Below are 243,793 nucleotides of genomic sequence, written 5' to 3' on the forward strand. Positions count from 1 at the left end.
TTTGTAAAAAGAAAAGTAAAAAATTAAAAGCAAAATTACACATGTGGTATCTCTGCGTTCGTAATTACCCAAAGAAGGAAGTTAGTACATTATTTAATCAGCAGGGTGCACTGCATGGAAAAAAAAATGTAAAACATGTCAACAATGGCTAATTTAGCCTATCTCCTCATGCAAAAAATGGAATAGAAAGTGATCAAAATGCTACACGGATCAAACAATGGTACTAATATAAAAAGTACAACTCCTCCCGCAAAGTAAAAACTCTTAGACCATTCCATTGATTAATTTAAAATATGAAAGTAGCGAAAAAAACTATTACAATTTGGTATTGGCATAATCGTACTGTAATTATTTTATTATATTATACAGCTCAGAGAATGCAGTGAAAAATTAAATAAAAAGTATGCCAGAATTAGAGTTTGTTTACCTTGCCCCTAGAAAAAAATAGAATAAAAAGCAAACCTTTGAAAACATTTTTTTAACCCTTTCCAATCCAATTTCTATCCTGGTTTTCCTAGGGGGCTTATTCTTTTTTTTTGCCGTTACACAACGGCGCTATCTGCTGGCTAAAGCCAGTACTGCATGAGGTGACACGTTGGCTAGGCTCCAACAGCAGAGAGGCTGGCAATATACAGTGAGAGAACCCCGACGGATGTCTTCCAACATCGGAGCTGTACAGCCTTAAATCATAATGTCTTCAGAGGTCAGACAGTGGATTGGAAAGGGTTAATGTACAAAAATAGCAAAACATAAAAAAAACTGTATAAACTTGGTATCGCCAAGATCGTGTTGACTCAGAATAATATCACATTATTTATTCTGCATGCTGAGTGCCGTAAAAATGAAATAAAAGCAATTTGCAGGAAGACTGGGGAAACCCAGTCTCCCTACAAATTTTTTTTTTTACAAAAGTTATCCAATACATTATATATAGCTAAAAATGATGCCATTGAAAAAATACAACTTGTCCCGTAAAAAAAACAAGCCCTCATGCGCTGTGTCAATGGAGAAATGAAAAAGTTATGGCTCTTGTAATGCGACTAGAAAATGAATTGAAATTAAATGCGTGGCTGATTTATTTATTATTTTTTTATTTTTATTTTTTTTAAACTGCCCTGGGTGAGCAGACAGAGTGGTAAGAAACCAGACACTGAAAAGGTTAATAGAAGACAGGTCTCATGGAAGAGTAAGACCCCAATTAACTAGTTTATTTATTTTATATCGCATTCCTAGAGTCATAACCTTTTAATTTCTCATCCATATCATTAGGGGATGCAGCTGAAAACTGTCGGTATAGCTACTGCTACAAGAGGCGATCCTAAGCAGAAAAGTGTTAGCCCCTCCCACTAGCTATACCCTCCTGCAGGCACCAAGCTGACCAGTTTTCGCTTATGGCCCTTTTCCATAGAACGATTTTTGTTCAGAATCCTGAGCTCCCATTGGATTCTGAATGACAATTCAGTTCCTGCATGCTGAAAACTGGATGACACGCCGATAAGTGTACACAGCAGTCGATTACTTTTGAACGACTGTCTACTTACTGTGAATGGAGGCTGCGGGGGAAGAACGCTCTTCGGCCTGCTCCACCTCCATTCCGGTCGCGCTGTGAGCGACGCCAGCGAAACTCACTCCTGTGTAACAGCTTTACTGGGCCGAACATTGTTTGTCCCACAGCTCGATCCATCTAAAAGGATCAGTAGTGTCCGTACGAATCAGACCTATTTATCGCCAATCTTCAAGAACCTCTTTGATTCGAGAAATACAGGGAGTCTGGGCTCTCCCCGTTACCCCATCGAGAAGGGTGAACAGAACTAGCCATTCTGTTGCCAGCCCTGACCTCAGAAAAAAATAATGAGGTGCATCCAAGCATTGATTTGCAAGTGACCCACCAGGTATAGTGTCCCCCTTTTGCTGGAGCACTCCTTTACTCCTTAAAGGCAGGCAGATTACACTGCTGGAGCTTCGGAATCTGTCTCTTTTTTTCACGTAAGTTTTTTTTCCCCTGCATAGAGTTGAGTATTCTTTTCCCCTCTCCTGACCACTACAACTCCCATCCTCTCACTAGGGGAACAAACAGGCTGGCCAGAAGCTGCAGGACTATCCCCTACATCAGGGTGAAATCTTAGGCCAGTACCTCTTGCATCTCTTTGAAGTAAGATGCTGGTTGTTCACCTTTTCAGGGTGGCCCTTCAGGTCGGCTGGATTGATTCTAGCCACCCTGCAGTTAGTGAAAGGTTGTAGCTACCTATTCCTACAGGGATTCTCCCTTACATAGCTTCAGGGGCATGAACCATACCGCAGTTGTCTGCAAGAGGTCCCGCAAGGCAGAAAAGTGCCCTCGAACAACTCTGTCGAAGGAAAAATAAACTAGACTTAATGGCGGTCAGAAGATGGCGACAGAATTTCTTATTTTTCTTCCAAAGATATTTTATTTATTAAAAGCAGTACATTTAAAATCTCTCAAGAAACTTGGTATCTTCGTAGTTGTACTGACCCACAGAATAAAGGTGTCCCGTCAATTTGCCGCAGTGTGTACGTCATAAAAACAAGACCGCCCCAAACATGGCGGAATTTGTTTGGGTTTTTTTCCATTTCACTCTACTTAGAAATTTTTACGTTTTCGGTAATTATATGGAACATTAAATAGTACAATTTGAAAAATACAACTCTTCTTGCAAAAAACAAGTTGTTATATTTTTTTAAAGTGCAGAGGCGAAAACAGCAATGAAGAACAATGGCCGGTCCTTAAGCAGTTAATCATATATTTTCACACGCACAGCACCCTGTAAAGGCCCATTTAGACGCAACGATTATCGCTCAAAAGCCATCTTTCGAGCAATAATCGCTGTGTGTAACTGCACTTACATTGTGCAGTTTTCGTTAAGCCATCATTCATCGTTGTCTTTCAGCATGCTGCAAGACAACGATGAGCCTTATCAGGGATTCACAGCAGGATACAGCAGATACTATTGTTTCAGCTGTATCCCGCTCCCTGATGACAGCTGTGTATGAAAAACAGCAGTCCAGCTCTGTTCTCCATACCTGGCACGGAGCGCTCGGCTATATAACAGCTGGGCACTCTGTGCAGAAAACATCTGGATGCAGAAGACAATCGGGGACACCCTGCATCCTCCGCTCCGAGCACTCGGCTGTATAACTGCTGGGCGCTCGGAGCTGCGGAACAGCTGGATGCAGAAGACAAGCAGAAACACCCCCCTTGTCTTCTGCATCCTCCGCTGGCAGCGCAAGGTGATCGCTCATTTTGGGCTGCAAATGACACTACGATTATCGCTCACTTGAGCATCATCTTTTGAGCGATAATCATTGTGACTAAATGGGCCTTTAGTCAGGGAGCTCTTACACTGAGCGATTTATCATGCGTATGCAAATAATTCAGTTGTTTGAATGGGAATGACTGAACGATCAGTATTTAAACAAAACGATTAGCAAATGAGCCCACTATTTTCATGCTTGCATGAAATAAACAAGAGGCAAATGAATCATCATTGAAATGTCGGCTGCATTCATGCTGAAGGATTATAATTAGAGATGAGCGAGCGTACTCGGAAAAGCACTACTCGCTCGAGTAATGTGCTTTATCCGAGTATCGCTGTGCTCGTCCCTGAAGATTCGGGTGCCGCTGCGGCTGACAGGTGAGTCGCAGCGGGGAGCAGGGGAGAGCGAGAGGGAGAGAAAGATCTTACCTCCGTTCCTCCCCGCTCTCCCATGCAGCTCCCCGCTCCGTGCCGGCACCCGAATCTTCAGGGACGAGCACAGCGATACTCGGATAAAGCAAATTACTCGAGCGAGTAGTGCTTTTCCGAGTACGCTCGCTCATCTCTAATTATAATTCAAATTAGAATAATCCAGCGACTATATATATATTTTTTTTTAAGAAATTTTTTTAAAATTGTTCCATGTAATATCGCCCTCCATGGCAGAACAATATTAAGGATCTGAGTGTGACCCGATCTCTCTCAATTCCAGTAAGTGACTTACGGGTGCAGTCACAATGGGGATTCTTGCTGCTGACTTTCCAAAGTGGAAAAACTGCAGTGCATGTGCAGAAACTACACAAGTGATATGGAGTTTGCCACGGGGGTCAACGGTGCATTTCAAAAGTTGAAATTCGCTGCCAAAATCCGCATCAAAAATTGACAAGGTAGAGGGTGCAGCGTACATTATATAACGTGAACTCCAAAAGTGTGTAAATTTTTTTTTTTTTTTTTTAAATCTCATCCACATGACTTGTACTATTCCGCTGCAAAAATATGCACATTTCCACCTGGTATGAAGGTACACTATGGTTCTGTTTATGGACTGTTGGCCTTGTTTGGTTTGGTTTGCGTCCCCCGATACTATTTAGAAAATTTTGTCCATGTGTTTCAATTCTTCTGATTGGCTTATCCAGGGTCTGCTCCTAACATTGTCCTATCTCTACCCTGCATTCTAGGAAACACTCTCCCCATCAGCAGCCGCTGCTTAGTGGAGCTCTTCAGCTGGTTTTGGAGACACTGATGGTTTCTTTGGATCCAGTATTTTTCTTCCATGCTTCAGAATGTCTTTCCTCTTTATTAACCCCTAAGGATTACTCAGTCCCTGACACATCCCCCTCGTTGTCCTCCCCAAAGTGCTCTTACCTGGAACTCCTTTCTCAGGGCCAGGGAGATATGGTCTTTGTCTTGGATGGAGGAGACCGTGTAGCGGGTAGTAGAGAGGCAGTTTCTAAAAAATGTGACGTCTTCAGAGCCATGTTGCAAGGTGGCTATTTGGAATCCCAGCAGTATGAGGTCTGTGTGCGTGAAGTTCCTTCCTGTGCCTTCTTACCGCTGCTCCACTACCTTCATGGTTGTTCCCAAGAATCTTTGTGTCCTACTTTGCAGGGACTAAGAAGTGTGTCAGGTGAAGAGCTGTCTCAATCTCCACTTGGGCATACAATGGCTGCTGCTGGCAGGTTCCTGTTACCTGATCTACAAAGCTTGCTGGAAAATGCAGTACGAGACTGTCTATTAAGTTTGGAGAGTCTGCCCTCTGTCTACAGCTTTGCAGAGATTTATGAAAGTGCTCCACTTAGAAAAGACTGCTGCTCATATCTCTTACGAGGGCTTCACCCCCCGCGAAGAAGAGCACACACTCTTCTTCAGTTGTGTGAAAGGGCTCAAGACAAGCAGCGGCTTTCCCAGGTCCTAGAAGAACTTGTCCAAGACAGAAACTAAGGATGTATACTAGGATGGCCCTTAACTATAGGTAATTTTCCAAAAGTTAAACTTTTGTGCGCCCACCCCTTAATCCTGTTCCAATCAACAAAAAAACGGGCCTTGCAATACTTCAGCTCAATCGAACAACTATGCAACTCTCAAACGCCTTGAAACTGGAACATGGTATGTGCATTACGCAATGATTAATTCAGTTCGAAAGCGTTTTACTCTTCCCCAGCTGGACCCCTTTTTTTTTTTTGTCTAGTGAAATTTTTGTGGATACATAAATTAATGTGGGGTTTTGTTGATTAAATCAGTGCCGATAGAAAATCTCTCCTTTTTTTTTTTTTTGTTTTTTTTTTTTTAAAGGAAGCAAAATCATTTTTGTGTAGAACGTACCTCTTCAGTTTATTTTTTTTCTTCTTCCTCTTCACCTTTTTGTCTGCTTCCAGCATCACTTGAGCCATATTTGCCTTAACCGCTATTGGAACATTGCCATCAAGTAAGGATAGAGCCACAGTTTTGGGAACTAAGTACCAGTGATAGTTGGACATTTTTTTGCCGCAGCTTTATTGTTTTCCAGAACAATATCCTGATGATTTATTATTTGACAAATGAATAGGAAATCATGATAAGGTACTTTTAATTGCGTCTGATGACTGAAACCAGGCTGGAACGTACACTTGAGCAAGAAGAATACATATTATTCTCAAAGAGTTCTTTTTCTTTTAAGATAACTAAAATTGATCTTGAAACTGGTATATCTTGAATGCATTAATTGCCGTTGTCATCCACCTAGCATGACTTGCAGCTCCTGGTATAGGAAAAGATATAATGTAGCAAAGCAATGCTAATTAAATTAACGAAAGCTTGCATTAATTGCCTTTACTAATGCTTACAAGTGATTTATAAATAAAATCTATAAAAATTTTTTTTTAAATAAACAACCTGGGCTTAAATTTCAAAACTTTATGGTCAATAAGGGTCGCATCGTAGTTGTCTGATTGAATTAAAATTTTGCACAGTGTTTTTTTTTGCTGATTGGAACGAGTTAGAGGGATGGAAGCTAAGCTCGCAGGGCTGTTTCAGACGACCGTATATCGGCCGGGTATTTACGCTGGCCGATATACGACGTCTCTGTCTGCAGGGGGAGGAGGCTGGAAGAGCCCGGAGCAGTGCTCTGAGCTCCCACCCCCTCTCTGCTTCTCTGCACTATTTGCAATGAGAGGGGGTGGGGCTAAGTTTCCAGGAATTAGAGCACTGCTCCCAGCTCTTCCAGCCTCCTCCCCCTGCAGATAGAGATGCCGTATATCGGCCAGCGTCAATCCCCGGCCGATATAGGGTCGTCTGAAACAGCCCTTAGAATGTTGAAAAATAAGGTCCACCCTAATACCAAAAAAATTAAATATATATATTTATTTATAATTTACAATTTTGTTTACTCACTTCACAAAGCTTCAGAATTACTTATGGTGCCTTGGCCAGTCTTCCAATTCACCTACCTCTCAGCACTTTCTGCTCCCCTTGCCCTCTATGTACCCTACTGCGTAAGATATCCTCCTCTCGGCTGCTCTGTCACTCTTGGTGTAGGACTTCATCGGTTACAAGCGTGGCCCATATTGGGTGTAGAATAAACATTATCCATATGCATTGTTTGTGTGCAATTATTTTTTTTGTACAAATGTTTGATTTCAAAACAAGATTTAATAAAACCTTACAAAAGGGACCAAAAAAACTTGGAAGTTTTAGAAAGAAAAAAAACTAAGGCAATGGCTTAGTAGTGCAGAGTGGGATCATGTACTTGTAAATGAGGAGTGGTCAACGACCTATTATGTGAGTTATGTAGTGAATTTTAAATGTCCAGGTCTCGGTCCTTGGTCCCCCTCTCTTCTCTATCTATGCTGCCCCAATTGGACAAACCATCCACAAATTTGGCCTCCAATACCATCTCTACGCTGATGACACCTAACTATACACCTCCTCTCGTGAGATCTCTGAACCATTCCTCCAAAATATCACCGACTGTCCGCTGTCTCTAACACTATGTCCTCCCTTTTTCTCAAACTAAACCTCTTTAAAACTGACCTCCTTGTCTTTCCACCTTCTAACCGACCTCCCCACAACATCTCCATTCCATCATAACCCCCAGGCGGCATGCCCGATGCCTTGGGGTCACACTGGACTCTGACCTCTCCTTTGCCCCTCATATCCAATCTCTAATCACTGTAGGGTTCGAGAGAAAAAAAACTAAAATATAACTTTTATTAAATATTACTTTAAAAGGGAACTTGGAATACAAGTTTCCGAGGGACACACAAAAAACATAAAAAAATTGCTCCCCAGCGGGTGATCCCGACAGTGCTCTAGTGAGGGATGACGTATTTCATGAAGAGCAATTAGCTCCAGTTTAGTACGAATAAATGTTACGGCTTTGACGATAGTCAAAGGCTACCCTGTAATGCAAATGGTGTAGCTATAGCCGTTTGATTAAAGGGTCAACCAGACTAGTATATTCAGAGTTTACGCAGAAATTTCCTTGGTCTACTGATAGATAATTCCTTGGTCTGGTTTGTGCCTGGGATATGTATACTTTCCCTTTTATAGCACCCTTTCTAGTTAGGACCAGATGGAAATTTCTACTGAAAGGAATGTTACCCTATCAGGAGATGGTGCACGGGATATAGATAAATCCCTGTTTTGTGCACAATCTAACTGCTAATCACAGGGACTATGGGTAGACTCCTTTCACGAAAGAGGACGATATCGATGGACCGTACTTAACAGAAAACAGCCATAGGCTGCATATAGAGGATAAAGACGTCGCTTTCAAATGAAATCCGCGGTTCAACGCGTTTCTGCTGCAATCATCGCAGCGTCATCAGGAACCTATTTCCTAGCAGTACATCAGACAGAAAGGTAGAAATATCCTCAAATGCTAAACAGTAGCGCAAGCCAAACTGTAGCTAGAGATATAGAGAGGAGAGATAGAAAATGCTATCACTAAGAAGGATTAGAAATTCCCCCAGAGATTCTCCCCTCAAAATAAAAAAAGAGCAGAGTGGTAGCAGCACCAGCCCTTGTGGTAGGCTGGCGGCTAATGACCCATTGTGTGTCTCAGAGGGGTTTAAATAGTGGAGTGGTTCCTCCCCTAATTAGGTTGTCTGATGTTTTTAACCAGTGGGGTTTCAACTTGGTGTAGCTCCGCCCAACAGGGCGTTCTGTATCCAAGAGTAAAAGAAATGAAAAAGGAGGGTGGAGCAAGACCCAGTGAGGGTAGTGGAATATTTATGGAGTGCAAAGAGTTTTCAATGATTGAGTATTTTGAATGGTGGAGGTGCTGCCAACCAGATGACGCTCCACCAGTGTGGGCGTAAGTGTAGCGAAAAGGATGTGAAAAGAACTGGTATGGAGGCGCAACACTCTAAGCTACTGGAAGATGTAGATCAAAGTCCAATGTGTGATGGTGAAAGCACTTCTTTTTTATTATTGGTTTATAAGGTTAAAGCATTTTTTTTCTCCCCTGTCCTCCTGCACACAGGACCTCCGACACATTCTATACATCTTTGGAATCGTGTCACCCCTAGGCATCCTGTTGTCCTATCCAGCCGAACTGACGAAGGGGTTCTTCCCCGAAACGCGTATTCCATTGCTGGTTTTTAATTTCTGAAAAAATAATAAAAAAGAAGTGCTTTCACCATCACACATTGGACTTTGATCTACATCTTCCAGTAGCTTAGAGTGTTGCGCCTCCATACCAGTTCTTTTCACATCCTTTTCGCTGTATCCAAGAGGGCTTTGCCTGCATGAATGACAGAGATAATAAAGAGCTTACACAGAGGAATGTATTATGCAGCAATTCAAGATCTCATGTGCTCCTTGCAAAAGGGAACTGTTTCGGTGCCGATTTTTATTTCAGCAGCAAACGGCTGTGCTATAACCATGCCGTTGCTAGGGGGCTTGGAGTAGCGTCCCACGTCACCGCGTGGTCACGTGTACCTGGTTGGCCATGTGATCCAACGCGTGACGTCAGCACGCTGTATAGGAAGAATGACAGGATCTGTTTACACTCCGCGCCGTCATGTGCGCGCTGTAGCGATACTATGACCGGGCGCATCGCACGGTCACATGCACGCAAATCAGAACAGCGGACCCGCTTTAGGGGCGTGGAGTAGGCGGAGTGATTTCATTCACCATATTGTTCTGTCGATGACAATTGCAGTCTAAGAAAAGCATCGGACCCGCTTCGGGGGCGTGGAGTGGGCGGAGTGGTTTCATTCACCATGTTATTCTGCAAGTGACACTTGCAGTCAGAACCGAACATCGGACCCACTTCGGGGGCGTGGGGTGGGCCAAATGATTACATTAACCATGTTGTTATGTAAGTAACACTTATAGTGTAGCCCTATGTTACAACTGAGATAAAAAACGGCGATTTAGAGGCTGTTACTGCAGTAAGTCATAACTTTTTTGATCCCATGAAGGGCCTGAAGTGGTTCTATGCAAATAAAGCAGAACCACAACGGCCGGAACACTTTTGTTACAAGGTTAAGAGTGTCAGAAAAGCACAGATATACAGATGCAAAGATAAACTGCCTTAATGCATTATAGCACTACGAGTGCCAGCCTCTGGGTGGAATATTGACATATTGGATGGAGTGAAAGAGACCCATTCCAGCCCATGATGTATATCAAATACATACGCAAGGATTGTAATCTAAATAATGCATGCATATTTTCTTTCCCCAATGCAAATAGAGTTATCTGTACTCTGTTGGTACCTGAGCCTGTCAGTTTTTGACTCCAGTATGGCTCTGTAATTAGGGGAGATGGTCACACTGTGGCGCCTTAAACCACCTGTTTAAGTATCCACAAAGGGATTCTAGTTCATGAAGGCTAGTATTGTACTAATGTTCGCTCAACACAGAAAACGATATAGAGGCAGGATATAGTTTAGACCCAGTTTAGAGAAAACATGCAAATGATAAGTTCTCGTTAAGGCCCTTTGGTTGTAGACAGTCGATGCGATACGTCCATTGTGATTCCTTTTGGAGGAGTTTCTTATCGAGGTTACCCCTCCTTCCATAACTCCTGATGGATTCCACTCCCTGAAACTTGAGCAGGTCTGGGTTACCCCCGTGGTAATCCCTCATGTGATTTGCCACAGGCGTTTTGTCACCCCATCGAATATTACCCACATGGGCCAAGATTCGACGCCTGAATTTCTGCTTTGTCTTCCCTACATAGTTGTTCTTGCAGGGGCACGTTGCCATGTAGACCAAATAGGAGGAACGACCATTGAAGAACTCCCTCAAGATGTATTTTTTGCCTGTACAGGCGCTGATGATCGTGTCTCCCTTTAGTATATTGCGACACGCTAAACAGTCAGAGCAAGGAAAAGTGCCTGTGGGTCTGGACATAGTGAGCCAATTTTCAGATGATTGTGTCCTCATGTGGCTCTTTACAACTCTGTCCCTGATGTTGCGACCCCTTCTGAAGGTAAGTAGTGGATTCATGGGTAATGCAGTTTTGAGATCTGGGTCCTCTTGGAGGATCCCCCAATACTTGGACAGAATGTTACGCATGTAAGGGACTCCGTTGTCAAAAGTGGATATAATACGTAGTTGACTATCGGAGTTCCTTATCTTCGGGACTAACAACGCTGGCCTACTCTGTTGTTTGGAGAATTCGTATGCCGTTTCGATAGAATTGCTGGGATAACCTCTATCCGCAAATCTCTTTTTTAGATCCGTGCTTTTGGTTTCAAAATCCTTTAAGTTTGAACAGTTACGTCTCAGGCGCAGGAACTGCCCCTTAGGTATCCCTTTCTTAAGGGAATAGGGATGGGCGCTGTCCCAGGCTAAGAGGCTATTGGAAGCCGTCGGTTTCCTATAGAGGGAGGATTCAAGAGAGCCATCAGTTGTTTTACTGAGACGCACATCCAAGAATGAGATGGAATTTTCTTGGATCTCCATGGTTAGTCTGAGGTTTATTGAATTGATGTTCAGAATGTTGACAAACTCAGCGAAGGAGTCTTTCGTTCCCTTATACAGAATCAGAATGTCATCAATAAACCTCAGCCAAAGCGGAATATTTTCCGTCTATTTGGCGTGCTCCTCTGTGAAGACCATCCGTGCCTCCCACCAGCCCAGGAACAAATTTGCGTACGATGGGGCACATGGACTCCCCATCGCGGTGCCCCTGAGCTGGTGGAATAGATGGCCCTCAAACAGGAAGTAAATTTTTTGTTAGTACAAAAGTTAGGAGATTTAGAACAAACTGATTATGGTGTAGGAAAGCATTCCCTCTCTGTTTTAGAAAGTATGCGACTGCTTCAATTCCGATGTTATGAGGAATTGAGCTATATAGCCCTTCTACGTCCAAACTAGCCAATAGGGTGCCTGGTTCGATATGAATGCCATCTATCAGTCTTAGTACATCAGTGGTGTCACCGACGTATGATGGTAACGCCGTCACGAAACCTGGGACAGTGCCCATCCCTATTCCCTTAAGAAAGGGATACCTAAGGGGCAGTTCCTGCGCCTGAGACGTAACTGTTCAAACTTAAAGGATTTTGAAACCAAAAGCACGGATCTAAAAAAGAGATTTGCGGATAGAGGTTATCCCAGCAATTCTATCGAAACGGCATACGAATTCTCCAAACAACAGAGTAGGCCAGCGTTGTTAGTCCCGAAGATAAGGAACTCCGATAGTCAACTACGTATTATATCCACTTTTGACAACGGAGTCCCTTACATGCGTAACATTCTGTCCTAGTATTGGGGGATCCTCCAAGAGGACCCAGATCTCAAAACTGCATTACCCACGAATCCACTACTTACCTTCAGAAGGGGTCGCAACATCAGGGACAGAGTTGTAAAGAGCCACCTGAAGACACAATCATCTGAAAATTGGCTCACTATGTCCAGACCCACAGGCACTTTTCCTTGCTCTGACTGTTTAGCGTGTCGCAATATACTAAAGGGAGACACGATCATCAGCGCCTGTACAGGCAAAAAATACATCTTGAGGGAGTTCTTCAATTGTCGTTCCTCCTATTTGGTCTACATGGCAACGTGCCCCTGCAAGAAGAACTATGTAGGGAAGACAAAGCAGGAATTCAGGCGTCGAATCTTGGCCCATGTGGGTAATATTCGAGGGGTGACAAAACGCCTGTGCAAATCACATGAGGGATTACCACGGGGGTAACCCAGACCTGCTCAAGTTTCAGGGAGTGGAATCCATCAGGAGTTATGGAAGGAGGGGTAACCTCGATAAGAAACTCCTCCAAAAGGAATCACAATGGACGTATCGCATTGACTGTCTACAACCAAAGGGCCTTAACGAGAACTTATCATTTGCATGTTTTCTCTAAACTGGGTCTAAACTATATCCTGCCTCTATATCGTTTTCTGTGTTGAGCGAATATCAATACAATACTAGCCTTCATGAACTAGAATCCCTTTGTGGATACTTAAACAGGTGGTTTAAGGCGCCACAGTGTGACCATCTCCCCTAATTACAGAGCCATACTGGAGTCAAAAACTGACGGGCTCAGGTACCAACAGAGTACAGATAACTCTATTTGCATTGGGGAAAGAAAATATGCATGCATTATTTAGATTACAATCCTTGCGTATGTATTTGATATACATCATGGGCTGGAATGGGTCTCTTTCACTCCATCCAATATGTCAATATTCCACCCAGAGGCTGGCACTCGTAGTGCTATAATGCATTAAGGCAGTTTATCTTTGCATCTGTATATCTGTGCTTTTCTGACACTCTTAACCTTGTAACAAAAGTGTTCCGGCCGTTGTGGTTCTGCTTTATTTGCATAGAACCACTTCAGGCCCTTCATGGGATCAAAAAAGTTATGACTTACTGCAGTAACAGCCTCTAAATCGCCGTTTTTTATCTCAGTTGTAACATAGGGCTACACTATGTGTTACTTACATAACAACATGGTTAATGTAATCATTTGGCCCACCCCACGTCCCCGAAGTGGGTCCGATGTTCGGTTCTGACTGCAAGTGTCACTTGCAGAATAACATGGTGAATGAAACCACTCCGCCCACTCCACGCCCCCGAAGCGGGTCCGATGCTTTTCTTAGACTGCAATTGTCATCGACAGCACAATATGGTGAATGAAATCACTCCGCCTACTCCACGCCCCTAAAGCGGGTCCGCTGTTCTGATTTGCGTGCATGTGACCGCGCGATGCGCCCGGTCATAGTATCGCTACAGCGCGCACATGACGGCGCGGAGTGTAAACAGATCCTGTCATTCTTCCTATACAGCGTGCTGACGTCACGCGTCGGATCACGTGACCAACCAGGTACACGTGACCACGCGGTGATGTGGGATGCTACTCCAAGCCCCCTAGCAACGGCATGGTTATAGCACAGCCGTTTGCTGCTGAAATAAAAATCGGCACCGAAACAGTTCCCTTTTGCAAGGAGCACATGAGATCTTGAATTGCTGCATAATACATTCCTCTGTGTAAGCTCTTTATTATCTCTGTCATTCATGCAGGCAAAGCCCTCTTGGATACAGAACGCCCTGTTGGGCGGAGCTACACCAAGTTGAAACCCCACTGGTTAAAAACATCAGACAACCTAATTAGGGGAGGAACCACTCCACTATTTAAACCCCTCTGAGACACACAATGGGTCATTAGCCGTCAGCCTACCACAAGGGCTGGTGCTGCTACCACTCTGGTTTTTTTTTATTTTGAGGGGGGAATCTCTGGGGGAATTTCTAATCCTTCTTAGTGATAGCATTTTCTATCTCTCCTCTCTATATCTCTAGCTACAGTTTGGCTTGCGCTACTGTTAAGCATTTGAGGATATTTCTACCTTTCTGTCTGACGTACTGCTAGGAAATAGGTTCCTGATGACGCTGCGATGATTGCAGCAGAAACGCGTTGAACCGCGGATTTCATTTGAAAGCGACGTCTTTATCCTCTATATGCAGCCTATGGCTGTTTTCTGTTAAGTACGGTCCATCGATATCGTCCTCTTTCGTGAAAGGAGTCTACCCATAGTCCCTGTGATTAGCAGTTAGATTGTGCACAAAACAGGGATTTATCTATATCCCGTGCACCATCTCCTGATAGGGTAACATTCCTTTCAGTAGAAATTTCCATCTGGTCCTAACTAGAAAGGGTGCTATAAAAGGGAAAGTATACATATCCCAGGCACAAACCAGACCAAGGAATTATCTATCAGTAGACCAAGGAAATTTCTGCGTAAACTCTGAATATACTAGTCTGGTTGACCCTTTAATCAAACGGCTATAGCTACACCATTTGCATTACAGGGTAGCCTTTGACTATCGTCAAAGCCGTAACATTTATTCGTACTAAACTGGAGCTAATTGCTCTTTATGAAATACGTCATCCCTCACTAGAGCACTGTCGGGATCACCCGCTGGGGAGCAATTTTTTTATGTTTTTTGTGTGTCCCTCGGAAACTTGTATTCCAAGTTCCCTTTTAAAGTAATATTTAATAAAAGTTATATTTTAGTTTTTTTTTTCTCGAACCCTACAGTGATTAGTCTAAATTGGCCATCTGGTGTTCGTCCTGCTTCAGTGATTTTTTTTCCATATCCAATCTCTGGCCCAAACATGCCACATGCACCTCAGAAATATTGCTAAAATATGTTTGTTCCTAACCACGGACACGCTAAAGACGCTCGTGGTTGCCCTCATCCACTCCCGGCTTGACTACTGCAACTCGCTACTCATTGGCCTCCCCCACACTAGCCTCGCTCCACTCCAATCCATACTAAATGCAGCAGCTAGGCTCATTTTTCTATCCAGTCGTTACTCAGGCTCCTCTGCATTATGCCAGTCGCTGCATTGGCTGCCCATCCACTGCAGAACTAAATTTAAACTGCTCTACCTCACTCACAAAGCTCTGCATGGCGCTGCGCCACCATACATCGCCTCCCTACTGTCAGTACACCACCCAGCCCGCTCACTCCGATCGGCTAACACACTCAGACTAAACGCCCCTGTAATATGAACCTCACATGCTCGCCTACAGGACTCCACCAGAGCAGCACCCATCCTCTGGAATGCTCTACCCCAAGGCATCCGGACAGTTCCTGATGCACGAAATTTCAGACGTGCCTTAAAAACGCACCTGTTCAGGGAAGCATACCAAATCTCCTGACCTAGTCCCTCGCCCCTCCCTATAGTGGCCCACCCTGTTTGCCTTCTAATAAATGATCTGTACATGAAATTTCCTATTGCCTGTGTTCCCCAACCCCTGCACCTCCTGTACCACCCTCAACCCATTTGTGTCTAACCCAATGTATCTCACATTGTAATTGTATTGTTTTGCATTTATCCATGCCTGAAAGCGCTGCAGAATAAGTTGGCGCTATACAAATAAAGATTATTATATTATAACACAGAAGCTGGATGGCTGAATACAGTAGAACAAACACAGTTATATTGAAGGCTGAGGGTTCTGAAAGGACGTTCCAGGCTTTCACAAAGGCCTTAATAGGCCATGTAAAGATGAGGTAAAGTTGAGGCACGGCTGCTGGAGAGAGAGGGCCAGCTGAGAAGGTGGTGGTGGTGGCGCCGGAGGGGAGGTGAGAAAACCCTGGATCTGCCTGCAGGCACTGGGAGGGCTGAGACTGCCACAGACTGAGAGGGGGGGGGGGGGCTGAAGAGGTTGGGAGCTCCATCTACACTGAGGGCCTCTGTCGGGAGTGCTGTCCAGGAGGCTCCTGAGGCCAGAGAGGGGGTCATCCTCTACTCTCTGGGACTGCCATTTATTGTGAGCAGCAAGCCACACATATACAGCCTGCACAGTAGAGATGCAGCAGAGCTGGGACTGTTGAAAGCCTGTGCAGCGCATCAGACACCACAGTACAACACTGGGGCTATATTCTGTGGGCCAGAGAAAGAAGCACAAGTCCACATTTGCAGCCTTTACTTTGTTTCATAACCCACAAAGCCTAGCATCTACCCATTGACTCTTGACCTGCTCTCTGCTGACACCTAGTGGTGGTGTGGCGCCAGTTCACTGCATCATGAGTATTCCTCAACAGTTATGCACTAACCACTAAACTACATGTGAACTCCCCCTGCGATACGTTACAAGCTCGGGCTGACGGATATCTCCAATTGTACCCCTCTGACGAGATGGCACCCATTAAACAAAATAAAATAGCCAACAAGCTGCAAAAGTATGCCCGACCCAGCGGCTCAGCGGACACCCGATCTAACAAGCCCTGCAGCCCACAAGGCACATCACCTGCGGGGGCTGCCCCAGCTTCACCTCCTGTGCCCGCCCCGACCATTGCTGATGTGTTGAAAGCAATTACAGAGTCCCGCTCTGCCCTCACCGAGAAAATCGATGCCTTGCAATCAGACTTTAGTCTGCTGAGAGCGGATGTTCAAACGTTGCGGGAATACACGACCGAGGTTGAGACCAGAGTATCTGACCTTGAGGATATCACTACACCGCTCTCGGATCGTGTGCAGACTCTAAACACCAGTTTTGCAGCACAGCAGAAGAAAATCGATGACATGGAGAACCGTCTGCGTCGGTGTAATCTCAGGTTTATGGGACTGCCGGAGGGAGCAGAGGGCAAAAATCCCTGCGATTTCTTGGAATCACTCCTCAAACAGACATACGGCCCAAATTCCCTTTCGCCTCTGCTCGGTGTGGAAAGAGCCCACCGTATTCCATCTAGAGCCCCGCCACCTGGAGGACCCCCTCGACCTTCATAGCTAAATTGCTCAACTATAGGGACAGGGACAAAGTCTTGGCGCTTAACTGCATGAAAGATCCGCTGAAGGTCGGAGGGCAAACAGTCCGTATCTTCCCAGACTTCTCTTTGGAGGTGCAGCAGAGGTGACAAAAGTTTGCAGAGGCAAAGAAAGCTCTGCGCACTAAACAGCTTGTCTACGCCATGTTGTACCCTGCTAGGCTAAAAGTAATCAAGGACAATCGCTCCCATTTATTCGAGAGTCCAGGAGATGTCCTAAATTGGCTCAAGCAAAATTGAATCCTGTTTGTGAGACATTACGAAATTGATGCCGTGGCTGGCCTACTTTTTCTTTTCTGTGGCAACAACTGAAGGAAATTCCTCTCCTCTTCCCTACCGCTCCCTGCCCTCTCTGGTTTCCTTTCCCCTTCGCTTCCTTTCCCCCTTTTCGCCTCCTCTCCCCTACCCACCTCCTTAGCCCTTTGGGCCAGCCACTTATGATAAAATCGTCTTTGGTATGTGATGTGGATTTAACTATGCTATTCTTTTCCTCTGACTTTCCCAGCGACCTGGTAATGTTACTCTCTGTGGCCTTCCCTAGTGGACCCCAACTCATGGCCAATGGCCTGAGGGGGGGGCTCCCCCTCCTTGGGCAACCAGCCCACATATCAGTATCCCAGGTTATAGCCGGGTATATGCAAGCTAAGGAGATACAGCCCAATGACGCGATTATGTCTCACGCTCTTTCGCAGGGGGACCATATTTGTTCTCTCAGGCCTCTCTGTTTTAAGTTTCTCTGTTGGTTCGCTGGGGCAGGCCTAATGCCCCTCACAAAGTTTTGTATTCTGGGATCCAAACCTGTCCTAAGTTCGGGGGGATGGGTAGGGTGGGAAGGGGTTTTTGTTATGGTTCATACATCTAAGATAACCATTCTACTTTATTGCACTTTGTTTTGGCGCGACTCTTCTTTCGGTGTTATGCGGGTGTCCTGCGCAAACAATGTCCAACTCTATGACAATGGCTAACACGCATCTCAAGCTGATCTCCTGGAATGTTAGGGGTTTGAATTCCAAATTTAAGAGAGCTTTAACTTTCAATTTTCTAAAAATCCATTCTCCCCACATCATACTACTTCAGGAGACACATCTACAGGGCTCAAAGATACTGGCTCTTAAGAGGGCCAATATAGGCGCTGCATACCACGCTACTTATTCCAACTATGCCAGGGGAGTCAGCGTCCTGGTAACTAAAGCAGCCCAATTTGTACTCCGACAAATCCACATTGATCCTGGGGGTCGGTTTTTGATCCTTCAGGGCACCTTCCATGGCCGGCTCCTCACAATAATCAATATCTATCTGCCGCCCCCCGCTGATGTTAAAATCCTCTCCGATGTAATGGCCCAGGTGGTTTTGCTCGAACCTGCTCCAATAATATTTATGGGGGACTTCAATCTGATTTTGGACCCGGTGCGGGACCGGTTCACTCCAGCTGCCTCGGTGTCAACCAGATTGCTGACATGGGCTGACTCCTACTTGCTGCAGGAAATATGGCGCCTGCGACACCCGCATGACACTGCCTATTCACGTCATTCCCTAACACATACTGCTTTTTCCCACATCGACCTGTGTTTTGGCTCCCCGGACTGTCTTCCTATGGTGCGGGATGTTTCCTATCTGCCCAGGGGCATATCGGATGATTCCCCACTCCAGCTGGTCCTTGACCTTGGTGTGGAGGGCTCTCGCCCTTTGTGGAGACTCAGCCCTCTATGGCTGGCGCAGGGAGAGGTACATGAGTACACTGAGCAGGAAGCAGGGATATACTGGGAGGTCAATGAGGGGACTGCTTCGGAGCTGACTGTGTGGGACGCCTTTAAGGCTTTTACTAGGGGGTCTTTCACATCCGCCATTGCTGAGTATAGAAGATCGCTGCAGGCTGCCCGATTGGACCTGGAACGACGCCTTGCTGCAGCGGAGGCCAGACACATAGCAGATCCTTCCCCAGAGGCCTACCTGGACTTAAATAACCTATGGCGGGAATACAAGCTACTACTCACTGAATATACCAAAAAGAAGTTTCTTTACACTCGTCACCAGGTCTTTGACCAGGGAGATAAGAACGGTCATCTGCTGGCCTATTTAGCAAGGGAGGATCAGACATTGCCGCCCATCACGGTGGTGCGCGATGCTTCGGGGACCCTGGTGGATAATCCCAAACTGATCAATCTAACGTTTGCCCACTTCTATAGTAATCTTTATACTTCCAAACTTAGCTGCTCGGATGAACAGCTAATAGCTTACCTTGGTGATATCCCCTTCCCAGCGCTGAGCCCAAGTAGTGCCACTTATTTGGATGGGGACTTGAGTATAGAGGAGGTAATGAATGCTATCAAGTCACTTCCCAATAGGAAATCGCCAGGGTTGGATGGACTCCCTGGGGAGTGGTATAAAAAGAATGCGGATTTCCTAGCTCCCCGGCTTCTAACGCTATATAACTTTGTTCTGCGAGATGGTGCCCTGCCGGACACCATGCGCAAGGCCATAATTGTCATGATTCCTAAAGCTAGAAAAGATCCTGCAGATTGTGGTTCCTATAGGCCCATCTCGCTTCTTAACAACGACGTTAAAATTCTGCTGCGCTTTACAGAGTATGCATTCTGGAGAGCTCATGGTATTAATCTACTATCTGACATAGTCACTGAGGGCATCTTCTGCACCTTCCTTCAACTGCAGATAGTCTATAACCTGCCTGAACACTCCTATTTCAGATACTACCAGCTACGACATGTGATCAGGGCTCAGTTTCAGGGCCTGTCCATACCGCTGTCCCTGACTCGGTTGGAGGGTTTGGCACAGATTTGCAACATAGTAAGACCATTGTCCAGTTTCTATGCCCACTTAGTGCAGTGTCTTGCCCCGTTGAGAGAGAGAGCCACCCAAAAATGGATCATTGACATTCCTGATCTGTTGGAGGGAGAGGGTGAAGACATATTGACGAGCTCTGGTCCTCCCTTGATTAGTGCTAGAGATAGGCTCATCCAGGTAAGGTTCCTACACCGGATATACTACACCCCATCTAGGCTACATGTAATGGGTCTACTCCCCTCGGCGACCTGCCCCCGATGTTTAATTGCCGATGGGACCATCATACACATGTTTTGGGACTGCGGTGTCATGCGAGACTAGTGGGGGGATGTCCTCATATTTATGGAATCTCGCCTGGGAGCCCCGAGGATCATGCACCCTGGGGTGTGCCTCTTTGGGCTTGTTGGAGACCTATCAGTGGCAGCGGCAACCCGCACGTTATATAAGCTACTATTTTTCTATGCTAAAAAGGTGATTTTGTTGAATTGGAAACACCCTGGTAAGCCGACCAGAAACGCATGGATCCAGGTGGTGAACTCTGTGCTTCCAATGTACAAACTGACTTATATGGCGAGAGGATGTCCTAGGAAGTTTGACAAAATTTGGGGGGGCTGGGTAAACTGTCCTGCAACGGCAGCAGAGATGCCTGTCTAGAAACTAGGAAGGGATAAAATAAGGTACACCCGCTTGAACCGATCTACTGTTTAGGTTAATCCTTTTTTTTTTTTTTTTCCTTAAGAGTCGCGCAGGTTTGTTGTTTAAGGGATTAAGGGGGGATGGTTAAAATTCTTTCTGGGGGGGGGGTGTTTTCTCTAATTTTTCTTATGTCCCTTTGTTTATTTTAACCTGAGGGGGGGGGGGAGAATTGATGGGAAACTGATCAAGTTTGCCAACGACACAAAGCTAGGAGGGATAGCTAGCACTAGGGAAGAGAAGGAAAATATTGAAAAAAAAGTTTTAAAAAAAGCTTGCACAGTGGGCGGCGACTAACAGAATGGTATTTAGCAAGGAGAAATGCAAAGTCCTACATCTGGGCAAGAAAACTGAAAAAAGCACATCCAGAATGGGATTAATTTGGCTGAGCAGCAACACATGTAAAAAAGGCTTGGGTATACTAATAGATCAAGGACTGAACATGAGTCAACAATGTGATGCAGCAGCCAAAAAAGCAAACAATTCTAGAATGTATTAAGAGAAGCATAGAGTCTAGATCACGTGAGGTAATTATCCTCTTCTACTCTTTCTTAGTCAGACCTCATCTGGGAGGACCCCCGTTCTCTTTTTCTTCTCCTTCTTTTTCTCCTAGTATTTTGGGACTCTGAGGCTTGGAGCCCTAACCTGGTTTGGGTTTGTTTTATTATGAGCAGTTGATAAATAAATGCGAAAATGAACAGCCAAATACTATGTTTTATGAGAAATGCACACGCATATGCGAGACACTCAGTGTTTTTACTTTTGTCCTCTTTTTCTCTCAATTCTCATATACTGTGATGTATCAACAAGATGTGCATTCTTTTTGATGTCCGCTGTTTTTGTATATGTATCTATTTTGGCTAAATAAACGTTCCTTTAAAAAAAAAAAAAGATGAGGTAAAGTTAACACAGGGAAGCAAATTACTGATTAATTTTAAAGTAATCTGAAGAAAGTTTGCAATGTACATAACAAAAATGTAAAAAATCTAATATTGAGCTTAAAAGGATAACGGCAGGAATATAATTGTCGAGAATAAGGAGAAGGCAGAGACATTACAATATTACAGTATTCTTCTGTGTTCATCAGATAACACACAATGCCAGATAAATGGGGGGCACAGTAATTGGCATTCTCTGTCCAACATCACTAACTTATCACAAAGACAGATGTGACTGGGAAAATTAATCCATTTAGGACCAGGCATAGTAAATTTACAGCGCCTGGTCCTAGGCTTAAAGCACCACCGATTGTAAAATTACGGCGGGGCTTTAAGCCGCCTGCCTCTGCAATCAATTAAAGCTGATTACCTGGAAAAGGGTTTTAACCCTGCCTTTTCCTTCTCCAGGTACACAGCGCTCAATGAGCCCTGTGTACTAGAAAGTGAAAGTACAGTGTAACTTTCACTCCGGGAGCCTGGGGGGTTATGTGACCGCTGGGGTTCCCTGCTACAGCAAAGCTGTAGGGTCACACTGGACCCTGGCCAGCTCTGCCAGTGACTAATGTCACTACAGGGGTTTCTTTCCCTTGTAACTGGAGCTCCTATGGATGCCCCAGCTACAGTAGGAAAGTGTCAAATTAAAAAAAAAAAAAATGAATGTCCCCCAAAGATCTTATATGACATCATGGGCAACATAGATAGTGACAAAACATAATTACATACATCAGTAGAACAATATTACAGAAAAAAACAACAATACATACATAAGAAAGAAAATAACACAAAGACGACGCCAACCAATACCGTCGCAGTATGCGGCCTGTAAACCAAAACCATACATATTTCTTAGTTGCCATATATAGATCTATGGTTATCTGAGGAAGCTTGACTTCATTTATTGCTGATTTTCCAACCACAGCTGCTGGAAGTTTTTATTCCAAGCATCTACTACGAGGGGCTGCTGATAAGTCTTTGGCTTTACCCAGAAAGAAACGGGATAGGAAGATGAAACTTTACATTTCTTCCACATACTCTCCACTCATGCTAACACACTTCTTACATCGGTATTCCAAGTTCTGTAAGCCTTGCAAAAGGAAGGATTTCGGTTGTGTTTCAAACCAGTCATCCATAGCAGCCATGGCATCAGACATGGTGTGGAAGCCTAGCTCCACCAGTTTTGCCGTGGCCGCTAGTGCAGTATGAGTGGGCATTGTGAGGCGTTGTCTTGTAGGAACAAGATTCCTTTGGACAGCTTGCCGTGCCTTTTGGCCTTCAGAGGTGCCTTCAATTGGTCCAAAAGTTCAATGTAATACCTTGCATTGATGGTGGAACCATTTTGAAGGCAGTCCACTAGCAGCACGATCACATTATCCCAGAACACAGACGCCATCACCTTAGTGGCTGATTTTTGCACCCTGAACTTCTTTGGGCAAGGGGAACCACTGTGTCTCCACTCTTTTGACTGCTCCTTGGTTTCAGGTAATACAAATAAATCCAGGTCTCATTCATATTGACCAGTCAATCCAGGAAGTTCTTATCAGTCCGGAAACGCTAACAAATGGACCGGGAAGTTTTCACTCGCATGCTTTTCTGATCTGTTGTCAAACATTTGGGGACCCACTTTGCAGATAGCTTCTTAATGTTCAAATGTTCATGGATAATGACACAAACACGTTCACGAGCAAGTGGCTGAAATGCGTTGCATCCGTCGTTAGACCTCCCATGGTAGGGATAACATTTGTACATGTGTGATTGTGACATTTGGAATAAAGAACATTTGAATTACCTCTGGGTGGGATCACAGTATCTCAACGAAATATCACCTTTACTGTTTGACAGGCTGCTCTGGGACCGCAAATGAGGAGGTTACACCCCATTATTTAATCCTTGGGGAACCTCCCCCTACAGAGTGAGTACCCAGATCATTGTCATCGTTCTCTTATTTGAGCGCACAGCTAAATTTTGTAACACTTGTGCAAATGAGAATAGGGCTGAACCTTCTTCACTATGACAGTCCCTCAGATATTTGTAGACAGCTATTAAGTCTCCTCTCAGTCTTCTTTTTTGCAAGCTAAGCATTCCCAGATCCTTTATCCATTCTTCCTAGGACATGATTTGCAGACCTCTCACCATCTTTGTACCAATTTTCCAGCACACGGACGGAAATTCTGCAGCAGGATTTCCCGCAAAATCTCCGCTCATGCCCGCCTGAATACTATTTGCATTAGATAACGCAATCCTAGGCAGACGGCCGTGATTTGTTCGCGTGAAAATACACGTGGAAAACAAATCGCGGAATGTTCTATTTCTGTGAGACCTGCACAGAAATGTCAGTGGTGATGGGCCGGCTCCTCTCTACGCATGTGCTGGCTAGCCGGCGCAGAGAAGAGACGCACAGAGCGGGTGAGCTGCAGGGCTGTGCAGGAGCACGGGTCCGGATCCCGCTGCGAGAATTCTCTCAGTGGGATCCAACCCGGCCATCTGCAGGCGGCCTATCTCTTCTCTGAAGTTACTCCTGTTTGTCTATGTCTTTTTTAAAATGAGGTGCCCAGAACTGAACACAGTATTCCAGATGAGGTCTGACTGAGGAAGAGTAGAGGGGGATAATTACCTCACGTGATCTAGAATCTATGCTTCTCTTAATACATCCCAGAATTGTGTTTGCCTTTTTGGCTGCTGCATCACATTGTTGACTCATGTTCAGTCTATGATCTATTAGTATACCCAAACCTTTTTCACATGTGTTGCTGCTAAACCCAATTCCTCCCATTCTGGATGTGCCTTCGCTCATGCCCGCCTGAATACTATTTGCATTAGATAACGCAATCCTAGGCAGACGGCCGTGATTTGTTCGCGTGAAAATACACGCGGAAAACAAATCGCGGAATGTTCTATTTCTGTGAGACCTGCACAGAAATGTCAGTGGTGACGGGCCGGCTCCTCTCTACGCATGTGCTGGCTAGCCGGCACAGAGAAGAGACGCACAGAGCGGGTGAGCTGCAGAGCTGTGCAGGAGCACGGGTCCAGATCCCGCTGCGAGAATTCTCTCAGTGGGATCCGACCCGGCCATCTGCAGGCGGCCTATCTCTTCTCTGAAGTTACTCCTGTTTGTCTATGTCTTTTTTTAAAATGAGGTGCCCAGAACTGAACACAGTATTCCAGATGAGGTCTGACTGAGGAAGAGTAGAGGGGGATAATTACCTCACGTGATCTAGAATCTATGCTTCTCTTAATACATCCCAGAATTGTGTTTGCCTTTTTGGCTGCTGCATCACATTGTTGACTCATGTTCAGTCTATGATCTATTAGTATACCCAAGCCTTTTTCACATGTGTTGCTGCTAAACCCAATTCCTCCCATTCTGGATGTGCCTTCACTTTTCTTGCTCAGATGTAGGACTTTGCATTTTTCCTCATTAAATTCCATTCTGTTAGTCACTGTAAAAGCTTTTCTAGATCTTTTTAAATACTCTCTCTCTTCCTTAGTGTTAGCTATCCCTCCTAGCTTTGTGTCATCTGCAAATTTGATCAGTTTCCCATCAATTCCCCCCTCCAGGTCATTTATAAAAATGTTGAACAATACTGTGCCTAGGACAGAGCCTTGTGATACCCCACTTGATACATTCTTCCACTTGGATGTGCAGCCATTTATGACCACTCTTTGAGTACGATCACTCAGTCAGTTGTGAATCCACCTAACAGTTGTCTTGTCAATCCCATATTTGATCTTTTTTTTTTTTCAATAAGTATAGTATGAGATACTTTGTCAAATGCTTTTCTAACGTGAAGATAGACTATATCCACCGTATTTCCCTGATCAACCCAGTCAGTAATACTGTCATAGAAGGAAATTAGATTTGTCTGACATGACTTGTTTGTTACAAACCCATTCTGGCTCTGGTTAATTACTCCATTTTCCTCCAAGTACTTGCATACATGCTGTTTAATAATTTGTTCAAAGATCCTTCCCGGTATAGTAGTCAGGCTCACAGGCCTGTACTTTCCTGGATCCACCTTCTACCCTTTTTTGAAGATAGGGACAACATATGCCCTTTTCTAGTCTTCTGGGACTTCTCCTGTTCTCCAGGAATTTTCAAAGATTATGGCAAGTGGTTCAGCAATTACCTTCACTGCTTCCTTTAGTATCCTAGGATGTAATTCATCTTGACCTTGAGACTTGAATTCATTTAAGTTAGCTATGTGTTCCCTCACCATCTCTCTGCTTATAGATAGCCTGCATTCTTTTATTCCCCCAATAGCACAGGGAAGATCAGTTGATGTTTCATCTAATTTCTGAGAGAAAGCAGATACAAAATAGGAATTTAAAAGTTCGACCTTCTCAACATCATTCTTAACCAATTCACCATTTTCACCTTGTAAGCATCCAATAGCATCTTTGATTTTTCTTTTGACATACCACCCAAATCCTTTTTTTTATTGCTTTTGGCCTCTATTTCAAGCCTCAATTCATTCGCTTTAGCTTTTCTGACACTTGCTCAGTTTCTGCAGACTGCATTATATTCTTCTTTAGATATTCCTCCCTCTTTCCATTCTTCGTTTTTAATGTGTGCAAGTTCTGTGTTCATCCATCCTGGTTTCTTTAAATGCTTCCCATTCTTCCTTCTTTTAGGGATTGTTAATAGAGATGAGCAAGCCTACTCAGTAAGGCAGTTACTCGAGCAAGCATCACTCTTCTCGAGTAACTGCTTAGTGACCCAAGCAGGCTTGGGTGGGCTGCGGGGGGAGGGGGGGAGCGGAGCGGGGGGAAGAGAGAGATCTCTCTCACTCTTCCTCCCGCCCCCCACAGCCCACCCGAGCCTACTCGGATCACTAAGCAGTTACTCGAGAAGAGTGATGCTCGTTCGAATAACTGCCTTACCGAGTAGACTCACTCATCTCTAATTGTTAACAATTGTTCTTTGAGAATCTCATTTCGCATTATTTCCCAAACTTCTTGGACATTTCTGTCCTTAAGAACATCCAGCCATTGGATTTTTCCTACCCTTTTTCTGAGTTAATTAAAATCTGCCTTTCTGAAATCCTATTGTCAGGATGGGCGGCTATCGGGGCCGCCGTGCCCGCACCGCTGAGACTGCCACTCCTGCAGCGGGTGTGCGGCGCAGGGGGACTCCGGCGCTGGTCACCACTCCTGGCTGCGCCGCTCCTATACGCCGCAGGAGCGCTAGGAACGTGGTGGCTGCTGCCCAGCGCCGCGTTCCTGTTGGTATGGCAGCCTGCTGCATCTCCTCTGACCTAGTTGGGTCTGCTAGTGCTGAAGGAGGTTCTCCCAGCACTCTCTGATTATCCTGCTGCTGTCAGGTGCTCCACCCCAATCAGCTGCTGGGGCGGAAGCTCTGACAGCATTTAAACCCCTCAGTTGCTTTCATTCACTGCCAGTGTTTGTATAGGCTTCCTGTTACTCACCAGGTTTACTCTGTATTCCTGATTATTAGTGTATTTGATTTTAGCTTTTCCCCTGACCTGACTTTGTCTCCGCCTGCCTGTACTGCGTTTTCTGGACTGACTTTTAGTGCTTGACCTTTGGCTTGCTCCTGGACTGGTTTGCTGTCTTCCCTTGTGCTTCGCTCTGGTTGTTTGTTTGTCTGTCTGTTTCTCTGTTTCCAGGGATTGTGGTTTTCCCAGTCATTTTCCCTAGCCAGGGTAGGGACCGTCTCCCAGTTGCCGCCCTGGGGCTTAGCCCAGGGGAACAAGTAGGCTGGGACAGGGGTTGTGGGCTACGTTGCAGGGACCCCCGACCTCTGCTTTCCCTCGTTATCCTGACACCAATCTTGAGGTCTGAGTTTTCTCAGGTCTTCATCCCCTTTTTATCCAAAATTCAAGGATAGCATGATCCCTGCCTCCTAAGGTCCCAGCCACTCTTAGTTCCTGGGAGGCCATCTCATCTGCATGTGTGTGATGAGTGCAAAGAATGGGCACAGGATATATATTTTTCCCCTGGACTGTATAGAGGATTAGAGAACACTCATTATGTGTGGAGGGAATGCAAAATCTATATAGGCAAAGGAAAAAAATCCGGACCCGCGCTCAGGAACCACTCCGATGTCGCTAATACCATTAACATAAATTTATTCCGTACAACGCGTTTCGTCCTTATAGAAAGGACTTTGTCAAGTACATGCTTCAACCATGTTAAAAACACTCCATTTATAAATAAAAATAGTAATTACCTTATTCCTAGGTGTCCGCGCCGTCCCATGCCTCCTCCAGCGTCCTGTGGCGTCCCGCCCCCGTGTGCGTGTCAGATGATGCATGGTCACGTGGTGCGCTGACGTCACCTACTCGGGCGCTGCTCCTTGTGTGGGAGAGAGAAAAGACGGTCTGGATTTCCACCTTATAATACAAAATTTACAATAAAAACATCAATAAAAGCATCAGTATTGGTGTCTAGCCTACACCAAATGCTTTGTTTAAAACTTATTTATGTATAAAATTATAATGTGTATATATATATATATATATATATATGTATTAATAAATTAATAAATAAATTAGTCAATGCTTATATACACTGCTCAGTTTGTACAATATGTATTATAACATCCCATAAAATATTTATACCTATCTATTATTGTTTTTTTCTTATTTTTTTATTTTTTCCCTATATATATATAAAAAATCCTGAGGTGTTATGTATTAATCACAGCTTTTCCAGGATCTCATTTAACCCTTTAGGGACTAGGGTGTTCAGCCTAAATATCCAGAACATCTCTTTTTCTCTTAATTTTTCAATAGAGCTGTTCTGGATACATTCTATCGGAGTAACTCTTAGACTTGAGGGGTCTTTAGTGTGTTGATTAAGGAAATGTCGTGATATGCTATGTTTTGTATATCCTTTCCTTATGTTGCTGTGGTGTTGATTTAATCTTTCTTTTAACATGTTTTTAGTTCTTCCTACATATTTCAATCCGCAAGAGCATTCCAACATATAAACGACATTTTTGGCTTTGCATGACATCTGTTGTTGGATCGTAAAATTTTCACCACTCGGTAGTTCGATGTTTTTAATTCCGTGAGCAATGCTTATGCAGCACAAGCATCTCTTTTCTTTGCATCTATATACTCCTCCATCACCTCCTTGTTCTTGGTTTTTTCTTTTATTTTTCTCCTTTTTTGGACACGATGGTGCTATGAGGTTCTTTAAGGTTTTATTCCTTCGGAAGATGCATGAGGGAGTTTTTGGCAATCTTTTATCTAGAAAAGGACCTTCCTTTAAAATAGCCCAGTTCTTTCTCAAGATATGATTGATAATGCCCGATTGAGTGCTGAATTTTGTTATGAATGCCGCTTCATATTTTCCTTTTGATGTATTTTTACTCTGATTAGCCTTCTTGTCCCATTTCAATCCCTTAGTGTAAGCTGCTTCTACCAGTGTTTTGGGGGTACCCCTTGTCTAGTGCAGTTTCGTTTAATTCGTTGGAATTGGCCGAAGGGAATATTATTCCTCCAATTCCTATGGTGGCAGCTTCGATAATTTAGATAGCTGTTTGTATCTACTGTTTTGAAATGGGTTCGTGTGACTATTTTGTTGTTTTCCCCTTCTAATTCTATATCTAGGTAAACTATTTTTCTAGAATCAATCACATGTGTGAATCTAAAGTGGAATTCATTATTTTCTAGATTTTTGATAAATTTGATTAGGTCTTCCTTCTCACCGTTCCATATGATGAGCAGGTCATCTATGAACCTTCTATATAGTATTATTCGCTCATCATTGAATCTCTCTTTCTTGAATGTACCCATTACTAAATTTGCGAATGTTGGTGCGCATTTTGTGCCCATAGCTGTTCCGGTGCACTGCCTATAGTATGTTCCATTATACGAAAAGATGTTATTTTTTAGAGTAAAGGTTATGCTTTTCATAAGAAAATCCCTCTGGTGGTCCAGCATTAGGATGTCATCTCTAAGGATTTTGTTTGCGGCTTTCGCCCCAATTTCGTGCCTGATGTTAGAGTATAATGATTCAACATCTATACTGCACCACAAATATGTCGGTTGCCATTCAATATCACTGATTATCTCTAACAGGTGTCCTGAGTCTTTGATGTAAGAGGGTAAATTAAGAATGTATTTTTGGAGTTGATGATCAATATACTCCGACAATCTGTGGGTTATTGCCTGCATCCCTGCCACTATAGGTCTTCCCGGGGGATTATGCAGATCCTTATGTATTTTGGGTACATGATAAAAATAAGGTGTTCCTATTGGAGTTTCCTTCATATAATTGTACTCCATTTTGCATATGCTGTTATTATTATATCCTGTCTGTACATGCGTATAGAATTCCTTGGTAATTATGCTCGTTGGGTCTTCTTTAAGTTCTTCATAATATTTCTGGTCCTCCAGGATCCTTTTGGCCTCCTCATGGTATTGCTTGTAGCTCATAATTATGGTGGCACCCCCTTTATCCGCATTCCTTATTACTATGGATTCTTCCTCCATCAGATTTTTTAGGATCTTCCTCTGCTCTTTACTCAAATTGTGGTGTGTGGGCACGTTCTCTTTGCACATTCTTGTGAAGTCCTTCATTGTTTTATTATAGAAAAGATCCAGGTATTCTCCTCTGGCTTCTATGGGATAAAATTTACTCCTCGGTCTTAAATCTGTAACTATCGGTTCATCTAGATTGAATTCTCTTTCTTTTATTTCATGTTCCTTCATGGTTACCTTGTTCTTCAACTCTTGGATGTGAAAATATCTGTTCAATGTGATTTTACGAACAAATGCGTTTAGGTCAATAAAGAGATCAAATAGGTTCGATCCCCTAGTTGGGCTAAATGAAAGTCCTTTTGCAAGTATTTCCATCTCACTCCTTTTTAGGGGGTATTCCGATATATTAAATATCCCATTTTTCTTTGCTTCTTCGAAGCTCACTATTTCTTCCTCTGATGGTTCTGTCCTGTTGTTGATTTTTGAGATACGTTTGCTCCCCCTCTTGCCTCTCCGTTTTCTCTTATTGTTTTTAGCTTGGTTGATGTGACTTTCACGGGTTGATAAAATTGGTGAATTTTTGTTTTCCCCCTCTGTGTCGTATTGTTTTTTTGTTGTTGTTGGGTATTTGGAACGTTTTTTTGGAACCCATTTCAAAACAGTAGATACAAACAGCTATCTAAATTATCGAAGCTGCCACCATAGGAATTGGAGGAATAATATTCCCTTCGGCCAATTCCAATGAATTAAACGAAACTGCACTAGAAGGGAAGACTAGAAAGTACAAGCAAAAATCATTGAAAAACGATTTCTAGACAAGGGGTACCCCAAAACACTGGTAGAAGCAGCTTACACTAAGGCATTGAAATGGGACAAGAAGGCTAATCAGAGTAAAAATACATCAAAAGGAAAATATGAACCGGCATTCATAACAAAATTCAGCACTCAATCGGGCATTATCAATTATATCTTGAGAAAGAACTGGACTATTTTAAAGGAAGGTCCTTTTCTAGATAAAATATTGCCAAAAACTCCCTCATGCATCTTCCGAAAGAATAAAACCTTAAAGAACCTCATAGCACCATCGTGTCCAAAAAAGGAGAAAAAGAAAAGAAAAAACCAAGAACAAGGAGGTGATGGAGGAGTATATAGATGCAAAGAAAAGAGATGCTTGTGCTGCATAAGCATTGCTCACGGAATTAAAAACATCGAACTACCGAGTGGTGAAAATTTTACGATCCAACAACAGATGTCATGCAAAGCCAAAAATGTCGTTTATATGTTGGAATGCTCTTGCGGATTGAAATATGTAGGAAGGACTAAAAACATGTTAAAAGAAAGATTAAATCAACACCGCAGCAACATAAGGAAAGGATATACAAAACATAGCATATCACGACATTTCCTTAATCAACACACTAAAGACCCCTCAAGTCTAAGAGTTACTCCGATAGAATGTATCCAGAACAGCTCTATTGAAAAATTAAGAGAAAAAGAGATGTTCTGGATATTTAGGCTGAACACCCTAGTCCCTAAAGGGTTAAATGAGATCCTGGAAAAACTGTGATTAATACATAACACCTCAGGAATTTTTTATATATATAGGGAAAAAATAAAAAAATAAGAAAAAAACAATAATAGATAGGTATAAATATTTTATGGGATGTTATAATACATATTGTACAAACTGAGCAGTGTATATAAGCATTGACTAATTTATTTATTAATTTATTAATACATATATATATATATATATACACATTATAATTTTATACATAAATAAGTTTTAATCAAAGCATTTGGTGTAGGCTAGACACCAATACTGATGCTTTTATTGATGTTTTTATTGTAAATTTTGTATTATAAGGTGGAAATCCAGACCATCTTTTCTCTCTCCCACACAAGGAGCAGCGCCCGAGTAGGTGACGTCAGCGCACCACGTGACCATGCGTCATCTGACACGCACACGGGGGCGGGACGCCACAGGACGCTGGAGGAGGCATGGGACGGCGCGGACACCTAGGAATAAGGTAATTACTATTTTTATTTATAAATGGAGTGTTTTTAACACGGTTGAAGCATGTACTTGACAAAGTCCTTTCTATAAGGACGAAACGTGTTGTACGGAATAAATTTATGTTAATGGTATTAGCGACATCGGAGTGGTTCCTGAGCGCGGGTCCAGATTTTATCCTTTGCCTAAACACTTCAAGCGGCTCTCCACAGGAGAGACGGAGGACTACGCACCCTCTCCTGCTGACTAGCCCGGCAGGATACAAGGGAACAACCGATACTTTCTGAAGGTCTTTCCGGATAAGGGGTGTCAGTGGAGATCATCCAGGAAGGGATCTCCATTGTACACCGGGTAAGTTCATTACCTATACATATAAGAGCATAATATAGGAACGACATACCCGTAACTCCGGAGCGCTACCCTAATTTTTACTACTTGACCAAAATCTATATAGGAATGGTTCTTTACTATTGGGGCTTATTCAGACGAGCATTTCCAATTTCTTTGAAAATCAGACCAATTTTTATCCGTATTGCACCTGTATGCATTGCATATATCCATTTTTTACTTCCCTGTGTCATCCCTTTTTTGTTGCTTGCATGAAATAAAAAATGGAATGCGGTTTAATTTTTGCCCTAGCATTGCTTACCAATGATCAGGGAAAAACTAAGTTCATGCATGTATCATCCATGTGTACTAATATGGAAGAACAGCACTAGGGATGAGCGAGTATACTCGCTAAAGCACTACTCGCTCGAGTAATGTGCTTTAGCCGAGTATCTCACTGCTCGTCCCTGAAGATTCGGGGGCCGCCGCGGGGCGGGGAGAGCGGGGAGGAACGGAGGGGAGATCTCTCTCTCCCTCTCTCCTGCCCGCTCTCCCCTGCTCCCCGCCACAACTCACCTGTCAGCTGCAGCGGCTCCCGAATCTTCAGGGACGAGCAGGGAGATACTCGGCTAAAGCACATTACTCGAGCGAGTAGTGCTTTAGCGAGTATACTCGCTCATCCCTAAACAGCACCTTTATCCCTTGCCCCTTAGCTAGCCCCCCATCTACCACCACCCGCTAAGTTGGTCTCCTACGCCATCTTGGACATGTCTTTATTCCTCCATTAAAAAGAGGGGAGCCTGGGGGAAAGGGAAAGAAGGTAGCACCTTTGTCTGGCCATCCTCTCCCTATCTAAACCATCTAGCTCCTTGTGCCTGCTTTCACCATCCTTATGGAGGGTTATGTGTTCTGTCCCAAGCCCCAAAACTGATCAAAAGGGGCAGGGGTTTGGATCACCCTGAACAAAAGAGGCCGCCTGTTATACCCTTGGAAGGCAGTCACCAAATTCATACATATCTGGGGCTAGGAACGTAACTAAAGACTCAGGGGCCCAGGTGCAAAAGTTCAGCTGGGGCCCCCCTTCCTGTACCCATACCTAAACTGTGCAGCATACAGCTGCAAAATGCATATTATGCGTGCGTTGTACGTGCATTTGATAAGTGGTAATTCGCTGGCAATCAAATACATTGTCATATGCAGTTCTGCTCCTATTTGCGAGTAGGTCTGGCGTAATATTCGAACGCTAAAAAGAGCGCAGCCTGTTCTATTATGCAGTGTATTACGCACAACAGAGCCCATTATTCTTTATTGACGCATAATCAACACCGTCCACATGTAATTACATTGCGTAGCGATGGCACAGGAAATAAAAACTAAACAAACAGGTGGACTGTGCATAACAGCGTGCATGGGATAATCTCTCATTCGAAGTACAACTTTGCTGTGATACGTAGCGAGAGGGCAGGTCACCGGTGGCTCCACAGCGGTAAAATGCTGCGCAACCCGCGCAGTGGTTTCCGCTTGCGGCCAAGTGAGCCCAGCATTGGGTTGTGTTCATGTTTTTTGTTTAATTTTTGAACCACATTTAGGGGAAAAAAAAGACACATAAAAAACTGCAGGTGGTTGGTTGTGGGGGTTAATCTACATGCAGGTTTTTGATGCATATTTACTTGTGTGTTAAGTGTGCAATTTTATATACTGGAGATACCCAGGTTATACTAGCATGATCCATATCATTATATACTGGGAGATGTGTACATCTCCTGTATACGGTGATATCAACCATGCTGGTGTAGGGCCGGGTTCACATCTGTATTGGAACCACCTGTCGGAGATTCTGCCACAGATCGGCTAAAAATACTGGAATTTGCATGGGTGTTGCATGCAGCACTTTTACTTCCATCCCCAAGCCAACCAGCTGCGTGGAAAGCAGACGAACCCCATTATGGTTAATGGGGTCTGTCTTACGCGGTTTGGCTCCGTCCAGAGACAGACACATTTGTCTGCAGGAATTCCCCTTTCCAGCTCCCTGAATGGAGCAGAAATTGGAATCGCAAACATACCGTATATAGTGATATGGAGCATGCTGATGTAGCCTGCGTATCTCCTGTATATAATTATATATCTACAGCTGGTATAAGTTACACATCTCCTGTATTTAGTGATATACTAGGTTATACCACCATGGTCTATATCACTAAATATAGGATATATAGTAGGGGGATCGCAGGGTATATGGGGAAAAAATTCCTTGCAATATCTTTTGGAGGACCCTCCTAAAATTTGCCAATTGGTAAGAAAATGAGGTTCCCAAAGTTTCAGATCAGTTGGATAATATTAATAAGTGCCTCGTCAACCTTAAAGGGGTTGTCCCGCGCCGAAACGTTTTTTTTTTTTTTTCAATAGGCCCCCCGTTCGGCGCGAGACAACCCCGATGCAGGGGTAAAAAAAAAACAACGGATAGTACTTACCCGAATCCCCGCGCTGCGGCGACTTCTTGCTTACCTTGCTAAGATGGCCACCGGGATCTTCACCCACAGTGGACTGCAGGTCTTCTCCCATGGTGCACCGTGGGCTCTGTGCGTTCCATTGCCGATTCCAGCCTCCTGATTGGCTGGAATCGGCACACGTGACGGGGCGGAGCTACGAGGAGCAGCTCTCCGGCACGAGCGGCCCCATTCAGAAGGGAGAAGACCGGACTGCGCAAGCACGTCTAATCGGGAGATTAGACGCTGAAATTAGACGGCACCATGGAGACGGGGACGCTAGCAACGGAGCAGGTAAGTGAATAACTTCTGTATGGCACATATTTCATGCACGATGTATATTACAAAGTGCATTAATATGGCCATACAGAAGTGTATACCCCCACTTGCTTTCGCGGGACAACCCCTTTAAAGTTATGACTTTGGGGCATTTTTGTTAAAAAAATTGGTACTTCTATAAAACTAAAACTATTCATCCTAGAAACTTGACGATGGTCTCATTTTATTGATAATGTTCTTGCTTGCAAATATAACTTCAAACACTTTTGGGTGAGACTTCCAGATTTGAAGATATTAGGCAATTTTCCAGGTCTCCATATGTTAGTCTCCATTCTGTTAGTCACTATGCAAGTTTTTGTAGATATTTTTGAATACTCTCTCTTCCCTAGTGTTAGCTATCCCTCCTAGCTTTGTGTCATCAGCAAATTTAATCAGTTTCCCATCAATTCCCTCCTCCAGATCATTTATAAAAATGTTGAACAACACTGGGCCTAGGACAGAGCCTTGTGGTATCCCACTTGATACATTCTTCCACTTGGATGTGCAGCCATTTATGACCACTCTTTGAGTATGATCACTTAGCCAGTTGTGAATCCACCTAACAGTTGCCTTGTCAATCCCATATTTGGTCATTTTTTCAATAAGTATGGTATGAGATACTTTGTCAAATGCTTTACTAAGGTCGAGAAAAACTATATCCACTGCATTTCCCTTATCAACCAGTCAGTGATACTATCATAGAAGGAAATTAGATTTGTCTGGCATGACTTGTTTGTTACAAACCCATACAAACCTGACATTAAGCTACTTGTATACTGGAATCAACTTTTTGGACACCACTATAGAAATTTCAAACAATTCAATACAGAGATCCCTATACTGATAACCAATTGATCGGCCCACATACCTCAGATGGGACAGTTCCCAACCTAAACACATCAAAAAGTTCATCGTCTACAGCCAGGCCATTGGATACAACCGGATCTGCTCCAACCCAACAGACAAAGAGGAACATATTACCATCTTAAAAGGACGTTTTTAAATAGCGGCTACCATCCCACCTCAATTGATGACCAAATCACCAGAGCCACCAGGATACACAGGAATCAAGTACTCCGATACACAGAGAAGGAAATAAACAATTGTGTACCTCTAGTAGTGGCCTACAATGGGCAGCTAGAGTTACTAAGGAAAACCGCAAAGAAACTCAACCATACCCTACACAAGGATGACTGAAAACCATATTCCCGGCCCCCCCGCTTCTGTGTTACAGGCAACCTTGCGACAAAGAAGTAGACTTAGACTTTCTTCTAAGTAGCTCATCAGAAGACAAGAAGCCGACACAAGATGAATTTGAGGACATCCCAGTAACCTATCAGGAAGAGGAGCCAAGTGTAAAGAAAATAAAGTATTCTCGCAGCAGTAAAGAAATTATCAAAAAGTTGTCAGAATTGTTGGATAGATGTAATATTTCAGACAGGTACGCAGTGCGAATTATATCAGCTACTGCAGAGTGAAATTTCATTAAGTGAAAATGTAGTGAATGGCTGCTATTTATGTGGTGCCCCACGGCAACCAAGACACAAGGTGCATGCTGAGAAGCTGACGGGGGTGGAGTTGTCACTTGTCATGGTGGCTCCACCAGACTCCTCCCCGGAGGGACGCATAGAACCTCGGCCAAGGCACCGCTTGGCCTTTTCCAGGCAATGCTAGGTGGCGGTTACCTGAATAAGTATAGTAAACTAGATGAGTTGTCATGTGTGATGCCATCGTTCCTTCACACCATTGATTGTCTGGCGGTAGAATAAAGAGGGTGCACACACATGCATTGAACTTGAAAACTCAATCACTGGGAACGAGCAGTGACCGGTGAACCTTACTGTACACTTGAAGACAATACAGCTTACTTGCGCATGCAGGAAAGACAGCTTTTCAGCAGACATTTAGAGAGGAGAACGCAAGATGAAACTAGGCCTACAGTCTAAGTTAACCCTTTACAATCCAATTATTTTTTCACATTCATTCTCCCCAGCTCCAAATAAATTGGAGCTGGTGAGAATGGATGAGAAAAAAATACATTTCACTGCACCCTCCTGAACTGATAGAGTTCAGGAGAGTGCAGGTGCTCACTGCACCGTGGAGGGGCCTGCTTACCTGTCCGGCGTCTTCCGCATTCTCCCTCTGCCTCCCGTCTCGGCGATCATGTGACCGCTGGGGTCAGGTGGCACCCAGCGGTCACATAATCGCCGGGCCGGGAGGCAGAAGGGAGAATGCGGAAGACGCCGGACAGGTGAGCAGGCCTCCCCTCCCCAACGGTGCAGGCTCCCAGCTCGGTGTTCATGTGACCGCTGGGGGTCAGGTGACACCGGCGGTCACATGATCGCCGGCCGAAATCTCCTGCATTATATAGCGCTAATTGAGCGCTACGTAATGTGTAAAGGAGAAGGCAGAAAGGGTTAAAAACCCTTTCTGCCTTCTCCTCGGGGGTCCTCGATGAGGACCAGTGCAGAAGTGTATCTGCATCGGATGTGTCTGACGATCGGGTGCAGATGCACTCCTGCACTGCAGTGTCGGGCCTGCCCCGACATCGGAGCTGTGGAGGGAAATTATGATGTTGGGGCAGGTCCGACATTGGATTGGAAAGGGTTAACTGTAATGCTCCACTCCTGGACACACACACTCCGGGACTCTGAATAACTCCGGAGGGGGGCACAGCACTCCGCGCATACTCAGTATTCTTGAAGTAGACTTTTCTTGCATCTTCTCACTATTATGTTTATGGTATGTGTTTTCTCCTGCAATTGAAGTCCACCCACCCTCCCGCTACTTTCATCTCTGCTTAAACTGCACCATTGCTATTTTCTTGCATCTTCTCACTATTATGTTTATGGTATGTGTTTCTTGCCTAGCTTGATTACTGGCCATATTTGTGCATCTCCCCCATATAGTATCATCCCCCACTTCTATGTCCAGCTTTTAGTGTGGAGGTGTTATTTATGTAAGCAAGCCATAAAACCTCTGGATGGGTCACTAGCCAGTTGCTTAACGAATCTCAATTGAACTAGTCCCTCCCAGGTGTTGGCTGTTGCTTGGTTTTTAAAAGTCATATCCCTTCACTGACACGCATGTGGCAGTGTACGCATGTGGTCCCTGTGATGAAGTGTGCCCATGATCAACTGTGACTTCTATGCAGTTTAACATGGCAGTTCAACAGGGCAAGAGACAGGTAGGCCACAAACTCTGCTTAAATGCTTTGCAATTGAAAAGCTATCGCTAATGCTGTCACCTCTTTTCTAAGCCTTGCTCTCAGTCTCAGAACTTCTTTCAAGTGCCCAACTCCGGGGCCTGCAGTTCTCCCATACCCCAAGACCAGATGACAGGCGTGGCGGAGGAGTAGGTGCTCTTCTCTCCCCGAAATGTATCTACCAGGTCATCCCCCCTGTACCCTCACTCACTTTTCCATCATTTGAGGTACATACGCTACGGCTTTTCTGCCCACTGTCCATGCGAGTAGCAGTTATCTACCGCCCCCCAGGTGCTCCTCGCCTGTTTTTGGACCACTTTGCTGCCTGGCTCCCCCACTTCCTATCCTGCGAAATCCCAACCCTCATCTTAGGTGATTTTAACATCCCCACTAATGACCCCAACTCCCCATTTGCCTCTCAGCTTCTTTTGCTCACCTCCTCCCTTGGTCTCTCTCAACTCACATCCTCTCCCACTCACAGGGATGGCAATACTTTGGATCTGGTCTTCCTCCGGCTCTGCTCTGCTTCCAACTTCACTAACTCCCTTCTCCCGCTCTAAGATCATAACCTCCTCTCTTTCTCTGTCATGCTCCCTAACATCTCTCCAGACCCACCTACCTACCGTACCTACAGGAACTTTGAGGCCATTCACACCCAAGACTTTGCTGAATCCCTACAGTCCTCTCTGTCCCCCATCTCTCTCCTCACCTGCCCCAACCTGGCTGCCGCTCACTACAACACCGCTCTCAAACATGCCCTGGATGAAGCGGCGCCCCCCAGGACCCGAGCCATCCGATGTAAAATGCAGCAACCCTGGCTCACGCCTCAAAAGCGCTTCATCCGGCGGTGCTCTAGAAGTGCTAAATGGCTGTGTAGGAAGTCACAAATATCCGCAGACTTTCTCCACTACAAATTCATGCTCAGAACTACAACCTTGCCCTCCATCATGCCAAACAAGTCTACTTCACCTCTTTCGTTTCCTCATTATCGCACAACCCTAAACGGCTCTTTGATACTTTTCACTCCCTTCTCAGCCCTAAACCGCAGCCCCCTGTGACGGATCTCAGTGCTGTTGAGTTGGCTGCCTACTTCAAAAAGAAAATTGATGACATCCGTCAATAAATAACTTCCCAATCCCAGACTAGCCCTAACCCAAGTCTTGTCAGCACTGCATCTAGCTCCTGATCAATGTCTGTACTCAGACCAACGACAGAGGAAGAAGTCTCCAAATTGCTCTTCTCTGCTCGCCTCACCACCTGCGCTAGCGACCTTCTCCCCTCATACCACCTCCGATCCCTCTTCCCCCTAGTGGTCATCTCCCATCTCACCACTATAGTCAAACTCTCTCTGACCTCTGGCATCTTTCCCTCTTCTTTCAAACACTCCATCATATCCCCACTGCTAAAGAAGCCGACTCTTGATGCGACTGATGCTGCCAACTACCAACCCATCTCAAATCTCCCCTACATCTCCAAACTACTAGAATGGCTGGTTTACTCCCGCCTTGTAAGCTATCTATCAGAGAACTCTCTCCTTGACCCCCTACAGTCTGGCTTCCGACCCCAACATTCAACAGAAACTGCCCTTACAAGGGTATCAAACGACCTACTGACAGCCAAATCGAGGGGCGATTACTCCCTACTAATCCTCCTCGACCTCTCCGCAGCATTTGACACTGTCGACCACAAACTCCTCCTCAGTATGCTTTGCTCCATCAGCCTAATGGACACTGCTCTCTCCTGGTTCTCCTCCTACTTGTCTGACTGCTTTTTCAGCGTCTCCTTTGCTGGCTCCACCTCTCCTTCTCTTCCCCTAGCTGTTGGGGTCCCCCAAGGCTCAGTCCTCGGCCCCCTCCTTTTCTCTATCTACACAGCCCCTGTTGGACAAACAATCAGGAGATTTGGCCTCCAATACCACCTCTATGCTGATGACACCCAGCTATACACCTTTTTCCGTGACATCTCTGCACCTTTCCTCCAAAACATCACCAACTGTCTGTCCGCTGTCTCTAACACTATGTCTTCTCTCTACCTAAAACTAAACCTCTCTAAAACTGACTTACTGGTGTTTCCTCCTTCCACTAACCGACCTCATCCTGACATCTCCATCTCAGTGTGTGGCGCCACCATAACTCCCAGACAGCATGCCCGCTGCCTTGGGGTCATATTCGACTCTGATCTCTCATTTACCCCCTACATCCAATCTCTCGCCCGAACATGTCAGCTGCACTTCAAGAACATCGCAAGAATCCACTCTCTTCTCACCGTAGACATGTTAAAAACGCTTATTGTTGCCCTCATCCACTCGCAGCTCGATTATTGCAACTCGTTGCTGATCGGCCTCCCCTACTCCAGACTCTACCCTCTTCAATCCATTCTGAATGCGGCAGCCAGGCTCCTATTCCTGTCCAGCAGCTACTCAGATACCTCTGCCCTGTGCCGATCACTGCACTGGCTGCCCGTTAAATACAGAATTCAATTTAAACTTACCACCTTCATCCACAAAGCCCTCCACAGCGCAGCGCCCCGCTATATTGCCTCCCTCATCTCAATCCATCTCCGCTCTGCTAACGAAACTAGACTGCGCACCCATCTAATTCAAACTTCTCACTCCCACCTCCAAGACTTCTCCAGAGCTGCACCGGTCCTCTGGAACGCACTACCAAAGGATACCCGGGCAATCCAGGACTCGAAAAACTTCAGGCGTGCTCTAAAAACGCACCTCTTCAGGGAGGCCTACCGCATTCCCTAAACAAACTCCTCTGTACGCAGCCTGATAACATGCTCCCTGACCTACTGACTGCAATCCCTGCTAGCCATCATTAACCGCTCCTGCAGTCATACTGATCCTACCGTCACAAGGCTAAATGTATGACCATTGTCTGTATATAGCATCCCTCACTCTCCACCTCGCCATACTGTGCACATCTCCAGCCATTTTACCTTCTGTATCACCCCATTACTTGTAGTATGTAAGCTCGTTGGAGCAGAACCCTCACCCCTATTGTTTCCATTAACTGATTACTATGTAACCGTGGTTCTGTAATTTTTGTACTTTTGTCTTTCTGTATTCCCGCTGTGTATTTGTATAGCGCTGTTGGCGCTATACAAATTAAGATTAGTATTATAGACTCTGCATGGCGGACTCCTTTACTTCTTTGACTCTTCAGAGGTGGTTCCAGGCATTGAGGGCATCAGGGTACCTTTGCCCATCTTCCATCACTTCATCACATGAGGGTTGAAGGTACCCTCATGTGGCTGGCACTCTCCCTCCTCTCTCAGTCGTTAAAGTAGAAGGACCCCACCTCACTCTCAATCACTCATATTTATAATGTAGAAACATCACATAGAATGTTAGAATTGGAAGGGACCTGAGCAGAGGAACCTCCAACACTCTGCTCAGTACAGGATTCACTAAATCATCCCAGACAGATATTTGTCCAGCCTCTGTTTGAAGACTTTCATTGAAGGAGAACTCACCATCTCCCAGAACTCACCTGTTCCACTCATTGATCACCCTCACTGTCAGAAAGTTTTTTCCTAATATCTAATTTGTGTCTCCTCCCTTTAAGTTTAATCCCATTACTTATAGTCTTTCCTTGTGCAAATGTGGATAGGGTTAATCCCTCTGCACTGTGACAAATATTTTTAGACCGCTATTAACCCCTTCATGACATGGCCTATTTTGGCGTTGAGGACCAAGCGATTTTTTGGTATTTTTCCATCTCCATTTTTCAAAAGCCATAACTTTTTTATTTTTCCGTGGACGTGGCCGTATAAGGGCTTGTTTTTTGCGTGGCGAACTGTAGTTTTTATCGATGCCAATTTTGGGTACATAGACTATATTGTAAAATTTTTTTTTTTTTTTTAATGATAGCAGAGAGAGAAAACGCATCAATTCTGCCATAGATTTTTTTATTTTTTTTTTACACCGTTAATCATGCAGCATAAATGAGACTTTCCATTTTTTCTGCAGACCGGTACGGTTACAACGATACCAAAATTCTAACATTTTTTTTAGGTTTTCCCACTTTTCTGCAATAAAAACCCTTTTTTTTGGAAATCTTTTTTCTATTCTAAATTGCTGCATTCAAAGTCACGTAACTTTTTTATTTTTTGATGTACAGAGCTCTATGAGGGCTTATTTTTTGCGAGACGAGCTGTAGATTTTATTGGTACCATTTTGGCGTACATAGGACTTTTTTTTTAGCGTTTTTTTTTCGGTGCACAGTCAAAAGCATGTGCAACTTATTGTACGCATCGTTACGGACGCGACAATACCAAATATGTGGGGTTTTATTTTTTTTTTACCTTTTTTTATGCTAATCTGAGAAAAAGCATAAAAAATTGTTTTTTTACTCTTTTTTTTTACATTTTTTTAATTCATTTTTTAAATCTTTCTTTTTTTTACACTGTTTGTGTCCCTCTGAGGGACTTTAATCACTGCCCTGATCATCGCTGTCATAAGGCATGGCAGAGCTACTGCTCTCCCATGCCTTATCGCTCATACAGCGATCTCAGGCATAACAATACAGGACGCCAGTGTCTGGCGTCCTGTTGCCATGGTGACAGGCCGGGCTCTCGCGATGACATCGCGGGTTCCGGCCGGAGACACAGAGGGAGCCGCGCTCCCGCTGTGAACTCTTTCCCTGCCGCGATCTACTTAGATCGCGGCAGGGAAGGGGTTAACAGTGGCGGGCGCATCTCTGATGTCCCCCCGCTGCTGCAGCGAGACGCCGGCTGTGACTGACAGCCGGCTCCCGCTGCGGGATAGCGCTGGATCACATATGATCCAGCGCTATCTCCAGGACGTAAGTTTACGCCCTGTTGCGGGAAGTACCCCGCTCCCAGGACGTAAACTTACGCCCTGCAGCGGGAATGGGTTAAATCTCCTCTCGGACAACTTTTGTGCAAGCTAAACATTCCCAGATCCTTTAACTGTTACTCATAGGACATGTTTTGCAGACCGCTCACCATCTTGGTAACTCTTTTCTGAACTTGCTCCAGTTTGTCTATGTCTTTTTTAAAGTGGGGTGCCCAGATCTGGACACAGTATTCCAGGTGAGTTCTGACTAAGGGAGAGTAGAGAGGGTTAATTACTTCACGTGATCTAGTCTCTATGCTTCTCTTTATACATCCCAGAATTATATTTTTCCTTTTTGGCTGCTGCATCACATTGTTGACTCATGTTCAGTCTATGATCTATTAGTATACCCAAGTCTTTTTCACATGTGCTGCTTCTTAGCCCAATTCCTCCCAGTCTGGATGTGCTTTTTTCATTTTACTTGCCCAGATGTAGGACTTTGCATTTTTCCTTGTTAAATACCATTCTGTTAGTTGCCGCCCACTGTTCAAGCTTTTCTAGATCTTTTTGAATACTCTCTCTCTCTCTCTTCCCTAGTGTTAGCTATCCCTCCTAGCTTTGTGTCATCAGCAAATTTGATCAGTTTCCCATGAATGTCCTCCTCCAGATCATTTATAAAAATGTTGAACAACACTGGGCCGAGGACAGAGCCTTGTGGTACCCCACCTGATACATTCTTCCACTTGGATGTGCAGCCATTTATGACCACTCTGAGTACGATCACTCAGCCAGTTGTGAATCCACCTAACATTTGCCTTGTCAATCCCATATTTGGTCATTTTTTTCAATAAGTATAGTATGAGATACTTTGTCAAATGCTTTACTAAGATCAAGATATACTATATCCACCGCATTTCCCTCATCACCCCAGTCAGTGTTACTATCATAGAAGGAAATTAGGTTAGTCTGGCATGACTTGTTTGTTACAAACCCATGCTGGCTCTGGTTAATTAGTAATTACTCCATTTTCATCCAAGTACTTGCATACCTCTCTGGGTATTCTAGTCCTCCAATTCTGTTTATTAATTAGTTGCCCTACTTTGAACCCCCTCAAGCACTGCAACATCTTTCCTGAGCACCAGTGTCCAGAACTGTACTCTCTATTCCATGTGAGGCCTGACAAGTGCCTTATATAGTGAAAGAATAATGTTCTCCTCCCCCGCCCCTATGCCTCTTTTAACCCCTTAATGACGCGGCCCCTTTTTTTTTTCTATTTTCATTTTTTCCTTCCCCTTTTAAAAAAAAAATCGTAACTCCTTTATTTATCCATCAACGTCGCTGTATAAAAGCCTGTTTTTTGCGGGACGAGTTGTATTTTTCAATGGTGCTATTTAAAGTACCATACAATGTACTGAAAAACTTTTAAAAAATTCTAATTGGAGTAAAATGAAAAAAAAAAACGACATTTCGCCATCTTTCAGTGCGTCTTGTTTCTACGGCGCACAAACTGCAACAAAAGCGTCATGATAACTTTATTCTATGGGTCAGTACGATTACCACAATACCAAACTTGTATAGGTTTTTTCTTACTATACTACATTTTTTTTTTCAAAGACATTTAATCTTTTTCAATTATTTTCTGCGGTCATTTTGTGCGTGCAATAACTTTTTTATTTTTCCGTCATTTTTTGCAAGACATCCTGTAGTTTCTGATAGTACCAATTTGGAATACATACGACTTTTTGATCGCTTTTTATTGCGTTTTTTCTGGGAGACAGGGTAACTAAAAAAGTGCATTTCTGGCATTCTTTTTTTTTTTTTTCGGAAAAATAATGCACTACTTTGATAGATCGGACTTTTACGGAAGCGGCGATACCAAATACATATTTTCATTTTATGATTTAGATTTTTTAATAATAGATATGGCAAAAGGAGGGTGATTTAAGCTTTTATAACTTTTTTTTTTCACAATTAGATAAACTTTAATTATTTTTTTTTCCTTTACTCTGAAGTCCCCCTGGGGGATTACAACCAGCGATGCTTTGATTGCTCCTGCAGTATGACGTAATGCTATAGCATTACGTCTTACTGCCATTTAACAGGCAGTCTATCAAGCTATAGAAGGCCCCCAGCTGCTATGACACCTGCACGGCTCCCCTAATCTCACTGCGGGGGGCCGTACGGGACCCCCGAACATAGTTCGGGGGATTTAAATGCCGCTGTCAGAATTGACATCGGCATTTAAATGGTTAATAGCCGCGATCGGCTATAGCCGATAGCAGCTATTGCCCGCGGGTGTCAGCTGCGACCTCTCTTCATACATACCCCGCTGCTCCATGACGTACCTATACATCATGGAGCGGGAAGGGGTTAATGCACTCCAAGACTTTACTTGCTTTTGCAGCAGCTGACTGGCATTGATTGTTCCAGGTAAGCCTACAGTCCACTATTACGCCCAGGTCTTTTTCCATATCACTTTTCCTTAGGAGTACCCCATTTAGTGTATATTGGTGACATCCGTTTCTCTTGCCCATGTGCATAGCCTTACATTGATCGATATTGAACTTCATTTACCATTTTTCTACCCAAGCCCCCACAGGTGGCACTTGTAACGATGGCTCTACGAGACTCCTCCCCAGAGGGACGCACGGAACCTCGGCCAAGGCACCGCTCAACCTCTTCCAGGCAACGCCGGGTGGCGTTTATTCGAATTAGTATAGTGGACTAGATAAGTTGTCACATTTGACAACACCATTCTTTTACACCGTTGATTCTCCGGCGGTAGAATAAAGAGCGTCCACACACACTCCTTAAACTTGAAAACTCAATCACTGGGATCGAGCAGTGACTGGTAAACTTTACTGTGTACTTGAAGACAATACAGCACGTGCAGGAAACACAGCTTTTCAGTAGACGGTCAGGGAGGAGAACACTAGATGTGCTTGTACAGATAACATCCCCTCTACATGTGTAACAATATACAGATAATATCACTCATATTTATACTGTCAATATTTATACTCTCAATCACTCATATTTATTAGGCCTAATTCCCACGGGCAGATTTCCACGGCGTTGCCCCGCAGCTATTAGGTTCTGTGGAACCACCATGGAATTCCGCACCGTGAAAGCACTAGTAATCACCTGCAGCATGTTGTATTTGCCGCAGGCGTACGCGCGGACGGCTTCCATTGCAGTCAATTGAAGCCGTCCGTCACGCTATCTTCCACTGTAGCACAGTCAAATTCCTAAAACGTGCCTGGTCCTTAAGGTACAAAACAGCCTGGTCCTTAAGGGGTTAAAAATAAAATAAATGATCCTGAAGAGCTTTCTTTTAGAACAACTAAAACCGCAGCACCCCAGGGATGACAATAAAGAATTTCTCAAATTGGGTTTAATTTTTTGGGGATGTACTACTGAAGAAGAAATTTCTTTCAGGGTATTCGGTGCCAATCATCATGCTAGGTTGATGGCCAAAGCCATTTATTAAATAAAAAATGTATATTTTTAGGGATCAGTTTCTTTTGAATGATGTGAAAAAGTATGGAATAGGCCAAATTTCTTTATTTTTAATATTTACGTGAAAGCCTGGTTTAATGCTCCCAAGACGGCTATGGCCCCCAACCAAGATTTGCAATAATTAAAATTGTTTATAAATTCTTTTTAAAAAATGATAGAGGAATCAGAAAAAGCAATAGGCTCATTTATAAATCACCTGTGGTATCTAAGTTCGGAACAAGAGGTATTTGGGGTTTTTGATGAAACTTTGAAGGAAGAAGTTAGGAAAAAGGGGGAACTACACTGTGAGAGGGCATTTCCCAACACAGGTCCAAAATGCTTCTAACTCCCCAAAACTCTGTCTTGTCTTTATGCTTTTTATGATTTATTGCTTGAATATTTGTATAGCAAATATCAATGTATGGAGTTGTGTGTTGGAAAAAGATCACATTTAGAGATAAGCGAGCATACTCGCTAACGCAAACTACTCGAGCGAGTAGTGCCTTATGCGAGTACCTGCCCGCTCGTCTCTAAAGATTCGGGTGCCGGCAGGGGGCGGGGGAGAGCGGGGAGAAACGGGTGGGGGGGAGGAGATTCTTGCAGATGAACATAGAACAGTACTATCATGCTGCCAGTTCAATGCTGTACTAAGAAAGGCAGTAACAGTAGCTGGTCTACAAAATGGCAGGTACATTAAATGGGTTCTGTCAGTAAAATGAAAAAAATGCATACTCACCTGCATCCTGCCCTGTATGGTTAAAACCTGTAAAAAGAAGAGTGAAAAAAAAAATAACTCTCCTAATCCCATTGTTGTTCTCCCTCCACTGTTTACCTACTGCGTGCAGGGTCAGCTCCAGCGGCTCCTCCTGCGCGCTCTCCCCGTCCTGGCCGCGTCTAACCTCTGTGGTCCACGGAGAGTTGACGGCGAGTGCGCATGCGCAGTCGCCGCTAACTCTCTGAGGACGGCAAAAGTTAGATGCGGCTAGGCCAATCAGTGGGCGACACGTCACTTGTGACGTGCCGACCACAGACCCTCTACGTGTATAATGGTATACAGATAATGTCCCCTCTACATGTTTAACGTTATACAGATAACACCCCCTCTACTTGTGTAATGGTTTACAGATAACACCCCCTCTACATGTGTACCGCTGTACAGATAACACCCCCTCTACATGTGTACCGCTGTACAGATAACATGCCCTCTACATGTCTACCATCCTTTCAAGTGATATCATGGGTCTGTTCTCTATAGCCATCCATATCTGTACAGTGCAGATATACTGTATATGCAGAGCCCTCCCTGTTATCTGTATCCTGTGCTCCTTCCTTGTATCTGTAAAGCGTGGCAGGAAATGGTTTTACTAAATTGTTTCAAGGGATGAGGAAATAAACTGATGCAAGATACTTAAGCAAAAGAGGCATCGGCAGCAAAATCTATTTCACGCATTTATATAGTACATGTACACTCTGCAGTGCTGTACATATTTCAACGCTTTTTACAGCGTACTACGCGTAGAATGGAGTCAATGAGAGTACATTGATTTTTATTCAGCCATTCACACTTACGAATATTTATCGCATGTAATACATGCACATACAGCCCTAATCTCTATGGGTTGTGTATTCAACGCTGTACATACGCAAAACATTGGACATATATGATGACGCATAAGACAATGTGGGAAATTTAAAAGAAAAAAAAAGTCACACTGTGCATGACAGTATGCATGAAGTAGGCTGTAATGTGCAGCGACAGTTGGCTCTCCTCTGGTGTTAAAACACTGTGTGATACACACAAAAATTGTAGCATATCTAAAGGTTCCATTATGTCCTCTCACTTCTCTCCCACTGGAAATTATATAATTTCCATCATGTCCCTCCTCTCCCTTCTTTCCTTCTGTAACCTATATAACATTTTCCATCATTTATGCCCTCTCACGTCTCTCCTTAAGAATTGCATGATGTCCTCCTTTCACTTCTCTCCTCCTGTAACATATATAAAGGTTTCCATCATTAGGCTGAATGAAGACAATGTCCATCTAGTGGCTGCCAGAGTAATCCCTGGATCAACTTTTGAGATAAACAAACCCGCGGGTCACCTAATGTCTATATTACTATGTTACTAATATCTATATCCTGTAATATCATAGTGCTCTAGAAATACATCTAGTCTCCTCTTAAACTCCTCTATGGATTTTCCCATCACCACATTCTCAGGCAAAGAGTTCCACAGTCTCACTGCTCTTACAGTAAAGAACCCCCTTCTGTGTTAGTGATGAAACCTGCTTTCTTCTAGATGTAGCGGATGCCCTCTTGTTACTGTCGCAGTACTTGGTATAAACATATCATGGGAGAGATCCTTGTATTGTCCCCTAATGTTTTTCTACATAGTTATTTGAACGCCCCTAACCGTCTTTTTTTCCAGGGTAAATAATTCCACTTTTGTTAGCCTCTCTGGGTATTCCAGTCCTCCCATTCTGTCTACTAATTTAGTTGCCCTTCTTTGAAACCCATCAAGCACTGTAACATCTTTCCTGAGCACCGGTGACCAGAACTGTATGTCCATGTGGGGTCTGACAAGTGCCTTATATAGTGGAAGAATATGTTCTCATTTCTTGCCCCTGTGCCTCTTTTAATGTCATGTCATGTCCCTCCTTTTCTTTCTCCCCTCCTGTAATATATATAAAGGTTTCCAAAATGCCCCCTTCTCTTCCCCCTGTAACAAATATAAAGGTTTCCATCATGGGTATTAGTGTATCTTGACGCCACCAGGAAGTCCTGGTGGAGTCAAGATTGACAGGGGGGTGACACCTCCTGTACCTGATTGGCTGCACAGCAGCCTGCCAGCTAAGTCCTGAAAGGGCACTAGAAGTTGCCTTGAAAAGACATGCAGCGGTGGCTGGTGCAAAGGCACCGCCAGAGCTCACATGGCCTTCCTGGCCACCTAAGCACAAGGCGTTATTTTACAGAGCCCAAAGCAACCTGAGAAAGGTTGTCCGGCGCCACTCCACAACTGTCTGACGCAGCAATGTACGTTGTGCATACCGACGGGTGCAGGGAGACCACAGGGCTGGGGGGGGGGGGGCACAGAGTGTGATCCGGTGAGCTGCCACTGCTTGACCACACGCCGCCAGCTTTCCCCCTACCCCCCAAACCCCAGCAGATGCGTCTTTAACGGGGAGCAGAAGCGAGGAGCCGGCCAGTTGTCATTGGGGGAGTGCCTGGCACGGATCAATCACTTCCGATGGCAGTGGAGAGCAAGCGGTGACGGCGGCATGTCTCAGCGGGGGAGCGTCCTTCACGGACCTGACACTCATGGCAGCGGATGATCAGGGGAGTTGCGAAGATGGAGGTGACAATGTGCACAGCGCAGCCAAAGCGGTGAGTCCGGCAGCTGTGAGCGGGGGACCTTAGAGTGAGGGTAACATTTGTGATGAGGCTTACATTGGTAGATGTTAATGCTGCCATGTTACAGCGGTAACATGACAGCATTTGCAAATTTAAATGTAAGCCTCATCAAAAATGTTACCCTGAGACAAAGGCTGCAAGTAACACTGACATTTTTTCCACAATGTTCTACCAGCACCTTACACCCTTGGCCCTATCGGGAGCTAGGGGTGTGACAGGGGCGTTCCTCCTGTCAAACCCCTAGCTTGCGGTGGCGTCAAGATACACTAATACTTCCATCATGTCCCCCTCTCGCTTCTCTCCTTATGTAACATATATAGTGTTCCATCATGTTCCCCCCTCTTTTTTCTACTTCTGTAACATATATAAGGGTTTCCATCATGTCACCCCTCTCCCTTTTCCCCTGTAGCATTTATATAGGTTTCCATCATGTCCCCTTCTCTCCTCATGTAACATATATAAAGGTTTCCATCATGTCCCTCCTCTCCCTTCTCTCTTTCTGTAACATCTAAAAAAGGTTTCTATCATGTCTCCTCCTCTCTGTTTTCTCCTCCCATAACATATATAAAGGTTTCCATCATGTCCTCCTCTCCCTTCTCTCTTCCTGTACTATATATAAAGGTTTCCATCATATCCTCCTCTCCCTTCCCTCCTTCTGTGATAGATGTAAAGATTCTCATATTAAAGTCCTTTTATTGTGAGTGAAAAATTTGGGTGTAGTAAACTAAAAAAAAGTATTAAAAGTGAAAAAACAAAATTCATTTTGCACATAAAAAATTATTGGTCCTGTTTTGTTATTGTATTACTAATTCAGCATTGTGAACACCATGAAGAAAATGCCAGAATTTTGTGGGGTCTTCAGCAATAAATGAATAAAAGGTGATTGTAGTAAGACACAGGTCTATCAAAGCAAAAATAAATAAACAGAATATGGTAACCAAAAAAAATGTAAACATTTGTTCAGCACTTTTTAAGCATCAGTAGGGAGACCTGGAGCCAATCGTGGGGGACAAGTGGGGAGTGGTGGATTTGAGCTCTTTATTATTTTTTGGCACACAGGGGACCCAGATTTATGAAAATGCTGTATTACATAAAATCCCTTTAACCTATTTGATTTATACACCCATGTATGTAATCCACGAAAAATGTTAATAAAAAGGAGTTATTTAAAAAAAACAAAAACAATGCAGCTTGATTAGAAAAAAGAAGTTTAATTTTTGCTGAACAGTGTGTCAGAGTGATTCTTCGTCCAAGTGCATGCACAGGGCCTTTTATTTAGGAAGGGGGCAGATATTCATTAGGTATATTAGTACTACTGATCCATAACAATATGAACCATCCCAATAATTACATCAACCATCACGTTTACCATCCCAACAACATCAACCACAGATACCATACCACATACTACAGCATGAACTACAATTACAATACCAAAAATGACATTATCTACCACATCTGCCATACCAATAAAGATCTCAACTTCATCTACCCTGCGAGCATCTACAACATGAACTATATCTACGATACCAACAATAACAACATTAACCACATCTATTATCCCAACAACAACATTTTTGAATTTACCAACACAATACTCCGATTCATATTAATTGGCAGGGACATAATCTACATTTCTGCCCATGGCATAGGGTTAACTGCTTAATGATGGGCAGATTTTAGGCCCTAATGACCAATCAATTTTTCATTGGCACATTCCTAGGGCCATATATGATTTTTTTTCGACATAGCGGTATGAGAGCTTGACACGTGTGGGATAAGTTGTATTTTCTTTTTTTTGTAAAAAAAGCATTTTAAGTCAGAGAAAGACAAAACACGTGAGGGAATGAAATGATTATACCCCACTTCCCTGAAATTAAGACCTACCCTGACAATAAGCCCTAGCAGATTTTTTTGCAGAATAATTTTTCAGGATTTGTGAGGATGTTTGAAATATAAGCCCTACTCCAAAATTAAGCCTTAGTTACAGTTAATAAAGTCAATTTAAATAGTGCCCAGGCAGCTATGCGTGTAAAAAAGTGAAATCTTTTGAAGCAAAAATTAATATAAGACCCTGTCTTATTTTCGCGGGAAAACAGGGTACCTGATTTTGAGGAGAACATAGTTTAGAACCCTTGGATACTTAGAGATTGTGGAGGTAATGGAATTCCATATAATCTTGAAATTCTATCCAGCAATACCATGTCTTCATAAATTTATATTGTGTACCTTTTAGCGATACAGTCAGGTCCTCCATCTCCAGGTTTCCCATATTATGTTGAACCATATCGAAATGGAAGTAGGCACAGTCTGTTGCCATAACCTAGAGATATTAAGGGCACAGATAAGGACACCCACTCTATGGATACCTATTGCTTGATATCCCCGTGCCTATGCCAGTTGACTACTTCTAGTAAATAAAATGCTTGGTGGTATGCCATTGAGTCAGGCAGACTCAATCCTGCCTCCAATTTAGGCCTTACGAGCAAGGAATCAGTTATGAAGGAGGTTTGTCTGCCCAAATAAATTTGTTCAATAAGGAATTAAGGTATCTGAAAAATTGTCATGGGATAGACACTGGGAAGGCCTGGCAGAAGTAGAGAAGTCTTGGAAGAATGTTCATTTTAAAGATCGAACACCTACTAAGACACAAGAATAAACCTTTTGTCCAAGTGTTCAAGTCTGATCTAATCTCTGTTAGGGACTCTGAGTGTGGACCCACTGTACTCACCAACCAGCCTGGCTTTTGGACAAGACCTGGTGTGGCTGACAGCTGATCCCAGTGGTCAGATGTACCGCAGCAATGCAATCTCAGATGTAAAATTTGCCCTTAGCTATTCAGGAAGATAACATGCCCCTTGCCTGCAAACAGGGTGATCACCCCAATAAGGATGGGCAGTGCTGGAACCTTGGGGCTAACTATCCCTGACAGAACACAGGGAGGATGTACTGAGCATAGGGCACACAAAACAGGACTGACTTATCACAGAGACGGGAACGATGCACAGACTGAAAGAAAATGGACAAACACAGGCAAAAGCACAAGGCAAAGAACATACAGAATATACAGGAAACAGGATCAAACAGACAAAACAGTCCTGTAACAGGCGACCTAGGTGTGCTGGGTGTCAGAAGCAAACACGCATGAATACTGAGGCTTAGATAAAGGATTTCCAGCTCAGCTAAATAGGAAGGTAATCACTAATTAAGCTAATTAAGCTACAGCTGCACTGAGACCACTGAGCAGAGTTAACTAGTGCAGTCTTGGTAGAAAAAAAGAAGCATACAGAAGAAGCAGAATGACACCCAGGTTCGTATGGAACAGCAAGAGGGTGGCTGACACGGATAGCAGACCTAAACAGTACCTCCCCTATTATGCCCCTTCCTCCCCCTGGATCCATGAGCTCTGGAATCATCTCCTGGGGCTATAGATTTACTAATATCAACAGAGAGTGGACCCATTCTGGAGAAGGTCGATAGCTTGTCACGTAACTTGCTACGCAACATCCAATTAAAAACAGAGAACCTCATCTAGGACCGAGCTGTCCATAACTCCACTCTTGACGCCTGCTATGGTCAGGGGAATGGTGGAGTTATTTGGTTATTTGGAAGGAGTGACATTGTCATTGCTTACTTTTAGATGAGTGGAGAGGAGCCAAAGCACTGTTGTGGCTGACTGGGAATCTCTGCATCACCTTTGTAAGATACCATAACAAAGAATTCTCTGGCAGACCTCAGAGGACTTTGAAGGGCGACAAACAGGTTGTATTGGAAGCAGGCACTTAGAATAGCAGGCTGACCCTCAATGTAACACCCTCCTAGAGCTCCAAACAAAAGAAGGATTATGAAGACAAAGCCAGGGCTGGCCTAGTAACAGAGAACTAGCAAGGAAATTTTCTCTTAGTGGAGAGTGCCTACCTTCAGATCCAGTGGCTCTGTGACAAACTGGATGGTCTTGGAAAGGATACCTCTACCCACAGTCATCACCACTAGAGGTCTCTTCAGATGTCGGGTAGAAATCTCATAGTAGCCCACCAAGGCCTGATGCACAAAATTTCCTGCTGAACCAGAATCCAGACAGGCTGACACAGGGAACTGCATACCAGAAATGGACAATGGCACAGGTAAATAGAATCCTAGAGAGGACTGGTTTATACCTAGGGTAGCCACTCCTACTGACCCTCGGCTCGAGAGCTTCCTGATTTATGAGGAAGGTTACTGACATAATGACCTGAAGCTCCACAGTACACGCAGAGTTTTTCAGAGCATGTGTGCATACACTCCTGCTTAGTTAGTTTGAGATGATCAACCTGCATGGGCTCAGAGTCACTAGACAAGAAGGTAGTAGGTAGGACAAAAACCAGTCTCTGGTACTCGGGTGCCAGGCGGATCATCCTTTTCTCCTGAATAGCTTCCTTGGTTCTCTCCTGGAATTGGAGATCAATTCTTGTGGCCAGGGAGATCAAGGTGTCCAAGGAAGCCGGATTCTCGCAACCAGCCAACTCGTCTTTGATGCGACCAGGCAAGTCCTCCCAGAATGCTGCAAACATGGTCTGATTGTTCCAACTCAACTCTGAGGCCAGGGTTCTGAACTTAATGGCGTATTGCCCCATGGTGAGACTACCTTGATGTAGGCATAGCAGAGAGGAGGAAGCCGAAACAGTATGACCAGGCTCATCAAACACCCTCCAAAACGTCTTCACAAAAAAACTTAGGTCATTGACTATAGAATTCTCTCTCTCCCAGAAAGGGTTTGCCTAGGCCAATGCCTGTCTGGAAAGGTGAGACATCATAGTGTCGTCAGTTAGGAACTGGTAGGACAACAGCTCAAAGTGTAATGAACACTGATTAATAAACAGATGGCATTGACTAGGATCTCCCTTGTAATGTGTGTGTGTATGTGTGTGTGTGGGGGGGGGGGGGGGGGGCAGATAATCGAGGACCGAATCCAGACGCGGAAACCAGCAGTGGGCACGGAGCCAGAGTTGTGTCTGCTGCGGAAGACTGCACTACCACTATGTCAGTAGATATGGAATTCAGGCAAGCATTCAGATTGTATAAGTATGACAAGATCTTTTCCTGGCTATCTCACTGCTGAACCAATTCTTGAAATAAGTCTGGGATTCCCCCGCAGGTAGGGTCAGCGGAATCAATAGCCTCAGTATACTGTTAGGGACTCTGAGTGTGAACCCACTGTGCTCATCAACCAGCTTGGTTTTTGGACCAGACCTGGTGTGGTTGGCCGCTGACCCCAGTGGTCAGATGTACCACTGCATGACAATCTCAAATGGGAAACTTGCCATTAGCTACTCAGGAAGATAGGACGCTGCCTGCCTGCAAGCAGGGCAATCGTCCCAATAAGGAAGATCCTGTGCTGCAATTTCTGGGCTAACTATCCTTGAAAAAACACAGGGACGATGTACTGAGCATTAGGGCACACAGAACAGATCTGACTTACCACAGGAATGGGAACTATGCACAGACTGGAAGGAAATGGACAAATGCACATGTAGTGGCCCAGAATTATAGGCAACTACAGAATGACTTTCATGGTTGTCTTTTGCCTTTGTGTTGTCTGCAACTTCGATGGGCATGAAGTATGTGTTGCACCTCTGCAGCACTGCAAAGGTTAATATCTGCAAATGATCCATCTATGTCTGTAAATGTATCCTTTTGTGTTGTGAGTCTGTGGTCAGATGATCATGCTTCATGTTATTAATGTTTGCAGAGTGTGAGTGTAGGAGAGAGTGAGGATTAGTCTGTGCAAGTGAGGAAGCAAGCAAGTCAAGAGAGTAAGCTAGTGGAGTCTGGAGGGCAAGTCTGTCTGGCGTTCTTCAGAGGAGGGCATGAGAGAACCTAAGATGCTTTAGGAGAAACCGTACCTTACCTTACTGAGACCCATAAGGAAGGAGGCCGAGAGGATGGCCTAATGTCTGTTTGTGGACTACTACTCTCAAGAATTCGCAGCCTTTCGAGTGAGTGTTGACAGGTCGAGAGTCGTGTCCAGGAGTGGAGCTACACAGTACCACTGAACTGTAAATGTTGGAGTTTGCAAGTAAAGCAACATTGCTGACCGTTACTGGCATTGTTTTTAACTATACTCTGTGTGTGTGGACTATCATTTCACCATACAGCTTCATTACAGAGGAAGGAACTGTGGTATCACCCATGACACAAGGACTAAGAGGTAATCTATTATGTGGGTTAACCTCCCAGTTTGCCCTTTTCTCAAGGCTTCCCCTTAGGTGATGTGTCACTGGCTACCCTCCAGGTGGGAGACAGTAGTGTCACCGTGACAAGGCCTGAGGTTCATCCCTGCTTTCTCCTAAAGCTAGGGCATGCTTCTTGGTCACTGCACACAGGCAAAAGCACAAGGCAAAGAGCACTCCGAATAAACAGATACAGGAAACAGGATCAAACAGACAAAACAGTCTTGTAACAGACGACCTAGATGTGCTGGGTATCTGAAGCAAACACATCAATGCTGAGGCCAAGATAGAGGATTCCCAGCACAGCTAAATAGGAAGGTAATCACTAATTAAGCTGCAGCTGGGCTGAGAGCATTGAGCAGCTAAATAGTGCAGTGCTGGTGGAAAATAGAAGCAAAAAGTACATTCATACTAAGGAAACACTTAGCTAACCTAAATGGATTCAAATCTCGAGGTCCAGATGAACTACATCCTAGGATACTAAAGGAGGCAGTGAAGGTAATTGCTGAACCAAGCGCCATAATCTTTGAAAATTCTTGGAGAACAGAAGTCCCAGAAGATTGGAAAAGGGCAAATGTTGTCCCTATCTTCCATAAAGGGAAGAAGGTGGATCCAGAAAACTACAGGCCTGTGAGCCTGACTTCTATACCGGGAAAGATCTTTGAACAAATTATTAAACAGCATGTATGCAAGTACTTGGATGAAAATGGAGAAATTAACCAGAGCCAGCATGGGTTTGTAACAAACAAGTCATGCCAGACTAATCTAATTTCCTTCTATGATAGTAACACTGACTGGGGTGATCAGGGAAATGCGGTGGATATAGTATATCTTGACCTTAGTAAAGCATTTGACAAAGTATCTCATACTATACTTATGGAAAAAAAAAGGCTAAATATGGGATTGAGAAGGCAACTGTTAGGTGGATTCAGAACTGACTGAGTGATCATATTCAAAGACTGGTCATAAATGGCTGCACATCCAAGTGGAAGAATGTATCAAGTGGGGTAGCACAAGGCTCTGTCCTAGGCACAGTGTTGTTCAAAATTTATAAATCATTTATAAATGATCTGGAGGAGGGAATTGATGGGAAACTGATCAAATTTGCTGATGACACAAAGCTAGCAGGGATAGCTAACACTAGGGAAGAGAGAGTATTCAAAAAGATCTAGAAAAGCTTGCACAGTGGGCAGCGACTAACAGAATGGTATTTAACAAGGAGAAATGCAAAGTCCTACATCTGGGCAAGAAAAATGAAGAAACCGCATACAGAATGGGAGGAATTGGGCTAAGCAGCAGCACATGTGAAAAAGACTTGGGTATACTAATAGATCATAGATTGAACATGAGTCAATAATGTGATGCGAAAAGGAAGTGAAAAGAACTGGTATGGAGGCGCAACACTCTAAGCTACTGGAAGATGTAGATCAAAGTCCAATGTGTGATGGTGAAAGCACTTCTTTTTTATTATTTTTTCAGAAATTAAAAACCAGCAATGGAATACGCGTTTCGGGGAAGAACCCCTTCGTCAGTTCGGCTGGATAGGACTGTGTGATAAGTACAAATAGATAATGGAGGAGTGATTAACAAAGAAAGGGGAGGAGAGGGGGAAAAAAAAAAAAAGAACAAAATTCATATACATAATGAAGTCTCACAAATGTGTCAATAAGAACAATAAATATACGATGAAAACATCGATCTAAACAGTGATAAAATATATATGAGACAAAAAACATAAAAGAATATGAGCATCCGTACATGTAAATTAACATGAGATTTATACAAAACAAATATCTGTTAAAATAGGATGAAGACAATCCTGAGTAAAATACCAATCTTAAAAGTACCAATATGAGAGCGGATGGACTCAAAATCGTGTGGTTGCTTTCAGCTGAATGGGATGACTACAGAATTAAAATGCATGTACAGCCTATTGGGAAATATGAAATGATTGCTACACCCAAGGGGGTGCATAAATAAATGTGTATATGTATGTAAAAATGAGAAGAAAAAAAAAAAAAAAGAGAAGAAAAAAAAAAAAAAAAAAAAAAATCTATTGGAAAGCTACTTCAGAATGGTGTGCATTGACAGCATTGGGTTCATGGTGTGGGATAAAGTTAGGAAGAGAAAAAAAAAAAAAAAAAAAGGAAAAAAAAAAAAAAAGGGGGGGGGGGAGAAGGGACACCTTTATGTAACCAACAAAAATGAGAATAAAACTAATTAGAAATTGAGATAAGGGGCTCACCAACAGGATGCCTAGGGGTGACACGATTCCAAAGATGTATAGAATGTGTCGGAGGTCCTGAAAATGAAGAATTGTCAGATTAGGGAAGATGTATGGATAATATATGGCAGAGGGTTCTAGCAGGGTAATTAAGTGCAGGGGGACAGTTAGAATGAACTGAGCACTGGAGGGATTTTTTTGCTCCTGATAAAGTCATACTAGGAAGGAAGGGGAAGGGGGGAGGGGGAGGGAAAGGAATTGATGTGTAAATCTATGTTATAGGATAAAAGAGAAGTTTGCTTACCTGTGTGCAGGAGGACAGGGGAGAAAAAAAAATGCTTTAACAAGGGAGCTGAGGACAAGACAGGGGTATAAATACCTGAGAGAGAGGGCGGGAAAAATAATTCAATGTTGATAGGCTTGACTAAAAAGGGGGCGTGGTTACAGGGTGCATGGATGGATTAGGGAGTTGGGAGGGGGATTCATGTACAAAGTAATTCCTATTGTTTGGTTAGTAAAGGGAGGGAGGTGTGGAGTAAGAAGAGGACTATGCTGGGGGTAAGGCAAATAAGGAAAAACTAAACAATGTCTCTACAGTGACACCTGTTGGAATGCAGCAATCCTGCAAATCAATGTTAATCTGGGGAAAGAAGGAAAGAGAGAGAGGGAAAAAAAATATAAATAAAAAAAATAAAAAATAAAATATAAAATATAAAAAATAAATAAAAAAAAAAAAAAAAAAAAAAAATTAAATAAAAAAAATAAATAAAAAAAAAAAAAATATATATATAAATAAAATAAAACCAATCAACTGTCAAAAATGCTTTCCAAACTCTCATTAAGGCCCATAGGTATAAGCGTGTTCAGTTTAAATATCCAAAATATTTCTCGTTTTCTCAGAATTTCAAATCTATTCCTTACATGGGCGGGTATTTGTTCTAAAACTGTTACAGAAAATACTTTAAAATCATTATTATGGACTGCGGTCCCATGCCTGGAAACACTATGGTTTGGATAGCTATTCTTGGTGTTTGATCTATGCTTGTTAATGCGACTTCTCAAGGTCTGGGTGGTGCGTCCAATATACTGAAGCTTGCAGGGACATTCTAGTAGATAGATTACATACGTAGATGAGCAGTTTAGAAATGATTTAATAGAAAATGTCTCTTTTGTCGTACAACTCGTAAAACTAGATCTTTTGTGGCAGATATTGTCACAACACATGCAGCTTTTCTTGCCGCATCGGAAACATCCAACTAATTTAGGAAAAAAGGTTCTCTCCTGTAATGGATGTAGTCTGCTGGTTCTAAGGTTACTGGGGGCTAAGGAGGTTTTGAGGGTGCGCGCTCTTCTGAACGTAATGCGTGGTTTAGGTGGTAAGTGACTGGAAAGGAATGGGTCCTGGAGCAATACTGGCCAATATTTTTCTAGTATTGTGCGCACCCGAGTATGACATGGGTTATAGGTGGTAATGAAATTATGGTGAAAGTCAGTGAGCTTTTCAGTAGGGATCTTAATGTCTCCAGGAGTGTCATGTTTAGCTCTATTAAAGGCTGTGTCCACCAATTTTTTAGGGTAATATTTTTGTTTGAATCTTTGTCTCAAAATCAAGCTCTGAGTATTGTAATCCTCGATCTTGGTACAGTTGCGCCTAATGCGTCTAAACTGACCGTATGGAATGTTGTTCTTCCATTTTCTGTAATGGGCGCTTCTAAAATCAAGAAAGCTATTTCCATCAACAGGTTTAAAATGAGTTTTAGTAATAATTCTCCCACTCTCATGGCCCAAAGTTAGGTCCAGGTAATCCACAGAAATAGGAGAGGTGACACCAGTGAAGGACAGGTTAAAATCATTCATATTGAGGTGATCCGTAAAGCAATTAAATTCTTCCCCTGACCCTTCCCAAATGAAAATAAGGTCATCAATGTACCGTTTATAAAAAATAATTTTCTTAGACCACATGTGTTCAGTATAGATGTATTGTCGTTCAAACTCCCCCACATATAAATTTGCGAAGCTTGGCGCAAATCGAGTACCCATAGCGGTCCCTTTTATCTGTTGGTATAATCCAGAATTAAATGCAAAAAAGTTATTCTTGAGTATGAAGGATATGGAATCGGTGATAAATTGTTTCTGTTTTTGTGGGATTGAGGGGTCCTCAGCAAGTATGGAAATGATGGTTGATATACCCCGATCGTGAGGGATATTGGAATACAGAGCAGAAACATCCAAGGTGGCCCACACATAAGCGGGTTTCCATTCTATTGGGGATAGTAATTTTATAAGTGATGGGGTATCCTTGAGGTGGGACCTCAGGCTTGTTACATATCCTTGGAGCAGGATATCTATATATTGAGATAGGTTTGAAGTAATAGAGTTTATGCCGGAGATTATGGGCCGGCCTGGGGGATTAATTGTGTCTTTATGGATTTTTGGCAAATGGTAAAAAATAGGAGTGCGAGGATGGCTAATAATGAGAAAATCCCTTTCTTTTTTATTGAGGATATTGCTATTGTATGCTGCCTGGATAAGATCAAGAAAATTCTTTTGAATTGGGATGGTTGGGTCTGAAGGGAGGGGAATGTAATAGTCTGTATCGGACAATATCCGCATGGCTTCTTGGATGTAAGTGGACCTATCCTGCAAAACTATCCCACCTCCTTTGTCTGCATTGCGGATAACCAGGTCAGAATTCTCTGTAAGGGAATTCAAGGCCAAGGATTCCTCTCTATTTAGATTATTTCTGAATATGCATGTTTTGTTAATGTTTCTGAATTCTGATGCTACAGAAGAGTAGAAGGTGTCAATAAAATTTCCTCTATGGTGAATAGGGTAAAACTTGGATTTCGGTTTGAGAGTAGTATGTATGGGTTCTGGTGAGATTGACAGAGTGGGTGGTATGTGAGGCGAACAAGTAGGGATGTCTTCATTACGAGAGGACTGAAGAATAGAAAAATGTCTTGTTAAAGTAAGTTTCCTTATAAATGTATTTATATCGACAAATAGATTGAATTCATTAAATTTAGTGCTTGGGCAAAATGAAAGGCCCTTACTGAGGAGGTCTTCTTCTGCACGGGAAAGTGTATGGTGGGATAAGTTGAAAATCTTTATGGTGCTGACTTTTTCTTTTTTGGGGTGGGGTTGTTTGGTTTTCCTACAGCCTCTTTTGCCCCTCCTTGTTTTCCTTTGGTAACTATGTCCTCTAACTTTCTTTTCTGACTCAAGGGATTGAAATAGTTTGTGATTTTCGTTGTTTTCGGACTCTGTCGGATATGGTAAGTGGGTATCGGGGTGAGAGAGGCCGGTAGGTCTAAAAAAGACTCTGAGTTGTTAAGTAGTAGAGTGGTGGATGGACTATTGGGGCATATATCTAGTTCATTTCTTGTGGTCCGTAACAAGTGAGGATCAGATCTGGGAGTATTATATATTGTGATCAAGGAATCCTCTAATGTAGGAGAGGAAATGGCAATAGTGGACGTATCTGTGTTGGGATCTGTGGTCCTTAGTGATTGTATGCTAGTATCATCGGCAAGATTCATAACTGTAGGAAAGGTTGTAGGTGGAAGTGAAAGCGAAGAGAGGGCCTTGGCCTCTTCAATGAGACAGTCAAGCGCCTCTTCGCTGTCAACAGGGGAGGATAAAATTAGAGTCCCTGTTTGGGAACTAGATGAGTTGTCTGACTGGCCTGATACGCTCTGTATTTTGGACTTGTTCTGTATTTTAAGAGTTTGTAGAGTTGGTGTGTTTGATGGCATGGTATTGATCCCTAATCTGGATCTAAGCAGATGTCCTTGCGCCTTCGGACGAGCTCCCATAGAAATGTAGGAGCGTGGGATTTTGGGGTCCACACGTTTGACATTAAGGTCCATGAGTGGAGGAATCGGAATGTCACGTGTGCTCTTGGATGGGTGTCTATTAGAGGAATTGTGGAACTGCTGGGCATAGCGAGATGTGGATGGTCTCTCAGCCTTGGGTCTGGAAAAAGTGGTATCATTGGAAAAACGATGAGTGTCGTTTTTCTTTTGTGCCCAGAACCTAATGTTCTCAGTATTGTAATCCCTACGGTCTCTCAGCCGAACTGACGAAGGGGTTCTTCCCCGAAACGCGTATTCCATTGCTGGTTTTTAATTTCTGAAAAAATAATAAAAAAGAAGTGCTTTCACCATCACACATTGGACTTTGATCTACATCTTCCAGTAGCTTAGAGTGTTGCGCCTCCATACCAGTTCTTTTCACTTCCTTTTCGCTACACTTACGCCCACACTGGTGGAGCGTCATCTGGTTGGCAGCACCTCCACCATTCAAAATACTCAATCATTGAAAACTCTTTGTACTCCATAAATATTCCACTACCCTCACTGGGTCTTGCTCCACCCTCCTTTTTCATTTCTTTTACTCAAATAATGTGATGCAGCAGGCCAAAAGGCAAACACAATTCTGGGATGTATTAAGTGAAGCATAGAGTCTAGACCATATGAGGTAATTATTCCCCCCTACTCTTCCTTAGTCAGACCTCATCTGGAATACTGTGTTCAGTTCTGGGCACCCCACTTTAAAAAAGACATAGACAAACTGGAGCAAGTTCAGAGAAGAGTTACCAAGATGGTGAGCGGCCGGCAAATCATGTCCTTTGAAGAAAGGTTAAAGGATCTGGGAATGTTTAGCTTGCAAAAAAGAAGGCTGAGGGGAGACTTAATATCTGAAGGGTTGTCACAGTGCAGAGGGATCAGCCCTATTCTCATCTGCACAAGGAAAGACTAGAAGCAATGTGATGAAACTGAAAGGGAGGAGACACAAATTAGATATTAGAAAAACCCTTCTGACAGTGAGGGTGATCAATGAGTGGAACAGGTTACCACGGGAGGTGGTGAGTTCTCCTTCAATGGTGAGTTCTCCTTCAATTTAGTCAATCCTGCACTGAGCAGGGGATTGGACCCGATGACCGTGGAGGTCCCTTCCAACTCTACCATTCTATGATTCTTTACCGCATATGTGAGCGTCCCATGCAGCAGATTTCAGTTAGGCAACATATTAGTGAAGTATTCCTGTAAAGCTTTTTGAATCTCTGTTTTTGTAAGGGGGTTTGTATGCAAGATTCATTAGGACGCCAGTGCCATGATCTACTAAAAGTTGATAGGAAAAAGAGTGACATGGTGACAAGGGCATGGTCTCAGAAAGAGATACTGTTGATAGTCGCCACCGAGAGAAGAGATAAGCTAAAGCGTTGGAGCAAGAAGTAGTCTATCCTGAAATAAGAGTTGTGAGGAGAAAAGAAAAACGTCTAGTCTTTGGTGGATGAGTGCAAGATTCGTCAGATGTCTGGTGTTTGTGTAATGTTTTGCGGAATCTGCGATAAGTAGAAGCTGGTAGACATTCAGACAAATAAGCAATGATGCAGACTTAAAGGATTATATCAGAGCACTACTGACAAAGAACTGTATTAAAGATTTTTTCAAGGAGTTTACACAGACAGTGAAAGAAGAAATAATGGAGCATAGAAAGGATGTTAAAGAAGTCTACACGAGAGTTCACACTCTTGAAGATTCCTGTACTAAAATAATTAACCACTCTGAAAAGATGAAGGAAACCCTAATACATAACCATAAGGAACTATAGCACCAAAAAGTACATATTGACGATCTGGAAAATCGCTCCAGGCGCAACAACCTCCGGAATTCAAGGGAATTCAGAGTCTGTCCCAGATATAGAAATATCAACCACCTTAACTCAGATCTTCAATAATCTTAACAGAGACGAAAATACGGACCTGGGTTTGGAAAGAGCTCACAGAGTATTCAGACCAAGATCGTCAAGTACAGATAGACCAAGGGATATTCTTTGCTGCTTCCAGAGCTTCAAAATAAAAGAGGAAATTCTCCATAAAGCCAGACTTTTGAAGAGGATTGAATATGACGATAAAGAAATTCAAATCTTCCAGGATCTCTCAAAGCTTACACTTGATTTACGAAGAAAACTTCAACCTCTCACGCGAGTTCTGAGAGAAAAAGAAATTCCATACAACTGGCTTTTTCCCTTTGGTTTGGCTATATTAAGCTACAATAGAACCTGGACTATTCGAACACCAGAAGACTTACCTTTGGTCCTGAGCAAATTGGATCGCTTGCATATTCAAATCCCAGATTGGACAACAGCAGAGGACTCAATATCCTTACCTGCCCTTCCAAAGTCAAAAAACTGGACTCAAGTCACACCAAATAAACCAAAAAAAGTGAGAAGATTGGATCCTGATCCAAGAAGAGGATATACATCAGAAAATACCTAAGGTCCTTTGTCATCTCACATTACTCAAACCCCATTTGAAAGCTAATGCTAGCTCCTTAGCGGCATTAAAACAAAAATACCTGATTCTTGTGTTTAACAATTTTTACTTCACAGGTTGAGACTACGCTGGGGGGTCTCTCTTAATCATACAATGTTATTGATCTCTGTTTATGTTATTGTTTACCATGTTAGTACAATTTTGGACAATTCTGCTTATTCTATGCATATGAGAAACAAATATATAAATGGCAGATCTACAGATAGCCTTATTTAATGTTAGAGATATCAATGTCCCTCAAAAAAGAGCTCAGATACTCCATTACCTTGAGACAAATAAAACTGATATTGCTTTCCTGCAGGAAACACATTTAAAAAAAAGCTACACACCCTTAACTAAAAATAGAACTTTCACAAGATGGTACAATGCATCCTCTGCCCTCAAGAGACATAGAGGTGTAGCAATTATTATGAGTAAAACAATTCCGTTACAGCTCATAATTGCTAAATCAGACACAGAAGGTCGGTACATTTTCCTGAAAGGTGTAATATATGAGAAAACCTTTACTTTTGTAAACATATATGCTCCAAACACCAACCAGGTAAATTTCTTTTCCTCCATACTTGACCAATTAGAAATTTTCCAAGAGGGGCACCTAATTTTGGGTGGAGACTTTAATGTACCCTTACAACCCTCTTTAGATACCTCAAACGGTGCGTCCTCAATACCTTTCTCAAAACTCAAGTTTTTTCTCGGAGTTGCATCTGGTTGATTTTTGGAGAACCTGCAATCCTGCTGCCAAGGAGTATTCCTTTTATTCCACAGTGCACAAAAAATACTCTAGGATAGATTATATATATACCCCACTCCTTGATTGGGTCTGTGACCAAGGCTGTATATGACTCTTATACTCTAATCATGCCCCCTTTTTCCTTAATCTTGAACCTTCCCCCAAGAAAAGATGTTCCATCAATTGGAAATTAAACGATAGCCTTTTTAAAAAAAGGAGGATATTGAAACCATTAAGCAAAGCATCCAAGCATATTTTAGAGAAAATGAAATCCATGCGACAAACCCTGCACTTATGTGGGAAGCCCATAAAACAGTCATCAGAGGCCTACTGATTCAAATTGGCTCCAGAAGGAAAAAGGAGAGAGAGAAAGAAATGATCACCCTCTTAGAACAAATAAAAACTTTAGAATTCCGTCACAAAAAACCCCCCAATTTACCACTAATAGAGAAAGAACTTTTCGATCTTCATACTCGGCAAAGAGAGCTCCTCAATCTAAAAACGGAAAAATACCTTTTTTACACAAGATTTAAACATTACACATTCTCAGACAAATGTGGGAAAGGTCTCGCTGCCTTAATCAAAAAACAAAACTTTAAAACTTTTATCACCAAAATCAAAGATAAAAACGAACGCTTACATTACAAAACAGAGGATGTAGCAAAGACATTCAGCTCCTACTACTCAGATCTATACAATTTAGATAAGCAAGGCAACACTAAATCCAATAAATCGGTCGCAATTCATAAAATCTTAGACTCCATTTCCCTCCCACAGATCTCAGAACCTCAAAAATTATCTCTAGCCAATCCAATCAGCTTGACTGAAATTGAAGATGCCATTAATTCACTCCCAAAGGGTAAAAGCCCCGGCCCAGATGGATTTAGCTCTGTATATTATAAAACATACAAAGAAGTCCTATCCCCACAACTTCAGCACTACTTCAATCAGATTAGCAATACAAATCACTTCTTAAAGGAATCACTAACTGCCCATATATCTCTTATTCCTAAAGAGGATAAAGACTTATCCCTCTGCAGTAGCTACAGACCTATTTCATTAATCAATAATAATATTAAACTCTATGCGAAAATCCTCGCTAATAGAATCAAGACTCTATTACCTAACCTAATTAATGCAGAACAAGTAGGTTTTATACCCCATAGAGAAGCCAAAGACAACACAACCAGAATACTCAACATAATCCATTACGCTAAGCGTACAAAAACTCCACTGGCTCTGCTCACAACCGATGCAGAAAAAGCATTCGACGGGGTAAGCTGGCTTTTTCTCAAAATCACCTTAAAAAATTTAATTTCCCGGATAACTTTATCGATAAGATTATGGCCTTATACGAGGAACCCTCAGCAAAAATCAAAATCAATGGAGAACTCTCTCCCTTATTTAATATTAACAACGGCACAAGACAAGGATGCCCTCTCTCCCCACTACTATTCATCCTCTCAATGGAAGTTTTCTCTGAAAGAATTAGGCGGAATAAACTCATAAGGGGCTCAATATGTGGACAGTAAGAACATAAAACAGCATCCTTTGCAGATGATATGCTCCTTATTCTCACTAACCCCCATAAAGCTCTCAAAACCCTATTAGAAGAATTTGAACGTTTTAGCCAAATCTCCAACGTCAAACTAAATTTGACAAAATCTGAACTTATCAATATAAACATAGACAAGACAACCTGGTCATCTCTAACCAAATTAACCCCTTTTAAAAACACTCATGTTTACAATACATATCTTGGGACAAAAATATCCCCCAATATATCTAACTTATATGACCTGAATTTCGTTCCCATCTAAGGAAAAATAGAAAGAGACTTAAATGCATGGAAATCTTTGCAAATTTCATGGTTCGGCAGGAAAAACCTAATAGAAATGATAATCCTCCCGAAAAACCTCTACCTCCTACAAGTACTACCTATAGATATCCCGCCAAATTTTTCAACAAATTGAAGAGCTTGATCATTAAATCTATTTGGTAAAGCAAAGGCCCCAGTGTAAAATATATCACTCTAATCAAGCATAGGAAACTTGGAGGTATTGGTCTACCAGACTTTGAAACTTATAAAAATGCAGTTCATCTCAACCAAATAATTGACCTAATTTATCCTCCAAAAGACAAATTATGGATTGATTTAGAACTACAGTCTTTAATTACAAAATTTCAACACCTGGTCTGGACCACCCCTTACAATAAACCCAATCTTAAAGAGACCGGAAATCCAATAACAACCCTGTCACTTAAAATATGTCAGAAATTCAACAAAAAACTAAGATTAATCCTAAATATTAGCAGATATACAGCCTTCCTAAACCTAATACCCAACAAATTTAAGCCTATTAAAAATATGCTATCAAGTATCCCCAATATCACCTCCACTTGCTCTCTGGAGTTATATGAAAATAATATATTTCTTTCCCAAAACATGCTTAAAAATAAACTAGGACTCCCTCATCTAATCGACAAAGACTTTCATATTATTAAGGACTCCATCTCCCTATACCAAGCAGATATACTTAATACTAACCATGACTTACTTTTTCATAAATTAATGTGGAAGGATTATCGCACTAAGAGGAAGATATCTGGAATTTACCAAACCCTTCTGTACAACAAAGAAACACCCTCCTATATAGCTAGCTGGGAGAGAGATTTAGATATATCATTCTCTCCAGAAGAAGTGAAACAAATCCTACAAAACTCACACTCACGCTTAATATCTACACGCTTTCAGGAACTAAACTACAAGATCATATCAAGACGGTACAAAACCCCCGAACTTCTAAACAAAATAGATCAAAACTACTCTTCACTCTGTTGGCGATGTCTCAAAACAAAAGGCACATATATACATATATGGTTCTCCTGCCCTTTACTTCAACCCTTTTGGTATGACTTGCAAGCTAGGATCAATTCTATTTTAGGAACCAAAATTACTATCACCCCAAAACTACTGCTATTAATTTCAATCCAGCTATTGGCAACATGGGAAAGACAAACTTGCTTCCATTCCTCATAAACGACGCCAAAGTATTAATTCCCAGACATTGGAAAGATAAAGATCCCCCCGTCATTCAAGAGTGGTACAATGAGCTAAATACCATAAGCAGCTATGAAAAAAATAGATGCCTCCGAGATGAAAATCTGTATAGATATCTGGAGGCTTGGAGTTAATGGCGATGCTACAAAAACAGACAGAATCTCTTACCTAATAGCAATGCATAAGCTTCCTAATGACAAACCACTCTCTTCATTGTAAGGAAAAGAGGGAGGGAGGAGCGGAGAAAAAAAAGGGAATTTTTGCTACCTGACTACATGCAGCATAGATATGCATTCTATTACAATTTACATATTGTATACCATTTGGATAATTAAACAGAATCGTCCACTTTTTGTTATTCTAATAATGCTCTACATGTTCGCAGAGAATCTGTTTTTCTTTCCCACAACCCGGCTTCCCAGGTTTCAATCCGGATAAGTGAATTTCCCTTTTTTTCTTTCTGTACCCACCCCAAAATTTATAAATAAAGAATTTATACAAAAAAAAAAAAACACATTGCGCAATGCGATTTTAACATTAACAAGTCCCATTGACCCCTAGAGAAAAAAAAACGCTGCAAATTTCACAGTGAAAAAGAGCTGTAGTGGGTAGTCACCCTTATGTATATGGGTGATCAGGCTTGACAAAGACCGCATCAGGTCGAAATGTTGCCGGATCCTCATTTTAAATACGGAACAATAAAGGTTGGTTGTAATTTTAACCGATTTTGGATGCTGCCGGATTTCCTTCTCTTCTCTTTTGCACTCTCACTGTCTGTCTCACGCTCTCTGTACATGGTTTTCATGCTGTCTCTCTTTTGCTCTCTCTCAGTCTTTGTTGGGCTCTTCACATATAGTTTTCATGCTGTCTCTCTTTTGCACTCTCTCACTGTCTGTCTCATGGTCTCTGCACATAAATGTCATGCTGTCCCTCTTTTGCATTCTCACTGTCTGTCTCGCGCTCTCAGTACATGGCTTTCATGATGTCTCTCTTTTGCTCTCTCTCAGTCTTTGCCGCGCTCTCCACAGATGATTTTCATGCTGTCTCTCTTTTGCACTCTCACTGTCTGTCTCTCGCTCTCTGTACATGGTCTTAATGCTGTCTCTCTTTTGCTCTCTCTCAGCCTTTGTTGCGCTCTCCACAGATGGTTTTCATGCTGTCTTTCTTTTGTACTCTCTCAATATCGGTCTCTCGCTCTCTGCACATGGTTTTCATGCTGTCTCTCTTTTGCACTCGCTTACTGTCTGTCTCATGGTCTCTGCACATGGATTTTATGCTGTCTCTCTTTTGCATTCTCACTGTCTGTTTTGCTCTCTCTGTTCATGGCTTTCATAATATTTCTCTTTTGCTTTCTCTCAGTCTTTGTCGCGCTCTCCGCACATAGTTTTCATACTGTCTCTGTTTTGCACTCTCTCACTGTCTGTTTTATGGTCTCTGCACATGGTTTTCAGTCTGTCTCTCTTTTGCACTCTCTCATTGTCTGTCTCGTGCTCTTAGCAAATGGTTTTCATGCTGCCTCTCTTTTGCACTCTCTCACTGTCTATCTCGCGCTCTCTGCACATGGTTTTTTAATTCTGTCTCTTTTTTGCGCTCTCTCACTATCGCTCTCTGCACATGGTTTTCATGATGTCTCTCTTTTACTCTCTCTCAGTCTTTGTTGTGCTCTCCACAGATGGTTTTCTTGCTGTCTCTCTTTTGCACCCTCTCTCAGTCTGTCTTGCTCTGTCTGGACATGATTTTCATGCTGTCTCTCTTTTGCACTCTCTCACTGTCTGTCTCATAGTCTCATAGGCTTGTATAAAAAGTCTGTTTCTGGCTTGAAGGAAAGCTGCCTTTCAATAGGTGGCACTGTGGAGGATCTATTCCATCTCTCTTATTTGCATATTACCCAGAGGAGTGTGCATGGCCATTTGAGTTTCCTCACTCCCTGTTTAGGTACTCTCCCTATGGAGAAAAGATAGCATTTCTAACTCTCATAGTTTCTGCTCATAAATTTCATGCTCTCTTTTGCACTCTCTCTCAGTCTGTCTTGCACTCTCTGCACATGGTTTTCATGCTGTTTCTCTTTTGCTCTCCCTCAGTCTTTGTTGCGCTCTCTGCAGATTGTTTTCATGCTGTCTCTTTTGCGCTGTTTGCACATGGTTTTCATGCTGTCTCTCTTTTACTCACTCTTACTATCGGTCTCTAGCTCTCTGCACATGGTTTTCATGCTGTCTCTCTTTTGCATTTTCTCACTGTCTGTCGCATGGTCTCTGCACATGGATTTCATGCTGTCTCTCTTTTGCACTCTCTCAGTGTCTGTCTTGTGCTCTCTGCACATGGTTTTCATGCTGTCTCTCTTTGGCTCTCTCTCACTATCGGTCTCTCGCTCTCTGCAGATGGTTTTCATGCTGTCTTTCTTTTGCACTCTTTCACTGTCTGTCTCTCGCTCTCTGCACATGGTTTTAATGCTGTCTGTCTTTTGCTCTCTCACTATCAGTCTCTCGCTCTCTGCACATAGATTTCATGCTGTCTCTCTTTTGCATTCTCACTGTCTGTCTCACGCTCTCTGTACATGGTTTTCATGCTGTCTCTCTTTTGCTCTCTCTCTCAGTCTTTGTTGCGCTCTTCGTGGATGATTTTAATGCTGTCTCTCTTTTCCACTCTCTCACTGTCCGTCTCGTGCTCTCTGCACATGGTTTTCATGCTGCCTCTCTTTTGCACTCTCTCACTGTCTATCTCGCGCTCTCTGCACATGTTTTTTTAATTCTGTCTCTTTTTTGCGCTCTCTCACTATCGCTCTCTCGCTCTCTGCACATGGTTTTCATGATGTCTCTCTTTTACTCTCTCTCAGTCTTTGTTGTGCTCTCCACAGATGGTTTTCTTGCTGTCTCTCTTTTGCACCCTCTCTCAGTCTGTCTTGCGCTGTCTGGACATGATTTTCATGCTGTCTCTCTTTTGCACTCTCTCACTGTCTGTCTCATAGTCTCATAGGCTTGTATAAAAAGTCTGTTTCTGGCTTGAAGGAAAACTGCCTTTCAATAGGTGGCACTGTGGAGGATTTATTCCATCTCTCTTATTTGCATATTACCCAGAGGAGTGTGCATAACCATTTGAGTTTCCTCACTCCCTGTTTAGGTACTCTCCCTATGGAGAAAAGATAGCATTTCTAACTCTCATAGTTTCTGCTCATACATTTCATGCTGTCTTTTGCACTCTCTCTCAGTCTGTCTTGCACTCTCTGCACATGGTTTTCATGCTGTTTCTCTTTTGCTCTCCCTCAGTCTTTGTTGCGCTCTCTGCAGATTGTTTTCATGCTGTCTCTTTTGCACTCTCTCAGTCTGTTTTGCGCTGTTTGCACATGGTTTTCATGCTGTCTCTCTTTTACTCACTCTTACTATCGGTCTCTAGCTCTCTGCACATGGTTTTCATGCTGTCTCTCTTTTGCATTTTCTCACTGTCTGTCGCATGGTCTCTGCACATGGATTTCATGCTGTCTCTCTTTTGCACTCTCTCAGTGTCTGTCTTGTGCTCTCTGCACATGGTTTTCATGCTGTCTCTCTTTTGCTCTCTCTCACTATCGGTCTCTCGCTCTCTGCAGATGGTTTTCATGCTGTCTTTCTTTTGCACTCTCTCACTATCAGTCTCTCGCTCTCTGCACATGGATTTCATGCTGTCTCTCTTTTGCATTCTCACTGTCTGTCTCACGCTCTCTGTACATGGTTTTCATGCTGTCTCTCTTTTGCTCTCTCTCTCAGTCTTTGTTGCGCTCTTCGTGGATGATTTTAATGCTGTCTCTCTTTTGCACTCTCTCACTGTCCGTCTTGTGCTCTCTGCACATGGTTTTCATGCTGTCTCTCTTTTGCACTCTCTCACTGTCTATCTCACACTCTCTGCACATGGTTTTCATTGTCTCTCTTTTGCACTCTCTCACTATCTGTTTCGCTCTCTGCACATAATTTTCATGCTGTCTCTCTTTTGCACTCTCTTACTGTCTGTCTCGCTCTCTGCACATAGTTTTCATGCTGCTTCTCTTTTGCACTCTCTCAGTCTATCTCACGCTGTCTGCACATGGTTTTCATGCTGTCTCTCTTTTGCACTCTTCCAGTCTGTCTCGTGGTCTCTGCACATGGCTTTCATGCTGTCTCTCTTTTTTTTTTTATTACTGTGATTTTATTTGAGATTTTCAAATTTTGCAGCCATGCTGTCTCTCTTTTGTACTGTCTGTCAGTCTCATGGACTCTTCACATGGTTTTCTTGCTGTCTCTCTTTTGCAGGCTCTCACTGTCTGTCTCGCGCTCTCTACACATGGTTTTCATACTGTCTCTTCCTCCGTGTTTATATCTGCTCCATAGAAGAGACTTCTGTTACCCATAAAAGGAGAAATCAAGCAGCGAGACCTCCCAGTCCTGCACTCCATCCTCATTCCTGCACTCTGTGCTCACATTCTCCTCCAAAGTCCCGACCCCAAGTATGTCTCAAAGCTCTTATGCCAGCTGTCTAATTCTCTTTCCTAGAATGCCCTTACACTGTAAGCTGCACTCTCATTGTGCTCTCTTCTTCTCTGCACTTTCTTCACCTCTTGTCATTTCTTACATGTAGTCTCATCTGCTTCTATCCTCTTTAGTGACTCTCATCATTTCCCTTTCTTTGCTCATATTGCACTCTCATCATCCGACCTCTGATGGAAGAGCATCCAGCGTGATGAGGAGAGGGGATATTGTGGCTTGTCTACACGAATGCACATCCAGGAGAAGGAGGACAAGACTTCACCCGCTGCTCGGAGTGTCTTCATGTCTGCCTCTCTCTGTCTGTCTCTCCTCATCACTCCCCCTCTCCCTCTTTATTATTCTGCACTATCCTCATCATTTTTACTCCCTAATACAGCATTCATCTGTAACTGTCATTAGACATGTTTTCGCTCTTGTTGCACTCTCATGAATAGGCTAGCTGGCTCTTTCCTTTATTATGTGGTCTCTTCTGTAGTCTGCATAATATTATGTTTGTCTTTCCTCTTATATGGCACTCTAATGTCTGGTTTGTGCTCTTGTTGTTGGCCTGCCGCTGTCACCCTCAGGATATGGACAGTGAGTACCTGTGAGACTACTGCTGTAGTCCATGGGGATGATCCTCAGCTTTACCACACGAGATCAATGGCACCTAAACGATACACTACTCACTTCTACAAGATTACTTGGTTTCTCTCACTGAGAACAATCACACATTACTCACTTGTGATGCATGTGAACAGTTATGGAGCCCCATTACTTGCAATGAAGCCTCTTCCTTCTTAGACTGCCTCCTCATGATTGTGCCGTCTCTCTTTCCTAGCCTGTACTTTCCACATCTTTACTGTTCTCACAGTCTGGCACTCTTATTGTCAGTCTGCACTCCTGTAATGACCACCAGTCTCTCTTCATCGTTTTTTTGCTAAGCTCCAGTTTCCATGCCTTGGTTTTGGAGGGCTGTGACCTTGTCAGAATCGCCTTGTGCTTTGTAGTGCTGTTTGGGAGCCATGGAGGACTTGGGTAAGTTATGGTTGATGTGTCGTGTATCCTGTCATTTGACCCACGATGGGTCCAGGACTCTGGCACAATCACCCGCTAACTTTGTGTCCCTCTTAGATGCGTTGTTAGCGGATCTGCAGGTCACATCTCCAACTAGATGTCCAGTCTTATTAACCGATGGTCATGAGACCTCTGAGGCGTTCGAGCCGCGGCCTCCACCGCCACCATACGACCCTAAGGTGAGGTCAGCTGAGCTGTTGTCGCCTCCTTCCTAGCACTAGTCTTATGTACTCCATCTTTACATTGCCTTATCTCTTCAGACAGCCCTGCGTCTTCCGAGCGCTGACATAGAGAACTTCCCCAACGACAAGAGCCATCTTTACAGGTCCGAGACTTTAGGTCTTGAGGAGAATCTTGTCACTTCTGGCTCCTAGGCACACACTGAATTATCTTCCTTTTCTTTCCAGTACAGTGAAGAAGTGCGGCTCCCCCTCCGTGTCAGTGGGCGTCGGGGGCGGCTTGTGTGAGTTGGATCGTTTGCTCTATGAGCTCAATGCCACTCAATTTAATATTACAGGTATGAAAGGCAGCCTGGTCTGTGATATTAGTAACCTTTCACCCCCTTAATTCTTATTATCATGTCCTGCCTCATGTTACATTAAAAGAACCCTCCAATTTTGGAAAACAGAGATAGCCGCACCGCATCCCTGACTAGTGTGCACTATGCCATAGTAATATAGGTGGCCAATCACTACACAATCAGGCCAGTGTTGTTGCATCATGTAGTGTCATACACTAATGATGTATACTAACACACAATGTGCATCAAATCCAAACGTATGAGAACAGAGGCAGCATCCACGGCAATATCTTTAATAAAAGGACACTTTATTCCATTGTGGTCCGTACATACGTAAAAGCAGCAACGTTTCTATCCTGAGTGAATCGAAACGTTGCTGCTTTTACGTATGTACGTACCACAATGGAATAAAGTGTCCTTTTATTAAAGATATTGCCGTGGATGCTGCCTCTGTTCTCGTACGTTTAGATTTACCGCGATGGGTGCCGATCCGACCCAAGGTGAGGCGTGACATCTTTTTCTGGCTGATGAATTAGCCTTTTGGTTTTGTATAACCAGACAGCTGAGTGCCGCTAGGGACGTGTTGCAATTCTGGATACACAGTGTGCATCAGGTAGTCGGAGAAGCAGAACGGCCATCTTTGTCTTTCCAGGACGGGAAGGACGCTCTAATGACAGCTTACAGTCGTCTTTGATCATTGTGATTGAGTCTCGTTACGTTCTCAAGTAGTGAAGCTGCCCATTCCACTTGGTATAAAAGCCTCCAGATCTGCTGTTCCACTCCAGGACACTGAGCTCAGGAGACTGATGGTCCCTCGAAAACTTGCAATTTCTTCTGCTGCAGACACTTTAAGGGCTTGTCTGGGCAGCTCCTGCTGTCAGAGCAGAAGCTCCTGCTTCAACTCTAATGTATCCCGGTACTGACAGCTGGCGCTGCCTGCACAACCCATGTAACCCCTTAGTAGCCAACCAATTTTTCTGTTTTCTTTTCGGCATCACATTCCTAGAGCCATAACATTTTGGTTTTTCCGTTGACATAGCCGTATAAGGGCTTATTTTTGGTGGAACACATTTTTTTTAATGGCATTCTGAGTACATATAATGTATTGTAGAACATTTATTACATTTTTGAAGGTGATAGGAAAATAAGAAATTCAAGGATTGTTTTTTTTTATTCCATTTTTACGGCGTTCAGCTTGCAGATTAACCCCTTAATGACTAGCCCATAGTGTTTTTACGTCCTGCCCAAGTGGGCTTTATTCTCTGAGGACGTAAAAACACGTTTCCTGCAGAGAATAAAGCCCCGTGGGCTCTGGACGTGACAGCTCCATGCTGTCGGTGCCCACAGGTAGCCGACAGCATGGAGCTGTCATCCCGGGCTGCGCCCCCCCCCCCCCCCCCCCTGCCGATCGCAAAAAAGTAAATAAAAGTGCCCAAAAAGTTAAATTCTCACCTGGCTTGTCGCGGTGTCCCCCGGAGATCTGGTCCTCCCGGACCCGCTGCCGCTCTTCTGCGCGCCAGACGATGACGTCACGCGCAGAAGCCCGGGTGCCCCCGGCAAATTCAAAATCTCCTGGCTCCCGGCTACCTTCAGGAGCCGGGAGCCAGGAGGTGTTACCGGGAACCGTGGTGAGCGGTCCCCGGGCCCACGATCGCCGCTATCCAATGGATAGCGGCGATCGCGAAAAAGTTTAAAAAAGTGCTAGTTTCACCTCCCCTCATGGATTGGATCCATGAGGGGAGGTGAAAATACTCACCTCAGGTCCGCCGATGTCCCCGGTGTTCCGGGACCCGAAGTCCCCCTCTGCGCATGCGCGCCCGATGATTGACATCGGGCGCGTGCACAGAGGGGCTCGAGCCCCGGGAAATTCAAAATCCCTCTGCTCCTGGCTGCCATGTGTAGCCAAGAGCAGAGGGATGTCACTGGGGACATGATCACTGTCATCCAATGGATGACAGTGATCATGTAAAGTAAAAAAAAAGTGTAAAAAAAGTAAAAAAAAGTTTTTAAAAAGTTTAAAAACCGTACGTTTCATCTCCCCTTACGGATCATATCCGTAAGGGAGGATGAAAGTACGTACATAAGACCCCCAGATTTATCCGCGGACCTTACCACAGCTTCTGCGCACACACCCGTTGCCAAAATGGCGGACGCATGCGCAAAAGCTGTGGATTGCCAGGATAATTGAAATTCTCCCTGCTCCTGGCTACAAAACTGAACCAAGAGCCTGGAGATTTCACGGGGGCCGCGGTGAGCGGTTCCTGATCACGTGTTCGCCGTTATACAATGGATAATGGCGGTCACGTAGAAGTTTTTTTAAAAAATTTGAAGTTTCATCTCCCCTCACCGATGCAATCGGTGAGAGGAGATGAAACTTTTTACCGGAGGCCTCCGTATTTGCACCCCGACGCGATCCTCATCCTTGAACTTACCCGGATTCTGCACATGTGACCGCCGGCAAAATACCGGACACATGTGCAGGAGTCGGGGAGCCCAGGGAACTTAAAATCTCCTTGCTCTTGGCGAGAGCCTGGTGCAGTGACGGGTGGCCTCGTTGAGCGGTCGCCAGTCACGTAAAAAAAAAAGTAGCGCTCTAACATAGGTCGTTTAGAAAAACACAACAGTTCAGACAGAGCCAACGAATAGTGAGCAAGTTCTCCGGTATGCTATTTTCCTATCCTCTGTACAGGAGGAGAGCTGCAATGACAATGTGGGGGGCTCTCACCAGGAGAGTGGTCCCCCCAATAAAAAACAGACAGCAAGTTTTAAGTAAGAAAAGTATGCGCTCGTGGAAAATGCAAATAAGTAAAATACAGAAGTCTGTTAGGTGGAAAACATAAAAGGGAAAGAAATAGAATGGCACTTACTCGGGAGGAGGGGGGTGTATTAAACAAGAAGCCCCCTCCTTTAAGTGCTGACTCCTCTAGATCCTCTCGATCGCGGATGTTATTTGCAGCAGGCAGGTTGATGTTTCCGGTTTTATTTATAAAATAAAATTGGATTACAGGCAACGCGTTTCGGTGCGACAAGCACCTTTCTCAAGCCAATGCATACATCGGTTGGTCTCACATGACTGGATAGGAATTACGGATTCCGCATGCGTCTGATCCGCAGTAATACGCAGATCAATTGCATTGGATTACACAATTCCGCTCACATTAGTGGGTCGGAATTGTGTAATCCACTCGCAGAAAACAGAACGCAGCAGGTTCTATTTTACCGCGGATATCCGCAACATAGAGCCCATTGTGCTCCATGGTCGCGGATATACCCGCTGCCCATACGCAACTACGTTGTGTATGGACTGCGGGTACCCGCGTCATCGCTAAGCGACGGTGCGGGAAATACAAACAAAAAAAGGTACTGCGCATGACCGCCCGTGTAAGTAGGCAGTTATGCGCAGTACATTACGCGGCCGTACGCAGGGTCACAGCTGGGCTCACAGATGGGATCCGCTGCGGGCCTCTGCAAGCAGATTCCGCCTACGGCTGCGTGAGCCCGGCGTTATTCAGACCGCTACCTGTAATACGTATTTTACAAGAAGCCCCAGGAACGCTTGCCTTCATGCAGTTCCAGGAGCAGCTTGTTGAGCGCCTTCTGTGCGAGACCGCCGCACCTCATCAAGCTTACGGAGACTCACGGAACGCCACTTTTTACACCCCATACCCGCCACTGAGGTCAAGAAATGACCCCCAAAAAGCATGAGAGGAGGGGGGATACACGGTTTTATTGCCCCATGGGCCCATTCCAACCAGCCTCCGTAATTACCCCTGTCTTCGGAAATACCACACAGTTCACTTTATTACTTTCATCTAAGATTTGCGAACACCAAAAAAGGGCGTGGAGTGTGTGTGTGTGGGGGGGGGGATTTTTAGGGAGTCAATTTTTATTCCGTACAAATAAGCAATGGGGCCTGGGATTTATTCAGTTGTGCCCTGAGATCCAACGTGTGTTCCCTCCTTTATAGGGCTTGCCATGGGTCCTGTAAGTAAATTAGGGCCACAATGGGTATGTTTCTGAACTCGGGACAAACGGGGGTATCCATTTGGGGGTGAATGTCTTCATTCCTATGTACACTGTACAAAAAAACTGTTATTAAATTTAAAAAATTGCCCAAAAAATTGAAAATTGTAACTTTTTCCTTCTGCTTTGCTTAGATTCATTCAAATACTGTGGGGTCAAAATACGCAGTACACCCCTAGATGAATTTGTTAAGGGGTCTAGTTTTCAAAATGGGGTCATTTGTGGGGGTTCTTTATAGTTTTGGCCGCTCAATGGCTCTACAAGTGGGCAATGGGGCCTGGAATTTATTCCGTTGTACCCTGAAATCCAACGGGTATTCCTTTCATTGTAGGCCTAGCCATGTGTCCTGTAAGTCTATTAGGGCCACAATGGGTATGTTTCTGAACACGGGACAAACAGGGGTAACCATTTTGGGGTTAAAGTCTTCATTTATATGTGTGCTGTACAAAAAAAACTGTTTTTAAATTGACGCAATAGCCCAAAAAATGAAAATCGTAATTTTATCTTACTGCTTCGCTTAGAGCTATTCAAAAATTGTAGGGTTAAAATACACAGTACACCCCTAGATAAATTCGTTAAGGGGTTTAGTTTTCAAAATGGGGTAATTTGTGGGGGTTCTCTATGGTTTTGGGCGCTCAAGAACTCTACAAGTGGGCAATGGGGCCTAAAAGGACTTCAAGCAAAATCTATGTTCTGAAAGCCACCGACTACTCCTTTCATTTTGGGCCCCGTTGTGCATGCGGACATAAGATTAGGGCCACAATGGGTATATTTCTGAAAACAGCACAAATAGGGGTATCCATTTTGGGGTGCAAGTCTTCCTTCACATGTGTGCTGTATAAAAAAAAGCTGTTTTTAAAATGACAGAATTGCCAAAAAAACGAAAATCCTAATTTTTTCCTTTTGCTTTGCTTGAATTTATTTAAAAACTGTGGGGTCAAAATACACAGTACACCCCTAGATAAATTTGTTAAGGAGTCTAGTTTTCAAAATGGGGTCATTTGTGGGGGTTCTATATGGTTTTGGGCGCTCAAGAACTCTACAAGTGGGCAATGGGGCCTAAAAGGAATTATCTATGTTCTGAAAGTCACCGACTACTCCTTTCATTTTGGGCCCCGTTGTGCATGCGGACATAAGATTAGGCCACAATGGGTATAGTTCTGAAAACAGCACAAATAGGGGTATCCATTTTGGGGTGTAAGTCTTCCTTCATATGTGTGCTGTATAAAAAAAGCTGTTTTTAAAATGACAGAATTGCCAAAAAAACGAAAATCCTAATTTTTTCCTTTTGCTTTGCTTGAATTTATTCAAAAACTGGGGGGTCAAAAGACACAGTACACCCCTATATAAATTCGTTAAGGAGTCTAGTTTTCAAAATAGGGTTATTTGTGGGGGTTCTATATGGTTTTCGGCGCTCAAGAACTCTACATGTGTTCTATGGGGTCTAAAAGGACTTCAAGCAAAATTTCTGTTTTGAAAGACACTGACTACTCCTTTCATTTTGGGCCCCATTGTGGACTCAGATATAACATTAGGGCCACAATGGGTATATTTCTGAATACGGGAGAAACAGGGGTATCCATTTTGGGGTGTAAATCCTCATTTTCATGTAAACTATAGGATAAGAATATGTCTTTAAAATGATAGATTTGCAAAAATATGAAATTTTACTTTTTCTCCTCTAAATTGAATTAATTCCTGAAAAAAAACTGTGGGGTCAAAATACTCATGACACCCCTCAGCGAATACACTAAGGGGTTTAGTTTTTAAAATGGGGTCATTTGTGGGGGTATCTATTATTCTGACACTCATGAGGCTTTCCAATCTTGGCTTGGTGTAGGAAAACAAAGTGTTCCTCAAAATGCTAAAAAGTAATGTTAAATTTGTACGTCTCCTAAATGGTTAAAAAAAAAACGAAAGTTTTTCCAATGTGCGCCCAAAATAAAGTAAAGGAAATATAAATCTTAGCAAAAATTTCTAGATTATGTTTGCACAATTTAAGATATTGCAGTTGGAAATGTGAAAAAATGACGATTTTTTCAAAATTTTCCCAATTTTCGCGCTTTTAATAAATAAACACAAATTCTATGAGTCTAATTTTTCCGCCTAAATGAAGTACAACATGTGGCGAAAAAACAATGTCAGAATCGCTTGGATATGCAAAACCTTTCTGGTGTTTTTCCATGTTAAAGTGACAATTGTCAGATTTGCAAAATTTGGCCTGGTCATTAAGGCGCAAACAGGCTTGGTCACTAAGGGGTTAAATAAAATGTTACATCAATAGTGCGGGAAAGAACAATTACGTCACAAATTTATGTTGTTTTTTCCCCTTCCCATGTAAACTTAAATCGTGGCCGAGAAACAGTTCCCGCACCAGGTCGTAAGCTTATGTTCTATCGATGGTGCAGGCTCAGATGCTGAGACTGCAGCATTCACAATAGAAGCCATCTGTGGAAACCTTTATATATGTTGCAGGAGGAAAAAAGGGAAGGAGGAACATGATGGAAACCTTTATATATGTTACAGGAGGAGAGAAGAGAGAGGGGAACATCATAGAAACCTTTATATATGTTACAGGAGGAGAAAAGGGAAGGAGGAACATGATGGAAACCATTATATATGTTATAGGAGAAGAGAGAGGGGAACATCATAGAAACCTTTATATATGTTACAGGAGGAGAGAAGAGAGAGGGGGACATGCTGCAAACTTTGATATATGTTACAGGAAGAAAGCAGGGTGAGGGGGGACATGATGCAAACCTTGATATATGTTACAGGAGGAGAGAAGGGAGAGGGTATGCATGATAGAAACATTTATATATGTTACAGGAGAAGAGATGGGGGAGGGGGACATAATGGAAACCATTATATATATTACAGAAGAAGAGAAGGGAGAGGAGAACATGATGGAAATTTTTATATATGTTGTAGGAGGAGAGAAGGAAGAGGGGGACATGATGGAAACTTACATGTATGTTAGAAGAGGATAGAAGAGTGAGTGGCATCATGAGGGAAACCTTTATATATCTTACAGGGGAGAAAAGTGAGAGGGGACATGATGGAAACCTGTATATATGTTACAGTAGGAGAGAAGGGAGACCAGGACATGATGGAAAAATTTATATATGTTACAGGAGGAGAGAGAGCAGGACATGATTGAAACCTTTATATATCTTACAGGGGGAGAAAAATGAGAGGGGACAATGATGGAAAGCTTTATATATATATTATAGGAGGAGAGTAGTTAGAACGGACCATGATGGAAACCTTTATATATGTTACAGGAGGAGGGAAGGGAGAGGAGAAACGTGTTGGAAACCTTTATGTATGTTATAGGAAGAGAGAATCACAGGAGGAACATGATGGAAACCTTTATATATGTTACAGGAGGAGAGAAGAGAGAGAGGGGGTAATGATAGAAACCTTTATATATGTTACAGGAGGAAAGAAAGGAGAGAGGGGACATGATGGAAACCGTTATATATATTATAGGAGCAAAGAAGGGAGAGGGGGGATATGATGGAAATTTTTATATATGTTACAGGAGAGAAGGGAGAGGGAGGACATGATGGAAGCTATTATGTTTGTTACAGCAGGACATAAGTAAGAGGAGGGACATGATGGAAACCTTTATATATGTCACATGAAGAAAGAAGGGTGAGGGGGCACATGATGCAAACCTTTATATATGTTACAGGAAGAGAGCAAGGAGAGCGGTACATGATGGAAACCTTTTTTTATATGTTATAGGAGAAGAGAAGGGAGAGGGGGGAGATGATGCAAACATTTATATATGTTTCAGGAGGAGAGAAGGGAGAGGAGGACATGCTGGAAACCTTTATATATGTTACAGTAGGAGAGAAGGGAGAGGTGGACATGATGGAAACCTATATATGTGTTACAGGTGGAGTAAAAGGAGAGGCAGGACATAAACCTGATGGACATTTGTCTTTTTTCTGCCTTAGTGCCAGTGTCAAGACAGCCTGCTCATTTCTTAGCTATAATACGTAAAATAACAAGGAGCGATGACCTCAAACACATTACATGGTAGAGAGGAGTCAACAAGGCTGTGTATGCCAAGCCACCTGTGGGGTCATGAAAAAGACTTAGATTAAGTCGAAACGTCGCCATTTTATGGAGCAATAAAACCTTTTTCTACAATTTCTACACCGTTGATGCTCCCGCCTCCTTGGACACTATTGCATTTATTTGGGGTTGGGTTCATGACCCCACAGGTGGCTTGGCATACACAGATTGGAACCTCTGCACTTAAGTGCATGTGTTAGGTGTGCTGCGGGACTTTCCTATTTCTACTTCTCTCCTCCTGTAACATATATAAAAGTTTCCATCTTGTGCCCCTCTCCCTTCTGTCGTCATTTAACATATATAAAAGTTTCCATCATGGTCTGCTCTAACTTCTCTCCTTCTGTAATATATATAAAAGTTTGCATCATGGTCCCCTCTTTTTTTTCTCTACCTGTAAGATATTTAAAGGTTTCCATCATGTCCTCCTCTCACTTCTCTCCTCCTGTAACATACATAAAGGTTTCCATCATGTACACCTTCTCCCTTCTCTCCTCCTGTAACATATATACAGGTTTCCATTATGTCCCCCTCTCCCTTCTCTCCTCATGAAACATATATATAAGGTTTCCATCCTGTCCTCCTCTCCCATTTCTCCCCCTGTAACATATATAAAGGTTTCCAACATGTCCTTCCTCTCCCTTCTCTCCTCGTGTAACATAAATATAGTTTTCCATCATGTCCCTCTTCTTCCTTCTCTCCTTTCTGTAATATATAAAGGTTTCTATCATGTCCCTCCTCTCCCCATGTAATATGTATAAAGATTTCCATCATGTCCCCCTCTCCCTTCTCTCCTCATGTAACCTCTATTAAGGTTTCCATCATGTCATAGAATCATAAAATAGAAGAGTTGGAAGGGACCTCCACGGTCATCTGGTCCAACCCCCTGCTCAGTGCAGGATTCACTAAATCATCCCAGACAGATATTTGTCCAGCCTTTGTTTGAACACTTCCATTGAAGGAGACCTCACCACCTCCCATGGTAACCTGTTCCACTCATTGATCACCCTTACTGTCATAAAGCTTTTTCTAATATCTAATTTGTGTTTTCTCCCTTTCAGTTTCATCCCATTGCTTCTAGTCTTTTCTTGTGCAAATGAGAATAGGTCTGATCCCTCTACACTGTGACAATCCTTCAGATATTTGTAGACCACTATTAAGTCTCCTCTCAGCCTTTTTTTTCACAAGCTAAACATTCCCAGATCATTTAACCGTTCTTCATAGCACATGATTTGCAGACCGGTTACTCTCCTCTGAACTAGCTCAAGTTTGTCGATACAAAATGAGGCAGCTCGGACTGGGCGAAAACGTGTGTAAGTGGGTAAAAAATTGGCTCAGTGATAGAAAGCAGAGGGTGGTAATAAATGGTTCGTACTCTGATTGGACCACAGTCGCTAGCGGGGTGCCACAGGGTTCAGTATTAGGCCCCACTCTGTTCAACATATTTATCAATGACCTGATAGAGGGGCTGCACAGCAAAATATCAATATTTGCAGATGACACAAAATTATACAATATAATTAATGCAACGGAGGACAATGTGCGGCTACAAACGGACCTGGATAAGCTGGGGTCTTGGGCAGAAAAATGGCAAATGAAGTTCAATGTTGAAAAATGTAAGACTATGCACATGGGCAAGAGGAACGGATGTCACAAATATTCACTTAATGGGGTACCACTAGGGAAAAGTGATATGGAAAAGGATCTGGGGGTATTAGTGGATAATAGACTAAACTGGAGTAACCAATGCCAGTCAGCCGCTGCAAAGGCAAATAAAGTCTTGGGGTGCATCAAAAGAGGAATAGGGGCGAAGGACGAGAACATCATCCTCCCACTATATAAGGCACTTGTCAGACCTCACATGGAATACTGCGTACAATTCTGGACACCGGTGCTCAGGAAAGATGTCACAGTGCTTGAGGGGGTTCAAAGAAGAGCGACTAAACTAATACATGGAATGACGGGACTGGAATACCCAGAGAGGCTATCAAAATTGGGACTATTTACTCTAGAAAAAAGAAGGTTAAGAGGCGACCAAATAACCATGTATAAGTACATGAGGGGACAACACATGGATCTCTCCCGCGATCTGTTTACACCCAGGACCACGACGGTAACAAGAGGACATCCGCTACGATTAGAGGAAAGTAGGTTTCATCACCAACACAGAAAGGGGTTCTTTACTGTAAGAGCAGTTAGACTGTGGAACTCTCTACCGGAGGAAGTGGTGATGGCAAAATCCATAGAGGAGTTTAAAAGGGGACTTGATGTATTTCTGGAGAAGAAGGATATTACAGGATATAAATATTAGGTTAAGTGTCAATCCTGGTATATAGGCAGGTAGGAACTATTAGGGGTTGATCCAGGGAACAGTCTGATTGCCATTAGGGAGTCGGGAAGGAATTTTTTCCCCAAAAGGGCTAATTGACTTCTGGCCTTGGGGTTTTTTGCCTTCCTCTGGATCAACACAGTAGGATAGACAGGCTGGACTAGATGGACAATGTCTTCATTCGGCCTTACATACTATGTTACTATGTTACTATGTTACTATGATGTCTTTTTTTAAAGTGGGGTGCCCAGAACTAGACACAGGATTCCAGATGAGGTCTGACTAAGGAAGAGTAGAGGGGGATAATGACCTCACGTGATCTAGACTCTATGCTTCACTTAATACATCCCAGAATTGTGTTTGCCTTTTTGGCTGCTGCATCACATTGTTGACTCATGTTCAGTTTATGATCTATTAATATACCAAAGCCTTTTTCACATGTGCTGCTTAGCTAAATTCCTCCCATTCTGTATATACTTTTTTTTTTCTTGCCCAGATGTAGAACTTTGCATTTCTCCTTGCTAAATACTATTCTGTTAGTCGCTGCCCACTGTTCAAGCTTTTCTAGATCTTTTTGAATACTCTCACTTCTCTAGTGTTAGCAGAATTTCCACCCGTGTGCAGGGGGCCATAGCCTGTATTCTTTTATTCCCTCCAACATCACAGCGAAGATCAGTTGATATTCCATCTAATCTCTGAGAGAAAATTAAAAAGTTCGGCCTTCTCAACCTCATTTTTAACCAATTCACCTTTTTTGTCTTGTAAGCATCCAATAGCATCTTTGACTTTTCTTTTGCTTTTGACATACCGTATATTCCGGCATATAAGGCCACGGGGCATATAAGATGACCCCCAACTGTTGCCTTATACGCCTGGAATACGGTGTAAAGAAAAAAAAGCAGTACTCACTTCCCCCAGCGTTCTGCGGCGCTGCTGCAGGCTGTCGCTCCCCCCTCATCCCCGACAGAGCATTTTCGCAGCGTCAGCCAATCACAGCCATTCAACATTGAATGGCTGTGATTGGCTGACGGAGCGTGAGTTAGCCAATCACAGCCATTCAATGATGTCATTGAATGGCTGTGATTGGCTGACGGCACGAGAGTTAGCCAATCACAGCATTAGCTTTCTGGAGGCGGGGATTTTAAGCCCCGCATCCAGAAAGCAATGCTCTGTCAGGGACGAGGAGGGAGCGACAGCCTGCAGCAGCGCCGCAGAACTCCGGGGGAGCTGAGTACTGTTTTTTTTTCTTGTATAGCCGGCGTATAAGATGACCCCGACTGCAGAGCAGATTTTTCAGGGTTAAAAGGTCGTCTTATACGCCGGAATATACGGTACCCCCAAAATCCTTTTTTATTGCTTTTGGAATCTGTTGCAAGCCTCAATTCATTATTAGCTTTAGCTTTTCTGACACTTGCCCTACAGTTTCTGCAGACAGCATTATATTATTCTTTAGATATTTCCCCCTCTTTTAGAGATGAGCGAACGTACTCGGATAAGCACTACTCGTCCGAGTAATGTGCCTTATCGGAGTACCGCTGTACTCGTGCTGAAAGATTCGGGGCGCTCCGCTGCTGACAGGTGAGTCGCAGCGGGGAGCGGGGCAGAGCGGGCGGGAGAGAAGGAGAGAAAGATCTCCCCTCCGTTCCTCCCCGCTCTCCCCTGCAGCTCCCCGCTCCGCAGCGCGTCCCGAATCTTTCAGCACGAGTACAGCGGTACTCGGATAAAGCACATTACTCGGACGAGTAGTGCTTATCCGAGTACGTTAGCTCATCTCTACCCTCTTTCCATTTGATAAACATATTTTTCTTCTTTTTTAACATGTGGGCAGGTTCTGTGTTCATCCATCCTGGTCTCTTTAATTGCTTCCCATTCTTCCTTCGTTTAGGCATTGTTAACGATTATGCTTTGAGAATCTCATTTCGCAATATTTCCCAACCTTCTTGGACATTTCTGTCCTTAAGAACATCCAGCCAGTATCCATCATGTCCCTTCTCCCTTCTCTCCTCCTGTAACATATATATAAAGGTATCCATCATGTACCGCTCTCCTTTCTCTCTTCCTGTAACATCTATAAACGTTTCTATCATGTCCTTCTCTAACCTTCTTCATTCCTGTAGCATCTATAAAACATTTTTCATCGTATCTTCCTCTCTTCTCTCCTCAGTAACATATTTTGAGGTTTCAATCATGTCCCCCTCTCGCTTCCCTTCTCATATAACATATATAAAGGTTTCCCTTCTCTCCTTCTCTAACATTTATAAAGATTTCCATTATGTCCCTCCTCTCTATTCCTATAACATATATAAAGGTTTCTATTATGTCCCCCTCTCCCTTCTTTCCTGCTGTAACATACATAATGGTTTCCTTCATTTACCACACTGCCTTCTCTCCTCCTTTAACATGTGTAAAGGTCTCCATTATGTCTCCTCTCCCTTATTTCCTCCTGTAACATATATAAAGGATTTCATCATGTCCCGCTCTACCTTCTCTCCTCCTGTAACATATATAAAAGTTTCCAGCATGTCTTTCTCTCCCTTCTCTCCTCTTGTAACATCTATAAAAGTTTCCATCATGCTCATCTCTCCCTTCTCTCCTGCTGTAACATATGTAAGGGATTCCATCATATTCCCCTCTCTCTTCTTTCCTGCAGTGACATAAAGGTTTCTATCATATCCATCTTCTCCCTTCTCTCCTCTTGTAACTTTTATGAAGGTTTCCATCTTCTCCCTTCTCTCCTCTTGTAACATATATAAAGATTTCCATCATCTCCCTCCTCTCCTTTCTCTCCTCTTGTAACTTTTATGAAGGTTTCCATCATCTCCCTCCTCTCCTTTCTCTCCACCTGTAACATATATAAAGGTTTCCATCATGTACTCCTCTCTTTTCTGTCCTCCTGTAACATATATAATGGTTTCTATCATGTCCGTCTTCTCCTTTCTTTCTTCCTCCAACATATATAAGGGATTCCATCATGTCCCTTCTCTCCCATCTCTCCTGAAAAATATATAATGGTTTCAATCATGTTCCCCTCCTCCTTCTCCCCTCCTGTAACATATATAAAGGTTTTTATCATGTCCTCCATCTCACATTTTTTTTCATGTCACTTACCGTATATAAAGGCTTTCATCATGACCCTCCTCTCCATTCTCTGCTGCTGTAACATATATAAAGGTTCCCATCATGTCCTCCTCTCCCTTCTCTCTTTCTGTAGCATATATAAAGGTTTGCGTTATGTCTCACCTCTCTCTTTTGTCTTTCTGTAATATATATAAAGCTTTCCATCATGTCCTCCCTCTCGTTTTTTTCTCATGTAACATATATAAAGGTTTCCATCATGTCCCCCTCTCCTTTCTCTCTTCCTGTAAGATATATAAAGGCTTTCATCATGTCCCCGTCTCTCTTTTCTCCTCCTGTAATATATATAAAGGTTTCCATCATGTCCCTTTTCTTCCTTCTCTCCTTCTGTAATATATATATAAAGGTTTTCATCGTGTCCTCTTCTCGCTTCTCTTCTCTTGTAATATATATAAAGGTCTTTATCATGTCCTCCTCTCCCATCTCTCCTCCTGTGACTTGTGTAAAGGTTTCCATCATGTCCCCCTCTCCCTGTGGTCTGGATAAGTAAGTGCTCTTCTCACGGTGGTGGCCTTTTGGAGGAATTTTTCTGCATATTTTTCTATGTTGCCATCCAGTGCTTGTGTCTGGTTAGAGTATTGCTAGCATGTCATAAGACTGTATAGAACTTGGAGTTACCAACACATCATAGATAGCTACGGGTGTCTGTATAGTGCAAACTCTCTGCTTTTTGCTTTATGACTTCTAGGAAGTGTAGTGTGAGTCAGTGCTCCAGAGGCAAGTTTGCCCCTTTCTTACCATCAGTCCTGCCCTGTTCTCAACCATAATGAAGCCTTCTCTGTGAGTTCAGTTAGTCTTGGGTTAACCAGCGTCATGTGCATTTATATAAATACTAGCTGATATACCCGGCTTCACCCAAGTTAATTTGGTGCTGGTGTTTATCTGGTGTTCACACGGAAAATCTTATGAAGTCGTGGTTACTTTAGAGATACCGGAAAATCATATGTTCACCATTTTGCATAGTTCTCTGCGTTACCCAGGAAACACCACGGGGAGGTAACCATGTGACATTTCCTTTATATAAAATGACATCAGGAAGTGAGAGAATTAAATTCCATACGTAAAATTTGGACGCTAATTCTTTTGCACTTAGAATTGAATAATCGAGTTGGGACCCATTAACATTTCCTATTTATGACATAATCAATGCCGTGCCAAATTTCAAGCTTCTATGACATGGGGAAGTGAGAGAATTAGATTTCGTACGTAAAATGTGGACGCTAATTCTTTTGCGCATAGAATTGAATAATCGAGTCGGGACCTATTAACTTCTCCTATTTATGACATAATCAATCCTCGTGCCAAATTTCACATTTCTATGACACCGGAAAGTGAGAAAATTACATTCCGTACGTAAAATTTGGAAGCTAATTCTTTTGCGCATAGAATTGAATAATAGAGTTGGGACCTATTAGCTTTTCCTATTTATGACATAATCAATGCTCGTGCGGAATTTCACGTTTCTATGACACAGAAAGTGAAAAAAATACATTCCGTACGTAAAATTTGGACGCTAATTCTTTTGCGCATAGAATTGAATAATCGAGTTGGGACCTATTAACTTTTCCTATTTATGACATACTCAATGCCCGTGCCAAATTTTAAGTTTCTATGACATTGGGAAGTGAGAGATTTAGATTCCGTACGTAAAATTTCGACGCTAATTCTTTTGCGTTAGAATTGAATAATCGAGTTGGGGCCCAATTACTTTTCCTATTTTGGAGATAATCTATGCTTGTGCCAAAATTCATGTTTCTACCACATTGGGAAGTTGGAGAACTTTTGGCGAGTCAGTGAGTGAGTGAGTCAGTCAGTGAGTCAGTCAGTGAAGTCAGTGAGGGCTTTCAGCTTTATATATATAGAAATGGCCTCTCGGGCTGAGTTTATGTTTTGAGCTTTGTACTGAGACACATCACACAACATTATTTTCATCTGATTTGTAGGTAGTATTTACCCAAGTTTAGCTTGTTTTCAGGTGCTCAGGCAGACTGATACTCAAATGGCTTGAATAGCAACAACAAAGGAAAAAAGCCTGTGATCGAAGAAAGAAGTGTCTTTGAAACGCGTCTGTATATAGGCATGGTGTTACACAGTACCTACCATTTATGATTGTATGAAGTTTTTGTAATACCCAGTTTCCCTGAAAATAAGACATACCCGGAAAATAAGACAGCATGATTTTCCAGAATTTTTGAGGATGCAAAATGATTTTTCAGGCTTTTTTAGGATGCTTGAAATATAATCCCTACTCCAAAATTAAGCCCTGCTAACAGTTAATTAAAAAAGTCAATTTAAATAGTGTCCAGGCAGCTATACATGTACAAAAGTTAAACCCTTCTGAACAAAAATTAATATAAGACACTGTCTTATTTTCGGGGAAACACGGTAAAAGAAGTGTTTTTAAGGATCTGGTTTTTCTCATTTGTTGTATCTATATACTGCTGTTGCTTGTAATACTGTATTTATATTCTGAGCTTGGTTCTTCTGATATTGTATTTATTTACTAGTCTTAGTTCTGGTGCCATATTTATTCACCGTGCTGTTTTGGTGTGGGTATTGTTGTTTTCTTCACAAGTGGAATACAGCAGACTGCCTATTAGTGCAATATATATGGTTGTTTTCTTATGAGGGGGCTCACAAAAAGAAATCTGCAGTGTGCCATTATCTAAAAGCACGTCCTTTCTGTGTTCTTCTCATCATGGTCATTGTCTCTTATGTGTCCGTTTCCTGTTTTTCTCACCTTTCTTAGATGAGATCATGTCCCAGTTTCCACCCAGAGAGAAAAACGTTACAGAAATACCAGATGAACGGAGGTGAGAAATAACCAGCGGTGGCGTAGGGGAAACTATCAGTTATCGCTTCCCAGGAAGTTCTAGATACCTTACGCTCTAGATACCTTACCACTAAAGTGACAGGGGCATTTATTCTCTATGCCCAGATCGAGATTAGGGCAATATCTACTTGCTTCCAATGAATGACTGGCTATCTGCTTCTTTTCTTGTTTGCTTATATATATCTTGGGCAACAATATTTAGCTCCTGATGAACTACTGATAATCACAGTAGGGAAACGCGTCGAGCCGAAAAATTGAGCCAAAAAATTGAGTTGAGACAATCTCGCTAAAAATCTCGCTACTCCATCTTCTTACATCTGATGCCAGTTTGTCTTCCACAATTGACGCCTATTGAGGACCGGATATTTAGGTTCTTGTGTACATTTACACCTAAGGACCGGATATTTAGGTCCCTGCGTTTATTTACATCTAATATTCTGGGCTATCATATGTCATTATAGACCCAGTCATAATATCGTCCTCACTGGATCACAACGAGGGTCAGGTCATTTATCCATTGAGTCTTCAATTTCTGACCTACCCCGTTGTATATTATATCTGTCCCTGAGTCTTTATGTTTTTGTTTGTCTGCGAGCCCATGTCTTGATCTTATGGAGTCTTGAATAAAAGTTATATTTTAGTTTGTCTATTTCTGTGAAGGGCTTCAAATTCTACTATATAGACATATTTCTGCCCCTGTGAATTTCGTGACTATCACTTTAGCCTTAAGATTCTTGTTTACGTTATGTGTTTCAGTAGCATTGTGTGATTATCCTGGTCAGATGTAGTGGTTGTCATCATATGTAATGCCATCTAGGGTTTACAGGTGGTGGGAGGGCGAGATGCACCAGATGATGTGTACAAACCCCATGGGAAATCCTTCAAAAATGCAGATAATAGCCACGTGCAGCCATGAGGGTAATGCACTCTCCTCAGGAGATGACAGGTGTGCCACAAGAAGTAATACGATGATTACATATTTCTAGGGCTTTGTCGGCATCATCGGCCACCCTGGAGCTGGATAGACTGATGGCGTCGCTTTCGGACTTTCACAAGCAAAACACAGTCAGAATTTTCTTTTTCTTCCATAATTATGTTTGATTAATATCAAAATAAGAGTTCAAAAATGTTGTATAATTGCATCTCGAACATTACAAACAAGACCTGCAACACCAGTGCTACACTAACAACAGTATATGTCGGACACCAGCCTGCCCTAATATTGGTATAGATCACTTCACCATCTGTGATCTGTTAAAGCTGCTGCAAAGGTAACGTGGGGTAGTTAACCTTGAGACTAATCAGGTCCCTGTTTTAATTTATTGAAGTGCCTTTTAAAATTAGAGCTGGATTATGATAGATTGGTATGGGCAACTGTGCCACATTTCACTTGAGGTGTCATAGGCATGGTTGTGACCCCTCTGCTTGTCCCGAGGACGGGCATGGTTGTGACCCCTCTGCTTGTCCCGAGGACGGGCATAGCTGTGACCCCTCCGCTTGTCCTGAGGACATGCATGGTTGTGACCCCTCTGCTTGTCCAGAGCACATGCATGGTTGTGACCCCTCTGCTTGTCATAAGAACATGCATGGTTGTGACCCCTCTGCTTGTCATAAGAACATGCATGGTTGTGACCCCTCTGTTTGTCCTGAGGACATACATGGTTGTGACCCCATTGCTTGTCCCGAGGACTTGCATGGTTGTGACCCCCTCTGCAGGTGAATGGTATAATCTCACCTTCTCGATTTCATGACATAACTTCACAGAACCCTGTTTGTCATGAAACTGTATTTATGGCATCATGAATTTATTTTCCACAGGAAGCAGTACCATCCTCAATGACCTGTTCTTCATTGTGTTTTGCTATTGCTTTAGATGTCTCTGACACAGCAGCAGGCTGAAGTCTTAAAACCTGTGAGCTCAGGTGTGGCTTCTGGAACTGGAGAAAGCTTGTGTTCACGTCCCAAAAGCCATGAGACTTCCACCAACACAGGAGATCCAGAGGCGAGGAGTTCTGTAGTGTTTAGTTCTGGAGTAACACAGGAAAATAAACTTCCAGAAGAGATGTTCCACTCCAAATTTACAGAAACTGATGGTAAAAGTGACCTAGACTCTATGATGGTGAAACTTCAGTCTGGTCTGAAGGAACAAGGAATACAAACACAACCCAAAGGCCTGTGTGAAAGCTGCCAGCGACCGATAGCAGGACAGGTAACACTACTAAACTACTGGAAATATTCAGAAGCTTGTCGATAAATTATCAATTTGAAAGTCTGGCTTAAAAACCCTAAAGCCATGTCCAGAAAGCCCTAAAGCCATGTTTAGATGTATCCGAATTGCAACAGATTTTTCTTGCAGATTACGTGTTCCAGTAGTCTACACAATACATACAGATGGGTTTTCAAAACCAGGCAAAAATGCACCTGCAGCAGCCTCATTATGCTGTGAGAAGCTGCAGTTTTTGACCACTCTTTGCAATGTTTATGATGAAATCTACTGCAAAATCTGCATGTTCTGCTGTGAAATATGTGGCAAATCAGTAGTGGAAAATATCGGTCACAAGTGGCCAGTGATTATCCCACTTTTGGGGCTTAAACAGACAAGCACATGTGCAAATACGCTCTCCACTACAGTGTTTACACATGAACAAATCAAAATTCTTTTTTTTTTTGCTATTTAAATTTCACTCTATTGCGCACGTTAAAAAAAGCCGATAGAGATAGGGCAAATCCTAACTTTTCTCGTGCGAGAATCATACTAATAAAAACATCTGCAAAACCTGACCAAATCATGTCTGTCCGTTTAAGCCATTACAATGCAGCCTAAGGCCTTAGTCACACGGGCGTTTTTTCACGCGATTTGCGGATCGCATGACGGATGCGCATCCTCAAATCGCGTGACCGGTGCGCGCAAGTCGCCCGCAAATCGCCCGAAAATCTGCTCCTAGCCGCGTTTCATTAGAAACGGGCCGGAGCTGTCCAGCGCATTGCATTCAATGGAGACGGCAATAGAGCCGGCTCCATTTAAAGCAATGCGCTGCGGGCGAGCCCGGGATGAATTGTCGGGAAGGGCTTAAATATATAAGCCCTTCCCTGCAAGTCATCCTAAAATGTGTAAAAATAAAATATATATATATACTCACCTTCTCCTGGCAGCCGGAGCCCCGTGCGGCCGTCCTGCAGTGGGTGTGAAGGGGGTGTGAGTCAGACCTGCCCCCTGATTGGCTCAGCGCTGAGCCAATCAGAGGCATGTCTCACTCACACCCATTCATGAATTCATGAATGGATGTGTGTCAGACCTGCCCCTGATTGGCTCAGCGCTGAGAGGCAGCAGTCACTCACCCATTCATGAATTCATGAATGGGTGTGTGAGTGAAACCTGCCTCTGATTGGTCAGGGCTGTGACCAATCAGAGGCAGATCATTCAGCAGGCGGGGATTTTAAAGCCCCGCCGGCTGATTAGTGCCGAGAAGCAGTTCAGGAGAACTGACAGCGGCCGCGGCTGGACTCCGGCTGCAGCGGAAAGGTGAGTATACAATTTTTTTTTATTTTAACACATTTTAGGATGAATTGCAGGGAAGGGCTTATATATTTAAGCCCTTCCCGACAATTCACCCCGCAGCCCATTGCTTTCAATGGAGCGGTTGTATTGCCGGCTCCATTGAATTCAATGGGCAAACATCATTCTTCTCTGCCACACCTGTTACAGCTGTGGCAGAGAAGAATGATTTGTCTTCTATATGTTCTCAATGGGGTCGGTACTGCTGCCGCGGGCCCCATTGAGCGCATATAGAGAAGAGAACAGGAATCGCAGATCGCAGATAGGTGCGATCTGCGATTTCTGTTCTATAATTTATCGGACGAGCGCATAAAAAGCGCTCATGTGTCCGATACCATTGCAAAGCAATAGTTTTATAAAATCGCCGGACGCATGCGCATACGCAAATCGCGGCTAAAAACGCCCGTCTGACTAAGGCCTAAGGGCTTAAACAGACTGTCATGATTTAGCCAGATTTTGCGGATGTGATTTTCAAAACCTGATGAATTGGTTTTGTTTTCACTAGTGTGCTTCTTGTGCAATAATACTAAGTGTGAGAAAAGATAGGACTTGCGCTATCTTCCATCTTTTTTTTTAACCGCTAAATTTTAACAGTGCGCGTATTTGTCAATGCGCCTGTCTGTTTAAACCCTTATGGTCCTATATACAGACCAGTCACATAAAGAACACTCCCCTCCTCCAAGCAGCAGTCGGCCTATTTTCCTTTATATGATCAGGAAGCGGCACGTGCCGGATGTAGTCTATAATGTCTCCTCTATAGCCCAGTAGAGCTAATTATGCAGGTTATTTCAGGAGAGAAGGGACCTCATGGCAGGTAGCTATGGGCCGCAAGTTGCCTACTGGAGCCTGTTCTTGTACTTTCAGCAGCAATGGTCCTAGACATAGCAAGATACCGGGCTGAGATGTTTAAGAGGTATGATCAGTCCTTCTCATTGCCTGGCTTGTCTAGTGGAGACTGATATTGTGCTGAGCTTCTTTTACTGAGCCATAAAAATGATGAACTGTACTGTTTAGTTTTACATACTTTAGGTGCCAAGTAGAGTCACAAGTAACAAGACTTTTGGGCATTTCCGTCACTCTTTACCTCCTTATGACAGTTCTTATAAGTCAGTCGACATCCTGCAGAGTCGATTACTGTGTGCACATTTTCAGCAGGTCATTCAGGGATCCTATCAGGATATTTGCTCTGTATATTAGTAAGTAGGTGATTTCTCTAGATTATCATAATCAGTCCTGTAGTTTTATGGCTGGTATCAACATGGAGCATTGTTGGTCAGATGCACTTTGGGTTTTCCATGACCTATCTGGGCATACTGTCCAGAAAATACATAGCATGTGGACCTTTATAGTATTGCTGATAGGAGAATGGATACTTTTTTTTAATGATACTGACAGCTTAGTACAGGTTATTGCCAGACTCTTTTGTATGTCAGGTCCAGAAAATTGGAAATTTCTGTTAGAGCCACTGTGATCCACAACACCAGCATGATGATGTCATCAATCCAGCTGGTGTACAAAGCAAGAGTTTAAAAAATGCACAGTGTTCTTTATTGGAACATTTGTGTGAAAATACTGAACAAAAAGAGATCTACCTGGTGTTGGACAGTACCCACGAAGGGTTCGCCAACACACCTAAGGGTCCTCTGACGTTTCAATTATATATACTAAGTGGATGGCTACCACCTTCATCCAAATGACATTCACAAGGAGAGCACCAGCGAACCCAAAGATCCTTACTTGTCTTGGTTTGCAACAGTCATACAATAAAAAAAACTGAAAAAAGAAGCGACGCTCAGGGGCTCGTTGATATACAGTATATCAGGATATATAGTACTAATACCAATATAACTGACTTAGCGGGCAGTGACCTCATCAAGTAGTGTCTTTCAGATTCTCTCATCAATAGGCAGATTTATTTGACCACAAGAAAAATATGTAATGTCTTTCGGAGCTGCTGAATTCCCTCCTTTCTCAACATAAACAGACATTGACAAATCACATATATAATGCATGTCACTTACACATGTGCAGGTCATGTCTGCTTCTGTGGTTTGGTATGACGTGTCTAGGCAACCAAAGATAGAGTACAGATTCCGACACAGAAATTCATGCAGCTCAAGGTTGACTCAGCAGCCTTCCATCCTTCCGAGGTCGATAAAATGAGCACCCAGCTTTGTGGGGGATAATAAATAAATTACTTGAAAGCGCTCAGGAATAAGTTGGCGCTATACAAAAAACAAGATTTATTTTTTAGTTTTATTTACATTGTTGGGGGTCCTGTGAGTGGTAGAAGGGGCTAGTCAGAGGATGAGTCTGAGATGTTGGGTTGAAGCATAAAGCAGGTTGTCCCACTGTGATTCCAGGTGTGACACCATCCGGACTCCATCTTAGAGACTTCTACTTGTAACGTCCCATGAGAAGTACACTATAGTAAAGAAGTTTTTCGTTCTCAGGTGGTGACGGCATTAGGACATACTTGGCACCCGGAACACTTTGTTTGTGCTCACTGCAAGTCACTTATTGGTACCACAAATTTCTTTGAGAAGGATGGACATCCATATTGTGAAAGGGATTATTTTGCACTACATGCTCCCCGCTGTGCATTGTGTGACCTACCCATCCTACAGGTGAGACCATGTCTGTTCATCTATGGTGACACTCCCAGACAAGCGGAGTCCCTGTATTAGTGCATTCGCTTCCTTCCCTTGCGCAGGACTTTGCCTCTTTACTATCTGTGTACCGACTCTCCCCATGTTCCTATGCTTGTGGATGACATGATGCTTCCATATTTGTGACCTTCTGCCCTCTTCCTGCTCTGTACATGTTCTCCTAAGTCACTGTGACAATTAGGCTCTTTGAGCAAATATAACCTTATCACTGAAAAGGCCTTAGAAATTAAAACAAATTTTATTGATATTGTAATTCGTTAAAAACCACTTCCTTGACGGGGGTGGTTGGACTAAACAGACACACAACTACAAACAAAACCACACATAACCAATCATCTACAGCGAGATGAAATAGGGATAGGCAATTATTGAAGAGAGGGGCAATAGTGTGTATACCACGAGATATTTAGAAAATTGCGATATCCAATTTGTAGCGACGATAGTTTAACGTTACAAGTAAGCACGATACATGTGTCGTATGGATACTGGGCTGGTACTTAGTGAGCGGTGGTATTGATCCGCTGATATAATTTCTCCAAGCGTTATGCTAATAGGAGCACTCTGACATTATGTTAATAAGCTACTGTGCTTATATTAATTTCCTCCTAATAATATTTTTTGCCCCCTACTAAAGCAATAATAATGGTCTATCCAGACCCTATTAGTTTATATATTGGTGGTCAGATGGTGACCTACGTTACTAGTAGGTAGAGTGGTCGTCAAACTCGTACCTACATCAGATTTCAACCTTGATTGAAATTCATATAACTCTGCAATTACAGCAGGCTTATAATAAAGAGTCACTGCTCTAATTATCATCTAAAAAGAGCAAGTTGTCACTCTGCCAATTGTATTGGTTAATTACTAACTGAGTCACGGAAGGGTCCATGACTAATAGTTAAGTCCCAATACAATTACTAGTAACGTTGTCAGGTCACCATCTGACCACCAATATATGAACTAATAGGATCTGGATAGACCATTATTATTGCTTTAGTAGGGGGCAAAAAATATTATTAGGAGGAAATTAATATAAGCACAGTAGCTTATTAACATAATGTCAGAGTGCTCCTATTAGCGTAACGCTTGGAGAAATTATATCAGCGGATCAATACCACCGCTCACTAAGTACCAGCCCAGTATCCATACGACACATGTATCGTGCTTACTTGTAACGTTAAACTATCGTCGCTACAAATTGGATATCGCAATTTTCTAAATATCTCGTGGTATACACACTATTGCCCCTCTCTTCAATAATTGCCTATCCCTATTTCATCTCACTGTAGATGATTGGTTATGTGTGGTTTTGTTTGTAGTTGTGTGTCTGTTTAGTCCAACCACCCCCGTCAAGGAAGTGTTTTTTTACGAATTACAATATCAATAAAATTTGTTTTAATTTCTAAGGCCTTTTCAGTGATAAAGTACATGTTCTCCTGGTGCTTTTAACCCCTTAATGCTCCATGAAATCATGGAGGTTCAGCATTTTAATTAGGGGACAATCCCACCCTATACAATGCAGGTGTCAGTGACAGAAATATTTTTTATTTTTCAGTAGTACAGCAAAAAAAAACCAGCAAAATTGGGTATCGCAGTAATCGTGCTTACCTATAGAATAAAGTTATGTCACTGTTTGTTGCAGTGTGTATACTATAGAAACGAGCCCCTACCTCTCCCTAAGATGGAGGAATTGTGTTTTTCTTCCATTTCACTCCACTTAGAATTTTTAAAAGGTTTTTTAGTACATCATATTAAATAGTATCACTAAAAAAATAGGACTTGCCTCACATAAAACAAGCCGTCAGACTGCTACATTGATGGATAAATACGAGTAATAATTTTTTTTAAAGTGGAGAGAAAAAACGAAAATGAAGAAAAACAGGGGGCGGTCCTTAAGGGGTTAATACTTGTTAGCATTTTTCTTAGGCTTGGTGTATCCAACTGAGTCTTAGCATCCTCTTCAAGGTTCTTTCACATGTTCGCTGCAATTTTCTCGGCTGTATCTCCTGTTTTAGTGCCCATATATACACCACAGCCCAGAATACCATCGGCCAGGGGGAGAGAGTTCAGCTCTGCTAAACTCCCTCCCCCTTTTCGCTCCTTGCCAACTACTGGCAAAGGGAGGGAGTGGGAGCTTAGCAAAGCTAGTGTACTTAACTATTTTCCCCTCTACATCCCCTGCCAGCTGCTGGCAAGGGGAGAAGGCAGGAGCTTAGCAGAGCTAGTCCCTCCCCCTCCCTCCCCAGGCTATGGGAGCTGCCCGCAAAGGGTGTAGGGGACTTTAGCAACGCAAGCCGCTGCTAAATTTCCTCTCCTTTTTCTTTCCTGACAGCTCTCATAGGCTCCTATAGGAGTCTATGGGAATGACCAGCGTATTCCAACAAAAGATAGGTCAAGGTGTTTTTACACCCGGCCGGAATGCGCAACGCATGCGCTATCTTTTCAGTCCTGACGATTTTACACACTGGAAAATCGGCCATCTGAACAAATACATTGGAATCCAAAGCTTCAGATGGTCCCAATTTTCGACCACCTTTTTATGGTGCCACAATAAAACCCTCGTGTGAATCCAGCCTCAGTCTGCTTTCCTTCTTGGCTTTATTCCTGACTCAGCTCCTCTCCTCAATGTTTGTTCCTTCTTGTTGCCCTCTTACTATTAATCCCCCCTGCCCCAGCTGAGATTCTCTTTATAACTCGCCCAACATCCTGGTTCCCCCATTTTTGGTCTTTCTGTTTGTTTTACAGAATTTAGTGACTGCTGTTGGCCGGACTTGGCATCCGGAGCATTTTTGCTGCAAAATATGCAGAAAACCAATTGGGGAAGAAGGTAAAAATCAAGTAGAATTATCTTCATGCTACAGACCTCACATAACGGCCAAATAACAGATTAGCAATCCAGCATGCATTTAACCCCTTGGCAAGATTTAACCCTTTCCAATCCAATTTGCATCCTGGTTTTCCTAGGGGGCTAACTCTTTTTCTGAGGTTATACAACAGCGCTATCTGCTGGCTAAAGCCAGTACTGCATGAGGTGACACATTGGATAGGCTCCAACAGCAGAGAGGCTGGCAATATACAGTAAGAGAACCCCGACGGACGTCTTCCTACATCGGAACTGTAGAGCCTTAAATCATAAAGTCTTCAGACGTCAGACAGTGGATTGGAAAGGGTTAAAATACATGCATGTCAGATGTGCTTGTGGTTTGTATGGAGCTGACTTAAGAACCAAGCTAACTCTATACAGGACAGGTGTCGGCTGTTTTTGAAGGCATGCTCTATAAGGGCTTTTTCAGATGGGCATATATCTGCCGGGTTTTCACGCCAGTCCGATATACGCTGCCCCTCTCTGAAAGGAGAGGAGGCAGGATGGGAGCTAGTGCACTGAGCTCCCACCCCCTCTCTGCCCTCTCTCTGCCCCTCGCCACTGTTTGCAATGGGAGGGCGGAACGGGGCAGAATTTAGCTCCACCGCAATCCCGGCCCTCCCATTGCTAACAGTGGCGTGGGACTAAGAGGGGGCAGGAGCTGAGTGCACTAGCTTCCGTCCAGCCTCCTCCCCTTGCAGAGGAGCAGCGTATATCGGCCGGCTTGAAAACCTGACCGATATACACCCGTCTGAATAAGCCCTAATTATGTATGTACAGCTGGTATAAGTTATACATCTCCTGTACAAAGTTATTATGGAGAATGCTGGCATAACCAGGGTATCTCCTGTATATAATTATATATGTGCAGCTGGTATAAATTATACATCTCCTCTATATAGTTTATGGAGCATACTGGTATAAACTGGGTATCTTGTGTATATGATTGCACACTTTACACACAATTAAACAAACGCATCAAAAACCTGCATGTTTTAATACTGTATGCGGTTTCTAAGTCCTAGGGCCCACGGCCGTGACAGGCTCCGCAAGCGGAATACCACAGCAGAGCTCGTCACGGCACCCCCCCAGAGACCCCATACTTACCTCCGGATCCGTCACCCTACGTCCCGCATGACGCTTCGGCGCGCATGCGCAATACAGCCCATGACGCGTCGGCAGCGTCATGTGACACACCGGCCATGTCATATGACACGCCCACAGCGTCACATGACGTGGCCGGAGGTAGACGGGGAAGCATTTTCACGCTATCTTCCGCTGTGCTACAGCGGAAGATAGCATGACAGACGGCTTCCATTGACTGCAATGGAAGCCGTCCGCGTGTACGCCCATGGCAAATAGAACATGCTGCGGGTGAGGATGTGTGATTTTACGGTGCGGTATTCCACCGTGGAATTCCCCACCGTGAGCATTGCGCTGTTAGGTTCAATAGAACCTAATAGCTGTGGGGCGATGCCGCGGATTTCCGCCGCGTAATAAGCAGTGGAAATCCGCCCGTGTGAAGCCACCCTTAAAAATGTATGTTGTTATTGAATATCGTAAGCAGTTTTTTGATTGTGCTTCAAAAATGCAGCAAAAAACATGCAGACAGCCTAAGGAGCTACAAACACATTTTCATGTAGCGCAGGAAATAAGTCATGTTTTGAAAGATTATGCCAAGGGGCTAAATCATGTTTGTAAATTTGTTTTACAGCTGTATGCAGTGCAGTTTAGGTATGGGTACAGGCACAGGTGGGGCGGGGACCCAAACTGGAATGTTTGCACCCTGGCGCCTGAGCATTTAGCTATGCCTCTGCCTACCCTTGTGAAGTAATCAGTGATATAACGTGTAATATTGCATCGCTCAAGAAAGGCGTTCAGTCCCCTCTTTTTTATCAAATTCGCCATCACCACATCCTCAGGCAGAGAACTCCGTAGTCTCACTGCTCTTACAGTAAAATAACCCCCTTCTATCTCGTGTAGAAACGTTCTTTCCTGTGTCCCAAACTGCAACCCAAAACCCATTTATTTATTGCAAAGTGTCAACACGTCAGGGGGCGGGGCTTATCACAATGTATGATTTTTACCTCCATCATTATAAAAAGGACAAGGCTGTTTCAAAATTGACGGGTTGAAGATTTTGACTGCTTTTGGATGCGGAAATGCTGTGGAATTTACTGTGAACATTTCTGCTGAAGACATTCTGCAGCATTTCCGCCTCGTGTAAACATATCCCAGTAGATATAGTGACCTCCCAGAGCAGCCCCAGCGTTAACAGTGACCCCCAGAGCGGCCCCAGCGGTAATAATGACCCCCCACAGCAGCCCCAGTGGTAAGCCCCCCCCAAAGCAGCCCCAGTGGTAAGTCCCCTCCACAGTGGTCCCAGCGGTAAAAATGACCCCCACAGGGGCTTCAGCGGTAATAGTGACCCCCCACAGTGGCTTCATCTGTAATAGTGACCCCCCCCCCAGAGCAGCTTCAGCGGTAATCCTAACCCCGCCAGAGTGGCTTCAGCAGTATTAGTGACCCCCCAGATGGCTTCAGCGGTAATAGTGACACCGCACAGTGGCCCCAGTGGTAATAGTGACATCCCATAGTGGATCCAGTGGTAATAGTGACATCCCACAATGGCCCCAGTAGTAATAGTAACATCCCACAACGACCCTAGTAATAATAGTGACATCCCACAGCGGCCCCCAGTAGTAATAGTGACATCCCACAGCGGCCCCAGTGGTAATACTGACATGCCTTAGCGGCCCCAGTAGTGATACTGACATGCCTTAGCGGCCCCAGTAGTAATACTGACATGCCTTAGCGGCCCCAATAGTAATAGTGACCCCCTGAGATCCAAATACTTCCCCCCTCCTCCTCGTGAAAGCGCCTCTGCTCAGCGATGCTGCTGGCGCTGATCCCAGATGCAGAATGTGATGTCAGTATGTGCTGCTGGACGCTTGCTCTCACGGAACCAAGTAGGAGACATCAGGGGAGGGGGAAGGAGCATCCCGGCTGCACACTAACGTCACAGTGTGTGCCGAGATCAGTGCCGCTAGCAGTGCTGCTGAGTGAATACCAGCAGGGGAGCCACGGCACCTACTGGTATTCACTAACATGGTGAGCGTCCGACGGTGGCGTGTGCCAGCAGGGAGGGCTCTGTTTGCCGTCTCTGGCACGCGTGCCATAGGTTCACCACCACTGCTCTAGATGTCTACATCTAGAGCAAAAGTCTACAAGGAGTGCCCCCTTGTTACAGTCACAGTCCTGGGTATAATAAATGATGGGAGAGATCTTTGTATTGACCCCTTCATATATGGTTGCCCCTCGGCCATCTTTCTAATAATCCCAATTTTGATACTCTCTCTAGTTATTGTAGTCCGCCCATTCCATTTATTGCTTTAATTGCTGCCTTTCTACCCGCTCAAGGTGTGATATGTCCTTCTTGAGTACCGGTGCCCAAAACTGTCCACAATATTCCATGTCTGGTCTGACCAGTGACTTATAATGAGGAAGAACAATATTCTTGTCATGCGCCCCTAGACCTCTTTTGATGCGCCTATGATCCTCTCTGCCTTGGCAGCAGCTGCCTGACACAGGTTGCTCTAAATCCTATTCCATGTCAGTGTTCTCAGTGGTTTCCCATTTAGTGTGTAATGGTGACATCTATTTCCTCTGCCCATGTGCAGAAGCTTACATTTCAGTGTTACACCTCATCTGCCACCTTTCTGCTGCCAACTTACCCAGATCCATTTGCACCAGTATACAGTCTCTCTTTTTTGCATATTTTTTTCCTCACAATAGCTGCTGTGTCCCTTGTAGTCTGGACAGGATGTCACTTGAGCTGAAATTCTCACATAGTGCCTTGTAAAGACCAATGTGCAAAATCAAGAAAACTTCAGAATAGCTTCAATGCCTCCATGAACTGCAGTGAATGCATCAGTCTTCGAATACTCATGTGACTGAGGATCACTGTACTTTCATTAACATTACCTTCCTTAGTGCCAGAGTATTTATATATGTTCCTTTACCGGAAATGACTCTGGTTTTATTGTTGATCCCAGTATGTGATGACAAATGTTACTACGGGTCACTGAATGGTCTGTGGTTCTCCGTTGTCTGACTCTCTGAGTTTTATTAAAGCCGTTTTAGGGTGACTACCCACTACAGTTTTTTTTCACTGCGAAATTTGCAGCGTTTTTTTTCTGCAGTGGTCTATAGGACTTGTAATGTTAAAATCGCGATTTAACGCAAAATCGCAATTTTGCGCAATTGCGATTTTAACATTACAAGTCTCATGGACCCCTGTAGAAAAAAAAATGCTGCGTATTTCGCAGTGAAAAAAAACTGTAGTGGGTAGTCACCCTTAGGGTGGACACCCACTGGCGATATTTTCTTTCTTGCGCTGCGATAGGACTGGAAAACTCTCGCCTCGCAACGCAAGAAAGACACTGAAATAGAACCGGCATATCGCCAGTGTTTTCAATGGGGCCAGCGGCAGCAGCGCTAGCCCCATTGAAAACATAGGGAGAATACCACGGACTTCTGCCACAGCTGTGACAGCTGTGGCAGGAGTTTCCTTCTGCAGGGATGAAAGAATCCTCTGCCACAGCTGTCACAGCTGGACGAGAACATTATCCTTCCATTATACAAGGCACTAGTCAGGCCCCATATGGAATACTGCGCACAGTTCTGGTCAGCAGTGCTCAGGAAAGATTTTACAGTACTGGAGGGGGTTCAAAGAAGAGCTACTAAACTAATATGTGGAATGACGGGACTGGAATATCCACAGAGGCTATCCAAATTGGGATTATTTACTCTAGAAAAAAAGACGGCTAAGGGGAGATCAAATAACTATGTATAAATACATGCGGGGACAATACAAGGATCTCTCCCATGATCTGTTTATACCCAGGACTGCGACAGTAACAAGAGGGCATCCGCTACGTCTAGAGGAAAGCAGGTTTCATCACCAACACAGAAAAGGGTTCTTTACGGTAAGAGCAGTTAGACTGTGGAACTCTCTGCCTGAGAAAGTGGTGATGGCAAAATCCATAGAAGAGTTTAAAAGGGGACTTGATGTCTTTCTGGAGAGAAAAGATATTATAGGTTATAAATCTTAGGTTAATTATTAATCCGGGTATACAGGCAGGTAGGAACTATTAGGGGTTGATCCAGGGAACTGTCTGATTGCCATTAGGGAGTCGGGAAGGAATTTTTCCCCAAAAGTGCTAATTGGCTTCTGCTCTTGGGGTTTTTTGCCTTCCTCTGGATCAACACAGGAGGATAGACAGGCTGGACTAGATGAACATTGTCTTCATTCGGCCTAACAAACTATGTATGTATGTTACAGCTGTGGCAGAAGTGCAGAATGATATCCCATTGCTTTCAATGGGATCGGCACTGCTGCCGATCCCCTTGAAAGCAGTGCTTTCTTGCACTATCGTAGCTATTAATGAATGAATAGCTAAGCGCAATCTGTAATTGGCTAAGCGCTCAGCCAATAGCTAAGCACTAGCTGCTATTGGCTGAGCCCTCAGCCAATCAGCACAGCCCTTTCAGGAGGTGGGAATTTTTAAATGCCCGCCTGCTGAAAGTGATGGACAGCAGTGCCGGGGAGCCAGCTGGAGGATGCGTCTGAGCGGCGGAGAGGTGACTAAATTTAAAAAAAAAATTTTAACACTTATTGATGATTTTTAGGAAAGGGCTTATATTTCAAGCCCTTCCCCGATAATCATACTGCGGGGCTTGCAAGAAAGCACTGCTTTCAAGTGGATCGGCAGCAGGCTGGACTAGATGGACATTGTCTTCATTCGGCCTAACGAACTATGTATGTATGTTACAGCTGTGGCAGAAGTGCAGAATGATATCCCATTGCTTTCAATGGGATTGGCACTGCTGCGGATCCCATTGAAAGCAATGGGATATCATTCTGCACTTCTGCCACAGCTGTGACAGCTATGGCAGAGAATTCCTTAATCCCCACGGTCCCCGTGGGGATGAAGGAAACTCCTGCCACAGCTGTCACAGCTGTGGCAGAAGTCCGCGGCATTGTCGATATCTTTTCAATGGGGCTAGCGCTGCTGCCACTGGCCCCACTGAAAAGACTGGTGATATGCCGGTGTGATGCCGCTTTTTTTCTCGCACTGCGAGACTTTTCATTTACTCTCGCAGCGCAGTGGAGAAAAAAACGCCAGTGGGTGTCTGCCCTAAGGGCGCCTACCCACTGGCGATTTTTTTTTCCTGCGATGTTTTGCGTTTTTTCTCAAGAGCAATTAGTATAGAATGTGTTCTTGTCCATCTGGGGTTTTTTTTCCGTTTCGTGGGTTTTTTTCACATAGGAACTGTCAGTTGCATATGTGTCCTTATTTTTCTCTTAATGCACCAATGATTGTCAATGGAGGGCTGCAAAAAACGCGCAAAAAACGTGCAAAAACGTTTTTCACGCGAGAAAATCGGCAACTCAAGTGGGTAGGCGCCCTTACACTGCAAAATAAATCGGGAGGATGCAGCCAGCAGTGAACTAGTGATTGGATATCGCTCGCTTGGTCTGCAGTTATGCGGAACAATAATTGGGTAGTCTGGATTGTTCCTTGGATCATCACCGAACCTCTAATCAACCTCTATCACTTGTTTCTATTCAGCGATGCCTTTCTCTACCCAATGAAGAGCAGCAGGGGAACAGTGATGTATAGGTCTGCATAAAAGATCCAATCGCCAATAATCCGATTGTTTCGTCACTACACACATTTACCCCTAAGGCCTCATGTCCACTAGCAAAATTGAATTGCGGATTTCGCATTCAATTTTGCCCATAGGGAATCATTGGCCATCTGCCGTCAATTAAATTAAATTTTGCACCCGAGGATGGCATTTTAATAGATTTGCGTTTTTTCCGCGCAGGAGAAAAAACGCAGCATGCTCCATTTTACTGCGGATTCCGCGCGGATCGGCCACATTGCTATCACATTGCTAGCAATTGGTGCGGATATCCACATGAAAAAAACCAAACATTTAAAGCAAATCCACATGGAATCTGCTGCGGAAATCCGCAGCAGATTTTGCGCGGATTGTATTTTTCTAGTGGACATGAGGCCTTAGAGTTATTGTGCAGATCGATCAATCTAAAGGCCCTTTTGCACACAGCGATTATCGCTTAAAAGTATGGCGATAATCGCTGTGACTTTTGAGCGATAATCGCTGTGTGCAAGAGGGCCTTTAGATTGATCGATCTGCACAATAACTCTTAGGGGTAAACGTGTGTAGTCTTTTAGCGATAATCGTTGTGTGTATTTACTGTGACCCATCGTGCACTTACTGTGCACTTTTTGTCCATTGCTGAGTTCAAGTCAGCATGAAATCCTTGTCCCTGATAAGAGTTTTCTGCAGGCAGCACTGATAACAGCTGTTAACAGCCGCTGTCCCGCAGGAGAACAATAGCAATGTATTTAGAGAACAAACCACCTAAGGGCTGATTACCCCATTAGTACCTATGCAATGTGATTTGTCAGAAAACTGCCAGTTTTTCTAACGAATTTTGAGCGATCATCTGTGTGTGTAAATGCACCTTAACAGTCACCTGCACAACGATTGTACTTGTATACTTCAAGGGAAGCCATCAGTGTGCTGTTTGTATAGCGTCTGCTTTTATCGCAGGGTTCCATGAGAAGGATGACCACCCCTACTGTGCATATGATTATTACCGTCTCTTTGGAACAGTTTGTGCCGGCTGTTCTGAACCTGTAAAGGAAAGCTACATATCAGCCTTAAATGGATTATGGCATCCTCAGTGCTTTGTGTGTCATGTAAGTACATCATATAAGTGCTGATAACATTACTCTGTGTTATTCAGGACTCACCCGGCCATATGCAATTGGTGCCAGAGAAACTTGAGCGCATCTTGCATTGGATACTATACGGTCACATCCATGTGCCTACCAATCTCGACAGACCCTGCACGTTGCATGTACTATTCTTGTCTGTGTACTTGACCTATGGCCTGTGTGGGAAAAAAACCTCTTCTCATCCATATGAGAAGAGGATTTTTTCACACACAGGCCATCGATTGATGTGAAAAGTGGTGCACATGAATAGCCTTCATGGACACTGATGTGCATGCAATACATGGACAGCACATGACCTGAAAATATAGCCATGTGAATAGGACCCAAGTATCAACAAGAACCCTCATTTAGTATCATGTTAAGTGATTAGAGAAAAATTGAAATGCTTTTAGGACTCATTTAGACTACTGTGCAGTTTTCATACTGTGGCTGCAACGTCTGACTCCATGGCTGTCCTAATGACTAGAACAAACCTTTTCATAGGGATCTATGATGCTGTTTGTTTGAGTCGTTGGACCTCCAATTGAGCTGGAAACTTGCATCCCTCTTAATGCCTACAAACTAGAGATGAGCGAGCGTACTCGCTAAGGCAAATTACTCGAGCGAGTATTGCCTTATGCGAGTACCTGCCGACTCGTCTTAAAAGATGCGGGTGCCGGCGGGGGAGAGCGGTGAGTTGCGGGAGTGAGCGGGGGGAAGCGGGGGGAAGAGAGTGAGAGAGAGATCTCCGCCCCCCCTTCCTCCCTGCCCCCCGCCAGCACCTGAATCTTTTGAGACGAGCGGGCAGGTACTCGCAAAAGGCAATACTTGCTCGAGTACGCTCGCTCATCTCTACTACAGACCCATTTACATGGAAAGACACTCTTACAAACGATTGAAAGATTGACAGTTTTAGCGATCATTTTGCATAAAGTGTTAATGGACACCAATATCAACTTCATTTGCGTGTAAAAGGGCCTCTGGTAGCTGTTTGCAGAGCACAGCAGGTGGTCTGAGCTCTGCAATCAGCTCCATTGTTCTTGAACGGGCTGTCGGCAGAATACAATGTAATCTCCGACTCCCTGTTCTTCTTCTTTTTCTTCTGAATGATGGGTTTTAAGCTCACCTTAAAAGCATCGTTTAGCTGAAGAGTGAATGTTGGCAGCGTTTATCGCTCATATGCCATCATTTGAATGAATTTTGAGCGATAATCATTGCCTGCAAATTGGCCTTAAGAGTTGAGCTGAAAAAATACAAAATTTGCTTCAGTGACGTCTTATCAAATCTAGACGCTCATCTCTATTTGTGCTAATATTGAGATGTAGAGCAAAAAATAGCATAAAAATCTCAGTAAAAACTTTATAGAAACCAAAAGTCCCCCCGTGGCTCGTGGGCTCCAGGAACATTAAAGGACACAATGGTCCATAGAATATAATTAGATTTTATTAATATTCAGTTGCTACGCGTTTCGGCGGTTTAAACCGCCCTCTTCAAGCATAAAATAAACATCTCATAAACATACAGTTATACAAATAATCTAGTCTCTGGCTGGGTGGATGGTAGCCATAGCATTGGCTTGACTATGAATAGCGAAGATGGGAACATTCCTTTAATCTGACAAAGACAAGAATCTTCCAAGAGCAGGACTGATTGTGTAGAATAAGTGGGGACTTGAGCTGATTGAGAGCTGACAAAGTGACTAAACACGGGTGGCCCTTAGAGGCTTTATGAAGTCAATCCAGATAAAAGTTACAGATGTGTCCAATTTTTCTAGCAAACAGGAAAAATATTGAATTTCTAATTATCTTGAGGGAATCTAGTTCTTGTTTTTAGGCCTCTTGGAGATAACCAGTCCGTGTCCTTATGTTAGTTCCCTCATGTCCTTTGTTGCAGGTCTGTCGCACCCCGTTCCTGAATGGAAGTTTCTTTGAGAATGACGGCCTTCCGCTCTGTGAGACTCATTATCACTCTTGTCGTGGCTCCTTATGCGCTGGGTGTGATCAGCCTATAACTGGTCGATGTGTGACGGCAATGGGACGCAAGTTTCATCCGCAGCATTTGAGTTGCACTTTTTGCTTGCGGCAACTTAATAAAGGCACCTTCCGAGAGCAAGAAGGCAAACCGTATTGTCAGGCTTGTTTTGCTCGCTTATATGGATAAATATTCAGTCATACAGATGATAGTAAGAGAATTGGTGTAACAATTTACAGTGGAGCATATGTAATTTACACGTATTTATGTACACATGAGGCAGTATTTGTGTACTATAATAGACATTGCACTTATTGTATTGAAATAGTTATTCCTAATAGCTCTACTTATCACACTTCTTCCATATCTGCTTTTACCAGTTTAAAAAAATTCATGAAATGACTAAAGAGAATTGTTCTGCTGAAGAACTTCTAGTAATACGCACTTATTTTCTTGTATTGCCCCACAAAAATTGAATAAATTGCCTTAACCTGTGATTGCGTGAATCTTGTGAATTCTTAAAATTTTTAACATCGATACAATAAGAGAACCACACTCATAACATGAATACAATGCCAGAACTAAGCTCATAATATAAATACAATGCCAGAACCAAGCTCATAACATAAATACAATGCCAGTACCAAGCTCATAAAATAAGTACAATGCCAGAATCAAGCTCGTAATGTAAATGAAATTATGCAGACACTATTAGCGCCCAACAAAGCCCTCTGACTATAATGGGGTCTGCTGTGTTTCCATCATTTGTCTGGTATTTTACCTAAAAAAATAGTGGTACATGCTGCTCAATTTTTCCTCTAATATTCCACACACCAATAAAGCGCAGTGGGTTTCCACTACGTGGTGTGCTATTTTTTTCCAATGTTTTGGATGGAATCTCTGATGCAGGTGTGAACCATGTCTAATCTTGTATACAAGAAAGATCTGGTCCAACTGATATTATAGGGCAAAAAAATTCCATGCAGGATAAAGTGTAATCCACGCTTGCTTGCAGGATAATCTTGCAACAAATGGAATATATGAAGTTTTGGCAGAGCGCCCGATGGTATCCATTTCGTGTCATGATGATATGTGTTTGATATTTGTTTCATCACAAGCATTATCTCACCAGTAATAGTTTGATGTTTCTATGTCTTTTCCCTTTGCCCTATATCCGCTACAGCTGACAGTCATTGTAATTATTTGTTCTGTTCCACCTATTTAAGCTGGTCCCACACTCTATTCAGATCATACCACTGACGAAGGCTCTGTGCAGCCGATACGCCTCTGGTCCAGAGATGTGTATACCTGGCAATTTTAAATATGTCTAAATAAAGGAAGATTACAAATTTTACTCTGCAAGTAAGCGTGGATGACACCTTTTCCTGCATGGAATTTTTTGCTGTTTAAAGCCCAACCCCCTGGAGCAAGCAATAGATCGTGAGATATATGAAGTGAGCAAGCTGACAGCATAGCACACCATATTCAAGTGTTTGTTCTTTGATATTATAGGGTCAGGAGTTCACAAGGAAGGCCTGTAGGGGCACCTACACAGGGGCTGTATAAGCTGCAAAATTCGCTACGGAAAATCTGCAGCATTTACAGTACAAGCCATGTGGATGAGTGTGGCTTCAGACAACCGTACATCGGTCAGGTTTTCATGCCCCGCCGAAATACAGTGTCCCTCTCTGCAAGGGAAGGAAGCCGGAAGAGCCAGGAGCAGTGCACTGAGCTTCGGCCCCCTCGCCACTATTTGCAATGGGAGGGGGCGAGGTGGAGCTAAGTTCTGGAACTTATATAAAACCAAGACGGAAGCCATTCAGGTGAGTAAAGGGGGTGCTTTACTCATTGGTACAGTTCCTAGAGAATTTCTCTATCTTGATGCAATTTGGAAGTGGGCTTCTCCGCCTGCTAATATACAAGTCAGATGATGCTACCTTCTGGCTTTGGCTGACAATGTCACACATTGGGTTGGTGGCATCTGAATGCTTCATACAGACACAGCCTCTGTGAGCCCTGCGATTTGTTAAGACAGCAGGTTGTTACCCTTGTCTTACTGGGCTTCAGGATTTGCCGCTTGTTGCTGGGCATTGGCTTGCTGCAGTTGGTTATTTGTCTGTATTCATCTCCATAGACTTTTTCTGCTGCTTTCATCCAGGACATACATACCTTACTTCCTGCAAATGCCCTTTAATGTATATGTCTCTTTAAATGCCCACCCTGAACCACCATATGGGAAGGATGTAGCTCAGTACAGTAAGCAAGTGGTGGTTAGAGACAGTGACACCAGGACACAATTCATACGGGGCTTTACTGTTGCCCATCAAAACTCAGAAAAAGAGATGTTAACATTCAGGCTCTTACTGAATGTCCAGCACTAAATAAACACTTGTCACCTGACTATACTGTCAGTGCTGGGATACACCAGGGTCGGAGTATAAGCTGTGATTGCAACCCTGGTGTAGTGGCTTCATGTGAGCAGACATGTGAATGTTCTATTCTTTGAAAGGATGCGGAATACCACGGATGGTCTGCACGGGTGAGGATCGCAGATTCTGGAATTTAAATCCGGTTGTGTGAGAACGGCCTTAAGTAGACTATGATCTGCTTAGGAAACCATGCTTTCTGGATTCTTTGTATCTCATCCAGCTTCTCCTAGATGAGATATACATAAAGGATGTAATTCTGGGGAAAACATAGTGTCCCTCCAGTACTCTCCCTTTCACTATCTCACAAGCCATAATGTCCGCTGTAGGAATGAAAAGCCATAATTTCCCCTCATATTGAAATAATAAATTTTGTGCCGATTTAAAAGGGACGAATATCATTCACAGTTATTCAAATACTCGAGCTCCTGCGGGAGTTTGAACGATAGTTGCCCTGTCTAAATGCATGCAAAAGCCTGAACGACTGCTTACAGTGAATGGAGGTGGCGGGGAAGAATGCTCCTCGGCCTGCTGCTCCTCCATGCTAGCCGTGCTTCGAACGATGCTAGCGATACTTGCTCCTATGTAATAGCACAGCAACGAGCATCACTGGGATGTGCTGTCAGGCATCGTTTGTCCTATGTAAATGGGGCTTTACTCAACTCTACCATGTTCCCACGCGCCTTCGTTCACCTCCTGGCCTCTTCTGAGTGACATCCTGATGAATGATGCAGGTGACACGATGACAGCATCACACTACCTCCATCACCAGGTACTGTCCTCCCTCTACTGCTGTTGCTGTTTTTTTTTCTTTTTCTGGCAGCTGAAGATGGCCCTCATAATGGTCAATAGAAAGTGCCATATTCAGCTGTCAGAAAAGCAGCCCCCCAGTTCTAGTGATCAGCAGCGGGACCCCACTGGTTAATATGTAGTGGCCCAGAGTTAATGGGGCCTCTCCATAATGTTATATGCCTGTCTTGTGCCATTGTTTTGTCAGTATTTTGTTTGTAGTGTGCATTTGCTATGTGTATTCCATTTCTGCAGCACTGAATGGGTCAATGTCTGGGATATGTATCATGTTGTGTGTCATGTGACTGTGTCATATATATGTGTTTGTAAGGATGCGATGCTGGGAGTCTTGCAAGAGTTGCTAGTCTGTGCAAGTGAGAGAAGTCTGACATCCACACTTCAGAGATCGGCCTTTGTGTGGAATGGAGGAAGCCGAGCGATACCCTTCTGCGTGATCTGGGACCACCCAGGATGTGCCAGTGCTATCACGAAGTAGATGAGAAGGAAGGACCACTACTTGGCGAGAGAAAGGTACCAGAAGTGTGAATGTTGACCGGTAGAGAGTTAGAGACGCCAGGAGCAGGATCACACAGATAACTAGGACTGTGGATTGTCCGGAATACCCCGAGTATCCTCCCTGTCACACCACCATATCTGGTTGTAAATGTGCCAAACTGCTGATGTAAAGAGGACTGTGTTGGAGTTACAGTAAACGGACAATACCGACCGTTCATGGTTTGTCCATAATGTTTTCCCTGCATGTGGACTACTTCATTCTACTGTCAAAGTTCACCGCAGAGGACGAAATGGTGGCATCATGAGTGACAAGAAAGACAACAGGTAACCTCCAGTTACTTTTCCCTGTGACCTCCCCAGCAGTAGCTTTGTTGGGTCCCGAGCTACCCCAGCGGAGGAGATGGTAGAGCCCTGTGACAAGGCCTTTATCTACCCCTCTATCTCCTCAGCTGTGGGCCTGCTCCTCAGACGCTGCAAATACTTTTGACATGTCCCTATAACATGTAAAAAGTTAGTGGAAAGTGTATTTAGGGAAATGAGGCGCTTCAATCTGTCCACTGCGTTTGTTCTCAGCAAGAGAAATCAAGTAATCTTATAGATTAATCTGTCCACTGAAATCACTTGTCTGTGTATGCTGGCTCCAGTGTGGGTCCGATGTGCTGGGTCCTCCACAGTGATAAACACTGTGCAGCTGACCCCCAGGTGGTCTATCACATGAGGGTCCTGAACAGAGAGACCCTCATTACACCAGTCAACTAGAGGGCACCAGGAGCAGCCCTCAGACCTACTGAATCGGATATTAGTGGAGCAACATAGGCAGAGTCGCCTGTCCTACCATCAGCCTGGGTGACAACACTGGCATTCATCCAGGTGGTCAAAAGCCAATCATAAGAGATGCTGCAGCACTGCGTACAATGTCCTCTGGTACAGAAATTTATGGGAATCTTCAGATGTGGCGTATATGCTGCACACCTTCACATAGAGGTGCAGGAATTTTTTTTTCTGTGTTAATGTACTAATTAAAAGAAAACAAACTATGAATTACAAAATATTATTTTGTAAAGGTTTTGCACACATTACCTCCAATGAAGAGGAAAAATAATTCAGTGAAAAAAGGTACCATGTTTAAAAACACATGTATGTCACACACAGAAAAGCAGCAAAAATAATTCATAGAATCATATAATTGAAAAGTTGGAAGGGACCTCCAGGGTCCTCGGGTCCAACCCCCTGCTCAGTGCAGGATTCACTAAATCATTCCAGACTCATATTTGTCCAGCCTTTGTTTTAACACTTCCATTGAAGGAGAACTCCCACCTCCCATGGTAACCTGTTCCACTCATTGATCACCCTCACTGTCAGAAAGTTTTTTCTAACATCTAATTTGTGTCTCTTCCCTTTCAGTTTCATCCCATTGCTTCTAGAATTTCCTGGAGCAAATGAGAATAGGGTTGATCCCTCTACACTGTGACAGTCCTTCAGATATTTGTAGACAGCTATTAAGTCTCCTCTCAGCCTTCTTTTTTGCAAGCTAAACATTCCCAGATCCTGTAACCATTCCTCATAGGTCATGATCTGCAGACTGCTCACCATCTTAGTAACTCTTCTCTGAACTTTCTCCAGTTTGTCGATGTCTTTTTCACAGTGGGGTGCCAAGAACTGGACACAATATTCCAGATGAGGTCTGACTGAGGAAGAGTAGAGGGTGATAATGACCTCATGTGATCTAGACTCTATACTTCTCTTAATACATCCCAGAATTGTGTTTGCCTTTTTGGTTGCTGCATCATATTGTTGACTCATGTTCAGTCTATGATCTATTAGTATACCAAAGTCTTTTTCACATGTGCTGCTGCTTAGACCAAATCCTCCCATTCTGTATGTGCTTTTTTTATTTTTCTTGCTCAGATATAGAACTTATTCTCCTTGTAAAATACCATTCTGTTAGTCACCGCTCACTGTTCAAGCTTTCCTAGATCTTTTTGAATACTCTCTCTCTCTCTTCCCTAGTATTAGCTATCCCCCCTAGCTTTGTGTCGTCAGCAAATTTGATCAGTTTCCCATCAATTCCCTCCTCCAGATCATTTATAAAAAAAACAACACTGGGCCTAGGACAGAGCCCTGTGGTACCCCGCTTGATACATTCTTCCACTTGGATATACAGACATTTATGACCACTTTTTGAGTACAATCACTCAGCCAGTTGTAAATCCACCAAACAGTTGCATTGTCAATCCCATATTTGGTCATTTTTTCAATAACTTTGCAATGAGATACTTTGTCAAATGCTTTACTAAAGTCAAGATATACTATACCCACCGTATTTTGCTGATCAAACCAGTCGATGATTCTGTCATAGAAGGATATTAGATTCGTCTGGCATGACTCGTTTGATACAAACCCATGTTGGCTCTCGTTAAATACTCCATTTTCATCCAAGTACTTTCATATATGCTGTTTAATAATTTATTGAAAGATCTTTTCCGGTATAGAAGTCAGGCTCACAGGCCTGTAGGACCTTCTTCCCTTTTTTGAAGGTAGGGACAACAATTGCCCTTTTCCAATCTTCTGGGACTTCTCCTGTTCTCCAGGAATTTTCAAAGTTTATAGTGAGTGGTTCTGCAATTACCTCCGTTGCTTCCTTTATTATCCTAGGTTGTAATTCATCTGCACCTTGAGACTTGAAATTTTTACCATACTGATTAGAGGATTGTATATAAAACTTAACTTTTAATTTAAAAAAAATTAAAATACCTGGACACACACTGACATACAACATACGTTAGTGTCATTCAATGTGATACCTAATCCACCACTAAGTTTCCGGAAAGACATTAGATCCGGATCTGGATGGTGACTTCCACCCACATTGTAGCATTTAGGAACAGTGCTTATATACGCACATTACTGCAAGAGGAAAGTTTAGGGTGATTAATTTTTTGTGTGAAACTGACTTATAATTTTATTCAATCTTTGGTTCTTCTTATTATGGTTCGACACGTTTCTGTTGTTGAGATGTAACTCCTCAGGAACTGGTTATTTCTTAAATGGAAAAAAAACCTCAACAGATGTAACCCCATTTTTTGTCAACTGGAATGACACCCTCAAAAAGCTGCTAAGAATATAGCAGAAGTGCACTTTTTGTAGGCTCTATTGGTTTATCGCGTACCCTGTTTCCCTGAAAATAAGCCCTAGCATGATTTTTAAATAGTGTCAAGGTACCTATACATGTAAAAAATAAATATTTTGAAGCAAAAATTAATATAAGACCCTGTCTTATTTTCAAGGAAACACGGTACTGTAGAAAGTGTAAGATCCAGTAGCACCCCAATATTCTGGGTGCATATATCTGTGGACATACACCTCAGTAGCACTAGCTCAAATCAATAGATGCCAGCTTTAGCCTTCATTAACTACTTGAGTCCCAGGCCAGCGTATAGGACCCATGAGACAAACCCAGGCTCCAATGAAAAACTGGGTGTATATAGTAAGATCCCCCTATGTCCTATACTTAGAACTCTCTCTTTTTCTACTCCTAGTCTATTAACCCCTTGAGTGGCACGCCCGGAAATTTTCCGGGACGAGCTCCACTGCCCATAGCGATATAGCCCGGAAGATTTCCGGGATATGTATCACTATTGGAGCTGCAGAGCACAATGCCACAAGCTGTGACAGTGTACTCTGCCTGCACAGACCCACACAGAGCAGTCAGGCAGTTTGAAATAAGAAGCAGGGAGATACTCCCGATCTGCCAGCAATCTCCCGCTTTTAATTTCAAACCCCTGCACTAGTCTGTTTACAGGTTGCCATAGAGACCATGGCTTGTCAAAAGCAAGCAGCTGGTCTCTGTGGCAGGGACAGCTGGTGCTTGGCTGTGAGAGGACACCTAGGTACCTGCTCTTACAGCAGAGAAAACCTCTGATCTCTGCTGTGTTAACCCTTGACATGCTGCAGTCTATGTGACTGCAGCATGTAAAGGGCTGTCAACATTGGACCCCCGGCATCTCAACAGGGGGTCCTGATGGGTCTTTGTGGAAGTCCCCTAAAAGGACAAAAAAAAAAAGTTTAAAAAAAAGTTTAAAAATTATTAAAAAAATAAAAAACAAAAACACTTGTCTCCCTTTACCTTCCAAAAAAAAAAAAAAATTACACATGTGGTATCCGTGCATCGTAATGACCCAGAGGAGGAAGTTAGTACATTATTTAACCCCATAAGGACACGGCCTTTTTTTTCTTCTTTCCCCATTTCTTTTTTTCCTCCCCGTTTAAAAAATCATAACTCCTTTATTTATCCATCGACGTCGCTGTATGAGGGCTCGTTTTTTGCGGGACAAGTTGTATTTTTCAATGGTGCTATTTAAAGTACCATATAATGTACTGAAAAACTTTTACAAAATTCTAAGTGGAGTACAATGAAAAAAAAAATGACATTCCGCCATCTTTCAGTGCATTTTGTTTCTACGGCGCACAAACTGCAACAAAAGCGACATGATAACTTTATTTTATGGGTCAGAATGATTGCTACGATACCAAACTTGTTTTTTTTTTTTTTTGCTGTGGTACTTGTATTTTTTTTACAAAGACATTTAATTTTTTAAAATTATTTTCTGCTGCATCTTCTGCGCGCAATAACTTTTTTTTATTTTTCTGTTGACTTACTTAAGCAAGGGCTCATTTTTTGCGGGATGTCCTGTAGTTTATGTTAGTATTAATTTAGAATACATACCACTTTTTGATCGCTTTTTATTGCATTTTTTTCTGGGAGACAGGGTGACTGAAAAAGTGCATTTGTGGCGTTCTTTTTTTTTTTTTCGGACTACGTTCACCATGCGGGAAAAATAATGCGCTACTTTGATAGATCGGACATTTATGGACGCGGCGATACCAAATATGTATTTTTATTTTATGATTTAGATTTTTTTTATTATAGATATGGCAAAAGGAGGGTGATTTAAACTTTTATTACTTTTTTTTTTAAAGTGTAAAAAAGTCGTGAAAAAGAAAAAAACTATTACTATTTGGTATAGGCATAATCGTACTGGCCTGTAGAATTACTTTAATACATTATTTATACTGCTCAGAGAATGCAGTGAAAGATAAAAATAAAAAACATGCCAGAATTACAGATTTTGTTACTCTTGCAACTAGAAAAAATTGAATAAAAAGCGATCAAAATTTAACATGTTCCAAAAAATTAGATAAATGAAGACTGGAGTTCATCCCGCAAAAAACAAGGCCTTCTAAAGCGCTGGCAATGGAAAAATAAAATAATATGGCTCTTGGAATGTGGCAACACAAAAGCAAACCTTTAAGAAAAAAAATGTTTTAAATATAAAAAAATAGCAAAACACAAAAAACTGTATAAACTTGGTATCGCCGGGATTGTGCTGACTCAGAGAACAATTTTATCATATTATTTATTCTGCACACTGAGCGCCGTAAAAATGAAATCCAAGAAACAAATTGCAGAATTTCTTTTTTTTCCCCCAATCTCCCTACAATTTTTTTTACAAAAGTTATGCAATACATTATATATACCCAAAAATAATGCCATCAAAAAGTACAACTTGTCTCGCAAAAACAAGCCCTCATATGGCTGTGTCAATGGAAAAATGAAAAAGTTATGGCTCTGGGAACGCAACTGCAAAATTAGTTGAAATTAAATGATTAGACCATTTAAAAAACCTGCCCTGGTGGGCACGACAGGGTGGTAAGAAACCCGCCACTCAAGGGGTTAATCAATAGCTATAGTCCCTGATAACTTGATAACTTGCTATGGTGAAAAACGGGGTTACATCATTTGGGGTGTTTTTCTATTTAAGAAATAATCGGTTCCTGAGGAGTTGCATCACAATAACAAAAATGCGTTGAACCGTAACATGAAAAGAACCAAAGATTGAATAAAATCATAAGTCAGTCTCATATGAAAAAATACTCACTCTCCAACATTCTCCAACATTGCAGTAATGTGCGTATATAAGCACTATTCCTAAATGCTACAATTGGGGTGGAAGTCACCATTCAGATCCGGATCTAATATCTTTCCGTAAACTTAGTGGTGGATTAGGTATCACATTAAGTGCCACTAATGTATGTTGTATGTCAGTGTGCGTCCAGGTATTTTATTTTTTTTAAACATTAAAAGTTAAGTTTTATATACATTCCTCTAATCAGCACGGTGAAAATTATAGGTTGGTACACGGACTCTTCCTGTCTCGGTGAAGAGCACCTTGAGACTTGAATTCATTTAAGTTAGCTATGTGTTCACTCACCATCTCTCTGCTTATAGATAGCCTGCATTCTTTTATTCCTCCAATAGCACAGGGAAGATCAGTTGATGTTCCATTTATTTTCTGAGAGAAAACAGATAAGAAAATGTGATCACATGACAGTGATGTCATTACAGGTCCTGGTAGTTTCTGTTGGCTTATCCAGTATACAGTACTACCAAACTTCAGAATGGCTCCTCCCACAGCAATGACGTCACCATCAGCCCGCCAGATCTCTGTGGTGGCGGTAGGTTGGTGTCTCCTGACTGCTGAGTTGTGTCTAACATAATAACAGCTTAGTTGTATTCTCAGTGTGTTAGGACCTGCTGTGACGTCACCCTATCGGAACTGTGACGCCAAGGGCGGAGCTATGACGGCGGCAGGGGTAGAGCTATGACCGAGGCAAGGAGGCGCAGCATGAGAATCACTCACTCACATACATACTAACGGACAAGTAGTCGTTAGTAGTTTGATGATGGAAGAGATCTCTGTACTGACCTCTGATATATCTATACATAGTTATTAGAGTGCCCCCTTGTCACAGTCCTGGGTATAAATTGATGATTGGAGAGATCTCTGTACTGACCCCTGATGTATCTATATAGCTATTAAAGTACCCCCTTATTACAGTCTTGAATATAATAGATGATGGGAGAGATCTGTCTTGTCCCCTGATATATCTATACATAGTTATTAGAGCGCCCCCTTGTTACAGTCCTGGCTATAATAGATGATGGAAGAGATCTGTCTTTTTACCTGATATATCTATACATAGTTATTAGAGCGCCCATCAGCCATCTTTTTTCTAAACTAAATAATCTCAATTTTGCTAACCTCTCTGGGTATTGTAGTCTACCCATTCCATTTATTACTTTAGTTGACGCCTTTATACCTGTTCAAGTTCTAATATATCCTTCTTGAGTACTGTTGCCCCAAACTGTCCACAGTATTCCATGTGTGATCTGATCAGTGACTGGCAAAGAGGAAGAACAATGTTCTGATCATGTTCCTCTAGACCTCTTTTGATGCACCCCATGATCCTACCGTATTTGCCATAGCAGCAGCTGCCTCACACTGGTTGCTGCAGTTATGGTTACAGTCAATGTTCCCCAGTGGTTTCCCATTAAGGCTGGGTTCTCACAGGGCGGATTCTTGGTGGAAATCTTGCGGTTTGGCCGCAGCGAAAAACCACAAGATTTCCGCCAGGAGAACCGCTGCTGTGAAATCCGCAGCAGCTTTGAAGCGGCCTGGCCGCTCGCTCTTCCGCTGCGTCCGGCGCTCCCATAGAGGAGAGCGTAGTCGCAGCGGGAAAAAAAAATGGTGCTGTCGGCAAATCTGCGCCGCAGTGGCGTTGTTAAGAAAATTGTAGATCAATGTATCAGTTAATTATTCTATATTGCATTGTAGACTAGGAATATATAGCATGATACTAGTATAAGTAGTGAAGGGGTTAAATGAAACCCTTCTATAGGCCTGCATGTCTTCTGAGGTAGACAGATAAAATATAAGACAGTTTAATCAACACGCATGTATGCATGTTTATAGATAGTGAAGGCAGGAAACGGGATAGACTAAAAGACCCCCTCCCTTGCATTCCTTTCTCCTGAATTCATAACGGTTTTATTGTATGTTATAGTTACACCTAAGGAGGTGTAACTTATGTTAATCATTTTTGTTTTAGCCTATTATGTATTCTTATTAATCTTGGAGGTATATACTTTTGCTGTAATGCCATTTATGGTACATAAGCTTCGAACACCTTAGAATAAATTAGAAATCATCTGATACCGCACAGGCTGGTGTGATATGTATTTCTCCTGGGCCCAGACTTCTGCACGAGATCTGGGATCGTCTTCTCTTTGATAAACACATAAATTCTTCTTACAGGCGGCTTCTGCTGGCTTAGCCGCAGAGGATTTGCTGTCCCGTGTGGACCAGATTTCTGAGAAATCTCGGCCACATGGCTAGCTAAGTCCAGGGATTAGCGGCCGCATGCGGATTTGCCATGTCGAAATTCCGCGCGTTATTTCCGCGGCAAATCTGCCCCGTGTGAACCGAGCCTTAGTGTGTAACGGTGACATGCATTTCCCCTGCCCATGTGCAGAGCCTTATATTTATGACACTTTTTTTATCTCCCCAACATATCTAGATCCTTTTGCAAACAAATCTGTCCTCTCATGTTAATTTCTTTACATAGTTTTGTTTCATCTTTAAATATTGATATTTTACTGCACAATCCTTCTACCAGGTCATTCATTAATAAATATATTAAACAGAATAGGACCTAAAATGTTCCCCCTTGTGGCACACAAATAGTAACAGTGACCAAATCAGAGTATATACCATTTATAAACCCCTCTGCTTTCTATCACTAAGCAGTTACATCCCCCCACACACACACACACATTCTCGCCCAGACCAAGCATTCTCATTTTATATACCAACCTTTTATGTGGCAAAGTATCAAACGCTTTGAAGAGGTCTAGATACACAAGATTCAATGATTCTCTACAGTCCAGTCTAGAACTTACCTCCTCGTAGAAGCTGATCAGGTTGGTTTGACAGGCGCAATCTCTCATAAACCCATGCTGATACAGTTATAAAACTAATTTCTTTGAGGTACTAAAGGATATCATCTCTTGGAAACCCTTCAAACATTTTACAAACAATAGAAGTAAGACTTACCAGCCTGCAGTTTCCAGGTACACTTTTTTTGACCCCTTTTTGAATATTGGCATTGCATTGGCTGTGTGCCAATCCAGTGGCACAGACCCCGTCACTAGAGTCCCTAAATAAGAAACAAGGGTATGTCTATCACATTACCTAATTCCCTTAAAACCCAGGGTATATGCCATCAGGACCCAGTGATTGGTCTATTTTAATCTTCTTCAGATGGCTCCGCACTGCTTCCTGGGTTAGACTGGTGACATTTAGTGTATTCTTTGTCACTCTGCCCCTCATCTGACATTTCATTTTCCTCTGAATACACTGGAGAAAAAGCTATTTAACAGATTTGCTTTCTCCTCCTAACCCTGCACAATTTTCCCTACATTTATTAAAGGGCCAACACTTTCAGAATTAGGATTCTTACTTTTTATATAGTTAAAGAACACTTTAAAGTTAGTTTTCAATAGGGCCAACAGCAGCATTGCAGCACATGCTAGATGCAAGCGGTGCGAGGTTTCCTCATTGAAAACAAAGGGGAGAAACTCCAATATCCTCCTCCACCGCAGCTGTCAGATCACTGCTTTCCCGAAGTGATGCAAAGCAGTTTTCTCACATACGTGGTGAAATCACATGCTGGCGAGTGCGATATCGGGCCGTGATTCACAACCCTATATCGCATTCGCGTGTGTGAAGTTAGCCTCAGTGACGGAATAGGCCGCATGAAGCAACGGAAGCCTCCGTAACTTCCACAGGCTACCAGTGGATGCTGGAAAATGCCTTAAACCCTTCTTGCAAATCCGTATTAAAATCTGCAGTTAGCACCGGTGTGGAATTTCACAGCTGCGGATATCCATGCATAATTCCGTCCAGTGTGTGTGTATATTTCACCTTTATATTTGGTCTGTATGTTGCAGACTATAAGATGGAGCTAATGTAAATCAATAAGACTATTCATGTGGCCAAAATTTTTACGGCCCATGTGACCATTCTGGTTTAGCAATTTGTATAGTCTGGGCAGAAGAAATACCAGTAGTTGGTTCTACATATGCCTGCGACGATGGAACGCAGTTAGAAAAGGTTCAAAATGGCCACATGTAAATTTATTGCAGCGAGAGGGAAAAAAAAAATCTTACAGGTAAGTACATTTATTGTAATAGGTTATATACCCCTGTGAGTGTTACAAGATAAAAGTGCCCATGTATGTGCAGTCTTAACACATATCCATGATGGATGAACTTTTTATTACACACTACAACGTCTCACTCTCAGAATAGCATGGTCTTTGTCAAGCTGCTATTCTGGGGGTCGAAACGTTGCTGCTGTTGTAGTGTGCAATAAAAAGTTCATCCATCATGGATATGTTTTAAACTGCACCGATTGATGCTGTCTTGGATCTTTTCGTCTGAAATTGCCATATTTGGATCAACAGTAGCGATCAGTCTCCTCAACGTGCATCGCATGATACCTCCCCATACTGGTGAATTGGGAGTGCTGCTGAAATTCCTGTATTTATCAATTTTGTGTATACAGTCTTAGTGGGGGGAAAAAAATTGCCCATCAGAAAAGTGTCCATAGTCGTTAACTTACTTTACCTTCAATTATCCCGAATTGACAGATATGATGAGAGAGAACTATGCTCAGGCCAGTGATCATTTCTCTTTAGCACGGCCTGAGGTAAGCAGTGGGAGGGTTATCTAACAAAGTATATAAAAATGGGTTTGCAAACTCGACGCCTGTAAATTTCATAAACCATGACCAAGCAGCTGCATTATGAGGAACATTTAGCCCATGTTTATTTGCCCTACTGCATGGGAAGGGGTTCCCACAAAGTAAGGAATACATTTTTAAGGTGAAAACAGGCGCTCATTTTCAATCTATGTACTGTATGATGTGAATAGCCTACATGTAATACTACATTCAAGGCACATAAAAGGATGATCCAGCAAGTAGAGAATGATATCCAGTTTTATTTCAGTTTTTTCCAAAACTCATATGAAAGCTCACAGAACTTTAACAAGCACTGGCTCCTGTCTCGTCGCATCCCCTTTATTTATACCCTCTATTCATGCACTTGATGACACAACAGAAGTCACCATGTTGCTTAGACTACAGTTTTGAATCACTCAGGAACTGATATGATTGAGTTTATGTAACAAGGTACGAGTTGAGCACTTTCTCCACTAGAAGAATAGCCACGTACAGCAAGGACTGCACACCGACAACAGGTTTAATGGACAGATTTATTACAGAATATGGACAGAAGCGTCTCACACACTTTGGGAGGACTCTTGTGTTCAGTGGTATTTTCTCCGGCGGTCATGCTCTGCAAAACAAAAGAAAGCAAAATAGTGTAGTAAGAATTATTAACCCATTCAGCACCATCTGCTGTGCATTTATGGCACTTTGTAGACAGTGCCAAGTGCTGTATTAATACTGTAATGTAGCAGCAGCTGTGCCCATATCAGCAGTATACTACAGTGGACAGACTGCTGGAATGGCCAGGGTCGGAGATATCTCCAGTCCAGGATGTTTAACCACTCAGATGCTCTGGCCAATATATGTAACTGTATAGAGCAGACACGGGAACAGTCTGCTCCCTACAGGACAGGCGTCGGCTGTCTGACAGCCAACACTCGCCCACAACAGCCATGACCTGAGAGAACTCAGATTGTCACTGTTAACCATTTAAATGCAGCTGTCAATTCTGACAGCGACATTTAATGTGTTCGGTGGTCATCAGATTCATTGTGTCTGATTCGTGCGGAGTATGAACCGAAGACAGAGATGCCTGTTACTCCAATGAGCGTTTTACTGTAAACCTCTGCAGCGTTTCAGAATAAACTGGACTTTGAAGTGTGAGCGGATCTCTCCCCTCCCTGCATTAAGGCTAACCGCTCTCGCCTTATGCATATAGGCAGAGAGATGTCACCCTGCAGGCAGCGAGAGACCGATGCGGCTCAGCTCCATGTCAAACTTAAAAGTGCATTATATTCTGAAATGCTGCAGCGTCTCAGCATAAAACACCCATGGGGCAATAGGAACCTCTGTCTCTGGCGGGATGAAGGGGGTATGTGGTTCAGGCAACGTGAATCTAATGACAGAATCCCTTTAAAAGTTGCAGCAAAAAATAAAAAAATAAACAATGTCAAAAATTGGTGTTATGTCAAGCAAAAGTCCAACATATTAAAATATCACCTTATCAATCATGCAAGGTGAACCCTGTCAGCACCCCAAAAAATTATGCAATGTTGAAATGACACTATTTTTGGTTGCCCCTTCTCCAATAAAAAAAAATAAATAAATAAATAAAATCATATGGTACCAATAAAAACTTGATACACAGCAATGATTTTTTTCTAAACGGAGTTGTCATATTTTTTTTTACTAAACAAGACCCATCCTCAGTGGGTCATCAATAGTAAAAAGTGTGACAACCTGTTTAAGGATAAAGAGAAACAAAATCCAAAAAAAAAACCAAAAAACCACAACCCTGTTCACAGCATTTTCAAACGCGTTCAACAGTGTTAAGTTAATGCACCCCATCATTGCAGAGGGCATTAAAAAGTGCTGAAATGCCCTAAATTAGAGCAGATAGAACGCCGCACTCGCATTTACAGCATTTAATACGGAGTTTGAAACGCTGTGCATAATGCTGTAAAAACGTGGCCGAAATTTGGCATCACTGTAATCACACTGACTCTGAATTTTTTGTGCACTACAAACGTTATCAAAGCACCTCGGATGAAGCCGTTTTTTCCCCCCATTTTGCCCCACTTAAAAAATTTTTAAAAAGTTTTCGAATACATTATATGGTATGTTAAATGGCACCACGGAAAAATACAGCTCCTCTCAAAAAGAACAAGCCCCTCATGTAAATAAGTTATACTTTTTTTTAGCCAGTGCGGAGGAGAAATGAAGACAGTGCGGAGGAGAAATGAAGACAGTGCGGAGGAGAAATGAAGACAGTGCGGAGGAGAAATGAAGACAGTGCGGAGGAGAAATGAAGACAGTGCGGAGGAGAAATGAAGACAGTGCGGAGGAGAAATGAAGACAGTGCGGAGGAGAAATGAAGACAGTGCGGAGGAGAAATGAAGACAGTGCGGAGGAGAAATGAAGACAGTGCGGAGGAGAAATGAAGACAGTGCGGAGGAGAAATGAAGACGAAAGTGCTAATCACACTTACTGATGTGATCGTACTCCCAGATGTAGCTCAAAACTACATATCCCACCAGCACCATGGCGATGCCTCCGATGCCTCCCTTCTTCACATTGATATACTTGTTATAATAGCGCCCATAACCTAGTAGGAAGAAGAGGAGGAGCATCATATGATGGCGAGCGGGAGGGTTATAGATGTTACACGGATACACACGGATTATAGCAGGGTGTAGTAGAGCGCCACCTCGTGGAACATTCACACATAGCCTTTATCACTGAAGCCGCACCGTTGAATGCTCAGACCAGTTGACAATCATCCTCAATGACGAGAGCAGCCAAATCCCATTCAAAATAGCTGCTGGGGAATGGGCAGCATCCTCTGACCCACTATTGCCCCTTCCTCCTCCATGATGCCATCATGGGGTAACGAGTGTTGAAATTGCAGCACTGGACTGAGTTAAAAGGGAAAAAAGTTGCAACACACTGGAATACTGAAATATGTTGTATGAGCAATCAAACCATTCTGCTCGACAGAACGAGGTCACCGTCACATCAGCGTCGCACCTCACTACAAAAGGTCTTTAGGTTCTCCCACATATTACATCAGAAATACAAATCACTCCATAAAGTCCAAACTCCGGCGGGTAGCTGGGTCATCGCCTAGAGATGGTGTGGGGAAAACAAAGATTTAAAAAAAAAAAAAATGTTAATCTGTACTGCGAATGATCAATGGCGAGCTTCCGCCGTCATCCGCAATACAGACAAGACCAAGTGCGCAGGGTCTACGGCCGGGAACAGAGCTGGATTCCGCTGCGGGATCCCACATGCAGAATCTGACCCTTCCGTGTGAGATCGGCCTATAAGAAACAGAAAGGCGAGACTTATCACTGAGCAGCGGAAAAACATCTCCTGGTCAGATGGATCCAGATCTCTGTTGCTCCGTGCTGATGGAAGGTCTGAATTTGGCGCAAGCAGCATAAATCGCTGACCCCTTCCTGTTAGCTGGTCAGACATGTCAACACCCCCATCTAATCTGCGGTAACTACAAGAAGCGTACTGTCCGCAAGGGCCGATACTCCTGCAGAACACCGAGTAGAAACGACAACATGACGAATAGCTGCAGATTTGAAGACCAAAAGAGCCCAACACTACTGTAGAGGGGGGCTGATATTATTCAGGGAATGTTCTCTGTCAGTAGATTCCCACCTATCCTTCCCCTAAGCGGCGTACAGGCACGCCCCCCCCCTCCCCCCGGACAGACGGCACGCCCCCCCTCCCCCCGGACAGACGGCACGCCGCCCCCCCCCCCCGGACAGACGGCACGCCGCCCCCCCCCCCGGACAGACGGCACGCCGCCCCCCCCCCGGACAGACGGCACGCCGCCCCCCCCCCCGGACAGACGGCACGCCGCCCCCCCCCCCGGACAGACGGCACGCCGCCCCCCCCCCCAGGACAGACGGCACGCCGCCCCCCCCCCCCCAGGACAGACGGCACGCCCCCCCCCCCCCCCAGGACAGACGGCACGCCCCCCCCCCCCCCAGGACAGACGGCACGCCCCCCCCCCCCAGGACAGACGGCACGCCCCCCCCCCCCCCCCCAGGACAGACGGCACGCCCCCCCCCCCCCCCCCCAGGACAGACGGCACGCCCCCCCCCCCCCCAGGACAGACGGCACGCCCCCCCCCCCCCCCAGGACAGACGGCACGCCCCCCCCCCCCGGACAGACGGCACGCCCCCCCCCCCCCAGGACAGACGGCACGCCCCCCCCCCCCAGGACAGACGGCACGCCCCCCCCCCCCCCCGGACAGACGGCACGCCCCCCCCCCCCCCGGACAGACGGCACGCCCCCCCCCCCCCCCGGACAGACGGCACGCCCCCCCCCCCCCCCGGACAGACGGCACGCCCCCCCTCCCCCCGGACAGACGGCACGCCCCCCCCTCCCCCCGGACAGACGGCACGCCCCCCCTCCCCCCGGACAGACGGCACGCCCCCCCCCCCCCCAGGACAGACGGCACGCCCCCCCCCCCCAGGACAGACGGCACGCCCCCCCCCCCCAGGACAGACGGCACGCCCCCCCCCCCCCCAGGACAGACGGCACACCCCCCCCCCCCAGGACAGACGGCACGCCCCCCCCCCCCCAGGACAGACGGCACGCCCCCCCCCCCCCAGGACAGACGGCACGCCCCCCCCCCCCCCCCCCCAGAGCGGGGTACAGACAGCTGCATAAAACATTCCACTATCAGAAAATGAGAGGACATTAGATTAGAAAATAAAGAAAGAGCGGATTGTTCTTCTGACCTCTGTGGACGGCGGCGGCGATCCCCTGCGGGGTGAAGTTGCACGTGGAGAGCCAGTTAGGCAGCTGCCCGAGCTTTACATCCAGGAGACGCTTCTCTGCCAGGGGAGCTGAGAACACAAAGGGGGAGACATTACTGCGGCTACACAGGGTCACACCGCCGGACATCACAATGCAGCCTGCCACCCCAAAAGCAGAGCTGACTGCGGCACGTTGGCGCCAAACAATCCAGGAAGGCTGGATTAGGAATCTGCGACTTTACCACATTACATTCTACCAAATTGTGAAATTGAAGCCCGCTGCCCCAGGCCGTCAGCGCAAGCCGGGGAAGGTTGTCGCTCTCACTGCACGATTATCCGTCATTGGCTGCACGCTGCAGCCAGTAATGACACCCCGAGGGGCTGCCGACCTTGTAGCTGCTGCTCCATTCCCGCATCCACCTGCCCTCTACTACCCGCCAGCGACACCCGTCGGTCACCCACCTATCTTATCCGCCATTTTGTCCTCCGGAATGACACTAAGGAATAGGAGACCGCCGCACTGCCTGCCGGGAGGAGGACCGGAAGCTCCGTCACCCCCTGTCCTCCATATTACTGGTGGCAGTTCAGCTTCCGCGCCTGCGTGCTGCGAGCGACTAGAGAGCTGTACACCTGTATGCAGCCGCGCGCACTTCTACACGAGCCAACCTAAACAACCAATCACCGTGAATCAGCCAAACCAAGTCTCAGCTGCGGGACCCCACCCACCCAGGGACCCCACATGTGTAAGATAGCTAGAGACTAGGTGATCTGTCACATTAGGGTTCTGAACAGAGAGACCCCCTATTACACTAACCAAATAGTGGGCACCAGACCTACTGAATCAGATAAGGAGCGTCCGGCCAATGGCAGCCCTCCCATAAGCCAGGGTGACAACAGACTACTAGAATGGCATATAAGACGCAACTGCACCCAGGCGTTCGTCCAGTCCTAAGAGGTGCTGCAGCGTTGGGCACAGTGTTCTCTGGTAGGTGCTGCACACCTTCACACAGAGCAGCAGGAACTTTATTTTAGCATTAATGTACTAATTTTTAAAACACTAAATTAAATAATATTTTTTAAATTTTGTACACATTACTCCCAATAAAAAGGGGAAAAAAAGTAAAAAGAGGTACCGTGGTTAAGAACCGCCCTGTATGTCACACACAAAAGCAAAAAATATTTTGGTAGCCCAATAAAAAAATTGGGCATAAAACCACTAGATGGAGTAAATCACCAACAGGTCATTATGGGGTTAATTATTTTTGAGCTCATTTAGGAGGCTTTACATCATAATCATGTGGAGGGGTTTAGGGCGCCTATATTAGACGGCACGTCAGGAAGTTGCAGATGTTGTCGATCCGACTAGCGAGCTTCCTGTGATTGGTGCAGAGCACCTGGGTGGGAGGGGTCTCAAGTTGGTGATGTCACAAGCTGCAGTACTAGAAGAAACTGACAGCTGGACAGTCTGATAACATTTGCAGTAATGGTCCCGACTACTGCACAACTGCACAAAAAAGAAGCCCATCTGTGTACACGTGTGTCATGTGGATGTAGCATGCAGGCTGCTAGAATTGTATTCAGTTTGTACAGTAAACTGCAGCATGCATTATATTTGCAGACTAGTTATTATTAGGAAACTAGTAATTATTAGGACATTAATAGTAGCAGTGTTTCTGGTGGCACATCACACACCCAGCAGCTTAAAAACCACATAAGACAAACACAGCTTAGCTCCTCCCACAGCAGTGACATCTCTATACAGATGCTACTGAATGGTTACAGGGGTTCGCCTGTATTCTTGCTACTAAAATGTTACAGGGGTCCACCTATACTCTTGTTATAGAAATGTTACTGGGGTCCGCCTATACTCTTGCTACAGAAATGTTACTGGGGTCCGCCTATGCTCTTGTTATAGAAATGTTACTGGGGTCCGCCTATACTCTTGCTACAGAAATGTTACTGGGGTCCGCCTATACTCTTGCTACAGAAATGTTACTGAGGTCCGCCTATACTCTTGCTACAGAAATGTTACAGGGGTCCGCCTGTACACTTGCTACTGAAATGTTACTGGGGTCCCCCTATACTCTTGCTACATAAATGTTACAGGGGTCCGCCTGTACTCTTGCTACAGAAATGTTACTGGGGTCCATCTATACTCTTGCTACAGAAATGTTACTGAGGTCCGCCTATACTCTTGCTACAGAAATGTTACTGGGGTCCATCTATACAGTTGCTACTGAAATGTTACTGGGGTCCGCCTATACTCTTGCTACAGAAATGTTACTGGGGTCCATCTATACTCTTGCTACAGAAATGTTACTGAGGTCCGCCTATACTCTTGCTACAGAAATGTTACTGGGGTCCATCTATACAGTTGCTACTGAAATGTTACTGGGGTCCGCCTATACTCTTGCTACAGAAATGTTACTGGGGTCCATCTATACTCTTGCTACAGAAATGTTACTGAGGTCCGCCTATACTCTTGCTACAGAAATGTTACTGGGGTCCATCTATACAGTTGCTACTGAAATGTTACTGGGGTCCGCCTATACTCTTGCTACAGAAATGTTACTGAGGTCCGCCTATACACTTGCTACTGAAATGTTACTGGGGTCCCCCTATACTCTTGCTACATAAATGTTACAGGGGTCCGCCTGTACTCTTGCTACAGAAATGTTACAGGGGTCCGCCTATACTCTTGCTACTGAAAGGTTTAAGGGGTTCGCCTATACGCTTTCTATAGAAATGTTACAGGGGTCCGCCTATACTCTTGCTACAGAAATGTTACAGAGGTTCGCTTATACTTTTGCTACAGAAATGTTACAAGGGTCCGCCTATGCAGTTTCTACTGAGTGGTTTGAGGGGTCCGCCTATACTCTTGCTACAGAAATGTTACTGGAGTCCGCCTATACTCTTGCTATAGAAATGTTACTAGGGTCCCCCTATACTCTTGCTACAGAAATGTTACTGGGGTCCCCCTATACTCTTGCTACTGAAAGGTTTAAGGGGTTCGCCTTATACTCTTGCTATAGAAATGTTACTGGGGTCTGCCTATACCCTTGCTACAGAAATGTTACAGAGGTTCGCTTATACTTTTGCTACAGAAATGTTACAAGGGTCCGCCTATACTTTTGCTACAGAAAGGTTCGAGGGTTCCGCCTATACGCTTTCTATAGAAATGTTACAGGGGTCCGCCTATACTCTTGCTACAGAAATGTTACAGAGGTTCGCTTATACTTTTGCTACAGAAATGTTACAAGGGTCCGCCTATGCAGTTTCTACTGAGTGGTTTGAGGGTTCCGCCTATACTCTTGCTACAGAAATGTTACTGGGGTCCATCTATACAGTTGCTACTGAAATGTTACTGGGGTTCGCCTATACTCTTGCTACAGAAATGTTACTGGAGTCCGCCTATACTCTTGCTATAGAAATGTTACTAGGGTCCCCCTATACTCTTGCTACAGAAATGTTACTGGGGTCCCCCTATACTCTTGCTACTGAAAGGTTTAAGGGGTTCGCCTTATACTCTTGCTATAGAAATGTTACTGGGGTCTGCCTATACTCTTGCTACAGAAATGTTACAGAGGTTCGCTTATACTTTTGCTACAGAAATGTTACAAGGGTCCGCCTATACTTTTGCTACAGAAAGGTTCGAGGGTTCGCCTATACGCTTTCTATAGAAATTTTACAGGGGTCCGCCTATACTTTTGCTACAGAAATGTTACAGGGGTCCGCCTATACTTTTGCTACAGAAATGTTACAGGGGTCCGCCTATACTTTTGCTACAGAAATGTTACAGGGGTCCGCCTATACTTTTGCTACAGAAATGTTACCGGGGTCCGACTATACTCTTGCTACAGAAATGTTACTGGGGTCCGCCTATACTTTTGCTACAGAAATGTTACTGGGGTCCACCTATACTCTTGCTACAGAAATGTTACTGGGGTTCGCCTATACAGTTGCTAGTGAAAGGCTTGAGGGGTTCGCCTATACTCTTGCTACTAAAAATGTTACAGGGGTCCGCCTTAACTCTTGATAAAGAAATGTTATGGGGGTCTGCCTATACAGTTGCTTCAGAAAGGTATGAGGTGTTCACCTATATTCTTGCTACAGAAATGTTACAGTGGTTCGCCTATACTCTTGCTACAGAAATGTTACAGGGGTCTGCCTATACTTTTGCTACAGAAATGTTACAGTGGTTCGTCTATACTCTTGCTGCAGAAATGCTACTGCGGTCTGCCTATACTTTTGCTACATTAATGTTACTGTGGTTCACCTATACAGTTGCTACTGAAAGGTTTGAGGGGCTCGCCTATATTCTTGCTACTGAAATGTTACATGGGTCTGCCTATACTTTTGCTACAGAAATGTTACTGGGGTCTGCCTATACAGTTGCTTCAGAAAGGTATGAGGTGTTCGCCTATATTCTTGCTACTAAAATGTTACAGGAATTCGCCAATACCCTTGCTACAGAAATGTTACAGGGGTTCGCCTATAATTTTGCTACAGAAATGTTACTGGGGTCTGCCTATACTTTTGCTACAGAAATGTTACAGTGGTTCCTCTATACTCTTGCTGCAGAAATGCTACTGTGGTCTGCCTATACTTTTGCTACATTAATGTTACGATGGTTCACCTATACAGTTGCTACTGAAATGTTACAAGGGTTCGCCTATACTTTTGTTACAGAAATGCTACTGGGGTCCGCCTATAATTTTGCTACATTAATGTTACTGGGGTCCGCCTATACTCTTGCTACAGAAATGTTACTGGGGTCCGCCTATACAGTTGCTCCTGAAAGGTTTGAGTGTTTTGCCTATACTCTTGCTAAAGAAATGTTACTTGGGTTCGCCTATACACTTGCTGCAAAAAGGTATGAGGGGTACGCCTATACTTTTGCTATTGAAATGTTACTGGGGTCCGCCTATACTTTTGCTACAGAAATGTAACTGGGGTCCGCCTAAACTCTTGCTATAGAAATGTTACTGGGCTCTGCCTATACAGTTGCTACTGAGAGGTTTGAGGGGTTCACTTATACTTTTGCCATAGAAATGTTACTGGAGTCCTCCTATACTTTTGCTACTGAAATGTTGCAGGGATCTCCCCATACTTTTGCTACAGAAATGTTACAGTGGTCCGCCTATACTCTTGCTACAGAAAGGTTTGAGGGTTCCGCCTATACTCTTGCTACAAAAATGTTACTGGCGTCCGCCTATACTCTTGCTACTGAAATGTTACAGAGGTTCGCCTATACTTTTGCTACTGAAAGGTTCGAGGTTTCCACCTATACTCTTGCTACAAAAATGTTACTGGGGTCCGCCTATACTCTTGTTACTGAAATGTTACAGAGGTTCGCCTATACTTTTGCTACATAAATGTTACTGGGATCCGCCTATACTCTTGCTACAGAAAGGTTCGAGGGTTCCGCCTATACTTTTGCTACAGAAATGTTACTGCGGTCCGCCTATACTCTTGCTATTGAAAGGTTTGAGGGGTCCGCCTATACTCTTGCTACAGAAACGATACTGCGGTCCGCCTATACATTTGCTACTGAAAGGTTTGAGGTGTTCGCCTCTACTCTTGCTACAGAAATGTTACAAGGGTTTACCTATACTTTTGTTACAGAAATGTTACTGGGGTCCGCCTATACTCTTGCTATAGAATTGTTAGTGTGGTCCACCTGTGCAGTTGCTACTGAAAGGTTTGAGTGTTTCGCCTATACTCTTGCTACTGAAATAGTACAGTGGTTCGCCTATGCTTTTGCTACATAAATGTTACAGGGGTTCGCCTATAATTTTGCTACAGAAATGTTACAGGGGTCCGCCTATACTTTTGCTACAGAAATGTAACTGGGGTCCGCCTAAACTCTTGCTATAGAATTGTTAGTGTGGGCCACCTGTGCAGTTGCTACTGAAAGGTTTGAGTGTTTCGCCTATACTCTTGCTACTGAAATAGTACAGTGGTTCGCCTATGCTTTTGCTACATAAATGTTACAGGGGTTCGCCTATAATTTTGCTACAGAAATGTTACAGGGGTCCGCCTATACTTTTGCTACAGAAATGTAACTGGGGTCCGCCTAAACTCTTGCTATAGAAATGTGACTGGGCTCTGCCTATACAGTTGCTACTGAGAGGTTTGAGGGGTTCCCCTATACTTTTGCTATAGAAATGTTACTGGAGTCCTCCTATACTTTTGCTACTGAAATGTTCCTGGGATCTGCCTATAGTTTTGCTACAGAAATGTTACAGGGGTCCGCCTATACTCTTGCTACAGAAAAGTTCGAGGGTTCCGCCTGTACTCTTGCTACAAAAATGTTACTGGGGTCCGCCTATACTCTTGCTACAGAAATGTTACTGGTGTCTGCCTATACAGTTGCTAGTGAAAGGTTTGAAAGGTTCGCCTATACTCTTGCTACAGAAATGTTACAGGAGCTCTGTCTATACTCTTGCTACTGAAATGTTACAGGTGTCCGCCTATACTCTTGTTACTAAAATGTTACAAGGGTTCGCCTGTACTTACGCTACAGAAATATTACTGGGGTCCGCCTATACTCTTGCTACAGAAATGTTACAGGGGTCCGCCAATACTCTTGCTACAGAAATGTTACTGGTGTCTGCCTATACAGTTGCTAGTCAAAGGTTTGAGGGGTTCGCCTATACTCTTGCTACAGAAATGTTACAGGGGTTCACCTATACTTTTGTTACAGAAATTATACAGGGGTCCGCCTATTCTCTTGCTACAGAAATGTTACAGGGGTCCGTCTATACGCTTGCTACATAAATGTTACAGGGGTCCGCCTATACTCTTGCTACAGAAATGTTACTGGGGTCCGCCTATACTCTTGCTACAGAAATGTTACTGGGGTCCGTCTATACTTTTGCTACTGAAATGTTACAAGGGATCGCCTTTACTTACGCTACAGAAATGTTACTGGTGTCTGCCTATACAGTTGCTAGTGAAAGGTTTGAGGGGTTCGCCTATACTCTTGCTATAGAAATTTTACAGGCGCTTGTCTATACTTTTGCTACAGAAAGGTTTGAGGGATCCGCCTATACTCTTGCTACAGTAATGTTACTAGGGTCCTCCTATACAGTTGCTTCTAAAAGGTTTGAGGGGTTTGCCTATACTGTTGCTAAAAAAATGTTACAGGGCACCGCCTATACTTCTGCTACAGAAATGTTACTTGGGGCCAACTATACTCTTGTTACAGAAAGATATGAGGGGTCCTCTTATACTCTTGCTACACAAATGTTACTGGGGTCCGCCTACACAGTTGCTACTGAAAGGTTTGAGGGGTTTGCCTATACTCTTGCTACAGAAATGTTACTGGGGTCCGCCTATACAGTTGCTACTAAAACGTTTGAGGCGTTCGCCTATACTTTTGAGACAGAAATGTTACTGGAGTCTGACTATACTCTAGTTACAGAAATGTTACTGCGGTCCGCCTATACAGTTGCTACTAAAAGGTTTTAGGGGTTCGTCTATACTCTTGCTACTGAATTCTTAGAGGGGTTCGCCTATACTTTTGCTACAGAATTGTTACTGGGGTCCGCCTATACTTTTGCTGCATAAAAGTTACTGGGGTCCGCCCTTACTCTTGCTTCAGAAAAGTTACTGGGGTCCGCCTATACTTTTGCTATAGAAATGTTACTGTAGTCGGCCTATACTTTTGCTACAGAAATGTTACTAGGGTCCGCCGATACAGTTGCTACTGAAAGGTTTGAGGAGTTCGCATATACTTTTGCTACAGAAATATTCCTTGGGTCTGCCTATCCTCTTGCAAGAGAAATGTTACTCGGGTCCGGCTATACAGTTGCTACTGAAAGGTTTGAAGGGTTCGCCCATACTCATGCTACAGCAATGTTACTGCCTTTACTATTGCTACAGAAATGTTACTGGAGTCCGCCTATACCTTTGCTACAGAAATGTTAGTGGGGTCCGCCCATATTTTGCTACAGAAATGTTACTGGGGTCCGCCTATACAGTTGCTACTGAAAGGTTTGAGGGGTTTGCCTATATTCTTGCTACAGCAATGTTACTGGGGTCCGGCTATATTCTTGCTACAGAAGTATTACTGGGGTTCGCCTATACAGTTGCTACTGAAAGGTTTGAGGAGTTCGGCTATACTGTTACTACTGAAATGTTACAGGAGTTCACCTATACTTTTGCTCGCGTACCCTAGTAAAATTTTTGTAGCAAGAGTATAGTCGGACCCCAGTAACATTTCTGTATACAAAGTATAGGAAGACCCCAGTAACATTTCTGTAGTAAAAGTATAGGGGGACCCCAGTAAAATTTCTGTAGCAAAACTATAGGCGGGCCCCTGTAACATTTCAGTAACAACAGTATAGGCAAGCCCCTCAAACCTTTCAGTAGCAACTGTATAGACGGACTGCAGTAACAATTCGGTAGCAAGAGTATAGTCGGGTCCCAGTAAAATTACTGAAGCAAGAGTATAGGCGGACCCCAGTAACATTTCTGTAGCAAAAGTATAGGTGGACCCCAGTAACATTTCTGTAGCAAAAGTATAGGTGGACCCCAGTAACATTTCTGTAACAAAAGTATAGGAGAACCCATGTAAGATTTCAGTAGCAAGAGTATAGGCGAATCCTCGAACCTTTCTGTAGAAAGAGTATAGGCGGACCCCTGTAACATTTCAGTAACAAGAGTAGAGGCGAACACCTCAAACCTTTCAGTAGCAACTGTATAGGCGTACCGCAGTAACATTTCTATAGCAAGAGTATAGGCGGACCCCAGTAACATTTCTGCAGCAAGAGTATAGGCGGACCCCTCACACCTTTCAATAGCAAGAGTTTAGGCAGACCCTATTAACATTTCTCTAGCTAGAGTATAGGCCGACCCCTGTAACATTTCTGTAGCAAGAGTATAGGCGGACCGCAGTAGCATTTCTGTAGCAAGAGTATAGGCGGACCGCAGTAGCATTTCTGCAGCAAGAGTATAGGCGGACCCCAGTAACATTTCTGTAGCAAGAGTATAGGCGAACCACTGTAACATTTCTGTAGCAAGAGTATAGGCGAACCACTGTAACATTTCTGTAGCAAGAGTAAAGGCGAATCCCTGTAATATTTCTGTAGCAAAAGCATAGGCGAACCACTGTACAATTTAAGCAGCAAGAGTATAGGAGGACTCCTCAAATCTTTCAGTAGCAAGTATATAGGCGGACCCCTGTAACATTTGTGTAGCAAGAGTATTAGCGTACCCCAGTAACATTTCTGTAGCAAAAGTATAGGAGTGCCCCAGTAACATTTGTGTAGAAAAAGTATAGGCGAGCCCACATAACATTTCAGTAGCAAGCGTATAGGCGAACCGCAGTAACATTTCTGTAGCCAGAGTATATTCGGTCCCTAGTAACATTTCTGTAGAAAGAGTATAGGCGAACCGCTGTACGATTTCAGCAGCAAGAATATAGGCGAACCCCAGTAGCATTTGTGTAGAAAAAGTATAGGCGTACACGTATAACATTTCAGTAGCAAAATTATAAGCGAACCCCTCAAACCTTTAGCAGCAACTGTTTAGGCGGATCTCAGTAACATTTTTTCGTAGAAAAAGTATAGGTCCCTGTAATATTTGAGTAGCAAGACTATAGGCGAACCCCAGTAACATTTCTCGATCAAGAGAATAGGCGCACCCCAGTAACATTGCTGTAGCAAGAGTATAGGCTGACCCAGTAACATTTCTGTAGCAAGAGTATAGGCGTACCCCTGTAACATTTCATTAGCAAGAATATAGGCGAAAGACTCAAACCTTTCAGTAGCAACTGTATAGGCGGACCGCAGTAACAATTCTGTAGCAAGAGTATATGTGGACCCCAGAAACATTACTGTTGCAAAAGTATACGCAGACCCCAGTAACACTTCTGTAACAAAAGTATAGGCGAACCCATGTAACATTTCAGTAGCAAGAGTAGAGGAGAACACCTTAAACCTTTCAGTAGCAATGGTACAGGCGGACCGCAGTAACACTTTTGTAGCAAGAATATAGGCGGACCCCTTAAAACTTTCAATAGCAAGAATATAGGCGGACCCCAGTAACATTTCTGAAACAAAATTATAGGCGGACCCCTCAAACCTTTCAATAGCAAGAGTATAGGCAGACCCCAGTAACATTTCTGTAGCTAGAGTATAGGCCGACCACTGTAAAATTTCTCGAGCAAGAGTATAGGCGTACCCCAGTAACATTGCTGTAGCAAGAGTATAGGTGTACCCCTGCAAGATTTCAGCGGCAACTGTATAGGCAGACCGCATTAACATTTCAGTAGCAACAGAAGAGGCGGACCCTAGTAACAGTTCTGTAGTAAAAGTATAGGAGAACCACAGTAACATAAATGTAGTAAAAGTATTGGGCAACATACCGGGGTTACAACGCCCGTGGTCCTGTTACCTTGCCGCCTCTGGAAAAGGGAAGTGGGAATAATCACCTTGTAGTTTTTTCCTTCCAGACTGATAGATACGATCATGCACTTACTAATGAGACAGGGGTTCAGTCATATTGATCAGTAATTAGTCCCAATTTTGCACTCTTTGTCGATGAATCAAGGTAGCGTCAAGAAGGCGGGTTCTACACAAGTTATGCAGTGTTTACCTGAAATAGTAAAAGCCGCACCTCTCCTAACCTAATACCTCGAGATCCCAGGTGGTAGCCTAGACCTCCACATGGCCATGAACCCATAGCTAGGTATCGGAGGGGCAGTTACAGCCTAAGCGACAGTTGTGAAAGACTGCCACTCTACTGAGTTTTCAGGACATTCTACACTAGAGTTTACTCTGATAAGGAAGTTATTAATTATATTTGTCACCTTTATAGTCATCCTAATTTCTGTTTGTCGTTGCATACAGTGTATTCCGACCCTGATGACTACCTGGTCCACCTGTCTCACTATGATGTCTAACAAAAAGCCCACTGTCAGCGCAAACGTCGTCATCATGGATCCAGAATATGATGCTGTCGAACCATCCTATACCGCCATGACAGCAGTAGCTCCAGTCTACAACACAATACAAGTCTAGGGTCAGCGGTGGGAGTGGGACGGAGCAGGGCGAGTTTAGTGAAACAAATAGTTTCAAGGGGGGTCTGTAGTGGAAACCCAATATTTCTATATTTTGGACTGTGGGCCTTTGGCAGTGGACATTTATCAGTTAACACTCGGTATAACCAAATGTCATGTTTGCCTTCTGTTCTTACATTTACGCAATATGCAATACTTCCTAATATGAAAATATCTGTTCTATAACTCTGCTGACAAAGGAAATTTAACATGAAACCAATATATATATATAGGATAAACACGTTACATTTTCCATCTGTTTTGCAACTTTGGAAGACAGTATAACTCAGACATAGATAACCGCAGTCTGCAACAGCTACCACAATAATAACCCAAGCAGGTTTACTGGAAACGTATGCAAATAACATGGGAGGTTTGTGCAATTTATAGTTCATGATGTAACATCCAATCATATCGAAGGAACCACACGTGGGTCCAAGACAACCCACTCATCTAATCCACCACCTGATGGCCAATCACAGATGACCGGAGGATGGAAGAATTGCAAGATGCTTATCCAATAATTAAACAATACGTTGTATCTATGTAATCTTTTGACCTGCCCATATGTTAAACTCTTAAAAGAGGCTACGCGCCCAACATTAAAGTAGAATTGAGGAAGCTTATACATGCTGAACATGTGTCAGTGTGAAAACTTCTTATGCGCATATAATCAATTCAGAATTAATATGGAAGGGTGTAAACATTCCAAATTGAGTAATCCGTGGTTCCACAAAGGAATTCCACGACAGGCGGACCCCAGTAACATTTCTGTATCAAAAGTATAAGCGAACCCTTGTAATATTTCAGTAGCAAACGTATAGGCGGACCTAAGTAGCATTTCTGTAGCAAGAGTATAGGCGAACCACTGTAACATTTCTGTAGCAAGCGTATAGGCGGACCACAGTAACATTTCTGTAGCAAGAGTATAGGCGAACCACTGTAACATTTCTGTAGCAAGAGTATAGGCGAACCACAGTAACATTTCTGTAGCAAGAGTATAGGCGAACCACAGTAACATTTTTGTAGCAAGAGTAGTCGGACCCCGGTAACATTTCTGTAGCAAGAGTACAGGCGGCCCCTAGTAACACTTCTGTAGCAAAAGTATAGGCAAACCACTGTACTATTTCAGTAGCAAGAGTATAGGCGGACCCCTCAAACATTTCAGTAGCAACCGTAAAGGTGGACCCACGTAACATTTCAGTAGCAAGCGTATAGGCGAGCCGCAGTAACATTCCTGTAGCAAGAGTATAGGCGTCCCCCAGTAACATTTCTGTAGCAAGAGTATAGGCGGACCCCAGTAACATTTCTGTAGCAAAAATATAGGCGTACACCCATAACATTTCGGTAGCAAAAGTATTGGCAAACCCCTCAAACCCCTCAGTGGCAACTGTTTAGGCGGACCTCAGTAACATTTTTTGTAGCAAAAGTATAGGCAGACCATAGTAACATTTCTGTAGCAAGAGTATTGGTGAACCCCAATAACATTTCTCGAGCAAGAGTATAGGCGCACCCCAGTAACATTGCTGTAGCAAGAGTATACACAAACCCCAGTTACATTTCTGTAGCAAAAGTATAGGCGAACCCCTGTAACATTTCAGTAGCAAGAGTATAGGAGAAACACTCAAACCTTTCAGTAGCAACTGTATAGGCGGACCCCTGTAACATTTCTGTAGCAAGAGAATAGGCAGACCCCAGTATAATTTCTGTAACAAAAGTATAGGTGAACCCCTGTAACGCTGGGAGCACAACCAGAATCCTCTTTCAAACACGGTCTGCACATTGCAGGTGCCGAGCTACAGTAGGATGGTGAACAAAGTGTGTTAGACGTGAATCGGGCTCGGATTCCTGCTCTACGCTGGGAGCACAACCAGAATCCTCTTTCAAACACGGTCTGCACATTGCAGGTGCCGAGCTACAGTAGGACGGTGAACAAAGTGTGTTAGACGCGAATCGGGCTCGGATTCCTGCTCTACGCTGGGAGCACAACCAGAATCCTCTTTCAAACACGGTCTGCACATTGCAGGTGCCGAGCTACAGTAGGACGGTGAACAAAGTGTGTTAGACGCGAATCGTGCTCGGATTCATGCTCTAGGCTGGGAGCGCAAGCTTAATGCTCTTTCAAACACGGTCTGCACCTCTCAGGTGCCGAGCTACAGGACGGTGAAAGCAGTGAGTTTGTGTTAGACGCGAATCGTGCTCAGATTCATGCTCTAGGCTGGGAGCGCAAGCTTAATGCTCTTTCAAACACGGTCTGCACCTCTCAGGTGCCGAGCTACAGGACGGTGAAAACAGTGAGTTTGTGTTAGACGCGAATCGTGCTCGGATTCATGCTCTAGGCTGGAAGCGCAAGCTTAATGCTCTTTCAAACACGGTCTGCACCTCTCAGGTGCCGAACTACAGGACGGTGAAAACAGTGAGTTTGTGTTAGACGCGAATCGTGCTCGGATTCATGCTCTAGGCTGGGAGCGCAAGCTTAATGCTCTTTCAAACACGGTCTGCACCTCTCAGGTGCCGAGCTACAGGACGGTGAAAACAGTGAGTTTGTGTTAGACGCGAATCGTGCTCGTCTCCTCGGCTGCCGCGTACACTTGCATCGGCGTCTCCTTGGCTGCCGCGTACACGTGCATCGGCGTCTCCTCGGCTGCCGCGTACACGTGCATCGGCGTCTCCTCGGCTGCCGCGTACACGTGCATCGGCGTCTCCTCGGCTGCCACGTACACGTGCATCGGCGTCTCCTCGGCTGCCGCGTACACGTGCATCGGCGTCTCCTCGGCTGCCGCGTACACGTGCATCGGCGTCTCCTCGGCTGCCGCGTACACGTGCAGCGGCATGCCCTCGGCTGCCGCGTACACGTGCACTGGCATGCCCTCGGCTGCCGCGTACACGTGCATCGGCATCCCCTCGGCTGCCGCGTACACGTGCATCGGCATCCCCTCGGCTGCCGCGTACAAGTGCATCGGCGTCTCCTCGGCTGCCGCGTACACGTGCATCGGCGTCTCCTCGGCTGCCGCGTACACGTGCATCGGCGTCTCCTCGGCTGCCGCGTACACGTGCATCGGCGTCTCCTCGGCTGCCGCGTACACGTGCATCGGCATGCCCTCGGCTGCCGCGTACACGTGCATCGGCGTCTCCTCGGCTGCCGCGTACACGTGCATCGGCATGCCCTCGGCTGCCGCGTACACGTGCATCGGCATGCCCTCGGCTGCCGCGTACACGTGCATCGGCATCCCCTCGGCTGCCGCGTACACGTGCATCGGCATCCCCTCGGCTGCCGCGTACACGTGCATCGGCATCCCCTCGGCTGCCGCGTACACGTGCATCGGCATCCCCTCGGCTGCCGCGTACACGTGCATCGGCATCCCCTCGGCTGCCGCGTACACGTGCATCGGCATCTCCTCGGCTGCCGCGTACACGTGCATCGGCATCTCCTCGGCTGCCGCGTACACGTGCATCGGCATCTCCTCGGCTGCCGCGTACACGTGCATCGGCATCTCCTCGGCTGCCGCGTACACGTGCATCGGCATCTCCTCGGCTGCCGCGTACACGTGCATAGGCATCTCCTCGGCTGCGCTGGGGATCCCCATCATAAATAAAGCCAACAGCACTGTTATCTGGTTTCATTGTTAGTTTTTATAATAAAGTAAAATATATAGAATAACAAAATACTTCCTCTTCATTGGCACTTCTTCTTCTTCTTCTTCTCCTCCTTCTTCTTCTATACAGTCGGTGTTAGCTTTATAAACCATTTACTTGTATGTCATTTAATAACGTCCACTTGGTGGGTGATGCTCCTAATAATTCATTAACAACCATTTACAGAAATAATAAAAACATACATATAGTAATATGCTGCACAATGTAACACCGTAGCACTCCATACAGCATAGACAAGCAAATATACGTCCTACCTTTATTAACATAGACAGTGAGTTACATGTATAAGGGTGCGTTCACACGAACGTATATCGGCTCGGTTTTCCCGCCGAGCCGATATACGTTGTCCTCATGTGCAGGGGGGGAGGCTGGAAGAGCCCAGGAGCAGAAACTCAGCTCCCGCCCCCTCTCTGCCTCCTCTCCACCCCTGTGCACTATTTGCAATGGGGAGAGGCGGGACGGGGGCGGGGCTAATTCCCGGAACTTAGCCCCACCCCCGTTCCGCCTCCTCTCATTGCAAATAGTGCAGAGGGGCGGAGAGGAGGCAGAGAGGGGGCGGGAGCTCAGTTCCTGCTCCTGGGCTCTTCCAGCCTCCCCCCCCCTGCACACGAGGACAACGTATATCGGCTCGGCGTGAAAACCGAGCCGATATACGCTCGTGTGAATGCACCCTGAGGGTGCGGGCAGACGAGCGTAGGCGTATTTACGTTCGCACGAGCGCAACGTATAATCGCCCGAGCGATCGTTTTTCACCGATCACGACCAGAGCTGGAAAGCGTATTTTCGTTTGTTCCTACTTTGCAAACGGTCTTTTCGGCAATCGAATATGCGTTGGCGCGTATTTCGGTCGCATATGTTCCGTTTTTTTTCGAATTGCCGTTTTTACGCGCCGTAAAATCGTCCATGTGAACGAATACATTCGAAACCATTGCCTCAGATGGTCACGTATATACGTTTGGTCGCAAAAACGCGCCGTTTATGCGCTCGTCTGCCCGCACCCTAAGAGTGAGTGCAGAACATGGAGCCATAAGGGATCCTTCACAGCGGTTGGAATATTCGGCCACAGTGTTGTAGAATCTGCCCTCTGGGCTGCTAACATGCACATTATGGTGCAGAACTGAAAATAGTGGAATCCTGCCAACAAATCTGCAATTAGCAGAATCTTCCATCCCGTGTGCTGGGTCCCCGATGGGCATTTCCCTAACTGCCAGCTTCTGGATGCTCGGTGTGGGATAGGAAGGCCTTAATTTCCAGTTACTGTTTGATACAATAAAACGGCATAAAGCAACCGATGCTCTTCCCAATGAGCTGCGCAGTGCCCACATCATCAGCTTCAGTCCAGCTGTTCACTAGATAAAGTTAGGCCATGTTACCATTTAATTAAAATAACACTTCAACCAAAGGAAAGCCACTCCTCAATCCCAGAAATCATAGCTATATAATGACGGATAAAAAAACAGCACTTAGAGTTCTCATCTAGTTATGTGTTGTAGGTAAAGTCCCCTGGTGCGAGCACCGACTCATGGCTAACTCCTCGGGTGACACATCGTGACGCTTTCTTGGCTGACCGTTTTTGCCATTGCCTTCTGCAGTCATCTTTTACACCAAGGCAAGCTGGGTGCTCATTTTACCGACCTCGGAAGGATGGAAGTCAACCTTGAGCCGGCTACATGAACCATGCGGGAATTGAACCCGCAACCTTCAGGTCGTGAGCGAGAGCTTACGCATTTCTGCTGCCTTAACACTCTGCACTCATCAATATACAACGAGTACAGACCTGTAAGTAGATTTGGCACTCACCAATTGATTTATGCCTGCATATAGTGCAGGACAGTTTGAAAGGGAGTCTTCATGTGGACTACAAGCTCACATCCTGCATTTCGATGGCTACAAAATAATTATATAATTAGTTTTTTGGTCAAAACTTTGCTCCTTTTATATCTGGGCAACTCTTTATACAGATAGGCCAGGCTCACACGAACGGGACAGATTCCACAGCAGAAGACCTGCATATGACTGTGGAAGTGAACTGCGTATAGTCACGTATGTGTACCGTTTTCTGTGCGGATGTACACGTATGGACAGCGTATCATCTGCACAGAAGAAAGATGACAAGGAAGGAATGACATCAGAAAGTTGCCCAACCCCCCCCCCCCCCCCCCCCTCTCCTTGGAAACCCCTTCTATCGCTGAGGTGACATTCCCTTGCACCGTCGTAGTGAGATGTCCCCGAGAGCCTTCAGCGTGGGGGATGCTGCTCTCTGCTGGTTTATACTACTTATTTTGGAAGTAATATAAACCACTTTAATAAAACCCGTTTCTTCTTGTGGAGGAAGAACAAGCGGCGGCTGCAGACAGTCTGGATGGCGTGTTGCTCCCCAGACTTCGTCCTGCATTGTCTGTCCAGAAATTCCTGCTTTCTTTGTTCCATTTGTATCTGGTCTCTGAGCAACTTGTGCACGAACCTGCATCCAATGTGTATGCACTGCGGATAGAACGCATCCATAGAGATCAATGGAGCTCATATTTGCGTAATCCACAGTAAAATGGAGCAAGCTGCGATTTTTCTTCCACTCACGGAATTTGCAATTCGTACCCGCAAGTGTGATCGAAATGGTGAAAGTCAATGCATTTGATTGACCACGTATCACTGCATGTCATACGCGTGGACGCAATCGCAGGATCCGCAATTCAAATCCATTAGTGTTCTCTATAGCTTGCTGCAACATCATGTATTTTTGTTAGCCATTACAAGGTCTCATATCTACAAGATTACTGAGAACAATCACATTTTGTTTTCCAATTGGCCAAAGCACTGCTCTGTGATTGGCCAGTGCTGATCATGTGAGCAGCACTGGCCAATAACAGATGACCAATGCACTATACCTGTTCTAAGACAACCAAAACACTATGGGTTATCAGGTAGTTTAAAGATGGCGACCACCATATTGGCTGCCCAAAAATAGAACCCAAATTGCTGCACCAGATAGAGGGGAAGATAGCAGGTAATATACTCCCTCCACTCGCTGGTCCCAAGACACAATGTTGTTCCAAAACCGAAGTCCTGCTTTAAATAAAAATAGACTACATGCAGAGGTCGACTAGTTTGTACAATCACCATTGGCGGGATGCCGAACATGACGTCCAGTGTCATCTCAGGAAGGTGCGGGCAACATCCTATATGGGCTACTGCCGCACCCCTTCACAAACAAAGTCATGATATTTAAGAACTACTGTGATCCCGACTGCGCTATATGAAGATGGAACCTGGAAGGTGACCAAACGTATCAGCCGGCAGCTTGCCGTTCTCCAGCAGCGATGCCTTTGTCTTCGGTGTAAGGACACGTACCACGACCGGGCTACCAATGAAGACGGGCAGTGCCCCTCTGGTAAGCAGCTGCTCCATTCCTGAGTCATCTCATGACATCCAAAGAATGGGAAGCATCGCAGGGAAGGCAAAAGCTCACCGGGTGACATCCATTTATAGAGGACTTGCGTAGCGGGGATGATGAACTGCCTCTGGTCACCAACGATGGCATTTTATAGGCACCCATGGAATGGCATGGGAGGACCTGAGTCTAAGACTATATGCAATAGCATTCACAATGCTTTCATGTCTGATTAACAAAGGGTACATTTTATAGCTAAGAGGGCTTGGAGTCTTAAGTAAAGCACAAAAATAAGTTAAAAACTGTCAAGCCTAAATAGACAACTTGACCCTTCTAACACCTTGTTGCAGCTTGTAGGCACAGATTGGGGGATGAGGTTATGCCAGTCCTTTACAGAGCAATTCATTAACAAGCACTATATGTCCTGTTCTTCTATCTCGGCCACGATGTACAGTAGTTCTAAATAATACGACACGTAAAATGTTTATAACCCTTAGGCTTTAGTAAGGTGGGCTATATTGGTCCCAAGGACGTGACAATTTGGGAACGGGGGGGTCTCATCTCTACTTTTCAAAAGCCGTAACTTTTTATTTTTCCATTGACATGGATATGAGGTTGTGTTTTTGGGCTACATATGGCATTTTTGATCATTTTATTGTATATATTTTGGAGGCAGGATGAACAAGAAAAGCGTTTTGGCCTTTTTTTTGTTTTTTTCGCTATGCTGGCTAAAAAGTATGTGCAATTGTTTGTACGGATCATTATGGATGCGACGATCCCAAATGTGTGTTGTTTTTTTTTAGGATTACATAGTGGAGGGCTAATGATGTCACAGAGGGAGACGTTTGCATGACATGATCAACATTGATCGTGGCATGTAAGCTGTGAACAGTGGGGATTAAGACCTCACCAATCCCCACTGTTGCAGGTGGAGGCCGGCTGTCAGTCGCAGGTTTTGAGTCCACGCCATCTAGGATGTAAATGTATGTCTATTTGCGGGCATTGGTCCCCAGCCAGGATGTTCATTGACATCCTAGGACGGGAAGGGGTGTTCTAGGTAGAACCCACTGTTTAAGCCTCTGATACACTGGGCTCAAAGCAGAAGCCTCTGCTCCAACCCCTGCATAGTGGCCGCCCCTTGTAATTGCAGGTACAGCTCTCACTGAAATCAATGGGACCCTGGTCTGCAATTACTAGTAGCGGCTTTCGCTCTGAGCCCAGTGTATCCTGGCACTGACAACCAGCACTACATGGAAAACCTCTTTAATGTTTATTTTGATGTTTAAACTTATAATATGGCTTTGCACATGAAGACACATACATGTGTCCTAGGGCCCTCACTCACCTTCTTGGTGCTCTCCTTAAGGAGTGATGTTACCCCTCCCAACTCCGTCCCTGGCCTCTCACCAGCCAAGCCAGGATCCTACTGCACACTGATGAGGGGCAAACACCCTGTAACAGCTGTCTGTAGATGGATTCTGGCTTGGCTTTCATTTCCCAATCAATGCTCTGAAAACGTGTATAAAGTGCCAAGCATTGACTTGCAAGAATGCTGCCATCCAATAGGTGGCGCTGCAAAAGTATTGTTCCATCTTCCTTATTTGCCTAGGACTGTCCAGGAGCAGGTGACTAGGAGGTAACTATTTGCACATGTATATGTGATGGCGGGAAAATTCCTTTATCAAGAACAATCTAGAAAAGGACTGGTTGGCGGACTTGGCATCGGCCGTGTTGGTCACATACAAGTAACTTGGGTGACACCTTCTTCTTGGTCAAACTGTAAGTCATCGAGATCCCGCAGCATGCTGTCACCGCTACTGAAGCCAGGAAAACTCCCAAATTCTTGATGGCTCTCCTTATTCCAGTACGGCTTGGAGGAGGACAGGTAGAGTTCTTCTGCTGTACGTTCCCCATCCATGCGTGTCCCGGGGCCTTGGAGTCCGAGGCTTCGGTTGGCGGCGCTCATTTTCTCCTCGTTTACGAAGGGTCTTTGTAGTTTTTTCTGCAAATCAATTTGGAAAGTCAGTTTGGTGAAAATAATTTATAGACCTTTTAATTTTGGACATAATGCAGGCTGCCGCTCCTCACGAGGAGACCCCGACACTCCCCTCTGGGGCTCATTCACACCGACGTATGTCATTTCAATGGGTTTGTTCACATGGTGTTCAATCGCATGACGGTATACGCCACATGTCCTATTTGGGTGTGTATTATGCACTGCCATTGATGTGAATGGGCCAGCGCAAATATGTAGTAAATACGCAGGAAACCCGACATATTCACTGCATATTTGCGCAGAAAATCAACGGGCCCTTCGGTGTACGTTATCAGTGCGCAATCACGGGGTGCATTTTCCCACAAAAAAGCCTGCAGGAACGGCCAAAATACGCAGACAAGTAAATACTCCGCATATGTATGCAATCGCTGGCCGCACGCGCCCGTGTGCACGAGGCCCAACTAATTTCTGTTTGGTTCTCTATGGACATTGACCTGAACAGAGATTATGGCGCAGATTTATGAAAACTGTCGAAAAGAAAATCATTTTTGTTGCCATAGAAACCAACCGCAAAGCAACTTTCACTTCACCAGAGCATCATGAGGAATGAAAGCTGCACTGTGATTGGCTGCTATAAGCAACAAAGACTGTTTTTTGATTTAGACATTTTCAGATATTTCCCATTAAACAGTCTCACTTCTCACCGATGTCTGCCCAACTATGAGGCGGGAGTCTCAGAGAGGCGCTAGCGCTGCCAACTGGCCGGTATATATTACCACCAGCCATATCAATGACCGGTATACAATAACTGCCTGCTACAACAAACATTTAACTTACTCGATCTATTGCTCCAGCAGTCACCGCCAGTGCTGAAGGCCGTCTGTGACCCCTGACCTCTCACCGGCATCTGTGTTCCTGCACAAGCAGAGATGCCAGGAGGTCACGGACTGATTACAGCTGCTGGAGCTACAGACAGGGGAGTTAAATGCATGCTGTAGCATTGCTGGAGGTCTACTACAGGGGGCACTATTACTACTGGGTCCACTACAGGGGGCACTATTACTACTGGGTCCACTATAGGGGACACTATTACTACTGGGTCCACTATAGGGGACACTATTACTACTGGGTCCACTATAGGGGACACTATTACTACTGGGGCCTCTATGAGGGAAGCCATTATTACTGGGTCCACTATGGGGGCACTATTAGTACTGGGTCCACTATAGGCGGCACTATTACTACTGGGTCCACTACAGGGGGCACTATTACTACTGGGTCCACTACAGGGGACACTATTACTACTGGGGCCTCTATGATGGAAGCCATTATTACTGGGTCCACTATGGGGGCACTATTACTAGTGGGTCCACTATAGGGGGCACTATTACTACTGGGGCCTCTATGAGGGAAGCCATTATTACTGGGTCCACTATGGGGGCACTATTACTACTGGGTCCACTATAGGGGGCACTATTATTACTGGGGCCTCTATGAGGGAAGCCATTATTACTGGGTCCACTATGGGGGCACTATTAGTACTGGGTCCACTATAGGCGTCACTATTACGACTGGGTCCACTACAGGGGGCACTATTACTACTGGGTCCACTACAGGGGGCACTATTACTACTGGGTCCACTACAGGGGGCACTATTACTACTGGGGCCTCTATGATGGAAGCCATTATTACTGGGTCCACTATGGGGGCACTATTACTAGTGGGTCCACTATAGGGGGCACTATTACTACTGGGGCCTCTATGAGGGAAGCCATTATTACTGGGTCCACTATGGGGGCACTATTACTACTGGGTCCACTATGGGGGCACTATTATTACTGGGTCCACTATGGGGGCACTATTACTACTGGGTCCACTATAGGGGGCACTATTACTACTGGGGCCTCTATGGGGGAAGCCATTATTACTAGATCCACTATGGGGGCATTATTACTGCTGGGTCACTATGGAAGGCACTACTACAACCAGAGCCACTAACAGGAGTCACGGTTATACTGGGTCCACTAATGTGAGGAGTACTACTTCTACTAAGGCCACCCATTTGTGACTCCAGGATTTTGTTGGTGATTTCCTTCATCAGACTTATTCCTAAGTTCTGTTTGACATTGTTTAAAGGAATCCATTTGCTAGTATTCGCAAACAAAGCCAATGCTTGTGGCACACCGAGGCAAACGACTTTGGCGGTCACATGTCTATGTCACGGGTACAGTCAGGAGCGCCCCAAGCCTCTATGCTGCCTGAGACGAAGTGTGAAGGGCCCCTCCCAGCACATAAAAAACAACTCATTTTACAGGCAGTGAAAGCGCCAACACACAAGATACCCCACACATATGTCCACCATTGAGACTTGTCTGAAGTGACAGAGTAAGAGTGGTCCTAATACTAATAGTATCCCCAGTAGTGGCCCCAATAGTAATAGTGCCCACCACAGTGGCCTCAGTATGTGTCTTACATAAAGCCCAGATTGGTGGAGTGCTGCAGCGATCCATTGGGCTCTTGGTCACCTCTCTTACTAAGACCCTTCTCCCCCTTAGTTTGGGGGTCAGCAGCTCTGGGAAGAGTCCTGGTTGTTCTTCCATGTAAACATTATAGGGGCTGCTGAGTTCTTGGTCACCTCTCTTACCAAGACCCTTCTCCCCCTTAGTTTGGGGGTCAGCGGCTCTGGGAAGAGTCCAGGTTGTTCTTCCATGTAAGTATTATGGGGGCTGCTGAGTTCTTGGTCACCTCTTTTACCAAGATCCTTCTCCCCCTTAGGTCTTATTCCGACATCCGTATATCGGACGGGTTTTCACACCTGGCCGATATACGCTGTCCCTCTTTGCAGGGGGAGGAGGCGGGCCGGGGCAGGAGCAGTGCACTGAGCTCCCGCCTCCTCTCCACTCCATGCCATTATTTGCAATGGGAGGGGGTGGAACTTAGCTGCGCCCTGTCCCACCCCTCCCATTGCAAACAGTGGCGAGGGGGAGGAAGCTCAGTGCACTGCTCCTGGCCCGTCTCCTCCCCCTGCAGAGAGGGACAGCGTATATCGGCCGGGCGTGAAAACCAGGCCAATATACGCACGGCGGAGTAAGCCTTTAGTTTGGTGCCTCTTGGGAACTTTCAGGGCAGCAGAAATGTTTTTGTAGCTTCTCCAGATCTGCGCCTCCACACAATCCTCAAGGCTTGGTTTTACTGATATAAGATCTCACAGCTCACAATGCATATGTCATATCAACTGAATTTACCACAGACTCTAATGAGGGTGTAGAAACATCTCAAAGAGGATCAAAAGAAATGGGAGACCCCCAGAGCTACAGTTCAAGTGTCATACTAAAGGGTGTCAATACTTAAATCAATGCAAAATGTTATTTTTACTTTTTTTTTTTTTAAATTTACGTAGATTTCTAACATTCTGTTCTCTCTTATGGGCTATTGAGTGCAGAATGAGGGGAAAAACTTGACAATTGTTTTTAATTTGCACAAGGTCACAACATAATGAAATGTCTAATGAGCATCCAGAACTGCTGTAAATGACGGCTGTAGAAGCCTCCGGTGTTGGGGGGGCAGTCATGCTACATCTTCAATGTACTCTTTATTTGGTGCACTCGCCAATATTCCCTTTCTTGTATAGAGTAGCAGTTGACTATGCTGTTCTACACAGAGGCATCCAGTCATTCTCTTTTACCATGGGAGCCTATGGACTACATTTGCCGGTGTTTGCCTGTTCATGCATCAGAGGCATCCATCGGAGTTGTACGTTGGGACATCCGCCTGATGTATACCTCCAGTGCACACTGCTAATGCCCCCTCAGCTTCATGCTTTCCCCACACATGTGTAATTCGTTACCTCAGAGGATGGAACTGACGACTGGGATGCAGATGACGTCACTGGTCTTTGAAGAAAAATGATTTGCTTTGTCGTCAGATTTCCTTCGCTGAAATGATAAGCAGCGCTCAGTTGCACAATACTGATACATGGATGGAAACATAATCTGACATTACATTCACACTGCTGGTATTTTGATGGATCCAGTTTTAATAAAATTGAAATCGGCAGGACGGAAGTGAAACGGAAAGCTTTACTTCAATTTTTTGGCAGATTTAGGGCTCTCGCACACTGGCAAGAGCGATAGCGGGATGTGATTGACGCCCAGATAGCACTCTAGCAATCCTTCAGAAGCCCTGGATGCGAGGCGTGTCCGCAGGAAAACAGCTTTTCTTACATTGCTTTTAATGGGGCCAGCGGCCGCAGCGCCAGCCCCATTGAAATCAGTGGGACATTGCGATCCTCTGCCACTGCTGTGACCGCAGTGGCACGGGACTCTCCGCGACAAGGATCTTCGGTGGGGGGGGGGGGTGTGCTTAAAATATAATTCCCCCCCCCCCCCCAAAAAAAATAACTGTAAAAAAAAATAAAATAAAAAATAAGAATACATCACCTTAGAAGCGCTGTCATCTCTGGCACAACTTCTGGCAGATCCCCAGCACTCTTCTTCTGCTCCTCTTCTGGCCGGAGATTGGAAAATCTCCACCTTCTGAAGCGCTGCCTCTGATTGGCTGAGCGCTGTGACCAATCAGAGGCAGCACTGATCTGTCAATCAATGCTCAGGGCTGCCTATGATTTAAAACACTTTGAAAAACTCCATGTAGATGTTGCCCTTGGTCAGATCTGAACCAGCACTGTAAGGCCGCCTGCAGACGGCCAGGTCGGATCCGGTTGCGAGAATTCTCGCAGCACGACCCGACCCGAGCGTCTGCAGAGAGCAGCATGACACTAACCTGCTCCCGCGGCCCCCCCGGCTCTTTCATGTGCCGGCTGCCGGGCAGCCATCGCATGCACAGAGCAGAGCCGGCGGCCGGTGAGTGACATTTCTGTGTGGGGCTCTGCGAGCCCCGCACAGAAATAGAGCATGCTGCGATTTGTTTGCCGCGCAAGATTTCGCACAGCCAAATCACGGCCGTCTGCATAGGATTGCGTTTGTTAACGCAATCCTATGGCAGCTTCCAGGGGCGTAAATTCCACGGGAAATCCCACCGTGGAATTTCTGCCCGTCTGCAGGCGGCCTAAGACAGCAGTACTATTCACTATGCTTCTTCTTTCCATGGAGGAGAAGAAGGAGAAACACGTACAAACTCCAGGCAGATGTTGTCCATTGTCAGATGTGAACCTAGACGCCAGCCCTACAAGACAACAATGCTAGCTGCAGAACCAGCAAGCTTCTTCCTTCTCTGAGGGGAGAGACAGAGAAGACCTTATTCTCTTTCTCTCTCTTTACCTTCTCCTCTACCGAAGGAACAAGCAGAAGTTAGTGGCTTCCACTGTTGTTTTGCAGGGCTGGGCTCTAGGTTCACGTCTGACTATGGACAACATCTGCCTGGAGTTTGTATGTTCTCTCTGTGTTTCCCATTCTCCTCCAGAGAAGGAATAACAAGTAAGGTGGCTCAGTTGTTCGCACTGTTGCCTTGCAGTGCTGGTGTTCTAAGCTCAAATCTGACCCAGCACAACATAGATATGGAGTCTATGCAGATGCTGTCCTTGACCAGACTGGAACCTATGACCCCCAGCTCCGCAAGGCAACAGTGCTAACAAATGGCATGATTCAAACAAAGAGATTTAAGCGAAAATCATTCAGTAGAAACGCATCTGCGGCAAAAACTATAGCTGGATTGCTGGCTTCTCGTTGTGTGTCCCCGCTCCCCGCTCAGCACTTGACATAGAAGCCAGTGATGTCCTTCAGTGAGCGCTAATGACCTTAGCTTGTGCCATCATTCACCCGACTGTCGGCCCGTGTAATGCCAGCCATTACTGATAGAACGCACACAGCAGGCATGCGCCATTGTCATTTCTCACCTGTTGTGCCTTATTATGGGTGTTGGTATAACACAAGTCAGAAGCCATCCGAACTCTGCCAGAGTGTGCAGGAGAGGCCCGTAGTCCGCTTTAATGTCAGACCCCTAGAAGAATAGGTGAAAATATGACATCATCTAACTATCCACTAGCGAGTGACATGTTTATCTTAAGGAGCTAAAAACCCCAGATCATTACATTAGTGTTTTACCGGATCTTGGACTTCGTGGTATGGACAACTCCAGTTGTGTACCGATGCAAGATGCCACAATTCATCCGCCATACGCTTGCATCAGTGACCTGCAGCCTGATACAATAGTATGGAAGCATGGTCACTAAAGGTTACTTTACATGGGGCGACCGTTGGGCGAATTAGCTGTGAATGTAGGCGGGTCGGGCCGGGGGGGTTCCAACTGCCCACCTCCATTAACTGCATACAGATTGACCAACTCCTGGTTCCACATGCAGAAGGCACCGAGCGACAGACTGCTCACCTATCTGAGCGGAACTGAAAGCTGAGCGACTCCAACAAGTGAGTGAAATGTTGCTCAGCGCCTTCTCTGGCCACTTGTACATGGCACGACTATCGCCAGGAATAGTCTCTGGAAACAGTATTCACCCCCAGTAAAGGCACCGTAGTCATGACTGACACTGTCGCAGTTACAGTGCGTCGTGTGCTTGTAATGCGCACAATCTATTCCAGCGCAATCTCTAGTGTCGTCGGCGAGGGCTATCTGTTCACAATGTCTTCTCGTCTGTTGTCAAAACTAGAAATAAAATGTCTGCTTAAATAAAAGGTTGGAAAGGACGGAGTGGAGGAAAAAGACCCGTGCCATGTCCTCTGCCAGAAAGGATGTTGGTGCCAGTGCCAGAAGATTAAGGGCTCCCTCACGCGAGCGTATATGCAAAAACACGCACAACAGAGCGACTTTTTGCGCAGTGAAGGTTGCATTATTGCAAACATATCTGCTCATTTTAGTGTATTTTCTGCGCTGCCAGGGACCGTTCACATCGGCGCTGCAGGACATGCCCGCACCGTTATTTAAAAGGCTGTGCAGCCTAATTAGTCCCCAGTGTGTTATTTTCCCCACTAAACTTCGCAGTTCATTGCGCAATTGCGCGGGTATCAGGTGCGCGTTTCCATGTTCCCAAGGACTCTCTTGCACAAATGTGCACCAAATAGAGCAATCTGCATTTTTTTTTCACGCGTGCAAAAGTGAAAGTGAGATTGAACCAATTAAAAACAATGGGTTCTATTTTCTGTGCATTGCATGTGAAGAAGCCCTGAGGCATGCATTGCCAGGATACTACTGCTTTACATGGAGCGCCATCACAAGGCCACATTGGACAATCACACAACGCAAAGACTTTGTACTGCCTGTGGATGAGGCAGCAGTCTCGCTGTCACCCTCTCTGTCACCTAGTGCTCCTCAGTTATCCATCACGGAATCAATAGCCAACACGCGGAACCATGTGCCCAGCCATCCAGTGGTCGTGTGGCAGAACATCCGGACAAGTTGATGGTGGTGCAGTTGCAGCTTGACCACCTGGTTAAGTCCACTGCTTTGGGCAACTGATGACGTGCACTCAGACTGGGTAGCAGAAAAATAGCCACCCTTACTTCTCTAAGAAAGCCATCCCTTCCGTGCACAATCATGTGGAGGTGAGGGCGGTCTGACCTGCGCCACCGTGGAGCAGCAACTATGGCCAGGGCCAATACATGTCTTACATGGCATATTTTGCAGTACAATGCACCACCGCAACACGGCTGAGCATTACTGACATCTCCACGATTGTGGCGGTCTGTTTCAACATCAGACTCCCTTTGCCTATCATTATCCTCCTTAGTGGATATAGCTCGTGCTCCTCCTTCCATAGGCGTAAGCTGTAGCACTGGGCCAGAGAAGCCACACGGGCAGGAGCTGAAGGAGGAAATCTCACACTAGTCGATGACACAGAAAGAACTTTGTCACTGCAGCGCATCTGCGACGTGCTCCATGCATTGCATGTGATCAATTTGGTCATGGCAACACATATGTTGCTTTGCAGCATGTGCTGGCCATGTCCAGGAGAGTTTGCATTTGCTTTAGCCATTCTTATGTGTTTAAGTGTGCCCTCGTAGACCTGTAGTGACAAAATGCTTGATCTGCGACGTTCCAGCGCACTGGAGTTCCACCTGTTGGACCGTGTGTACGAACAGTAGAAAGCCGTGAATGATTTCCTCTTGCAGCATGTGGAGCCGGTGGGATTTTCCACTCAGATGTTGGCAGCCGATCAGAGACACGAGTCACATGTTGAGGCCTTTTGAAGATTCATCAGCAGAGGCAATAGCAGGACGAACGATGTTATAGTGATGATATTCATTCTGGAGCAAAGACAGCGAGGACTCAGCAAGCGGTGGAGGAAGGATCAAGCAGTGTTTGTGGTGGAGGAGACGGATGAAGTTATCACAGGACAGGATAAGGGATGAGGCAGACACCCAACATGATGACCATGGTAATATGGGGCTCTAATGGAAGCAATGCTGGGGAGGACGGCAAGCTCTATGCTTCATTGCTTGTGTGACGTATTATTAGCATGAAGCAAAGAGATGACTCCTGGACAACTACACTGGACCCTCGCTATTACACCAAAATGGGGGAATTTTTTCCCACCTTCTGAGAGGGTACAAGGTATGTTTCAATGTTTACAGAATGCTCTGCAGCAACCTGGGTTTTTGTATGGCAGTGACGCCACTAAACTATGACGGAACGTACGTTGCGTTACAGTGTGACCATCACATGACTAACGTTAGACATAGCTGAAAGTCCTCCCCATAGATGATATGGAGCCCAAAGTGCTTTCTTCTCCCAGACGTCTCTCCAGCTGCCCTGGATTTTGGATGGGGATATTTGTGACGAGCCAACCTGGACAACAGGTGCTGATGGGCTCTTACCTAGACAGGTGTTCCCACCATGCACCAGGTGAGTGCTACAATATTTTTGTTATAAGAGAGCACAATTTTTTAACAAGGCATTGTTCATAAGTTTATTTACCTTCTGAGAGGGAGGCAAAATTGGCTCATTATTGAGATGAGCTATGTAGCCAGCTTGCCGTGGCTTTCAAGCGATAGACACCTGCTACAAGCATTTCTGACCAAGAAGCCAATCTCCGCTCCCCGTTGAGTCTACCCTCCACTGCCTCTGCCAGCACTACCACTACAACAAGTAACAGCGGCACCAGCAGCCGCCCATTCAGTTTGGAGAACATAAGGACAAACTTTTTCCATCCAATATGCTGACCTGACACTCATCATCACCAAAGGTTGTTCATCACTGCTGCCTGAACAACCAGCTTCAGTTTTACCTGGACTGTGCACTGTCTCCATCAGATACCCTGAGCCCAGACCCCATGGACTTCTGGGTCCGCAGATTGGAACATTGGCAAGAACTGGCCCAGTTTACCATGGGTCAACCATCTTATCCACCCTCCAGTGTAGCATCAGAGAAGGTATTCAGTGCATCAGCCGGTCTAATCACCACCAAGCAAACAAGACTGTATGCCAAAAGTGTGGAAAAACTCACATTTGTGAAAATGAATCGGACATGGGTTGCTCAAGATTTTAAACTCCTGTGCCTGATGCCATTGTTTAGATCTGCCATTGCTGCTGATGACTTGCTGCTACTACCACCACTACCTTTCCTGTCGAGTTGCTACTACCACCAGTCACCACTCCTGCTGTCAAGTCGCTACTACCACCACCACCACCCCTGCTGATGACTAGCTAGCACCACCAGTCACCACACCTGCTGGAGACAATCTACTACCACCTCTGCCCCTGCTGTCGAATCGCTACTACCACCAGTCACCCCTGTTGCTGCAACCACTGTAGTACCCCAGAGTTGGGGTTTCCACAGCACTTTGATGGCTGCCTCGTGTGGAGTGTCTATGTGTGTGTATGTCTATTGGTGTCTTGTTATGTGTGTTGGCCTTGTCTGGGTCACTGGGAGGTCATGTCTGGTTTCTCCTCAAACTAACCCAGCACGACTGCAGAATGTACCTTAACCTGCTATGTCCCATGCCAATCCCTGACTAGGAATGTTATTGGGTAGGAAGGCTCCCCATAGCCAGTATTGATTAGTGGGTGAGGTATAAAGGTCAGAGCGTGGGTGGAGTTAGGAGGAGGGAAGTGAAATGTAGAGAGGAGACAACTCAAGTCCTGCCTCGTCCAGTCAAGGCTCAGCTAGGAAAATCTGGTTCTGGAGGACGGGCAGAGAAGAGGCCCGTAAAAACAAGGCAACTGAAGATGAGAATGTTTAGTTCGGAGGTCATCCAGAAGAAAGGATTGGGCACTGCAACCGTGAGTTAAAGTTATCCCTGCAATAGCAGAAGTCAGCGTCTACACAGGATAGCCTGCCCTACTCCCTCTGTTCCTCCACAAACAACTTCACAGTTCAGCTCCCCTTAATCTCCCCTGACCACCTCGCTCCTTCATAAAGGGATTAAGAAAGTCCATGTGTTTCATTCTTTATGCCTACATAGATGAAGGTATTGCCTGTTGCAACGTAAGTGTGGACATCGTACTTAATTCTGAAGAGTTGTGACTATTGGATTTATGCCGAATTCCAGTAAACTGTGTGCCTTCGGTTTTACTGATGCTTTCACGGACCGGTCTCTTTATTTCATCACCGCCGGGTAGCAACCAGTCACCGCACCCACTTGGGCAACTCCCGAAAACATCTGCCCACTGCACCTCCAAGCCTACACAGGCGCAAATCAATCAGATGATCCCAGATATTGCTCTGCTACTGATGCAGCTACTTCTACCACCACCCCTGCTGCTACTACCAGGCCTACACAACCACAGAGCAACCAGATGGCTTTTGATTTGTAAAAAAGTCATTTTTTCTTCACTTTTTACAATGCTAATCCTGTTGCTACTCCTCAAAAAGGGATCATTTTTTGACAGCTTGCAAAAAGCCATTGCTTCATATTAAGGGTGCCTGACATTCTCAGCGGCAACTCATATAACACAGAGACCCTGTCCGTGTGCCATGTGATGCGCGAGAGACCGCACACCTGCATGTTCTAGTCCTGTGTGAGACTCGCATGAAAACAGAATATGCTGTGATTTATCCATCTCGCAGCATCGCTGCAGGAGAAAGATCACCTGAGTAAATACACCCCTTCCAAATAATAGGTTGTACTTGCATGCGAGCTTTGTGTGTCTCACTACGCACAAAACCCACACGATTATCTCGCCCGTGTGAATGCATCCTGACTTCCCGGCACAAAATGATGCTACTGTTAAAAAAGGATCATTTTTCAACTGCATGGAAAAGCCATTGCATCTCTCGTTCCCATCATGTATGTATAAATACCGGCAGACATCTGTCCCCAAAAAGGGTTAACCTACCGACCTTTTTTGCTTTTTGAAAGTAAAAAGAAATCAAGCGGTGCAGTGTGTTTTTAAAAATCCCTTGTGGTGAATTTACTACATTTCGCCCAAGAGAAATGTTTCATGTGACTTTTGGATCACTTTTTATTAACCCTTTGCAATCCAATTTTGGATTCAGGGTTTCCTAGGGGGCTTTCTCTTTCTGCCATTATACAATGGCGCCATCTGCTGGCTAGAACCAGTACTGCACTATTTGACATGCCGGAGAGGCCCCCCGACAACAGAGCGGCCAGTAATCTACAGTAAGAATACCCTGCCGGACATCTACCGATGTCGGGGCTGTACAGCCTTCAATCAGAATGTCTTTAGACGTCAGACAGTGGATTGGAAAGGGTTAAACGTTTTCTTGGAGACGCTGTGCATCGGCCTGGGGTACTTGTGACAATCTCCCTAGCAGTTGGGGCAGGGGAATCTAAGAACAGTCTGCGCAGGCATGGGTGTCCCCACTGATGCCTGGCACTTCTCTCACTCCTCTTCTCTTTATAGACAGGATTTTCTGTGTATCAAGGAATGCAACAAGGGGTCTATCAAGAGGAAGGGGTGCAGTTAGCTCGGCAGCTCATGAATCATCATGACTCTTCCTGGCTAGATGACTTCTATCTCTTGATGTGCATTCAGCATGGCCTGAGGCATCTGGCCAAGAAAAGACCTCGATTCATGAGCTGCTGAGCTAACCACACCCCTGTTGTCTTCATTAGCAGCTCGTCCCTCATTAAATAGAAAGCTTTGCCTATCAAGAGTAAAGGCCCTTTTACACGCAATGATTATCGTTTGAACGACTGAACGCATTAACAACTTTTTTTGTATACAAATGCTGAACATTTAAACGTACAGATAATGTTTGAAATCCTCTCCATTTCACCCATTAGCTAAAGTAAACGCTGTATATGTTGTTTGTTCGGGTGGGTGTTTATGCAAGGAATCTCTGTCTGGAAGGTTTTTAATTAGTGTGAAGAAAAGCCATTGTCCTCTGCCAGCATGAGTAAACATGAAGTTATGGTGTTTAGCAGGGCAAACAATAACCCCCCCCCCCCCTCAGGTCTTTCAAATGGCTTAAGTCTGCCATTTAAAGGTGGCCAAAAGCAAACAAACTAAGGACCATTTTTATGCAGGCTGATACCCAGAGATAAGTGACAACTAGTGAACGAACAGTGCACGATGAGTGCGCGTTTACATGTAACGGTTGTCACTCATTTTTCCTCGTTTGAATAAATTTTGAGTGATAATTGTTGCATGTAAAGGGGCCTTAAGAGGTGCGGTTAGGTTGGCAGCTCACAAATCAAGGTGGTTCTTGTCGGCCAGATGACTCTTCTCTGACTATTTGCATTCCGCATGGGCTAACTTTGGAACCTAATTGCAGAGGTACTTCGGTTCATTAAAAAAAGAGAAGAAATTAAAAGTGATTGATTTTTAATCCCTGTGTGATGCTGTTACATGGATCTACAATAAAAACTGCCTAGAAGGGGACACAGGCACTCCTATCACAGTTACTGATGATGATCACACAGCTATAATAGAGGAGATCCTCCTCCTGAGGACTCTCACCCACTGGCGATACGACTTCCCTGCGATGCGAGAGTGAGTGAAAACGCATTATAATGACACCAATGATTTTCAATGGTTTCATTCTCATTAGCGATGTTTTCACTGTAACCTCGCATCGCAGGGCTTGAGAGGGAGCGGGGCTAGAGGGGTTATTATAGTAATATCTCTAGCCCTGCCCCTTACTTGGCTACAGAGGGATCACTATAACCCCTCTAGCCCTGCCCCTCTCAAGCCCCGCCCCCTGCTCTTAGGGAAACCCACTAGCCCTGCCCCCTATCTCTCCAAATATAGGGAGATCCCATGTAGCTCCGCCCCCTCTCTCTTCACTCTCTGCTTCACGATCTTCTATTGATTTCAATGGGGCCAGTAAGTCAGTATTAAAAATCCATTAAGTATCAGATAGGCAGCTGCACTGCATTGAAGTGGCTGCAATACATAGAGGGGACTTCCTGAGTGCGACAGGCAATCAGGTGAAGGGCGCAGGGATGGAAAATGTGTTTTCGCTGGAGTGGCCCTTTAAGTGTTGAAGTCTTTTACACAATGATTATGTGTGCATTATCACCTCGAATACCGTCCATTGTTCTACTATTATAGCATCGTTTCCTCTGTTCTTGGAAGCAGTGACTCGGGGAGCTTCATCTTCATAGACAAATAATCCATCCAATGATTTTGGTGTTTGTTCCCCTGTGAACAGAAACATAAACTATTAAATTTGTGTCTTTATACTAATTTAACTTTTTTATGTTTTGGGCCACAAAAATAATTTAGTAACAGGCAACGAGGAAAATCCAAACGGGAAGGAAGAGGAGGGAGGTGAGGATTTATCTGCGACAATGACTGATTCTTTACCCGCTGACCGTTCTGCGCTCCAAGACTCTTGCGCCGTAATGTTTCTAACAATATTCGTAAACATAAACCTGGATTAACCGTCATGAAGATTATATGTGTAGACAACAAAGAACAGACCTCCTGCGCGAAGCAACAAGCCAATGCGAGCCGCAGGAACTCTTAGGGTGCCTTCACGCTGGCGAGAAAATCTGGCGATTTTCCCGCGCTGTGAGAGTAAGTGAAAGCGCACGGTTATGAAACTAATGAATTTCAATGGTTTCATTCTCATTTGTTTTCATGCCTGTGACGCTGCGTGGAAAAAAAAAACAAAAACAAAAAAAACCGCAGCATGTTCTCTCTTTCTGCGATATTGCAGCGGCAGGGGATTCCTTCATCCCCACTGGGAGTCCTCTCATCACTGAACACCCTACTGCTGCCATCACAGTGTTTAGTAATGAGGGGACTCGCCGAGGGGCAGAAGGAATCCCCTGTCACTGCTGTCACAGCTGCAGCAGAGGATCGCAATCTTCTCCCATTGCCGGCGCTGCTGCTGCCCCATTGAAAGCAGTGGGATGAAGGCAACCCCTCAGTGATGCAACCCCTCACATGAAAACACCTCGCATCTAGGGGGATTTTAGAAGGTTTGTGAGGGCGATATTGAGCCGTAAATCACACCCTCACCAGCGTGCAGGAGCCCTTTCAGATTCATACGTATATTGCTCTACCCAATTATTAAGCCTTATGCCTGTTTCACAGCGTGACGGCGATATCGCCACTACAATATTACGGCTATATCGCAGCTTTGTTCCTGTGATTTGTAGCGTCAGCAATGCTTCTTCTTGAAAATAATTTTGCATCACTGCTGTCCGACAAAAGCGCACAATTTTGTAGCCCATGTGAAAGCAGCTCTAGGGCTCCTTCACACAGACATATTTGTAATACGCAGTGAATAGAGCCCATTCATTTCATTCACATGCACTTATTTTGTGTGCACATTTTCTGCCGCGCAAAAGAGGATACTCTATCTTTCTGCACATGTGCGCACCAAATATCCCCATAGAAGTCAATGGGGTGCGGAATGTGTGCGGCATACACAAGGAAGTGCGTGAAACACTGCACAATTCTGCTGGAAAAAGAACACATCTGGAACTAATTAGTTATTTCAATTAGTACCTTTGTTTGTTGTGTGGAAATGAACATGCCCCGGGGTCAGAAAAGAATACGCTAAAATATGTCAATACGCGCACTAAAAAGCCTCATTCATAACGCAATTGCGCTTACGCCTGTGAGAAGCCAGCCTAAAGATAGCCCAACACCTTGGCCAACGGCTATTTCTGCTGCGCCCCACATACAGCCTGGCTAAGCCAAGAGGCACATGAATAACCCGTTACCGGACAGCCGGCGGCAGCGTGTCAAACATGAAAACAAAAATGTAAGCATGTTGAAATCCAACACGCCTGATTCCCGCCCCACCCCTCCCTCCAACATCTGCTGAGCCAGGACACCTCCGTACATGTTACATGGCAGCCTGTGCCCACAAATCTGTGCATTCTGCCATTTATCTGCATAGCCACCTTGAGGGCTCCTTCACACTGGCGAGGGTGATTTGGGGCTGTGATGACATCCATGTTAAAGCCCCGTAGACACAAGGAGTTTTATGTGAAAACAGCCTCACATCACTGCAGGTCTGAAGGGAATCCCCCGCCATGGTTGTCACAGCCGCGGCGGGGGATTGAGGAGTTTCCCACTGTAGTGGCCCAGAGTTGGGGTGTCTTTAGAGTTGGTGCATGTCCGTTTTGTGTAAACTGTCTTGTGTGTACTTGTGTTGATCTATGTAAGTGCTAACAAGCTTTGTTGGGGCGAATCTGTCTCCCCTAACTTGTTTGTTGTGTGTGGCATTGTGGGAGCTTAGAAGAAGTTGGGAGTCGGAGTCTAGAGTAGTGAGAGAGAGAGGAGTGTGCAGAGATGTAGTCGGTGGAGGAGGATGTGTCAGCGGGAGCCTGAAGCTCGCTTTAGTGTCTGCCTGCGCAGAGTCATGGGCCTATCTCATTTATGTGGGATATTTCCCCACCGAGTCTGAAGCTCAGAGTAACGGTTCCTGCTATGGCAAGTTGGGAGGAGCAAGAGTTGTGTGTTACCACCCCACCGTGTCAGGCGTTTACCCAGGAGATTGTCTATCAGATAACTTAGACTGAGGACACCCATATTAAGGGAAGAAAAGTGTCTTCTAGAAGAATGCATGTGTGTGTGTAACAGAGTTGAATCAGAAGGAAGCCTGCCAGGAGTGTTGTGTCTGAGACTGCCATTTTGCTTTATACTTGGAAAATCAAGGTTGGACTATGTGAGTAAAGAAAAACTGTGTACCTCCAGTTTAAAAAAACTCTCTCTGTCTGTGGACCCTCTCATTTAACAACAAGCAACTGTTTGCTTGAAAAGAGGTACTGGCGTCACGTGACAACACTTTAAGGACTAATTACCATTGTTTACATCAGACTGTTCTTCTTGCACTGCGCGCGACCGAGCTGTACTTTGTTCCGCCATTGTTGGGGAGAGATCCCAGAGCCACCCATGAAAACGATGTTGAGAGCGCCGTGGTCTCCTCCACAATGGCCGGCCTTCTACCCAGACGTTGTACCACTGCTTTTAATGGGACCGGCGCTGCTGCTACCCCATTGAAAACCATGGGCGATATCGCAGGAAGATAAAATATGCAACAATGTGTTTCCTGCATCACATCGCAGTCCCATACAGGAAAACATTGCATATTTGTTCCCTCGGCGTACACGCAATGACATTTGGCGCTGGACGCCGAGGGAGAGGATGGCTTGCTGGTAATACATTTGTTTGGTTACTTTATGTGTTTTATTTAACACAATTGTTAGACAAGGACGGCACACACTGATGTAACATGGAAGTTGCTTACAGAGTATTGTGTTTTCCCAATTTGCTTTTGGGGATTTATATATCATTTGAATCCACTTTAGGAAGAGAGGGCGGAACCCAAAATGAATAAGACCCGCCTCCAGGAAAGTCCACTCTAGCGAATCAAAAGTTTTCATAGTGTCCAGTGAGGCCAGTGCCCAGGGCGTATTATGTGCTCTGTTCAATTGAATAAATGTTTGGACACGGTGGATATTTATTGTTGTGGAGTTACCGGCATGAAGCCTGTTTGGTCAGGGTGGATAAAGGACAGAATAACTTGGTTCAGTCTGGTAGCTAGTACTTTGGTTAAAATCTTGCACTCTACGCTGACCAATGAGATTGGTCGCTATGAGTTACAGCTAGTGGGGTCTTTACCAGGTTTCAAGAGGACAATAATGGCAGCGTCATATAAAGAAAAGGGGAGAGAGCCTTCCGGAGAGCCCGCTGCAATGTGTCATGTAGCAAAGGGGAGAGTTGTTCCCCATATTTTTGATAAACTTTTATCTGAAGTCCGTCTGGCCCTGGGGACTTATTTAACACCATATCCGAGATGGCCTGTTGGATCTCTTCTAGTTTTATAGGTGCATCTAAGAAAGCAACTTTATATATAGACAGGGTTAGGAATGTAACATCCTCTAGATAAGCGAGGGCATCAGAAAGCGTTTTTTCACTCGAGGAGCTATACAGATTGGCGTAGTACTCCCTAAAACGGGTGGTAATAGCCTGTGCCTCCATAATTTCTAGGCCATGTGTATCCTTTATTTTGAAGACCGAGTTGGAGTGACTATCCTGTTAATTAGGCTAGCTTGCAGGTGGCTAGATTGGTGAAACATCTCAAAATAGTACTGCTTTGTAAAGAATAATTTACACTTAGTTTTAGTATGTATTTGGTGTTTGTGGAGGCGAGCCAGGGCCAACCAATTCATTTTGTTAGCCTCAGTGGGGTTGGACATATAGAGCCGCTCTGTCTCTGGTACCTGGGATTTTAATAGTAGATCTGCTTGAGAGGTAGACCTTTTAATAAAGGAAATAGTGGATCTAAGACATCCTCTAAGATCAGCCTTAAAGGGGTTTTGTCATTAAAAACAAAAAATGTTATACTTACCTATTGCTCCCCAGGCAGCCTGCTTACCTCTTCTTCTTATCCCAAATCTTCTCCAGGAGCCGCTTGTCAATTCGGTCACGTGACCTCCAGCACCCGATTTTCTTCCATCCGGTCAAAAAGCGTACACTGCCTACCTTCCGCTTCCTTCAGGTCAATGTACGCATACGTCACTAGTGACGTGTGCGTACATTGTCTTGTGAGGAAGCGCGGAATGAAGGTAGCCGCGCGAGACAACGGCACGACTGCGCATGCGTGAGACAGCGGCACACGACTGCGCATGCGCGAGTCTGCGGCGCGCTCGCCTGGGAGCACTTTACACGTGCACACTCTCTGCCAATAGAAATGTATCCCTGACACTGTTGTCAGGCAGAATACATTTCTATTAGCCAATGGAAATGCAAGCTTCTGCTGCCTCTCGGCCAATAGAAATGTATCCCTGACACTGTTGTATATATGCATATATATATGTGTGTGTGCATATATAAATATATGCATATATATATGTGTGTGTGCATATATAAATATATGCATATATATATATATGCATAAATATATATATACGCATATATATATGCATAAATATATATATACGCATATATATATATATATATATATATATATATATATGCATATATACATATATATATATATGCATATATACATATATATATATATGCATATATGTGTGTATATATATGCATATATGTGTATATATATATATTTATATGTATATATATATATATGTATATATGCATATATATATATATTTATGCATATATATATATATATATGCATATGCATATATATATGCATATATATATATATATATATATATATATATATATATATATGCATATGCATATATATATGCATATATATATATATATATATATATATATATATATATATATATATATATATATGCACACACATATATGCTTTTTATATATATATATATAAAAATAAAAGTATATATATAAAAAGCATATATGCATATATATATATATATATATATTTATATGCATATATATGCTATCTGTATCTGTCTACCCGTCTGTGTCTATCCGTCTGTATTTATCCGTCTATCCGTCTGTATTTATCCGTCTATCCGTCTGTATTTATCCGTCTACATTTATCTCTCTATGCATCTGTATTTATCCATCTATCCGTCTGTAATTATCCGTCTGCATTTATTTGTCTATCCGCCTGCATTTATCCGTCTGCGTCTGCCCGTCTATCCATCCGCGTCTATTCATCTATATGTTTATGTGTATATACACACATATATCTATATAGCTTTATTTGTCTGTGTGTGTGTATATGGCGGTTTCAGGCGAATGTAATTTTCTTCCCTTATGCGGCCATGATTGTCACGGCCGTATATTGGGACAAAACTAAGCCTATGATTACTGTGGTTTCTCTCCCGTTAATACTTGACCGAGCAAATATAGGACCTCCCCTATGAATACTATGTGCGTGAAAGATCAGGCGGCCGCCGTATTCCCACCATTTATTATGTTTCTTACAGTTGCTCCTACAGCGGTGTGTGTGTGTTTGTATATGTATGTGTGTATGTATGTGTATATATTTTACACACATACACACATCGCAATGCATTGTTCTTACAAGGCGCACTGCACTGCCAGACACACTCGCATATTTGCCATGCAAGATATTGGTTTGAGTTTCTTGGGCTGATATAGTGCTCACTTGTGTAAAATCAGCCACAGAGAATGAATTTAACATCACCAAAGACATAAAGCTATACATTGCCCTCTATTGTCAGCATGCTGTTATCCTGACCCCCAAGTGTCAATGCATAATGCATCCCAAGTGGCAGCTTGCCCACCCATATCACGTCTTGTATCCAAGCTAGAGGCGATACAACAGGGTCCTAGAACGTCCATGCCCGTCCGTTTCGCATTTTGAATCCAAGCTAGAGGTAGTACAACAGGGTACTAGAATCTCCATGTCCACCCGTATCACATCTTGTATCCAAGCTAGAGGTGGTACAACGGGATACTAGAGCCTTCATGCCTGCCTGTATCACATCTTGTATCCAAGCTAGAGGTGGTACAACGGGATACTAGAGCCTCCATGCCTGCCTGTATCACATCTTGTATCCAAGCTAGAGTTGGTACAACGGGATACTAGAGCCACCATGCTCGCCTGTATCACATCTTGTATCCAAGCTAGAGGTAGTAAACAGGGTACTAGAGTATCCATGCCCGCCCATATCACATCTTGTATCCAAGCTAGAGGTGGCCCAACAGGGTACTAGAGCCTCCATGCTCCCCGTATCACATCTTGTATCTAAGCTACAGGTGGTACAACAGGGTACTAGAGACTCCATGCCTCCCCATATCACATCTTGTATTCAAGCTAGAGGCGGTACAACAGGGTCCTAGAGCCTCCATGCTCCCTGTATCACATCTTGTATCTAAGCTACAGGTGGTACAACAGGGTACTAGAGCCTCCATGCCCCCCGTATCACATCTTGTATCTAAGCTACAGGTGGTACAACAGGGTACTAGAGCCTGCATGCCCGCCTATATCACATCTTGTATCCAAGCTAGAGGTGGTACAACAGGGTACTAGAGCCTGCATGCCCCCTGTATCACATCTTGTATCCAAGCTAGAGGCGGTACAACAGGACATACATATATACATACAATAAGACCAGCTTTATACAGATGTAAGTGCAGTTGCGCACACTTTTGTGCACTTTTTTGTCTCTCTGAGGGCAGCCGCACATGGGTGTAAGCGTGGAACGTACATGTCCTATGCAGTGTGTAGATATATTACTATACATATTATATGTGTGTGTGTGTGTATGTATGTGTGTGTATATATATATATATTTTTATATATATATATATATATACATACACACACACACACACATACATATATCTATCTATACACACACATCTTGATACATATACGCATAGATAAATGTATATATACATACACTCATACAATACATTGCATGGGGAATATTCCTGTTTTTACCATGTGGAGTGACTACTGTGAGTGATTTTTATGAGTGACTGCTATGAGTGACTGCTATGAGTGACTGCTTTGAGTGACTGCTTTGAGTGGCTACTGTGAGTGATTTTTATGAGTGACTGCTTTGAGTGACTGCTTTGAGTGGCTACTGTGAGTGATTTTTATGAGTGACTGCTATGAGTGACTGCTTTGAGTGACTGCTTTGAGTGGCTACTGTGAGTGATTTTTATGAGTGACTGCTTTGAGTGGCTACTGTGAGATTGCAGGGAAGATCTGGAGGCCCTTGGGAAACTCTGGGTGTTCAGAGACCCAGGGAGAAACACTAGCAGATTTTGGTAGACTGCAGGTAGGACTATTCACTGCACTGGATGGGCGGAAGTAGCTTTGTGAGGGCGGAAGTGGTCAGCACAGCAAGGGGTGCTGGGAGATGACCTCCTAGCAGGAGGGGCTGAAGATGTAAACAGAGCATGGAGGTGAAAAATGGAGCCTAGGTAAGTACTACTTCTGAAAAAAACATTTTATATGTGTTATTTACCACAGGTTGTGCCAGCGGGGCAGATTTACTGGAGAAAAAAAATACAGATTGTAATGACAGAACCCCTTTAAGGGAATCCCATTTCAGGGAGTACTGGGGATTATCATCATGTATTCGGATAAACTGGGATATCTGATCACGTATATGATCATTGGGGGCAATTAATATAAGCCAGAAGGGGTGAAGCTTCCAGGAAGTAAGTATTGCCCTCACTGGGAATTGTATATACAGGAGTATAGGAGCGTGGTCAGAGATACCACGCGGGCAGTGGGTAATGGAGGATACATGGATAGCAAGTTTAGAGGTGCTGAAGATATAATCAATACGCGATAGGGATTCTTAACCTGGAGAGTGACACGTGTATTCACGAATATCGGGATGGCGGGAACGTCATAAATCAATCTATCCCACTCCATCAATCAATTGTCGTACAGGGAAGTCACTCGTCCCGATGAGATGGAGGTTTATACGGAACGTATCCATGTCGGGGTCCATGACCTGGTACAAGTCTCCCATGCATATGACCTCTGCCAGGGCATACTGGTCGCAAAGGTGATCGCTGCTTGCAATATGTGAGAGTTCTGGTGTGGTGGGATGTATCTGCATAGAATTACATAGGGCTTAGTAACAATTTCGGCATAAACTAATATGAAGCTGCCATCCAAGTCTCTGCGGACATTAAGGGGGTGCCAACGTATTGACCTATGAATAAGGAGTGAGGCTCCCCTTGAAAACGAGGTGTGGAAGGAATGATATGGCCACTGAATCCACGTTTGTTTTTTTTAAGAAGGTGGACTATCCATAATCAGGGGTGTTCCCCGTAAACCAATTATGTGGGGGCTGGCTCTCCTAATATATAAAAAAAACTGCTGTCCTCTTTGCTGGAGTTATTAGGCCACGCACATTCCCAGTAAGGCATTTTAGTGACATGGATAGAGATAAGGAAATATGTCAGGAGACAGTAGGTATACACCATAACAATGTATGATGGAGATGGTGGTGCGACGTTCCAGTACATATGTATGCTAGTATGAATAAACTATTAATATAACATAATTCAAACCCAAACCGCTTATACAGCTGATTAATGACATCCAAAATGTGTAGCCCTAACGTGGATGTTAAGTAGACAGGTAAACTCAATCTTAACTTTTAAAAGTTGTAATAGTGTGGGGGACATTCTGGTGGTATGACGATGGCTCAGCGTCTACAACTAAAAGGCAGTGACTGAGTGATAGAACGACTTGCTGTATGTGAATTTATAGGAGTACCTTCTAAATGCTAGAATAAAAGATAGCAATATAGCTGGTGATACACTTGTGTTCAGGTCACGCTCAGTGGTTCGGGGGGTTGGCCTTGTGCTTATATTTGTTTCATTTGTGCCGGCCTTTAGGCCTCTCTCACACAGGCGTTTTTTACGTGGTTAAGGCGATGCTTTGAACCCCGCATTAATCGTGGTATAACACTCCCAATTAAATCAATGGGGCCTCGCAGACATGCGCTCAATCGCTGCGATAGACGGCGCTTTCCAGCACTGCGATTCTTGAGCGGAGTCTGTTCTAATTTTTGCGTTTTGCACACCTCATCAAGGAAAAGCAAAATCACTGCAAAACTGCTGCTGTGTGAGACAGGCCTTAGGGAATGATGGACTTTGTTCTGACTGTGGTTTCTCTCGTACGCTGACATTATCTTGTTCTTTTTGCCATTTCCATCTTGCCCTGTCCTTACGTCTTCCCTCTCCTTTTTACACCTTAGCAAAGAATAGGGATCTGATGAGGTTCCAGTTGTGGGGTTGTCCTTTTTGGGGCAGGTGCTCCGCTTACTTGGCAGGTTCAGTTGGGGTAGTTCACGGAAATATTTTAGGCCTCACCCCTGCACATTTAGCAACTCCGCGACCCCCCGTGTTCTATGCATGCTCCAGAATTTATGGGTCCAATTCCACGACAGCACAGGATGGACGTGACGCTAATATTTGAATCACATAGAAAAGAATAATATATGTAATGAAAATCCAAATTTTACCTCTGAGCATTTCCCAGTGTATAAACGAATCAATTAACGAGAAGCCTTGCTTGTAGTAATATGTTGTCATTTCTAGCCAGTCTGCTTCAAGGCCACTGATTGTTGTGCCTTTCCGAGACACTTTCATTGAGAGGTTGCCTTCAATGTATTTGCAGCCACTTAGGTCGTTTTCCAAGATGTTGAACACGGCATACAATGTCTTGCCTAATGAAGAATAGGAAACGAGTCAAAACTGTAAGTAAATTCTATCCACAATATGGGAATTAGCTTCCATTTGTAGCTGCCATGATGAGGAAGGAAATGACACCCACTTTGGGAGGAGCAAAATGGCTCTAAGATCCCTAGAGATTTACCTCGGTGATTAGGAGCCAACACTGCCGTTTTAAGAAAATGGTCTGCTTTATTATTTAAAGAACAGCGCCACCCTAGTTCATGGGCTGTGTTGGTATTGACACTCAGCCTCATTCACTTGGACATGGGTGGTGGTGTTTTCGTAATCTCTTATGAGCACATTAAACCCCTTACCACCCCAGGGTGCATATTGATGCCCTGGTTGAGAAGGGGGTTCCTGTGAATGGAGATACAGTTACACCCTGCAGATAGCGCGGGGTCAGAAGCTGAGCCTATGCCATCCGCAATGGAAGTAGGTTGTGTCTGACAGCTGGCCTCCTGCTAAAGCAGCGGGTATTGGTGAGAACACCGATCCCCACTGTTTACTGCTTACATGCTTAAATCAAGGTTGACTGCGGCATGTAAAAGTTTCACAGAGAAAGGGCGCTGTTTCTGTGATGTCTTCGGTTCCTCACCCGGTAATCGCAGAGGGCCAATTTGTTTTATTGGCAGCTGGACCACAGACAATGATGTCCAGGGCTGCTATGGCTTGTCATTACTATCATTTCAGCACAGAAGTGTATACACATACAGGCAAGGTAGATTCTCCACAGTATATACACACAGAGGTGAGGTAGATTCTCCTCAGTATATAAACATAGAGTGGAGGTAGATTCTTCTCAGTATTTACACATAGAGGTCGATTAGATTCTCCTCGGTATATATACAGAGAGGTGAGGTAGATTCTCCTCTCAGTATATACACACACACACACAGATGAGGTAGATTCTCCTCTCAGTATATATACACACACAGAGATGAGGTAGATTCTCCTCTCAGTATATACACACACACAGAGATGAGGTAGATTCTCCTCTCAGTATATACACACACACAGAGATGAGGTAGATTCTCCTCTCAGTATATACACACACACAGAGGTGAGGTAGATTCTCCTCTCAGTATATACACACACACAGAGATGAGGTAGATTCTCCTCTCAGTATATACACACACAGAGAGGTGAGGTAGATTCTCCTCTCAGTATATACACACACACAGAGATGAGGTAGATTCTCCTCTCAGTATATACACACACAGAGAGGTGAGGTAGATTCTCCTCTCAGTATATATACACACACAGAGAGGTGAGGTAGATTCTCCTCTCAGTATATATACACACACAGAGAGGTGAGGTAGATTCTCCTCTCAGTATATACACACACACAGAGATGAGGTAGATTCTCCTCTCAGCATATACACACACACACACAGATGAGGTAGATTCTCCTCTCAGTATATACACACACACACACACACACAGAGATGAGGTAGATTCTCCTCTCAGTATATACACACACACACACACACACACACAGAGAGAGAGATGAGGTAGATTCTCCTCTCAGTATATACACACACACACAGAGATGAGGTAGATTCTCCTCTCAGTGTACACACACACACACACACACACAGATGAGGTAGATTCTCCTCTCAGTATATACACGCACACACACACACAGAGATGAGGTAGATTCTCCTCTCAGTATACACACACACACACACAGATGAGGTAGATTCTCCTCTCAGTATATACACACACAGAGATGAGGTAGATTCTCCTCTCAGTATACACACACACACACACAGAGATGAGGTAGATTCTCCTCTCAGTATATACACACACACACACAGATGAGGTAGATTCTCCTCTCAGTATATACACACACACAGAGGTGAGGTAGATTCTCCTCTCAGTATATACACACACACAGAGGTAAGGTAGATTCTCCTCTCAGTATATACACACACACAGAGATGAGGTAGATTCTCCTCTCAGTATATACACACACACAGAGGTGAGGTAGATTCTCCTCTCAGTATATACACACACACAGATGTGAGGTAGATTCTCCTCTCAGTATATACACACACACAGAGGTGAGGTAGATTCTCCTCTCAGTATATACACACACACAGAGGTAAGGTAGATTCTCCTCTCAGTATATACACACACACAGAGATGAGGTAGATTCTCCTCTCAGTATATACACACACACAGAGGTGAGGTAGATTCTCCTCTCAGTATATACACACACACAGAGGTGAGGTAGATTCTCCTCTCAGTATATACACACACACAGAGGTGAGGTAGATTCTCCTCTCAGTATATACACACACACACACACACACACACACACACACACACACACACACACACACACACAGAGGTGAGGTAGATTCTCCCCTCAGTATATACACACACACACACACACAGAGGAGAGGTAGATTCTCCTCAGTATATACACACACACAGAGGTGAGGTAGATTCTCCTCAGTATATACACACACACACACACACACAGAGGTGAGGTAGATTCTCCTCAGTATATATACACACACACACACAGAGGTGAGGTAGATTCTCCTCAGTATATACACACACACACACACACACACACACACACAGAGGTGAGCTAGATTCTCCTCAGTATGTATACACACACACACAGAGGTGAGGTAGATTCTCCTCAGTATATACACACACACACACAGAGGTGAGGTAGATTCTCCTCAGTATATACACACACACACACACACACAGAGGTGAGGTAGATTCTCCTCAGTATATACACACACACACACACACACACACACACACACACAGAGGTGAGGTAGATTCTCCTCAGTATATACACACACACACACACACACACACAGAGGTGAGGTAGATTCTCCTCAGTATATACACACACACACACAGAGGTGAGGTAGATTCTCCTCAGTATATACACACACACACACACAGAGGTGAGGTAGATTCTCCTCAGTATATATACACACACATAGAGGTGAGGTAGATTCTCCTCAGTATATACACACACACACAGAGGTGAGGTAGATTCTCCTTAGTATATATACACACACACACACACACACAGAGGTGAGGTAGATTCTCCTCAGTATATACACACACACACACACAGAGGTGAGGTAGATTCTCCTCAGTATATACACACACACACAGAGGTGAGGTAGATTCTCCTCAGTATATACACACACACACAGAGGTGAGGTAGATTCTCCTCAGTATATACACACACACACAGAGGTGAGGTAGATTCTCCTCAGTATATACACACACACACAGGTGAGGTAGATTCTCCTCAGTATATACACACACACACAGAGGTGAGGTAGATTCTCCTCAGTATAAACACACACACACACAGAGGTGAGGTAGATTCTCCTCAGTATATACACACACACACACAGAGGTGAGGTAGATTCTCTTCAGTATATACACACACACACACAGAGGTGAGGTAGATTCTCCTCAGTATATATACACACACAGAGGTGAGGTAGATTCTCCTCAGTATATATACACACACAGAGGTGAGGTAGATTCTCCTCAGCATATATACACACACAGAGGTGAGGTAGATTCTCCTCAGTATACACACACACAGAGGTGAGGTAGATTCTCCTCAGTATATACACACACACAGAGGTGAGGTAGATTCTCCTCAGTATATACACACAGAGATGAGGTAGATTCTCCTCAGTATATACACACACACAGAGATGAGGTAGATTCTCCTCAGTATATACACACAGAGATGAGGTAGATTCTCCTCAATATATACACAGAGGTGAGGTAGATTCTCCTCAATATATACACACAGGTGAGGTAGATTCTCCTCAGTATATACACACAGAGATGAGGTAGATTCTCCTCAGTATATACACACAGAGATGAGGTAGATTCTCCTCAGTATATACACACAGAGATGAGGTAGATTCTCCTCAGTATATACACACAGAGATGAGGTAGATTCTCCTCAGTATATACACACAGAGATGAGGTAGATTCTCCTCAATATATACACAGAGAGGTGAGATGGATTCTCCTCTGTATATACACTGTGAGGGATTAGCGTTTAGGGGCAGTAGCAGCGTGGGCATCCACGCCCAGAGACAGTGACACCGGGCAACAACGTTCTTTAGTCCAGGCTTTGCCTGGGTTTATTGTAGCAGAAACAAAACCAAAACGGAAATAAACACCTGCTCGTCTGAGCACTCACTATACATGTGCTTGTTCCTGACTACTCACTGTCAGAATACTTCTTGCTTGCTGCACACAGCCAGTCCGGTCCTCAGACCTGTGGAGGTCTCACCACACCCTCCTGGGTGTTGAGGTTAGGGGCGTCACCCTGTCAACCTCGACTTTTGGCTCTCTCAGCCCACACGCTGGGCTAGCTGGGCTCCTTGCTCCACAGAGCCCTCTCTCTGGCTCTCAGCCAGACGCTTTCTCTCTCTCTCTAACCTGCAGGCCCAGGCTTTATAAGGCCTGGTACCAGCCTCACCTGGTACGTGGGAGTGGCCATCCCACCCTTCGCTTTGACCACTCCAGGAAAATCTGGCCCGGACTATGCGGCTTGGAGCCACTTACCAAACTACAACGTGTCAGTAACATAACGTTACTGACACAGAAATGCTGGCTTCCTCCACCGAGCCCAGGCCGCTCGGTGGCACGTATCCACCCTCCAGCACTTTGTCAGTCACTGTCTTACAACACATAGAGGTGAGGTAGATTCTCCTCTCAGTATACACACACACACACAGAGATGAGGTAGATTCTCCTCTCAGTATATATACACACACACAGAGATGAGGTAGATTCTCCTCTCAGTATATACACACACAGAGAGGTGAGGTAGATTCTCCTCTCAGTATATACACACACACAGAGATGAGGTAGATTCTCCTCTCAGTATACACACACACACAGAGATGAGGTAGATTCTCCTCTCAGTATATACACACACACACAGATGAGGTAGATTCTCCTCTCAGTATATACACACACACAGAGGTGAGGTAGATTCTCCTCTCAGTATATATACACACACACACACAGAGGTGAGATAGATTCTCCTCAGTATACACACACACACACACACACACACAGAGGTGAGGTAGATTCTCCTCAGTATATACACACACACACACAGAGGTGAGATAGATTCTCCTCAGTATATACACACACACAGAGGTGAGGTAGATTCTCCTCAGTATATATACACACACACAGAGGTGAGGTAGATTCTCCTCAGTATATACACACACACACAGAGGTGAGGTAGATTCTCCTCAGTATATACACACACACACACAGAGGTGAGGTAGATTCTCCTCAGTATATACACACACACACAGAGGTGAGGTAGATTCTCCTCAGTATATACACACACACACAGAGGTGAGATAGATTCTCCTCAGTATATACACACACACACACAGAGGTGAGGTAGATTCTCCTCAGTATATACACACACACACAGAGGTGAGGTAGATTCTCCTCAGTATATATACACACACACAGAGGTGAGGTAGATTCTCCTCAGTATATACACACACACACACACAGAGGTGAGGTGGATTCTCCTCAGTATATACACACACACACACACAGAGGTGAGGTAGATTCTCCTCAGTATATACACACACACACAGAGGTGAGGTAGATTCTCCTCAGTATATACACACACACACACAGAGGTGAGATAGATTCTCCTCAGTATATAGACACACACACACAGAGGTGAGGTAGATTCTCCTCAGTATATACACACACACACACACAGAGGTGAGGTAGATTCTCCTCAGTATATACACACACACACACACAGAGGTGAGGTAGATTCTCCTCAGTATATACACACACACACAGAGGTGAGGTAGATTCTCCTCAGTATATACACACACACACAGAGGTGAGGTAGATTCTCCTCAGTATATATATACACACACACACACACACACAGAGGTGAGGTAGATTCTCCTCAGTATATACACACACACACAGAGGTGAGGTAGATTCTCCTCAGTATATACACACACACACAGAGGTGAGGTAGATTCTCCTCAGTATATACACTCACACACACACACAGAGGTGAGGTAGACTCTCCTCAGTATATACACACACACACAGAGGTGAGGTAGATTCTCCTCAGTATATACACACACAGAGGTGAGGTAGATTCTCCTCAGTATATACACACACAGAGGTGAGGTAGATTCTCCTCAGTATATACACACACAGAGGTGAGGTAGATTCTCCTCAGTATATACACACACACAGAGGTGAGGTAGATTCTCCTCAGTATATACACACACACACACACAGATGAGGTAGATTCTCCTCAGTATACACACACAGAGATGAGGTAGATTCTCCTCAATATATAGACAGAGGTGAAGTAGATTCCCCTCAGTATATACACACAGGTGAGGTAGATTCTCCTCAGTATATACACACAGAGATGAGGTAGATTCTCCTCAGTATATACACACAGAGATGAGGTAGATTCTCCTCAGTATATACACACAGAGATGAGGTAGATTCTCCTCAATATATACACAGAGAGGTGAGATGGATTCTCCTCAGTATATACACTGTGAGGGATTAGCGTTTAGGGGCAGTAGCAGCGTGGGCATCCACGCCCAGAGACAGTGACACCGGGCAACAACGTTCTTTAGTCCAGGCTTTGCCTGGGTTTATTGCAGCAGAAACAAAACCAAAACGGAAATAAACACCTGCTCGTCTGAGCACTCCCTATACATGTGCTTGTTCCTGACTACTCACTGTCAGAATACTTCTTGCTTGCTGCACACAGCCAGTCCGGTCCTCAGACCTGTGGAGGTCTCACCACACCCTCCTGGGTGTTGAGGTTAGGGGCGTCACCCTGTCAACCTCGACTTTTGGCTCTCTCAGCCCACACGCTGGGCTAGCTGGGTTCCTTGCTTCACAGAGCCCTCTCTCTGGCTCTCAGCCAGACGCTTTCTCTCTCTCTCTAACCTGCAGGCCCAGGCTTTATAAGGCCTGGTACCAGCCTCACCTGGTACGTGGGAGTGGCCATCCCACCCTTCGCTTTGACCACTCCAGGAAAAGCCGGCCCGGACTATGCGGCTTGGAGCCACTTACCAAACTACAACGTGTCAGTAACATAACGTTACTGACACAGAAATGCTGGCTTCCTCCACCGAGCCCAGGCCGCTCGGTGGCACGTATCCACCCTCCAGCACTTTGTCAGTCACTGTCTTACAACACATAGAGGTGAGGTAGATTCTCCTCTCAGTATATACACACAGAGATGAGGTAGATTCTTTTCTCAGTATATACACACAGAGATGAGGTAGATTCTCCTCAATATATACACAGAGAGGTGAGGTAGATTCTCCTCAATATATACACAGAGAGGTGAGGTAGATTCTCCTCAGTATATACACAGAGAGGTGAGGTAGATTCCCCTCAGTATATACACAGAGAGGTGACGTAGATTCTCCTCAGTATATACACATAGAGGTGAGGTAGATTTTCCTCAGTATATACACATAGAGGTGAGGTAGATTTTCCTCAGTATATACACATAGAGGTGAGGTAGATTCTCCTCAGTATATACACACAGAGGTGAGGTAGATTCCCCTCAGTATATACACACAGAGGTGAGGTAGATTCCCCTCAGTAAATGCACATAGAGGTGTGGTAGATTCTTCTCAGTATATACACATAAAGGTGAGGTAGATTCTCCCCAGTATATACACAGAGAGGTTAGGTAGATTCTCCTCAGTATATACACATAGATGAGAGGTTGATTTTCCTCAGTATATATATACAGAGAGGTGAGGTAGATTCTCCTCAGTATATACATAGAGAGGTGAGGTGGATTCTCCTCAGTATATACACATAGTGGTGAGGTAGATTATCTTCAGTATACAAATCATTTCCCCAGGCTTTATGGTTTCTGAGAAAAGAACTCTCTCATGTACCCCGGACTTTCATAGTTTTTCATGCTTAAAATTGAATATTGAAGTTTCTTTACTTTTCCTATTTAGGACCTAAAGAATGGTTCTGCCAAATTATACGTTTGTACGACAACGGGAAGTTAGAGATTTAGAGGCGAGTCAGTCAGTGAGTCAGTCAGTGCTCTCACCTTTATTTATTTATAGATAGATAGATAGAGGCACATTACACTATTACATGTCCCTAATGTTCCAGTGCTATAAATTTGTGGGCTGCCATGACACCTGCATTACACCCAATAAATTTATAGCATGGTAACATTTGGGACATCTTAATCACGATTGGGACATTTAAGTGCCATTGTACGAATGGAAAGTGGATTTTAGTTTGTGGATGATGTTCAGGGATACAAATCTGCTTCCAGTTATTACGATACGAATAGAAAAGCATCCTGCTAAAGTCGCGAAACGCGTGAGCTGCTAACACTTCCTAGGCCGGGCGGAACTGCAGTCTACCAGCTAATGTTAGGGCGGACTGACGTAACGTAGGAACCGTCACACTGCGGTCGGTTCCTGAGAAGAGTCTACTGACCTCTCATGTTAGTAGACTCTTCTTTATTGTCTCTCCATGCAAATTCATGCTGGATTATTTTTCCGCTTAATTCACCCTTAAATCACTTTCCACATTATGACGAATCTTAAATTCTTAATACTAGAAGGTGATTTTAAGCGTGAGAGGTGGAGAAATTATATGGGACTTGGAGCTGATGAGAGCCCTCCCGTCACTGACACAAGGGCTTGATGGCATTTTCCGGGATACTAAGAAAAAATTACAAAAGGGTTAAAATGAAGAGAAATTGAATACTCCTCGCCCAGCGCTGCAGCCCCGGCGTACTGAACCCAGAAGAGGTGGTGGATGGTCACGTGCCGTACATTGTGCACATGGCCGCTCAGCCGCTCGCAGGCTTCTATGTGCACAATGAATGGAATGTGACCACCTGCCACTTCTTCTGGGCTCGGTGCAGCGGGCGCCGGGCTGCAGCTGCCGGCCAGGGAGCCGCCGGGATAGGGGAGTATTCAACATCTTTCCACTTTAAAGAAGTTTACTGTGACATTAAAAAAAAAAAAAAACATTATAAAAGGTTAAAGGGAACCTGGCGTCACCACCTCACCCCTAAAACGGACGTCACTGACTGGTAGGAGATGAAGACTCAATCACTTGTAATGCCCTCTCTTTTCACAACAGGCCGATGTGAAGAATAAGGTGTAAATAATCAGTGCATTACATGTGTATTTTACGCAGTTAATAGACTCAGTTGGGTTATTCACGGCATATATTTCATGTGATTAAAAAAAGAGGAAATGTGTTCTATTTTAGTGCAGGTTACCAAATGGGATCGCGGAATACAGAGTGAATATACTGTACATAAATCAATGGTCTCTTGATGCTATTTTTTTGCGCAAAAAAAAAAAATCATGAGAAGGGGTTATATATGCCATGAGGAGGTGAGATGCAGTTCACTTCCAAGGTTATGATTGCCATATGTAAATGAGGATAGCAGAGTCATCTGGCCAAGAAGAGTCACAGGGATTTTTCTAGATAGATGGGCATTAATGTATAATGGCAGAATGAGAAAAGGCTGTGTGGTTATCGAGGCAGGTCATATATCATCATGACTCTTCTCTGCTCATTTGCATATGGCAAGCTATAACCTTGGGAACCTAATTGCAGAGGTACAGGATTAGTAACATTAAACGTCCCCAACTCAGGGGCCACCGGAGGGCGCTCTGCGGCTCTAAATAAGACAAAATTCAAACAACAGTCTTTTCAGATGTTCTGCCCGCCATTTATGAAAATAAATATTTTAGTAAAAAAGTTGCCAATAGGTGGCGCTGTAGGGGACCAGGTCTACCATGACAGATCTGCATCAGTGTCAGATCTGAAGGACATCGTTCGTTAGCAAAGCTGGCTCACTGGGTTCAGTGGTGGAAAACATGGCTTTTGCGAATGGAGAACGTCCTTGAAAAGTTGTCCATTTGTAGCGTGATTTGCATAGCTATGGTGCAGTAGTGGCCTGAAGTGAATGGAAGCTTTCAGAGTGTGCCTGAAACTCTATGTCTGTCTTGTGCCTTGTAATGACCTTGTTTTGTTTGTAGCATGAATCAGGGTTCGGCCTCGTTCACATGGGCGACACAACGTTGTCGCGAAAAAAATCGCAGCGATATCGCATCACTGGTGTTAGCTGGAAATGTAAGCCCTACCCCGAAAATAAGACATAGCTGAAGAAAAAAAGTAGTGCTGTCCGTGGCTCCGCTGCAGCTTCTCCCCGGGTCCCTGGCACTAGTCGTCATCTTCTCTTCTGGCCGGGGATTGAAAAATCCCCGCCTCCTGGAAGCGCTGGCTGTGATTGGCTGACACTTAGCCAATCACAGTCAGCACTCGATGAATGGCTGTGACTGGTTCATCAAGCGCTGGCTGCGATTACAGGTCCATATACCCGGTCACCAGTGACGTAGGGTTCACTGCCTAGCATGGAGTGCTTAATCCTCGGCAGCCTGCTTCAGCGCGCAGACACTGTGTCTGGCCACTAGTGTTCATATGCTATATAAACAGTAGCGGCGAGACACCACGCATGCGCAGTCATGGCGATATTCCACGCTTGCGCACTAAAGCAGGGTGCCAAGGATTCGGCATTTCCTGCTAGGCAGTGAACGCTACACCACTAGTGACCGGGTACACTGACCTGCCGGAAGTGGACTGTAGCAGATGGACACCACATCACAGGAAGAAAAGGATCCGGACGGCTGGGGGTGAGGTGACTCGGGGGACTGGATGAACCAGGAGAAGATCGAGGACATTATGATATTTTTCTGGCTACTACAACATTTTTCTGGCTACTGTGGCACTATGATATTTTTCTGGCTACTATGGCATTATGATATGTTTCTGGCTACTATAACATTATGAAATGTTTCTGGCTACTATAACATTATGATATTTTTCTGGCTACTATGGCATTATGATATGTTTCTGGCTACTATAACATTATGAAATGTTTCTGGCTACTATAACATTATGATATTTTTCTGGACACTATAACATTATGATATTTTTCTGGATACTATAACATTATGATATTTTTTTGGCTACTGTGGCACTATGATATGTTTCTGGATACTATAACATTATGATATTTTTCTGGATACTATAACATTATGATATTTTTCTGGCTACTATGGCATTATGATATTTTTTTGGCTACTGTGGCACTATGATATGTTTCTGGATACTATAACATTATGATATGTTTCTGGATACTATAACATTATGATATGTTTCTGGCTACTGTGGCACTATGATATATTTTGCTGCACATGGAAACAAGTCAGTAAGCCCCGGCGATGGCTGTACGAGAGTCTTGTGACGCACACTCCCTGCTTATGAATAGACAGACATGAAGGAACACCTCTGTACTAGGGACTAGAGATGAGCGAACGTACTCGTCCGAGCTTGATACTCGTTCGAGTATTAGCGTGTTCGAGATGCTCGTTACTCGAGATGAGTACCACGCGATGTTCGAGTTACTTTCACTTTCATCTCTGAGACGTTAGCGCGCTTTTCTGGCCAATAGAAAGACAGGGAAGGCATTACAACTTCCCCCTGCGACGTTCCAGCCCTATACCACCCCCCTGCAGTGAGTGGCTGGCAAGATCAGGTGTCACCCGAGTATATAAATCGGCCCCTCCCGTGGCTCGCCACAGATGCGTTCTGACATAGAGGAGGGACAGTGGTATCTTGGTGGAGCTGCTATAGGGAGAGTGTTAGGAGTATTTTAGGCTTCAAGAACCCCAACGGTCCTTCTTAGGGCCACATCTAACCGTGTGCAGTAGTGTGGAGGCTGCTTTTTGCAGTGTTGCACGTTTTTATTTTGGTATATCGGCCGTGCAGAGCATTGCGCCCTGCAGTAATTATACATAGTCCAGGGCCAGTAGTGGTGGTGAGGCAGGGACAGAAGACATATTTATTGAATATAGGCAGTGGGCCTTTCCAAAAACATTTGGGAAAAAAAATCTATTTGGCCTGCCTGTGACCATCCTCAGTGTACTGGGTCTGTGCTGGGGGTAGTTGTCCTAATTCATACGCAGCCAGCTAAGTGTTACAGCAGGCTTGCGCAAAATTATTTCCTGGCTCTGCTGTGCGTTCCGTAAGCGAAGTCAGCCTCCAACCACAGGCCAATAAGCGGCACATTTAATTACAGTGTTTTGCTTCTGCACTACTGGTAATACACCATGCTGAGGGGTAGGGGTGGGCCTAGAGGACGTGGACGCGGGCGAGGACGCGGAGGCCCAAGTCAGGGTGTGGGCACAGGCCGAGCTCCTGATCCAGGTGTATCGCAGCCGACTGCTGCGGGATTAGGAAAGAGGCACGTTTCTGGCGTCCCCACATTCATCTCACAATTAATGGGTCCACGCGGTAGACCTTTATTAGAAAATGAGCAGTGTGAGCAGGTCCTGTCGTGGATGGCAGAAAGTGCATGCAGCAATCTATCGAACACCCAGAGTTCTGCGCCGTCCACTGCTGCAACTCTGAATCCTCTGGCTGCTGCTGCTCCTCCTTCCTCCCAGCCTCCTCACTCCATTACAATGACACATTCTGAGGAGCAGGCAGACTCCCAGGAACTGTTCCCGGGCCCCTGCCCAGAATGGGCAGCAAGGGTTCCGAATCCTCTCCCACTGGAGGAGTTTGTCGTGACCGATGCCCAACCTTTTGAAAGTTCCCGGGGTCCGGGGGATGAGGCTGGGGACTTCCGGCAACTGTCTCAAGACCTTTCAGTGGGTGAGGAGGACGATGACGATGAGACACAGTTGTCTATCAGTGAGGTAGTAGTAAGGGCAGTAAGTCCGAGGGAGGAGAGCACAGAGGATTCGGAGGAAGAGCAGCAGGACGATGAGGTGACTGACCCCACCTGGTTTGCTACGCCTACTGAGGACAGGTCTTCAGAGGGGGAGGCAAGGGCATCACCAGGGCAGGTTGCAAGAGGCAGTGCGGTGTCCAGGGGTAGAGGCAGGGCGAGACCGAATAATCCACCAACTGTTTCCCAAAGCGCCCCCTCGCGCCATGCCACCCTGCAGAGGCCAAGGTGCTCAAAGGTCTGGAAGTTTTTCACTGAGAGTGCAGACGACCGACGAACAGTGGTGTGCAACCTGTGTCGCGCCAAGATCAGCCGGGGAGCCACCACCACCAGCCTCACCACCACCAGCATGCGCAGACATATGATGGCCAAGCACCCCACAAGGTGGGACGAAGGCCGTTCACCGCCTCCGGTTTGCACCGCTGCCTCTCCCCCTGTGCCCCAACCTGCCACTGAGATCCAACCCCCCTTTCAGGACACATGCACTACCGTCTCCTGGCCTGCACCCACACCCTCACCTCCGCTGTCCTCGGCCCCATCCACCAATGTCTGTCAGCGCACCGTCCAGCCGTCGCTAGCGCAAGTGTTGGAGCGCAAGCGCAAGTACGCCGCCACGCACCCGCACGCTCAAGCATTAAACGTGCACATAGCCAAATTTATCAGCCTGGAGATGCTGCCGTATAGGGTTGTGGAAACGGAGGCTTTCAAAAGTATGATGGCGGCGGCGGCCCCGCGCTACTCAGTTCCCAGTCGCCACTACTTTTCCCGATGTGCCGTCCCAGCCCTGCACGACCACGTCTCCCGCAACATTGTACACGCTCTCACCAACGCGGTTACTGCCAAGGTCCATTTAACAACAGACACGTGGACAAGCACAGGCGGGCAGGGCCACTATATCTCCCTGACGGCACATTGGGTGAATTTAGTGGAGGCTGGGACAGAGTCAGAGCCTGGGACCGCTCACGTCCTACCCACCCCCAGAATTGCGGGCCCCAGCTCGGTGGTGGTATCTGCGGCGGTGTATGCTTCCTCCACTAAACCACCCTCCTCCTCCTCCTCCGTAACCTCTGTCTCGCAATCAAGATGTGTCAGCAGCAGCACGTCGGCAGCAGTCGGTGTCGTGCGGCGTGGCAGCACAGCGGTGGGCAAGCGTCAGCAGGCCGTGCTGAAACTACTCAGCTTAGGAGATAAGAGGCACACGGCCCACGAACTGCTGCAGGGTCTGACAGAGCAGACCGACCGCTGGCTTGCGCTGCTGAGCCTCCAACCAGGCATGGTCGTGTGTGACAATGGCCGTAACCTGGTGGCGGCTCTGCAGCTCGGCAGCCTCACGCACGTGCCATGCCTGGCTCACGTCTTTAATTTGGTGGTTCAGCGCTTTCTGAAAAGCTACCCACGCTTGACAGACCTGCTCGGAAAGGTGCGCCGGCTCTGCGCACATTTCCGCAAGTCCCACACGGATGCTGCCACCCTGCGCACCCTGCAAAATCGGTTTAATCTGCCAGTGCACCGACTGCTGTGCGACGTGCCCACACTGTGGAACTCTACGCTCCACATGTTGGCCAGGCTCTATGAGCAGCGTAGAGCTATAGTGGAATACCAACTCCAACATGGGCGGCGCAGTGGGAGTCAGCCTCCTCAATTCTTTACAGAAGAGTGGGCCTGGTTGGCAGACATCTGCCAGGTCCTTGGAAACTTTGAGGAGTCTACCCAGATGGTGAGCGGCGATGCTGCAATCATTAGCGTCACCATTCCTCTGCTATGCCTCTTGAGAAGTTCCCTGCAAAGCATAAAGGCAGACGCTTTGCGCTCAGAAACAGAGGCGGGGGAAGACAGTATGTCGCTGGATAGTCAGAGCACCCTCCTGTCTATATCTCAGCGCGTTGAGGAGGAGGAACATGAGGAGGATGAGGAGGAGGGGGAAGAGACAGCTTGGCCCACTGCTGAGGGTACACATGCTGCTTGCCTGTCATCCTTTCAGCGTGTATGGCCTGAGGAGGAGGAGGAGGATCCTGAAAGTGATCTTCCTAGTGAGGACAGCCATGTGTTGCGTACAGGTACCCTGGCACATATGGCTGACTTCATGTTAGGATGCCTTTCTCGTGACCCTCGCGTTACACGCATTCTGGCCACTACGGATTACTGGGTGTACACACTGCTCGACACACGGTATAAGGAGAACCTTTCCACTCTCATACCTGAAGAGGAAAGGGGTTCGAGAGTGATGCTATACCACAGGACCCTGGCGGACAAACTGATGGTAAAATTCCCATCCGACAGCGCTAGTGGCCGAAGGCGCAGTTCCGAGGGCCAGGTAGCAGGGGAGGCGCAGAGATCAGGCAGCATGTACAGCACAGGCAGGGGAACACTCTCTAAGGCCTTTGACAGCTTTCTGGCTCCCCAGCAAGACTGTGTCACCGCTCCCCAGTCAAGGCTGAGTCGGCGGGAGCACTGTAAAAGGATGGTGAGGGAGTACGTAGCCGATCGCACGACCGTCCTCCGTGACGCCTCTGCCCCCTACAACTACTGGGTGTCGAAGCTGGACACGTGGCTTGAACTCGCGCTGTATGCCCTGGAGGTGCTTGCTTGTCCTGCGGCTAGCGTCTTGTCAGAGAGGGTGTTTAGTGCGGCTGGGGGAATCATCACAGATAAGCGTATCCGCCTGTCAACCGACAGTGCCGACAGGCTTACACTCATCAAGATGAACAAAGCCTGGATTTCCCCAGACTTCTCTTCTCCACCAGCGGACAGCAGCGATACCTAAACAATACGTAGGCTGCACCCGCGGATGGAAGCATTGTTCTCTATCACCATCAAAAACGTGGACATTTTAGCTTCATCAATCTGTGTATAATATTTATCCTCCTCCTCCTGAAACCTGACATAATCACGCCGAACGGGCAATTTTTCTTAGGCCCACAAGGCTCAGTCATATAATTTTTGTAAACAATTTTTATACGTTTCAATGCTCATTAAAGCGTTGAAACTTGCACCTGAACGAATTTTTATTTTAACTGGGCTGCCTCCAGGCCTAGTTACAAATTAAGCCACATTAACCAAAGCGATTAATGGGTTTCACCTGCCCTCTTGGTTGGGCATGGGCAATTTTTCTGATGTACATTAGTACTGTTGGTACACCAATTTTTTGGGGCCCTCGCCTACAGTGTAATCCAATTAATTTTTTGCCCACCTGCATTAAAGCTGACGTTACATCAGCTGTGTTGGGCACTGCAATGGGATATATTTATGTACCGCCGGTGGGTTCCAGGGAGCCACCCATGCTGTGGGTCCACAGGGAGTTGTAACTGCATGTGTCTACTTCTTAAGAACCCCAGTCTGACTGGGGCATGCAGTGTGGGCCGAAGCCCACCTGCATTTAATCGGACGATACCTCAGCTAAGATAGGCACTGCAATGGGATATATTTATGTACAGCCGGTGAGTTCCAGGGAGCCACCCATGCTGTGGGTGCACACGGAATTCCCATTGCGGAGTTGTACCTGCCTGTGACTATTTATAAAAAACCGCGGTCTGACTGGGGCATGCAGACACCTTGACAGAATGAATAGTGTGTGGCACATAGGTTCCCCATTGCTATGCCCACGTGTGCAGCTCCTGATGGCGGTGGCACAGGATTATATTTCTCATTGCTTCTGTACAGCATTGTGGGCTATCGCCCCGCCCCTTTTAACGAGGGTCACTGCCTAGCCGTGCCAACCCTCTGCAGTGTGTGCCTGCAGTTCCTCCTCATGGCAGACGCACTTATAAATAGACATGAGGGTGGTGTGGCATGAGGGCAGCTGAAGGCTGCGCAGGGACACTTTGGTGTGCGCTGTGGACACTGGGTCATGCGGGGGGGTTGGGCAGCATGTAACCCAGGAGAAGTGGCAGCGGAGTGTCATGCAGGCAGTGATTGTACTTTGTTGGAGGTAGTGTGGTGCTTAGCTAAGGTATGCATTGCTAATGAGGGCTTTTCAGAAGTAAAAGTTGTTGGGAGGGGGGGGGCCCACTCTTGCCGCTATTGTGGCTTAATAGTGGGACCTGGGAACTTGAGATGCAGCCCAACATGTACCCTCGCCTGCCCTATCCGTTTCTGTGTCGTTCCCATCACTTTCTTGAATTGCCCAGATTTTCACAAATGAAAACCTTAGCGAGCATCGGCGATATACAAAAATGCTCGGGTCGCCCATTGACTTCAATGGGGTTCGTTACTCGAAACGAACCCTCGAGCATCGCGATAATTTCGTCCCGAGTAATGAGCACCCGAGCATTTTGGTGCTCGCTCATCTCTACTAGGGACGCATAATTCGCAGTGACTGACATGAGATTCTAATGTTTTCTGCTAATACCTTGACATTTCCTTGATTTCGTTAATGTCCCCTCGTCTGGGAATACGGAGTCTGGGCAGCCCTCACTGCCGGGATGGATTTCTTCATCTATCCCACTCTCTGAGGATTGTCCGCTGATGGTCCCCTCGGCCCGCCTTCTATCCTCATCGGAGCTTTTGCTGCTGTTCTGCTCCAGTTTTTGTACGTCCGCCAGAGTATTTGTAGACTGATGAAAGTGCTTTGCTATAAATCCCACAAATCTCATGCCTTTTCTGGATGCGTCATTCACCTGCAGAAAATAGTTTTTTTTAAATTTTACTTTATTTATATTGAAAATAAAATACAGAATTTTTACAAATAATTTGAAGAATTAAATTGTATAAACGTTCAGTTGTGGGCAAAAGTTTTTAGACTGACATAATTTTTGGTTTTCACAATCTTTTCTGCGGGTCGGTACAATTACTAGATTTTTCCACTTTTGCACAATTAACGCCTTTTTTTCCATCACTTCATTCAAGGTGTCATATTTTTTTTATTTTTCCACCGGCGGAGCTCTCTGAGGGCTTCTTTTTCTGCATGATAAGCTGTAGTGTTTATTGGTACAATTTTGGGGTACATACACTTTTTTGTTCACATTTAATGTGTTTTTTTCATACAATCATAGAATGGTAGAGTTGGAAGAGACCTCCAGGGTCATTGGGTCCAACCCCTGTTCAGTGCAGGATCACTAAATCATCCCAGACAGGTATTTGTCCAGCCTTTGTTTGAACACTTCCATTGAAGGAGAACTCCCCACTTCCTGTGGTAACCTGTTCCACTCATTGATCCCCTCACTGTCTAATATCTAATCTGTGTCTCCTCCCTTTCAGTTTCATCCCATTGCTTCTAGTCTTTCCTTGTGCAGATGAGAATAGGGCTGCTCCCTCTGCACTGTGACAGCCCTTCAGATATTTGCAGACCGCTATTAAATCTCCTCTTAGCCTTCTTTTTTGCAAGCTAAACATTCCCAGATCCTTTAACCGTTCCTCATAGGACATGATTTGCAGACCGCTCACCATCTTGGTATCTCTTCTCTGAACTTGCTCCAGTTTGTCTATGTCTTTTTTAAAGAGTGGTGCCCAGAACTGGACGCAGTATTTCAAATGATGTCTGACTAAGGAAGAGTAGAGGGGGATAATGACCTCACGTGATCTAGACTCTATGCTTCTCTAAATACATCCCAGAATTGTCTTTGCCTTTTTGGCTGCTGCATCACCTTGTTGACTTATGTTCAGTCTATGATCTATTAGTATACCCAAGTCTTTTTCACATGTACTGCTTGGCCCAATTCCTCCCATTCTGTATGTGTTTTATTTTTTTCATTTTTCTTGCCCAGATGTAGGACTTTGCATTTCTCCCTGTTAAATACCATTCTGTTAGTCGCTGCCCGCTGTTCAAGCTTTGCTAGATCTTTTTGAATACTCTCTCTCTCCTCCCTAGTGTTAGCTATCCCTCCTAGCTTTGTGTTGTCGGCAAATTTGATCAGTTTCCCATCAATTCCCTCCTCCAGATCATTTATAAAAATGTTAAACAACACTGGGCCTCGGACAGAGCCTTGTGGTTCCCACTTGATATATTCTTCCACTTGGATGTGCAGCCATTTATGACCACTCTTAGTACGATCACTCAGCCAGTTCTGAATCCACATAACAGCTGCGTTGTCAATCCCATATTTGGTAATTTTTTCAAAAAGTATGGTATGAGATACTTTGTCAAATGCTTTACTAAGGTCAAGATATACTATGTCCACTGCATTTGCCTGATCAACCCAGTTGGTGATTCTGTCATAGAAGGAAATTAGATTACTCTGGCATTACTTGTTTGTTACAAGCGCATGCTAGCTCTGGTTAATTACTCTATTTTTTTCCAAGTACTAGCATATATGCTGTTTAATAATTTGTTCAAAGATCTTTCCCGGTATAGAAGTCAGGCTCACAGGCCTGTAGTCTCCTGAATCCACCGTCCTCCCTTTTCTTAAGATAGGGACACCATTTGCCCTTTTCCAATATTCTGGAACTTCTCCTGTTCTCCAGGAATTTTCAAGTCAGTAGCCAGTGTGTATACAATATCTGCCTCTCCTAATATAAGATTCACCTAACCTGCATCCATGCACAACAGAGACTAAAAAGCAACCAGCACCTAGGGGTGCACTGTTACTAGAAGTGGGGAGGCTGCACAAAGTACATATTTTCTATGTGGGGCACAAATTAGAATATTACAACTGTTCGGAGTACAAAGGGGGACAAAGCAACTGATTGAGGGCACAAAGGGAAGAACATGACTACTGTGTGGGAGAACAAACTGAGACATTACTGTGTAGAAAGCAAAATAAGGGGGCACAATTGCTGTCTGGGGGTACAAAGGTAGCACTATTATTGTGTAGGGATGAAAAGCAGAGTACTATTACAATTTGCGGCACCAAAAGGGGTATTATTAGCCCCTGGGGCACTATGTATGGGGAGATTGTGTATAGGTGAGGAGAACACAATTTCTTTCAACACAATTTCTGTAGAGACGATTTGAGATTGGAGGAAATCATCATGAAGGTTTGGGCTGGATGGAAAAGAATAAGTCTCAAATAGAGAAGATAAATCCCCTTCAGTATTTACATCCAAGAACAATCCTGAGAGTGCTCAGAACATGATGTCTTATAGCGGCTGTTCTAAATATTGCAAGCTTGTCCCATGCTATATAAAATATGTTTTGAGCACTCAGAGGATCATACTAACTGCACCGCTAGCATGAGCACCGCAGCCCCTTAAATCAGATGATTGTAGATCCTCATAATAAACACTTAATATTTCCTTGTAGCTACGGGGTGGACCCCCAGAATTAATTCTACTAGTGGCACAAGGAACCCAAGTCCAGCACTGCTGAGCACTTAGCCCTCTCAGCGTAGTATGTAATAGATCTTGACCGCATGATCGGCACTTTAGTGGGAACACGGGCTGAGGTTTGCTATTTCATGGGATTTGTGCAAATGACAGATGTCTTCTACTGACTGCAGCCCACAAATGTAATATCTAAACAAGATAAACGTATTACAATTGATAATAACCGCACAATCAACAGGTATAAGCAACTTTGTAAAAGGAAAAAAATACTTTTTCTAGCAGAATTTTCATGCCTTCGTTTGTCAGAGCTTCATATAGTGACATCCATTCCTCAATGACCAGGCTGGCCTGCTTCTGTCCTGTGGATACTGCATGCTTTTGACTGAAATTAAGGAAAAATTGTATAGTTATTTATTTCATCGTTTATTTAACAAACAAGGTAACTCTAATCATAACTTCCATTAGTGCAGAGACGGCATAACACCTCAGAGAAAATAGTGCAGTGAGTGCGTCATGGCGGAAACCTGACAGCCGGCATCAGTCAGGGGGTCCGTCCGGTGCCTTCTCTGGCCGGCATCGGCACTTCCATTATGTTCTCCAGCATAGCAGCCAAATAATAAGTACAAAGCAAAGTTGTAGACAAAATTATTCAACCTGCCTTGTAAATTAGGTGTCTTTGCTAAATGTACAAACTGTTTGTAAAAAAACAATCAAAGAAGAACTATTAATATACGAGCTCAACACAACCGATACAACAAGTGATGTCTCCAAATTCACAACAAAATGTTGCTTTTAAAGAGGTTGTCTGGTTACTCAACAACCCGTTTTCAATGAAACACATTTGCAAATCAGCTGTTGTCTCAAGCACATCTAATGCTACTGAACAAGGGCTTCATTAGTTGCACCAGGTGTGCTTGAGCTAAGTACATCAAATACCTGGACTGGCAGGGGCTTTGTTGGCTGTGATGTTTGATTACATTTTACATGATGGCAAAGTCACTGAATGGTCCTAGACATACAGTTGGAAGCAGTTCTCAAGTTCAGGGTTAAAGGAACTCTGGCCACACTACCTGAATGGGGCAGAAAGAGGGCGCTATCACTGGCTGCCACCAGATACCTGAGGAGACAGGTTGGCAAAAACCCTGCAGTGACTTCAAAACACCTGCAGCAAGATCAGGTGGCAGCCACACTGAGGTTTCCATTTGCACAGTCCTTATTCATACTAGTGTCTTTACTTGGCTATTTAGCCGTGATAAAACATAGGCCGAAAATTGCAACCATGTGACCAATTATACTGGATTTCTAATTGTTTAAAGGGGTTGTCCAGGCATAGAAAAATATGGCTGTTCTCTTCCCATCACAGTGCCACCCTTGTCTGTGCCATGTCTGGTATTGCAACTTAGCTCTCATTCACTTCAATGAAGCTGAGCTGCAATACCAAAGACAAACCTATGGACAAGGGTGGCGCTGTGTTTGGAAGAAGGCAGCCATGTTTTTCTAGCCCCTTTTAATACAGTGTTGTCGTACACATTCCCATCATAACTAAAGATAGATAATCTTCATATTGTTTCATTTTGCTGTAACAAACATTACCAGATTGCTGACTGATATTGCAGTGTACAACGCTGGGAAAATAGGTTTTCAACTTGACTTTATTTAATGCACGAAGTTATCCGCCATCAGCCAGGACTGAGCGTCATGTAATTACTTGTAGGAAAATGAACCCAATTAAACCCCTAATTAGTCATCTGAATATGGGATTATGGCCGGCCATGTTCTTAGAACCATCACAACTGTTGACCCTCCCAGTTGTCCGTACAAGGATCAACATTATGGCGCAAGTAAAAGAAATTTCTGGAGGGAGCAGAAAAAAACATGTAGCTATCCATCAGTAAGGAAAAGTATCCAAAGTCATCTGTGGCGGGGAGCAGTAAATGCCAACCTCTGGAACCAGAGGGCTGTGTTGGTATCTCCACCGCCCAAACCCCTCCGGCGCCGCTCACGATATTGTGTCACAAACTTATAATAACATTTCTAAGGCTACATTCACACAACAGATTTACCATGAATCTACAGCAAATTCAAGGTGAAATCTGCCTCCTTAGGCTAGGTTCACATGGGGTGGAATTTCTGCAGAATTTTTAAACCCGAAACTAAGCAACAAAGTGGATGAGATTTGCAAAAATCTCGTTCACACGCTGCCAACAGTCCACTGCAGACTAGCCACGCAGAAAATGACATGCGGCGTGGAATTCAAATTTGTGGCATATCAATTGTATCACCGTTTATACTGCGGACTCACTTCTCTCTATGGGGGGACATTTCTGCAGCGGAAGACAAGCAGAAATGCTGCATCAAACCCGCAGTCCGCGCAGTCCCACTGCAGACATTTTGCGATATTTCAGCAAAATCTCCATCCTGTGGGAACCCAGCCTTAATGGGGTTGTCTGGGCTGTTTTTAGCTGAGCACCTATCCCCTGGATAGGTCATCAGTAGTTGATGGACAAAGGCCTGCCGCTCAGGACCTCCATCCATTAGCTAATCGCCTGGCCTGCTCATCATCAGTGGACAGAGGAGGAAGTCGGAACGCTGGTCCTTTATTCCCCTTTCTCCTCCTCGCATGGGCAGGACTGGATAAGACATTCTGACCATGCGAGGCGCAGAAAGCATAACAGGAAGGCAACACTCCAATTTATCATAATTGTGAGGCCGAAAAAATACATATGTCCATCCAGTTGAGCCGATTAACGCCCAATGTTGATCCACAAGAAGGCAAAAAAAAAACTTAATTTCAAGGGGAAAAAATTCCTTCTTGACTTCAATCTGGCAATCAGAATAATCCCCGGATCACTGACCCTTCTGAAGTTATTAATGATTATAGCATATAATATTGTATCACTCAAGAAAGGCGTCCAGGCCCCTCTTGAACACTTTTTGTGAGTTTGCCATCACCATATTCTCAGGAAAGAGTTCCATTGTCTCACTTCTCTTTTATGTTGGTATAGAAAGTTTCTTTCCTCTAGCTGTAGAGAGCACCCCCTTGTTACAGTCCTGTGTATAAATAGATGAAGGGACAGGTCTCTGTACTGACCCCTGATACATCTATACATGGTTATTACAGTGCCCCCTTGTTACAGTCCTGGGTATAATAGATGATGAGAGAGATCTCTGTACTGACCTCTGATATATCTATACATAGTTATTAGAGCGCCCCCTTGTTACAGTCCTGTGTATAAATAGATGAAGGGACAGGTCTCTGTACTGACCCCTGATACATCTATTCTATACATGGTTATTACAGTGCCCCCTTGTTACAGTCCTGGGTATAATAGATGATGGGAGAGATCTCTGTACTGACCCCTGATATATCTATGCATAGTTATTAGAGCGCCCCTTGTTACAGTCCTGTGTATAAATAGATGAAGGGACAGGTCTCTGTACTGACCCCTGATATATCTATACATGGTTATTACAGTGCACCCTTGTTACAGTCCTGGGTATAAATAGATGATGGGAGAGATCTCTGTACTGACCCCTGATATATTATACATCAGGGGACAATACAGAGATCTCTCCCATCATCTATTATTCCCTGGATTGTAACAAGGGGGCGCTCTAATAACTATGTATAGATATATCAGGGGTCAGTACAGAGATCTCTCTTTGTCGCACAAGGAATGTAGTGTACCTAGCGACATGTACGTGTCCAAAGAACTATGCGGGCAAGACGCAACAACAGCTCCGTCGCAGAGTACTTGCCCACTTAGGGAACATTCGACGCAAAGAACCCACACCGGTAGCAACACATATGTGGGAAGCCCACGGGGGAGATGAATGGTGCATCTGTTTCCAAGGAATTGAAGTCATTCGTCCTGATGGACGCAAGGGAGACATCAATAAACTACTGTTGCAAAAAGAGACAGGATGGATTTACAGATTAGATTCTGTCAATCCACTAGGCCTCAATGAAAATATATCATTCAACTGTTTTATCTGAGCTTGTAGCAGGGAAGTGAATGTCGGAAATATATTGAGACACCAGACTAACATACAAACACTAATAAATGACATACCATCTTGCATTCATCTTTATTTACTTTATTGTAAAAACACAATACATCTGGGGTGAGTTGTCACCTGCATCTTAAAGGATGATACAATTTTACCATTGAAATTCAATTTTGAGCATAATCTCGGGGTATCCTAATTTTTCATATTAGGGATAAATATGTAACCGCGATCTATATAAGCCATTGAGGCCAAACCCCCGTTTTTTGAGCCCTGGACTTGATATATTAACATCATTATCATTATCTAGAATATCAGATTAATGACAGTTTATTTGAAGGCATAGAATTAACATACCCCGGAGCATTTATATCTTTACATTTACCCTGAGCCATGGATATGAAGGGAGGACACGCCCCCCAAATCTAGACCGCTACTAAGGAGATATGCAACTACGCCCACAATCGCGGGACAGCCAATGACAAATAAGTGATCTCACATTGAAATCGTCATAACGCCTTAACGTCGTGGATTACGTATTCACGTATCAGCAATGCCATTATGATTAGACGCAGAGCTCATTATGAGCAGTGACGTCAATATGTAGACGCCGCCGTCCACGTCATCACGCTCCGCACACGTGACGACGCACAGACTACGTCATCACGCCTGGAGCGCGTAGCTTACTATGGGGACTGGGAGTGGCATCATCTCTTCACATAGACAGCGTCATGACGCCAGCCACGTAGAATATCGTCAGCACGCTTGAATTAGCGGCGCCATACCGACACACCCACAACATAGCGGCATAACAATAAACTGCTTTATCATGTAAGTATCCTTTAATCCAACAGGATGGTCTAAACAACGCTGTATCCACTATATTGTGGTGAAACCGATGTGAACATTACCAGAATTGATCATGCACTGTAATAGTCTGTAAAAAGACAGCACTAAGATGCATCTATTAGTTGCCATGACAATAGACCTGTGTATGAAGAGGGGTAGGCGTGTCATTATGTGTCATCAAGGAGACTGCTCAATGATTGGTATATAATTTGACACTCCCCTGATGGGAGGTACACTCTGACCTCTATATAAACCATTTTGTCTGAACTCCTCACTATTGCTGTTAGCCCACCATCAGGGCTGACATGCTGCATCTCTGCTCATTTATTTTCCTCACTATTGCTGTTAGCCCACCATCAGGGCTGACATGCTGCATCTCTGCTCATTTATTTTTCCTCACTATTGCTGTTAGCCCACCATCAGGGCTGACATGCTGCATCTCTGTTCATTTATTTTTCCTCACTATTGCTGTTAGCCCACCATCAGGGCTGACATGCTGCATCTCTGCTCATTTATTTTTCCTCACTATTGCTGTTAGCCCACCATCAGGGCTGACATGCTGCATCTCTGTTCATTTATTTTTCCTCACTATTGCTGTTAGCCCACCATCAGGGCTGACATGCTGCATCTCTGTTCATTTATTTTCTGATATCTGCTTTTAAACGCTGTCTCTTATCTTAGAAACAGAGGGTGAATAACCGATTGTGGGTTGTCACTATTGACTCCTGAGAGAAGGTTAGGTAGATGCATTAGAGAACAACTGCTCATTGGATGCTACTACCTTCCCTGTAGTGAGTCACCAGTGAGGGATTAGCTCCTTAGAGGACAAGGCAGTGGAAACCATAGAGGGACGTATTATTATCTATTGGGGTTTCCCTGCCTATAATAACAATACCCCTGAGGGTAACTCCCAAAAAGATAATTTTTTGTCCACGATTGTTTTTGTGGGAAGATTATACCAGCTAATCACTAATAAATAATTTTGAAACATACTAGCCGATCACTAACGAATAGGTACGTGAGGGCGGTGATTTGACCTTCGTACGACATTCTTGTTCTCCATAACCACTTGCCATAAACTGATTCCTGGTACAACTATTGGCTCCTGAGGAGCCCCTGTGTGGTTGGGGGTAAAACGCGTAGGGAACTTATTAAACACTTGTTGCGGTCAAAAAATATATCATACAAATCAACTGCCACTGGTGTGTTTTTGGCCGGGAGAGCCTGTGAATTATTCAAAATTGCCACTCTACCTGAGGGCACGCGTAAAATATACGCACTATATTAGCTTGCTAGTAATTGGACACACTAGTTGTCCGAAATCTTCAATTGAGGAATTGAGATCTCTAAGTGAGACAGTATCCACTACATATATGTGTATGTTTGTTTGTCTATTTCATACTTTTTAAGTGAATAAATAAAAGTTAAATTTTAATTTTAAGCTTATTAGTCTGCTGGTCCAAAAGAGTCAGTGGTGAATTTAGTAATTGGACCTTGACTGCCTCTGAAACTCCCAGAGATCTCTCCTAACATCTATTATACCCAGGACTGTCACAAGTGGGCACTCTAATAACTATGTACAGATATATCAGGTGTCAGTACAGAGATCTCTCCTATCATCTATTATACCCAGGACTGTAACAAGGCGGCGCTCTAATAACTATGCATATTATATCAGGGCTCAGTACAGAGATCTCCCCCATCATCTATTATACCCAGGACTGTAACAAGTGGGTGCTCTAATAACTATGTATAGATCTATCAGGGCTCAGTACTTACATCTCCCTCATCATCTATTATACGCAGGACTGTCACAAGTGGGCACTTTAATAACTATGTATAGATATATCAGGGATCAGTACAGAGATCTCTTTTATTATCCATTATACCCAGGACAGTATCCAGTGGGCGCTCTAATAACCATGTATATTATATCAGGGCTCAGTACAGAGATCTCCCCCATCATCTATTATACCCAGGACTGTAACAAGGGGGCACTCTCTACATCCAGAGGAAAAAAGGTTTCTACACAACATAGAAGGGGTTCTTTACTGTAAGAGCAGTAAGACTATGGAACTCTCTCCTGAGGACGCAGTGATGGTGAAGCGATAAAAAAGTACAAGAGGGGTCTGGACGTCTTTCTTGAGCGTCACAATATTACATGTTATATCACTGATTACTTCAGAAGGGTCGGTGCTCCAGAAATTATTATGAATTTTTTTCCCTTAAATGAGGAAAATTGGTTCCTACCTCATTTGTTTAGTTTTTTCTTCTTTCTTCTTGATCAACTTTGGGGGTTAATAGGCTGAACTGGACTGACATATCTCTTTTTTCGGCCTGACATTCTATGTTATTATGTTATATATTTTCTCTTCTTTGCTTTATTTCGGAAGAAAATTTGAAAAATGTTGCACATTTTTGAGCAATTTAATTAATGTTTTTAGTTTTGATGTATATTGCTTTTCATTTATATTTCATTCATAATTTTTTTATGCTTAAATCAGTTTTTATTAAAGTTTTGTGAATAAAGCACTGCAGAATAAGTTGGCGCTATACAAATAAAGATTATTATTATTATTATGAATACTATAAAATAAACAATAGCAAAAAGGTCACGCAGTAACATGAAGATTTATAAAAACGGGAACCTCAACATTTCCTTATGTAATTTCAAAACCTATTTTATACGTTTCTCCTTTTTGAGTTTGTGTTAATTTTTACATTCTATTCTGATAGGACAGGGAGATGCCTGGAACTTCAGCTCTCACATTGCCTGATTGGTGGATCACTTCTCCTGTAGTTATTATAATTAGAGAGATAACTGAGCATCTGTGTAACATCCGAAGACAAGGCACTTTCTTAGATCCAGAGTTTAATAGAATTATATTGAACTCTAAGTCAGTTTAGTATTGTTAGCTTAGAAGTAGAATGTATCAGAACGCGGATGGAGAAAGGAAGAGAGAGGAGGGAGTGGGGGAGGGAAAGGAACGAATTAAATAATTAAATAGAATAAGACACATATCAGTCATTTCTAATTTATACACACGGGGCTGATTAATTAATTTCTGTAATAAAATAACTTAAAGCTACCTTCACACGTAGTGCAAGTAGTGCAGATTTTCCACAGTGGAAAATCCACATTAAATTCCTCATTATACCACTGATGTGGATTTTATACAGATTTGGCCGTGGATCCACAACTTAATTCACACCTACATTTGAAAAGTTGAAATCAGCTGCAGATCCGCACCAAAATACGCCATATGGTAATGTAGATTTTAAAATGTAACTCATTTTTAGATAAAGTATAAAAAAATGAATGCTACACTTTACAATCACCTACAGTAATTAAAGAGTACGTTCCCCTCATCTCTGTTCTGATCTTACACTGACAAGAGGACGGAGTAGAAAGACAGTGAGGGTGATCAATGAGTGGAACAGGTTACCACGGGAGGTGGGGAGTTCTCCTTCAATGGAAGTGTTCAAACAAAGGCTGGACAGATATCTGTCTGGGATGATTTAGTGATCCTGCACTGAGCAGGGGGTCGGACCCGATGACCCTGGAGGTCTCTTCCAACTCTACCATTCTAGGATTCTGTGAAAGGGAGAAATTTTGGTGCAGCTCTGACCTGTCTGGAAAATTTGTTACTAAATTAAGCTTTCCCAGCCTGCGCTGTCTGTGATAACATCATTGGGACCTGAATCAATCAGTCCCAATGGTGGCACCAAATAGGCTGTGGGTAACAGCCTGTTTCAGATATTTCATTCTCTGTAGGGGAATGTTTTATTCATCGTTGGTGGAGCAGCAAACATAAATTTACATTGCTGCTGCACAAAGCCTAGACAGCAGTGACGCAAATTTAACCTTTTCCAATCCACTGTCTGACGTCTAAAGACATTCTGATTGAAGCCTGTACAGCTCCGATGTCAGAAGACGTCTGGCAGGGTATTCTTATTGTATATTACTGGCCACTTTGTTGTCGGGGGCCTCTCCAGCATGTCCAATACCGCAGTACTGACTCTAGCCAGCAGGTAGCGCCATTGTATAATGGCAGAAAGAGAAAGCCCCCTAGGAAACCCTGAATCCAAAATTGGATTGCAAAAGGTTAATGTCGTCAGTCGCAAGGGGTTTAAAATGATTAGACTTCTGAATTAAGGAGCGGATGTTGTTAATAACAATGTGAGTGCTGCTGGGAATATACATGAAACGAGTCACAGCACCTCCATTAAAATGTGAGTCCTTTATTCGCATGACTATAAACAGCACATGTCCGTAGGAACGACTTATTTTAATGGAGGTGCTGTGACCGCTTCTCTTTTTTGCATACAAGATCCATTGAACCAGAATATTGTGTCACTTTGCTGATCTAATCTATTGCTGATCAGATGTTGACGAAGTAACTTACCTTAATTTAAGTCGATATAGTACTACTCGATACAAGTAACTAATGGGCAAGTGCCGTCTACGACCGCTAGATACGATAATCGGATGAACTGCAGCAACCATGTATCCTCTTAAGTAGTATTCTTCTACCTTGCTTGGAATATCAAGCAATGACTTAATCTTAATGACATTGATATTGGCAGATGCTGAAAAAGAAAAAAACAATAACTGATTAATCACTTTGTAACCTAATGAGCATCACATTATAAGTGATCTATAACCTCATGAATCAAAGCGGATTTAGTGGTCCAGTAATACAGTGAAGTACATAAAAGCCTCTGGGACTAATATACTGCATGCTTTATGTGCCATCAACTAGACCGAGGTCGGCTTCAGGCAGCAGCATTGTAGCAGTCCAGACCTCCCAGGGTGCAACTGAACTGATCTTGGAGCGCCATAAAGCCCTGTCCATAGAATCCTTTGTGTTACAGTTTGCGGCTGCCGCTGGCCTCGCGGTTGCAGTGTGTGTCCTATTGCACCCTTCTCCAAATGTCCAGCTCTAGAATCTGCCTGGCTTCTGTCAGCCTCCCCTTGCGTACATGCGCCTGCATGAGCCTGCACTCTTGGAGGGCCAGCGTGTACCACGGTAAATCTTCCCCTAACAATTGGAAGTTGTCCCTGGATAGATTAGGTATCCTTCACCTATGAAGGTTGGGTTTGTGGTCTTTTGGTGCAGCTTAAAGGGATTCTACCACAATTGCCATAGGATATGGGATAACCTGCTGACTCCCCCGTTGATCTGCAGTGAGGAGGAGACTGGTTGGAGTGCTGGTCGCACAAGCACACTATGGCTGCATTCACTTTCAATGGGACTGCGGAGATACCCAAGTGAATGCTGCTCAGCTATCTCCATGAACCCTATTGAAATGAATGGAGTGCTGACTGCCAGGACTACATTCACAGTGACATCACTGCGGTGGGAGACGTGACCATTACAGTAACAGTAGAGCGGGACACAGGAGTCCCATCCTCAAGATCTGCGGGAGCCGCAAATTGTCCTCTGTCCTTTGGATAGGGATTAGCTTACAATTGTGATGCAACCCCTTTAAGGTGCTGTCTAGCGTGTTCTGATTTGCCAGCTTCAGCTATTTCTGACTTGTCTTCATTCTCCAGTCCTGACCTCTGCTTACTGATCACTCTAATCTCTACGGCCTGACACAACCCAGACTTCTCTGATGCTGCCTCCGATCACACACTCAGGTAATGCACACTGGTCCATAGTAGTATCCGCAGCCACATAACTGGGGCTACTTCCAGTGTAAAGGCCTGTGGACCCCACAGCGAAGCCCAAATCCCAACTGGTGGGGAAAAAGAGTAGACCGGAGTTCCTCAGGTGTCTCCACTGGACCAATCTGTGGCACTGCGGCTCCTCATCCGCTAATCCTGACATTAAAGCGGACCCGTTTCCAGCTTTTACCACAGCAGACAGTAACAGTGCTACACTAGTGATAGATCCGCCTTTCTCACACTGTTTTGCTACCAATGATTATAAAAGAATACCCGAATAGCATGTAAATGAAGCAGAATGTAAGGTCTCTGTCCTTCCTTTATGCTTCTGTCCAGTGCTGAGAGGGTTAACCAGGTCTCTGCCTCTCAGTTCACCTGTGGGGTTAATTAGGCATTACTCCCCTATTTAAGGTGAGCTGATGCACTTCCTGGCTGTCTTTGAATTGGTGTGTTTGTTAGTTCATGGCAATCAGCCTACTTTGGCCATTCTGTTCTGTGTCAGTTCTGCCTGCTCTGTTGTATCTTGTCTCCACCAGGAGAATGGCTGGAGACAAGCTGCACACCCACAAGCAACGCACACAACTTGATTGGCTGGGCTTCGGAGACTGGGTTTCCGTTATGTCCCCTCCCGACTCATCGTGCCACTGACCCCACGGCCGCTCTCCCTTGTGCCCTTACCGGATTCTGCACTAGACTGCGGCGGAGCAGGGATGGGAGAAGAAGGCAGAGCACCTGTTATCCACACCTTGCTCTAAAGTCTTGCGCTGTGCGCTCGGTTGCCGGCTCATGCAGCGATAAGTTCCTTGATTCTGCCCGCAAATTGTATCGTTTATCTGCGAATGCGAGGGCAGCTGAGCGCAAGACGCAGGTGTAAAACTTCAGAGTGGTATGTGGATGATGCCTATGATGCTATCCCCATCAGAGGGGCAGACTGGTGAATAACACGCAGATGGTAGAGCTAGCGTGCGCACTGGCCCTCTCTGCCAAACATCTACTATTAGCTATGACAAAACAGTGTGAGAAGGGCAGATCCATCACAATCGTGCCACTGCCTACTGTGGTGAAGACTGGTGACCGTCCCTTTAACCCGGTTGTAGAGATTAGAATACAGGCAGCAGCAGAGACAACAAATGTATCTACTGAGCAGCAAGTCCAACCACAGGTCGCCGACACCTTGGAACTATCTTCAGGCCACTCTCACACAGGCGCTCGGCAAAACGCCGCAATTGCATTCGCAGCACTTTGCCGTGAATTTACTTTAGTTTTTAGCTGCAAATTGTGGTGCTTGATGGTGCATGACTGCGAGGCCCCAGTGAAATCAATGGGAGCGTTATACTGTGATTACGTGTTTAGAACGCCGCTGTAATCACAGTAAAAATGGATGTGTGAGAGTGGCCTCACTCCTGGGTGACGCAATTACAGCTACTACGGCCAAGCGTGAGATCGCCTGTCGGGAACGTGCGACGCACCCGCGGATACGAGGCGCTCAGTACAGTAGCAATCCTGTGGTTTGGCTTTCAGTCACGTCGGAGGATTGGCAAGTGTTTCCAATAGTTTCCATTGGGTAGCCTCACATTACAATCGCACGCACATTGCACGCTGTGCGATGTGTTTTCTGACCCCATTGAAAACAATGGACGAGGCGTCCCGAGGAAACCGCCAAAGAAGGGACATACCGTGATTTTATTTCCTATTCCACAATGCAATGCAGAAAAAAAAAAAATCACTCATGCATATGATCCCATTCAAAGGAAAGGGGTTCACGTGTGCGCGAGATTTGTGCGTCCTGCAATGCACAAATGTCATGTCATTTTTCTCGTCCGTGTGAAAGCGCCCTTAGGGTTGATTCACACGCGAGTTCCATCTGATGGTGATACGGACGGAACTCATGCGTATTATTGACACATTGTAATTGTTTATTCACATGGTGATTCTCCCCTCACAGCGATGCTGCCAAATCGCGGCAAGTTCTCGCAAGGGAGACGATATTATTTCCTACTGTGCGCCATGTGAGTTACATGCGAGTGCGCGGAGGCTTCTACCATTGGAAGCACTTGGGATTTTTTCACGAACATGCGATGTGATGTAATGCCATTTTTAAGTAAAACCACATCACACTGACATCCAGAATTGGAATTTTTCAGGCATGATATTAGTCCAAGCAACTCAAAACGATATCGCGTTCGCCGGCGTGAATGCACCCTGACGAGCGCTGTCATTTGCGCTCCATTGTCGGATTACATTTCTTTGTCCCATTTCCGTTGCGCTCCAGAAACCTCCCTGCTCCATCACAGCGCCGTTCTTACATGACTGCCCCCTCTTACCTATCACACAGGTACTGACACATTCCCGGGATCCGTGGAACCTTCCAGAATGATCTCTGCAGCATATTATCCTGATGACAGTTTTAGAGTCAGTAACTATTTTAAAGCGTTTTTTCCTAAAACTGCTTCCCAGTTATTCTGTACTTCCCGCTTGCTGCTGAGAGGACATGTGACTGCTACAGCCAATCACTGAACACAGCACTCTATAGCCAGTGATTGGATATAGAAGTCACATGTCCTGGCAGCAGCAACCAGGAAGAACAGAGTGCGCAATTTTTAGTCATGGGAAAACCCCTTTAAAATTTGCAAACAAATTTTGGTGTAAACATTAGATGTTGAGTACATCCCAGCATTAGGGCGCCTGCACCCGGGAGCCAGCAGCAGAATGCCATCCTGACAGCAGCCGGCATCCGCGCGTACCTGTCATTTCTGTTCTTCATCCGTACTGCGGATGGCCCCTGGGGCTCGTCGTCAGACATGCACAGTACAGATTTTTTTCCCTGCGCTGTTGCTAGGCAATGACGTGGAATTCGCAACCCGATTGGCTGCAGGTCAGACGGCTTTCATCGACATCAATGGAAGCTGTCCACACGGAATCCGCGCAAAAATGGAGAATGCTGCGATTTTTCCTTCAGTCACAGAAAGCGCAATTCGTTTCCGGAAGTGTGCAGGAAGAAGCATTTTTCCACAGCATGCCATGGATGGTATTTGCTGCGGATTTGCGGTGTGGATGCCTACCGCGGATACCGCAGAGTTTATAGCCACATTATAAAGCATGGTCCTGAATATCCCTCTCTCACATATCACATGGGCATAGGGGTGCAAAGGAACTCTGAGGGCAGGTGGAAAGACACCCAGCTTTAGGGTAGGTGGCACCTTGTGTGGTGCACTCCCCCCATCATAAAAATATACAAAATATATTACACTGATAGGAGTCCGCTTGTGCAGAAAGCAGCAAAATAGCAGCAAACCCAGAGCACAACAGCAAGTGAATAAATACAGTACCAGGACCAAACTCATAATATAAAGAAAGGGCTGGAAAAAACCCTCAGTACATACATACAGCACCAGAACCAAGCCCAGTATATAAATAAGGGACAGACCAATCTCAGTACATGGATGTAGTATTAGAACACCAGAACCAAACTCGGTACGGTACTGTTGTACCTTGTCACCACAGGAAGCTAGGGGTTTGACAGGGCTTGCATAGAGGAATGCCCCCGTCACGCCTCTGGCTCCCAATTGGCTGAACGAGATTCCGCCTCTGGAATTTGCAGCAAATCCAGCCCATAGCATGCTATGGAAAAATGTGATTTCTTGGTCACCAGCGGAAATAGATTGCGATTTTCCATTTGCTGGAAAGAAATCGCAGCATGCTGCGATTTGCCATGGGCTATGCACGACCTGCTTCCATTGGGAGCAGCTGCCTGCGGTACATGTATGGGGAGCATTACGCTGCCCACAGTTCTGCTAGCCGCTACTGGTGGGTCTGCCTGTAGCTGTATGGAGGTACCTGTCTGCCAGGAGACAGAGGGTAGAGGGGGAAGTACGGGCAGAGCCCTCCATAGCAGGGGGGCAGCAGGAGGCGGCAGAGGAAGAGCTACAGGTGGCGGGGCTCTATAACGGTATACACCATAAGCATTCAATTTCTCATGCCAATGAAAAATGTGGAGGTCCTAGAGCTGACGGAATCTATCAGCAACCACTTGTTTATCTGTAGCTGCATGCTCCGATAGTCCGGGGGTCAGTTGTCGGGAGGCTCAGAAGTTGTTTTCAGCTCATAGAAAATGTGAAATGTTGATGTTAGGGTTAATTCATATCTATAATCATCTGCTGCTTCATCCCCAGAAAGCCAGTCAAGAAAATGACATTCAATTTCCCTAAATATGATCCATGATATAAAACGCATGATCTAAAAAACAAAACAAATATATAAAAGTTTGCATCTGTATTCTGTCATGTAGTTGACAGAAGTATTGGCCCCCCAGCAGTCCGGTGATGTGTGAGCATTAGGTATAAAGAGGAGGATCCCACATCATATCCCAGTATAGAAACCATCAGATGCAACCGGGAAAGACAGAATAATTGGGAAGCAGTTTTAGGTAACGGAAAAAAACGCTTTAAAATAGTCCCTGACTATAAAACTGTCATCAGGATAATATCCTGCAGAGATCATTCTGGAAGGTTCCACGGATCCCGGGAATGTGTCAGTACCTGTGACCAGTACCAGGTGTAGAGCTGACAACAGGGTCTGGTGGTGGGATGTCACCAGGTGTAGAGCTGAAAACAGGGTCTGGTGGTGGGATGTCACCAGGTGTAGAGATGACAATGGGGTCTGGTGGAGGGATGTCACCAGGGGTAGAGCTGACAATGGGGTCTGGCGGGGTCTGGTGGGGGGATGTCACCAGGTGTAGAGCTGACAATGGGGTCTGGTGGAGGGATGTCACCAGGGGTAGAGCTGACAATGGGGTCTGGCGGGGGGGGGGGGGGGATGTCACCAGGTGTACAGCTGACAACGGGGTCTGGTGGGGGGATGTCACCAGGTGTAGAGCTGAAAACAGGGTCTGGTGGTGGCATGTCACCAGGTGTAGAGCTGCCAATGGGGTCTCTTGGTGGGATGACACCAGGTGTACAGCTGACAATGGGGTCTCTTGGTGGAATGACACCAGGTGTACAGCTGACAATGGCGTCTTGAGGGGGGATGTCACCAGAAGTAGAGCTGACAACAGTGTCTGGTGAGGGGATTTCACCAGGTGTAGAGCTAACAATGGGGTCTGGTTGGGGGATGTCACCAGGTGTAGAGCTGACAACAGTGTCAGGTGAGGGGATTTCACCAGGTGTAGAGCTGACAATGGGGCTTTTGGGGGGATGTCTCCAGGTGTGGAGCTGACAACGGGGTCTGGCGGGGGGATGTCACCAGCTGTAGAGCTGACAAAGCGGTCAGGCGGGGGGATGTCACCAGGTGTAGAGCTGGCAACGGGGTCTGGCGGGGGGATGTCACCAGGTGTAGAGCTGGCAACGGGGTCTGGCGGGGGGATGTCACCCAGTGTAGAGCTGACAACAGGGTCTGGTGGTGGGATGTCACCAACCAATCAGTACGGGACATCACAGCTTCTGGACCTCCCAGAGTCCACCATTGGCCATGTTATTGGGAGATGGAGACCATCCGGTGCAGCCATGTTCAGAGAGACCTCGCAAACTAACAGAATTTGGACAACGGAGCCTAGTACGAGCTGTGAAGGAATCACACACATCGTTTGCCCACTCTAGGAGGTCTCACGGGACATGGGAACATCCATTAGTACCAGAACCATCCGTAGAGAACTGCATGCAAAGGGTTACCACGTACCAGCGGCTGTACACAACATCACAGCGGCACTTGCAATGGTTCTTTGAGTGTTGTGGACAGATAAATCACAGTACACCATATTCCGATTTTATGGGCACACTTGGATGTGGCGTTTGTCTGGAAAGCAATTTCTATGTGACTGATCTGTCCCAACAATGAGGTATGGAGAAGGTTCTGTTATGGTGTGTGGGTGGGTTGTAGGGTGTGTTAGGACCATTGGTTATAGTGAAGTCCATTCTCACCACTAATAGGTACAGAGACATCCCGGACAATGTGGCATCACCTCCCCTGTGGTAATACTTTAGTACATCTCTGTGTCTCTACCAATACGATGAGCACCATGTCATACGGCACACAGTGCTGAGGCTTAGTTTGAGGAGCAGAACATCTGCAAACTTTATTGGTTAGCCCAAAGTCCGGATCTCAATACCATCTTTGGGACAAACGAGAACGCTGTATCCATGCATGCCCACATACCCGTCATTCCTTACATCACCTAAAGCTCTCCTAAAGGAATGGAGGCAAATTCCCCCACACATCTATGAGAATTTTGTGGAAAGCAGCCTAGGAGAGTAACTGCAGTCATGGAGTCCAAAGGTGGCCCAACAGCAGATGGAAAATTGGGAATGCGAATTGCCCCAATTCTCCACGGTCAGCCTATCTTCCGGCTCCTGCTCCCGGGCGGCGGCTCCAGCAGCTGAGATTGGCCGCGGGATATCGCAACGTCCGTGGGCAGTGGGCCTAAGGTGTCACGTCTGCTTTGTGTGTGCAATAACTGCAAACCAAAATATTAACTCTCTGGCAATTTTCACACCACACTACCAGGAACCCCCTGCAGAAGGAGGAGAAAATAAGCAGAGGGAAAGTTTCCACCATAGGAGTGAAACAAATCCTCTAAGAATAAATCTCAGTAATAAATCTCTGGACCTATCTGAAGAGTCACGGAAACCAGATCCAGATATGTCCCAACTCCACAGCAGAAGGAGACTGCGCTGAAATTAACCAGCACAGAAGCCAGGCAAGAAGGAACTTATAACCCTCCCTAATTGCCCCCACTTGTACACCAACAGCTGACACACCCATCAGAGTCAAAGACGATCAAATGCACAAAAGTACCTAACCTTCTAGAAGGTGCCTCCGGACCCTTGGCCCCAGTCTACTAGGGTTATGTTTATGATAGCTTTTCATGAGACAGTCCGCATTGACATCTGCGGCTTGGACCCATGTCCTTTTTTCTGGCTTGTTTTCCCACCAATTAGCTAAATACTGTAGTGTGTTCCTCACATAGCGGGAGTCTATAATGCGACTGATCTCAAATAGAAGATCTCCATCTACTTTGACCCGGGCAGGTGGGGACAAACCAACCCCAGGATCAACATATTGTTTTAGTAAAGTCTTATGAAACACATTAGCTATCCTCAAGGAGTCCAGAAGCTACAACCTAAAAGAAACCACATTGATCTTCTCAATGATTTTGAATGGTCCGATAAGTCCCGGCCTAGTTTAACCCCTTCCCCCTTTATGATGCACATTTACGTCAAGCAGGTGCGGAGTACGTATGAAGAGAGATCGCTGGGTGACCTCTCTTCATACAGTGTGGGCATCAGCTGTTTATTACAGCTGACACCCGCAGGCAATAGCTGCAATCGGCCGTGCGGCTATTAACCCTTTAAATGCTGTTGCCAATTCTGACAGTGGCATTTAAATCCAGGACATCCCACAAAAATGTAGCCCTTGCACACGTAAGTTGATGGAAAATTTTTTAAAAGTTATTGCGCGCAGATGATGGCAGCAAAAAATAATTATAAAAAAATAATGTCTTTGAAAAAAAATAAAAGTAGTATAGCAAAAAAAAACTATTCAAGTTTGGTATCGTAGTAATCATACTGACCCATAGAATAAAGTTATCGTGTCATTTTTGTTGCAGTTTGTGCGCCGTAGAAACAAGATGCACTGAAACATGGAAGAATGTCATTTTTTTTCATTTAACTCCACTTAGAATTACTTAAAACTTTGTCAGTACATTATATGGTACAATAAATAGCACCATTGAAAAATACAACTCGTCCCGCAAAAAACAAGTCCTCATACAGCGACGGCGATGGATAAATAAAGGAGTTACAATTTTTTAAAAGGGGGGAGGAAAAAATGAAAATGGAAAAAAAAAAGGGTTAAAAGACTGTAGTTTAAGTATAATATTCCTGGAAGACAGCCAAACTCTGTCTCCCACCAAGAAATCAACCCCCAGCGAACACCTCCAATCAGCTACCTGCTTGTAATTTCTTATGGTCCTCTTGAGATTTCTCTGGACCTCCTCCCAAATTGTCTCAATGTTAGAGGAAAACTCCCCTTCCTTGGGTACCTCCAAATGTGCATTAGTAAACAAACCAAAACAAGGGTGAAATCCATAGTTACAAAAAATAGCAAAGTGCCAGTAGATTACAAAGACCTACTGTTCAGTGTCAGCCAAAGGCAAACATTCGGGCCACTCCTCCTGATTATCCAGAATATAGCACCACAAGTATTACTCCAAATTTTGATTGCATTTTTCTGTTTGGCTGTTAATCTGAGGATGACATGCGGAGGAGAAGGAGAGTTGAATTCCCAACCAAATACACAACCCCCCACCAAAATTTGGAAACAACCTGTACTCCCCAGTCGGAGATGTTAACCGGTAATCCATGTAATCTTATCACATGAGAAATAAATAATTTTGGCAATGTCATAGCATTTGTGAGACTGGGTAGTGCCACAAAAAGGCACATTTTACTAAAACGATTGACCACCACCCAGATGACTGTATTCTCCTTGGAAAGTGGTAAATCCGTAATAAAATCCACGGACAAATGCGCCCAGGGTTTTTCAGAGACAGGCATAGGTAACAACCTTCCCACATGAAGAGTCTAAGGTGTTTTGGGTCTGGCATATATCTTACATGCAGAAACAAAACTAAAAACATCCCTATTCAACCCTGTCCACCAAAAGGTTCTAGTTAATAGTCATTTATTCCGGGATGACCTGCCCAGACCGAACTGTGTATATCGGACAGGACTCGCAAACACAAATGTACCAGCATGAAAAGCTTTCTCTCATGAAGACCCAATGGAGTCTAATCCTGAGACTGATGAATCTGCTTTATCAAATCCGGTGACACCACTGATACTACTGCACCATCAGTGAGAACCGGAGGTCCATCTAGAAGAGCTGGAGCCAAACTCCCAGACAAAGCTTCTGCCCTGACATTTTCACTACCAGGACAGTTCGAGGCCACAAAGTTGAAACGCGAGAAGAACAAGGACTAGTGTGTCTGTCTCGGATTAAGTGTTTTTGCCGACTCAAGGTAGATCAAGTTTTTAGGCTCCGTGAACACCGCCACTTTATGTTGTGCCCCTTAAAGGAGATGACACCACTCCTTAAAGGCCAACTTCGTAGCAAATAGTTCTCTGTCCCCTATATAATAATTTTGTTCAGCAGCCAAGAATTATTGTGAGAAAAAGGCGCAGGGTCAAAAGTTCCGCAGTGTGTCCGTGCCCTGAAAAAGAATAGCCCCCACCCCAATCTCTGAAGCGTGCGCCTCTACCCAAAAAAAGCCTGGACAACTCTGGTTGCACCAAGACCAGAGCTGTCGCAAAACGTCTTTTCAACAACTGATAAGACAGTAATGCTTCTAGAGACCATTTTGACGGGAAGCAATCCTTCCTAGTCATGTCAGCTAAGGGTTTAACCACCCCAGAAAAACCTTTGAATGAACTTGCGATAATAGTGGGCGAATCCCAGAAATCTCTGAAGGGCTTTAACATTTTCTGGTCTCACCCAGTCTTGAACTGCCTGAACCTCCTCTGGGTCCATCCTGAATCCCTCTGAGGTGACAATGTGACGCAAAAATGAAACTTCTTTAACAGAAAAGACACATTTTTCTTTTTGCAAATAATTTATTCTCGCACACTGCACGGAGAACAAGACATTCGTGAGATCCATAGTCTGGAGAAAAAAAGGATATTATTCAAATACACAAGTACAAAGTGACCGATAAACTCATGCAGAACTTCATTTATCAAGGCTTGAAACACTGCAAGCGCATTGCTGAGGCCAAAAGGCATAACCAAGCTTTCAAAATGTTCCTCCAGGTGTTAAAAGACGTCTTCTATTTATCTCCCTCCTTGACCCGAATCAAGTTATAAACACCCAAATTATAATTGAATTTAGTAAACCAGCTAGCCCCAGATAACTGACTAAAATATCTGGAATAAGTGACACTGGATACAGGTCTCTCTTCATAATTTTGTTGAATTCCCTGAAAGCTAAGCAAGACCTCCCACATTTTTTCTTCACAAAGACTTCCCTTGCAGTCAATGCAGAATGAGAAGGATGAATATGCCCCTTTGTGGTGGCCCAGTACATGCTTTCCTGGCCCCCTACATAAATGTTTTGATGCTCTGTGGAAAGTGTCTAGTCATTCTGTTATGTGTATTGCACAGCTGCAGTAAATGAGAGGTTAATGTCTGCGAAGTGTGAGCTGACTGTCTGTGAATGTATCAATTCTATCCTGTCATGTGGTATGAGTGAAGCTATAAATGTGAGTGCTTGAGAGCAGGAAAAGGTCATCCTATGACAAGCCAGCATCCTGGCCTCCCAGCTCCTCAGCGTATGCCATGTGTCTGGGGTCACTCTATGGGACGCTGCACCTTGCTCTAAAGGTTTCTAAGATAAGGGGGTGGCGTCAATAGCGGACACTGGATTAGGGCACTCCACTGCGCTTACCTCTAAACCCATGTGTTTGACCAGTTCCCAATTGATTAAATTGACATCAGCTCCACAATCCAAGAACGCTATCACAAAAAAATTCCCAACAGCAGAACAGATCTCAGTGGAAAGATTCATCCCTATAACCTCCAGACCACCCATTATCTCTGACCAAGATCCGCAAAGTGGATAAGTCTGGACAAAGTGCCCTGTTTGGCCGCACAGAAAATGTCCCCCAAATTGAACCCTGTCCCCTCTCCTAGACTCCTCGGATACAGAACCGAACTGCATAGATTCCTCCACATTTGCCGATTCCATAGAGAACCCCGGTGTTTGCTCCCCAAGTCATCCTCCCACACACCACCCAACACAGATGGCCAATGCCATGACGTCATCCAAACATCGTGTCGCCTAATGTGAATACATCAGATCTTTTATTTGATTGTTAAGGCCAAAACAAAACTGGCTACATAGAGCTGGATCGTTCTGCTGTTTCTGTTGCCCAGCACTAAAACTATGCACAATACTCCCCAGTGTAAGATACGCCCTGATGCAAAGCCCTGATCTTCCCCTCTGCCAGTGACACCCTGTCTGGATCATCATAAAATCAATCCGAGAGCAAAAAAAAAAACTATCCACAGATGAGAAAGCCTCAGACGTGGGGGAAATCTCTGAACTTATCTGAAGAGCCGCTGAAAGAACCACAGAAACCAGATCCAGAGAGGTCCTCACTCCACAGCAGAAGGAGACTGCACTGAATTGTCCAGCACAGAACCCGGGCCAGGAGGCAACTAAAAACACTCCCTAACTGCCCAGTGCACAGTCAAGCTCAAACTGAGACACCATCGAGGAAGCCTGTCTGGAAATGTTTTAAAACACACGACAAATGAGGCACAAAATATCTACAACACTTTTCTAGCGCAATTTGCACCATCAACAATTTCAACATCAAATAAACCCCTATGTGGAGGTGGGAATAAGGAGGCAAGGTCAGAGATGTACGGGGGACAGGTTGTATAAAGGAGATTACATATGAGGAGGTATCAGCATATTAGGTCAGAGATGTACGGGGGGACAGGTTGTATAAAGGAGATTACATATGGGGAGGTATCAGGATCTTAGGTCAGAGATGTACGGGGGGACAGGTTGTATAAAGGAGATTACATATGAGGAGGTATCAGGATATTAGGTCAGTGATGTATGGGGGGACAGGTTGTATAAAGGAGATTACATATGAGGAGGTATCAGGATATTAGGTCAGAGATGTATGAGGGGACAGGTTGTATAAAGGAGATTACATATGAGGAGGTATCAGGATATTAGGTCAGAGATATATGGGGGGACAGGTTGGTAATAGATTACATATGAGGAGGTATCAGGATATTAGGTCAGAGATGTACGGGGGACAGGTATCATAAAGGAGATTACATATGAGGAGGTATCAGGATATTAGGTCAGAGATATATGGGGGGACAGGTTGGTAATAGATTACATATGAGGAGTTATCAGGATATTAGGTCAGAGATGTATGGGGGGACAGGTTGTATAATGGGGATTACATATGAGGAGGTATCAGGATATTAGGTCAAAGATGTATGAAGAGGACAGGTTGGTAATAGATTACATTTGGGGTGATGTTACAACATAGAGAGTGCCCCTTTGTTAGGGCTCACACCCACTGGCGATACGACTTCCCTGCGATGCGAGAGTGAGTGAAAACGCATGATAATGAAACCAATGATTTTCAATGGTTTCATTCTCATTAGCAATGTTTTAACTGTAACCTCTCATCACAAAGAAGAATGTGCGATATCACCCATTGCTTTCCCCTGATGCTGCGGTGACTGCTATGGCAGCGGATTCCTTCATTCCCGCGGGGATCACGGGGATGAAGGAATGCCCTGTCACAGCTGTGGCAGAGGTCCACGATGCTATCCCATTGCATTCAATGGGGCTTATGATGCTGCAGCCCCATTCAAAGCAATAGACTGAAAGCCACCACAGTGGTGATGATTTTCAAGGAAGAGCTAGAAATATAAGCCCTTTCCTGAAAATCATGCCTAGCTGTAAAAAAGAAAAATTAATAAATAACTCACCTAGAAGAGCCATCCAGCTCTTCTCTCCGGCCCTGGCAATCGTCTTCCGTCTTCTGGTGGCCGTAATTGAAAAATCCCCGCCTCCAGAAAGAGCTGCCTCTGATTGGTTGGGCGCTGTAGCCAATCAGAGGTAGCGCCCAGCTGTCATTGAATTTTTCAATCACTGGCCACCAAAAGACAGTAGAAGACTGTCAGGGCCAGAGAGAAGAGCCGGATGGCTCTTCTAGGTGAGTTTGTTTTTTTTACAGCTAGGCATAATTTTCAGGAAAGAGCTTATATTTCAAGCCCTTCCACGAAAATCATCACCGCGGTGGTGGCCTTCATTCCATTGATTTCAATGGGCTGCAGCAGCATCGGCTCCATTCAGTGCAATGGGATAGCATCGTGGAGCTCTGCCACAGCTGTGACAGGGCATTCTTTCATCCCCACGGTCCCCATGGGGATAAAGAAATTCCCTCCCATAGCAGTCACAGCTGTGTCAGGGGAGCGCAATGTACTCTCTATGTTTTCAATGGGGCTGGCACTGCTGCGGCCGACCCCATTGAAAACAATGGGTGATATCGCACATTCTTCTTTGTGATGCGAGGATACAGTGAAAACATCGCTAATGAGAATGAAACCATTGAAAATCATTGGTTTCATTATAATGCGTTTTCACTCACTCATATCGCCAGTGAGTGTGTGCCCTTACAGTCACAGTCCTGGGTATAATAGATGATGGGAGAGATCTCTGTACTGACCCCTGATATATCTGTACATAGTTATTAGAGCGCCCCTTGTTACAGTCCTGGGTATAATAGATGATCGTAGAGATCTCTGTACTGACCCCTGATATATCTATACATAGTTATTAGAGCGCCCCCTTGTTACAGTCCTGGGTACAATAGATGATGGGAGAGATCTCTGTACTGACCCCTGATATATTTATACATATTTATTGTTACTGTCCTGGGTATAGCATCCCGTAGGGTGACCCATGACACATGGCATATGCTGAGGAGCTGGGAGGGCAAGATGCTGGCTTGTCACAGCTGCACTTACCATGCTGCCCCCCGAAGGGACGCACATAGCCAAGGTTAGGACAGTGCTGGGCCCCTTCTGGACACCCCTAGCATGGGGATGCCCAATAAACAGGAGAACAGGTGATGAGGTTGTCACGGATGACACCACCATTCCGGTACCTCCCAACATTAACATCGGTAGGGAAATAAACAAGCCATAGACAGGAGTATAGTATCTCAGGTCCCCGGAAACGGTCAGGGCCTGGAATAGCTTTACTTGAATAAACGCTCCAACAATACAAGTCAAACTATAGACAATGTTCCAAGTGCAGGTAGCGTTATAGATATATATAGATAGACTTGAAGATAAGTACCTCCACCCAGCGGTCCCAGACTTCAGGACGCTTAGGCATGAACAACTAAAAGAACTTAAAGAGTACCTCTGCACTGGGCCTTGTGTAGGAAAGACTTAAGACTGGCTCACACTTTCTTTCTCCCTCTCTGGGGCTCACTTACTGGTCATGCTGACCCTTGCATTCATGAAGTCTCTTCACCTCCTCTATCTTCAACATATGAGGGCTGAAGGTGCCCACATGTGCGTCTGTGCTTTACTTTCACAGCTCCGGAAGATGGTCCTTGAACTACAACAACAACCTTTCCCGCTCTCAAGCACTCACATTTAGGCTAGGGTCACACAGGGCGGATTTGTTGACGGTTTTGCTGCGGTTTTTCCGTTGCGGTTTTGACGCAGCAGAACTGCTTCTGCGCCAAAACCGCTTCAAAGGTGAATTTTGGCTTGCGGATTTTGCTGCGGATTTTCGTGCGCAAGCGGTTTTTTACTTTTGTCGCGTATTTGTCGCGTATTTGGTGCGGTTTTGGCTGCGTCCATAGAGGTCTATGGACAAAAAACCGCTGCGGAAACGACCTAAGAATGAACATGCTGCATCTTTTAAAACCGCGCCGCAGTTGCATTTCCGCACTTGCATTTCCGCACTGCGGCTGTGCGGAAAAATTCCGTCCTGTGAGAACAGCTTTTTGGCAAATCTCATTGGTGCTGCATTGCACTGCAAACGCAGCGGTTTTGCCGCAGTGCGGATGTGCAACGGCAATCCGCGGCAAAACCGCGGCAAATCCGCCCTGTGTGAACCCAGCCCTATACCTGCACTCATACCATATGACAGGATAGAATTGTTACATTTACAGACATTCAGCTCACACTTTGCAGACATTAACCTCTCATTTGCTGCAGCTGTGCAATACACATAACAGAATGACGAGACACTTTTGGACAGTGCATCAACATAAGACATACATGTATGACATTATGGAGGGGGCCAGGAAAACATGTACTGGGCCACTACACTGGGTATAATAGATGATGAGAGAGATCTCTGTACTGACCCCCGATATTCTTATGCAGCACAGTGAGTAACGCGGCTGCAGGGGACTGGGGGCGGAGCTTTAGTAGAATAGCGAGATAGAAAGGGGGAGGAGCTTAGAACGGAAAGGGGGAAAGAAGAAGGGAAGAGGAACAGAAGTGAGAAGCAAGTGAAGAGAGAAGACGGAGCCGTGCAAGACAGAAGACACGTGGAGTACAATTGCCTGGAAGAAAAGATTTTCGTTTTGCTAACCAGCAGAGGATTTACTGGGATTACAAATTTGGATTACAAATTGAAAGCAGAGCAAGCGGAGGATTGAATTTAAAGAAGAAGAGGAAGAAGCTTACGGTTGAGGACCGGAGACGTCAGGAGAAGAAGAGAAGAGGATTCCGGTGTGAAGACAAGGAAGAAAGAATGGAAGACCTGCGGGCGCAAATCCAGGAGGCAGTCAGCCAGGACGGCACCGGCTGGCTGGAGGAATTGCTGCTGAGCTACAGGACGGCCGCGGGAGCGGCGGAGCCGGAGGGACCCGGGACGCAACCGAGGAGAGCCAGCGAAGCGTCGCCGGTAGGAGGGGAGCAGCTGCGGGGAAGACCGCAGCGAAGAAAGCAGCCGCCAGCGAGGCTCAGCCCGAGCCCGGCGAACAAGCGACGCGGAATGAGGAGCAGCAGGGGAGAAGATGAAGCGGCGGCCGCCGCGAAAACCGGAAGCAAGATGGCGCCGGGTTCAAAACGTTTGGCGGGAAAACGGCCCGCCACGAGGCAGCGCTCACCGCCGGCGAGCGGGAGCAGAAGAATAGAAGCCCAGCCATCTTCTACAGCATCAGCAGCAGCAGCACCCAGCGCAACAGGGCAGCGCGCGCTGGCGCGAAAAACAGCGCAGACGAGGAGCGGTGCGGTCATGAGCCAGACGGAGGAGAGAGGGAACACGCGGGAAGGGCGCGTACCCCGCCAACACCGCAGAGCATCGCAGCCAGAGCGCAGGGCGGAAGGTAGGCAGCAGAAGGGCAGGGGGACAAGTAGGAGGGGGAACATCACGGGAACAGCAGCCACCTATAGCACCCCAGCCAGCACCCCCGCCAGCAGCCCCATTAGCAGCCCCGCTAGCACCCCCGCTAGCAGCCCAACCCCTGAAATTTTAAGCCCAGGAAGGGCACAACGGGGGAGGGCTAGCCGGTTCGAGGGGTCACGTAGCCCGACCCAGAGCCCACTTGCAGCGGGCCAAGCGAGCCGTAGCCACGGTATGCCATCTTACTATGGCGCTAATAGACCGGAGTCTTCCCTATACCCGGGACAGCAAAGGGGGTCACACACCACACAGAGGCCAAGTAGACACACTTCAGTAGTGCAGCCACCCGCTACAAGCATGCAGCATCGGTGTTTCGTTAACCCGAGATACCTCGACCCAAGGCTGCAAGAAACGTTGGGTTATGCATCCCAAGTTTCAGCTAATTACGCTAGCAGTAGCCGCCAAGGGCAGGGCGCTAGGCGTAGGCGCAGGGACAGAGCCAGGGCGATAGGATTAGAATCCAGGCGGCCGGGCCAGCTAGAGCAGGCGGGCAGCGCTTCAAGTAGCAGCAGCGGCAGGGCAAGAGTAGACAGCAGAGTAGATAGGAGCAGCTCAGGAGAAGATAGACGGGACTCTGAAGAACATCGGCACCTGCTCAACGTACAAGTCGAGCCAAGTTCAAGAGACTACAGGAGTTACAGAAGTCATGGCCACTCGCATGGACGGTCGTGCGGACACCAGCCTGGTTTGGCCTATCAGCAAAGGGCGCAGGAGGCTACGCATAAGGACAGTCGTCAGCCCACGCCAGACCGCAGGATCCGGAGGAGGGATACAGCTGGGACATCACCCTTGGCGCTGCCGGAGGTCGGTCGAGCTGGTGAGTTGTCATTACAAAATGCTTGGTGTAATGTGATGGATCCCGCGAAGGGCGCGGAAACACAAGATTTGGTTGCGGTGTTGAAGTCTTTGTTGAGCAAGGTGGATCCGCAGGAGGGGCTTGCAGGATCCGGTGGTTCACCGGGGGGCAGAGGCCCGCCTGTGAGTAATGTGTCTGGAAGCTCAACGTTGTGTACAGATGGTGACCCAACGGAAGGGTTAAAATTTGCAGATTCGATGTTCTGCGGTGTTGCCCCGCTAGGGGTAGGTTTGGCTGAAGAGGTTACGGAAAGGATCAAAAAAGGTTTATATGTGGATATTTGGTCCTTATTGTCGGTGGACCACGTTATGGTGGACAAGGAACGGTTGTCCGAACGGGGAACGGAAAAGAAGCCAAAGATTGCCAAGACGTTCGGCAATTGGCTTCAGGCGTATATGGTTTTGGCTCATGTGGTGTGTCAGCATCAGCCGATTAAAGGTCCAGAGTTGATGGTCTATTTAAACACCATATACAGCGCCTACAAGCTGCACGGTGGGTCAGCTTGGTGGCGCTATGATGAGGATTTCCGCAGGCGCGTATCCGGAACGAGTCACATAAGCTGGGCCACAAAAGCGACCGACGTGTGGATCCAGCTGATCCTAGCACAACGGCCCGCCAGAGCGTCCTTTCCGGCGGGAGCCGCGGGAGGCGGGCAACAGCCCCCCGCGGCATCACAGAGACCTAACGGCACATGCTGGCTCTATAACGAGGGCCATTGCCGATTTCACGCCACCTGCAAATTCCGACACGAGTGCTCGGTTTGCGGGGGGCAGCACGCAGCAGTTCGCTGCTTTAAAAAACAAAGAGCGTCTGCCACAGTGGGTGGTGCCAGTGGAGCACCGAACACCAGTGAAAAGTCGGGTCCTGCTTCCGTGGTTAGACATTTACCACAGGAAGCAGGCGGCAAAAATGCTTAAAGACGGTTTTTCCGAGGGTTTCGTGATTCCGTTTGTTTTTTCTCCCGCATCTATGTTTTCCCCGAATTTAAAATCAGCGTTGGATAATATTAGCTTGGTCAAAGAGAAATTGTTAAAAGAAGTGGAGCTGGGCCGCATGGCCGGCCCTTTCGGAACGCCGCCATTTACCAATTTGCGGGTTTCCCCCTTGGGTTTAGTACCTAAGAAGGAAACCGGTAAGTTTCGTTTAATTCATCACCTTTCTTTCCCCGCCGGTGAATCAGTTAACGACGGCATATCAAAAGATCAGGCGGCGGTGACGTATACGTCTTTTGATTGTGCGGTGCGTTTGGTTAGGGCGGCGGGCAGGCGAGCTCAGCTGGCAAAGACGGATATTGAGTCCGCTTTCCGGTTGTTACCTGTTCATCCCGAATGTTTTCACCTTCTAGGGTGCCGGGTCGAGAGTCAATTTTTTATAGACATGTGTCTGCCGATGGGATGCTCGATTTCGTGTTATTATTTCGAATTGTTTAGTTCTTTCCTGGAGTGGTTACTCAAGCATGAGACGGGCATCTCATCGGTGATACATTATCTAGATGATTTTTTGTTTGTGGGCTCGGAGACATCAGCCGATTGCGCAATTCTGCTAAAGACCTTCCAGTCTCTCATGCGTCGGGTAGGGGTCCCGTTATCAGAGGAAAAAACGGTGGGCCCAGTAACACGGATCACCTTCCTCGGTATCGAGATCGACTCCGAGGACATGGTTTTCAGGCTACCAGTGGAGAAAGTAGCAAGGCTGACCTAGGTGGTCAATGAAGTGTCCAGCTGCAGGAAGGTCATCCTGCGCCAGATACAGAGTCTGGCAGGCCTGCTTAACTTTGCATGCAAAGTTATCCCCATGGGGCGGGTCTTCTCGAGAAGGCTAACTTTAGCCATGACGGGAATCCGGGAGCCTCACCATTTCGTGCGGGTGACTCAGGGGATGAGAGCTGATTTACATATCTGGAAGGTGTTCTTGCAGTCCTTCAACGGGCAGGTGATATGCCCTAAGGAGGAGGTGACCGGAAGCGACATATGCCTGTTTGCGGACGCTGCGGGATCAGGAGGTTTTGGGGTCATTTTCAATAACCACTGGTGCCGGGAATCCTGGCCCCAGAGTTGGTTGCTTAGAAAGTGGACCAAAAACGTGACACTGTTGGAGTTTTTTCCCGTGGTGGTAGCTTTGGAATTATGGATCTCGGAGTTTCAGGACCGCAAGGTCTGTTTCTGGTCAGACAACGCGGCAGTAGTACATGTTATCAATAAGCAGACATCGGCTTCTCCACCCGTGTTGGCGTTGTTGAGACACGTTGTTTTAAAATGCCTACAAAGCAATATCTACTTGCGAGCCAGGCATGTTCCGGGTCGTGACAATGGGGCGGCTGACGCACTCTCTCGTTTTCAGATGGAAGCGTTCAGGGACCGTCATCCACAGGCGGAGGCCGAGGGGGCACGATGCCCCCCTCACTTATGGAAGCTGGTAGAGCAGAATTACTGAAGCTGGTGGAGACATCGGTCACGCGTGCGACGTGGAACAGTTATAATTCTATCTGGCTACATTGGCTTTCATTGTCAGGCGGCGCCGTCGCCGACGGCGAGAAGGCGCGGGCGGCGACGCTGGATATGCTGGCATCTTTGCGCAAAAAACGGCGGTCCGTCGGGGCAGCAAAAAAGCACTTAGCCGGCGTAGCGTTTTTATTAAAACTCCACGGCAAGGCGGATGTTACGAAGGATTTTATGTTCCGCCAAGTAATACGCGGCTGGAAAAAGGAGAAGACGCGCGTTGACAAGCGACGTCCGATCACGTTTTCCTTGCTAGTAAGGCTTCTAGAACTTTTAGAAAGTGTTTGCGACAATAGCTCGGAAGCGCTGCTATTCAGGGCAGCTTTTTCGGTGGCGTTTTTCGCGGCATTGCGCATCGGTGAGTTGGTCCCGGCTAGTAAAAACAAGCCGGGCGGCCTTCGCCACAACGACGTTATTCCCTCGGGGGAGTCTTTGCGGGTATGCATTAGAAAGTCCAAAACAGACATGTACGGCAGAGGTGAGTGGTTAGCGATTAACAGCCTTGGCTCCAAGTGGTGCCCGGTAGCCACGGTACGCGAGTATATGAGCTCGCGTAACATCTGTGACCAATTTTTTGTTCATGCGCAGGGCACACCCCTCACCCGGTTCCAATTTTCGGCGGTTTTTCGTTCATCTCTACGCGCGGCAGGCCTGAATGCGTCCGAATTCGGTACGCATTCTTTTAGAATAGGGGCGGCAACCATGGCAGACGCACATGGTATGAAGGAGGAGGACGTAAAACGTCTGGGCAGATGGAAGTCGCAGGCCTACAAATCATACATCAGACCAGACCTAGTGTTACAGTAATTAGGAGTGGCAAGGTTTTGCTGTATGTTGGTTAAGTCGTTTCGGTTGGACGGTACGGGTTCTGTTTTCTTTGTTTTCTATTTTTCAGCTGCGGAACCGTGGAAAATATGGATTGTCGGTCATTCTTTTGTGTATTGGGCCGAAAGGCGGGCAGCAACTCGGCCACCAGGAAGGAGCCTGGGATTGACGGACACGGTGGTAAACTGGTATGGAGTTAGAGGCCTGCAGTGGCCCAGTTTGCTGAAAATTATCACGGACATTAGCAGGTGGACCCCCCGGCGAGTCATTCTGGTCGTGCACGCCGGGGGGAACGACCTAGGAAAAATAAAATTGGGCGATCTACTCGTCCTAATGAAACAAGACATGCTCCGTTTTAGGGAGTGTTTTCAGGAGTCCATGTTGGTCTGGTCGGATATCATCGGCAGGAGACGTTGGAGGGGGGCAAAAAGCCCCGAAGCAATTGAGAATGTCCGGAAGGTGGTCAACCAAAGGGTCTCGAAATTTGTGCATTCCCTCGGGGGGATTGCTATACGACATTGGGAGCTGGAGGACAGAGAGAGAGGTGCACTGAGGAGTGACGGGGTACACCTGAACGAAGTCGGGTTGGACACGTTCTTGTCGGGACTGCAGGATGGAGTCGAGGCTGCGCTAGCTCGGGTTCGTGGGGTGGGGCGGAATGCGCCGTGAAGGATACGGCGCATGCCGCGTGGCCTGAACTTTCCATGCTGGTTTGAGGGAAGGTTTACAAGCCCAAGGAAAGCGGGCTTACAAACGTCCAGTGGAACTGTAAAAGTTGAATTCAGTTAAGTTAAAGCGGGTTGGAGCATGGGAAGGGTTAGCGAGTTAGAAAAATAGGTAGTAAGGGTTAAATCGTTAATAAAGCTGTGGCCTACCCCACATTTGACATTAAAGAAGTTGTCGGTAAGTTTTTTGGTATTAGTTGGAAAGGGAGCGTCAGTCAGGCTGATGCCCCCAGTCTCTTATGCAGCACAGTGAGTAACGCGGCTGCAGGGGACTGGGGGCGGAGCTTTAGTAGAATAGCGAGATAGAAAGGGGGAGGAGCTTAGAACGGAAAGGGGGAAAGAAGAAGGGAAGAGGAACAGAAGTGAGAAGCAAGTGAAGAGAGAAGACGGAGCCGTGCAAGACACCCACCCACCCGCCCGGGGGATTGGGCGAAGAGAGACTTTATAAGACTGTAGTTGTTGGAAGTCGTCACAGCTGGTTTTTGCCTGAACTTTCCATGCTGGTTTGAGGGAAGGTTTACAAGCCCAAGGAAAGCGGGCTTACAAACGTCCAGTGGAACTGTAAAAGTTGAATTCAGTTAAGTTAAAGCGGGTTGGAGCATGGGAAGGGTTAGCGAGTTAGAAAAATAGGTAGTAAGGGTTAAATCGTTAATAAAGCTGTGGCCTACCCCACATTTGACATTAAAGAAGTTGTCGGTAAGTTTTTTGGTATTAGTTGGAAAGGGAGCGTCAGTCAGGCTGATGCCCCCAGTCATCTATACATAGTTATTAGAGTGCCCCCTTGTTACAGTCCTGGGTATAATAGATGGTGGGAGAGATCTCTATACTGACCCCCGATATATTCATACATAGTTATTAGAGCTCCCCCTTGTTACAGTCCTGGGTATAATAGATGATGGGAGAGATCTCTGTACTGACCCCTGATATATCCATACATAGGTATTAAAGTGTCCTCTTGTTACAGTCCTGGGTATAATAGATGGTGGGAGAGATCTCTCTTCTGATCCCTGATATATCTATACATAGTTATTGGATCACCCCCTTGTTAAAGTCCTGAGTATAATAGATCATGAGAGAGATCTCTATACTGACCCCCGATATATTCATACATAGTTATTAGAGCTCCCCCTTGTTACAGTCCTGGGTATAATAGATGATGCGAGAGATCTCTGTACTGACCCCTGATATATCCATACATAGGTATTAAAGTGTCCTCTTGTTACAGTCCTGGGTATAATAGATGATGGGAGAGATCTCTGTACTGACCCCCGATATATTCATACATAGTTATTAGAGTGCCCCCTTGTTACAGTACTGGGTATAATAGATGACGAGAGAGATCTCTGTACTGACCCCTGATATATGCATACATAGTTATTAGAGCGCACCTTGTTACAGTCCTGGGTATAATAGATGATGGTACAGATCTCTGTACTGACCCCTGATATATCTCTACATAGCTATTATATCGCCCCCTCAGCCGTCTTTTTTTTTTTATAAATTAAATACCCTCTATTTTGTTAACCTCTCTGGGTATTGTAGTCTGCCCATTCCATTTATTACTTTAGTTGCCGCCTTTGTACCCACTCAAGCTCTGATATGTCCTTCTTGAGTACCGGTGCCCAAAACTGTCCACAATATTCCATGTGTGGTCTGACCAGTGACTTGTAAAGAGGCGGAACAATGCTCTTGTCATGCGCTCCTAGACCTCTTTTGATGACCGCCATGACCCTATTTGCCTTGGCAGCAGCTGCCTGACACTGGTTTTTCCAGGTAGGCTTACAGTTTTCTGAGGCCGGAGATGTATGAGAAAAGCGTGCAAAATTTGTGTTGCGAGACACACAAATATGAACCCCACTCTTTTGAATGAGGTCATACATATGAGCGATTTCTCTCTCATCGCATTGTGGCACAAGAAAAAATTGCGTCATGTCTTATCTTTGGGCGCTCCCTCGAAATGACGTGCATCGCTCATTGTTTGCCCACCCATTGTTTTCAATGGGGCCGACGCAGCATTGAAAACAATGGGAAACATTCCTACTTACCCAAAATGATGCAAGGCGGTTTTAACACAAAAACGCCTCTTATCCGCGGGGACATCTCATGTTGGTGAGTGTGATATCGGGCCGAGTTTTATGGCCCGATATCGCACTCGCCCGTGTGTAATTAGCCCGTCATTTTACATGTCAGTGTTCCCCACTGGTTTCCTATTTAGTGTCTAATGGTGACATGTGTTTTCTGCCCATGTGCAGAACCTTACATTTATCAATGTTACCCCTCATCTACTACTTCTCTGCCCCCAACTCATCCAAATCCATTTACAACCATACACAGATCCATACGTACCCGCATTCTGTCCTCTTGTGTTAATATCTTTACATAGCTTTGTATCATATGCAAATATTGATATTTGACAGTGCCCCTCTCAATACTCCTTCCTGTGGTACCCTACTTGTAATGATGACCCCCTCCAATACTGCCCCCTTTGGTACCCCACTTGTCACAGTGATTCTTCCAATTCTACCCCTTGTGGTACCACACTAGTAATGGTGGCCCCTCCAATATTGCTCCTTGTGGTACCCCACTTGTAACAGTGACCCCTCCAATACAGTCCCCAGTGGTACACCACTAGTAAGGGTGACTCGTATAATACTGCCTCCTGCGTTACCCCACTAGTAACAGTGACTCCTCCAATACCATCTCCTGTGGCTTACTGATTTACACACATTCTTGCCCAGACCAAGCATCCTCATGTTACATACCAACCTTTTATGTGACACAGTATCAAAAGCATTGGAAAAGAACAGATACACAAGATCCAGTGACTGACTCTTCACGGTCTAGTTTAGAACTTGCCACCTTGTAGAAGCTGATCAGATTGGTGTGACAGTAGCATCCCCTCATAAACCTATGCTGTTATATAACTATTTTCCTTGAGGTCCTCCAGGATAGCATCTATTAGACACCCTTCAAACATTTGTCACACAATAGAATTAAGATTTACCGGCCGGTAGCTTCCAGTTTTATTTCTTTACTCCTTTTGGAATATTGGCACCAAATTAGCTACGCGCCAATCCAGTGGAACAGATCATGTCACTAATAGTCTTTAAATATGTTAAGCAACGGTCTGCCTTATACATTGCTTTATTTCCTTAGAGCCTGGGAGTGTAAGCCATTGAGTCCAGGTGATTTGTCTAGTTTAATCTTTTTAAGGCGGCTCTGCACTTCCTCCTGGGTTAGACTGGTGACATTTAGTGGAGAGTTTACATTATCACTCTGCATCTCATCTGACATTTCCTTTTCCTCAGTGAATGTCTGGATGGGGTTTTTATATCTTGGAGAAAAAAAGTATTGCATAGATTTGCTTTCTCTTCATCACCCTCTATAATTTTTCCTGCATTATTTATTAAAGGCCAACACTTTCAGTATTAATCTTTTTCCTATTTATATAATTGAAGAACAGTTTTGGGTTAGTTTCACTCTCTTTGGCAATAAGTCTTTCTGTCTCCATCTTTGCTGCTTTTATCTGATTTCTACATAATTTTTTGTCCCCTACAGGTTACTACTGCTGCTTTGTTGCCTTCTGGTTTTAGTAGTTTAAACACTTTCTTTTTGCTGTTTATTGCCCCTTTCATCTTTATTGAGCCCCATTAGTTTTCTCCTCCTCCTAACCCTTTTATTCCTGTAAGGTACAGTCCACTCACTGCAAGTATTTAAGATGATTTTAAACATGTTTGTACTTTTATTTCTGAGGACATTGTCCCAGTCAGTAAAGTTTAGGGCATCTCTGAGCTGGTTAAACTTTGCCTTCCTAATGTTTAGTATTTTTGTAGCTCCATGATAAAACTCACTCTTGAAAAACAAGTTGATATTTACTTTTTGTAGTATGGTTATTATTTCCCAGGTGCCCCCCGACCTGCACCCCTGTTATTCTGTTGAGTCTATTGGTTAATATTAAGTCTAAAATGGTCATCCTTCTTGATGAGTCCTGAACAAATTTAAACAATCCATCCAGATGTTGCCCTTGGACAGATTTGAACCTTGAAATGCAGCACTGCAAGGCAGCAGTACTAATAGCTGAGGTACCACACTTGTCCTTTCTGCTCTTGAGGAGTAGAATTGGAAGAATAGACACAAAGAAAAGATAAAAACATCCAGATGTTGTCCTTGGACAGATATTAACTAAAGATGAGCGAGCATACTCGTCCGAGCTTGATGCTCATTCGAGTATTAGGGTGCTCGAGATGCTCGTTACTCGAGACGAGCACCACGCGGTACTCGTCTCGATTAAACGAGCACTGACCATTGAATTCAATGGAGCTGGCAATACAGCCAGCTCCATTGAAAGCAATGGGCTGCCGGCGATGTCAGGATGAATTTTCGGGAAGGGCTTAAAAATATAAGCCCTTACCTGAAAATCATCCTAAAATGCGTAAAAATAAAAAAAAATGTATACTCACCTTTCCGCTGCAGCCTTAGTTCAGCCGAGTCTGGCCGGCAGTTCTCCTGAACTGCTCTCTGTAGTATTCAGCAGCCGGGGATTTAAAATCCCCGCCTGCTGAATGAGCTGCCTCTGATTGGTCACAGCCTCACCAATCAGAGGCAGCTCTCACTCATACCCATTCATGAATTCATGAATGGGTGAGTGCTGCCTCTGATTGGCTCAGCGCAGAGACCAATCAGGAGCAGCTCTCAGCTGTCATTCAGCTGAGAGCTGCCCCTGATTGGTCCCTGTGCTGAGTCAATCAGAGGCAGCACTCACTCACCCATTCATGAATGGGTGTGAGTGAGAGCTGCCTCTGATTGGTGAGACTGTGACCAATCAGAGGCAGCTCATTCAGCAGGCGGGGATTTTAAATCCCAACCTGCTGAATACTACAGAAAGCAGTTCAGGAGAACTGCCAGCCAAACACGGCTGAACTCCGGGTGCAGCGGAAAGGTGAGTATACATTTTTTTAATTTTTTTATTTTTTTACACATTTTAGGATGATTTTCAGGTAAGGGCTTATATTTCTAAGCCCTTCCCGAAAATTCATCCCGCGCTCGCCGGCAGCCCATTGCTTTCAATGGGCTAACATCGCTCTGTGGCAGAGGAGAACGATCTTTATGCTGACAGTGCGGGGGGGGGGGGGGGGGGGGCTCACTCTTGCCACTATTGTGGCTTAATAGTGAGACCTCGGAGCCCGAAATGCAGCCCTGCATGTTGCTCCTCGCCTACCCTATCCATTTCTGTGTTTTTTACATGACTTTGGTGATTTGCTAAGATTTTCACAAATGAAAACCTTAGCGGACCACCTGTCATATATAAAAATGCTCGAGTCGCCCATTGTTCAATGGGGTTCGTTACTCGAAACGAACTCTCGAGCATCACTGAAAGTTCAACTTGAGTAACGAGCACTCGAGCATTTTGGTGCTCGCTCATCTCTAATATTAACCTAAAACTCTGGCACTGCATAGCAGCAATGCTAACAGCTGAGCCACCACGCTTGTCTGTTATGCTCATCAGGAAGAGGGGAACAACAAGAATATAAACCCCGCCCCACACCTGCCGCCCAGCTGCTATGTACATTGCCTTTGTGGAGGGGGAAAAGAGGACATCTGTGCAGCAACAAGATGTTGTTGGCCTGCAGAATGCAGCAGAGCAGGGGGTCGGAGCACAAGATCGCCTACTCAGAAGAGCTGCGCCCAGCACAAGCACAGACCTCATGCAGGGAGAACGAGAGAGACTGACACCCTTACAGGGAGTACGGCCAGTAACTGACAGGTGCAGGCTGCGGAGAGACGATGGCTCGGCGCTGCGGAGATGGTAGCATGGCAGGCAATCCACTGCTGGGGGCATCAGCAGGGTGTTCCCTGTCGCTGAGGCCAGCTAACCTATGTCCCCACCTACAGTTCTGGTGGAGACATGATGCACCAGTACCGTTCCCAGCTGCCTACTGGAGCACTTGAGGAATATGGATAGAGTGAAGCTTCTATATGGATACAGATGGTCACTGTCAGTCCTACAGATTGAAATTACGGTGAACCCGTCTCTACAGATCTGCTTACTGCTTGTGATTGCAGCCATTACAGAAAGCTGCGCGGTGAAGATGGTTCTTGTGTATTTGGATACTGCTTGTTCTAAAGATAAACGCTGGATGAGCCCTGCGTGCTGCACGAGGCGGAAGGTCATTAATGGAGGAGCTCTGCTTCTTCCACACGTTTCTACTTCTTCTGCTTCTCAGGAACAAATGAACATCTGGTTCATTGAATGTTACTTTTCGTCAGTTGTTTCCAGGATTCAACGGTGGTTTCTTGTAGTGTATAAATACAGGATGGTCTAATCCTAATGGCATTGTATCTTTGCGCGTCTTTCTCAAAAATCACAGGAAGGAATTACATTGGACGGATGTGTTGCATTGTCTGAGTCTTAGGAAGTTACTACTTCCTAGTAAGGGGCTTCTGCAGCTCACTGGAGTACTTTATGTAATGTAGCTGGTCTGCAATGTTGTAGCTTCTGTTCTATATACATTTTGTCAAAGCAATCCAGTAGGACATAGGAGCCATTCAGAATAATAAAGGGGTTGTCTCACCACAGAGAACTCATTGGGAAACAGCTGATTTTGCTTAGAAAAGCTGTGAGAATGGGGGTCCCTTATCCCACTCTCATCTTCCCTGTGGGGTCACTTCACCTGCCGCAGTGCATGTGTAGTGCCCCTCCATTCATCGGGACTCATTGGGACTGTTGGAAGATGAGCGCTTGTACTCAGCTATTTCCATCAGCACCATTGAAATGAATGGAGCAGTATTGCGCTTCTGTGACTACTACTCCGTGCAATCTCCATGTCACTGCGAATGGGTGCAGTGAGCCCACAGTGACAAGAAGAGGGGAACATAGGACCCTCCTTCTTGGGATCAGTGGGTGTGGCTGGCACAACGCCATTAGCATCACAATCTGATCATTGGTTGCGCTTTTACATTAGTAAACACCTAATTATTCATTATTACATGTGCACATAGGTCATACATGAAGGGCCAGTGCCAGCACCTGGCAAACCCGGGCGGGTGCTGGGGTCAACTACTGCAGGGGTCCAGGAGGGGAAGCGGGCCTGAACTGCAGGGTCAGTACAACAGTTGGCTCAGTTGGTGCTCAGCGCCACTCTCCCGGCTGACTTTTGGGTTAAAATTGGTATCTATATGTAAAGGAGGGCATCTATAACTGAAAATGGGGTATTTATATGTGAAAGGGGACATCTATATGTCAAATAGGGTATCTAGATGTGAAAGGTGGCATCTGTATGTAAAATGGGGGCATATGTATATAAAATGGCGGCATCTTTATGCAAAAGGGGGAATCTATATGTAAAAGGTTGCATCTATATGTGAAAGGGGGTATCTCTAAGTGAAAGGGAACATTTATATGTGAAAAGTGGCATCTACCCTGTTTCCCTGAAAATAAGCCCTACCATGATTTTTCGAGCTTGTCAGGGAGGCTTTAAATATATACCCTGAAAATAAGCCCTAGGTGCATTACATAAAAAAGGAATACATTACCTAGCAGGCTCGGTAATGCCACAGTTCAGCCAATTCATAAATCCCGCCTCCACAACATGTTGGCTGTGATTAGTTCTTCGACCTCTGCTCAGCCAATCAATGCAGCGCTCGATGAACGAATCACAGCCATCACATTGGTTCATCAAGCACTGCATTGCTTCCTGGAGGCGGGATTTATGAATCCCGTAACCAGGAAGTGATATTCTGCAAGTGGCCGAGGACTGCAGGAAGCACGTTACAGATCCGAGAGCAGTGGGAGGGACCCGGATGAAGCTTGCTATGTAAGTATAATAAGAGACATCCTGAAAATAAGACCTAGCACCTTTTTTGGGGGCAAAAATTAATATAAGATTGTCTTATATTCGTGGAAACACGGTATATGTAAAAGTAAAAGGTGACATATATATATATATATATATATATATATATATATATATAAACAGTGGCATCTTTATGTAAAAGGGGGCAATTATATGTGAAAGAGTGCAGAGAGTGGCAGCTATATGTGAAAAGGATATCTATATGTGAAAGGTGGCCTCGTATGGCACAGAGTGTAAGCTCTTGCCTATGACCTGGTTGCAAGTTCAATCCCCGTGTGATTTAGGTAGCCGGCTCAAGGTTGACTCAGCCTTCCATCCTTCCAAGGTCGGTAAAATGAGAACCCAGCTTGGTGGGGGGTAATAAATAATAATTACCTGAAAGTGCTGCGGAATAAGTTGGCGCTATACAAATACCGAGATTTATTTTTTATTTTATATATAAAATTGGCATCTATATGTAAATAATGGCATCTTTATGTAAAAAGGAGCAACAAAATGTGAAAGGGGGCAGAAAGTGGCATCTATATGTAAAGGGGGCAAGCAGTGGCAAATCTAAAAGGGGCAATAAGTGTCATTATATCGAATAGCTCATTACAATAACTAAGCCAGGCCCTTGTATCACGACTGATGCAGAGACAGGAAGAGGGGCTCCCTGAGACACTATTGTCCGAGGGCCCACATAAACCTGCAGCCGGCCTGCATACATGGTAACTATGCAGTGCGATTTCATGAGAGGCAGGCAAGCTGAATTTAATGCTATTTCTCCCAAAATGTTCTCATACAGTACTTTGCTCTCATTTTCACCTCATCATGTGATAATCCTGTCGTTTTTGATTCAAGAAGCTATATTTTTTTGCCTAGGCAACATAAAAGGGTTGTGAATATCCGCAGAACAGAGGGGTCTGTGTTCCCAGCGGGCCGCCATCTGGGCTTGTTTATTTGTGTTTTCAACTTTCTGCTCTGGGATTTTGGCTGCCCGGGCATCCTAGAGACGGAGGCCTCTTGTAGAGCGGGCTCTGCTAGAAGTCTGCAAGGAAAGAAGTGAGAAGCCAGGAAAAACGGCTGTTGCCCGGCTTATTCCTTGTCTTACAGAACTCTGCAATCCTCAGCTATTTTTCAGAATTTCTGTCCTGTACTCTATTTTTCATATTCTATGGAGAAAGATCGAGTTATCTACCACGAGAGGACAGAGGTGTAACGTTAAGCTCCTGGGCCCCAATGCAAAATCTGTAACGGGGCCCCAACTATAATGCTTTATTCATAGTACTGGGTTCCCTATATGGAGAAGAGAGGCCTTATGGGCCGCCTAAAGCTCCTGGGCCTGGGTGCAACCGCATCCCTGCATCCTCTATAGTTACACCCCTAGGAACACCTAAGTACTGGCGGCAGAAATAAGACCTGTATGGAGCTGCAATTCTAAGATCTTCTGTTGGACTTAACACCAAAAGGTTTGTAACTGATTATCCGTCCCTCATGCATCAGTTACTGTACACTTCTATGCACATTTTTTCTCGAAGCGTGCAGGTAATTTAGTGCAGATTTTGGCGCGGATCTGCAAGAGATTTCACTCTTTCAATTCAATTCAAACTGGAGTGACATCTGCTGCAGATCTGCACCAAACTCCGCACCAGATCAGCTACATGTGAACGCGCACTAAAGCACACAGGGCGGATTTGTCGTGGATTTTCTGTGCGGACCTTGGAAGATCCACGACATTTACAGTAGCAGCAAAGTGGATTATATTTTGAAAATCTTGTTCACATGCTACGGAAAAAACCCACCCAAAACCGGTGTGAAAATTGACATCCGGTGCCAAATGTAATTCCACTGCATGTCATTTGTGTCAGTGTTTATGGTTGCAGAATTCATCTCTACTTAATGAGGGAGTCAAATCCGCACCAAAATCTGGGTTTTGAGGCAGACGTTACGCCGTGGATGTGCTGCAGAATGTCCACTACGGACGCCCTGTGTGAACCCAGCCTAAGATGCCAGAAGGTAAGTACAGTAAGAGAGGAATAACGGTAAGCACAGCTGATAGGGGAATGGAACCTACCTTCTAGGGAGAAGTCTAGTAAGACGTACTCATATGCCAAGTCGTTTTTTGTTTCTACTTGTGGCCTTTTTAGTGTTGAGAAGATTTTTCCAGGACTGCTGTCATCGGAATCCTCCAGCTTCCTCAGTCCACACCCCATGGCAAAACTTGCTTGCAGTAAACTCAGACAAAAGAAGATAGAGCTGACGAAGGGATCCTCTTCCATATACATTTACTCATATTCCATCCTCGAAGGGCGCAGATTGTGAAGGTCTTCTCCGCTGGGTTTCAGAAGCATGGCTCTACCTGATTTCCCATGCAGACTCCGTGGGAGAGCTCTTGAATTCAGCTACACAGACATTCAAAGAGTTTAGAGAAGACTTTTCATGCCACGTCAAATTACAGCCAGCCCCCTCGCCTCTCTGTGCAGCAGACACCAATAGTTCTTTGTCCCCCCGGCCGTCCTCCCCTTTTGGCGAGCATTTGGGAAGGCAATTAAGAGCCGACATATAAGGGGGAAGACTTTCTATTCAGTTCCTCCTACAAGAATACAGCTAGTTCTTTACAATTCATATCATGCCAGAGCCCTTATAGAAATGTTATATCTGTGGCATCTTAATGAGAGAGATTCAGGAGAACTGTCCTATATGAACTGTTAACTCGGTCTGCCAGAATGTGGCCCTTACACATGATCTCTGAGAACAAGAGGTATAAAAGAATCAAAAACTGCTGTTCTTTATCACTTATGTTTTCAGAAGTTTTCTTTGGAAGCCAATTGAAGTAAATAGGAGAGAGATGCAGTACCGTTCCCGACCACAGCATAGAAGAGGAAGCGGTACTTCTTCCAAAACACCCCGACTCCCTGACATAGTAACAGTGTGTAAGGAGGAAAAAAGACCCATGTCCATCCAGATCAGCCTATCAAGCCCTGACACTGACCCAGATGGAGGCAAAAAAAAGCAATGTTTTATAAATAGATGATGGGAGAGATCCCTGTACTGACCCCTGATATATCTATACATAGTTATTAGAGCGCCCCCTTGGTACAGTCCTGGGTATAATAGATGATGGGAGAGATCTCTGTACTGACCCCTGATATATCTATACACAGTTATTAGAGCGCCCCCTTGTTATAGTCCTGGGTATAATAGATGATGGGAGAGATCCCTGTACTGACCCCTGATATATCTATACATAGTTATTAGAGCGCCCCCTTGGTACAGTCCTGGGTATAATAGATGATGGGAGAGATCTCTGTACTGACCCCTGATATATCTATACATAGTTATTAGAGCGCCCCCTTGGTACAGTCCTGGGTATAATAGATGATGGGAGAGATCTCTGTACTGACCCCTGATATATCTATACATAGTTATTAGAGCGCCTCCTTGTTACAGTCCTGGGTATAAATAGATGATGGGAGAGATCTCTGTACTGACCCCTGATGTATTTATAAACAGTAATTAGAGCGCCCACTTGTTACAGTCCTGGGTATAATAGATGATGGGAGAGATCTCTGTACTGATCCCTGATATAGCTATACATAGTTATTAGAGCGCCCCCTTGTTACAGTCCTGGATATAATAGATGATGGGAGAGATCTCTGTACTGACCCCTGATATATTATACATAGTTATTAGAGCGCCCCCTTGTTACAGTCCTGGATATAATAGATGATTGGAGAGATCTCTGTACTGACCCCTGATGCATCTATAAACAGTAATTAGAGCGCCCCCTTGTTACAGTCCTGGGTATAATAGATGATGGGAGAGATCTCTGTATTGATCCCTGATATAGCTATACATAGTTATTAGAGCGCCCCCTTGTTACAGTCCTGGGTATAATAGATTATGGGAAACCTCTCTGTACTGACCCGTGATATGTCTATACATAGTTATTAGAGCGCCCCCTTGTTACAGTCCTGGATATAATAGATGATGGGAGAGATCTCTGTACTGACCTGTCATATATCTATACATGGTTATTAGAGGGTTTCTTGTTACACTCCTGGGTATAATAGATGATAGGAGAGATCTATGTACTGACCCCTGATATATCTGTACATAGTTATTAGAGTTTTCCCTTATTAAAGTACTGGGTATCCTAGATGATGGGAGAGATCTCTGTACTGACCCCTGATATATCTATACATAGTTATTAGAGCGCCCCCTTGTTACAGTCCTGGATATAATAGATGATGGGAGAGATCTCTGTACTGACCCCTGATGTATTTATAAACAGTAATTAGAGCGCCCACTTGTTACAGTCCTGGGTATAATAGATGATGGGAGAGCTCTCTGTACTGATCCCTGATATAGCTATACATAGTTATTAGAGCGCCCCCTTGTTACAGTCCTGGGTATAATAGATGATGGGAAACCTCTCTGTACTGACCCGTGATATGTCTATACATAGTTATTAGAGCGCCCTCTTGTTACAGTCCTGGATATAATAGATGATGGGAGAGATCTCTGTACTGACCCCTGATATATTATACATAGTTATTAGAGCGCCCCCTTGTTACAGTCCTGGATATAATAGATGATAGGAGAGATCTCTGTACTGACCCCTGATGTATCTATAAACAGTAATTAGAGCGCCCCCTTGTTACAGTCCTGGGTATAATAGATGATGGGAGAGATCTCTGTACTGATCCCTGATATAGCTATACATAGTTATTAGAGCGCCCCCTTGTTACAGTCCTGGGTATAATAGATTATGGGAAACCTCTCTGTACTGACCCGTGATATGTCTATACATAGTTATTAGAGCGCCCCCTTGTTACAGTCCTGGGTGCAAATAGATGAGGCAAATAAAATACTACAGCCTGTGGTTGCTCTACTGGTAACGATGACCCGACCAACACTGACACCTATGGTACCCCACTGGTAATGTTGAGGAGAATCTACCTCTCCTCTCTGTGCAAGTACCAAGAAGAATCTACCTAACCTCTCTGTGCATGTACTGAGGAGAATCTACCTCACCTCTCTGTGCATATAGTGAGGAGAATCTACCTCTCCTCTGTGTCTGTATAATAAGGAGAAGCTAGCACACATATGTGTATTAATATTGAGGAGAATCTACCTCCCCTCTCTGTGTATATGTACTGAGAAGAATCAACCTCCCCTCTCTGTGTATATGTACTGTAGAGAATCAACCTCCCCTCTCTGTGTATATGTACTGAGGAGAATCAACCTCCCCTCTCTGTGTATATGTACTGAGGAGAATCAACCTCCCCTCTCTGTGTATATGTACTGAGGAGAATCAACCTCCCCTCTCTGTGTATATGTACTGAGGAGAATCAACCTCCCCTCTCTGTGTATATGTACTGAGGAGAATCAACCTCCCCTCTCTGTGTATATGTACTGAGGAGAATCAACCTCCCCTCTCTGTGTATATGTACTGAGGAGAATCAACCTCCCCTCTCTGTGTATATGTACTGAGGAGAATCAACCTCCCCTCTCTGTGTATATATACTGAGGAGAATCTACCACACATCTATGTATATATACTGAGGAGAATCTACCTCCCCTCTCTGTGTATATACGGAGGAGAATCTACCTCCCCTCTCTGTTTATATACGGAGGAGAATCTACTTCCCCTCTCTGTTTATATACGGAGGAGAATCTACCTCCCCTCTCTGTGTATATACGGAGGAGAATCTACCTCCCCTCTCTGTGTATTTACGGAGGAGATTCTTCCTCCCCTCTCTGTGTATTTACGGAGGAGAATCTTCCTCCCCTCTCTGTTAATATACGGAGGAGAATCTATCTCCCCTCTCTGTGTATATACGGAGGAGAATCTACCTCCCCTCTATGTGTATATACGGAGGAGAATCTACCTCCCCTCTCTGTGTATATACGGAGGAGAATCTACCTCCCCTCTCTGTGTATATACAGAAGAGAATCTACCTCCCCTCTCTGTGTATATACGGAGGAGAATCTACCTCCCCTCTCTGTGTATATACGGAGGAGAATCTACCTCCCCTCTATGTGTTGTAGCAAGCTGGGTACACTTGCCTGCGGATCGCCGGCCTCTTGCACATGAAAACGGCACACCACACGTGTAGAAACTGCTCAGGAGATGTGGATTTCTTTATCTTGCTCCTGACAGCCTTTATTTGTCATCACCGCAATCACAAAACACAGCAATATCAGCCATTGTCAATATACACCATCCATATGCACCCCACTTGGCTGTGGGTCCACGGTTGTCGCCCCTGTCGGAGTCTGGCCTCTGCTAGGCCACCAGGCTGCAGCACCTAACTATGCTGCACTGGTCCGCTCTCTTGCTTTTGCAGGAACTGGCTTTTATCTGGTTCCTTCTCCACCCCGTGGTGTTATCCTAGCAACAGAGGTCCTGTCTGCAGCCCTCTACAAGCCCTTCTGTGTTGTGCACCTCTACAGTGTATATAGTGAGGAGAATCTACCTCCCCTCTCTGTGCATGTACTGAGAAGAATCTACGTCCCCTCTCTGTGCATGTACTGAGGAGAATCTACCTGCCCTCTCTGTGCATGTACTGAGGAGAATCTACCAGCCCTCTCTGTGCATGTACTGAGGAGAATCTACCTCCCCTCTCTGTGCATGTACTGAGGAGAATCTACCTCCCCTCTCTGTGCATATAGTGAGGAGAATCTACCTCCCCTCTCTGTGCATATAGTGAGGAGTATCTACCTCCCCTCTCTGTGCATATACTGAGGAGAATCTACCTCCCCTCTCTGTGTATATACTGAGCAGACTCCACCTCACCTCTATGTGTATATACTGAGGAGACTCTGCCTCACCTCTCTGTGCATATATTGAGGAGAATCTACCTCCAGTCTCTGTACATATAGTGAGGAGAATCTACCTCCCCTCTGTGTCTGTATACTGAAGAGAATCTACCTCCCCTCTCTGTGCATGTACTGAGGAGAATCTACCTCCCATCTCTGTGCAAGTACTGAGAAGAATCTACCTCCCCTCTCTGTGCAAGTACTGAGAAGAATCTACCTCCCCTCTCTGTGCATGTACTGAGGAGAATCTACCTCCCCTCTCTGTGCGTATACTGAGGAGAATCTACCTCCCCTCTCTGTGCATATAGTGAGGAGAATCTACCTCTCCTCTGTGTCTGTATAATGAGGAGAATCTACCACACATCTGTGTATTAATATTGAGGAGAATCTACCTCCCCTCTCTGTGTATATATACTGAGGAGAATCAACCTCCCCTCCCTGTGTATATATACTGCGGAGTATCAACCTCCCCTCCCTGTGAATATATACTGAGGAGAATCAACCTCCCCTCCCTGTGTATATGTACTGAGGAGAAGCAACCTTCCCTCTCTGTGTATATGTACTGAGGAGAATCAACCTCCCCTCTCTGTGTATATGAACTGAGGAGAATGAACCTCCCCTCTCTGTGTATATGTACTGAGGAGAATCAACCTCCCCTCTCTGTGTATATATATTGAGGAGAATCTACCACACATCTGTGTATATATACGGAGAAGAATCAACCTCCCCTCTCTGTGCATATACGGAGGAGAATCTACCTCCCCCTATCTGTGTATATATGGAAGAGAATCTACCTCCCCTCTCTGTGTATATACGGAAGAGAATCTACCTCCCCTCTCTGTGTATATACGGAAGAGAATCTACCTCCCCTCTCTGTGTATATACGGAAGAGAATCTATCTCCCCTCTCTGTGTATATACGGAAGAGAATCTACCTCCCCTCTCGGTGTATATACGGAAAAGAATCTACCTCCCCTCTCTGTGTATTTTCGGAAGAGAATCTACCTCCCCGCTCTGTGTACATACGGAGGAGAATCTACCTCCCCTCTCTGTGTATATACTGAGAAGAATCTACCTCCCCTCTCTGTGTATATACTGAGGAGAATCTACCTCCCCTCTCTGTGTATATACTGAGGAGAATCTACCTCCCCTCTCTGTGTATATACGGAGGAGAATCTACTTCCCCTCTCTGTGTATATACAGAGGAGAATCTATCTCCCATCTCTGTGTATATACGGAGGAAAATCTACCTCCCCTCTCTGTGTATATACGGAGGAGAATCTACCTCCCCCTCTCTGTGTATTTACGGAGGAGAATCTACCTCCCCCTCTCTGTGTATTTACGGAGGAGAATCTACCTCCCCTCTCTGTGTATATACGGAGGAGAATCTACCTCCCCTCTCTGTGTATATATGGAAGAGAATCTACCTCCCGTCTCTGTGTATATACGGAAGAGAATCTACCTCCCCTCTCTGTGTATATACGGAAGAGAATCTACCTCCCCTCTCTGTGTATATACGGAGGAGAATCTACCTCCCTCTCTGTGTATATGTACTGAGGAGAATCTACATCCCTCTCTGTGTATATGTACTGAGGAGAATCAACCTCCCCTCTCTGTGTATATGTACTGAGGAGAATCAACCTCCCCTCTCTGTGTATATGTACTGAGGAGAATCAACCTCCCCTCTCTGTGTATATATACTGAGGAGAATCTACTACACATCTCTGTATATATGGAGGAGAATCTACCTCCCCTCTCTGTGTATATACGGAGGGGAATCTACCTCCCCTCTCTGTGTATATACGGAGGAGAATCTACCTCCCTCTCTGTGTATATACGGAGGAGAATCTACCGCCCCTCTCTGTGTATATACGGAGGAGAATCTACCTCCCTCTCTGTGTATATACGGAGGATAATCTACCTCCCCTCTCTGTGTATATACTGAGCAGAATCTAACTCCCCTCTCTGTGTATATACTAAGGAGAATGTACCAGACATCTGTGTGTATATACTAAGGAAAATCTACCTCACCTCTATGGGCGTATACTGAGGAGAATTTACCCCACCTTCCTGTGTGTATACTGAAGAGAATCTACCTCACCTCTATGTGTATATATTGAGGAGAATCTACCTCTCCTCCATGTGTATATACTGAGGAGAATCTACCTCCCCTCCCTCTGTGTATATGCTGAGGAGAATCTACCTCCCCTTCTTATGTTTATGTAGTGAGGAGAATCTACCTCCCCTCTATGTTTATATAGTGAAGAGAATCTACCTCCCCTCTATGTTTATATAGTGGGGAGAATCTACCTACCCTCTATGTGTATATACTGAAGAGAATCTACCTCCCCCCTATGTTTATATACTGAGGAGAATCTACCTCCCGTCTGTGTGTATATACTGAGGAGCATCTACCTCACCTCTCTGTGTATATACTGAGGAGAATCTACCAAACATCTGTGTGTATATACTGAGGAGAATCTACCTCCCCTCCCTGTGTATATACTGAGGGAAATCTACATCCTCTCCCTGTGTATATACTGAGGAAAATCTACTTCACCTCTATGTGTATATACTGAGGAGAATCTACCTCCCCTTTTTTTTTTATACTGAGAAGAATCTACCTCCCCTCTATGTGTTATAGCAAGCTGGGTACACTTGCCTGCGGATCGCCGACCAATCTTGCACATGGAAATGGCACACCACATGTGTGGAAACTGCTCAGGAGATGTGGATTTCTTTCTCTGGTTCCTGACAGCCTTTATTTGTCATCACCGCCATCACAAAACACAGCAATATCATCCAGCATCAATATACACCGTCCATATCCACCCCACTTGGGTGTATGTCCAGGGTTGTCGCCCCTGTTGGACTCTGGCCTCTGCTAGGCCACCAGGCTGCAGCACCTAACTCTGCTGCACTGGTCCTCTCTCTTGCTTTTGGCAGGAACTAGCTTTTATCTGGTTCCTTCTCCACCACTTGGTGTTACCCTAGCAGCAGGGGTCCTCTCTACAGCCCTCTACAAGCCCTTCTGTGTTGTGCACCTCTACAGTGTATATAGTGAGGAGAATCTAGCTCCCCTCTCTGTGCATGTACTGAGAAGAATCTAGCTCCCCTCTCTGTGTATGTACTGAGGAGAATCTGGCTCCCCTTTCAGTGTATGTACTGAGAAGAATCTGGCTTCCCTTTCAGTGCATGTACTGAGAAGAATCTAGCTCCCCTCTCTGTGCATGTACTGAGTAGAATCTACCTCCCCTTTCTGTGCATGTACTGAGTAGAATCGACCTCCCCTCTCTATGCACAGAGAGGGGAGGTAGATTCTCCTCAATATATGCATAGTGAGGAGAATCGACCTCCCGTCTCTGTGCGCATAGTGAGGAGAATCGACCTCCCCTCTCGGCGCGCATAGTGAGGAGAATCGACCTCCCCTCTCGGCGCGCACAGTGAGGAGAATTTTCCTCCCCTCTCGGCGCGCATAGTCAGGAGAATCTTCCTCCCCTCTCGGCGCGCATAGTGAGGAGAATCTTCCTCCCCTCTCGGCGTGCATAGTGAGGAGAATCTTCCTCCCCTCTCGGCGCGCATAGTGAGGAGAATCTTTCTCCCCTCTCGGCGCGCATAGTGAGGAGAATCTTCCTCCCCTCTCGGCGTACATAGTGAGGAGAATCTACCTCCCCTCTCGGCGTATATAGTGAGGAGAATCTACCTCTCCTCTGTGTCTGTATAATGAGGAGAATCTACCACACATCTGTGTATTAATATTGAGGAGAATCTACCTCCCCTCTCTGTGTATATATACTGAGGAGAATCAACCTCCCCTCCCTGTGTATATATACTGCGGAGCATCAACCTCCCCTCCCTGTGAATATATACTGAGGAGAATCAACCTCCCCTCCCTGTGTATATGTACTGAGGAGAAGCAACCTTCCCTCTCTGTGTATATGTACTGAGGAGAATCAACCTCCCCTCTCTGTGTATATGAACTGAGGAGAATGAACCTCCCCTCTCTGTGTATATGTACTGAGGAGAATCAACCTCCCCTCTCTGTGTATATATATTGAGGAGAATCTACCACACATCTGTGTATATATACGGAGAAGAATCAACCTCCCCTCTCTGTGCATATACGGAGGAGAATCTACCTCCCCCTATCTGTGTATATATGGAAGAGAATCTACCTCCCCTCTCTGTGTATATACGGAAGAGAATCTACCTCCCCTCTCTGTGTATATACGGAAGAGAATCTACCTCCCCTCTCTGTGTATATACGGAAGAGAATCTACCTCCCCTCTCTGTGTATATACGGAAGAGAATCTACCTCCCCTCTCGGTGTATATACGGAAAAGAATCTACCTCCCCTCTCTGTGTATTTTCGGAAGAGAATCTACCTCCCCGCTCTGTGTACATACGGAGGAGAATCTACCTCCCCTCTCTGTGTATATACTGAGAAGAATCTACCTCCCCTCTCTGTGTATATACTGAGGAGAATCTACCTCCCCTCTCTGTGTATATACTGAGGAGAATCTACCTCCCCTCTCTGTGTATATACGGAGGAGAATCTACTTCCCCTCTCTGTGTATATACAGAGGAGAATCTATCTCCCATCTCTGTGTATATACGGAGGAAAATCTACCTCCCCTCTCTGTGTATATACGGAGGAGAATCTACCTCCCCCTCTCTGTGTATTTACGGAGGAGAATCTACCTCCCCCTCTCTGTGTATTTACGGAGGAGAATCTACCTCCCCTCTCTGTGTATATACGGAGGAGAATCTACCTCCCCTCTCTGTGTATATATGGAAGAGAATCTACCTCCCGTCTCTGTGTATATACGGAAGAGAATCTACCTCCCCTCTCTGTGTATATACGGAAGAGAATCTACCTCCCCTCTCTGTGTATATACGGAGGAGAATCTACCTCCCTCTCTGTGTATATGTACTGAGGAGAATCTACATCCCTCTCTGTGTATATGTACTGAGGAGAATCAACCTCCCCTCTCTGTGTATATGTACTGAGGAGAATCAACCTCCCCTCTCTGTGTATATGTACTGAGGAGAATCAACCTCCCCTCTCTGTGTATATATACTGAGGAGAATCTACTACACATCTCTGTATATATGGAGGAGAATCTACCTCCCCTCTCTGTGTATATACGGAGGGG

At 44.8% G+C, this 243,793-nt stretch overlaps 5 protein-coding genes and 1 long non-coding RNA gene across 11 annotated transcripts in view; 4 read left to right on the top strand and 2 right to left on the bottom strand.

Moving 5' to 3' along the window:
- ARMC5 (armadillo repeat containing 5) overlaps window positions 1-6,865 on the top strand; it is a 25,435-nt gene extending 18,570 nt beyond the window's left edge. The window contains exon 7 of the mRNA XM_066577139.1: window positions 4,454-6,865. Within this exon, the coding sequence (XP_066433236.1) occupies window positions 4,454-5,216 (763 nt within the window). The 3' untranslated portion in view covers window positions 5,217-6,865. The remainder of the gene's footprint in view (window positions 1-4,453) is intronic.
- Window positions 6,866-31,876: 25,011 nt separating this feature from the next.
- TGFB1I1 (transforming growth factor beta 1 induced transcript 1) lies at window positions 31,877-110,331 on the top strand. 4 transcript variants are annotated; one of them, XM_066577143.1, is made up of 12 exons: window positions 31,877-31,895; window positions 73,907-73,999; window positions 74,096-74,217; window positions 74,299-74,363; window positions 74,446-74,555; window positions 90,878-90,941; window positions 91,948-92,026; window positions 92,835-93,170; window positions 96,971-97,144; window positions 99,932-100,013; window positions 107,697-107,845; window positions 109,757-110,331. In XM_066577143.1, the coding sequence occupies exons 2-12, from the start codon at window positions 73,987-73,989 to the stop codon at window positions 110,021-110,023; spliced, it is 1,461 nt and encodes a 486-aa protein (XP_066433240.1). In that variant the 5' UTR covers window positions 31,877-31,895; window positions 73,907-73,986; the 3' UTR covers window positions 110,024-110,331. The 4 variants fall into 4 exon arrangements, with proteins under 4 accessions (XP_066433240.1, XP_066433237.1, XP_066433239.1 ...); XM_066577140.1 differs by lacking the exon at window positions 31,877-31,895 and adding an exon at window positions 72,809-72,942; XM_066577142.1 differs by lacking the exon at window positions 31,877-31,895 and adding an exon at window positions 72,939-73,002.
- A 14,396-nt stretch (window positions 110,332-124,727) lies between these two features.
- On the bottom strand, window positions 124,728-129,577 carry LOC136577289 (ATP synthase subunit f, mitochondrial-like). 2 transcript variants are annotated; one of them, XM_066577145.1, is made up of 4 exons: window positions 129,437-129,577; window positions 128,957-129,064; window positions 126,685-126,801; window positions 124,728-124,824 (listed from the first exon to the last, which is right to left on the bottom strand). In XM_066577145.1, exons 1-4 carry the CDS (start codon window positions 129,450-129,452, stop codon window positions 124,796-124,798), a joined length of 270 nt encoding a protein of 89 aa, XP_066433242.1. In that variant the 5' UTR covers window positions 129,453-129,577; the 3' UTR covers window positions 124,728-124,795. The 2 variants fall into 2 exon arrangements, with proteins under 2 accessions (XP_066433242.1, XP_066433241.1); XM_066577144.1 differs by lacking the exon at window positions 129,437-129,577 and adding an exon at window positions 129,364-129,429.
- A 137-nt stretch (window positions 129,578-129,714) lies between these two features.
- Window positions 129,715-140,676, top strand: LOC136577290 (uncharacterized). The gene is made up of 2 exons (XR_010786459.1): window positions 129,715-129,959; window positions 139,831-140,676. It is a non-coding gene; the product is annotated as an uncharacterized lncRNA (long non-coding RNA).
- A 7,665-nt stretch (window positions 140,677-148,341) lies between these two features.
- On the bottom strand, window positions 148,342-234,294 carry RFTN2 (raftlin family member 2). Its single transcript, XM_066577149.1, has 9 exons — window positions 233,888-234,294; window positions 201,853-202,036; window positions 192,860-192,971; window positions 189,738-190,005; window positions 172,332-172,535; window positions 162,473-162,594; window positions 154,932-155,035; window positions 152,928-153,015; window positions 148,342-149,086 (listed from the first exon to the last, which is right to left on the bottom strand). Exons 1-9 carry the CDS (start codon window positions 234,096-234,098, stop codon window positions 148,820-148,822), a joined length of 1,560 nt encoding a protein of 519 aa, XP_066433246.1. The 5' UTR covers window positions 234,099-234,294; the 3' UTR covers window positions 148,342-148,819.
- On the top strand, window positions 218,117-224,704 carry LOC136577291 (serine/arginine repetitive matrix protein 1-like). Of its 2 annotated transcripts, none has more exons than XM_066577147.1 (2): window positions 218,117-219,894; window positions 222,274-224,704. In XM_066577147.1, exons 1-2 carry the CDS (start codon window positions 218,424-218,426, stop codon window positions 223,236-223,238), a joined length of 2,436 nt encoding a protein of 811 aa, XP_066433244.1. In that variant the 5' UTR covers window positions 218,117-218,423; the 3' UTR covers window positions 223,239-224,704. The 2 variants fall into 2 exon arrangements, with proteins under 2 accessions (XP_066433244.1, XP_066433245.1); XM_066577148.1 differs by having other exon boundaries at window positions 223,327-224,704.
- Window positions 234,295-243,793: the final 9,499 nt, after the last annotated feature.

The sequence above is a fragment of the Eleutherodactylus coqui genome, chromosome 8 (assembly GCF_035609145.1).
Source record: "Eleutherodactylus coqui strain aEleCoq1 chromosome 8, aEleCoq1.hap1, whole genome shotgun sequence".
Taxonomy (NCBI): Eukaryota; Metazoa; Chordata; class Amphibia; order Anura; family Eleutherodactylidae; genus Eleutherodactylus; species Eleutherodactylus coqui.

Coding starts and splice junctions, on each gene's coding strand:
- LOC136577291 (XM_066577147.1), top strand. CDS start 218,424: ATGGAAGACCTGCGGGCGCAAATCCAGGAGGCAGTCAGCCAGGACGGC. Junction 219,895..222,273: donor GCCGGAGGTCGGTCGAGCTG/GTGAGTTGTCAT, acceptor TCTCGTTTTCAG/ATGGAAGCGTTCAGGGACCG.
- TGFB1I1 (XM_066577143.1), top strand. Junction 74,364..74,445: donor GACAAGAGCCATCTTTACAG/GTCCGAGACTTT, acceptor TTTTCTTTCCAG/TACAGTGAAGAAGTGCGGCT. Junction 74,556..90,877: donor CACTCAATTTAATATTACAG/GTATGAAAGGCA, acceptor CACCTTTCTTAG/ATGAGATCATGTCCCAGTTT.
- LOC136577289 (XM_066577144.1), bottom strand. Junction 126,802..128,956: donor CGCCGCCGCCGTCCACAGAG/GTCAGAAGAACA, acceptor TCTTCCTACTAG/GTTATGGGCGCTATTATAAC. Junction 124,825..126,684: donor CTGGGAGTACGATCACATCA/GTAAGTGTGATT, acceptor TTTGTTTTGCAG/AGCATGACCGCCGGAGAAAA.
- RFTN2 (XM_066577149.1), bottom strand. CDS start 234,098: ATGTATATGGAAGAGGATCCCTTCGTCAGCTCTATCTTCTTTTGTCTG. Junction 202,037..233,887: donor ACTAGACTTCTCCCTAGAAG/GTAGGTTCCATT, acceptor TTTCTTTTTCAG/CATCTGCCAATATCAATGTC. Junction 155,036..162,472: donor AACAATGGACGGTATTCGAG/GTGATAATGCAC, acceptor CTATTCTTCTAG/GGGTCTGACATTAAAGCGGA.